The sequence below is a fragment of the Lissotriton vulgaris genome, chromosome 2_1 (assembly GCF_964263255.1).
Source record: "Lissotriton vulgaris chromosome 2_1, aLisVul1.2, whole genome shotgun sequence".
NCBI lineage: Eukaryota > Metazoa > Chordata > Amphibia > Caudata > Salamandridae > Lissotriton > Lissotriton vulgaris.
Window position 1 is genome coordinate 604,741,400 of NC_141687.1, and position 288,358 is coordinate 605,029,757.

Consider the following 288,358-nt stretch of genomic DNA (forward strand, 5'->3'; position numbering starts at 1 on the left):
AACTGCTGGGGCTCAAGATTAGATCAATATCTTATCACCCTTGATCTAACCCCGATTCTGGTCGACTGAATCTTTGTTGCCTGTCTTTGAGGAAAGAAGGTGCATCTAATACCAGGTCTGTACAACCAGTAACAGCTTGACTCGGAAGAACCACAGACTACTTCTAGCTTTCAAAGGTTTATTATAAAATCAATATAAGTTGCAAGTACAGGCATCTCAAGATGAGATTCACGAGATATACAGGCCCAACTACATACATGTGCTCTCTGAAAGCCCTCAGACGAGCAATGAAAACTACAAGCACCAGTTCTAAAAATAATAAGGCTACTAGCATGGATACGTATTGAGATCTCCCGGACATTTACAGCAGGAGGGAAAATACAGGTTAGGCTGTCCCTACCCTGATCTGGATGGTATCCCTACTTAACAAGTTCTCATCCTACCAAAAGGTGTCAGTCGTGAATGACTTCCTAAGAAGATCACCCACTCTTAATCTCTAAGTGGAAACCTATATTCGCCAGTCATAACCCCTCTCTGCCTACCCATCCGCTCTCTGAAGGGTCCTCAGGCATCTGCTCTACCTCCGCCCAGGGGTGCTGTCCCTAATACAAAACAATGACATTCTGAGACGCCCCTTGGGAGACGCCCCTTCACGTGATGTCTTCTTCTGGCTTTTTCCATCATCTTCCCCGTCGTGCCTCATGCGTTAAAGTTGACCTTGCTTCTCAGACTCGTCTCCGGCCCGCTGATACACCCCAACATTCTCAAACCCTCCTACATGTCTGCGTCTAACTCCTAAACAGTTCTCTATTCATTTCTTTTATTAGTTTTAGACCCCCTCACATTTGCAGACAGACATCCGTAGCTGGATCCCCATTCTCATAAACTTCTAACAGAAGTTTGCAACAATTTCTAGACACAAGTCGGCCTGTGCCTTTGCGTGCAGATTAGAACTTTCAGGCCTATAACTCTTCTCGCAGTAGTTAACTAAAATAATCATGTTAGCATCATTTCTGAATTAATAAAAGGAACTCACATCTATAGAATATAAGTCTAACGAATAAACAACATTAATTATAACATTTGTGCTGTCCATGTAAATGAAAAATATCCCATTCTATCTCTTTCAGACATGGCCATGTGGCCTGTTCCCTTCTGTGCCCTGCAGCACGCCCTTCTGCCATTAGCAGCTACATTTAGCATGGACTCCGATTAATCACATCTAATAAGGTTATACATTTCGTACTCGTTCTACATTAATTCCACTTCATTGTATATATTCTCTACATTGGCTACACGGTTCAGATATAGGTGAATATAATATTCGCACTCATGGCATTTCTCTTCATGACTTGTGCGTACTACATGTAAATCGGATATATTCATACATTTTATTCAGCTTACGCTCTCTCAGTAACTATTTCATCTTGCTAGATTCAATTAAGTTACCTTCAAGGACTTTACTACACTCAGAAGAAGTATTGGCAGATTCAGAGGCTCTCTCCATCAGCTTGCATTCAGTGCCGCTCACCGCAGGGAGATTTACGCGACCTGGAGTTGTCAACCATTAGGTTGTTTTGGGAAGGTGTGAGTGGTTGGCTTTGACTGTGAATCTTTCCCTTAAGGCGGCTAACCTTCATATTTTTGGAGTCATGGATGCTAATGGGTACACAAAATGTATACCCAAGTTTAGTCCTCACCTAACAAAATAGTGCTCAACACTAGAGGGCGGCTGAAAGTGGTTGGTTCAAAGGTATGAATTAGTGTGTGGTTTAAGGTAATCTATGAAGCTCTGTGTTGCTCACACAAACACGAGAAGATGTGTGGTGCCTGGCAATCAAGATTGGTTCCATGTAGTAATTCAATGTAATAGTAATTGCTGTTTGGGATAACTGGAATTAATTTGTGTGACTGAGGGGAAAAAAGGAACGGCATTGTACCTTCTGTTATTATAGCCAAAGTTTTTCTTTTTGCAATATTATATTCTGGGTACGATTCGCTTGCTGTACATCACTGGCCTTGCTTTCTGTTCTGTGCTGATTTATGCTGTCCATTGTTTGCCTGCTGATGTGCAATGCACGAAATCGTCAGTAAAGACATATTAAGGAAAGCCTCCAATAGATTTCTGATCATGCTAACCAAACCTCTCCGGCACCTGTGTCTGTTCTGAAAGATCTCAACAATCACGGACACAAGACACTTTTTTGCACCTGATATCTATGACATACCCTTTACATATCGAGGACACAGCTGTGTATGAACTAGAGTGCAGCACAGCCAAGCTATGTAAAAACCCTGAGCTGGCAAAATCGGATGCCATCGGAAGGGTGGACTCAAAATGGTACTGAGCTTAGAGCCAGCCCCACAGCTGAGCAACAGCTTCCCTCTCAGCAGCCTCAGTACATTTGAAAGGCAGGCCGTGCACTCTTTTACAAAATGTCGTGCCTATTTTTTTATAGTTTTTTTTTTTCAGCAGTTTGTGGCGTGATAAATGTCAGTTGAGTTTTGTTCCAAATAAATTTGGAAGAAGACGAGGTCCTCTATGAGTTGGTGAGCAGAAACGCAGGCCCACCTGTCAGGCCAGGCGAAAGCGCGTGGCAATCACAGTGGACAAGGGTCTTACACTCGACGCTCACACTAATGTGGTTGTCAAGGCCAAATTTCACCAATTACGCTTGATGAAGATGATTCCATCAGTCCCTGGCCACTGACGACCGCTGCTGTAGAGGCGCTGATTGCTTCTGGCCGGACTACGCGCTCCTCCGGTCTGACCAATCACGAACTCCTCCGGCTCCAGGGAAACCAGAAGATGCCTGCAGGCCTGATTGCCATTCCCCAAATAGACCGCAGCACTCCCACTTCTCTAAAGTATAGGGCATCATATAGATTACTGTCATTAGTACAGAGCGCTTTTTTAATTGTCTGGGGCTTGCAGCTGGTAGAAGCAGCTTCCATTTGCTCTCAGCTGCTTTGGTGCTTTCTCCAAGAGTTCAGGTGAAACGAGAGCAGTCTCTAATCTCACCATGATATTTTGGGATATTCTAGCTCTTGGTTCACACCGGTAGTAGGCAATTACAAGTGTCTCGGTAATTACGAGTTTCCCTATATTTTGGTGCTCAGTGCACCAGATTGTGCACGTCCCAGTCTTCACTGAGGTTTTTCATCTGGTACACAGCCAGAAATTCACTGCAGTAAAAAAGGACGGGGGAATTGTGAAAAACCCTTCTTTCCCAGGGGGTCCTCTGTTACCACTAGATTCGGTGGGAGTCAGATTAAAATGGGAAGGCCATCCTTAACCCTTTCGATGCTGATGACGAGCTCAGCTCGTCATCACCCAAAGGTGTTGTGTGCTGATGACGAGCTGAGCTCGTCATGGTGCCACTAAAATGGCATTTTCCAGCACAGGGGGGGAAAACGCCCAGCAGCCATGTGGTTAATGGAAGAGGACTTCTCACACACATAGTAGTGGCATGCTTCATCTTCCACATCCTCTTCCCACCCGGATAAAAACCGTACTGCCAGGGTGGACTCAACCTCTGGAAAGACTTGGTGGTAAGAGGGAGCTCTTACATAAAGCTTACTGGACAGGGCAGGATCCAGAAAATCTAAAAATACCTCAAAGTTCCTCGGTTGTCACCTTTATTCTTGAGGACTTTGGGTATGGCTAAAAACGCTTACCTCGGTGGGAAGGAAGAACACAATGGTTCAAACCCATCTGCCAATTGCCAACATGTTTCTGCCCTCTATGATTAGCTTATATGTTCTTGGACATTCGTCACGGTTAAAGGATCCCTACAACAGCCACTATGTTTAGTCTGATTTTCTTGGTAATGCGAGTACATCACCAACAACATAATCACCCAGGTGAGTCCTACAATCAATAGGGTTTTTCTGTTTCCATGTGTGCTGCACAAGACAGCAAAAATGAGGAGAAATTAAACATTTCTTTCCTGTTTTGCCAGGATAAGTTTTCCCTGGTCTTAATTTTGGCGCTGCCCCATTTTAACGCCACCCTTGTAAATATGGGGCAGCGTCAAATCAATGGGTGTTTCAGTGGAATGCCCACCACAATACCCATTGCCCTCCCCTTTCACTCCAAGTGTAGTGTGAAAGGGGGCCTTATTCACAATACTGCGTAAGTGGCTTAATGCTGCCTTGTAAAAGAGGTGAAGCCACTATTGCCACAGGAACGTCCAAAAAAGTGAAGTTGTGGTGGCGATAGGGGCTTGTAAATATGCCCCACAGTGTGTTGTGTGATAAAGAAAGAAGTAAAGACAGATGTGAGCAGTAGAAATATACAAAGAGGGAGGTAGAGAGAATGAGGGGAGGTAGGGAGGGTAAAATGAAAAAGAGAGGAGGTGCAGAGAGAGATGAAGCAGAGGTACTGATAGATCAAAAAAGATAGAAAAGGGAAGGTAGCAAGAAAGAGTAAAGAACTGAGGGAACAGGGCTAGGAAGAGAGAGAGGAAGGAGAGGTGGGGAAGTGGGGTAGCAAACAAATGGTCAGAGGTTTGGTAGTGAAAGACCATGGACATTTATATATAGATGAGATAGTGAGAGAGATGTGAGTCGGAGAGAAATGAGGTAGAGTCAGAGGGGTGAGAAAGTAAGAGGGTTGAGTGAGGTCAAAATATATTTCATACCTAGAGACTGAGAGAGTGACAGAGGTGAGGTAAAGAATAATACGGTTGAGAGAGACTTCAAATAGAGGGAAGAGAGACACAAGATGTGAGATGGAAACAGAACAGTTCGTGCATACAGCTAGTTGACCTAGACAGTTGAGTAAGATAGAGAGGAAAGGGGGTAGAGATAGAGATTGGCGGAGTGAGGTCATGAGAGAGAGGTACACAGACGTGGGGTGTGAGAGAGGTGTATTTATAGTGAGTTTGGGTAAATTTAGTTGATGAGTAGAGTTTAAATAGAGTGAAAACTGTGGTAGGTACATACATTTGTAGAGATTGGGAGAGTGGTAAAGAGAGAGTGACAAGACAGAAGAAAAAGGGTGATGACCAAAAGAGACAGAAGATTTACTCTTTTAATTTAATTGTCACAAAATACCTCAGAGCATGAGGGTTAAGGTTGGAGAGGACTGTGTGTCTGTTTGCCTGTGTGCAGGAGTGTTTGTATGTTTCTTGATCAACTACAAGCATAATAAACCCTTTTCATTGACAGCAAAGCCCGCACCCCCCATCCATAACATTTGTTAGATTTTAACAGAGAAGAGAATTTATCTCTAGGTGTTTGGAAGATCTAAATCCATAGATAGGCAGAGTGACTTCGAACTGTAAACCAACACTTCCCTTCACCAATAGGTCATTCTTTCAAAATAATGATTAGTCAAGCTTTGAAAATACCACTTCCAGCTCCAGAAAGAATTATTTTTTTGTCCTCATATATGCCACCAGATATTATATGCTCTAGATGGGTCTCTCTGTTGCCTTCTATACTGACATTCCTGAAGCCGCCCCGGGGTCAATATATAGCTAACAGAGATCTCCCAGAGGTGGGTTGTTTCCTTATCCAACTCCCCTGCCTTTTGATGGAGTACCTCAGACTAGGGGAGGACAGGACCGACACAAACCTCTGGCATAATCATCGGACCCTTTACTTATTTGACCAGGCCTCTAGTTTCGACCATACATTCTCTGAGCTTTCAGCTCGACCAGCCATGTCCATCTTACAAACTTCCATAATACTTTTTAAACAGTCTGCAAATCTAGGAGGAGCCACTGACTTCCACTCTTTACATATCTCCCTCCTGGCTATACCTACCACGTAGAAAATAAACTGTGAGGAAAAGTTATTAATATTATACTCACATGGGAGACCAAAGAATACTAGCCTAGGAGAACAGGGAATAGTTGTTGATAAGACCTCACCCAGAAAGCCAACTATCGCCCTCCAATACTCCTGAATCTCAGGGCACTCTAGGAATATATGCATGTCATTTGCTGCTAAGAGTTTACAACTGGGGCAATAATAGTTCTCCTGTGTTATCTTATACAATTTAGCCGGGGTCCAATACACCTGATTAGCCGTAAACAGATGGTTCCTCCTTAAATTTGCCAGTTTTATTAATCTCTGGGACAAGGAGAAAGAATCTGTCCATATCTTACTAATCTCTTCGGGATATTCAGCAATGGTATTACCCCAGAGGCTTATCAACTCGAGATGTAGATTTCCTTTTGCCTCTGTGAGCAATTTATACCAAAAGGATACTTCTCGATTCCAGCCCCCCTCCCTGAAAATTGAGTCAAGAATTCCAGTATCTTTTTCCCGCTGTAATGCCTGGCTTGACCACCATGCGGATAGTTGATAAAATTTAAATCTTGTCAGTGACCCGTTTGTAAGTGACATCAGGGAGTTCCAATCCATAAGACCTGAGTCCACCCATAAATCCCCCCATTTCTGGACTCCAGCTGTTCTCAGAGGCAGAGATAGCTGGTCCTGAAGACACACTGGTGTGCCCGGGGAATCCCAGACTGGAGTATATGTGTGGTAGTATGGAATTCCCAATCTTAAGACAGACTTTCTTAAAGAATTTCTGGTCGCCAAACTTAAATAAAAAAAACTCTTGGCCTTTTGGTAAATCATGTAATAAAGCCTGAAATAAACGGCCCTGTGAAGATGAATCTAATACGTTAGCGAGTAGCCTGAAGTATTTAAAATGGAAGGCATGGCAGTACAATAATAGGTCTGGTAAGGCCAGACCCCCAATCTTTAGACCCTCCTTAATTTTTTCCAGGCTATCCTGGGAGAGCCAATCTTGCCCTGAAGGTTCGGAATTTCTTTCAACGGAAAAGATAAAGGGATGGAATTATATAGAAAGGTTAACTTAGGAAGTATGGACATTTTAATGAGATTAACTCGTCCATATATATTTAATGGTAGACTGCCCCATCTTGTTAATGTTTTAATAAAGTCTTTCACTACAGTCTGCCAACTGATTTTCGGGATATTCTTTAGTTCTTGAGTTAAATAAATTCCTAAAAATCGCATTTTTTGTTTTACCCCTGAATAGGAATATTGTTGTTCCACCCCATTATCTCTGTACTCTCCCTATTACTCTGGTAGCCGTACAACCTTCCAAATTCCTCAGCTAAGGCAAATAGCCTAGGTATGGCTTCTATGTGATTAGAGGTGTATAAGAGAAGGTCATCTGCGTATAAGGCAGTTTTTAGCTCCATGTTTGCCATTCTAAAGGGTTGAATTACATTATCTTCTCTAATACCACAAACAAAAGGCTCCATATAAATGTCAAGCAAAAGGGGGGACAGGGGGCAACCCTGCCGGGTTCGTCGGGATATATTAAACCAATCAGATAGAGCCCCGTTGACCAAGACTTTTGCTAGTGGGTTTTGATACAATGATTTCATACCCTCTATAAAAGCTGGAGGGAACTCAAACGCAACCATAGTGGCCCATAGATATTTCCAATTAACCTGATCGAAAGCCTTGGCCGCGTCTATCGCGACCAAGGCTAACGGAAGGCCTTTATCTTCAGCGTAATCTATGGCTCCTATCACCTGAAAAGTTAATTCGTTCAATTGTCTTCCCGGGATAAAACCCCTTTGATCAGAGTGAATTATGTATTTTATTATTTTAGCAAGTCTAGTAGCTAAAATCCCGGAATATAACTTCAGAAGGGAAATTGGCCTATAAGATTCTATTTTCTTACGGTCTTTATTGGGTTTTGCAATAAGCGTTATTGTAGCTTCAGCCCATGTAGGGGGGGATACTGTGACCCTGGGTCAATAAACAGTTAAAAAGTGTAGTGAGCACCGGCAGCAGTTGTTCTGTATAGTCTAAGTAAACCTCGACCGGTAGCCCATCTGAACCTGTGGCTTTGCCCCGCTTCATTTTCTTTAATTGATTTATTACTTCTCCCTCCATAATCTCACTTTCTAAATACCTCCTATCTGGATCAGAAATTTGGGGTACATTTCTCTGGGTCAGCCAGGTTTCGATCTCTTCTAGCTCTGGCTTCTTATCCTCGGTGTAGAGACTTTGCATAAACCTCCTGGCTTCCTCTCTGATACCTCCATCTTCCACAATTAAGACCCCTGTCTCTCTCTGAATTAGAACTTTAATGTTGTTCCTGTTTCTTTCCTCTCTAGATTTTCACGCTAGGAGGGCCCCACATTTTTCTCCATATTCAAAGTTCTTTAATTTGCTGGTCTCCCATTTTTCTTTTATGATTTTCTCGTCACTGATTTTAAGTTGAAGTTGTAGATCTGAAAGCTCCTTCTCTAATGCCGAGATCCTCTCTGTGTTTGAAGAGATGGCTCTTTGTAACTCAGAGTCTTTTCTAATTATAGCCTCTAGTTCTTCCCGCCTTTTGTTTTTTATAGACTTTTATACGCCATTAGAGAACTCAGGACCCCTCTCAAAAAGGCCTTGTAAGTTTCCCAGACACCCTGAGGGGTAGTGGAGCCGATATTAATTGCAGAGAATTCATTGGTCTTTTCTCTCACTTCTCTTTTGACCTGATCACCAAGTAACAATGTCCTCTCCAATGTCCATCTGGTGTTTAAGGGACTCAAACTTAATTGGAGGACCAATTCCAGAACTGCGTGGTCTGATATCCCAACGGGTGTAAATGAGATGGAGCTGATATCTGAGAGAAGGTGTTGATCGACTAAAAAGTGGTCTATCCTTGAATAGTGTTTGTACTTTTTACTGTAAAATGTAACCCCCCTGGTAGAACCGTATTTAGTCCTCCATACAAGTTGAAGTCTTTCATCATACAGCCTAAGGCAGAGAGTGATTTAGTGGGAGCGTGATACTTGGCTTTGGAGGTTCTATCTAGAATCTGATAAAAAACCAGGTTAAAATCCCCCCCTAGGATCACTGGGCCCGTGGTCCCAAGTAAAGCTGCCGCTAACTTAAGTAACGGACCAGGGTTATCATCGTTGGGGCCATAGTACGCTGCATACGTATAAGGGATATCATAAATGGATATAACTGCCACCAACCATCTTCCTGTCTGATCAGTTTCATATTTTTTCAGACTTATCCCTCTATTCGCCCGAATAATTATTGTGACCCCCCTAGTTGTTCCCAACTGCCTGGAGCATACAATTTCCTGCACCCACCTCAATTTCCCAAAAATTGCACTACAAGCATTTGCCTCAAGATGGGTTTCCTGAAGCATCATAAGGTGCGCTTCTGAATTTCTTAAAAACTCACAGACCCGGGATTGCTTCCTTCTTTTCCCCAACCCATTCACATTCCATGAGAGGGTTTTAAAATTGTGTAACCTACTCATGACCCGGCTCTTATTTCCCGCCCATCTAGAACCTTGTATAAAAGAACTTCTTCCATATATGAGGATTTTTTATCTTTTTCCCCCCCTACGCCCTCCACCCAGAGCCCCAACCCCCCTCCCCCAGATGAACCCCCCCCAACATACCAGACGATAACAGCGCCTTTGGAACCCCAGGAGAAATACCTCTGGCTGAATTCAAACTTAACAGCGAGTAATTTACCATAGCTCGCTTTCCCTTTTTTTTTTTTGCACTCTTTGTTTCTATAAGCAATACAGTATGTCGCTCAATGCTTTGAATCAACTTCTGTGTTATGTGCTCTCCTTGTTTCCCTTTTTTTATTTTTTTTTATTTTGGCTGAATTCAAACTTAACAGCGAGTAATTTACCATAGCTCGCATTCTGGTACCTAGCTCCCATTGCTGCTGTGCTGTTCTAGCTCCTAAGTCTGATCTAATACGATAAGGGTTTGCCCGGTAGTGGAGGTCTGACTTTGATAGACACCTTCCCAAAATCAGCTCCTTGACACTGAAAGTCTGAAAGTTTCCCAATATCTTCCTTGGTGCTTTCCTGTCTGCATGCAACTTAAAAGGGTCTCTGTGTACTCTTTGTATTTCCGCCTCCAGGTCTAGGTCAGGGCGGTCTTTTAAGACCCCCTCCCTTAGAAGCCTGCAGACAAATCCCTTGATGTCCTCCAGTTCCTCACCCTCTGGTATCTTTAAAATTCTCAGGTTGTTTCTTCGGGCCTGGGTTTCCAGTCTCTCCACATCAGTAGCCAAGAATCTATTTTGTGCTCTCAAAATATCAATATCTTTTGAGTTTCCTCATATGGATTTATTTAAGGCTACAACTTCCATTTCCAGCTTCCCAGTACGGCAGATGACATCGTCTAGCTTAGACTCCAGTAGGTCAAACCTATCGTGTATCGCCTTTTGATTGCTTTCTGAGATCTCAAATTTAGTCATCAGGTCCCCCCTTAAAGACTGAAAAAGATATCCCAGCCTGTCTCCATCCAGCTCACCCAATTCTTCCGATCTCAGTCTTGATCTTGGAACCACAGTCTCTAGGTCCTTGTCTTTGTGGTTGCCCTGAATTACGTTTCCTTCTTGAGTGGCTGTCAGACTATTTGAGGGAGGCTCAGCTGTTACTAAGGGTATCTTAGGTCTAGTATCTTGTGGACCCGATGCTCTATCATCGGCCTGAATACTATGAGGAGGAAGGGAAGGAAGAGGAGGAAGGGAAGTGGAGGAAGGGGAGGAAGGTATATTGGAGCTTGTTTGCTGTGTGTGCTTTGACTACACCTGAACCTGCTGTGGCTCCGAATCCTGTCTATGATTCAGGGCCCCTGTTACCCCATCCTCTTCGCCTCCTACCAATACATCTGGCTGATCTGACTGTCCAACAACCTCAGTATCAGACAGACTCTCGAGGGGGCCAAAGCGATTTTTTAAAGGGAACACAGTATCACTATTCTCTAGCTGTGTAGCTGGACTTGTTGACTGCTCCATGATTTTAAAGAAAGTTTTAAGGGAGGGAGTATTCTTCACTGACTGCTGGACAGTATTGGGCCCCTTAAGCTTTTTTACAGAAGTCGCCTTTTTTTTTTCCCTTACAGGGGGTTAATGGCATGGGCCGCTCCCTCTCTTCAAAGTCTAGAGCTCCTCCTGCCTTCAATTCCTGCCGAGATCTCAACTGATATCTATTGTTCCGTAGTGGGGGAGTGATTCTGGCTTTAAGAGATTCTGTTTTCAGGCTTGAACCACCTGAAGCAATTTCCACCGCTGGCTTAAAGAGCTCGGTTTGCCTTTGTATTGTAATACACTTTATGGGATTCTCCGCAGTTTTTGAAATCCCCCCTCGCTGACGATTTTAACCGGGGCCTCTGCCAATACTGGCTCCATAAAAACCTGCTTTAATGTGAACTCCAAAGTCGGCTTTGATGTTAACACCCCTCTACGCCACACCTTACCGCGAGGGTTGGCTCATCCTGCTCTTCAGGTGGGGTGCGAGAGGCTCCCTCACAGACTGGCCCTCTAAACCGCAGCTGTGCAAGCACGAAACAGGACTTAATCCAGAGGCTCCGCCGGCGCGCTCCCGGGTTCCCCTGTGCATACACCTCCTCACGCGTCATGCGGGTCACTCAATGCGCAGGTCTTAGCGCCGCTGCCGCTACGCCAGCAGTCTCAAAAAAAAGAAAAGGGGAGCATTTTTAGTCTTCATGAAAGCGCTGCCACTACGCCGTGCACATCAATATCCTACCTCACTATATGGGGACGTTCATCCTCTCGCTGAAACGTTCGGTAATATCAGCCATCGGGAGACTCCTGGAGCTGCCGCGACCGGCTCTCAGCCCGCCGCCATGTTCCTCTTTGTGGGCATGGCCGACCCTTCCCAGCTCCAGAAAGAATTTACTTTGTTTGGGGATTACTAACAAGGTACACAACATGCAGCCACACAGGCACACATTGATCACAATCTAAGCAGGTGTGCATGGATGCCTGTATATGTTGGTCTGTCTGCATGGGTGGTAATGGTGACTATGTATACTCCTTGCCGGGCTAAGTGCATGGATGTCTTTATGTTAGCCGTTCTGTCTGGATGGGTGTCTGTATGTCTGTGTTCATGATTGCCCATATGTCTGCTTTTCTGTGTGCGTGAGTGCTGTATTAACTCGTGTCTCTAGAGATGTAATTGTCTGTATGCAGTTTTGTGGGCTCTAAATGTGTATGGGTTCCCATATGCTGTGTTTTACTATGTACATTTTTTATACAAGCCACGTTTTTTACGTTATGGGAAGAGAATAGGTGCAATTGGTGTAGTCAAGTGTTTTGGAAAAAGGGGACCCCTATGTGTAACTATTACACTTGCTATACATAGGGAAGAAATGAGTTTAGGAAAGGTCTATAGCCAAGTGACGGAGCAAACAGGTGATTTTCTGATTATATAAAGTTCATAATTGAAGTAACCCAGATGTAAAGTCCAACTGTATGCAAAACCATCAAGCATTGGATCTTTAAGATTTTATTTTATTAGTATATGATATATATATTCATTATTTCTTTAAAGGTACAAATATTTATATATTTTTCTTTTTTCTTTTATCTTCTATTTTGTTTTCTTATCTTTTGATTATTCTTTGATATCACAACATACAATTAAAATCACATTAGAAAAAGTACATCATCAATAGACATGAAACTATACAAATTGTTGAAGGCAAAGCGGTAGACTGCAAAAAACTGCTGTCAAGGAAGCTTCAGGAAAGGCAACATGGAAAGACAATCAGGATATGTTGGGAACGCAGAGAGATTAAGAAAGAGGGCCGCCTCACAGGCTGATATCTTCTTCCTCATATCATTGTTTTAATGATCACCTATCAGCAGACTCCATGTCAAATGTTTAGGGAGGCTCCATGCGAGATAAGGAGGTAGAATTAAGAGATGTCAGGCGTGGCTGTTGGTCAAGCTGGTATAGCATGTTGAGCTGAGGCCTGCCCTACCCACCAGTCTGACTGGGACCCTACTGTTGCCCCACGATGCCCTGCTTCACTATTTTATGGTAGGGCAGTCAGAATTATACTAATAGAAGCATAGTGCACATGCCTACCCCAACCTGCTAACCCTTACAATTTTCTTGCAACAAAGCAAGGCTCAGACTGCATAAGTGACAGTATTTTGTTTAATTTATTTTGTTTAATTTGACTATAAGTGACAGTATTTTGTATAATTTATTTTGTTTTAAAAGCACATTTTATTTTTATTTTTGTAATCACAGCTGGTAAATAGAAAACTGGTGCTGTGAGACTCAGGTGGCCTGGGAAGGTGTGGGCTCTGGGCAAGCACCCATTTTGCCCATGCCTTAAAATGTCTCTGACTCACCTCAAGCTAATCAGCACTTCTACACTGATTAGCTCGAGGAGAGGCCCAGAGCTGTGTGTTCATGCTTCATGTCATTTTCCATTAGTGCCCTCATTGATGGTAGAGAGGATCCAGCATGCAGCTTTCAATTCCAACCCTAGGTACTTGTGAGTCATATTAGTATCATACAGAGTGCTCGCATGTGCACGGCAACCTCAGCTCAGCCCCCTTCCTCGGGCACTCTCCCCGCCTCGTTCTTTTCTCTTATTCTGGAAATGATCGAAGGTTGTTTCGATTTTACAATTGGTAATGCAGGCAGGACTCAGGCAGCAGATCACATGCACTGTTTCAGAAGTCAAACTTAATGAGACTTTTAAATAACAGAAACTCAAAGACCCTGGCCTTTCAGTTGGAGGGGCCAGAACACATTCCTTAGTCAGGCCCCACTCACCCGTTCATGGCTACAGCCCTGGCTAGATTGTTAGCTGAACAATGTACACTGTGCAGAACAGAGGAGAACCAGCACAGTATGTTGTAGTGCTTGAAACTTCCAGCTGAAGACAAAACTCCAATGTTCTAGCTTGCCTGTGGCAGCCGAGGTGTCAAAGTATTTATTCACGCTTTATTGAAAAATGCAATTGAATAACAATAGTAGTACATTGTAAAATACATATTTCAAGGGCTTTAAATACATGAGGTAAACAAGAAAAGAATATAATCATATTAAAAGTGCGGTGTATATCAAATATATAAATGCAAAATACAATGTATATTATATGAAACTGAGACAATTTACTATAACATTGATAGCATTTTAATAGATGTTGATAGTACAGAAAAGGAAGAAAGGAAAAAGAGGAGGAAAAGAGAAAAAAGAAAAATTGAATAATTACAACAACAAAAACTGCAGAACTATTCAATCAGAAAGTAGTACTTATGGAAACTAAATAATTATAATAAGGATCATGGGGGTTCGAAAGTGGTGTTGGTAATTAATGGGGTAGCATTTTGTCTAGATAAAAGGGACAGCCAGAAATGATCTATTTGGATCTTCAATAATAATAATAATGAGATTTATAAAGCAAATAGCTATATCAACTGACATATCCCAGCGATAGGGTTTCAGCCCTACAACGCAGAGCAGAACCCTAATCTAAGTTGATCAGAAAAACCATGTTTTTAGATTCGTGCAAAAAACTGTTTCAGATTTGCCTTGCCAATGCCAAAGGGGAAGGTATTTCACATCTTGGCTGCCAAGTAGCTGAAGGAGCTGCCTCCAAAACGAACTTCAGGAAATTAAGGTGTAATCAGTGGGTGAAGATATTTAGGGCCTTTATAGTTGAAAATATTGTGGCAATAGCACATGGCTTTAAAGGACACCCAATGCCTTAACGGAAGACAGTGCAACGTTGCTAGTGCTGGGGCCAAAGTTGAACATCTAGGCAGATTTAATAGCAGCCGAGCTGCCATGTTCTGCACCTGCTGCATTCTTCCTAATGGCGCCTCGACACCCTGAGATACAGGACATTGCAGTAATCCAGTCTTGACATAATTAAGGACTGGACCACTGTCTTCCTGTCTTCGTTAGAGTAGTGGTGGCATTTGCTCCATCCAATCTATGACTATGACAAAGTACATTCCACCAAGTCCATAACTGAAATTTTAGTGGTATCTTTCCAATTTGAGGTGATAATTTGTAGTGCAGACTGCCATAGAGAGGAGGAGCCCCCTAGAAAAATATTTGTGTTGTGAAAAGTTATATCTGTGGACAAAATGTTGTTTATTTCATTCGAGAATTGTAGCCAAAAAGTTATAATGCAAGAACATTAAAACACAGGTGTATGAAATCACTAGCTTCTTGAACGCAAGACCAACATTTAGTATCCTTGGACTATTTAAACTGATGGAAAGTCTTAGGGGTAAAATAGCTCCTGTTGTAAATTAAAATAATGTTTGAGTTGTACTAGTTTAACAAGATGTAATATGTTCCTTAGACCGAATTTTCCTTGTTTCTAGAGAGAAACTTGATGTAGGTCTGTTTCCCATTTTAATTCCACCTGTAACTTAAGCCTATCAGTGGGAGAATTAATGAGAATTTGTAGATGAAAGAAGATTTTACCTGTGAGGAAAAGTCATATGGGAAAGAAGAGAATTGTGCATTGGAGTGTAAGAGTAAGGATTAGGGGAAAAGTTAAAGAAGTATGAGTTTGAGGTATTGATATTGTGCAGCATATTTAAGCGAAATGACAAATATTAGCACGAAAAAATCACTACAGGCATTTTCTTTTTTCAATGCATGCTGTAGAATGCAGCACACAATGAAAGAGGAAAAAACCGAGTAGAAATGAAAACATTTCTCTTCGTTGTGTCTCGCTACGCCACCTATAGGGTGGCATAGCATACTGTCGCATTTCCAGGTTTACAATTGCTCGTAAATCTGGAAATGTGTGGGGAACACCCACAGGAACACACATGGAACACCCCTTTAATGAAAAGTGCTGCTTGTAAAGGATCCATATTTACAAGGACAGGAAAAGCCACGAGGGTGGCTTTTCCTGTACTTGTAAATATGGGGAAGAGAAATGCACTGACAGTGCCTCACAAAAAGTGATGTACTGTCAGCGCAAAGGACTTGTAAATCTGCTCCATAGAGATTTGGGTGCATGATGTTTCCATGAAGAGGGAAGGGACGGTCACTCTTGTACAGCAGGCCTGCAGAGTGGTTCTCCTGTTTGTGGTCCATGGTGAAAGTTACAGGATTCTCCCCCACAAAAACATAGAAAAAAACTAAAGAAGTAAGCTTTTGGAAATTTGACCGATGGGCAAGTACTACCTGACACGTTGAGATCAAGAAACTCGAGGTAAGCACATTGATTGTGTTTTCATGCAATTATGGCCTCTTAGGGGTACCAGCGTGTCACCTCCAGCACAACAGCTAGAAAAAAAAGAATTGTGGGATGAAAAAAGGCATTGATCAGCAAAAGTTTTTATAAGCAAGAGAACGGACCTATAACTCATGTCAGTGGTTGTTAAGGTAATTTACTCTTTTTTTCACGAATGGCCTTATATGTGTACACTTTGGCTATCACCCATAAATGAGACAGTTGTCATACATTAATGGTTCGAATATTGTTTAGAGCCCCATAAAAGTATATTACAGGTTACAACGTTTCGATTGTAGAGCAAAGTACTTTAAACATGTTTACCTTCCAGCAATAGTATTCTAACCAGTGCCGGCTTTAGGGTGGTGCTACCAGTGCCGCGGCACCGGGTGTTGAGTTCCGGGGGGGGCACTATTCACATGGAACTGAGTGCCGTTACTAATTTTCATTTTCAAAGGGTCTTGGAAACAAAAGAAGACACGCTGCTTACGCCCTAGCGGTGCACATTGACAGGGTATGCTCTGCTTTTATTCTTCATATCTCAACAAAAAAGTGCACTTTTATTGCTAGACAATGACTGCTAAAGTTCCAAAATATAATGTCATCATTAGTTGGAAGCTGCTGTTTAATCCTGTTGCTGCAGAAAGACAGGGCCCACAGAGAAGGGCGAATAGTTTGCATTCAATCTTGAAATTGTACCTGTTGTTCTTTCACTTTACATGCGATTTCTCGATATATTCAAAAAGATCCCATGATGCAAATGTATTACTTTTAGATCCCTTTTTAGTGTTCAAACCTGAGCTTCTATCATGTTCCAAAGTGAGCCACCCTATTTCCCGTTTTTTTGGCCCCCTCCCTGATCTATAACCTACTTCTCTGGATTTGATAACAGACGAAGGAGTGATGTAGCGCTGTTACATCATGCATCACAAACAACTTGCATCGTGTTAGAAATGGGGGTCTCCAGGTGGCAAGGGTTTGCTCCTTTGTCCAAATAGGGACCCTTCTTCCTATTCAGGATAAGGGAGTTTCACTCTTAAAATAACCCCTGCTCACCCCCTTGGTAGCTTGGCACGAGCAGTCAGGCTTATCTTAGAGGCAGTGTGTAAAGCATTTGCACATAACCAACAGTAATACAGCGTAAGCACTACAAATGACACTACACCAGTTTAGAAAAATCTTCAATATTTTTATATACTTAAGACAAGACCAAAAATGTTAAAAATCCACAATACAGTACTTCAAAATCTTCACTTATCCAAATATGCTTTAAAAATAGTTCCTTGATGTCGAAAGCTCTGTCCGGGGCTATCACTGCGTTGTGAGCAAACAAATCCAAACAGTTCTGGCTGACCACGGCGTTGCGGGTCAGCTACTGTTTCGGGAAGACCCGCAAACAGTAGCGTTGAAGGCCTCTCATTGAGCTTCCGAAAACACGGCGCCGGCAACGAACTGAAGTCGATGGCGCCGAGGTCTGTTCAGGAAGTGGGTGCAGGTGTTGCCTGGGTCCTTGAAGTCACTTGCGTTGCAGGTCGATCTCATCTCTGATGGAGTCAGGAGTGCTGGCTTCAGCAGGGATTGTGTGCTGTGGTGCGAAGTGCAGCGTGCGGTGCCCTCAGGGCATGGTGCGAGCAGCGCCTAAGTGGCGGCATCAGTTGGCATTGTCGGTGAGACCAGGATCTCTGTGCAGGATGAAGGCGGTGCTCGTCACGGTGTTGGCAGGTCACGGTGCGGCATCGTCATTGCTGTAGCGTTGACAGCGGCTGACGAACTGGAGTCGATGGCGCCGAGTTCGGTTGGCCAAGGCTGCGGTGCAGGATGAGGGCGATGCATCGTGTAACTGTATGAGCAGTGCCCTCGAACCATGGTGCAAGCAGCGGCGTCGATTTTGGTGTGGAGCGGCGTCATCGGGGGTAGCAGGGCGTCACCGTGAAGCGAGGCAGTGCGGATTGCAGTGCCCACAGGTCGCGTTGTGAGCAATGGATTTGTGGCGGCGTCAACAGGTGTTGATGGCTAGACTAGGTTCGCGGTGCGGCATTACAGCAGTGCCCTCTGCGGTGCCAAGGCGTTGTCGTGCAGCAAAGCGGTGTGGAGTGCGGCACCCACAGGTCGCAGTGCGAGCAGCCGCTCACTGGCGGCATCAGCATTGAGACCAGGGTCGCGATGCGGTGGTGCCCTCTGCGGTCCCTTCAGGACACACAGTCGGCAGCGGTGTCTTAGACGTTATCAAGTTGCTTTTCTTCTGTTTCAGCACAAAACACACAGTCCCCAGCGGTGGTGGCAGAAGAGCTTGAAGTCTTTGCAGTTCCTGAGACGTCTTGAACAGGGGGCAAGCTCTACCTCAAGCCTGATTGGAGAACCTCCCAAAAGTAGATTGCTGAAAGTGCAGTCCAGTCTTTTCACTGCCCAAGACAGAAGTAGCCATTACAGGCCAACACAGCAAAGTGCACAGCAAAGTGGTAGTCCCTCCTCACAGCTTCCGCAGCTCTTCTTCTTGGCAGTTTTCTTGATCCAAAAAAGTTCTAAAGTACAGGGGTCTGGGCCCCATTATTTATATCCCCAAATTCTTTGATCTCTTAGGCAGAGAGTGACTGTGCCCAGCCAGAACCAGTTCTGCCTTCTCTGGTGTGATTCCCTGGCAGGAGGTGGAGACGGCATTGTCAGAGGCAGACCAGGCCCTTTGAGGTGCAAGGAAATCTCCTCCCCCTTCCCCCATTGCAGCCGACGTCTATTCAGCCATTTCCTGACTCTACCTAGACTATCTGGAGCCACTCCTGCTCCACAGCCTTCTGTCAGGTCTGTTCAGGAAGTGGGTGCAGGAGTTGTCTGGGTCCTTGAAGTCACATGTGTTGCAGGTCGATCTCATCTCTGATGGAGTCAGGAGTGCTGGCTTCGGCAGGCATTGTGTGCTGCGTTGCGAAGTGCAGCGTGCGGTGCCCTCAGGGCACGGTGCGAGCAGCGACTAAGAGGTGGCATCAGTTGGCATCGTCGGTGAGACCAGGATCTCGGTGTAGGATGAAGGCGGTGCTCGTCACTGTGTTGTCAGGTCACGGTGCGACATCGTCATTGCTGAAGCGTTGACAGCGACTGGCGAACTGGAGTCGATGGCGCCGAGGTCGGTTGGCCAAGGCTGCGGTGAGGAATGAGGGTGATGCATCGTGTAACTTTATGAGCAGTGCCCTCGAACCATGGTGCAAGCAGCGGCGTCAATTTTGGTGTGGAGCGGCGTCATCGGGGATAGCAGGGCGTCACTGTGAAGCGAGGCAGTGTGGATTGCAGTGCCCACAGGTCGCGTTGTGAGCAATGGGTTTGTGGCAGCGTCAACAGGTGTTGTTGGCTAGACCAGGTTCGCGGTGCGGCATTACAGCAGTGCCCTCTGCGGTGCCAAGGCGTTGTCGTGAAGCAAAGCGGTGCGGAGTGCGGCCCCACAGGTCGCAGTGCGAACAGCGGCTCACTGGCAGCATCAGCATTGAGGCCAGGGTCGCGGTGCGGTGGTGCCCTCTGCGGTCCCTTCAGGACACACAGTCGGCAGCGGTGTCCTAGACGTCATCAAGTTGCTTTTCGCCTGTTTCAGCACAAAACACACAGTCCCCAGTGGTGGTGGCAGAAGAGCTTGAAGTCTTTGCAGTTCCTGAGACTTCTTGAACAGGGGGCAAACTCTACCTCAAGCCTGATTGGAGAACCTCCCAAAAGTAGATTACTGAAAGTGCAGTCCAGTCTTTTCACTGCCCAAACCAGAAGCAGCCACTGCAGGCCAACACAGCAAAGTGCACAGCAAAGTGGTAGTCCCTCCTCACAGCTTCCCCAGCTCTTCTTCTTGGCAGTCTTCTTGATCCAAAAAAGTTCTAAAGTACAGGGGTCTGGGCCCCAATATTTATATCCCAAAGTCCTTTGATCTCTTAGGCACAGAGTGACTGTGCCCAGCCAGAACCAGTTCTATCTTCTCTGGTGTGATTCCCTGGCAGGAGGTGGAGACGGCATTGTCAGAGGCAGACCAGGCCCTTTGAAGTGCAAGGAAATATCCTCCCCCTTCCCCCATTGCAGCTGACGTCTATTCAGCCATTTCCTGACTCTACCTAGACTATCTGGAGCCACTCCTGCTCCACAGCCTTCTGTCAGGTCTGTTCAGGAAGTGGGTGCAGGAGTTGTCTGGGTCCTTGAAGTCACATGCGTTGCAGGTCGATCTCATCTCTGATGGAGTCAGGAGTGCTGGCTTCGGCAGGCATTGTGTGCTGGGTGCGAAGTGCAGCATGCGGTGCCCTCAGGGCACGGTGCAAGGAGCGACTAAGTGGCGGCATCAGTTGGCATTGTCGGTGAGACCAGGATCTTGGTGCAGGATGAAGGCGGTGCTCGTCACGGTGTTGCCAGGTCACGGTGCGGCATCGTCATTGCTGAAGCGTTGACAGCGGCTGACGAACTGGAGTCGATGGCGCCGAGTTCGGTTGGCCAAGGCTGCGGTGCAGGATGAGGGCGATGCATCGTGTAACTGTATGAGCAGTGCCCTCGAACCACGGTGCAAGCATCGACGTAAATTTTGGTGTGCAGCGGCATCATCGGGGATAGCAGGGCGTCACCGTGAAGCGAGGCAGTGCGGATTGCAGTGCCCACAGGTCGCGTTGTGAGCAATGGGTTTGTGGCAGCGTCAACAGGTGTTGTTGGCTAGACCAGGTTCGCGGTGCGGCATTACAGCAGTGCCCTCTGCGGTGCCAAGGCATTGTCGTGAAGCATCGCGGTGCGGAGTGCGGCACCCACAGGTCGCAGTGCGAGCAGCGGCTCACTGGCGGCATCAGCATTGAGACCAGGGTCGCGATGCCCTCTGCGGTCCCTTCAGGACACACAGTCGGCAGCGGTGTCCTAGACGTCATCAAGTTGCTTTTCGCCTGTTTCAGCACAAAACACACAGTCCCCAGTGGTGGTCGCAGAAGAGCTTGAAGTCTTTGCAGTTCCTGAGACTTCTTGAACAGGGGGCAAACTCTACCTCAAGCCTGATTGGAGAACCTCCCAAAAGTAGATTGCTGAAAGTGCAGTCCAGTCTTTTCACTGCCCAAGACAGAAGCAGCCACTGCAGGCCAACACAGCAAAGTGCACAGCAAAGTGGGAGTCCCTCCTCACAGCTTCCCCAGCTCTTCTTCTGGGCAGTCTTCTTGATCCAAAAAAGTTCTAAAGTACAGGGGTCTGGGCCCCAATATTTATATCCCAATCCTTTGATCTCTTAGGCAGAGAGTGACTGTGCCCAGCCAGAACCAGTTCTGCCTTCTCTGGTGTGATTCCCTGGCAGGAGGTGGAGACTGCATTGTCAGAGGCAGACCAGGCCCTTTGAGGTGGAAGGAAATCTCCTCCCCCTTCCCCATTGCAGCCAACGTCTATTCAGCCATGTCCTGACTCTACCTAGACTATCTGGAACCACTCCTGCTCCACAGCCTTCTGTCATCCAAAACCCAGACAGGCAATTCACATTCCAGCAGAGGCACACGGGATGACTGAGCAAGAAAATACCTACTTTCTAAAAGTGGTATTTTCAAACACAGAATGTAAAAATCACCTTCACTAAAAGATGCATCTTTAGATTCTGAGTTAATCTGTACTTTCCCACTTAGTTCCCAGGGCCAGTTATGTTTACAACATATAATAAACAAACTCCCCATTCTGTCCTCTGGGGACCATCCAGCCCTGCACTAGAGAAAAACAAAATGGGCTGTAATTCACTATCGGGACATGCCACACACACCAGGGCATGTCCTACCGTTCACATACACTACACCCTGCCCACAGAGGTGGTACCTTAGGGGTGCCTGACATGTATAAAAGGTCTGGCAAGTGGGTGAACTCACCAAGTCGACATGGCAGTTACAAACCGCGTTCAGACTCTGCAATGTATTTGGTCGGATCACCATTTAATACTGTACGACGTTCCGCTAAATAATATCCAGGCTAAACTCCCTTTAAAAACCAAAAAAGTACGCCAATGGAAAAAAGTAAACTCTGACACCTTGGCCAAAACTCTGCCCAAATACAAACAGACTTCCATAGTCTTTCAAGGTGGTTCTGACCTTGACTCAATGTATGATGCAATTACGACTACTCTTAAGAAATCAATCGATGAGTTAGCCCCCGAAAAGGTACAAAGAGTAAAAGGAGCCCCTTGGTTCACCCCAAACCTACGTGAACACAAAAGAAAACTCCGTTGCCTCGAAAGATGCTGGAGGAAATCCAAAAAGGACACTGATAGGGAACTATATAGAATGTCGCTTCAAACATACAAAAAGCTTATCGTCTTATCGTCTTAGCTAAAAAGGGCTATTATGAGACACGTATAAACAATGCCACAAACATTCAGAGAGAAACCTTTCAAATCTTGAAAGAGTTAAGTGTGAAGGAGGAAAAGAATGACATCTCAATCAACTGTGATACCTTTCAGGGATATTTCCTCGAAAAAGTTGCGATTATCTTGTCTGATATTAAGAAGGATAATCCAGTTCCACACATCGAACAATTGCCCCCTCTAAATCATCCAAATCTTATCTTTACAAGTTTCCCTGAAATTGACCCTACCACCTTGACACAACTGGTGGCATCCATTAAGTCAGGCTCACCTGCTGACCCGTGTCCACCCGACATCCTCCGATTAGCAATCCCCATCCTAGAAGACCAGATCTTACACCTTCTAAACACCTCACTCGCTACTGGCGCATTACCTACCTCCTTTAAAGAGGCACGCGTCAGACCCCTGTTAAAAAAGCCCGGGGCAGATCCATCCAGCCTGAAGAACTACAGACCTATTTCTCAGCTGCCATTTCTGTCAAAAGTGTTGGAACAGCACGTGCTAAAATCCCTGTCATCCCTCCTGGAATCTCACCATCTTCTCCAGGAGCGGCAGGCTGGCTTTCGGGCCCACCATAGTACAGAATTGGTAATGCTGTCTGTACTGGATGAGCTCAGATGCATGGCTGACAGCAAAAATCCAAGCGCCCTGATATTATTAGACCTTTCAGCGGCGTTTGATACTGTCAGCCATGCATTGCTCCTGGGCAGACTGACTCGGCTCGGGATAGGAGAGCGAGCCCTCGAATGGCTAACAGCCTTCCTATCTGGGAGGACGCAGAGAATTCAGGTTGCAGATCAGGTCTCCGGTGAGGGTGTTTTATCTTGCGGAGTCCCGCAGGGCTCCGCGCTCTCTCCACTCCTATTCAATCTGTACCTGCAGCCATTGATAGAGTCCCTGGCAAATATGAACTGTAAAGTTTTTAATTATGCCGACGATACTCAGCTGTTGCTGAGTATCGACAATACATCATCAGCTCAGTCCACGGCCCAAGACATACTGCGATTTACAGTGAATTGGATGTCGTCCAATTTACTGAAAATCAACCCAGACAAAACAGAGGTTCTTGTAGTTTCAACCTTGACCTCTCCCTGGAACGATCTGTTTTGGCCACAAGAACTCGGACCCACTCCAAGACCGTGTCCTAGTGTTAAGAGCCTCGGCATGAAGATTGATCAGGAACTCTCGATGGCTAACCAAGTGTCTGCCGTAGTTGGTTCCTGTACCAACTTAATCAGGAAATTGCGGAAGCTCGTTCCCTTACTCTCATGGAATATGCTACGAACTATTGTCTCGGCTACAATAGTGTCGAGAATTGATTATGGCAATGCGCTATATCTTGGCCTCCCAAAAAACCTATCCAATCGTCTTCAGGTTACTCTGAATGACGCAGCACGCCTGATATTTGGTGTGCCAAGGCGGACTCATGGTTCCCCCTTGCTCTACATGCTTCATTGGCTGCCTGTCGTGCAAAGAGTTGAGTTTAAGAGCTTGTGCATCTGTCACAAAGCAATCCATGGACAGGCGCCAGCCTATATAAAAGAGAGACTTGAATTATACAAACCCAAGCGCGCCCTACGATCCTCCGGTTCCTTTCTGCTGTCCTGCCCACGCTTTAAGCTGGCAACTAAAGGAGGCAGAGCTTTTTCAGTTCATTCTCCGATAATCTGGAACAAGCTACCGGAGGTGCTTCGTAGAGAGCCCAACCTCCTCCACTTCAGGAAGTCTTTGAAGACTCTACTCTTCAAAGATGCATTTACTTCCTAGTTTCTGGCATTCCAAAATCTCTCTATAGTCATCGTGCTTCTTGTTGCTGCACTTGGTTAGTAGCGCTTTGAGACCTGTCGGTGAGCTGGCGCGATATAAAACCCAGTACAAATACAAATACAAATACAAATACAATGGCAGGTCTGAGTTACCTTTTTAGGGCTACTCACGTGGATGGCACAATCAGTGCTGCAGGCGCACTAGTAGCATTTGATTTACAGGTCCTGGCATATTCAGTGCACTAGGGACTAAGTAAATCAAATACCCAATCCTAGAAACACCAATCCATAACACAATTTACCACAGGAGCACTAGCAATTTACCACTGAAAAGCAGTGAGAAAAGTGTGCAGAAACACTATGACAGCAAAATAGAATCAAAACCGGGCGGGCAGAAAGCAAAAACTCAGGGGAAACACGCCAAAAGATGCATGTCCCCTCCAGCTGAAAGTAGGGAGAACTACCCAACCTCCTGGGAGTTCTCATCACTAAGGCCGAAGAACCTGGACAGACAATCTGCATTTGCGTGTTCTGTGCCAGGACGGTGTTCCACCGTAAAGTCCATTCCCTGTAGAGAGATGAACCAGCTCAGCAGTTTTGGATTCTCACCCCTCATTTGCATTTAACCACCTGAGGGGCCTGTGGTCTGTCTGAACCTGGAAATGAGTCCCAAACAGGTAGGGCCTCAGCTTCTTCAGTACACAGATCACAGTGAAAGCTTCCCTTTCAATGGCACTCCACCTCTGTTCCCTGGGGAGTAGTCTCCTGCCAAGGAAGACTACAGGCAGGTCTAGACCCTCTTCATTCAGCTGTGAGAGCACCACTCCATGCTCTGAAGCATCAGTCTGCACTATGAATTCCTTGGAGAAGTCGGGTGCCTTGAGCACAGTGCATGCACATGGCGGCCTTCAGGGCTTCAAAAGCCTTCTGGCAGGACTCAGACCAGATCACCTTCTTGGGCTGCTTCCTGGAAGTCAGCTCTGTTAAGGGGGCAACAATGGTGCCATAAACCTTAACAAATCTCTGGTAGCACCCGGTGAGTCCTAAGAAGGCCCTCACCACTGTATGGGTCTTGGAGGGCTCCCAAGACAGAATGGTGTCAATCTTGGGTTGTATGGGCACCACCTGGCCACTTCTTACCTGGTGTCCCAAGTACACCAACAAACCCTGCCCGATCTGGCACTTACTGGCATTGATCGTGAAGCCTGCCTTCTGCAGCGCCTTCAACACTTCACCGAGGTGCTGCAAGTGTTCTTTCCAGCAGGAACTGAACACTGCGATGTCATCCAGGTAGACGGCCCTGAAATCCTCCAGCCCAGCCAACACCTAGTTGGCCAACCTTTAAAAGATGGCAGGGGCATTCCTCAACCCAAAGGGCATCACCCAGAACTGGTAATGTCCTTCGGGGGTTGAAAATGCTGACCTTTCCTTGGCCCCATCGGTTAAGGCAATCTGCCTGTACCCAGATGTTAAATCAAACATGCTGAGGAACTTGGCAGCTCCCAACCAATCAATGAGCTCCTCAGCTCTGGGGATGGGGTGTGTGTCAGTCCTGGTGACAGCATTGAGCCTGCGGTAGTCCACAGAAAACCGAAATTCTGGAGGGTAAACAACCTTCACCCTGCATCCATCACCTTGCATGTTGTTACAATGCGGTCGTTCTAATGACTGCATTGTAACAACGCATACCATTACCCCGCAAGTCACAACAATGACTTGCTGAGGGGGGTGAAGGTGTTGGATTTAAAATCCAACACCTTCCCTACTGTCCGCAAAGGCTGGAGTTGGAATACTAAATTATACTATCCCAACATCCAGCGCCCCCCTCAACAAGTCGTAACAACTCTGCAAATCATTGTTATGACTTGCGGGGTTATGGTCTTTGTAACAACCGCATTGTAACAACATGCAGTGTAACGGGATGAGGGGTCAAGAGGCATATTCGTTCTGGAATGGCACCGGGTGCAGCAGCCTTCAAGAACAAGACCACATGGCTGGCCCAAAGACTGTTGGAATGCTCGACCACCCCTAATGCCTACATCTTAGAGACCTCCTCCTTGATGCTGGCCCTGACCCGTTCAGTCAACCTGTAACTCTTGTGCTTCACAGGCGGGCTGTCACCGGTGTCCACGTCATGGGTACACCAGTGAGTAACACTGGGGGTCAGGGAGATTAGTGGGGCAAACTGTCCCAACAACTGGTAACAGTCGCTCTGCTGCTCTACGGTCAGTTTAGGGGAGAGGATTACACCTTCCACTGACCCATCACCTTCCTTGGCATACAGGAGGTCAGGGAGAGGCTCACTCTCCTCTTCCACCCAGTCATCTGTCGCCAAGAGCATGCTCACTTTGGACCTCTCGAAGTAGAGCTTGAGGCGGTTCATGTGAAGGACCCTCAAAGGGTTCCTAGGAACCTGCAAATCCACGATGGTAGGTGACCTCACTTTTGTACTCCACTACCTCAAACAGCCCAGTCTACTTGTCCTGCAAGCCACAAGCCACTGGGGCCATAACCCATACTTTTTGTCCAGGTTGAAATTCGACCAGAGTAGCATTCTGGTCATACCACTTCTTCATTTCTTCCTGGCTTGCTTCCAGGTTCACCTGAGCAAGTTTCCTGAAGCGGGCAGTTTGATTTCGAAAGGCCAGCATGTAACTAAACACAACCTGGGTGTTTTTCTGTGAGCTGCCTCCCAGCCTTCCTTCACCAAACTCACAGGTCCTCTCACAGGGTGACCATACAAAAGCTCAAAGGGACTGAACCTAGGAGACTTATGTGACACCTCCCTGTATCCAAAGAGAAGGCACTGCAAGAGGACGTCCCACTTACGCCTCATGAGTTCTGTTAGACCCTTAATCATGCAATTCAAGGTCTAGTTGAATCTCTCTACCAGACCGTTACCTTGTGGATGGTAAGGAGTGGTGAACTTGTATGATACACCACACTCCTTCCACAGGGATGTCATATACTTAGATATGAAGTTGGTACCCCTGTCAGAAACCATCTCTCTGGGGAACCCCACTCAGGAAAAGATCCCCATTATCGCCCGGCCCACCACTCGTGCCATCATTATTCTGAGAGGGATTGCCTTCGGATACCCGGAGTCATGGTCCACCAAGACCAGGATGTACCTGTTGCCCATGGCAGTCTTGGGATCCAGTGGCGCCACAATGTCCATCCCTACCCTTTCAAAGGGTGTTCCAACAACTGGAAACAGTTGGAGAGGAGTTTTGACCTTCCTTCCACTCTTACTACTTGCCGGGCAAGTTTGCCAAGACCGGCAATGTCCACCTGACTGCCTTCGCATTTGGGGCCAGAAGAAGTGGGTGACCAGTCTGTCAACGGTCTTGTCCTGCCCCATATGTCCTCCCAAGGGCACATCATGAGCCAGGCCCATTAGGAAGGTCCTGAAACGCTGGGGTACCACCAGCACACGGCTGACCCAGGCTCAGCGACCTTAGGCTCACTATACAGGAGATCATTCTCACTGTAGATCCAATGTGATCCTGACTGATCACCAGCTGCCTGGTTTGCAGCCTGCCGCCGCAGACCCGCTAGAAAAGGGCAGTCTTTCTTCTCCTTGCAGAATTCCTCCCCGGTGGGACCTCCTTCTTGCTGGCAATGGGTTAGCACAGAGATGTCCCCCAGTTCAGCTACCTGCTCCCTTTAGGTAACGGGGTATCCCCGTTAGGTCCGCCTCCTCCTGGTCCGTGGGAACTTCACGGGCCGGTTTCCCACGCCCCTTGCCCTTTCTCTTGGCAGGGACTTGGGCCACTATTTCAGGCTCCAAGTCCTCTTGACCACCCTCTCTTGCCGCCATTGACCGAGTGGACACGCATACCCACTCTGGCAACCCAAGCATCTCCAAGTGAGACCTGAGCTCAACATCCTTCCACAAGGATTGCTGCAGGTCGTTACCTAGCAGACAGTCTACAGGCATGGAAGGGATCACTACCACCCTCAAGGGACCTGAGACCCCCCCCCCACTTGAAGGGAACCTGCGCCACCTGACACTGGCGCTTTGAATTGTCTACCGCAATTACTTGGTGGAATGCCCCTGGGAGTACCTGCTTCTCAGAGACCAGGTGACACCAGACTGAGGTCACACTGGCTCCATTATCTCCAAGAGCCTCTACCCTTTTCCCCTTGATGGTCACCCAGGTGCTGTATTTCTTTGTGTTAGGGGGCACCTGATTTCCTGGGACCATCTCACTGTCCTCTAGTGAGACGTGGGTCATTTCTGCGGGGTCCCCGCCCTCCTGTGGGTACTCCCCCTCCTACCCAAGCGCTACACTAGCCAACACTTTGGATTGTCCACCAGTGGGTGGCTGAGCCTGCTTTGAGCACCTTGGGTCCCCCTTCATGTGCCCCATCAGGTCACATGCAAAACACTTGCGAGGGCCAGTCTCGGCAGACTTTCCTGACGAGACCCCTTGTTTCTTATCTCCGGGTGGATGGGAACCTTTACCCTGGGTGTTAGTTTGGGGCCCTTTAGAGAACTCCTGTGCTTTACCCTTGTCCCCTCACTTTTCTGCTGGGGACCCTGCCCACCTTTGGCTGAGTCTCCACCAAATGCTTTCTTGTGGACCCTGGTACTCTCCCAGTGGTCCGCCTCCACAGCAATCTTCATGGGGTCAGTCAGCTTACTATCAACTAGGTGCTGGCACAGATCTGCAAAACATAGACTAGACAAGTGCTCCCATGCAATCAAATTGCAGCGCCCCTGAAAATCTGTCACATTACTGACCGTCACCCAGCCATCCAGTGAACAGCAAAACATATCAACGCATTCCAACCAAGTGTTAGCATCAGACGTCTCACTGGACCTGAACTGATCCCTGTACTTTTCAGGAGTACTACCATACTTAGTGAGAAGGGCATCCTTCATGTCTGGATAGGTGAGGTGATACCCCTTACCCAAAGCTATTAAAGTATCCCTTGCTTCTTCTGGGAAAAGGGGCCAAAATCCAGCTCCCCAATTTTCCTCAGGGACCCCATTCAAGTGGATTGCTGCCTCGTACCCGAGAAACCACCTTTGCATGTCACCCCCTTCTTGAATTCCTTGCCTACATTCTTAGGGATGTGCACAATTCTGTCTGCCTGTCTTGATGGGTTGCTGCCACCATCTGAGCTGGCTCTACTCCTCGGATCCAGACCCTTTATCCTGATCTCATGATCTAACATCATCCTTTTCTCTTTTATGGCTAACTTAAATTTCTCCAGTTCCACTGCCACTCTCCTTGCTTCCTGCCTGTCCTCTAGCTCTTCTGGGGACAGGCCATTGCTGCCTCGCGTGGAGTGTTCCCCCCTCCCAAAAGCACATCCACCCTAGAAAAAGGCTCCTCCGCCTCTCCACTGAGATCACCAGACTGCTCGCTGGCATGTCTGGCTGCTACCCAGGCCTCAGCGCCTTTTGTAGCTCTTCCTTCCTAGTGAGGCCTCTGACGTTTTTGCAAATTAATTTAAATTCCCTAACATTGTAGGTTTCCAACCTATCCTCCTCAAAGGCAATTTCCAGGGATACAACAGATAATGCTCTTGATTCCGGCATGATGCAGTAGCCATTTGAAACTGGCAAAAATAGGCCAAAAAGAAAAAGAACCGGTATTTGGAACGTATTGGTCTGCGAAATGGTAATAGTGCATGCCAATCACTGTAAGTCAAGTGCAGATGCAAGTCCAATCCTCACCGCTGACAACCAATATTAGAAATGGGGGTCTCCAGTTGGCAAGGGTTTGCACCTTTGTCCAAATAGGGACCCTTATTCCTAGTCAGGATAAGGGAGTTACACTCCTAAAATAACCCCTGCTCACCCCCTTGGTAGCTTGGCATGAGCAGTCAGGCTTATCTTAGAGGCAGTGTATAAAGCATTTGCACATAACCAACAGTAATACAGCGTAAGCACTACAGAGGACACCACACAAGTTTAGAAAAATATCAATATTTTTATATACTTAAGACAAGACCAAAAACATAAAAAATCTACAATACAGTACTTCAAAATCTTCACTTATCCAAATATGCTTTAAAAATAGTTCCATGATTTCGATAGCTCCGTCCGGGAATAACCCTGCGTCGTGAGCAAACAAATCCAGACAGTTCTGCCTGACCGCGGAGTCGCGGGCCAGCTAAGGTGTCAGGAAGTTCCGCAAACAGTACCTTTTAGAAATGCAGGGCGTCGATGACCTCTCGTTGAGCTTCTGAAAACACGGCATCCGCAGGCGTCGGATCCGGAGGTTGGTGAATGAGCCATCGGGGCCCTCGAAGTCATACGCGTTGCAGGTTAATTTCCTCTCTGCTGGTGTCAGCAGGTTTTGTGTACTGCGGTGCTAAGTGTAGCAGTGCGGCATGCGGTGCCCTCAGTTCGAGGTGCGATCAGCAGCTCAGTGGCGGCATCAGGTGGTGGCGTCGGTGAGACCAGCGTCATGGTGCTGGCAGGTCACGGTGCAAGCAGCGGCGCTGTCATTGCTGAAGCGTTGTCGTCAGCTGATGAACAGGAGTCGATTGCACCGGCGTCCGTAGGCCAAGGCTGTGGTGCGGGATGAGGGCGATGCGTTGTGTAACTTTATGAGCAGTGCTTTCGACCACGGTGCAAGCAGCAGCATCGATTTCGGGGTGGAGTGGCGGTGTCTGGGTTACCAGGGCTTTGTCGTGAACCGAGGCAGTGCGGAGTGTGGCGCCCACAGGTCGCGGTGCAAGCAATGGCTCAGTGGTGGCATCAACAGGCATCATCTGTGAGACCAGGGTCATGGTGTAGTGAAACGACGGTGCCGTCGGCGGTGCCTTCAGGACACAGAGTGAGCAGCGGAATCGTTGAAGTCGTTGTGTTGCTTTTCTTCTGTTGCAGCAGAAAACACACAGTCCCAAGTGCTGAGGGTAGATGAGCTTCATGTCTTTGCGGTTCCTGAGACTTCTTGAATAAGGGGCAAGCTCTACCTCAAGCCCTTGGAGAAACTCACAAAAGTAGATTGCAGAACGTTCAGTCCAGTCCTTTCACTGCCCAAGACAGAAGCAGCCAATGCAGGCCAACACAGCAAAGCGCACAGCAATGTGGTAGTCCCTCCTCACAGCTACTCCAGCTGTACGTCTTGGCAGCCTTCTTGATCCAAAAGAGTTCTAAAGTTCAGGGGTCTGGGCCCCAATATTTATTTCCCAAAATCCTTTGATCTCTTAGGCAGAGTGTCTGTGCCCAGCCAGACCAGTCTCTTGTGTGATTTCCCGGCAGGAGGTGGAGACGCCAGGGACCGCCCTCAAATGGCTGAAAAACTTCCTAAGCCATAGAAGGCAAGTCACCGTGCTAGGAAATTATTGCTCGGATGAAAAAACCTTAAAAACCGGGGTACCCCAGGGCTCCAGCCTGAGCCCGGTTTTGTTCAACCTCTATATGACCCCCCTGATTGAACTCATCACATCCTTTAACATCAGTACGATATCTTACGCTGACGACACCCAGCTCATCCTAGTACTGGATAACGACTCCTCTAGAGCGGAGGAAAATCTAAGAAACTGCTTGACGGCAACCTTTGAATGGATGCGAAGGCACCATTTAAAATGTAATTCAGGTAAAACTGAAATCCTCCCTTTTGGCCAAAACAACCTTTTTTCCCCCTCCAACTGGTGGCCCCAAGACGCCGAGATCCCACCAAACACCATCACATCGGCCCGCAACCTTGGGATAAGGTTTGATGAAGCCTTATCCTTTAAGCAACAAGCAGGTACAGTGGCAGGGTCCTGCTTCAATATCATCAAAGGTCTTGGAAGGTTCTTCGACTTCCTTCCCCTAACAGCCAGAAAGACTGTGGCAGTAGCCCTCATCACATCCCGCTTAGACTACTGCAACAGCATCTATGCAGGCTCAAACAGAGCGGTTCTGCACAAGTTGCAGATGGTTCAAAACGCCGCCGCCCGTCTGGTGCTAAGACTACCCCGGAAATCATCGGCCTCAAAGGCACTCAAAGCCCTGCACTGGCTACCTATCCACAAAAGAGTACTATTTAAAATCCTACTCATCACGTTTAGAGCCTACCACCAGTCAGGACCGACCTACCTGTCCCAAAGGTTTGGAAGATACACTCCCTCAAGGTCACTCAGATCATCCAACCTAAACTTACTCGCAGTTCCCAAGTTTAGACTAACCACGAAAGGTGGAAAATCCATTGGAGTACTTGGAGCCAAAGCCTGGAACAAACTCCCACATCAAATGCGCTTAATCCACTGCGAAAAACTGTTTCGCAAAACGCTTAAAACATGGATCTTCAAAGCCGAAGACTCACTCTGCCTAGCGCTAATCTAACCCTCACCGTATTCATCGACCAGGATCTATGAATATGACCAACCCTGAGCAGCAACCCCCCTTCTTTTCAGGACAGTGATGTCTAGCGCCAAGATGCTCCTTGGAGTGTAAGTGCGCTCTATAAAAGCCTATTCAAATTCAAATTCAAATTCATTGTCAGAGGTAGACCAGGCCCTTTGAGGTACAAGGAAATCTCTTCCCTCTTCCCCCATTGCAGCCCAGGTCTATTTAGCCCTTTCCGGACCTTACCTAGACTATCTGGAGCCACTCCTACTCCCCAGCCTTCTGTCATCCAAAACCCAGACAATCAATCTACATTCCAGCAGAGGCACACGAGATGACTGAGCAAGAAAATACCTACTTTGTAAAAGTGGCATTTTCAAACACAGAATGTAAACATCACCTTCACTAAAAGATGCATCTTTAGATTCTGAGTTCAGGCATACCAAACTTTATTTTCCCTCCTAGTTCCTAGGGCCTGTAAAGAACGAGTGGTCCAGATGAAAGTGTATATGAAGGAGTTTATTGGAGAGCAAGCAGGACAGTCCTTTCCAGTCAAGTAACAAGTTCCAACAGTAGTTTCCCTGACATTCTGGAGTGTGGGGATGTGGTGCATCATCTGGAAACATAGTAACAGAGGATGCACCACGAGCACAACGCCACATCTTCCTTCTTTATATCAACAGAACAAATGAACATTGGACGATATAATAATAAAAGTGTGAGATAACTTTGCAAAGAGTAAACAGAATATTACACAACATACCAATAAATAAGTGGAATAACATTGCAAAGAAGTAAAACTAATAAGTAAACCGACATGACCCACACCCCCTCTTCCCAACCAACGTGACCCTGATCACGTGATGGCGTTGAGGTCGTGTGAGCTTACGGCGTCAAGGTTCTGAAGGAGGCGTCACGACACTCGTAGGAGAAGAACTCCGAAGTAGTCTCGCACAGAAAATGCCTCTCGCCACGAACGTTCCACTATTTCAAAAGATGCACAGGTACCGTTACTCCCAATAAGTTGAAAGGAAATGTTGTTCAAGATGACGATGTACTCTCGTAAAATTGAATAGAGTATAACAACAATTCCGAATAAAATGGTAACGTGCACTATTGGTCAGTGCTCGTGTAACGGGAGAGTTTAAATTAGTTTCAGTTCAGCTAAGCTCTCAGCGGATATTAACAAAGTCAAATTGAAATGTTATATGGGTACTCACGATGCACGATTGTTCAATAGGTATCCTGGACTCCAAATTCTGAAATTATCCAGTGTTTCAAATCAGGAAAGGAATAAGAGACAATGTTTTTAAAAAAAAAAAAATCTTGCGTGAGTTCTCAATCTCCCTGCTTGCAGGTTAAATAATCCCGTCTTCTGTCGCCATATTATAAAGAACGAGTGGTCCAGATGAAAGTGTATATGAAGGAGTTTATTGGAGAGCAAGCAGGACAGTCCTTTCCAGTCAAGTAACAAGCTCCAACAGTAGTTTCCCTGACATTCTGGAGTGTGGGGATGTGGTGCATCATCTGGAATCATAGTAACAGAGGATGCACCACGAGCACAACGCCACAGGGCCAGTTATGTTTATAAGATGTTATAAACAAACTTCTCATTCTGTCCTATGGGGAACAGGTAGCCTTGTAATAGTGAAAAACGAAATGGGCTGTAATTCACTATCAGGACATGCCACACACACCAGGGCATGTTTTACCTTTCACATATACTGCACCCTGCCCACAGGGGTACCTTAGGGGTGACTGACATGTAGAAAAGGGAAGGTTTAGGGCCTGGCAAGTGGGTGCAATCACCAAGTCGACATGGCAGTTACAAACTGCCTGCAGACTCAGCAATGGCAGGTCTGAGTTACCTTTTTAGGGCTACTCACGTGTGTGGCACAATCAGTGCTGCAGGCCCACTAGTAGCATTTAATTTACAGGCCCTGGCATACTCAGTGCAGATTACTATGGACTAACAAGTAAATCAAATACCCAATCCTGGAAACACCAATCCATAACACAATTTACCACAGTAGCATTTGCACTTTACCACTGATCAACAGTGAGAAAAGTGCGCAGAAACACTACACTAGCAAAAACAGAGTAAAAACCGGGAGGTCATTAGGCAAAAACTCAGAGGAAACACGCCAAAAGATGCAAAGTCTAACATATCGTGACCACCCGTGCTCTGATACCAAGTAAATCACACCACCCTCTGCTTGCACCTGAAGCATCCACCATCCCACCCTGGCATTGTAACAGACCTCCCACCCACATCACTTGCATCCTTGCGGAACTCCGGTTTGAAGAAGAGTTCCCTTCCTCCTACAGTATACAATGCTAATGGTATAATTTCTTGGCGCTTTTCATCATAGCAGTAGTGATTGCCCAACCTATTGCTAAATTAAATCTTCCTGGATTGAGGCCTTTTACTGGATCTTTTTGTGAGTTGTGTTTTACCATGTCTAATACACTAAGTGGACCTGCACTCTTTCACGAAAGAGCAATAACCCTGTGAGATATTTTGAGGGAATTTGACCAATGCCCTATTACACATGTAGCAAACATTTAGCTAAAAGCAGTTCAGTTTTTAGCACATGTGAAAAGTATTCATAAACTTGCACTTTGAGCACTTCACTTGAATAAAAAAAGAGCTATTTCGTTATTTTTACTAGGCTATGGCAACCACATGAGACCCTCTAATATACTCTGTTGGTTTTGCTGTATCATTTTGTCTGGCTTTCTCAATTTTCTGCTTTATGGGTTTTAAAATTCTAGCCCTTGAGTGTGGAATGAGATATTTTACACCATGATGGTCTGAGAACTTGGAGAGCATTGTGAGATAGCTAAGCTGCCTGCTGCTAATATTATTACCATTATTTATATAATAATAAATGGGTTTATAGCTGACACTGTAAAACTGAAACTCATAGATATAAAAATAGGGCCACTTATTAACCAGCAGTCTTTGTTTTACTAACATTAGAAGGATGAAAGTTTGAGCTACTAGATAATATTATGGATCTCACCCACACTACAGTCTGTCGTTCAAGGCCATTAGGGGCTGCAATGGCCACCACCTGTGACCCAACCCAATCCATCATGGAATTAACCGCACAAACATTTTGTGGTGCATTCTATAAGTTGAAGAAGAATCCTTTTGTATGCAATGTGTCTGCTGGCTTTACTTAATTGGATCACAAAGATGGTGCATTTTAAAATATCTTGCAGTGTTAAATCATCTGCTAAAGAGATCTTTGTGTGCCCAGTGATTTTTAGAGCATTATAAAACTGGCATGATAGGTTTAGTGGTTAATGTACTTAGTGAAGAGGTCTGTGTTTTGTCTAGTGACAGTTTTCACTCATCATAAAGTAGCATAGTGAAGACTTATCAAACGAGTAGCTCATGAGCTACTGGTAGCTTTTCAGCTTCCTGTAAGTTTCTCTGTTGTGTGCAGCCAAGCCTACTACATTAGAAGCTGTTGCTTGGTTGAATTAATATATGTATACAAAAATTTAAAAGGATGCATTCCTGAAAAATTGTGAATTTTCAGAACTCATCAGCTGATGTTTGGAGAAAAATAATTGAATATCCAATTCAAACATTTCAACCCTTGAGTTGGGTAACAATACACATATGTTATGTCAGCACCAAGATACCCCTCCTGGTTAACATGTAGTTTACCAATTCATATGTTATGTTATATTGAAAGCCAATATTTGAGAGACAATAATGTGGCGTTGGCAGACATATTACTACCCTGGTGCATTGCAGCTATAGCTGTTATGTATTACTCAGAAAGTAGTGTTTAAAATTAAAAATTCCTGTTTTACTTTACTGCTGGGATCCTTACCTGATGCACTGAGGTTATCCCTGCTGGTAATCTTGCATGAGGTGGCCACTAATGTAATCTTTTCTGATGTGGTTACTATGACAACACTAGTAATATTAGTAGGTCGGGCTGATTTTCATTGAACATAAGTAGCTCTTATTAGAAAAAAGATTGGAGACCCCTGGCATAGAAGGTTAAGGTGCTTCCTGCAAATCACAACTTGTTTCATGCCTGTCACAGATTTGTATTTATTTGTAAATTGGTCAGTGAGTTTTGTCATATAGAAACTTTTGGCTGGTAGCAGTTCATAAGTTACAGTCCTTGGAATATAAGACAGTGAGTTATGAACCACTGCATGCAAACCGCAAGGCCTGAGTGTAGAAAGTTATTTTTTTCCTCAATCTGTCCTCATTCTAAGGTACTAAATACCGTTCCTTTGGGTAGTGATACATAGGACACACAACCCTAACCACTTTGTTACTTTCTGAAACCTGAGTTTGTCTTTTTCCACACTCAGAATTCATACATACAAAGTCTACCAGTACAGACTACATGTGACTACAACACCCTGTATCTATTATTGTCTTATGCAACATTTCCTATACATTGATTTACACACGTATAAATCATTGTCTGAGCCCAATACACGTGTGTGTCACGGAATGTGCTCTGACACCCACTAGGGACAAGTAGCACCATAAAAGAAATTAAAGAATAAATGTAAGAAGGGGCTATGAAGATATGATGGCACACTTGGAGCATGTTGATGTGGGAATCTGTGCAGAAGTAGGTCATGGAGGGGTCACAAAGGGGGGCACCAACGAAATTCTTTGCACCAGGTGCCACTAATACTAAAGTGGGCCCTGATTTTAATGATGTGTTTGTGGCACATGTAAAACTAAGAGTTATAGCAGGAATGCATATCCATATCAAAAAGCAGATCCATGAGATTTTTATGCTAAAAAATATCATGTGTTTCTTTGAAGGTGCGCTCGCTCAGTGACTGGTTCTTTATTTTATTGAGTGCGCCGACTTTTGATGACTTATTTTTCAATGAGAGCATGACTTTTCTCAATGGATGATTTCCAGATCTGATATTTCTCTTCCTCGCCTTTTTAATATGCCAACACATTTCAACCCGTTACAGGATATTTTAAATGGGGCCTTGGGGCTCTGAGGCGGGAAATATAGGGCCAGATATATTAGCATTATTTATAGCGATTACAAAATAGCATTTGTTTGTGAATCGTTATTTGGTAATCGCTATTCCTAAAGACTAAAGTTACATTCTGGACCTTATTTCCTAATTAGGGATTCATAGAGAGTCACAAATAGACCTACCTAGAGAATATTAATGAAGTATGTCGCAATTTGTACCCTTCCAGGATTCCCTGCCATCACAGCAGAAGTCTCAGTAAAATTATGCAACGGTGCCCCAGAAAAAGGGAAGGGCGGGATTGGTGCAGCAATGTGCAAAAGTGAGGGTAAGTGAGAAAAGGAGGTCAATGACAGTATATACATCGAAAAAATATGAACGGCCTATCCAGCCTTAACCATGGCTACAAAAATATTTACAAAACCATAATATTAAGTTTGGCTCAGTGAAGCTATCACTGTTATCCGTATTTGGCACACAAAGTGGAGCTGTCGACGTCTCGACCAAATGGTAGTGTAGGGAAACCTAAATCCTTACAGGAGGGTCTTCATCAGGACTGTGTGTGGCACCCTGTGTCCACCAGTGTCTGCGAGTGAAAAAAAAGGGCACGCAGGGTCAGTGGGCTCCAAGGACAGAGAGGGATTCTTAATGGCAGTTCCGCTTGTAGGCTTAATTCTAATTCTTTTGTAGTTAGGGCAAAACTATTTCAAGGTGCTCCTTTTATCTCCACATAGAAAGGAACGTCCGTTTTCAGACTTTTTTTTTGCATTTGCTTTCCTCCATGCACCTACAATTTAGGAATGTTTGCTCAGAAAATTTGTACAACAGAAACAAAACAATTGAATAAATCAACACAATAATTAGCAGGGTTCAGATAATTCTAAAGATACCCCTTCCCAAGTTATCAATTCAGTCACCAAATTCACTAAAACCCTTTCCTATCTCACTAACCCAAGAACCTACCACTTCCCATAAGCCATGCTCTTCTAAAGAATGGACAACACAAGAAATATTATTTATATTTGGAACATTGGCATTAATAATCCTTCTGTGACCCGGGATAAAGGTTCAGCACTTTCTCACCTTCAAAACCCTGCAAGCATTCCCTTCATTTGTGAGAAGAATATCTATTGTGAGGCAATTTTTGCATAATCAATGTACGCATAGCAATTAGTTCCATATTAAATTGCATTTTCGCACTGTTACTACTAGAAGCAAGTCGATCAACAAGCGTAGTTCATTTTCTAATTTTCACATGATTCATAACCACTCCAGTACATCTAATACTATCTGCCCAAAACCACTATTCACACTCTTCAGACCAACATTATTAAACATCTTACTCACATGATAGGCTGTAGAAAACATTAAAGCCAAACAGCACAAACCCACCCAATTACAAGGAAGATTAAAATAAATAGTCTGACTGAACACAAAATAAATTCCTCTAAAAATTAGATCTTCGCCAATCAGAAAATCACCCCTAACAACATAACTCCTTTCACACTCACTCTTACACACAAATGGTATTGACGTAACTCCTGTAGGTTTATTTCACACCATACACAGTTCTCCCTTTCTATCATGTTCCATTCTGAATCTTGAATGCAAAACTGAAAGGCAAAATCCCTAATTTTCTTTTTATCTTTCCAGTCTCTCAAAATTCTCACTCTCCTCTCATTATGCTCCTTTACAAATTTTTGCTCATCTTTTTCAAACTGCACACATATTCCCTTTAAGTCTGTTTAGTCTCATGATAAGCCTAAACAACTGTTTTCAAATATTTACCATTGTTTTACCCTGTTCACAACATCTTCAGAAATAGAAAGGTTCTTCAGCAAAACATTGAAATCCAAAGGGTTTGGTAATTGGTACTCATGCTTATTTATTAAATATGGTAACAAAAACAAAGCATTACATTATGGGTATGAGCCATCAGTAGCTGTAAGTATGTGGCTCATTCACCTGCAGAAGAAGGAAGGAAAGTATGCACCATATAATTATTAGGCCTCATCATTTGAATAAATGCACCCAGCATTTTTATATAAATATTTCCATTAAACCCACTAACTAATCTTGCCTATGTGTCTGTGTATTAGAGTCAGTCTTAATATGTATCATAGTTAGTTCAAGCTCTGTAGAGACATATCCTACCAGATAAATAAGAAACAATAGTGGACCAACTAAAGCTATTAATATCATAATTAATTCAACCATTTTAACAATTTTACAGAATTTACTCTAAGCCATTTCTTTTCAGATAAAAAAATTAAAAGAATGCGGAACTCCAAAAATTATTCTTTAAGATGAGTTTCAAAATAATAATCAAAATCTAAATTCAACTTGAAAGTCTTAATTTTCTTTCAGTTCATGTTCTCAGTTTGCCTTCATTTGAATGGTTTAGTTCAAAATTCAAAAGTTTGAATTCAAAATTTCAGGAACATTAAAATTTGCAAAAGTTGAAGGTGGCTCTTCTTCTAGATAATTTTTAAAGATGAATTGCCAATTGTTTTTTGGATTGGTCTCTGTGTGTGGATCTTCTTCTACAGAAACGGATGCCAGATATGACCATTCTGTTTTGAATTCTTATTCCTGCTGGTCTTTTAGAAGCAGGCAAATCACTCGCACTATTTTTGACTTGATTTCAACTACTTCTGGTTCTTCTTTTGTCAATTCTATCCTTTCTTTCTCCCTGTGTTTTCTCTTGCAAGTTCTTGTTTCTGCCTTATGTAAAACTAACTACTCTTGCATCTTCACTTGTGACTGCTACAGAGTCGTCTTCTCTCACTGATGCACTTCTGCTTTGATCATAAATTTTTAGCTGGAACTTCTCACAAGTCAGATCAGAGACTATCTCTTCTTGCTACTGCAGTTTTTCACTTTGATCTTCAATTTGAAACTGGCCACTGATGCCTTCACAAGAGTCTTCACCTTCATCAGCAGCAACTTCACCAGTTAACTTTTTTTCTTCATGTCCTCGCCCTAGGATCCATGCTGCTAATGTGAGGTTAACTCTGTGAATTAGTGGTTGTTGTTACCACTTCTTCATCTGCTGTTTTCACTCTCCTCGTGTTAACAGCATGGACCCACATCTGTGTAAGTTACAAGGATGACTTAATAAGAACCTTTCTAACACTCCTCAAGTCACCTCTTGCAGAAAGGCTTTCCCACCAGGCGTTATTCACCTATTTGTAGGGGATGAAATTGAATTTCGTTTGTGCTGTTGCCAAGTTCAGATGTTGAGAGACCGATTTCACCACATCAGCCAGACCTTTACAATGGTCCAGGACAATGTCATCAAAAATTGGCACAAGTGTTGCTGAAGGTTTATAGGCCATTCTCATGGCTCTGCCCATTAGCACTTCATGTTTCAAGAGTCCGTTTTTTATCTGAGACACTTCTAATTATAGTTCCATGTCCGATGATTGAGGATGATAACTACAATAAAAATTCTGAGCAAATTGGAGAGCTGTGCAAATCAATTTAAGAATCTCATTTTTAAAAGGAGTTCCACAGTCTATCTCAGTAGAAGTTGGCAGGCCTAACTGCAGAATCAATTACCTTAACAAAAGTTTGGCAACTGTCATGCTGTCACATCTCCAGGTGGGTAGGCATTGACCTATTAGGAGAACAAGTAGACAACAGTGAGAACATATTTAAGGCCATTGTAAACTGACATCTTAATGAGGTCTGCTTAAAAAAGTCTTGTAAATACGCCTTCTGATTTGCCAATATGACTCAAAGTCACAATAGTTCTCTTTCCCTGATTATTTCTTTGACAAATAATCCACCTTTGACATATATCTGCTGCAAAATTTCTGAATCTAGTATTAAACCAGTACTTATTAAAAGTCCCAGTAAGAGCATCCCTTCCTAGGTGAGTTTGGCCATGTACATGACGGGCCATGGAATGTAGCACTGAGTTGGGAAGAATGTATTTGTGTAGTAAAGTGCCCCTTTTTGCATGGTTACTCCCCACCTTCTGCCTGATATCAGCTGCAACCTGACTTGATGTGCCCTGGGTCCCTGCCAACCAGGTTCCCAAGGCCTGTATTCCTCCTCAAAGCTGTACCTTTATAACCCCACCTGGCACATCCCTGGTCACAGATAAGCCCATTGTAAAGGGTACCATGGGTACCAAGAGCACTGTGACCAATGAAGGCCTCTAATGGCTGCATCACTTATTGTGTCACACTTAGGGACCCAGGACCTTAACACCCACACATTGCAAGTGCAAGCTGTCTGTTTTGGTGCAGAGAAAAGTGAAGCTGACATGGCACACATCCCTCTGTGCCATGCCTGCAACCCACTGCCTGAGGCCTAGGTAAGTCACCCCTCTAGCATGGTGCACTAGCCCTCAATTGAGGGCACACACGCATGAGCCCAGTGCCCCTACAGTGTCTAAGTTCATTCTTAGTGTCATCCTTCCACATCTGACATGTAATATGGCCTCACAACTACAGACTTAAAGTCTGCATAATTCCCGGAAAGAAACCCACCCCTATCCCGTGCATCCAGCACTCCAAGTAAATGTAAGCCTAGGTTTTGTGCATGCATATATACTAACCTGATTGTGTCTCTTCTAGTTAATTTCAATATGTACGTATAATAATGATTTTACCAATGCTTATTTTCTCATATGTCACTAGATTGCCAATACTTATTTGTAATTGTGATCTTAGCGATTTTATTGGCAAGTTTTTGCTTCCATTGTAAAAGGCTAATGTGAAAAAAGTTTTTAAAACGGACAAAAGACTGAGAAAAGCGCTTTGTGCTACACGTGCATACGGACTGCAGCAATTAAGACTTCATTTGGCTGTACGTTGCCTCGCGTCTAAACGGGTACAACGTAGCAGCCATCTTGGGTGCAGATAGGGTGTGGCATGACTATAAAATACCACACCCAAGTTCCAGAAGGCGCTTAGCCTTTAGACTGCGGTAGCGGTGACATCTCATCTTCTTACCTGAGCGTTTCTGGTGTCTTTGGATATCAGCATTTGCAAGCTTCCATGATTCCTGGGAAGACAAAGAGAGAAAGAAAGAAAGCTGAGTAACTTTTAATTCTTGTGTACAAAAGGCGTCCATCGCAAGACAGCAGAAACTAACAGCGAGCATAAGAAAAGACAATTTTTGGGACCTCTTTTTTGACTCACAGAAAAGAAATCTCATGACGCAAAATTTGTGTAAAGACTTTTAAAGGAAACATTCTGTGAATAGTAATAATGTTATAGTAGTATATTTCTATGTTTGGTGCATATACTTTATTTTTCCCAATACAGAATTGAGTGATGGAACAAAGAAAAAACAGATTAATAATAAGTAAGTAATTAGGAATAAGAACTAAATGAGAAAACTACAAATAACTTGTGAAGTGCTTCATTTGTGTAAAAGAATTGAAGAGCTCATATCTTGTTTTTATCACTAAACAGAGAAGAACAACATCTTCATCCATATGGACCCATCCATAGTGACTTCATCTTCAATGACAACATCCATCACATGAAGAGAAACAGGAAGCGAAGTTCATTTCTGTAGATTCACAGGTAGGACATTTACACTATTCATTTTAAGACCTGCAAGGAAAAAAACCCGTTCTTATACAGATAAATAACACAGAAAATCCTTGGGTCTATAATAATGGTGTGTGCTAGAAGTAATAGACCATGTTGAAGTATCAATTCTCCATGGGGGAGAAATCCCTTCAGGATCATTACCCTTACTCACCATACGTGACATGCTTCACCATGTGGGTATCCCCTCCCAGTGGAAAAACCTAGTCCCACTGAGGGCTACAACTCCCTCACTGTGAGGGAGGAGCTCAGGGATGTTTTTATATAGAAGCTGCTACACTCCCTGGGATCCCAAAGTCCCGTGGTGAATGAGGTTAGGTGCAAAAACTGCAGTACAAAAAATGAGTACATGTGATTTAAAACTACCTAGTGACTGCAAAAATGATCTAACTTTATTGGCTTGCTCTCGTGGTAGGGATAAAAAGCAGTGCAAACAGCAGTATGGAAATTAGACTGCTGTTTCTCAACACAGGGTCAACATGTTTCAGCCCCTGTGATCTACATGAGTATCCGGGCTTTCGTCAAGACCACAAAATAAAATACAAAGCTGCTGCTAAATTGAAAAACGCAAAAAATGCGTAGACACTATTGTGTACTTAAGATACTAGACCAATGTTCCAGTGTATCCTTTCCGTAATACTGGTAATACCTAGAAAAGAAAAAAGAATAGGCAACTATCAGGTCAAAAAACATAACTCTGTGCATTACAACACACCCTATTAAATACTGTGAGGATCCTTAATGTATGCTTCACATTACAAATTAGTGAGAAAGGCAGAAAATAACTCACCCAACTTGATGGATATGCAAAGCCTCACCTCAACCTGGCGGCCGCTCAGGGAAGAGGGCCCCGCTCTATATGGAAAAAGAGTATATATCTCTGTGTCAAATCTATTTATCATATGCACATAGAGTTATACATTAAAAGACATATGAATGCCTGTACTGCTCAAGTAATTAAATAAACACTGCATCCAATTTTGAGAACTCTCCAAAGTCACAATTTGTGAAGAGTTCTCATTTGTTATATCCTCTATCCATTATGCCTCTGCCAGCATATACTACTAACTACATGATAGAGAAACAGCATGGACAAAAAGTCTGGAGTGGCTATTAAAAGCAGGTAAATGTGGTTGCATTTTACCACAAAGAAACAAGTAATGAGGTTTATGTATGTTGAGAAAGATTAGTAGTAAGAATATAGTAGTCAGCCCAGTTGTAAGTCCTTGAAAAAACTGACTCCCCAAGGCAGGGACCCATTGGTCCTGACCTGCCCACCCCTTTAAATGCCCCTAAATCTAGCATTTTTGGGCAACCCTGAACCTTGCCTCTTCAGATTTGAGGAAGAAAGAACGACCGAAGAGCTATGCTGACCCAATAGGAAGGAGGACAACAACAGCTTTGGCCCCGGCTCTACCAGCCTGTCCCGTCTAAGACCGGCCTACAGCAAGAACCCCAGTGAGTCCAGCAGCCAGAAACCCACAGGCCCCACAGGACCTGCCCTGCAACCATCTTACAAACTCTGTCTCTTGTGAGCACTAGATTTGCTCAAGCCAAGACTCACCCACCGAATCCAGATTTGGCGACTCCGTGATTCAGCACCACAATGCACTCGACGTCCACGGCCTGAGTTTGAGACCCCCAACACTTCGATGAGGTCTCCTCAGCAATCCTTACCTAGGATCTGGTGATCCCCAGTCCCCCTCAAGCTTTGAGACAATGCCTGCCACCTCAAACTGAAGGGTCCACCTAACCGCGACTGGAGGTGGTAAGAAAACCAGACGCGAGACAACACCCCTGAACCTAATGCCCCACAGTCTTGGGTGGCCGAACTGATGGAGTCTAGGCATCCCACAGGAACACAACGTACCTCAGTAGCAGATGGTCATCTTCAGGTAGCCTCCCTGCCCAAGCCAGCAGCAACTTCACAAAATGGAAGGTCTCCATTGAAAAGCACAAGGTCCTCAACGTCCTTTTTGAACCCTGCACCCGACTGCCCCAGTGCCGCTGGTGGTGCAGCTCCTGCGCTAGCCATCTGCCCAAGCAGTGCTGACCCTAACCCAAGGAGATTTACTCCCACACCCGAGTGGCCTGCTCATCAGCAGCTCATAACGTAAGGTCCCCTTAGCCCCATTGGCTAACTTTGGACCCCTGTACTCTGCACCCGCCAGCCCCAGTTCCGCTAGTGGCGCAGCTCAAGTTCCATCTAGACCTTGGGGTACCTTGGTCCTAACCCCCAAAACTCCCACTCATAAGTTCTGTAATAACCTGAGTAAGCGCTAACACTTTTTCTCCCAAAGGAACCCATGTTAAGAGATTTTGGCCCTAAAATGTTCTAAGTGTTGAACTGATGTGTGTATAGAGAAAAAAGACCTAAACTGCAAAGTATAAAAAGTATTACTTACATTGTATTGTGAGATCCTAAGGTGTGGTATCTAGGAATTCCAACCCCAGTACTCCAAGTAATCCAAAAGTAACTAAAAGTATTCTTAAAGTAATTACTGTGTAATTCAAAGTGCATTTTAAAGTGATACAAACTTGTACTGTAATGTACTGTACATCAATGCAATTATACATTCTTAAAAGCTTTCTTTACGATATGTCTAACAAGCATTTACAATGCAATGGTTTTGCCTTTGTTAAAGTTAGAGCTATTGGCATTGCTCTTGACATTGTTTTTATTTATGTTTTTTTTAACATAAATGGCATTGTCATTTACAATAGCAAATTCAACCACTCATCTAACCCATCTGAACACCCAGACACTGATCCACCCGCTCATCTATCTACGCATGCGCTTGCCAATCTCTTCATTCACCCACCCAGCTGCCCACTTGTCCATTCCGGTACCCACTCATCTATCAAAGCAGGCGCCCGCCGACCTCATCATACATCCGCTCCCTCGTCCCTCCCTCCAGCTGCCCACCTACTCATCCATCCACTCATCCTTCCACCTATTCATTCATCCGCTCACACATCCATCCGCCCACTCATCAATCTGCTCATCCTTCCACCCACCCATCCGCCCGCTCATCCTCCCACCTACTCATCCATCCACTCATCCTTCCACCTACTCATCCATCCATCCACCCACTCATCCATCCGCTCATCCTTCCACCTACTCATCCATCCGCCCACTCATCCATCCGCCCACTCATCCATCCGCCCACTCATCCATCCGCCCACTCATCCATCCGCTCATCCTTCCACCTACTCATCCATCCGCTCATCCTTCCACCACCTCATCCATCCCCTCATCCTTCCACCTACTCATCCATCCACTCATCCTTCCACCTACTCATCCATCCGCTCACACATCCATCCGCCCACTCATCAATCTGCTCATCCTTCCACCCGCTCATCCATCCTCTCACTCATCCATCCGCTCATCCATCCACCCACTCATCCTTCCACCTACTCATCCATCCACCTACTCATCCATCCACCTACTCATCCTTCCACCCACTCATCCTTCCACCCACATAGCTGCCAAGGTTTCAGGTATTGTCCGTGGAACACAATACCTTTGTTTTCCTGGAGAGGGAACCTCCTGTAGGGCGGGTTCTTTCTATGCACTGGAGCCGAGGGGGGTGTGTTTGTTGGTGTGGGGTAGGGGGGTCGTTGGAGGGGGTCTGAGGCAACGGTAACCACTGTCATGTCACCCAGGGAGGGGCTGACCCTCATCCTCGCCTCCTTTCTGATTTTTTTATCGATCGCTTTTCACTTTCTTTATTGTGTCTCTATCTCTCTGGCGTCCTTCTCTCGGCCCCCACTTTTCGTTTTCCTCAATCTCTCCTTAGGCTAGCTACCTCCTTGCTTCATTCCACTCATGTTTCATCTTCTGCCCGCTTCTCATTCTTCCTCCCCCACCTCCAGTCCCTCTTTCCTCCCTCATTCCCTCTTCCGCCATCCCTTCCCGCCGCCCCTCGTTCCTGTCTTCTGCCCCTCACAAATCCCCCCAGTCCTTGTTTATGCGTGAGGTGAGGACCCCTTTAGAGGTGGTGAGCACGGCCGGACTGACTCACTGAGGGAAGGGGGGAGGGGGCAGTGCCACAAGATGACTTTTTCATACACCCCTCCAGGGGCGCGGCCTATGCAGAGTTGCCAGGGTGAGGCTGGTCAGGTACTACCTGATTGGGCATGTGATGGTTGCAGGTGTACCCTGGCACGCCCCGAGGATCCAGGGAGGGCCCCCTCTCTTATAACGCCCCCCTCTCTTATAACGCCAGGCCAGCATCAGGAAACAAGCGGGAGGGGGCGGGAAAGGGGGAGGAGAGACGCAGAGCAGTAAAATATGCCACCAGCACGTCACAAAAAGTGATGTACGTGTGGCGCAGGGAGCTAGTACATCCGCCCCTGTTGTGTCTAAATATACCTACATTACCCCACGATGGGAAATCGCCGTGTTCACTGTTAAAGCTTTCTAAACCTTTAAAACAAGGAGACAGCTTTACTCTGTAGTACCGTGTTGTCCAGTATGGTCTGCACTAGGACGCTGCCTGCTCTGTCCTTGGTGCTGAATTTTATTTAATGAATATTTTGCTTGGGTTAGTCTTCGTTTCCCATACCAGTACCGACGTGGAGCTTTTCCTACCCAGTTCCTCTCTGCCCTCTTGTCTGGCCGAGGACAGAAGTCTGGCTGTAGGCCCGGCATGCAGCTTGCCTACACACCCAAGGAGGAAACACCAGGGCTGTAGGGTCTGGTCAGTGAGACCCAAGGTCCTGGCAGCTCCTCTGCCATCTGTTCGTTATGTTGGGTCTCATTGGCCAGATCAGACTATCCATTATTTTACTATTTTGGCATTTTCCCGGCGGGCTGTAAGTCTACCGGCAGATAGAAATGCATGTGGGCACGGAGGATCATGCTGCTGTTACTGACTCATCCCCCGCCCACTGCGCTCCGCCACAGTACAGACACCGCACTAGAAGTCGAAGACGGACTGAATGGCGGCTCTTCCACGAACGAACCGGGACAGAGCTCAGCGGAGGCGTCCAGACCCTCGTGGGCATCTGTGCGGAGGCAGGCGGGCGGCGGGCCGTGCGGTCCAGAGAGGAGGGCCAGCTGGGTCCTCTGGCATGGAAGCGGGCATGGCGCACTTGGCCCCGCGCTGGAATGTGCACTGTAGCGTTCCCTGCTCCTCGGTGAAATTCAAGTTCCCAGCGCAAAATCTTCAGCTTTTATCGCCAGCTGCGGCTTTAACTCGAGGCAAACATACAATGAAATTGTGCGCATTCTCAAAGTACGCACTGCCATTCAGACTTTTTGGCGAGCCACGCATACTTGCGAGCCTTTTGTGGCCATTGATTCCTAGCATTAAAATCGAAAACAAGTCCCTGGCTTTCAAAGAAGAATCTTAAAATACCGCAGCTGGCATTGAACAGTCCCATCTCATCAACACAGCGGTCTAATGCAACATGATGACTTCGAGTATCCCTACCGCCCCCTCCTGCCTCCTCCCACCCGAGCACACAAAAGCCCCTAATCAAGCTACTGGATCGGAGAACAGTTTAGAAGAACACTCCACAAAGACTCTATTAATGAGCGGGAGGGCGGGAGGGGGCGGGAAAGGGGGAGGAGAGACGCAGAAGACGGCCGGAGCAGGAAGGCGGGTGCCGGCAATGCCGGACCAGAATCGGGGGCGTTCCCGGCTTTCGGCTGACGTCGCGTGACGTCGGCAAAAGCCAAAGAATCTCGGGAACGCCCCCGTGTCTGGTCCGGCATTGACGGACAGGCCCGTCTTCCAATGGCTAGTCTCCATTTATGGAGCTAGCCAATGAAAGACGGAGGCCGTTCCTGTCTCCCATATAGATCTCAAGAGGTTTTTGCCTGCGCAAAAAAGATGCGCAGAGCGCATCTTTTTCGCGAGGCAAAACCTAAAAATGGAGAGGCTTTCAGTGTAGCCCTGAGTGATCCATCACAAAAAGTGAACTTTATTTTGGAAATAAAATGTGAAAAGGTATTATTTATCCTCATGGAGAGTAATGGAGAAGAACGCGTGGCTAAAGTCAATGGCAGTATACCAGCCTGCATCTGCAGGAATCTGAAATATTTTACAGGAGGGTTTGGTACCACCGGAGAACATGGGATCACAATTAGGTTTCTTTATCTAAGGACCTCCACTATTCTTCATTTACCACTCAATTTATACCCATCACCGTAGAGGTGCAAAGACTACCAAGCAATTCTTGAAGAAATCCTTGTTCTATCATTTTTTATATGATGGGCTTCATTTCTTGCTTTATGTGAATTCTGACAGGTCTCACACTTTTCATCAGACCTATATCTTTGCATGTGAAATCCCATATCTTTTCTTTGACTGTGTGTCTTAAATCTAGAGGTAGATCATCTTTGGTAAGAACTGGTGTTGCATATATGTTCTGCATATTCGGTATGGCCAGATTTTTGGGGTTTTTTGATCGTCCAGTTTTGCACTTTTTACTGTGGGTGAGGATATCACCTGGAAAACGGACAGCGCGTGTTTACCACCAGTGTCCGTGTTTTAAGATAAGGCATCTGCGATGCTGCGAGGGTGAGGGGCACGTGGCTATTTAAACATGAACATATGTGCACATGTGTGTGCACATATGCGTGGCTGCTCGTGTGAGACTAACGTATTGTGTGTGGCCCAGTAACTGAACACAGGTAGCCTGGCACAGAGGGGACTCTGAAAAGTTAGATGTTGACCTGCGATTGGACCTATAATTTTATTGGGCACTCATAGTTGAACTGAGAATGATTTACTGTTTTGTCTGCAGTGGCACAGTATTATACACATAGGGGCTTAGAGTGCAGGTTCACTTCCCTTAGGCCTACTAAGTCCAATAGGGTATGAAACGAGGTGAAACATGAGCACCTAGTTTCAATACGCATCTCTCAAGATTATACATGTACACCACTTGGGCGCCCAGAATTTTCATATTTCTCTGGCTCAGCTCATGATCAGAGTGCAGGCCTTTTGTCACCCAGCTGGGCCAAGTTGATAACAGTGCTTCACTCAGCTCTAGATGCGGAAGAAATGGGAAAGAAAATCTGCATCTGTTAATTTGTCGTCCCACTGCTCCAGATCTGGGACAATACCTAGGCACTGAACAAAGGAGGAGGCCCAAACCACAGGAGCCAACACAGGAGGTTGCCTCCTTTGATGGTTTGGTGGTAAAGTCCCTGACTGATACAAGCTAGGAGCTGAGCTAAGGCCCCCAGAGGAGCTTTGAACAATTACTTCTTGGTTTTGACATCTTGAATTGTCCAAGCATGCTGTGCAGGACAGCTGGGACAGGGGTGGAGGGGTTATGTGGCACCCTAGAATTAGCCTGTGGTGCCCGGCTTCAAGAACTTTCTACTCCCATTTAAGTACTCTTGCACAAGGGAGAGAAAGAGTTGTTCTTATTGGAGATGGGAACGGGAATTGGATGGTGGCAACATGATGGACAACTAGAAGGATAAGCATGCTGATGCCATAATTAAGGACTCTGCATACAGCTGACCCCAGAACTAGTGGGTCTCGTCAGTGCCAGGGAAGCTTGTTCCCCTACAACCCCTAAGAACCAGCTGGGGGAAGATTTGCGCTTCTGCACCAAAGCAAGTGGAAAGGAGCACCATAGACCAAGAAAAGAAGGTGGCTGACAGAGGTACCCAGTGGAACCAGTTCACTGAAAAGTGTGTCATCTTAGAGGCTGGAAGGCCTGTGGAAAATACTCTATGTATATAGGGCTCACCACCAGAAGCAATATGAGTCCAAGATGGTGCAAATCGACCCAACGGGGCCTGAGATATGGACGGGAAAAGGATGTGACCTTTCACACCCCCAACTGAGAAAACAGAGCACTCTGATGCAACTCCAGAAGAAACCCCTGCATGGGCCAGGGCCCCTGAGGCTGATGTGAGATTGGTTAAATAATAATGAGCCTAGAAGGGGGGCATGTGTGGAGCTACTCCCCAGAGCTCTTGGAGGTCTGAAGACCCCATCCCCCGGGCCGGTTTATTCTAAAGAGAGGCCCAGAACCCCATCTCTAAACAGAAGCAAGATAGGGGAACACCAATGAACCCCACAGAAAAAGAAAGGGGCCGGGACCCCATCTCCAGGCCCTCGATATGTGCGTGACAAAGTGGGTGTACCACTTCTCCCCACAATCTTGGTGGCCTTGTCCCCATTCTCGTGCCTGGGTCCGAGGGAAGTGGGGCAGCCACTGCAGCCATAACACCATGCCTGCATGGAGTGAGCAGGGAGAAGAAGACTGCAGGTTCCCATGCCAGAAAGGACAGTGCCAGTCACGCAGGAAACTGGTGGACCACACACGAATGGTATACCTACATTGCCCCAATAAATTAGAGGATGAGGTGTCTGGGTGGGACCGGGCACCACTACTTAAAAACAAAAATAAAAGGAGTCCTGCGGTGCAAAGCGGAGTACTAAAACAGAAAGCAGCTCTCCCCAGCGCAGTGGGAGAGCCACTCATTTTTTTAAACAGATTTTATTATTTTTCCTCAAGTCTCATCATCTTTACAAATATTTGTAGTACTCACTTACATACAGTGATCTGTGACTTCAATACAATTTACACTTTTCATCAATCAATCAAACATTTGTAGAGCGCACTAATCACCTGTGAGGGTCTCAAAGCGCTGGGCGGGAGAGGGGTGTTGCAGCTACTGCTCGAACAACCAGGTCTTCAGACATCCTGCCTGAAGGTCAGCAGGTCCTGGGTCTGTTGCAGATGGGTGAGGAGGGTGTTCCATATCTTGGCGGCGAGGTAGGAAAAAGATCTGCCTGCCTCCTGTGGATGCGTGGATGTCCATCAAGTCTTACTTGTTACTATACATTTGATAAAACAATCCCCAACTCCCCCTCCCATCCCCTTACTGCAGGTCCATTATTGTTATGCTATCTTCTTGTGAACATGTTAGAATAACATAAGGATAATATTGCTCACCCCCTGGTTCTGTCCATGTTTTGATGCTCAATCAGCTATATTGGAGCTCTCTCCTGTTCATGGCAAAATGTGTCATTGAGTCCCTTCCCTATTCCCCTCTTGTTCTTGGCGTGGCGGTGTCCCCTGCTGTGACTGTGTTGAGGGTGAGGATCAGCCCGACTCTGGTTCTGGGTTTCTCATTCTCTCTACCAGTGCCTCCACGCCCTAGCCTCCCATCCCTCTTTGTGCATTTCTGAGTAGCACCCTGCTCTCGCACCCTATCCTTGTTTCTAGTTACAGTTTCCACCCTGGCGTCTGTCCAATGTTTTGTGATTTCTTGCTTAGCCAATATGAGTGCAAGGTCCAGAAACCTATCGGCAACCCTGGTTTTAACTGTGTGGGGGAATGAGCTGATAAGGCATTAGGCTGGCCACATGGAACTATTCGCTCTATTTTTGTGGATACTGCAGCTGTGACCTCTTGCCAGTACCTGTGCACCACTGGGCAATTCCAAAACATTTTCTCTGCACCTTGGGCAGCACGCATCTTCCCTGTGGAAGTATCTATTAATGCATTCTGAGGTGAGATAGGCCCTATGGAGTATATAAAAATGAATAGGTTTGAATCTGGTGATTCTCGAAACCTTATAGGTTCTATCTCACGTAAATATCCAGTCAGCGTCCTCCATCGGATTGCCCAGGTCCGCCTTCCATCTGTTCCTTAATGCCTTCAGGGGTTGGGTTGAATCCCTGCCAATCGCTCTATGTAGGCACGTTATCGATTTGACCTCTCGCACTGCTGTTCCTATATATCCACTTGTACCATGGCTTTTGGGTTCTACAGTGTCCATTCCACAGTGTCTCCTAATCGCTTTTGTTACTTCTCCACATAGCAGCAATTGTCCCTGAGGGATGTCCCAGTCTGTTCTAAAATCCTCAAAACGACCCAAGCTCCCCTTCCTCGTAAAGATCTCCCACTTTAGTGGCCCCTTCCTGTGTCCAGTCCTCTCGTCCTCCTGACTGTCCCCATGTGACAGTGCCTGCAGCATCGTCAATGGAAGGTCTGGTGAGTAGGCTACTCAGGTTTGCATTTTTTTGTAGGCATCTCCCCCAGCAGGACTGGACCACGTGCTGTTCATTGGTGCTCGCCCGTGGTGCTCCCCCATCCCTCAAGCGTGTCAGCAGGAGCACCGCTTGTTCCGGTAGGAAGGGTCCGGTCTCAGTCTCCACGTGCACATTGGTGCCTGCCCATGGTGCTCCACGAACCCTCAAAAGTGTCGGCAAGACCACCGCTTATTCCAGTAGGAAGAGTCGAGTCTCTCTCCGGTGCCAGTCTCACCGCTATCTACTGGGCAAACCATTGCAGTTGTCCTGCTAAATGGTATGATTCAAAGTCGGGGATCACCAGTCCCCCTTCCTCCATTGGTCGTTTTATGGTTGCCAGTGCCTCTATGCGTCCACTCATAAGATATTCACTGCTCCTCTGCTGGAGATTCCCATCATGCCCCAGGATAGGCCATTGCACCAGTTCTCTCCCCCTTGTTGTGGCCCCAGGAGGACAGGGGCACCAGCAACACTATTAAGAATGTGTTTGGGGGCAGCAACTCCAACTTTCCCCTTACTTGAAAAAAATGACCCTAAATTCTGGGAAATGTTTTTCACCATTGTTTTCAAGCACTTCCTAATGCTGGGGCGTTCTTCAGGGTTTGGCTAGATGGCTGCATTTGATATGATCTAAACTTATATAAACATGATACAGACCCATGATTACGTTATGTTCACTGTAAATGCTTTCTTATCAATACATGGATGACTGGATTTTGATGAACATTGACATGCTTTATTGGCACTATTGATTGTATTCATACATGGTTATTGATTATGGAGTCATAATGGTGGTTTTTAACATGTGTATTATCTGCCTTATATTTTGCTGTAATGATCCCATGACAAATCCAGTAGGCTCATCTTATATTATTGTTGTAATGACACCCTGACCAGCTAATAGGCCAGTGCTAAATGATAATTCCCTATATTGTGATGTTCGATCTGGTATAAGTGTAAGGTGGGGGTTCTGTGATTTTGGGGATCACGACCCATCGGGGTTAAATGTGAATGCAGGACGTCATCTAAGGTATTTTCAATCTGCCTGATGTACATATTTGTAAATTAATGCATAGTATTAAGTGGTATGTGTGTAATAAATGCACTTTTCCGTTTTCTGCACAATCATTTATTGAGTGTTGGTGCCAGCAAATGGTGATTACCAGCCCACACCACCTCCCTTGAGTACACCACCTCCCTTGAGTAGGCCTTGGACTGCTCTGCTTCACTACCCTGACAGAGATAGGTGCTATAATGGGGTGCTTGGTTCCTAGATTCAGTCTGGATTGTGCTTCTATTTGATGTTCCAGTGCCCGAGTCCCACAGAAATGACAAGTAGTGCTCTTCTTCTGCAAATTAATATTTGCAATTATTCCAAAATGATTTACAAACCCTTTACCATGACCCAGCAGCTACAGTACTTCATTTCTCCTTCTCACACCTTGCATCAGATGCACTGAATTTATTCCAGAATTGTCAGGTGGGGATCCAAATCAGAATTTGTTGTCTGATTTCTGCTACTTCTCCAGATCTGTTTTGCCTGGGCAATCATTAACTAATGCATCAAAACAGTCACTGGAATACTGTGCATATTGCAAGATCTCATAGATTATCTTAGTCTGCCAACACATCACACTCTGCTGAATATGCAAGCTAACCTCAGGACACAAACCCAAAACAAAAGCTTTTACACCTATACAAATCCGCTAACACCTACGTGCTCTAGTGCTTTAACTCCACAGTATTTACTATTGATCTGCATATGTCTCTCATAGTGAGCATGCACCAACTCATTTTGCTCTTGTGTATCTCTTATGATTTCACCCAATATACTTCCTTCTATGGTACCTTGTTTTCAAATGGCCTATCACTGCTCTTTATTTGTCAGCAACTACCTCAGCTGTAGAATTATCAGATGATTCTCTAGTCGGCCAAGCCACCGCAGCCTTACACTCAGTCCATGAATCATTAGGATCGACGTTCTCAAATAATGTATCCAAATCATTCAAGAGCATTTTCAACATCATCATCAATCTAGGAACCTCCTTGTACCAATTGTCAGGTTTCTCCTTCAGTTTTGGAAAATGTTTAGTAAAGGCATAAAGATCACCTCTAGTCCAAGATACATGCATGTAATTCACTACAAGCACTTCTCTCAGTGGAAATTCTGACACTGTCTTTGGTTCTAAATTGCTAACAATCACTTTTCCTTTCTGCTATGCTTCTGTACCTTTCTTTTTAGTAGAAATGTTCTTTTTCCGCTTTTCAATGCACTGATTCAAGTCTCTCTAATCTGTTGTTTTCTCTACTAGATCTTTAATGTATACTCCTAAAGTCACTAAACCCAATTCTTGTATTTCCTCTTTAATCAAATCCATTTTTATAATTCCTCTGTGCAGTCCTCACTCTGCTAATATCAACCTCACATTCTTAATCCCATTCCTGAAGTTTATCATGTACTTCATTCACACACACTGCTGCTCCTATAATCGTGTATCTCATTTCATTCACATATATCAGTCTCTTTAAACCAACTGTTCACTGTATAATTTTTCCAAACGTAAGACTTAAAAGCCCAATAATAATTTCACTCTCTTCAGAAAGCTCAGTATTAACATTAGCAGACGTATCACTAGAAACTCTGCAAAGTTAACAATGTATGGTCAGGTTGGTCAACTTGCTGGTGCCCCCACTTCTGCAAGTGCTGTGAATCTCTGCCTGTAAACTCATCCATTCTCCTGCTGCGCCCATATCAGGTACCATGGGGACACGCATCTGTCTCTGTATACCATCGAGTGGAGGAAGTCATTAGTAGAAAAAACAATGCTCCACCTTTTCAATGAATGCACACAAATAAACAAAATAGATTCCGTCTGGTGAACCTAAACAGGAGAAAATCAGCAAGTTAAACAAAAGGATGAATAAGAGACAGTGTGCAACCTCAATTTCATGAGTTACTATGTCCTGAGGTAAGGCATCATATAATAATACAAAAATACAGTTAATTAGGTAAAGATAGACTCAATTAGTGAGATTTGGGGCAGAGTTAGAAAAAGGAAGATTTATTATAAGAATGCAAAAGGGCACAATACATAAATTGTAAACAGCAGATACATAAGCCATTGCCTTTAAGGTTCTCAGTGATAATACATAACAGAAAATAAGCAAAGTCAACTTATAAGTCTCAATGTGCTGCAAAATCAAAACGAAATTGGTGGACAGCAGCACTAGTAGCATTGGAAAAGTATCAGGAAAGTTCTGGCTCACCCCCAAATTTGAGGGATTATATTGGAACACAATGAAAACTGAAGCTGCATCACAAGGTGAGCAAAGCATTAACATTTTAGCAAATCAGATCTTAGTTCTATTAAACGTAATTTTGCCTTACATCTAACCACTATCCTCCACTTGAATATTGATTCTGCCTAGGGTAACCTCCTGACATGGAGACAAATTCTGGACAGGACAGGAAAAAATTCAGGACAAAGGGTCAAACTTCAGGACAAAAAGTCGTTTTTATGGACGTATCCTTAGAGAGGCCATATCCCACTACTTTATCAGTGGATTTATTTACAATTTTCTATATAGTGCTATGTATTCGCTGTCGTCTTTATGTCTCAATCCATCACATGCTGCAGGCTTCTCAAAATTGGGGCATTAGTTTGTTGAAGGGCAAGCTACTTGATTCCCAAACCCTTACGGGATATTACAGTCTTCACCCAAATCAATTCTGTTCTTATGTACACCTTAAACAATCAATAAATGCCCTATTTAATGTCCACCACTAAGTATGAACCCCATATGGGGTGTACCAGATGCTCCACACAATACGGACTGACAGCAAACTGATGAGATGGGTGTACAGAGTAAGTATGGGCGGAAAATCCGTTCCGCTCGCGGATTTTGCGAATTTTCGGTAAATTCGCGATCCGCGAACTCCCGCGAATTTACCGAGAATTCGCAAATCCGCGAGCGGCGGATTATTCCGGGGGCAAAAGTTGAAGCCTGGCCTGTTGTAACTATTTTACGATGGCGCCGGAAAGCTGCCAGCGCCATACTAAAATAGTTACTAAGTTAGCTTCAACAGGAAGCTCTAATAGATAAAATAAAGCAGGTGCTCGATTTTATCTATTAAAGCTTCCTGTTGAAGCTAATTTAGTAAGTATTTTAGGATGGCGCTGGCAGCTAGCCGGCGCCATCCTAAAATATTTACATGCCCTTCCTGTGACTCATTCATCAGCCCAAAAACAATCGTGAGCGTCGTCGAGGCAGGTGTGCCTTCTTCACAAATCTACCGTGGAAAATCAGCTGTGATGCTGGATAGAGGCTTTTGCATCCGTGACTTTCACGAGCGCAATACCCGTGCTGTTTCTGTGACCAGGAGCTTATTTCTCTTCATCTGCTGAACTGATCTTTCTCTGACCTTTTATACACACAAGAAGCATGTGTGAACTCGCATGGTAGCCCTGCCCGTTTGGCCCCGCCCACACACTCGCGGTTTGCACCGTCTTCCCGCCATTCACCCACTATGATGGACAGCTCACTCAAGGGACCCCTGCGCCCTTCGGGGCGATTGCATAGTAACACACACATGGTCGCTCGAACTAGTTGATGCTCAAATTCAGTGACTCATTCATTAGCCCAAAAACAATCGTGAGCGTCGTCGAGGCTGGACAGGTGTGCCTTCTTCCCAACTCTACCGTGGAAAATCAGCTGTGATGCTGGATAGAGGCTTTTGCATCCGTGACTTTCACGAGCGCAATACCCGTGCTGTTTCTGTGACCAGGAGCTTATTTCTCTTCATCTGCTGAACTGATCTTTCTCTGACCTTTTATACACACAAGAAGCATGTGCACTCGCATGGAAGCCCCGCCCCAAATCCGCGGATCCGCAAATCCGCAAAATCCGCGGATTTTGCGGATCCACGATCCGCAAATCCGCAAAATCCGCGGATCCGCAAAATCCGCTCATGCCTAGTACAGAGCTTTCCTGTGATGTAGCGGAAAGGGGTTTTGCCAAATTTTACCACCAGGACCCAATTTTAACAACCTACAATCCCTTTCATGCTCCGTGAGTTTGAACAAAGTTACCAATTTTCTTTTTAATGATGTGATCCTCTCATGTTTCCGAAGGAACTTTGATAGATGTTAGGGATTGGCAAAAGATTGACAGAATCCTAACTTATGAGGATGTAAACCAAGAAATAATTAATTTAATATAAACAAAATTATGTTAATAATGACAGACTCTGATATCTCCCTCAGTACCAATTTAGCAACAGTTAGACTATCATTCCGTCTTGTTGGGTAACCTTCCACCCAATGAGAGAACAGACAAACCACTACCAACACTACCACGCATTGCCGTCACGGAAAGGCATGTGGAGTCTGCTTGAGGGGCCCGTTGTGGGCCCGCAGGGACTCCGGGGGTTGGGTACCCCCCTGCAGTTCCATGCACAACATGCCTCCCTGGCATTGTGGCGAGTGGTGCTGAGTGCAACGCCCGCCACAATGTTAGGGATGCAGGATGCGCCCACCACTGTGAAGGGCGCATACTAATGGCACATACGGGACCCCCACACTTATGGCGGGCGGTCCCTTGTTACGACAGGATGGCGGTCGGACTTTGTCCGCCCGCCATCCTAATGTGCCCCTTATCGAAGTTTTAATATCGAAAGGACAAAATATTGAGAGGACAGAAAATAGAAAAGACATAATTTAGTTGTAAAAAATATCGACATATAGGTACGTACTATCGAATTTCATTATATCAAATTTATTATATTGATTTTTTTATTGTTTTATATGTTAGTATATGAGTTAAAAATATATCTTTTTTTATGTTTGTTACAAATTTTTCAAGGTAATGGATTTTATGTGAATCAATTTTTACGTATATTAGTTCTGCAGCGGGTTGTGGGTGTGTAGGGGAATATGGTGTGAAGTAATTTCATTTACATTATAAAAATGTATAATTTATAAATTCATAATTTGGTGCTTTATAATAACTATTGTTTAATAATGTTTCTGTATATTAGTTCCATAGAGGGTTGTGGGTTTATAGAGGAATAGGGTGGGAAGTAATTTAATTTAAATTATAAAAATGTATAATTGATTAATTAATACGTTATTGTTTAATAATTACTATTGCTAATTAATTTAATTATTGTATTATTAAATATATAAAAAGTGAATAATAATCTTTTTAATTATTTGATAATTATGTAAATGTGTACTATATTAATTAGTAATTAATTATTAAAAATAAATGTATTAATATGTTAATTATGTAAAAAAAATGTAGTGTGTTGAGTGTTGATAGGGGAATAGGGTGGGAATTAAGTTACATGTAATTCAAATTTTAATATTTTTTAAATATTATTTATTCAACGTTATTTTTATAGTGTTAATTGTGTTAATTAATTTAGATATGATGGTTATTAATTTGATTGTTAATTGTAATTAGCTAATTAATTACATGTTAATTAATTATGTTGATTCATTAATATTTTACACTATTGGAGGTGACGTTTATAGGGGAAAATTCTGGAAGGTAAATATATTTTAATTAATTATTTGTTCATTCATGTTAATTATATTGTAGGAGTGGGTCTACTACTCAATTATTCCCCTACGCTACCCAAAACTTTCCCTACTGTTGCACTCACTGGAGTGGCAATAGTTATTTTTACACTCCTGCAATCCAACACTTTCCCTACTGTTCCACTTACTGTAGTGGGAATAGTAATTTTTACCATCCCACTATCCAACACATTTCCTACTGTTCCACTCGCTGGAGTCAGAATAGTAATTTTTACCCACCGCAATCCAACATTTTCCCTACTGTTCCACTGACTGGAGTGGGAATAGCAATTTTTACACTCCTGTTATCCAACACTTTCCCTACTGTTCCACTCGCTGGAGTAGGAATAGAGATATTTACCTACCCGCTATGCAACAATTTCCCTACTGTTCCTCTTGCTGGAGTCGGAATAGTAATTTTTACCCACCCGCTATCCAACACTTTCCCTACTGTTCCACTCACTTGAGTGGGAATTGTAATTTGTACCCACCCGCTATCCAACAAATTCCCTACTTTTGCAGTTGTTGGACAGTGAATACTAATTTCATTCCATTAGCTATGCAACGTTTTTAATGTATTGTAAATTATTAATTAACATAAAAAATATTTTAATTATTTAAATGATTATATATTATTTATTGTTGTAGTTATAAAATAGGTTTATTTATATATATATATATATATTCAAGAACGCCAAGTTCCGGTTGATAATCAGTCTCGCTTTCGGATATATATATATATGTAAATATATTGTTAATAATGTTTTAAATATTTTATAATTAAGATTAATAATTATTTTATAACATTAGGTAAATATAAATGTTAAAAAATAATTAATGTTTTTATTTTTACATTACAATTATTATTTTTACATTTTAAGCTTGTTTACATTATTTTAACTATGTTTTATTTAATTTTGTTTATTATTTAATTACTTTTATATTATTTTTAATACATTTAAAAAATTCGATATTTTAGTTAACTATATTTTAAATATTGCTATTTTGTACTCGATATTTTAGTACTTACCTGTTTGTAGATAGAGACTCGATATTCTGCCCCTCGATATATTGGCATTGATATTCTGGACAGTCGATATTCTGTCCCTTGATATTTAGTCACTGATCCTATCTTATTAATCTTCCTCAAATCTTGAACTATTATGTACTTACTGCTTAGTTTTCTAATGTCCATGATAGGTGAATTACAAGGAATCCCTAGTATCTCTCTCAAAATACCCTGTTCAATCATCAATTCAATTACAGACATTACTCCTGCAATGGTATAAGGACTCATTTTGTGTTGTGGCGTTTTTAGAAATTCTGCACCTTGTTTAACTGAAATCTAAATAGGATCAACTCCTTTCATTATCCAATGTTTTGCCCTGAAAAATCTCACACATCAGTCAACACTGTGTCTCTCAATTCAATAGGCAAATCATTTGCCATAAATAAAGGATACAAATCATTCACTTCTGTACCTTGCCTCACCATCATCATTTTGAACACCACATCCTCATCCTGCGTATGAATTGCTATACCATAATGTGTACAATAGATGGTGCAATTCATCTTGCAGAGCAAATCTCTACCTTGCAGGTTAAATGGACTTGTATCACACACCACAAAACGATGCAACCCCTTGATTTGCAACCATGTATTCTTTCTTTTTTAGCCCATCTACCTTTCCAATGTTCTAATTCACCCCATCGCCTCAATGTATTAATTAGCTCTTTGATTGCAAACGTTTCCTGAAGCATTTAAACTCTCCAAATTCATATCAATAAAATCCAATGTATATGTCATCTGTAAAGCCTTGGCTTTTTCTATATCAACACCATAGGTCTGTGCACTTCAGCAAATCTCTCATGTAGACTCTTTGCTCTCATTTTAATATTCTTATACAAAAACAATAACTCTTTTTCCTAATATTAACTCAATCTTTCAGGACTAATCGTACCTGTAATAATTTCTTCTAAAATCTGCTTTTAGTCTACTCATATCCATACTCATATTGACTTTATTAGAAACCATCCCTCTAATCCATTCATCCAATTCTTCTGAAGATGGCCCTATTTAGCCTCCTTATGTAGGTGCCATTCCTCTCTCATTCTGCACTAGTCTCTTTTGTTCTACTTTCACATTATGCTTTGTGATTCTACTGTCCTTTCTGAAATATCAATCAATGATCCTGTCTCACCTGCACCAGCACAACCACTAACCCTATTGTTAACAGGCACTGTTAATGGATGCACTTGTGAAATATTCCGGCCCTCACTATACAATGGAACTATAGGACCAAGAGTCACTGGAACTTACAAAGCCTCTGCATTCAAATTCAATTGAGTAATCTTTTTTGTCAACTCATCTTTCACCTGGCTCATTATATTTGCATTTTTCATTTGAGAATACTGAGGAACCTGAATCAACAGAGCACATGGTGTCATTCTTTCTTGTTCTTTTTGATATGGTGGAGGTCTATTTAGCAATAATTCATCCAAAAACTCATCATCTAATTCATTTGGATCTGGACCTTTTTCCACAACATTTTTCTTTTTCTCTTTACAAATTCCTAATTTTACCATCAGGACCAAATTTTAATACCTTGCATTCCCTTTCACGCTGGGTGAGTTTGAAACAAGTTACCAATTTTCATTTTAATCATCTGGTCCTCTCTTTCCAAAGGACCGTTGATAGATGTCAGGGATTAGCAAAAGATGTACAGAATCCTAGTTTATGAGGTCCTAAATAAAGAAATAATAAATTTAATATAACCAATATGACATTAATAATAACAGACTCTGATTACGTATCTATATGCTTTTATCTAAATTAATATGAATGCTCATCAGGTACAATACAGCTTGAATCATAGATCACCACACATTAGAAACAACAATACAGTAAATCATAACAACATGCCAAAACCATGTCAACAGGGAGTAGCTAGGAGAAGAGACAAAAAAGTAAAGAACATTTGCAAAATATAATTAATGCAAATTCAGAATATAATACGAACCTATAGCACAAAATGTGAAAAGCTACCCTCTGGCCGGAAGAGTAAGCTGGGGTACCCTCAAGAACATATGAGGAGCATAGTCAAAGAATCAGGATCAGCAGAACAACGGCCAGCCAATTAAGTTAGGCCTCTCGCAAAGTCAAAATCTTTCTCTCAATCCTGCCAAACTATAAATTCTAACACTAGTAGTTATACCCTAATTCACTAAAGATCCAACCCCCCAAATATCAAAACCCAAACAATCCTCAAATCCCATTGGACTAGGCCAGGGGTGTTTGATCACTCCACTTCCAGTGAACATGATTTTCAACAGTTCCTTAGTCTCTAGAGAGCTTTCGTCATCGTCCTTCAGCAGAGGAAACTCCAATAATCTCCTCCATAGCTTGCACATTTCCATCTCGCTAATGAATCAAATTCTCAGCACAACTCCGGTTGTCAAGGAAATTACACTATTTCCTGCACACAGCCATGGCAATCATCAGGAACTCACGTAGGACAAAATACATTTCTTTGCAACCTACATTTTAGAAAGCAGATAAAACCTAAAAAACACTCTTGAGGCCTTCTCTGCAGAACAGTAAAATGTGTGTTTTTCTCTAGGAAAAACAAATACACATGTGATTATCGTTGTCACTACAAAACTTCATTACTATTACTCTATAAATGCTTTGAATTTCTCTTCACATTATGTACATTATTTTCAAACAGTTAGTGAAAAGGAAAATGTCATGTCTCTTATAAACCTATGGCTTCTATCATTATTTTCTTTGACGGTTATTTCTGCATTTGTCATTCACATTTGCAACCTGCTAGAAATACACTGAAAATACTGATTTCTTTTCAGCACGCATTTGTGCAATTTAATCTCCCCGTTTTTAGTTTTACACTGTTAATTTCACAAGACTTTTGTTAATAATCCACACAATGAGAAGTTTGATCTGAGCAGATTTTATTCCGCAAAACCCTGATCCATCACCTGCAATATAGGGATCAGTCCAGGTCTTCTTTTCATAGTAACTGGGAGACCTACATGGCCAAACCTGTGACTATGCAGAATGAGCTAAAATATTGGAATGCCCGCACAAAGTATTCCACGACTCCCATTTTAAGTATATTCAATTTAATTTTCTGAACTGAGCCTACCTGTCAATAGTAACAAATTATACCTGAGAGCTGCAAATGCATCTCTTTGCTTCATATGATTTGTCTTGCCCCACACTTCTTTCATACGGGCAGAGAGTTCTCTCTGTGCTGTTGACCACAATAGGCCATGTACTAACAAGCTCACCAGAAGTGTTCCTATTGGCCTTAGTACACCACCCTAAGGTGCACATTAGGATGGCGGGCGGACTTTGTCTGCCTGACATTCCCGTAGAAAACGGGACCGCCCACGACCTGAGCGGCAGTCCTGCCATTCAAATTATGATGCGCCTGCCAGACTGGCGGGCGCATCATGCATTTGTAACATTGCAGGGGGTGGTGTTTACACCAGCACCCACCGCAATGTGACAAATGCATGTTGTGCATTTGCATACACAAAGCGGCAGGCACCGCGCGGTGCCTGCTGCATTGTGTATGCAAATGCAGGGGGGTACCACAGGTACCACCCATGTACACCCCCACCTCGCCTTCACCATGGTGGCCTGCAACGGGCCCCCAAAGTAAAGACTGCATGCTCCGCCGTGGAGAAGCATCTGACCGTACACATCCTACTATGGTTGGCGCTGTCTTGCAGACACCGCCACCATAGACAAGCACTTTTTCCGCCGGTCGACTCTCCGACCGGCAGAAATGCGGCGGACAGACTTTCTGTCCGCTGCAGACCCCCAGCCATCCTAATATGGCGGGGGGTCATTCTGTTGAGGATGGTGGGTGGATTGCCCCCGCTGGGTCGGCAGTAGCTACCGCTGGCCCGTGGGGGCAATCCGCCCGCCATCCTAGTGGGCCCCTAAGTTCGAGAAATAGTCCACTGAGTTCCTCAAACTGTCTCTTTTAGAAAAACGCAATATGACACCGCCCCGGAAGTATTCACTTCCTCCGACTATCGTAAATTGGAACAAAGTCTCTCTCTCTTGGTTTCAATCTGAGAGTATCCTGTCACACAGGGTGAAATGGGCTGATCTGACAAACTATTTTATTGCAGAGGCATTGATTATTTTGGTGGAGTATTTTAAAGATCACACCAAGGATAATACTCTTGCACGCAATCCACCCCCAACACATACGAGTTGTTCTTGCCACATCTAGAAAACTACACAAGGCAGAGATCAAAGGCCGCCTATTTATGAGACACTGTCAAGGTTTCCCCACTAGAATACTTTCTTCTAAGCACCACAGGGTTTATTGCTCTGCTTCCCTACACTGACAGTTAAAGCAGCAGCGACTGGACAGTTTACTATGGGTTAGTTTAATCACAGGATTTTTTTTTAATTGTATGCTAACTCATTATGAATAGACTTAGCCCAGTACTGTTCTTCTGTAATTATATGATGGAATATATTGCTACATACTATCATGCTCCGTAACCTTCTTTGGCATACAACATCTTTAAAAAAAGGAACATATGAGAGCTTTTCAATCTAGTACATTAGATCACAATATTGTATTGAAATTAATGAAAGTTTCTAAAGATGAACTTTAAAATATTCATTTACCCTCCCTCTTAACAACACCAGGAATGAACAGGGAGAACCAGATATCTGGTGTCTCTTACGTCATAGTCAATGTTATGGTTATAGATGGTGGAACATTACAAGGTAATAAACCATACACATGAGTTAAACTTAATTACTTGAAAGTGCTCTCAAATGTCACTAACAAGTAAATTAGATACATGGAGTACATGAATTCGACTTAGATCACACAATTCATTCATGCTGGGAATCTGGGATTTGAACCCAGGCTTCCTGTCACACATAGTGTATTTAAGACACTGACTAAATTAACTTCTTTTCTCCATCCCTTTAAAACCAGAAGCCAGTGTTCTTGTACAATTCTCTAAGATAAGTAGGACACTGTGTTAAACAAATACAGATCACAGGTTAGTCTGACACAATACCTAAAACTAAAAATGTTCATAGTGAATATAAAGGAAGGCAAGACACCATATGCTAATCTAACAGTTTTTTAAAGACATTATATAGCTATTCTTGAGGTGGGGGGGGGGGTCACGGAAAGCTTGAGCCAGCCTCAAGCGTGAAGTCTCGCTCTGGCACACCTCAAGGCACTGTTGGAACCTCAAGCTCTTAACAGGCAAAGCTTTTATGAGGCTTCTGCTTGCCTCCCTCCCGCTCTCTCTCTAACTAGGATGTTAGGGCCATGGCTACCGACTTTGGAACTGGGGAAATAGGCTAGAGTCTCAGCATCAGCTCAACAGCTATGATTCTGGGCAAACCGCGTAATCTCCCCATGCCTTAAAACCATGAATATGACCTTGTGTGATGTTAGTGATGCTCATGTAAAGTGCTCTAATATCTTTAGGTTGAGTTTACACAATAGAAAAACTGCAGACAAAATGCACAAAGAAGTTTAAACAAAGTCTTAACATAAGAAAAGGCAAAATTTCCTGGTTGATCTGTAAAAAGTTAAAGTAGAAAACCTGGATAAATTGCGGCTTCTCCACTTAAATTATGTGAACTAAGGAAAATATTTGACTTCAACAAAACTCACTTATTCTCCATTAATGGGTATGAAAGCATTTTCATATATGTGAGTTCAGAATACCTGTTGTACAAAGATCTATTGTATTTGATTTAATAATCTATAATGTGATGTAATAACAACAATGCATCACATGTTAAAGAAATACACTACTTTTGAATTTTTGGCGACTTTATCATATCATAGCAAACATATGAGGACTCGGCTCGTGCACGGGCTGTAAGATCCGAGCGAGACCCTTGGTTCAGCTCTGGCTCAGCTCTCCTTGCTAATCTGTTGGCTCACCCACTCCAAGCTATTCAATGCAGCGGTTGAAGTGCATTAAAAAAAAAAGGATGGATACTGCAATGGGGACAGGATCAGCAAGCAGAGACGTGCAATCAAAGACGTGGCTAAATAAAAAAAAAATATTCTGTAACTATTTTGTTGATCTTTCACCATCAAATAACTTCATATCAAATAATTCCCGTATTAACTGAAAAATAAATAAAAGTTAAACTAATCAGTGGGACATGCACTATTTTATGTTATCAAACCTCTATTGGTTAATGTGATCACTACAGATGTATATGTGTGTAACCTGAGTCCCATTCACTTGAATCCTGTTTGGTGCAGCAGTGAAAAGCGACTTGTGTATTTTTTGTGCTAGGAGGTCCCTGAAAACACTATGTATATTTAAGTCATTGTTGCAAACGTGCATTACACACAGTATAATATAGGCTGCCACGAAATGTGCAAATAAATGTAAGCTACAGATAAAAAGTATTTCTAAAGTCTAGATTTCAGTACAATAGAAATTATATCTAGTGCAAGCATTTTTTATAACTGTCCATTAAAGCACTCCACAGGTCCGCTTACAGTACACTCTTAAAAAGAAAATATCTTTGTCATCAGGGTGCCTCAAGTGACTCCACCAATTAACGCCTTTACAGGCTCCCAAGCAACCTTTATATTTACACACTAACCAGCTTAATACATTTGTAATTATTTCAGGAAGCAAACATCCTACCAAGAAGACTGGCTTCTTTTCAGCTCTCTGCCCCTCACTCAGAAATCCAGCACAGGAGACTCCCTCCCACATCAGTCTGGAATCTCAGTTGTGCAAATTAACTTTTGTCCTTTAACTGAAAGTCTAAAATTACAGGCAAATGCTGTCCATCACAGACAAAGAACAGTCCGTGTTGAAAAGTTTTTCATCGTGAACAGTAAGAATAATGGAAATACACAAACATTATTCTGCTTGAATATGTGCTGCAGTAATAATAAACAGTCGACATAGCAGGAGGAGTCATCCATTTTGAACAAGATGGCGTCTAGGCCTAGTTAGAATAAGCATAATTTTCCTGGTTTAAGACATATCAAAATTGATTTAAAAACCAATAAGATCCAATAAGTATAGACATATACATTGTAGAATAAATGCATGTTTTAGACAATATTAATAATGCACAATTTTATAAGGGCACAACACTTTGTACATTCCTTAAACACACTAATGATAGTCAAGTCAATAATGCAAATGTAGGCCCTAGTTAGACCCTCAGAGAATTTAGGTAGTAGGCAACAGGGGATCAGAATCACCTTAATCTGGGGATTGCAACTTATTTCCCTGGAAATGGGAAATTAGACCTATGAGTACAGGGCCCAAATCTGTGTATTTTTCCCAATTTCAGAGAAAATAATGGGCCCATATCCGCCTTTTTGGAGCAGGTGCCAAATGGATGCCTGGTCTTTCTTTGGTGGCCGTGATGCAGGTGGCAGGAGGGCAGAGGGCTGAAAACACAGCAGGTGAGGGTAGAGCTGGGGGAGGATTTGCAGCTCTCCCAGTTGTGCAGCTGCGGATGGGTGGCGGTGGGCAGGCAGCCCTCCGGAGTCGCAACTAGAGCCAAATTTGTGGGGGGGAGGGAAGGAGGGGGGAGGGATTAAGGCTAATAAATATTTCAGGGAGGGGTAATTCTTCCACCAATAGGCAGAGTGGAGATGCAGGGGCTCTAAGAAGAGGTGAAAAACAACAAAGCCTCGTTAACAAGTAAATGGTCTTTTAAAGACCTTAGAAGTACTTGGGTGCTGCAGTAAGACGGACGTCTGACCAGCCAGCCCACAGCAACTAAAAAACTGTCTGTCTGTGTGCCCAGGAAGTAGGGTGACCAGCTGTCCCGGATTTACCTGGACAGTCCTGTTTTTTTGCCAGCTTACCGGCAGATTTCAAGAAATTAAGCTCATGTTCCGGTTTTTAGAAAGGGATGGATGAAAACAGTAGTAGGTATCTTTTTATGTTTTGCAAAGCAGGTATAGTAACAGCTGTTATAAGAAAGTAATTTAATTAACAGGCATGCTACTGGCTCTAAAATGCCATTTTATGTATGTTCTTACTGCCTCTTCTGAAAATCTCTGCTAAGAAGCACTGTCATTTGGTGCGATGTGTTGAAGTAAAATTGTAGTCCTATTTTTGGGAAATGCCCCGGTTTTGGCTTTAAAATTCTGGTCAACTTACCGGGAAGCTCTCTCAGCCCGGGCTGACACACACGACGGGGGCGGGGAGGGGGGCTGAAGCCCTTTGAGCCCTAAGGGCGTTGTGTCTGCAGCCCTCGCATTTCCGGGTCCTGGTTCTCACCTGACCGGGCTTTACTTAATCCAAGGCCCGGTAACAGCAGGCTTTTCAGAATGACCCAGACCGAGTCCTCCAAGGGATACCGATCAGCGCCACTCCTAATGAGATCCTCAGAGACATGTTGGTTGTTAATTTTATGTATGCTTGCACGTTTGTGAATAGCGTGGGCGGCTGTGAGTGCCATTGCATGCAAGGCGCAGATTACTGCAATAGAAATAAAAGAAACGGAGAATCCTTCTAAAAATCCCTTGGGGGTTGAAGAAGTCAAGAGATGCGCTCATCCACGGCTATAAACTGCTCAAAAATTGTGTGAGATTACTTCAGTGTAAATATGTAATGAGGCACAGAGACCTCCATGAGTCTACATACAGAAAAATAAAAAATAAAACGATCTTCTACAAGGAGAAAATCGAAATAGACAATGAAAATCCTGTCGACTTGATGCCACAGAAATAGCCTGCCCTATGAGATAGTTGCTAATTTGTAGCTTTAATTTTTAATAGAATAACTTAAAAAATAAAGATTGCTACAAGGCAGAGATTGAATCTCAGTACAACTCTCGGGAGGACGAGGTTTAGAGGCAACCATAAACCTACAGACTGCAAATACTAGCAGTTACCCGTGGCACACAAAGAGCTGTCATGGCTAAACGATGATGCCACGAGTACAAGGGATGTGCTCTCATGTGCTTCTGTCATTATGACCTAGGGGGTGTTCTCGGTGCTGTCAGCAGGGGCGTAGCTAGAGCTTGTGGCGCCCGGGGCTATCCCTCAGATTGCAGCCCCTGGCTTGGGGGGGGGGGTGGCTGACAAAATGGACGGCGAGCACTTGAAAGAGGTCCGAGAGACACGTAGTATTGCCGCTAATAGTTACCTCGATCATGCAAGTTACATGCACATACATGACACGGTCCAAGGCTACACAGTTGAATACACCGGTGACCGGCAGTCCAAAAGAGAAAACACAGTCTGCATGATCTATCTGGGGACTCAGAAAAACCAAGAAAAACAACGAGTAAACGCAATATATCTATCTAACTATCGATCTATCTATGGGCAAAGGGTAATCTATTATTTGTCAGCAATGTTCTGGATAGGAGGGGAAGTGATTTATAAGAAGCAAAGCCTCAAGTGTGTCTTGAGGACTATTCCCTAACTCAAAATTGGTAGTACATAACACGCTACCTTTTGCATACTTTATTTATGGCTTGTGTAGTAGTTATAAACAAATACATTTATATATAATAAAAATTTAAGAGGAGATAGTGGAGTACATCAGTACAGTGAGAGGCAGGCACACTGAATAGGCCTTGTGAGCATCAGCAGAGATAGTATACTCTAAAGACATAGTAGCAATTAATCTCAGAGGAAGAAGAGTGTTTATTCCACATTAGATGGGTTGGTCTATGGCAATAACATAACATCTGACATTTATTCTGTGGTATAAAATGGGAGTGGGGGAGGACATACATGTATTAGTATACATTCTCCCCAGTAGCATATTTAATTTAGCCACATAAACTTTCACTGTCATAGCATAGATCTATATATTGTTCCATTAATGTAGATGCCCATAGATATACACCTAAATACCCTTTCTCTTTACTTATACACATACATATGTACACATCACAAGCGCAAATGCACATCAATATACTGCTATTGATTGGTATTTATATGAAATCTGTTGCCTATTGTGAATACGCACTTAGGCAACCGTTCTCTTCAGCTCCAGAGCCCAAACTAGTTCTGCTTCAGACTCAAGACAAAATGGCTTCAGTTTCTGCTAAATTATATAAACATGCATTTGCAATGCAATAGGTCTTGCATTTACACAGGTTTAAGCTCTAGATAATGCCAATGCCTTTTATTTCTGTTTTAAGAACTAAAACACAAATAAAAGGCTTTGTTATTTGCAATGTCGCTAGCTAAAACTCGGGTAAATGCGAGACCTATTGCATTGCAAATGCTTGTTTTATAGGAATTGTCTGTGAACTCTCTGCCACTCTGCCACTAAAGATCCTTTCCTCCCCTCTGAAAACCACTTAGCTCTTACCTCACTCAGCCTTCTGTACCCCAGCAGCCAGGTTATCTATGGTAGAGGTTGGCCAGCACTGACAAAGTCAAAAGCTGGTAGCCAGCTACTGACCTAATGATTTTGCCAGTGCTTGTTTTTAATAAAGCATTTTACATCTGGGTTTTGGGAACTTCATCAACCTTTGTTCAAATATGTAAGAACAACATTGAAGGGATTCTGCACACTTGGAAATATTTTGATAGCTCTGCTCATTAAAGGGCTCGCAGAGCCAAGCCAGAGCATCGGCTGGGATTTCCCAGTTTATTTGTTGAGTGGGTTGGGCCGGAAAGAAGGAAAGAAAGGGAGAAGGAAGGATGGAAGGAAAGGAATGAGGCAAGAAGGAAGGAAAGAAACAAGAAAAGACCAAAGGAAGGAGATAGGAAAGAAAGGAAGATGGAAACAAAGAAATAACAAAGGCAAGAAAAAGGAAGGAAAAAAGAAAACAAAAAGGAAAGAAAGAATGAAGGCTCAAAGAAGGAATCAAAAAGGAGAAAGGAATAAGAAAGGAAAGAAGACACGAAAGAAAAAGGAAGATAGCAAGACAGAAAGTAAGAAAGAAAGAAAGCAAGCAAGAACAAAAGCAAGAAAGAATGAAAGCCAGAAAGAAGGGAAAGGAAAGAAAGGAAAGACTGCAAGAAAGAAAGAAGGCATAACTTAATACAGAAATCTACACAACCTATTTTGCTGTGAAGTAGCTGAAGTCAGATAAACAAAACGCACTCCAACAGCTATTTTCAACACCATTGGCAGGATAACGGAACTGATGAGACCAGACTGTGCCTTTCTTACATTAAAAGCGTCCTGCTATCACTGGAGGCACTCGACTGTCCTGAAAGGCCAGGCAGCCAGTGCAGTCTTTCGGGGTGTGAGCAGCTTACAGGTTTACATCCCTGGCTTGAAAGGCAATATCAGACAGCTTGCACAGTCGTTCACGTTCTAAGCACTCAACTGGAAGCTCTCCTCCTGCTTGCTTCCCTGTCCTGCTTTTGGGGCATGAGTAGTCATCAAAATGAAAATCACTTATGGCCAACCAGAAGTACCTGGCTCTTTAGACTATCAGGGCTTCTATAGCTTGAGGACCACGATTCTCTCACAAGAAACAATTTATTTTCAGTAAAATATCCCACAGCGGTGGCACAATCTCTCGGGGCTTGACCCTTTGGTAAACTGCACTTGCCTAACTTGAAGACCCTAATAGGTAGTGCTATCTGACCGAGCTCAAAGAGCTAACCAGATGTGCTTTCCTGTTGACTAATCCACGGCAACTGTGCAATCTGTCATGGTTTAACACCCCATACCCCTCTTGTGCTTCTGTCACTCAAACCGCTAAACATGTAATTCATTGGTGCTATACTTTGAAAAAATATTTGTATATACAGAAACATTTGTTGGGTACTTTTCAGTCTGACAACCTAGAACAGAATGCCGTTGAGTCAAAGGCTCGAGGCTAAGAAGTAATGGATGGCTTACCCAAGCTCACACTCAAACAGTTTCTTAACAGTATGTGCCAACTTCATGCAATAGTATGACTGGCTATCTATCTCTACCGTAAGTTTAGGGTTCAAAAGTAAAGATGAAAAAAGAAGCAAGAGAATTATAAGAAAATATTTTCAGATTGTTTTGATTTGGCAATACTTTTTACCGTTTGAAAAGCATACATAGTTAATAATTGGGCACAACTAGGCTGCACAAGGTGTATGAGTAACAAGAGGTGACAATTAAGGTAATTAAAGAAGTGAATCCACCCATAGCCCTAGAATACTAAAACGATTGGCGAACCCTGTATGTTCTTGGTGAGCCACAAAATGGTTTAGAGCAGACAGCAAAGTCTAGTATGCTTGGCCTGAAAATCATGCTACATGAATATTATGGAATGCAATGTTATATCATGGGTTTTTCATCTCGCCCTGTGTTTGCGAATTCCTTGTCCACCTGCCATTGTTGAGTGTATTGTTATGCAACGCTGTAGTCTACTGGAAGTAGATTTCTTTGCTGAGGATGTGTCTTGCCATTTTCCACCTACCTTATCAGACCTGCTTGTATTTCTGTTACAGTGTGTGTGTGGGTCTCTGCATCCTATTATGTCATTGCCCCTCTTTCCAATCCACAGGCCAAGTTTCCAAGTTTATTAAAATAGTTTTGCTATCAGCCTTCCTGTTCATAAGCAATGGATTTTGTCAGAAATGGTGAAAGGCAATTCAGATTTATTATACCTTTGTGTTCTTTGTGCTTGGTTGTATCTAAGTTTGAATTGTAGGATGTTAAGATTTGAGATATGTGTAGAAACATAAATACTAAATTATATTTCCCTTTACTTTTCCACCTAGTTGGTGTGCGCTCAGTCAGTGGGTCTCATGTTTCTGTTAAACCTTCAGTACTGCTTGTGTATGTTTATGTGCTTTGATTTGGTGTGTTTGGTAATGTCTGAAACACTATACCAAGCCTTCCAAAACTTCATCTTGTGAAATGTGGGCTAAATATATTATAATCAGTTTAAAAACCACAAAAACGCTACCAAGATGCCAATTCCACTAATGCAAGATGGTCTGCCATTTGATGTTTTTTAAATGTACCGATTTTACTTAAAGGTATTTAGGAACAATGTCGAGGCAGTGGCTGACGAGGTATTTATTTTTCTACGATCTAATAACATTTTTCAACACCTTGACAGAGATAGTAAGCGCTATATTTATAAAATACTCACGGTCCGGTCGGGGGTCTCGAAGCGGTGGTGGTCTGAGCTGTAAATGCCATATCAGACAGCTTAAATACCTTATCAGACGTAGCGCCCAGAAGACCACAAAGTGCATGTGCAACAGAAGACGACAATGGAAACGTCGCTTGACTGTGCTGTTGTTTCTCGTTGTGCAAAGCGAGGATTAGGGTTAAATGGAGGGAAGTTCAGCCTCGGCCCCTTTCATGTTGTTTTAAAGAGGAAGTGTGTGGGCACGAAGTGCAGCTCTCCAACTAAGTGAGACTGCTGCTGGGCTGGTCTTAATCAGTTAGACTGTCTGCTGCAAATTGCCCTTCACTGCAGAGACTTAACTAATTTAGTGGAGCGTGGTGGTGGCGCTCGCTCGTTACTAGTATATTTTAACCGATGGCCCAGGCACTACAGCGCAGGGGCTGGCCGAAAAAGATTCCCAGGGCCGTCATTGGTAGCGCTTTCTCGCGCTACAAGATTGACGGCCCTGGGATCCACATATGCTGTACGCCGAGCGCTGCACCACCACTAAGCTAGGTGGTGCAGCAATTGCAAGCATGTGCGCTTGCACTTACCTACACGTTCGCAGTGCTGCTTTGTTACAGCTGCACGTGTGGGTGACGCTTTTGCCCCTTAACAAAATCCTTGACTGTACACGGGCCACCAGTGCTGTGTCGCACAGCGCCGCCCGCAAATAAGTGCCGCCTGGGGCGGACCGCCCCGCCCCCCCCCCCTAGATACGCGGCTGGCTGTCAGATCTTTTTACTGCCTTTGACCGAGGCCATAACATCCAGGAAGTAGTTGAAGTTATGATTTCCTTGCATCTCTGGTTGGCCTGCTTCTTATCTCAACGAAACCAGCAGCTCGAGCAAGGCACTTTCACGCCATGCTACTTGGGGTCTCCTGTGTTATGCTATGTTTTGTTTAGTTTGGTTTTGTATAAAGCACTATGGTATCGTGGTGCTGTGAAAGAAAAATCAACCGCTACAGTAGCCAGGAGTCAGAACATCTCAGGTCGCCAACACGTCTCAAAGGAATGCAAAAACAGGTTTTCAAAACCTTAGCTGGTTGTCCTACCGATGCAGCAAGAGGGAAAGAACATTTAATTTTACACCTGCTCCCGGAGGAAAGGCGCAACCAACCGCCTTGGATTTCCATTAAATTCAGCTGTTTGACTTGACAATGGCGTCCCTCAAGATCATCTCTGGATCATCTTACCTTACCTTCTAAATATCTACCTGCAGCTGGTCCTGAAGATGACCTCATAGATTGCCTTCTATAGACCCCTAGAGCAACAACACACAAGCAAAGCCAATACCAGGCACTCGACATCTACCTGTCAGCCATAAATTAGAGAATGGCTTTGAGGGGCTTAAAGCTCATTGGAGCCAAAAAAAACTATTATTCTTCAGAGATTATTGAAGTACCAACCTTTCTTCTAAATTAACAAATCCCTCTATCCATTTTAGGACAGCTGGTGATCTCCAGCACAGGATTAAAAGCCTAAGGGCCTCATTTATGAAAAGTGACGCGTGGCTGCGTGAAAACAGCGATGCGTCACTTTTCATTGCGCCCTCCTTGCGACACCAATGATGCGTCATATTTACAGTATGACGCATCATTGCGCAAGGAGTTACAGATACTTCTGACGGATCTTTATGGCACAAAAGTGCTGCATTGCTGGAGTGTGTTCCAAAGGTGACGCCACTCCAGCAATGTGTCTTTTCACATGGGGCAAGCCCCATGTGAAAGGGCCTGCGTCAGTCTTACGCCTGCTGTGAGGCAGGCGTAAGAAATTGACGCATTTGCATCCTAGAAGTGGCGCAGGGAAATCTTATAGATTTCACTGCGTCACTTCTATGACCTTTTGTTGCGTCAGAACGCCCCCCTGCATACATTATACCTGGCGCAGGTATAATTTAGCGCAGGGGTTTACAAAGTGACGCATCTACCTAGATGCGTCACTTTGTAAATATGGTGCAACAAGGCACATTTTTTATGCTGCTGGTGCGTCACAAAAAGTGACGCCCCGGCGGCGTAAAAGTGGCGCACGGCCTCATAAAAGAGGCCCTAAGAGTCTCAGGAAAGCTAAATTTCATGCATGATTCACAAACTTGACAAGTGAGGTACCACTGGCTAGGAATCGCCAATCATGAGCTCATTGAACAGAGATGTAGTTAGATAAGTGTCTAAAAGAAAGCCATGACACTGAACGTTTACCCAGTCTATAGCAATTGCAATTGTAATTGCCTTTACAGAGCTTTGCTTTTACAGAGCTTCATACCAATAAGAAAGTGTCAGCATGAATCAGTGATAGGGCATCACACCACACTGCGGTGGGGGGGGGTTTGCTGGCAGTGTTGAATTGCAGGATGGCCCATATGGGAAGTGATGGGGAATGTAATTGAGTTACCAATGTGATACTATGATCTTGTCTTAGGTCACTGCACTTATGTGTTCAAAGGCGATCCGTAGATGGAGTGAGAGAACGTAAGCTGTTTATATCAATTTTTTGTGAATACCTGAGCAGGTTGCCATAAAATTCATACAAGAATGATAGACTAAAGCATGCACTGACTACAGGCAGTCAGGGCAGATGCTCTGTGCAATCCCCTGGGAGAGACAGGAGAGTGAAACAGCCGGCACGAACTGCACACAGCCTGCCATACTAAAAGCTGTCTGAGTCCATGTAGGCGTGACAAGAAGTAACCTATATGAATGCACAGGAGAAATGCAGCTGTTGCAAATGTTCTTTAGGGACTACTCAGAAGAGAGAAAGGAGGAGGAACATGGAGGATAGCAGTTGTTGCAGGCAAACAGAATAAAGGTTGTATAAGGCCTGTCCAGAAGGGAGAGAAACCCATGGGTTGTTTTTTGCGTTTTACTAGTGCCCAGTCTCACCCTTGAATGTATCCTGGCACTGATCAGGAGTGTGTGCCTAGTCTTGCCTAAGGCGGGGCTGCTTATTCAAAGGGACAGGTCTTTTCTGAGTTCACTGTCTACAGGAAGCCAGGATGGAGGGGGTTTCTGTTGGAAGTCATAGGGGCATATCAGGAACAACCGGGGATAATTATCGCTAAGCGCACTTAGCACTAGGATAATTATCGCCGGCCATCGCTGGTTTCTATTGTGGAGGTAGCGTGCTAACAGCAACGCATATCTCCAAAGCGATAGAAATTCAAAGGGTTAGCTTTAAAACAGTGGGATTATAGCTTGGAAACCGGCGGTAATCGCACTGTGACAGGCGTACTGTGCTGATAGGGCAGGGTGGACTTAGCCATGTAAACCACCTCCCATTGGATTACATGGCTACGTCAGATGAAAAGCAGGCGTACAGAAACCTGTGTTAAGAGCGGTTAGCACTTCTTTTAATATCGCTAAGCAGGTTAGCGATTTGCTTGTTAATTGGAGTAATGTCATTTAGCGAAATTCTCCACTGAAGTTTGGGAAGGTACGCCCACTTTGCATCTCATTAGAGATGCAAAGCTGGGTGTTATGATTAAGGGCGCTAAGGCAAGAATACACGCGATAAGGCAATAAAATTATCGCGGCTTTTCGGCCAAAAACGGAGGCAAAAGTGGCGATAATTTTATAACACCGCCTTGCTGATATGCCCCTTAGAGTGGTAGTTAGGTTATACTTTGGAACCAATGTCCCTTGAGATGGCCATGTGGGGTGGAAACTCTTAAACTCCTACTTCGAATCTGCCAACTCAGAATTTGATTTATTAGCACTATTTAAAAGAAACATGCACCTGAATAAATAAGCATCAACGTCTTTGGACGTCCTCATCATCAATTCTCCCACCTTCAGTTAGGGAATTGCTGCAGTAATTCTGGAAACTGGAATTTGAGTAATTTGGGTAATTAAACACCACTTTTCTGATGGGAAATTACCAAAAGTAGGCAATTATGTCAGCTTGAGTAATTAAGCGTAATTTGGGGCAAAAAAATCCTACTTCAGGAACACATTAGCAACTAACTAAGAGACAACGAGGGGCTGCTGGTTACTGCGGTTCATGTCCAGGAGCATTTATTGCTATTTTCGTAGTGCACAATGCAACCTCTGGCCCATTTGGAGGGGAGTGTACCTTTTCACTAAGAACATAGCATTAAATGCTGGTTTTGGCCTCTTTCAAAATTACACATAATAGCGAGTATTTCTCCGGTTCTCCCATGTGGGCGTTTGGGTGCCGCCACCCCTGCTTTCTCGCCGTGCGAGAAGGCAGAACAATGGTAGTTATCATATTATATAACTACCATTGTTTCTGCCTTCTCGCACGAAGAGAAAGCAGAACTTCCTGGTTAGAGTTACTCGAGGGCAGGGGGGAGTGGCTTGGGGGAGTGGCTTGGCCATTGTTGTTAATACTGACTGTTTGGGCAGCCTGGGGCCGCCCAAACAGACAGTATTACCAACAGTGGGAAAGCCACTCCCCCAAGCCACTCCCCCCTGCCCTCGAGCAACTCTCCCTGTTCTCTCTGTATGCTGCAGCAGCAGCATACAGAGAGAAAATGACGTACCTGGGGCAGCCGGCCGCACCAATAAAAACGCGGCAGTGGAGAGGGAGGCTGCCTGCTGCGCCGCCTTCCTGATGACGTGCTGGTGCTGCCTGCAGGATTTGAAAGCGAGGATGGCGGCAATCGGGACGAAGTCTCTGGAGTCTGCTGGACGGTAAGTTAAGTTTACTTAACTTATTTATATTTGTATTAATGTATTTGTGTAAATGTGTTTCCAAACCCCTCCCGCCTCCCCCCTCCCCCCTCATCCCCTCAGGTCGTCGCGACCAAAGCTGGTGCCGCCATTGGTGGGAAATTTGCACCCAGGGCCCCCGCAGTGCTGCTGTCACTCCTTGCGGGATAGTAAGGCACCTCCAGGGCCGGTTGAATTAGGCTGGGCCGAATCATTCCTGCTGGCTTTTGAAGGTGAGCGAGGCTCATTGTAGCGGGAGCAATAGTCCCCCACCGCCATCACCCAAACTGGTGTCTTTATGCTGTCACTACACGCAACACAGTGAGGCACCTCCATGGCCATTCGAGGTAGGCCAGGCCACGCTCTTCAGTGCTGACAAGACTCTATCACAATGCAGAACTCCCTCCCAGTGGTGTGAAATCATGAGTTATTTAATTTATTGTGCATTCTTAACTCAATGTAAACCCACACTTTAAAAATATGACACATGAGTATCCTTGTGAATATTTATTCCTGTGAGCAGTGCCGCCGGTAGTAATGGGAATTTCGGTGAAGGTCAGTGTGAGGACAGCTCCATCTTAGTAAGTGCTGTGGCTGTGGGAACACGACTTTATGAACTTTTTGGGACGTTTTAAGCCAGAATGTTTGAAAGCATATATTTATTTCCTGAATATAGCCTTGATGATTTTCTTTTCTATTGCGCAGTGAACCGCAGCTTCTTTTGAGAAGCCCAACTCATAATTTACAGTTCAGGTTGTTTCAAAGTAGGACATTTTGAGAGACAATTGTAACGTGATATTGTATTGCACAATGTTTTATATGTGGTTGTCCAAAGGACCATGTTGATTCTTTAGTGTTATTTTGAACTGTTTAGTGCTGGGATCATGCATTCCTGAAGGGGTGTTGTGTTTGACTTGTGTTTTTAACAGTGCTTGGCAGTTGGATGGACTGTATTGCACCAGTGTTTGTTAATTCTTAATTCTTATTCTCTTGTGCTCTTAGTTGTAAAGTGTTATTTCACTTTTGTAAAAGTATAGTTTGTGGAAATGTAGCAGATAGCAGCAAACCTGCAGCCGTATTACAAATAGGGTGCGCTATCCATGTTTGCGGTGAGGCATACCTTCAAATTTGTATGCTGGGTCTAAATGACAGGTGTACCTGATTTTTTACGCCCCGCTACTTTCAAATGTCACCAGCCGCCACTGCTTACGAGTAAATTTGCTAGAGAGAACTACGCTAATTACTCCTACTCCTACATAAAAGCTCCACAGTACCTCAACAACACAATACACAAATCAGACGTCACCATGTAGGTCTAAAGAGGGCTGTAGTTTACAACAGAGCACGTTCTAGTTGACATTCGCACCCTGACAACCTCCCATTCACCACTTAACCCATGCTTGAACTTCCTAAGCGTCCACTCTCTCTGTACAGAAATGCCTTAAGATGATCACAGTTCACTGACGCTCTGCTGTACTACTTTTGTCAATCACTCATTCATATATTCATCCATATTAATATTGATTAACTTGAGTCCTAATTGGTCACAGACATGCTTAATACTTTGTATACCTACAACATTAAGGACGGTTTTCATTCCTTAGACAGTTACAGCTCAGTATTCAGTAGTCTTCTGGTGTGAGGCTGGAGTTTCTTTGGCTGCTGTCCATAGACTTCATAGAGTGCGACGGTGCTCTTTCATTTGTAAGGGTGCATCATTATCATGAGTAGTTCGCACTTGCATTTATTCTTTTGGCGATTTAACATGAGACTGTAACAATGTGAAAAGTGACGTGCTAGAGGTATTTTCCATGTAACGTGGAGAAATTAATGTCGCAGTACATTCACGTTTAGCTGAAAACATTAACGTGTATAATTTGTGTACGAGGCTTACAATTATTCATGTATTTGATGTTCTTATGTAGCGTGTTGATTTGGAAATGGTTATTGAAATGTTAATTTATGTGGGATTTCCATAAGGCCTATGAGCCTCATTCTTATGTTGCCTGATTTCTGTAGGCCTGAAATGTCATGCTCTCGTAGTGGATAAAGCCAAATTGCATTTGCCTGTTCGATTTATTCTTTTCTCACGTTTCTGTTGCAGGTGAAGAAATTCATCTTTGTTAGTTAGAATAATGCTTTTGTTTTAGGAGTTAGGCTCGGGCGTAGAGGATTCTTTCATACAAGGAATGCTGATAACATGAGATGGTGTTCTTTCTCACTGGAGAAGGCCTGAGAATTAAGGTCATTGAGCTGGGCGTATCGAAACTAAATGGAAAACTACCTATGAGGAGGCGCCCTGCAGGATGAGGCGATCGGATGTTGCCCAATGGGCGTGTTTATGATTTGATGTTTTTGAATTAGGGACAGTGCTCTGAGGGTCGAGTTAGGAGAAGCGAGAAGATCAATGGAGAAGGAAGGAACATCTTAGAATGAGCTCTGTAGCTTGATGCTACATTATCCTTACAACGTGAGTGCAATTCTTAGGAAGTCTTCAAGTGCCTGACATCTTTTCCTAACTTGCATGGGGAATGCTAAGTAGGGATGTCAAGTTAGTGGTAGAGTAGGTACAGGCTAATGCATTTACTTATGAATCTCCAATGAAGACTGACCTAGACATGGGGGCACGTATTGCCTGCATCCTAGTTTTGGAATTCGTCATTCTTTTCATGCTCCAGAAGTTCAACTTACCCTGCAGGTTTGGCTTCGTATTGGTTCCAATGTACTTTTACAACCTCGGCTTGAGGTGCCTGTACGTTCAGTTATTTTTGGCTTTGTAATAAACCTACTAAGTTGGAAATCTGGAGTCTGTGATTCTTTGGAGTCCTGATTCTTTGAGCCTGTGTGTCTGACATAATAAGGTATTTCTCCCTCTACAATTCTAAAGCAGGTACAAAAGGTCCATCGGCTGAGGGTTCCGGAGTACCTTTGGGAGAGGGACCCCGTCCCGTCTAATACCATTCAGCGCCTTCTAGGTACATGAAAGAATTTAATTACAAAGGGGTGCTCAGAAGAGAGGAAGCGTTTCTACTCAAAAAGATTCTGAAGTGCCTGGAAAAACTTCACATAAAACAAATAATGAAAACAAAAGGGATGGATGGATTTCAACAGGCCCTGTTTAAAAAAATACATATATTTGCAATAATTTTTCATGACATCAAAACCAACAGTTGCATCACTTCCAAATAAGCATTTCCACCATCTATTCACATAATTCGGCTAACCACGGTGCCTAGCTTAGGTTGTGCATCTCAATCCACCCCTCTCATGTTCACAATTCAGGTGGGCTGGTCAGACCCAGGGCACCCCACGCTTAAGCGAGTCTGTGCCTCCAGGTCAGAGTCATCCCCAAACAACATATCTAACATTATGCACCAACTCTGAATGTCTACTTGGGCCTTGCTGTCCATCTGGACAATAATAAGTCTTATCTCCATCCATTCTCTAGCATCCCCAAACCACCTCGTTATACGAGGACCCCCCTGGGTGCATCCCATGAATCATAATTCTGCACTTTGCCAACAACAACATGAGCGGCACAAATTGGTACAATATTTTCCCATATTTATATGTAGGGTGCAAACCGAGCACACAATGTTTCAAGGAGCAGTCTTACTTCAACTGTGATATTGTCGCTACGCACTCCGTCAGCTTAGTCCAGTATTGTGTGATCACAGGGTAAGATTATAGATATGTAGGAGATATGCTGCTGTTCATCTACATCAGGGGCATTCCCCTTTGTGTGGCGGGTAGATTTTACTGAGAATAAGGGAGTAAAGTCTGTTCTGCCAAGTAACTTGACATGTATCAGCCAAAACCAAGCATTACTAGTCCTGGTCTTGTGATATTCCAGAATTTTATCTCATTCAGGGTCGTCAACAGGAGCTCAAATATCTTGCTCCCATTTAACCCACACAGCCAGGTTTTACTTTGCCTTAGAGCAGTGCCCTATAAATCGGAGATATATATTTACCACCCGCCTGCAAGATCACCACAGTGTTGAGTGTATACGATTCCGGTCGATGTCCCGCGAAGCCAGTCCAGCATGTGCGGACCACCGCAGTCAGCCCGACAAACATCCCGGAAATTGTCCTGGTCTTACTGCAAATTTTTTGTTGTGCCTCTTCAAATGTGAGATAGATTTCCCCGTCATAAAGATCAACCATTTCCCAGAAGCCCCAGTCTATCAAGTCAATTCCCAAGGCAAATGGTTTGATGTCTCAAAATACAGGGTGGGTAAACAGTTCCATATCTGAACTGAATGGGAGTCCTTTTAGCACGTATCTACTAAACCTGAAACATTAAGGATATTAAATGTGGAACACACCCCATCCCAAAGAAAAGCCTTAATCAATTTATCTATTTGTCAGAACACCGACCATGGAAGCAAACTCATAGTCCCTTGCAATGCACAGAGACAAGTAGGGAGAACAATCATTTTACAGTCTGCCTCACTACAGGACAGCAGACCATGTTTACAAATGTTAAGAGATTTCAGCCCTGTTACTGTTCACAGAACATCCATGGTAAGAAGTATAAATCCTAACAAACAAGACAGACCACTATAAGATAGAGGTAGACGAACCAACAAATTAGCAGGTCGACTTGAGCCAGAGCCAAAGCCAAGCCAAGGGTCTGGCTTGATTCTTAGAGCCCGTACATAAGCCGAGCCGTGAAAATGCTTGCCATGTAAATCATACAATAAACAACACTTAAAATACAAAGTCCATTCAAAATTCCAAAAAGTGTATTGCATTAAAATGGGAAGCTTTGATATTAATATGTCAAATTATAGAACTGCACTGAGAAGTACTTACTAAAAGTGATAGTTTTTAAACCTGAACTTAGAAGCATTTCTACCCCCTTCCCCACTCAGGTGACAGTGCAATTAGTGAACTAAGAGGCAAGACAGTTGTCATGTGAACCCTGTATGGGGTCCTGTTTCTAATGGATGGAGCAACATTACAGTCTATTAAATGAAACACAATAGATTTTTGTACTGTTGGTATGCTGAACTCACGTATTCGAAGGTGCTTTCATTTGTGATACTGAAGAAAAAGTACGAACGGTAAAATAAAATATTTGCCTCAAATCACACAATTTGGTTAATGGGAAGCAACGATTAATACAGGTTTTCTAGTTTGACTTTGTACAAATCATACACTAAAAGCATATCTATATGTATCTCCTTTTCATTTCAAATGTTAATGCTTTGCTTTTATCTGTATGTGCATGAGGCAGGATGGCAGGCAGAAGCTATATGAAAGCTTGGCTTGTTATGGACTCACAGTTCCAACAGGAGCATGAGCTGAGCCAGGCTTCAGGCTCCAGCCTGGTTTGCACTTTAAATAGCTTGCCCACCTCTACAAAAAGAGAGGACATATGCGCACACCTGCTCCATGTGTAAACTAAAGGACCACTACAAACTATACCAACTTGAATTCAGCCTGATGTGATTTTGGGAGAAAGAAGACAAGTTAATGAAATTTTAAGTAACATGTGGTATGAACTTCACGTGGACTAGTGTGTGCTAGGTAAACATATGATGACTGATGGTAAGCTTCTCCAGGTCTGCATATCCACAGGGAAGAAGCTATGACCTGAGAAGCTCAGACCACCAACCATAGCTATTGGGAACAGCTGTCAGACAGGAACCTCCTTGTCACAGTTATGCAGGTGAACCAAATAGTGTGACTTTGATTTTAAACGATGCACTGGGTTCTGCTTAAGTCAGAAATCAAATTTGGAGCCTATAAATAGCTATCTGATGAAGACAGTTACCAAATGAGTCTGGTCAATACATTAATATAGTTAAATAAGGTGAAGCAAATTAGGCTCCACAAAGAAGAAAGAGCGAGGTTACATCCGTAAGAGTTTCTTACAGGTTAAAAGTTTATAGAAAGTTAAATCATCAAATGAATGTCAATTAATTATCTTATATAAATGTATTAGTTAATATGAAGCTCAAATCAATCAAAGTCATATAACTGAGAAGAGGAGTCATTATAAAGTCGCCTCAAAGGAAAAGTTTAAATAAATCAGTTTTCCCCGATAAAGAGAGTACCCTTATCTGCTCTAAGCTGTCTCAAAACGTTCTTAATTTAATTACAAGACTAGAGGCTACCATTATGCAATATCCCTTATTGCTACTTCAATCAGCAGCACCTCTAAAGAACTTCACCAAACAAGAACAATCCAGAATTTGAACTCCACACTACATATAAGTCACTGTAACAGAAGACTCTTCCTCTTTTAAATGCTGCTTCTGATCAGATAAGTACTTTTGTTTTAACTATACAGTCTTTTATGAGAGGGCTGTGATGTTTTATTGAGAGTATAAGTGAGAAGTTTATGTTAGAAGGGCTTCTAATTTATGAAGGCTGGTGATTGAAAGCATGAATGAAATGCTATAAGTTGTGAAAGTTCGTGTTTTGTATAAGATATTTTTTGTCAGTTAGACATTTTATTTGCCTATAATAGAGTGTATATTTGTTTTGACTACAATAATTGTAGAGTTGGCATTCTAGTGTTCACGCTACATCACCACGTAGCGTGAACGGTGGCCATTTTAGGTCACGAGCGAGGAGCGCGAGATTCGGGTGCCGGAGCTGAGGAGACAAGCAGCAAGATTGGCGCTCTCTCCAATAGTGCAATTTACTAAATAAATAGAGTATAAGAAGAGATAAGTGTCCTGTCATCATTTGGGGACAACACCACCTCCACAGTGGCGACGAGGCTGGGACCTGGAAAACAGCACAAGAAAAAAACCCGGAAATTTATGGGAAAGGTATCTACAGCAGCAACAGGATAGGACACCCACACAGCACTACAAGTTTGGCCTTCAGAAGGTTGCCACATGACCACAGAGAGCGCGGCAGAAGCGGAGGTGCACCAACTGCGGCAATAAGGCTTGAAGAGTCCAGGTACAAGGGCACCACATACACAGGGCTGAGCAGGAGACATACGTGCACCCAGGAAGGGGGAGGCAGAAGGAAGACAGCCAACCTAGGCCCAACAGGCGCCAGGAAGCGCGAAGGGAGGCAACACTGCGTGGAAAGACCTCCAACAGAGCAGGAGCACTGGCGGAATCAAGGGGCAGTGACAGAGGAGATGCAGGGAATCCCCAACTCCACTCTGAACAGGGAGAGGAGAGCAGTGCACCAGGTAGCCCCAGGAGCCCGAATACAGCGCCGGAGAAGCGCAAAGCATTGTGCGCGCAGACATCCTCAACAACAGCTCTGATACCATTCCTGCCCAAACCAGGAGAGCCCCTGATGAAGTGGGATGATTGGAGAGAGTACATCCTAAATTATATTGAGGTCCTGGAAGACGAAAATGAAGAGGCGTTCACGAGTGTAAGGAAAAGAAGGATTTTACTGCACAACCTAGGCCCGGAAGGGATCAGGGTATTTAAGAACCTAGTACCCAAGCCCGGCAAGATGCAGATGACGACGTTTTCGCCCATGCGATTGAAGAACTCAATGAGCACTACCGGCCGGCGGTGTGCGTGTCGATATACCGCTACAACTTTCAGCAGCTGAAACAAGAAAATGGAGAATCTATCGACGAGTATGTGGCGGCGTTAAAAAAGTTAGCGACGACATGCAAATATGGCACACTCCATGATGAGTTCATCAAGGACCAGATTGTGATGCACACAACAAATAAATCGGTGCAAGACAAACTATGGGCGAGCGGAGATGCATCGTTGAAAGAAGTGATTGCGATAGTGAAGAAGGCGGAATTGGCGCAAAGATACGCAGACGCAGCTAAAAGAGAACCAGCAACCAGGCCAATGGTAAATAAGATAGACGAAGAAGAACCCAAAGGAGGGAATAAGAACATGGGTGCGGCTTACAGAGGACCCAACAAGTGGCCGGGGAAGCCGGGACCACAAGGAAAGCAGACGAAAGGAGTTAAGAATCCTTGCTACCGTTGTGGCAGCTCGGCTCATGAAGCACATGACAAGAGATGCCCAGCGTTCCGCGCCAAGTGCATGTTTTGCGCCATAATGGGGCATTACGAAAAGGTGTGCCAGAGGAAAGCAGGCCGCAACACGGTGAAGTATGTAGACCAAGACCAAGAAGGCATGGAAGGACCAGGTGCTATGTATAGAGGATCAAATAGAGGAAAAAAGACTAAAGACAATTTGGCATGGAAGGAAAAGACGGTTACCAGCAAATGGTCTCCTGCTGTTGTACAGAAAAATTTGGAGAAAACTCAAATCATATATACTGAACATTATAACAAGAGGAAAAATGTAAAGGACACGTCATTGGGAGAAGGAGAATGGGTGAACGTCAAGCTGGCAGTGTTACAGAAAAAGGGGGACAGTAAATTCAGCCGACCCCTTCATGTCAAAGAAGTTTACGATCAAGCAGCACTGTTGAGCGATGGTAATGTGTGGTCCCAGGATCGCATGGCTCGATGCAACAAAATCTTACAATGGGGTCCGGAAGAGCGGGAACAAGGAGTGACAGATCAGATTACAGCAGAGAACGAGCACATCACCCAGGAAGGAGACATGGAAGGTGCGGACCCAGGGTTGGAGCAAGGAGGCAATGAAACTCCCAGAGCAGAGACACAGAGTCGAGAGAGGAGAGAGCCGACTTGCAGAGAGAGTCCGGGTACCCAAGAAGGTAGAGAAAGGGGGTCCGTGATGGCCAGCGGAAGAGAAGCGATGTCTACACCGGTAAGATGAACAAGGGGGGGCGAGTGATTGTGAGACAGTCCAGGTTCCGGGACTATGAGATGGGTGATGGACAATAACACCCCCAAGACTATGTTTATTCAGGTGATATAAAAAGGGGTAGATATGTAGAGTTGGCATTCTAGTGTTCACGCTACGTCACCACGTAGATTGAATGGCAGCCATTTTAGGTCGCGAGCGAGGAGCGCGAGATTCGGGTGCCGGAGCTGAGAAGACAAGGAGCAAGCTCGGTGCTCTCTGCAATAGTGCAATTTACTAAATAAATAGAGTATAAGAAGAGATAAGTGTCCTGTCATCATTGGGAGACAACACCACCTCCACAATAATCAGCTAATAAGTTCTTTTAATAAAGAAGGGATATTTTTTAAATCTTACTGGCTGAAGTCAGTCGCATGCAGCAGTGCTCCTGCGTGTGGAAGGGCCTTTAATTTAGAAAAGGCTAACTGCACCAGATAGTTTGGAGCTCTGGCGTGTGCAGCTTAGCTCATGTGGCTCTATGGGGCTTCAGTAAGTGAGGTGGTGTGGGTGAGGAAGGCATGCAGAACTCATTTATAAGAAAATGAAGCAGAGAGACGGTTTAAGGCATTACGTACCGCTCACGCATGAGAAATAGATGAATGCCCAATGATTAGTTCCTGCAATGTCACGAGATCACAGGCGCCATCTTGGATGGGGCTATTCTCTTTAGAGAAAAGTAAATTTATGCTGACACGTCAGGAGAGCTCTGTGTTTTCTTACACGAGTCGGTAGAGGCAACAGCTGTTCGGAGGGTCGGAGATTAGGAGATAGGACTAGAACGAATTTAAAAATGGGAAACTAGATTAGTCTATAAGGATAAAATAAGAAAGTAATTGGAATGAGAAGATTGTTGGAAAAGGAGATTTTATGGAGTAAAAAAAAAGAGAAATGTCAACAGAAGGATGTAAAGTAAGTCGAATCTGGGGGAAGGTAAGGTGAGTGAAGAGAGCTTAAGGAAGCTTATACAAAGTACGTTTAAGGCCTCTATGAGAGGGGTTGCGCAACAGGTTACAAACAAGAAAAGGAAAGATTGTGCCTCAGGTGCGGAATTTTAGTCTTTATAGGGGGATGAGGAGAGCATGACAAATATTAAGCAGGGCAAGAATCTTAGGAAAACTAAGCATATGGATAAGAGGAATAAAGATGGGTTAAAATCCATGAGAAACGTGGTTACCCAAAGCGGTACATAGAGCAAAGGTGTGCTTAGCGACACACAAGATGTCAGAGGAAGAAATTACAAAAAATTCAGATGACAATGTCATGCAAGGAGTGGGTCAAATGTATGATGAATACATTTTGGATGTAAATCAAGATGATGGTTGATGCATCTACTTCAGCAAATGCTGTAATAAAAGACTCATTGGGAAAAGAAATGCTTAGCCCTTACAACATACGCCATTCAAGAAGCACAGATTGGTGGCCTTAAGGTCACGTGAGTAAATTTATAAAACAGTGGATTAGTAAGCCTAAAGGCGGGTGGTGAACTCCGCTTTGCCAGAGAAATTAGCAGAGGTTTAGTGACTCAGCACTCGGCTTGGAGTGCAAAGTTTTCCAAAACTCAGCCTACGCAGCAGTGCGGAGTTCACCGGTGCAGAGGACACTTTCCTTCATAGCAAATTAGTGTCTTCTGTCCTGCTCTGCTGCTGGGCCGCACTGGCTCCACCTCCGAAGCTCTGTGAGAATTTCAGGGAGAACTGCAGTGCACATGGCGTACTGCGTGAAGGCATGTCTGACCTGTTTTAAAGGCAGAATGTTCAAGGCCCCAGATTGAGGATAAGGTTTGCTATACTCCCAATTTGGATCCAGATAACATTTCAACTTTGTTTAAGATGGGTAGAGACCCACTTAAGGGCCTGGAAAGATCTCTGAAACAATGTCAGGATCATTTATTAGATGTTTTGGGGCCACTGACAAAGATTATGGATACAACAAAAGACACATATATAAATGGTGAGCAGGTGGATGTAGAATTGTTGCGGGTTTGGAGCCAAAGGGCTATGGTATTTGTAGGTAATGCAAATTCTGGACTTTTGCCAGAGCGAAGAAAATCAGTGTTAATGACGATTGACCCGAAATTAGAAGATATGGCTACTAAGGAGGCCAGTTTAAATACAAATGTGTTACTCTGGTGATGGCACAGTTAAAACTTTAGGGGAACATGTTGTCACCTTCACAGTGCTAGACAAGGCGCAGAATAATATCAGGAAAGTATTTGGAGGTGTTTTTGGAAGGGCCAGAACATGAGAACCTTATGCTGGCAGGGGATATCAAAAGTCCCAATATAATAATATCAGCAGAGGGTCTGGAAGAGGCTACCAGAGTTTGACAGGAAAAATCACCAGGGTCAGTTGCGAGATCAAGAAGTGTCGGGGTAAGAGAGCAGGCGTCATCCGGTTCCCACAGTGAGTACTGAGATTTGGTTTGATTTTTCCCAAAAAAGAGTCGGAGGACGATTGAGAGATAATGTAAAATAATGGGAAAGTATAACAAACGATCCTTGGATCTTGAGTACGATTCGGGATTTCAAAATAGATTTTGTGAAATTACCAATTCAGGTAAAGGAACCAAATGAAATAAGTCTGAATCAGGAACAAATGAATATAGCAGATTTAGAGATAAGCGCTATGTTAGAAAAATGAGCAATTTTGATAGGAAAGAAAGACAAAGGATGGAACCTGTTATAAATTTGAGGATTATAAACAGATCTGTGGTTTACAGGCATTTCAAGATGGAGGGAATCCATCAACCAAGTGATATGCTTCAGGGTCAAGATTGGTTGGTGAAATTAGACCTAAAGGATGTACATTTCATTGTCCCAATGAAGTAAACTGTCAGAGATTCCATCAGTTCAGATGGAGGAAGCAGTTATATCAGTTTCATTTGTCTTCTTTTTGGGCTTTCTTCTGCACCTTGGTGCTTTACAAAGGTGATGCGCGCGGTGGTGCCATTTTTTAGAGAAAGAGGCCACAGATGGATTGTTGACATTCTTTTGGTGTCTCAGAATATGTAAGTGTTTGTATCTCAAATGAAGATTACGATTCAGCTTTTGGAAAGCGGGGATTTATCATAAATGAAGAGAAATACATTTTGATTCCTTCTAAGTTTATGGAATTATTAGGTTTCAGGATAGACACAATTGGGGAGTTGTTGCCAGAGAGGAAAATAAAGATGATAAAGAAGAAGGATTTATGTGTTGTAAAAAATGACAAGTTGACCTTGAGGGATTTGGCAAGGTTATTAGGACTGTTTTCATCATCAGTCCAAGTTATATTCCAAGGTCATTTGCATAACTTGAGTAGGATCTGCTTCTTATAGTTATCCCTACTTTTTGCTGATGTATCACTGTTTTCGATTTAGACTGACTGAGATCCTGCTATCCTGGACCCCAGTCAAGCTGCTTTCGCCTCTAAATTGTTTGCATGTTCTTTAGGTACGCTCCAGATTGGATACTGGGGTACCCTTATCAGTCCCTAGTATATGGTACACCATGAACCCAGGGCATAGGTACCCCAGGGGCTTCCCAGGGGCTGCAGCATGTATTATGCCAACCCTGAGAGATCATTCAAACTGACACCACAGGTCTGCTACAGCAGCCTGTGTAATGTGTAAGGTAGTGCATGCACCCCTTACTTAGATATAGGTTACCTATATCTATTTTAAATCATTGCACATGTATACCTATCAGTCACCCCTATGGCAGGTCTTATCAATCCTAAAGGCAGGGTGCTGGGCTTTGTGTGAGAGGGTGCCCCTGCATGAGCAGAGCCCCTCTGCAGCCTTCGGAATCTATTCCCCGGGGTTGTCTGTGATGCAACCAAACCATATATACTTAAATGCATTATAACCTTGTGGTACATGCTAACTTTAAAATGGCTGCTTATAAACATTTTGTGTTTGGTGTCAAACACCTTGGAATCATACCTCCACACCAGTAACTGGTGTGGGAGGTATGATTCCTCCCTTGTAGAACCACTACTAGGGTCACCGGTCTACCCGGTACCAGCTTTCTCAACCTGGGCATCACAAAATGGATGCTGCTAGCCACAGACATGCATCGGCCTTCCTGCTGCTGAGCTGAGCTCAAGCAGGGGAAGGCTTGACAATAGGTTTCCAACACACTAAATCCCAGACAGGATTTAGTGTGTTGGGACTGGGTGGGTGCCCACTGAGAGTGTCTGGAAGTCTGCACTGGGGGCACATTTGGTGTCCCTGTGCATAGTCCAGCCATTTGCTCCTGCTCTGGTGTGAAACTGGACAAATGAATGAATGAATGAATGAGAATTTGTACTGCGCAACTTAGCCCAAGGGCATCAAGGCGCCCAAACTGAAAAGGCCGTCTCAACTTCACTGAGTACACATCTAAGAATACGCCTGACAGAAAAACCAAGTTTTCAGTTCTTTAAGAAAACGCGCCAGAGAGGGTAATCCCACCAACTCAGGTGGAAGAGAGTTCCAAAGCTTAGGAACTATGGTGACAAAGGCAAAAACATGTGGGAACCACCCCTCTGTCCTAACCCTCCCATAGATGGGTCCCCAGAGTTAGTCCAACCCCTTCCTTGGGTATAAAGTAGGAACCTTGACTACAGGACTTTAAATTTTACCTGGACTAAACTCTGCAAGCAGAAATCAAATACTTCAACAATCTACACTACGCTGGATGGCAGAAGAATCTCCCTTGGAGTAAAGGAGTTACTCCCCTGCTGAAGCAGGCACCTTAACGCATCTGACCGGTTTGCATCTCCTGAGATCCTGAATACTCAGAAAATTTCTGCAACACAGGAGGTGGGTTCCTGAGCGCCTCTGAGGTCAATCTGCTCTCTCAGCAATTCTGAGACCAGTATCCCTCGTGTGGACTGGGCAACCTGAAACCCTGTGCACCGTGTACTTTTGGGGCTGCATATGCTTTTTGGCAATCCTTGAGGCTGTGCTTTGGGCTACGTGTATTCCTGATCCCGTGCAGTATTTTCACTGAAGATTTCCGGCCTCCACTCCAAGAGTGCTCCGTGGGCCTGTACTTTGTGATTTAGCTTGAGGTCCCTTTGCGATCTCTAGTCCATTGGCCTGTGGGTCCCTTTGAATGTAGTTTTGATTTCTCTTGGGTTTTCCTGGTTGCTCCAGTTGTGCCCTGACTCCCCATCGCTTGGAGAGTCTCCAGGACCTTGCTGGCTCTCACCGTGACTTGTTTCCTCTGCCATCATGGGTTGCATTTGCCAAAGCTTGTTGGTGTTCAATATGGACACTGACCCCTCTGCATTCGACATCCTTTGTGGGGCAAATCACCTTCGGACTTTGCTCATCGTCAACATCTCCTGGTCCACGTGGCTGCAGAGTCAAGCAGCCAGTCTTTTCACCTGAAGCACCCGACACTGGTGAGCAATCGTCTACCGAGCCCCTGGTCACCTTGAAGTAACCCAGACACTGTCCCCTCTGCTTTCAGATTCTTCTCACCTCAGATCCAGGCTTGTATTCCACCGGACACTTTACATTTTCCCGGCAGCAGCACTTCTTTGAGTCACGCCATTGAAAACGATGAAGGTTTCCGACATCACTTGACCCCTATGCACCCGGCTCCCCTGGGATAGGTAACATGGGTACTTCGGTACTCAAAAGGGTGCTTGCCTTGGAACATTCTATGTTACAAAGGGTTTGCTTGAAGTCCTCTCCAAAGTGTCCTAAACTGTAATTTTTGAAACCGTGACTTTCCTATAGAGTTGTACCGAACTCGCTTCTGTGTTCACGCACTGCACCCATCCTCCGTGGGCTCCTTTAGGTGGTTCTTTGTGGTCCCAGCGATCCTACGTGCTTTAGGCCCTGTGTCTAGTGAAATCATTGTTGTTATACCATTTGTTTTGTATATGGTTCGGTCTCCCCCTGGAGCCTGCTATGTATTGTGCTATTTACTGTCATTCCGGCTCCCCTGGGTTAGGTTACACGGGTACTGCGGTAGTCACAAGGGTGCTGGCCTTAGAACCTTCTTTGTTACAAAGGGTTTGCTTGAAGTCCTCTCCGAAGTGTCTTTAAACTGTAATTTTCCAACCGCGATTTTCCTATATAGTTGTGCCGAACTCACGTCTGTGTTCACGCACTGCACCCGTCCTCCGTGGGCTCCTTTAGGTGATTCTTTGGGGTCCCAGTGATTCACGTGCTTTAGGCACTGTGTCTAGTGAAGTCATTGTTGTTATACCATCTTTTTTTGGTATATGGTTCGGTCTCCCCCTGGAGCCCGCTATGTATTGTGCTATTTACTGTAATTCTATTTATTAAGTATTGTTTACCTTGTGCTCTAATCTCATATACAGGTTAGTAGAGAGTGTTTAGTAATAAATACATATATTTTATATATCTCTTTGTGTGGTTCTCCTTTCATTTGGTTATTCAGGAGGTTCAGATCTGGTAAAACATGCTGCTTTACATTCCTTCGAGACTTAGCCTGAAGGCTGCTCTCCACAGCTATCATTAGCCTAGCTTTCTATAAATATTGTCTTTAACCTAATCATCAGTAAGGGTTGTTTGGACTGATACAAGGTGCCCACTTTTATTAGTCGCCAGCATATACCAGGCCTACATCTCACAATCGGGTTTTGCAAAGAGTAAAGTTAGGGGCTTTGAGACAAGTATTATATGGAGACAAAGTTGTTTTAAAGCAGGAAGCAAAAACAAATTGGTGGGTGCACAATATGGAGGCTTGGAATGTAAGATACATTTTAGGTTGTATACTAGACTTTGTTCTGGGGACCTAGTCCAGTTTGATTGGCCAATGTTTCAGCTGTGTGTTACATAAACCACTTAGGAGGTAGCAGGTCCAAAAAAATCTTTTGGGGATAGCAAAGGAGCTTTGGTTTTTCTGTCTGGAGCACAAGATAAGCTTAAGGGTGGAATATCTACCATGGGTAAGCAATATGGTGGCATATTGGAATTCAAGACATGTGAATGATTTCAGCAATTGGACACTAGGTCAGATGTTTTTCAGGAAGATAGATTGGGTTTTGGGTCCTTTGGATGTGGATCTGTTTGCAGAAAGAGTGATAAGCAAAAATTACAGTTGGTTACCAGATCGAGATGCATCACTCGTAGATGCATTTTAACAGAAATGGATAGATGTAAAGGGGTTTGTATTCCCTCCATTTTCAATGATTCAGAGTGTTTTTCTGAAGGTGAGGAAGGAGAGATGTCAGTTAGTACCGGTAACTCCTTTTTTGGGTGTCTCAGGCCTGGTCTCCATCTAAGCGGAGCATCTTTTAGTGTTGTGCAGGGAGATGAGCCTTCTCGTTTGGAAGGTGTCATGAGATCTGGAGCATTTGAAGGCTGCTGAATTGCTCGAGGACTCGTGGGCACCAGGGACAAGATGTAGATACAAAGACATCTGTATGGTCTGGGTTAGTTGGTGCGTGGTAAGGAATTTGGATCCCGTGGAGGCTTCCATTGATCCAGTGGAGGCTTCTATGGTATTAGCGGTAAATTTTTTGGTAGAACACTTTGAAAAGGCATAGAGTTACAGAACGCTAAAATGTTATCGATCAGTGGTTTCTCCAGACCATATTTTGGTTGGGGTAAATCTCTTGATAGTAACATTTTGGTTTGTAGGATTATGAAAAGCATGCAAGAGGCCTCCAAAGTCAAGATATGATTTATCGAGGGATGTGAATGTGATTTTGAAATTATTTCTCATATGGCCATTGAACTAGTATTTGAGCTCTAAAAACTTTTCCATTAAAATGGCAAGACTTTTGTGTTTGGTGTCTTACAGAAGAGTGTCGGGTGTTAAATGTCTAGAAGTTAAACACAGGATGTTTAACCCAGTATTGTTTGAAATTTGGAAAAGGACTAAGACTATGTGTACGTATATTTTTTACCTGAGGTTTGATGAAAGTCTGAAATGATGTGTGATTAACTGTTTGAGAGAATATGAGTCTAAAGTGTTGGACAATAGAAGGGAGGTGAGCATCCATTATTAATATCTTATGCAAAGCAATTTAAGGTGGTAAGTAGTGCAAACTTTTCTAGATGGGTTAAGATAGCAATGGAACAAGCGGGGTGAATATGGAACGGTATAAAGCCCATTCAGAAAGAGGTGCTATGACCAGAAAACAACGAAACACAAAGGAGTCTCCCTAATTCAAAGAAAAGGTACAGGTTGTCTGTAAACAAACACCAAGAAAAGATTCCCTTTTCACCTGAAGTATTAATTCTTTTTTTTTGTTTAAAAGATTTTTATTGGAGTTTTACAAGGAAAAAAATTCAAACAAATTCAAAAAACAAAATGCAAGCGTAAAGTACAGCAATATACAGAGAATAATATATGAAACACAATTAAATAAAATAGCATAGCGATAAGACAGAGAGATAAAAGAAGGAAAAGAGAGAAAGAAAGAGAAAAAGAGACAGACAAGAGGGAAAAGGAAAAAGCAAAGAAAAAAGAAGGAGAGGGGGAAGGGAAGGGAAACTATAAAGCAGCAGAAGTAGAAAGATACGTAGTGAAAGGCAACCATAGAAGGCCTGATTTAATTTTTTGAGAAAGGGAGATAGAAGAAACAGTAGAAATCCTATGTTTATCGCAAACAAAATTCCACCAAGTGAGTAAAGCTATTTTAGAATGATCTTTCCATGCTTTAAATGCAAGTGCAATAAAAAGGTCAAATAACAGGGAAATAGGAGATGTAACAACAATATCAGGAGATAAAGATCCTAAAAAAACATTTTGCAAAGATAATGGAAGATCACATTGAAAAACTTTCATGCAAATATTCCAAACCAATTGCCAGAACAAGTGAACTTTAGAACATTCATATAATTGATGAATTAGTGTACATATAGCAGTAGAACATGACCAACACATTGAAGATGAGGATGGAGAAAATCTAGAAATACTAACAGGAGTAATAACGGCTCTGTTATAAATAAAATACAAGGATTGTGTGATACGTGCAGCAGGAGAAACTTTGAACAGTTTAGATCACAAATTATCCCAAGTCACAATAGAGAAAGAAACTGATAAGTCAGTTTCCCATGCTGATTCAATAAGGGACTTGGGCCTTTCATCCACAGAAGACATCAGTAATTATATACAAGGGCAGCCTTAGGTTTGTGAGAAGGGAAGAGCGAAAATAGAGGAGAGGAAGGGGTAAGAGTAGGTGTAACATCAGGTATAACAAGAGTGGATAAGTGAGATTGCAGAGCAGAGGAAATAATAGTGTATTGAGCAAGGCTGGAGTTTGGTAGTTGATATTGAGCTTGTAAGGCTAGAAAAGGGCGAACACAACCATGATGTACCAGATGATGGACGTAGAGGATACCCTTTTCTTTCCAGTATTTGAAATAGAAAGATTTACCCTTATACTTGAGAAATTTATTAAACAATAGGGAGGAATATAGGAAACATTGGAGCGGTGTAAAACCAGTAGAAAAGGTAGTGAATAACAGGTTACGGGAGTACTTTAAGATAGGGTTAGCAGATAAAAAAAGTACTATTGGACATGAAAATGACATCTTGAAAGGAGAAATTCCTTAAGGAGGGAGCGTTCAAAAATAATCCAAGTGGGAGGAGGAGTAGTACCAAATTCATAGGCTAATGCAAAGGATTGTTTGAGTAAGAAAGCAGAGTGATACAATTTGAAGTTAGGAAAGCGAACCCCGCCTTCACCCTTAGGACATATAAGCTTAGAAAGGGTAATACGAGGGTGTTTGTTATTCCACAAGAATTTTATACATGAAGAGTTAATTTGAGAAAAATATGAAAGGGGAATTTTAACAGGAAGCAAAGAAAGAGTGTAAAGAACATGGGGAGTAATCATCATTTTTATTGTATCCAACCTGCCCCACCAGGATAGAAATAATGGTGACCAATTAAGTAGGAGTGATTGCATTTTGGAAAGTAAAGCAATAAGCGTGAGCTTAATTGTGGTATGTAGGGAGGAGGAAAACCAGATTCCCAAATATTTAATTTTAGAAGGACACCAAGCAAATTCAGTGTTGTCAAACATGAATTGGTAACAGATGGGATTTAGTGGCAGGACGTCCGTTTTAGAAAGATTTAATTTATAACCAGAAATACTGGAATATAATCGAACTTCGTTTAAAAAAGGAGGAAGGGAGTCAATGGGGTTTGACATATAAATTAAGATATCATCAGCATAGGCAGAAATCTTTGTTTCAATAGAATTATGCATAAAACCCTTAATTTGTGAGTTGACCCGAATACATTCTAAGAAAGGTTCAAGGCAGAGGATAAAAAGTAAGGGGTATAGAGGGCATCCCTGACGGGTGCCTCTGGACAATGGGAAATATTTAGAAAAGTGATTGTTAACAAAAATACTAGCTCGGGGACCTGAGTATAAAAATTTAACAAAAGAAATAAAGGAGGGCCCAAAACCAAACCATTGGAGAGTTGCAAACATAAATTGCCAATTGATACGGTCAAAGGCTTTCTCAGCCTCTAAAGAAAGAGCGGCGAGTGGAGATTTGTATTTTTTGGCATAGGAGATAATATTAGCAAACATTCTTGCATTATCCGATGCCAACCTGCCTTTGACAAAACCCACTTGGTTAGTTTTAATTAATAGGGGGATAATATTTTCAAGACGAGTGGCAAGAATGTTTGTGAAAATTTTGCAATCATAATTGATTAAAGAAATTGGACGAAATTTTTTACAATAAGAGTGATCTTTATCAGGTTTAGGAATTATAATGATCAAAGCGTCCATAAAGGATCCAGAAGACTTTGCATCTGAAATGAAGGAATTAAAGAGCGCCAAAAGCTTAGGGACAAAAATAGAAGTGAAAGTGGTATAAAACTCAGCGGTAAGGCCATCAGGTCCTGGGGCTTTGGACTTCTTTAGGGATTTTATAGCATTAATTATCTCTTGAGAAGAGATATCATCTTCTAATGCAAGAAATTCGTCTGATAGGGAAGGTGAAGGTGGGAGACCAGAAAAAAATGTGTCTACATTTTGAGTGGAAGGGAAGGTGTCATCAGTATAGAGAGATTGGTGATATTTATGAAAAACATCAGCAATATCTTCATCTGATGAAACCAAATTATTAGAGGATTCATCCATGATAGGTCCAATTGTTTTTGTTCTGATTTGATCTTTATATAATTAGCTAACATTCGACCAGCTTTGTTTTGACCGCCATGGTATTTAGATTTAAGTTTGAGTAAAATGTTACAGGCCTCAATTGTTGCCAATTGGTTGAGTTCCGACTCAGTTTTAATCAACTGGTGAAGGGCAGAGGACGATTTAGAGGTGAAATAAGTGTGTTCTAAATCTTCAAGGTGACATAGCTCAACCGCATTTTTTTTCTGTGTCTCTTTCTTCTTGCTAGAAATATAAGAAATGGTAAATGCACGAAAAGATGCCTTGAAGGCATCCCAAGTATTAGGAATAGAGGTATCAACAGGATTATTAAAAGTAAAAAATTCATTAATATAAATAGTAGCTTTTTTAACAAAAACAGGGTCAGATAATAGAACATTTTTCAATTTCCATCGACTATATTGAGATCATGTAAGGGAAAGATGTAACGTAGCATGTACTGGGGCATGGTCAGAAATGAAAATGGACCCAAAGGCAGAGGCTTGTATAGACGGCAACAAAGATTTACTAACCAGAATATAATCAATTCTAGACCTCGTGCGATGCACATTGGAGTAAAAGGTGTATTCAAGCAAATCAGGATTGCACGTCTTCCAGGCGTCATACATAGGACGAGAGGTGATGGCAGATTGAAAAGCTTTGTGCGTTTTGTCAGGATTACATTTACATTTCGATAATCTATCAGAGAAGGTGTCTAACCATTGATTAAAATCACCAGCAACAATAACATTGGGACAATCAAATGAGGAAAGTAAAACTTTAATTTCAGTCCAGAATTGAGGGTCAGGTTTAACCGGGCCATAAATATTTAATAAGGTTAAACTTTTATTGTGTACCACAATCTTTGCCATCACCCAACGACCATCCTTATCTTTTGAGTAGATAAAATATTTACAGATAATGATTTATGAAACAGTATAGCTACACCACCTTTTTTGTTGGACATAAAAGAGTGAACAATCTGACCAACCCATTGTTTTTTTAACTTAAGAGATTCAACTTCAGTACAATGCATTTCTTGAAGAAAAACAATATGAGATTTAAGTTTAGAGAGATGAGACAATACCTTTTGACGTTTAATCGGGTTCCTGATACCACGAGCATTCCACGTAACATATTTACACATAGTGGAGGGTAAGGAAGGTAATACACGAGGGAATGGGAAGCACTTCAGGAGAACTTCTAAAAAAGAAAGCAAAGCACGTAAATAGAAATGATACAAAAAGTGATACAAAGAATACCAAAACATGCAAAAAATCCAGACAAGAGCCAAACATCATTACAAAACAAGGAGTAATACATTGGGAAAAAGACCAATTAATAAAAAGACATTTCATTTTAGAGGAAGAATAAAGAATGAAAAAAGGAAGCGCAGGAAAGGAATAGAAGACAGGAAGGGGGAAAAGATGAAAGGAGAAAGAAAAGATAAAAAGGAAGAAAAAGTAAAAGCATAGATCAAGGCCAAATAGCCAGTACTGTGAGAATAAGGTACAACTGAGCGATGGGAACATGGAGACGCCACAGGGACAAGGACCTCAGCGAGTAATAGAAAGGAAGAAAGAACCTCATAATATGAAAAGGAGATAGCAAGGAAAGAAGATCATGGGACAAAGGGACAATTGATGAGAATAAAAAATGAGCCGAAAGAAGTAAAAGGAAGACCAAGAGTAAATACAATGATCAATTATTAGTGTCCATTCCAGAAGGTGAGAATGTGCTGAGATATGAAGCAAGCTTCTTCGGGTCATCAAAGGAGCGAGTGCGACCATTGTGGGTAAACTTGCACAGACAGGGATGGAGGATTCCATATTGGATTTGCAGCTGCCTCATTTGAGGACGAAGAGCTAGAAAGTCATTACAACGAGCATTAGTGGCATTAGAGACATCCTGGGAGATGTAGAGATTATGTCCAGACCAAATAAGCTGACGTATAAGTTTGCCGGCCTTCAGCACATGCATCAATTCTGGAAATTAAAGAAATAGCATAATAATGCCACGTGGTTTAGTGGCATTAGGATGAAGTCGAGTCGAAGGAAGTTATAGCTAGAACAGGTACTAAACGATAATTCACAGAGAAAATACCTTTTTATGTCTTAGATATAGACATATGTGAGACAGACACTCTATAACATCTCAATGTACAAAAAATATATATTACATGCTTATTTTGATCAGTTTATTTAGATTATTTTTACTTTCTTTTTGATTCATACAGAATTCATATATAAAAAAATAGAACAATAACATAATAGTGCATTTGAAGAACAAATAATATATAACATGTGAATAAATTCATACACCATCAAAAGATATGTGTAATTCATGAGATAGACGAAGACGTTGACTTAGGCAGTGCGGCAGATGTCGCACTGCCTAAGTCAACGTCTTCGTCTATCGCATGAAGTACACATATCTTTTGATGGTGTATGTATTTATTCACATGTTATATATTCTTTGTTCTTCAAATGCACTATTATGTTATTGTTCTATTTTTTTATATATGAATTCTGTATGAATCAAAAACAAAGTAAAAATAATCTAAATAAACTAATCAAAATAAGCATGTAATATATATTTTTTGCACATTGCCATGTCCGAACGGCGTGCAAGCCACGCCCGTGAAGTATTAATTATTAATAAAAAATATTATTACAAACCTGTAGTATTCAGGACCCATCTGTTAACCAAGGGCCACTAATATAAAAGACCTTGAAATTAAAGAACCCAATTATTCTCAGTAAACATAAAACAATAACAAACATGAATAAAATTAAAAAACAAGTGAACATAAATTAAAAATCTTAATCATTCAGATCCCTGAAAAGCCATTAATCACAATAGAACAGTTATGCATATTAATATATATATGTGAATCTTTTATTTTTTTACCACAGTTAAAAATAGGTAGCAAAAACAAATAAATATACATCACAATATAATTCAGTACAAATAACAGATTGAATAAAGTGCTTGTGCAAGTGATTTGGATTTTATACACAGAATAAATATTCAAATTCACCTAATACATCGATTATCCTACCATTCAGATCGAAGTTAAAACAAGTAACAGTCAGTATTGCTAAATAATTCACATATTAAACAATGGACAAAAAAAAGAACTATTTATGGTTAAGCAGATTACTTCGAGCTATCTATGCCAAAAAATTGTTGCCATGCGTTTCGGTAAAAAATCTAATTTTTGTCCCCTTCTTCAGGACAATTATTAATCATTCAAACATAATCACTTTTGAGCAAAACAAAGGAAATATCAGTATTTTTACAATGGCTTTTCAAACTAAAACATCACTTATAAAACTAACTATATGCTCACGTGTTTATATATAAAACAACCAAGATTTAAAGAAAAAAAATATGAGAATTAAAATTACCCATGGAGCAAATACAAACGATAAATGTATGGTATTAATGCCCAGACTAACTCCGGGGAAATACTTAGACTTTCTATAATGCCACACCAAGAATGGAGGTTCTAACAATATTAATATTATTTGTCAGATTAACATGCATAGAGAATCAGGATTTCATTAAAGACACAGAGGCTATCATTATCCATCCTGCCCTGCCCATAAGGAATATAAGGAATATAATATAATAAGGGTTATAAAAAACAAATAGTATTTAATGAATTAAGAAGTCTACATTTGTGGGTAATTTTAATGATATTTTGCTTTTGAGGACAAGTTGTTAGTATATATATATATATATGTTGGTGCGATTAAAAGCCAGGGGTTACTCTGATAAAATTCTGAGGGAAGCGGTTGAAAAATCCAAATCGAGATCTAGAGAAAGTCTGTTCCCTTCCCGACAAGCTGAGTCAGAAACTAACATTGTTGATGATACTCACCAAGATGGCCCTAGAATGATTACAGCCTTCAGCAGTGAAGACAGGAAATTGAAAGCAATTTTCAAAAAGAATTGGCCAATAGTGTTGAGTGACCACATATTAAATACTAGGTTACCAGCTAATCCCACTATCACCTTTAGAAGGGCGAAAAGCATGGGATCCGCATTGGATAAGCCAGCCCCGGAATTGAAAGCAAAAACCCCTTGGTTAAAACCCTCGAGGGGTTTTTTCAAATGCACCAGCTGTCGCGCATGTAGATTTGGTGAGAATACAGCACAATATTTGACTCCATTTTCTACTGAACCCAGAAAGATCTTGGGCAATTACAATTGCAAAACAGATTTTGCTGTGTACGTCCTGACATGCACCTGCGGCTTAAAATATGTTGGTAGTACCAAGCTGCAGGTGCATGTCAGGATTTTGCAGCATCTGCGCGCAATCCTACACAGTGACCCTGCCTACCCAGTGGCACGCCACTTCAAAAGAGTGCACAATAAAGATCTCTCGTGCTTGAAGTACTTTGTGATAGGGTCTGTGCCACCACTGAAAAGAGGAGGGGATAGGGAGTCACTGTTAAGACAGCTGGAAACAAGGATGATATTGGAGCTTGATCCCCGTTGGCCCAATGGATTGAATAACATAGATGAGTTGCACCATTTTTTATAATCAGAATGATCTTCTTTCCATGTACACTTCCTGTTGGCAATCACAGACCCATGTCTAACTACTATCTCCCTCTTAGTTAGGTTCCCTATTTTGAGGTTGAGAGTGGGTTTGTACATATTGTTCGCCAAAACTTGTAAATTATGCTGCATATTATTATCTGCTGGTCTGTAATTTGAATGTATAGAATCCTTTGATGTGTGTATGTATGTATATATGTGTATATATGGGTTTATTGTATATACATTTATGCATATGTATATAGATGAAGTGTTTTGTACTTTTGTAATTTTCTACTCTTCCAGTTCTACAGATTTTTGATACTGTTTCTCTACTGTTTTTCTACTGTTTTTCTATTTTTCTACTCTTTTTGACTAGTTGATATGATAATGGATATGAACATTAGAAATAGGTAAGGGTTGTAAATATGTAATATAGAATTGTATATATATGCCTATAAAACTGAAATGTGGCTATATCTATACTATCAATTGATTATCACAAATCCGGGTGTATTCCATTGTCCTAGGATCCTTTTAAAACTATTTATACTATTTATTATTATTAAAGTACGTGATATATACACATGAAATGTTAGGGCAATCAGAACCCACTAATAATTCATATGTGAGTAGATATATTCTTATCGTACTAGATATAATGACTGGTATTGCACTTTAGCTGGTTTAGCTTTCTCTTCTCATGCACTTTTGACAATTCTGCACTTTACCTTATTCACTTAGCACTTTATCATACGACCGCTGGTATATAGACGGAAACACTCTTAGGCCTGAATTGTTAATATGAGAACTTTCCTGTCATTCACTATTTTAAAGTAGATGCATAATTGCACTTTGTATATGTGATATGATCACTAATAATTATTGGACTGTTCAGGTATGGTACATTTGTATCAATAGTGGATTTAACCGGTGAGATCTTATGGTCTATATATACTAATATCTGGATTTAACCAGTCATGTTTTTCCGTCCTTTTGGTAATTGCCATTGGATATACAGACATTCAACTGTGGAAGTATGTTGTTTATTTTTATTAAGTCACATGACTCCCCATGTCACTGTGAGGGGGTGGTCACAATGTGTAATTTGCATTTATAAAAGCATTGAGTCCGATGTACGTGTTGCAGCGTGAACAAGGGCATATCTTGCCAGAAACGCGTAGCTGCTTTCTGTTGTTCAAATATAAACAACTCTGCTGATGTGATGTGGTCCGTCTCCTTCCTGTTTGCTGGCGTGCTGCGTGGTTGCTGAAACGCCGAGAGATCCAGAGGAGTCACGTGTTGAATATATATATATATATATATATATATATAAATATATATATGTATATATATATATATATATTCACTCAGTGATGTCATCAGTGATGTCATCAGTGATGTCACTGACCATGTCATGAATGATGTAATATGTGACATCATCAGCAGTGGATTGCGGGTGCGCGAAATATAGTTAGTACAACTAACTATATAGGAGAAATTTCAATGGTTTTTTAAATGCTAATTTATAACTATATATGACCTGAAACCTATGGTTTTGGTTTTTTCAGTGAATTTGCACGGTTTTTTAAATGCTAATACCTAACTATATATGACCTGAAACCTATGGTTTTTTCAGTGAATTTGCAAGGTTTTATAAATGCTAATTCCTAACTATATATGACCTGAAACCTATGGTTTTTTAATGCTAATTCAATTAGCGGATAACGTTTAAATATGTTAATATCCTTGTGGGACCACCTGAGGAGCCCTAGGGGGTTAGGGTGTTTCTACCCTGCCCCCTTTTTGCATTCTACACGTTTGTTTTTCTGCTTCTTTTGTGCCTCGGTCTACCTAGCACAAGATGAATGCCAACACTTCCTGGTTAGAAGTGTTGACAGCCAATGAGCATGCTGCTTTCCTGTGAAAGGCATGCTGATTGGCTTCCACTGTCTGTCAACACTCCAAACCAGGAAGTGTTGGCAGCCATCTTGTGCCTCGGTAGAACCAAGGCACAATAAAGCAGTGAAACAAAGGTGCAAAACACACAAAGGGGGCAGGGTAGAAGCACCCTGACCTCCTAGGCCTGCTATGGGGTTTTTTCGGAAAATCGCGGGGGTACGAGCACCGTAGGCGCACCGTAGGCGCACCGTATTACAGTCTTAAGAAGTTGGTGAAATGGGAACTTCAGAACTTCGTTTTCTTCACAGTTTTGCATTTAAAAGAGGAAGAATGTTCTATTACAGATACTTATGTGTAGTTCTAATTCCGGATTGTTCTTTGTTTGGTGAAGTTCTTTAAATGTTCTGCTGATAAAAGTGTTAAATTAAAGAGTATTGCTTAATGTTAGCCTTTGTGTCTTTAATCAAATCTTGATTCTCTATGAATTTTAATCTGAGAATCGCCATTCTCATCTAGATTTCACTAGCTTAAACCACACAATTCTAACATTTGCTACAGCTACACATACTTACCATGAAACAATCTAATCAGGTAAAAGTAAAAAGATACAATCTTGAGCTCATTAGTTTCTCAGGATGTTCCACAATATAGCTTCTCTAAACGTTCTTCAAACTTACATTATCTGCAACAAAACGAGTTACCTTGGATGAGCCTCTACTATGCAGGTGCACTATTGTAATCAATTAAGACATTCTATGGTTATTAAGTAACAGAACTTTTTTTACATAGGAAAGAAAACCAAGGCACATGGGGCCTTATTTATGAAGGTCTTGCGCCGCCGGTGCGTCACTTTTAACATGGGAAAAAGTGACGCACCGGTGGCGCAAGGCTTTCATAAATGAGGCCCATGGTGTTTGTTAAATTCGACCTCAGCTTCACTTAGAAATAACATGAACATATGTCATGAAACAGGATGGCAACCAAACATTATCCATTTTAACCACAGTACTACATTGGCTATGGTCAATCTAAACATGAAAAATATACCATTAATACTTTTGCGTGTTTACTTGTTAATGTCAATAAAATGCAAAATATTTAATATGAGAAAAAACATTTCACTACCTTACATTTATTAATTTTTCGGACTCAGAAAGGCCTCCCTAAAAAGAAGACATTTAATAATGAGCCTTCAGAATTTGCTTCTTTCAACTACAATCTATTATATTTTCTTTAGTCTTTATACATAACAAGGCAAATTCCAGATTCATACAACCCAGACTAGATATCATAAATTCAACGGACAACATGAAAAATTATGTTTGTGACTTATTACAAAACAATGCCTCATGTGTGCAATATATCTGTATAATTTTAAACCTTGCTGCTGCAACCAAAACTGTTCAAGATTCCATTAGTATATCTAATCCCATAAACATTCCCTTACTCATATGATGAGGAGAGGTTTTTGCAGATGTACATTTGATGCAAGTTGCTTTGAAAAAATGCGTTAGGCCGAAGAGTAGTGTCCGTGTTGCGATAAACACAGTAGACTGACTATGAGCCTGCAATGTAACGCAACCAGCATTCTGGCAGGACCTTAATCAGGCAACATGCACACATAGGTACCGGAAGTAAGGACGGGGGGTTGCTGCGGCACCCCCAAAGTAGCCATGCTGGTGTTCAGAAAGTGACTAAGTAATAAAGATGCCTTTAAATTTTCTTTTCATCTTGTGGCAATTTCAAAAACAGGGGTCAAATGTCAGGTTATGTCTTCTGACAAGTTGATGCTAATTCTTTAAAAAGAGATATTGGTGTTTACTTTTTTTCTCCAATGGCAAAGTGAATGGATTTTGTAAAGTACACATTGTGACAATATTGGTGGGTTACAGAGAGTTTGAAAGGGAAGGCAGTAGAATATAATTTATTTCTAACACACAGCAAAACTTCAATACCTGTAAATGTCCTGGGCAAATATTTCAAAAATATATCAGCAGCAATGCAACCATAAACGAGGCATATTTTTAATTGTGAATTGTGATGGAAACATAGATTTTAATAGATCAAAATGAGTCAAGTTCCTTTTTTGTTGTACGCAAAAGATACATATTAGTTGAAACCTGTTTTCCACACATTATCACACCTTATCATGTGTGCGCTACATAGTTTTATCAGTACAACTATATATCTCTGCAGATTTAGAAGGTATTTCAATGGAAAATGTGCTGTCTGTAAAAAAACAATATGCAACCGCAGCATGCTTTAGCAATATGTTAATGATATCCTGCTCAAAAATGCACCCCCGATCATATACTACACCTGTACCTCTCTCCTGCTGAATAGGCATGGTTCATTTGCTACACTTGTTTTTTGTGTGAGGCTTGTATGTTTTGCAATCCCCAAGACTGTAATGTAATATTCATGGCGGCACCCCACTCTGAAAATGGATCATTGACACATAACAACTCAAAACCAAAGATACTCCACCAGTTCTCTCAAGAATTTAAGGCATCTCTCTGAGGGTATAGAGAAGCCCAGTGACATTAAATAAATAAGAAAATATAAAAGAAAAATTCCTGGAGATAAAGAATTTACAACAGAGAGCAATGAGGAAATTTGATGCAAGGGCTCCCATTTTACACCAGATCACTCAATTAAACAAGCATTGACAATGCTAATAGGTCTGGCTTTAAAAGAATGTTGTTTGGTAATGTGAAACATTGCAAGTAAATACCATGGGAATGAATATGTATTAGAGGTGGAAGACCGTACCAATACCTATTCCCAACCATCCATGAGGCCTCACTCCACCTCACCCCTCCAGGTGAGGTGAGAACCTTCATACGAAATGACAGAGACAAGCTAACAACGTTCTTGCATTAGAGAGCATAACAATTCTCTGCCTGTATTTATTCCAATCCATAAACACAACATTAAACATTTGCATTCTTGCATATTATTTACAATACGTAGAGCATTTAATTGGAATAACTAATATATAAAATCTCCTAACAATAGCTCTTGAAGAGTCATGATTGTCCATCCACCAGAAATCTATGGCATCAACTAGTCTTGTGGTCTTGGGGCTGTGATTCCCGCAATAAGTTGCACGTCACAAGGCAAAGTCACCTGCTCCTTCAAGATAGAGGGAACGTGGTCCAGCATGAAATCTGGACCCCAAAAACAACCATGGCAAAGCTAACCTAAAGAAGGGATCCCCCTTGGCACCCAATAGGAGATGGGCCTGGGCAACCGGGCATAACTTGGTCCCCTGGCGCAGTCCCCATCCCCCAACACCTGCAGGAGTTGGGGGATGGAATACTATGGGATGCTTTGGACAATCGATGTAGCGGGCGTCCTGAGCCCTTCTCTATTTATGACAGTACCTCAGCCATGGTTTGAGCCAAAGGCTTCCAATTCCATTCTGATTCGCCTGCACTTCTATACCTGATGCAAAGGTTGTCCACCTGCTTTGTGTCCAGACTTGACTCCTTCCCTGCCTTACCTAACAACAGAGAGCAATGAGGAAATTCGATACAAGGGATCCCATTTTACATAAGACCACTCAAATAAACAAACATTGACAATGCTAATAGGTCTGGCTTTTAAATATTGTAAGGTAATGTGAATGAATATGTATTAGTGTGGAATCAAAGAACTGTAGAATAATATTGGTGCAGGTTAAAAGTTCACATGACAGTTACACTGTACCACCAACCTAAAATTCCATGTACTTTAATGACTGCCTCCTCCCATCCGTGCTGCTGCCAGAGAAAAACAACATACATTATCTAGTTATCTAACACACTTTAATGTAATGTGTTAACCCCTGAAAATTGAAGCTCAGGCCACTTCTGCCCAATCAAAACATGTACTCCTGACTCCCAACATGTGGGCAGAACCAAAACCCCTCTCTAGTAATGTCACAGCTTGGTAATGCTGCTATGTCAAGCCAGACCATACAAAATCACCCTGGGTCAGTTCTGTCATGTTAATGCAGTCCATTGCTGAGCATGGTTTGTAGGTTTGCTCAGGCCAGATGTTAGCAGTTTTCACAATGCCGATTTTCTGTGTTTTTTTACTTGTCATCCTGTGACTATACAATATTGCAGTACTACACCTCATGTAATGCAGAGAAATAAGGCAAAGTCACCTGCTCCTTCAAGATAGAGGGAACGTGGTCCAGCATGAAATCTGGACCCCAAAAACAACCATGGCAAAGCTAACCTAAAGAAGGGATCCCCCTTGGCACCCAATAGGAGATGGGCCTGGGCAACCGGGCATAACTTGGTCCCCTGGCGCAGTCCCCATCCCCCAACACCTGCAGGAGTTGGGGGATGGAATACTATGGGATGCTTTGGACAATCGATGTAGCGGGCGTCCTGAGCCCTTCTCTATTTATGACAGTACCTCAGCCATGGTTTGAGCCAAAGGCTTCCAATTCCATTCTGATTCGCCTGCACTTCTATACCTGATGCAAAGGTTGTCCACCTGCTTTGTGTCCAGACTTGACTCCTTCCCTGCCTTACCTAACAACAGAGAGCAATGAGGAAATTCGATACAAGGGATCCCATTTTACATAAGACCACTCAAATAAACAAACATTGACAATGCTAATAGGTCTGGCTTTTAAATATTGTAAGGTAATGTGAATGAATATGTATTAGTGTGGAATCAAAGAACTGTAGAATAATATTGGTGCAGGTTAAAAGTTCACATGACAGTTACACTGTACCACCAACCTAAAATTCCATGTACTTTAATGACTGCCTCCTCCCATCCGTGCTGCTGCCAGAGAAAAACAACATACATTATCTAGTTATCTAACACACTTTAATGTAATGTGTTAACCCCTGAAAATTGAAGCTCAGGCCACTTCTGCCCAATCAAAACATGTACTCCTGACTCCCAACATGTGGGCAGAACCAAAACCCCTCTCTAGTAATGTCACAGCTTGGTAATGCTGCTATGTCAAGCCAGACCATACAAAATCACCCTGGGTCAGTTCTGTCATGTTAATGCAGTCCATTGCTGAGCATGGTTTGTAGGTTTGCTCAGGCCAGATGTTAGCAGTTTTCACGATGCCGATTTTCTGTGTTTTTTTACTTGTCATCCTGTGACTATACAATATTGCAGTACTACACCTCATGTAATGCAGAGAAATATCCAGGCCACATAAAATACGCTCGCATTGTAAAAGCTGCTGAATATTATGATTAAATTCAAAGACCTCTTGGACCTTCACTCTCCATTTCTCTCGCTCATCGGTAGGCCACCTTCTTGTGATAGTTGTACTGCAGGTCTCGGTGTCAGAATGGCAGGTGATCCGCACACACCGGCTGATACATTTTCACAGCTAACACCTTGACAGTGTGAGAATTACTTGCTTTGAGTCACACCTGCATCATGTGAATTGTCTTAATATAGAACGCCCCTCCATTTTGTTCTTCGAATTGCTGCATGTTTAGGAAAACAACAGCTTCCAATGCATTTAACCTTCAAGGCTGGGGCCAAGTTTCTTCTCGCTGTTTTCTTGTATACGCTCCTGGTTCCGTAGAGATTCCAAGACAAGGCACAGAGACCACATATAAACAAGCATTTTCAATGCAATAGGTCTCGCATTTGCGAGAGTTAAAGCTATTGGCATTGTACATGACAATGCCTTTTATATATGTGTTAATTTTCAGATTAATAGATAAATAAAAGGCATTGTCAATTCTAATGCTGATATGCCAAACTCCCGCAAATGCAAGAACACTTTCATAGTGCCGTGCCCCATTCTTTAGATGCTGCTTACCATATTCAGGTTAAAAGGGAACAGGGTGTGGCCAACATTAAATTGAAAGCGCGGTATGAGGTGCTTTCACTTCCCAAAAAATAAATTAAGAAAGAACATTTTTATAGCGCGGCTGCTAAAGTGAAAGCAGATCGCATTGTAAATTCAATAAATGAAGAAGCATATTTGTTTCTGACATTCCCATGGCGATGCCCTGAAAATGAGCACCACATTGAGAACGCTGAAAAGTCCAAGCTATGCAGGAACTGGAGTACGTGCACACAGGGGGGCACATCTTGTGCCCCACTGTCTGAATCCAGAGGTCGTGAGGCACCAGGGGGACCTCTAGGGCACCCTTTGTTTCCTCCCTGCCATGGTTTTAATGGCGGTGGAACTGCCATGAATACTGTGGTGTAGAGGAAACTTGTAATATGCTTGACAGGACTATCACGTTCCCGCCACGCATATTACTGCCTCCTGACCACCAAGTAATGGAGGCTCCCCTGCGGCTGCGGTGGGGATATGGTGGTCTCACCGCCCATAACGTAATTGGGTGGCCAGGAGACCGCCAGCGCTGCGTCCCCGTGAATATGACAGTCCAAGGACCAACAGACTCATAATCATGGCCTTAGAGGTAAGTGTTGTTTAGTTTACGTTAAGAATATTATGTGATCCCATTTGTACTAGGCAGGTGCTCGGCGCTAGCTAAATTGTACTCGTTTGTGCTTGTTTTGGCTGATATTTTTTAACAAGCTACTGCAGACTCCTCTGTCCTCCTGCTACCATAGTGGATTTGTAAGTTAGCGTTCTCTGTGACTTTTCTTTATATAACTCGTACAGTCCAAAGCAATCTTACAGTTATGTGTAGTATGCATGTATGCATTGCAAAAAAGGGAGACTGGGTTGGTCCATCGAGGGGGGTGGGAAATGAGACTAGAATCAAAGATCATTCATTGCAATGCATTTGTTCCAAATGTAGCTTTTTTAAAGGAAATTTGAAATAGGGATTTTAGGATTAGAATGGCCAACTCGACAATAGTCGATAGTATCAATACTAGTACTTTAGGCGATCTGATTCAGAACACTACAATGTTACTGCGTTTGCCTGTCATAAATGTTTTGAGGAGGTTAACTGTACCACTAATCTATTTGTTTCAATCTTCTTTATTTCTTACATCAGCACCCAATGGCAAAAAGCTTTGGCCCAGACTTGACAATGTCTTCTTCTGAGCCTTTTTACACACTTTTTGTTTTGGTGGGATGCACTGTTGTTGTGGGTGGAGAAGGTGGGAAGAGAGTTGGGACCGGGTGTTTTGGACTTTTTCTTCCTTGAGCATTGGTTGAGGATGCGTTGATTTGTTTTGGAGAGAGGGGTGAACCTGCTGTGGGTGGAAAGGGTGGGTTTTTTCTTGATTGTTAAAATAAAGGGAAAACATATTTTTGACATCATAGTATATGCCTGAAGCTTTTTTGTGTTTTATTTTTACTTTGCACTCCTGCCTTTTTTCGCAGTCTGTTTCCCAAGGTTTCCCAAGGTACCATCTTCATGGTAGTGGTAGTGCACTAACAGAGAAGGCCACCCAGCGATGTCTCACTCCTACCTAGGTGATCTCCAACTGTAAGATTAATCAAAAAGATCACAGGCAATTAGATTGAAAGAAAAACCAAGAGTTATTAGGTTATACATTTACATTTATATCATAACTTTAGACAGACTGAGGACAGGCTACTACCACCATGACACATCAAAAAATACTACATATTATAAAAGTAAATTATTCTTCTCAATGGTGAGCATGGAATTTGAAAACCAAAGGTATAAAATTCTCAATTCAGGAAAATTGTACTAAAAACATAGTTAGGTGTTTTATTTATGCAAAACAAAGGCCTGAATGATGATGTTGAAGTTGGGGAATGGCATTCCTATTTATGAGTGGTTAGATAAGTGGGGCTGATTTGGCTATTGCTCAGGTAATAGAAGATCCTGCAGTGACCTGGTGTCGCATTTAACTACATCCTCCCCACCAAATGAGAGATCTATTTTGTGTACATTAGAACGCACCTCCCAAAAAATCACACAGCCTGGAGAAGAGGGTTAGGGGTTTGATGGATGGGAAAGGGGATTTGAGAAATGGTGTGACGAAGACAAACACAACATAAGAACAATATTCATCAGGGCGATGAGCAGCACATCATCATCATCAATTTGTGGTGGAAGGAAACGAAGGAATGAGTAAAGCACAGTTAAGTTAAATGCACTGCATAAGTATCATCTGCCCCAGAGACCCAAGTTATTAGATATCTAGTTCTGTCTTCTAGCTTTGAAAAAAATCAAATTATGGAGGAGTGAATTGAACCCACCCACTTCTACAAATATGATTGTTAAAAGAATAATTATACTGTATTACCAAATGAGGCGCTGCATCTGCAATCTCCTCGGGAATGTCCATCACTCTTGGGTGCCTGTCTGAACCTGTCCATTAGGGAAGCAGGGGTGTTGAGTCAGCTTTCGCCTTTTGTTTGTGCAGGAGAGGAAAAGACCTGTGGATTGTAATGCAAAAATTGTATTAAGAGTCAAGGATTGAACAGAAGGAAGGTAAACTTTATGAGTGTATCAAGAAGACTCAGAGGCTGAGCGCAAAACAAGAGGACGCAGAGTTTCAGTTTTGCCACCAGTGCAACACACACTCAGCAGCTTTTCCCAAGTCAACACACTTCTCTCCATTCCACATAACTGATTACTAGGCCTCAAGGTCATGGTTTCCCTTTGAAGTCAATAACTTACTTCTTCTAGCTGATGATGAGGTAGTCCCACCCTAGAGTACTTCCATCCTTCTCCTGACTCTAAGTAACTCCGTCCCAGAACCCGACCCATGCAAGATAGATATGTAGTACACTGCATTTGAAGAACATGTAGTGAAACAGAATTGCAGTATTTTGTATAGAATTGTGTTTGTTAGCTAGAGTGACTGGTCTGGTCTATGAAGAACCCCAAAAAAGGAGTGGACTGTACGGATAGATTTTCACTAAGTGTGCCTGTGAAGGCCAATCCACATTAGGTAGAATTTAATCACCCATCAGGCACCAAACATTGCAATTCATCAAAATCAAGTTTACTATTTACTGAACACCCTCCCTCACTGTGTGTCACCACATAAATAACCAATCATCACTTACAATCACTCACTCATCGTTGCAATAGTTGTAGTTACCTCTTCCAATCCAAGCATGTGTTGGTTAGGTAGTAGGTACACAGCTGTATCTTTGACGTGGCGAATACATTAGAATTTAAAATGTCACTCTTGCAAATCAATGATCTTCTAGGGTAGATCTGCTAAGTGATGCAAAGAGAGGATAGGCATGCAAGGTAGGCAGGCATTTTCTCTAGTGTCATGAAGGAATTGTGGAGGATTCACTGCACACTGGGCTAAGTCTAGTCCGGCCATATATATATATTTTTTTCCAATGAAAGAAGTTCTACGAGAAACAATTAAAAAGTTCTATGGTGGCACTGACATACTCCGTCCAGGAAGTAGAGTTTGTCCTCAAACTCAGGTGGCTCACCCAGAAGTTGGTCAGCTAACACACTAAGGGGCATATTATCAAGAATAATGTTAAAACTATTGCCGCTTTAGCGTCAGGAAACTGCAGCTAAAGCAGCAATAATGGGCTTGATAATATGCCCTTGTGAATTCCCATAGAAGCCCATGTTCATACCAGAACATGGGCTTCTATTTGAATTCAAAATGGGCATATTATCAAGCCCATTATCGCTGCTTTAGCGAACATGTGCTTCTATGGGAATTCACAAAAGCATATTATCAAGCCCATGATCGCCGCTTTAGCGGCAGTTTCCTGCAGCTAAAGCGGCGATAATTTTTAAGCCGTTCTTGATAATATGCCCCTAAATTCTGACTTATCCTCCTCCTCCTGTGGTGTTTCAGGAACAGTGGATGATTCTTGTGTTGTTGTTGTTGGTGCCACTGGTGTTCTTGTTGCTGCTGTTGGCTGTTGTGAGACAACAGGACTTCACTCTCTGTAAGTTGAAAGCGGCACTCCAGATATGCGTGACACTAAGATCCAGCGGTACTTCTTCCAGGTCTCCAGCTTGCTCAACAATCCACCCCTTATATTTTGAAACATCCCCTTCAGAAAAAGGAATAAAAGTGGGCAGAATTGTACCGTGGATCAAGTAGCATGGCACAGATGTACTGTTTGGACAATATGATGTCATTTTGCAGCCTTTCATTAAAATTAAGCGAAAGAGTAAGCTCTCAACCAAGGCAAGCTCTTCTGGGTTTTCATTTACACCTGCAAGTGTGAGCATTTCAGACACCTTCTTTAGCTGGTCCTGAAGCACAATAGATTGGCCCATCGTACTGTCCTCCTTTCTAACTTTCTGTATGAAAATCTCAAAGGTGAGTAGCATCTTTGTCTGGCATTTGACTAGGCCCCATTTGTCCACATCCATGGTCATAGCTTTCTTAATTGCAGCCCCTCCACTTTGCATGACATAGTCATTTATCGTTCTGTACCACTTAAACAGATGTTGCAACATGTAATAGGTTGGGTTCTAACGTGTTGGAACCTCCTGTATCAGGGCTTTAACTGGTACTCTCTTGACATGCTGAATAATATGCAACTGCTTCCAAGCTTTAAAAGAATGGCTGAAATGAGTATAAATTCTTCTGCAGGTGGTCAGTATGTTGCACATTATGTCTTCTTTTTAGAGAAAGTCTTTCACAGGGATTAGTTTCTTACCTGTAACTCCAATTCTGTAGTAGGGGTATCTATGTAATAGTCATACTCTAGTGAATAGTCCCGCCCATATGTGTGGACCCCGGAGCAATCAAAAATAATTCTCTTAAGCTGTCTTCTGTGCAGTCCTGCATAGACACTTAAGATAAAATTAAAGACAAATAATGCAGCCTTTACCTACAAGGCTACACTGTCTAGTACATCAACTAGAAATGAAAAGGATATTCCACCAATATCACATTAAACCCAAACTGCCAAGTTTCACCCAAAGAGAAACTTCCCCTTCACAAACTCCTTGGAATGATATAGATGAAGGGATGGACAGACAAGCCCCCATAGGCTGCCATTATGTGTCTGGAAAAGGGATACCGTGCCTTTAAGGAACTCTCCAGAGACCCTCAGTATCCCAGAATGCACTGCCAAAGTCCTTTTACTTTCAGTTCTTTTTGAAGGTGTATAAAGCAAGGCTTGTAGCATACAGTACAGTATCATTTTCTCCACTGTGTAGGAGGGTGGGCGCTTATGACTATAACAGAGATACCCCCTACTACAAAACTGGAGTTACAGGTAAGAAACTACTCCTTCTGTAGTAGGGGATCTCTGTGTATAGTCATAATCTAGTGAATAGAATGGCAAGCCCATCCCAACAACTAATCCGGTGGTGGAGAAAAAAGACCACACCACTACTGTGCAAACAGATTTCTTAACGAAGCCTGCCCCACCTGAGCGTCTGCTCTGGCATCAGAGTCCAGACAGTAGTGCTTAGCAAAGGTATGGACCGACTTCCACGTGGCAGCCCTGCAGATCTCTGCAATGGGAACATCACGTAGATTCAGGTGTCCATAGTGCACTCTCAGGAGCCATGCCGCCAAACTCAACGATGAGAGGTTGGAGTACACCATCTGCCCCCCGAACTTCGTGAGAAGGTCCGGCCGACACCGCAATCGCATGTGAGACAGGAGAGACCGGTGATGCAGATCCATGAACCACCACTGTCTGGGCCATTCCGGAGCGATAAGGATCATCTGGGCCCTGGACTGAGACAGCTTGATGAGCACCGCCGGAATCAGGGGAATGGGTGGAAAAGGGTACAGAAAGCTGTTTGACCAGCTGATCCATAGCGCGTTCCCCAGAGTCCCCGGTAGGTAATACCTTGAGGCGAAATATTGGCATTTTCTGTTTTCGGCGGTGGCAAACAGATCCACGTCTGGAGTGCCCCACCTGGCGAAGATGTCTTCGAGCACCTCATAGTTTATGACCCACTCATGGTTTCCTTGGAACATCTTGCTGAGTGCGTCCGCCTGAGCATTCTGCGCACCTGGCAGATGGGTAGCCGTTATCGTCAGTCCTCTGGCTAGCAGCCAGTGCCAGATCGTCTGCGTTCTTGTGACAGTGTGTGCAATCTCGAGCCCCCCTGCTTGTTGAGGTAATACATCGTGGTTGTATTGTCCGTCTGCACAAGCAAGAAGTTGGTCTGGAAGGACGAATGAAAGGCCTTCAGTGCCAAGTGAACAGCTCTGAGTTCCAGGAAATTGATGTGATACGTGGATTCCGCTGGGGACCATGTTCCCTGGATCTGTAGATGGTCGGAATGCGCTCCCAAGCCGTGGAGAGAAGCATCCGTGACAATAGTCTGGATCGGAATGTCCTTGTGGAATAGAACCCCTTTGAGGAGATTCTCTGCTGAGCACCACCATCTCAGGGACTGTTGAGCGTGAAGGGATAACCGGATCCTGTCATCCCAGCTCCTCCGCTTCTGGTCCCACTGATCCTCCAGACATTCCTGCAGCAGCCTCATGTGGAGGCGACGCGTGCATGTGACGTGAGGAAGATGCAAGAATCCATCGACCCCAGTAGTGAAGACACCGTCCTCACTATCGTGGATGGAACCGCCATGAGAACCTGAGCCTCCCGAAGGATCGATAAGTGTCGCTCCTTCGAAGGAGACACGCTTGCTGAAAGAGTATCGATGGAGACTCCCAAGTACTGTAGGCACTGGACAGGAGTCGGAACAGACTTGGACATGTTTATGTGCAACCCCAGCTGGCTCAACAGAACGGCCGTCCTGTTGAAGTGCAATTCCGCTTCCTGGAAGGTGGAGGCTTTGATCAACCAGTCGTCCAGGTACGGGTAGGCAAACACCTTGTTCTTTCTCAGGTGAGCCGCTACCACCGCCATGCACTTTGAAAAGGTCCTGGGAGCAGACTTCAGTCCAAACGGAAGTATGGTGTACTGATAGTGATTGGTGCCGACCAAGAATCGCAGGAACTTCCGATGTTTCCGTGCAATCGGCACATGGAAGTATGCATCTTGCAGATCTATTGCGCAAAGCCAGTCTCCTCTTTGCAGCTGAGGATAAATCTGGTGCAGAGACAGCATGCAAAACTTCTCCCTGCGAATCCATTTGTGTGCTTGTCGCAAATCCAGAATGGGCCTGAACTCGTTCTTGTCTTTCTTGCGCACCAGAAAGAACCGGGAGTAAAGACCCTTTCCCCTTTGAGACAAAGGGGTGTCTTCTATCGCCCTTTTTCTTAACAGGGTATCGGCCTCCGCTTGAAGCTCGAGCAGCTGGAACTGCGAGCAAACCAGTGGAATCGATGGAGGCGGGCTGACGAAATGAAGACTGTATCCATTGCAAACAATGTCCAGCACCCACTTGTCCTGAGTAATTTTTCTCCACTCTGCCAAGTAATGTTGTATGCTTCCCCCCACCAGAGCGGGTAATGGACGAGGAGGAAGTAGCACCTCAGGGCCTAGACCCGACAGGGCCCTTGGGCGTCGAGGAGGACTGCTGGCTGCCTCTGCCCCCCTGGCGCTTCTGGAATGGCCGCCACTGGTACTGCTGCTGCTGTTGTTGCTGCTGGCCAGCCTGGGACCGAAACGTCTCTGGAAGGGACGGAAGGTCTTCCTCTGCTCTTTTGGCTTTTCTAACCCGACATCCGTCAGGGTTTCTGCCTCCGCCTTCATGCGGGCCATCTCCTCATCCGCATGCTTTCCAAAGAGTGTCACCCCAGAGAACGGCAAGTTGGCGACTCTCTGCTGCGCCTCTGGTTTCAGCGATGTCAGGCGCAACCAGGCATGGCGCCTCAGGTTAATCCCGTGGCAGTAGCCATGAGCCGCCAAGAGAGAGGAGTCCGCAGCCGAGCTGATCACCGGATTGGATACCATCATACCCTCATTGATGATTTCCTGGAAGTCCTCCCTATTGTCCCTAGGAAGGTGCTTCAGAAACTGCTGCAGGGACTCCCACAAAAGACAGGTCGTAGCGTCCCAAGAGAGCCATGGCGCTAGCAGCCTTCATGGATGTAGCAGCCGCCCCGCAGACTCTTCTTTCCGCTGAATCCATCTGACGGCTCTCCTTATCTGGAGGCATCGTAGAAGACTGGGCGGTGGCGTGCTGCTTCATGGCCGCCATGACGATTACTGAATCCGGCACCGGGTCTGATCTAAGGAACGCCGGTTCGGAGTCTGGGGGCCTGTACTTTTTCTGCAGCCGGGAAGGAGCGGATTTTGTTGACGCTGGAGCCAGGAAGAGCTCCATAGCCGGTTCTTCCAGCCCTGGCACCAAGGACAACAAAGGTCAAGACAACTGCTGCTTGTGCAAGGTCTCGAAGATCACCGATGTAGAAGGTGTGGGTACCGTTAGAGTAATCCCCAGCTTCACTGCCCCTCTCAACAACACCTCCTGAAACGATATGATGTCATCCACCGGTGACACTCTCGAATGGAGGAAATCCTATAAAGTGGGCGAATATTCCCGGGCACTGGAGGAGTCCGTACGATGGGACCTCAATCTGTCCCTTCGGTGATGATGGCAGGACCGTGTCGAAGATCGACGGTCACTCCTTGACCAGTGTCTCCACCTGGACCGTGACCTAGACCTCCTAGGCCTCGGGCGATCCACTGGCCGTACAGGAGGCTGAATCCGCGGAGGCAGAACCGGAATCCTAGGCTCTGGCGTCCCCTTAGGAGGCGACGGAAAGCGCAGCAGAGATAGAGACCGTGGAGGAGGCCGCAGTGGAAGAAGAGGAGGACGATGAGGAGGAGGAGGAGTAGGAGAACGAGGAGGCGTCTCCTTAGGCAATGGAGGAGGTGTAGGCGTCCTAGGCCTAGAAGGCGAATAGGTCTGAGAATAGACAGAGTCCGGAGACCTAACCACTCTCCTCTTCTTCTTCTTCTGCGCAGGCCTTGACAAGGAAGTTCTCGAGGCTGACCTCTTCTCAGACGAGCTCCGGCGCCATCTCGACCGTCGGCTCGTGGATGCAAAAGAAAGGCTGACCACTGAGGCATGGAACACAGTCCTGGCCCTTGATCGCCTCCTCAACGTAGATTTCTCCTTTCTCGACGTTGACCTCTTTTTCGACGTCGAATGTCTCAACGTCGACCCTCTTCTTATCGATGTCGACCTTCTTCTTCTCTACGTCGAACGTCGAGTCGACCTCGACGGCGGTGTCACCTTGACGGCGAGCGCCGTTGCCTCCTGGACCCATCTCGACGTCAAGGGCGTCTCGACGACGATGAAGTCCTCGACTTCGACCTTGTCCGAGGTCTCAACGTCAGTCCCCTCGACGTCGAGCGACGACGTCATTTTGAAAAAAAAAAGGGGTGGGGTCGCACACTACTCACACACCGGCGGAAGTTGCCCCTAAGGACTCTGGTCATTGTAGTAGAGTGTTCGCGATGCATCATCTTTCGATCTTGCTATCTTCGCTGTCTTCGCCATCCCTGGACACGTGTTTCGGGTTTTCAACCCTCGTCAGCAGGGATAGGCAGTGTTCTGGGGTCGCCGATGGCTGCCAATATCTGCCAGGTATAGTACCACTCCGGCGCGTAGGTGCGGGATCCCAGGCTCGTCAGCCTGCTGCTCAAGGGAGCTTTAAGTTACAAAAAAGGGGTGGGGTCGCACACTACTCACACACCGGCGGAAGTTGCCCCTAAGGACTCTGGTCATTGTAGTAGAGTGTTCGCGATGCATCATCTTTCGATCTTGCTATCTTCGCTGTCTTCGCCATCCCTGGACACGTGTTTCGGGTTTTCAACCCTCGTCAGCAGGGATAGGCAGTGTTCTGGGGTCGCCGATGGCTGCCAATATCTGCCAGGTATAGTACCACTCCGGCGCGTAGGTGCGGGATCCCAGGCTCGTCAGCCTGCTGCTCAAGGGAGCTTTAAGTTACAAAAAAGGGGTGGGGTCGCACACTACTCACACACCGGCGGAAGTTGCCCCTAAGGACTCTGGTCATTGTAGTAGAGTGTTCGCGATGCATCATCTTTCGATCTTGCTATCTTCGCTGTCTTCGCCATCCCTGGACACGTGTTTCGGGTTTTCAACCCTCGTCAGCAGGGATAGGCAGTGTTCTGGGGTCGCCGATGGCTGCCAATATCTGCCAGGTATAGTACCACTCCGGCGCGTAGGTGCAGGATCCCAGGCTCGTCAGCCTGCTGCTCAAGGGAGCTTTAAGTTACAAAAAAGGGGTGGGGTCGCACACTACTCACACACCGGCGGAAGTTGCCCCTAAGGACTCTGGTCATTGTAGTAGAGTGTTCGCGATGCATCATCTTTCGATCTTGCTATCTTCGCTGTCTTCGCCATCCCTGGACACGTGTTTCGGGTTTTCAACCCTCGTCAGCAGGGATAGGCAGTGTTCTGGGGTCGCCGATGGCTGCCAATATCTGCCAGGTATAGTACCACTCCGGCGCGTAGGTGCGGGATCCCAGGCTCGTCAGCCTGCTGCTCAAGGGAGCTTTAAGTTACAAAAAAGGGGTGGGGTCGCACACTACTCACACACCGGCGGAAGTTGCCCCTAAGGACTCTGGTCATTGTAGTAGAGTGTTCGCGATGCATCATCTTTCGATCTTGCTATCTTCGCTGTCTTCGCCATCCCTGGACACGTGTTTCGGGTTTTCAACCCTCGTCAGCAGGGATAGGCAGTGTTCGGGGGTCGCCGATGGCTGCCAATATCTGCCAGGTATAGTACCACTCCGGCGCGTAGGTGCGGGATCCCAGGCTCGTCAGCCTGCTGCTCAAGGGAGCTTTAAGTTACAAAAAAGGGGTGGGGTCGCACACTACTCACACACCGGCGGAAGTTGCCCCTAAGGACTCTGGTCATTGTAGTAGAGTGTTCGCGATGCATCATCTTTCGATCTTGCTATCTTCGCTGTCTTCGCCATCCCTGGACACGTGTTTCGGGTTTTCAACCCTCGTCAGCAGGGATAGGCAGTGTTCTGGGGTCGCCGATGGCTGCCAATATCTGCCAGGTATAGTACCACTCCGGCGCGTAGGTGCGGGATCCCAGGCTCGTCAGCCGTCATTTTGACCCAGAGCCCTGGGACGATGGGAAGCAGATGGTGGTCATCCCTCTCGATGCCGACGTCATGGCCATTGACGTCGAGGGAGATCTGTGCCTCTTCCTGGCCTTTTCTTGACTGGGGAGCCCCCCAGAGGCCGAAGCATGGGCAGAGGAGGAAGAGTGAGTCCCTCCATGCCCAGATCCACCTGGTTCTTGATGTCTCCTCAGTTCTTCCATGCCTTGGAGATGAATTTTCTCCCTGTCCCTCAGGGTCCTCTTGGAGAAGGATTGGCAAATCTCACATTCTACATGGATATGGGAGGAAGGGAGACAGAGGATACACACTCTGTGTGGCTCTGATTTAGCCTTCTTCCTGGCACACTCAGGGCACTTATCGAATAAGGCTGGCATATTCGATAAAAGAGTGGGCAAAACTGGCCAAAAAACCCAGCAAAAGGAAGAAGAAGCAGTCAGACGTCAAGTGAAACACTCAAAACACTTGAAACGTGCCAAAAATTGAAAAACACCCAAAAAGGGAGAGCTCAATGCTCCAGGGTCCTGCTAGCAGGAGCCGGAAAAAAGATCTGAAAGTAAAAGGACTTTGGCTGTGCATTCTGGGATACCGAGGGTCTCTGGAGAGTATTTTAAAGGCACGGTATCCCTTTTCCAGACACATAATGGCAGCCTATGGGGGCTTGTCTGTCCATTCCTTCATCTCTATCATTCCAAGGAGTTTGTGAAGGGGAAGTTTCTCTTTGGGTGAAACTTGGCAGTTTGGGTTTAATGTGATATTGGTGGAATATCATTTTCATTTCTAGTTGAAGTACTGGACAGTGTAGCCTTGTAGGTAAAGGCTGCATTATTTGTCTTTAATTTTCTCCTAAGTGTCTATGCAGGACTGCACAGAAGACAACTTAAGAGAATTATTTTTGATTTCTCCGGGGTCCAGCACATGGGCGGTACTATTCACTAGATTATGACTATACACAGAGATCCTCTACTACAGAACCAGGTTTATGCAATCCGCCAAACGCAAGACTCTGAAATATCCACTGTCTGCCATGGACTATTTTACTGCCGTTGCAGCAAATCCAATCCTTAGACCTCTGGGTCGCAGCCATTCAGAAACCGTGCTGTTGAATTTGTCTAATTTGTTTGCAGCCAAGAGTACATAGCTTTCGCTTTACCACTGCAAAAGAGATCCAGTGTGCAGTGTTGCACATGTAATCAGTCACCTAACAACTGGTCCACATGTTTGTTGTCAGGTGGATAGGGTGAACAACACTTTGATGCAAAGCTTGTCCAACCAATTGTAGCACATCGTAATGCCACATTGGAACACCAACACTGACAAAAAAGGTCTGACTTGGAACCTTCCATTTCAGGCAGATGGCTGCCGTAAACTCTAAAAATCCCACTCCTTCCACAAAAGAAAAAGGGAGAAGTTCCAGCACTAATATTTTTGCCTGCTTCGCATTGTACAAAGGTGGTGTTGGATGGTTGCATTCGTAGGGCCCTTCCTGCCTAAGCATGTCCATAATAGTAGCCAGGATTTTCTGCTTTTCTGGGGCTACTGACGCAGGAGACTTTTGAGAAGTAGATGGTGGTATACTTAGTGTTCGTCATGGTGGGGCAGTCACCATATGCTCTAATGCCTCAATCTGACTTTGAGACTTCTTGTGCCATTGTGAAGTCGCTGAGAAGAGTAGTTCTGCTGGCACAATGCTGGGGTCAGGGCTGCTTTGAGTGAGGATGTTACCCTCTTCTTCCTTCTCACCTCTCACCATGATTGGACTTGTAGTTGATTTTTCCCAGCACTCTTCACTTTCACCACCACATTCAGCAATGTTTTTAAGGTGCTCCTCCCACCAGATTACGTGATGTTTTTTCATATGGGTCGTTCGGGCTCCATTACCATAATGTGAACCAGGCTTACCTCGATGAAAACTCATGTTGCAAATGGTGCATATTGCAATGCTCTACATTATCATTTCAGCATAATTGTGCTCCTCCTCCATCCAGCCCGTTACAATTCTTTGAAGTAACAGGTCCTGAAGAAGAGGGCAAGAAAAGCAAAATAGGCCATTGAAACGTGCGTTGACCAGTCTGCTTGAATCACTCCAGCTCACAGCACAGCATTAGAGGGTTGAGTTGCTCACCCCTAGGGTTTCATCTGTGTATGTAGTCTGGTTTTGGGGTGCATAGTGTGTATGTATGGAGTGTAAATGATGTGGATGTAGAGTGAGAAGAGGTATGAATGAGTGTTGGGGACTGTGAATCTGGACTTTCCAATTAGTTTAGAATTCTAAAGATATTATATATTATTTTTTAATAGACCGAGTCTCTGAAAAAGATTTGCATGTGTATATATTATTTTGTAAGAACTGATCAATTTTCATACTTTTTCCAGTTCTGCATATGACGAAATTGTAGATTGATGTACAAATGATAATAATGTAATATATTGTGCAAAAAAGAAATATAACAGTTGAATGATTCAACAAAGTAAAAAATGAAATAAAATGTGAAAAATAATAACATGATTTTTCTGTGTAGCTGAGTAATTCTTTGTGCCCCAGGTATGAGCTTATTGTAAGCCTTTTGTAAAGTAATAGAGGTCAAGAGGGATACTACTCACTTGTAGTCTTTGTTGTTTCTCCTTTTCCACTTTCCCTGACCTCCAAACGATTAGCTTTTTAGGGGGGTGCCTTAATTTATCTAGCATATTGCAATGTTCTCCTCTTGTTTTCTAATGTTAAAAAAGGGCCAAACTGAGGAGAAGTACTTTCTTACTGTGCCAATGCCTGAAGAACTAGAGGTAGGTCGGTGTGTCATCGATTGCCTCTCTGCAATGAATATCTCTACTGAGGTAGGGGGTTGGTGCAGGTCTCAGCTAGGGCTTTGTGAATATGGGAGCTGTGGTGCTACCTATGCCACATCTCTCGGAGCAGTGATGTCAGACTTCTCTGTGCCAGCTTCCACAATAACTAGCTTGTTATCGTCATCGTCCTCATCATCCCCTTCCATGATTCTAAGACTTTCTGGATATTTTCTTTTCCCTTGCCTCTCCTGGCGTCTCCCGGACTCTGCCGGCATCCACTCCATGTCCCTTTACTCCTCATCATAAGTAGTGCTTGGAGAAGATAGTGGAGTAGTAACCATCCTTTTCCTTGCAGGAGATCTGTGAGCCAATGATTCTTGAAGGTTTTTGCTTGACAGGAAGCTCAAACTCCTTTTCTGCTCCAATGTCAGAAAGGCCTACTACTGCTGGCTACAGCTGCTATCTACTTTGCTCTGTTTTCTGAAACGATTGGGTACTACTTGCCCAAAGGGACAAAAAAAATTCAGCGTCACTGCTTACCACAATCATATTCTTAATATACATATTCTACAATGATTCTCAAGCATATTATTAAACTGATATCAAATCCATCCATGCAAGCTTATGGCAAATGCACACTGGCTGGAGGCATAAAATGGCCGCCAGCCACATGGTTAAAAAAACAACAGCGAGAAAGGAGGCATGGGGAACAAAGTACACGTGCAAGCCTGTGGCAAAAAAACACTGGGTGGATGCACAAAATGGCTGCCAGACACTTGGTCAAACTACAACAGAGAGCAAGGAGGTATGAGGAACAAATAACAAGCTTATGCAAGCTTACGGCAAAAACGCAATGTCTGGATTCAAAAAAGGGCTGCCAGCGACATGGTCAAACAACAACAGCAAGCAAGAAGGCATGGGGAACAAAGATAACACATTTAGGCCTATGGACACAGACTCCACAAACTGGCCCCATACCGCTTGGCATGTAGAACATAGACAAATAGTGGCCTGTGGCAAGCACACTCACTGGTCAGACAAAGGAGGCATGGTAACAGTGAAGAAAACACTACCAATAATTCAGCAATGCCAAAGACGAAAATGAACTATGTAATAACATTTTTGCTGCAACACACATCCTCACAAGGCATCAAATATTACCCATATATATAATTTGTGTACACAAGAAAACATGAAATACAAAGAAAATAAAAAAATGTAATTCAATCAAATGCCATCCCAGCCCAAAATGATGTTTTAAACAACATATACCACCATGACTAGTACTGGCCTGGGCCTACTTATTGGATGGCCAGTTGGAGGACTAGGCAACATAGTAAAATAAATAAATATTGCAAATTTAACAAACATGGAGAAAACGTACTGAACTGTACAAAATTGTTCCTTTACAAAAGAAGAAAAATGAAATGCAAAAATATATCTAGGCCCACAGTGAAACTACCGGCCACCCAGTGTAATAAATTTGAGAAAAATGAATAAAGGTACAAATAAATACTGGCGCATGCTCTCTGTCAAGCAAAGAACATCACTATACAAGAGTTTTCCAACTTACTTGTGAAATCTCAAATACAAAGCCCTTGTATGTGCAGCAGACAAGGAGAGTGATCCTTCCAGCTCCAAATCCAAATGAAAACTGACCATGAGATGCACAAAGCATTGGGAGATGCCTGCTGGGCAAAAACAGGAATTTTAGGAAGGTAGAGCCTCTGAGGCACTTCCTTCCTGTTGGAAAAAAAGTAAAAAGGAAAAAAAAGGCTTCTTAGACAAAAAAAACAACTTGAATGAACCATTGGAGAAATAAAATCCACTTGAAACCCTCTTTTTGAGTAGAATTAGCTGTTTCTCAAGCACAAAAGCTACTCCAGGTGCATTCACGATCACGAGCGGCACCATATGGGCACCGTCACGCTGGAAGCCATGTGAATTGGTGTGAAATCTCGTGCATGCTTGCTAGCGCCCCGAGAATATTGTAGCGCGAGCAAGCGCCAAAACCAAACCTTGAGCACTCAAACAGAAACAGAAGGTCTGCGTCTCACTAGAAGGCAGATTCCAGGAACTCCACATTACTCTGTGTAGCACGGAGTTCCCGAATTAAGAAAACTCTGCAAGCTGAGGGGAGTTTTCCACCGGGCCGAATCAAGAGCGACATTACTGAAGGACAACTCTTTTCATTCTTAATGAGAAATTGGTTTGGGGACAGTAGGAACTGAATGGCCACAAGATGAGAATTACCCAAATTTGTATCCAAAAGCTGCTTAAAAATCATCTTTTTGCTAATCTAACTTTCTGGACCATAGTTTATTTTATTTTTTGTGGTTAATCACAGTGGTTGTCTTCTTTATGTAAGTGGGCAGCCAATCAACTTTGATGGGAAACTTTGATCTTTCTTCACCGAACAGAGAACAATGGTGACATCAAGGAGACAGTACCCTCTCTTTCTGTCCAATTGTTTGGGCGATTTAAGGCAGTGCTCCTTGTTGCCTGCCTCAATGCTTCCACTGTACTGAGAGGAAACAGACTCATGACACTGCCTTTGTAATAATAGATGCATGACATTCATCATGTTTCGTGAACAAATGCTTTGGAGACACTGCCATGAGACAGAAACAATGGTGTGTGGAATGTCCCTCCTTTAGCTTGTTTTGGATCAGATTCATTTTCTTTGTCCTCACTCAAGGGAAGACAATTTAAAAATCCATATTTAGATTGCAGGTGATCTCAAGACAATTGCAGTCAATATATATTGCCTTACTGTTGATAAAAGGATGTAAGAATAGGAAACCATTTGTACCCTAGCTTCCCTTGAAAAGGAACTTTATGTACAAAATTAATGCAGCACCTAATAAAAAAGAGTGCACATTTATTGATTGAGTGGTATGCTAGGCTCTGGGTTTCACGTCTAGAAATGTATTCAAATTCAGAGTAAAAACATTCTCTGCAGAAATGCCTACATGCACTGATTACTTATCTTATGGCCTTTTAGATGAACAGGGTCCTACCAGCCCCATGGAGTCTGGTGGCTCAGAATACAAATGCATCCACTCCATTGGTCTGTGTTTTACCTTATGGTCACAGGTTTAAATCCCGATAAGTCTATCCTTCTGAGGTCTATAGAATGAGTACTATATAGTTGGTTAGCCATACACATCTGTTGATGATGCCAATAAACATTCCAGGGGTGAACTAGCACTCCAGAAATATTACTGTTATGTTGTGGTATGACTCTATTCCTAAGAGAATAGTGAAATACCCCTACACCACTCACTTACAAGGGTCTGTGTTGCAGAAAAGTCTCAGAGGAGTAGGGACAGGGTTGAGAATACTCTGAAATTAAACTAAGCTCTATAGGTCCAAATGTAACACTCTGATCCACGCAATGTCGGGCTTCCTCATTGTCCTACCAAAATAACTTCCTGAATTGAATCAGGGAATTATAAAAAGAGTTGTTAGCTTCTTGTTATCCCCAGGGAATCTTCCTCATTTTGTAGACTTTGATATTCAGATTATTGTTAATTGAATCACTTAACGTTTGCTATTATTTTTATAAATTATAATTTGCTGACAATTCTAATTGGGAAATAGCTTTCATACAGTTTAAATATGAAGTTAGTATCTTGGCTAAATGCACTCCCTTTTAAATAATCTCTTTCTCACCTCCATGACCTACAGAGACCAACCAGGTACCATCTGCATTTTGGAGGCAATGAATGGCCACACAGCGTTTCCATTGATGTTTATAGTGGGCATCCCATTAAATGTTTAAACATCTGCCTCCTGCATGCAATGCAGACCAGTGCTCTGGATCCCTGTACACCCCTTTGCATTTACCAGGGACATCTATAAAAATGTATTGTTATGGCCAAAGCCAGACTATGGGGCTCATTACGAAGGAGGCTAGATGAGTGTATGACCGCCATCGTTTCGGGCTCGAGATCGTCCAGCAAGGAGTCAGTGGTCCCACAGCCTAATTATGATAAGACCACTGTTAAGGCAGTAGTAAACATGTCCTTTTCTAGTGTGGCTTGTGCTGCAGCCCAGAAAAGGGCAGCAACACAAGCCGCAGTAGAAGATGGCACGTTTTAAACAGCAATGCACCACATGGTGCCATGTGGCAGGCACCATGTGGTGCCTGGCACATGGTGCATGGCTATTTGGGGGGCACCACCTGTGCCATCTGGGCCACTTAGAGGAGGCCCATGGGTGACAGGGGCCCCCAAAGTCACTTTCCGACAGCCTTTTCACAGCGGTTTGACCACCATTAAAAGGCTGTCGGAACCTGACATCCTAATCCATACGGCGGTGCCTCCAAAGGCACAACCTCCAATGTAGAGATTAGGCTTTGAGCGTGGCCCTGTTGAGCTCTTTGAGCCTGTCGGAAGTGGTGGTCTGTCCCCTCGCCCAATGCGCTCCAACCGTCAGTATCCTAATCAGGCTGTCGACCACTACCTCAGATGTCGAATGGATCACGAACCAACTGCCTGTCGGTGTGCGATCCACAAACATCATAATTACCCCCAAAGTATTGTCCATCGAACGATCAAGAAGTTTGGGTAACAAGCAACTTCAGTCGAACATGTCCTGGACACCTTCACCAGGAAACACCAAACTCACACAGATCCCATGTGCAATATGAAGAGCTGCCCCTCTTCCATGCACCCTACAGAGGAGAAGGCTGTGCTGGAAGTGAACGGTAACATATGTGTGCACCTCCCAGATGTATAGATCATACAACACCAGCTAGAACATATCAGCAAATTCTGCCTACCAAACACACTCTTACATGGACATCTGAAATGCAGCCCTCTCCTTGATGCATTCTGATAAGTGAGTGTTTGATTTCTTTGTAAAATGAATCTGTAGTTTAATTTGTGCTCTTGCCCTGAAATAAATACTGAGATCCGTCACCAGTGCAAGCCGCCATCCCTACCACTGACGTCGCCTGTCCATATAGGCATTGCGGCCTGTCAAAATAGACATAATTAATTGGACGACAAATTTGATTAAGAAAATAACATTTTAAAAAATGGAAGTGAAAAAAGAAAGGTGCAACGCAGCTTGCATGCTTTGCCAAGGGTGCCTTTTTCCAACAGCGATGGATGTCTAGCTGTTCTGCCCATCTCCCAAGTCCCTTCATTATAGAATGTGATTGTAATAACATCCAACACTCATTCCCCTGGGGCCAGTACCTCTAATATTGCCATAATACAATTATCTGCAGCATCCTGTGCCAGGGGTGACATCTCCCTAGATCTGAAGGGCAGCGACACACAAGCTAATCCTAAAGAGGCCCAGGATCAAATGATCAGGTCTGGCCCCTTGAGGGGTTTGTTCCAGGGTCAGTGTTCGCTCTGTGATGTACTTGGCTGCGCTCTAAACGCCCAGATGGTGAGGAGATGCGAGTCATTAGTGTATTTACTGCAGGCCTTTGATATTTACATCAATGGGGACTAAAGCTCTCAGTTCATTGTCAAATCTGGTACAGCAGAGGCTGCAGTAGTTCAATATTATTCACTTAGAAAACACGTGCGTCGCAGTCACTGTCAGCGCAAACTTTCTTTTCAAACAAATGGGGGAATACTGACTGCTGTTGCAAACTTCCTTCTCACACATAGGAGGCAGCACACACAAACGTACAACTGATCGAAACTTAGGTGCGTGTCAGAGCATGGACTTCAATTCGCCAAGATGCCGGAGGTAGCGGACGTGACATCACACAACATTTGACCCCCGTGCCATCACAAGAAGGGACATCATGTGACCTTTTACCTGATGTCATCCTAGGAAGTGATGTCACTAAAACTAAAAACCACAAAATAAGTTCAGTGGCTAATTTAGATAGCACATATATTTTAAGTAGGATGATATCAAGATATGACAGAGGCATAGATGTGACCTGTCCAGTTACACTCATCATACTCCAAATATTGTTATAGGCAATTACAGATTCAAAAGCCCAGACACAACTGTTGAATGCTAAGGCATTCATCACCAATCCTCTCCTGTCCATCATCATGCTACAATGGCGTACAACCCTCATACTGTGCTATATAATTAATATTTATTTGCTAGACAACTGGCGACTTGTCTTATCCATGTCTCTCTTTTTCTTTCTCCCTTTCTCTCATTTCAGTTCTCTCTCTCCCTTGTCAAATTTATGTGTTTCATATTTCTCTGCACTGCTCTGACTTCACATCTCTCATGTCCTGTTCTGTTACTGTGTTATTGTGTTTTCCCTATGCTTCATCTCTAATATCAACTCTCTCCCAGGCCCTCTCTTTCTCTTTACTGCCATTTTCTATCTTCTCCTGTTTTTACATGTTGTCATCTTTCTTCACTCCCTTTTCTTTGTCATTTGACTCTATTCTGCCTGTCTTCCCTCTCTTTCTCAACTGCCCCTTTCCCACCAGCTGCATACTCTTTGTCATCTACCTCTTTTTTTCACATGTCCGTCCCTATTAGCCAACTGTTTCTCACCTGAGTGTTTCTTTATCAACTCTGATATATCTCTCGTGCTCTCCCAGCTGATGTTCTCACCTATCGCTTACTTCTTACCCTTGCCTGCTTTCCAGCTCTCTCTCTGTCTAACCTTTTGCCTTCTCATAACTCTCTTTATCTCCTCTTAATCTCGCATCTATCCTTCCTCCCCACCTCCCTTTCTCAGCCAGCTCGTTATAACCTGCCTGCTTCTCTTTATACAATCTGTAGCCTACCTGTCTATCCCTCTGTCTCTTACCTGCCTGTCTCGCATAACCTCTTTCTCAACTCTATTTAGCTCGCTCTGATCGGCATACAATCTATTTTCCACTTGCCTACTCTCTCTAACTCTCTTAGTTGTATCTTTCGAGTCTGTCTCTTTTTCATTAATCTTTTTCTCTCTTTTGGCTCCCTCTCTCACTCTGAGCTGTCTTTCATCATCTTGCATTTGTGTCACCCCTTTCTCACTGGCCTCCATCACCTCTAACCTGTCTTACTCTCCGTTTTTCCCCTTTCTGGCTTTTGCTGTCTTATTCCCGTATGTCTCTATTACCGCTCTCACCTATCTCCCTTCTGTCATAATGTCTCTGGCTCTCTCTGGCATGTTCTGTATTTCATTTTTCCTTTTCCTTTAGGTAACCAGGGACGGAAGGAGACATGGAGATGCCTTTGAGCAAGTTTCTTACGTTTTATTTTTATGTTTTTATGTTTAATTCCAAGCGACGGCGCCTCCATGCGAAGGATTGATCGGCGGAGGCAGCGACGATCACGAAATTTATTTAGTTGTATTCTTATTTTGCCCACCGACCCCTTGCTCCCCAATACCTGCATATGCTACGTTTTAAAGAGCTAATTTATCCACATCGCTTTCGTATTTTAAGAGCTCCGCCGATAACATTTTAAATGGTAACGCAGATATCAGTAGAGTCCAGCGAATACAAATATCGTAAACTTTCTCTATAAGAACAGGGACGGTGAGGCCTCAATATCAGGAGTAAAAATTTGGACCTCAAAGTTTTTTAAAGTGAGACAAAACAGAACAAACTGCAGAGTAGATTTTGTTGCCACATTATCACAAGGACAAGGCAGGAGATTATCAGATCATCCACCTAAGTTAGGAAAAGCTACAAAGGAAATGCACCGTACCCAAGTGGAACCTCGTTAAATAAAATCTCTATAGCAACTCCAAAAAGAAACCATAGATAAGGTTGCAGTTGATTTGTGAAGGTACTAGCTAGGCCCATACTCAGAGTACTTTGCTGACTCAGTAGCTGCTGATGGTATGCGGTAGCCCTTGAAAAATATGTGGATCTGATTAGAGGTTTTACTTGCGAAGGCATTTTAAGAGGATCATCCAAAAACTCTGTTAAACCCAGTTCACATAAAACAAGTTTCAGGTAGCCAAACCATCGGATCCTCTTAGCATTACAAGTGGAAAGACAGTCAATAATAATAGATCGTGAAAAGTCCAACTGGGGTGAAAGCCAGATTTTGGTCCATAGCAACAAGGGGCAAGACCAAGGCAATCCTCAATGTACCCCAAGCCCAGTTCAGTGTGGCAAAAAGGTATTTATGCAATCTCGAGAAACATCAAGGGCTTTTTAATTGATTTGCTCTCCACTGTTTGAAGATTTCCACAGTTGCTATAGCCCCAAACTCCAGCCCCATAGGTAGTGACTGAGAGGCATTTTGCTTTGTAAAGAGTTGTCATTTCTTAATAGGCATCTGGCCCAATTTGGTTGCAAAACGGAAGAGTGTCAGATCGTCTGTTGTGCTCTTAGAGTCAACAGAGCATCCCACGATAGCTGTGTGCTAAAAAAGGCTCCCTAAATAAGAGAAATGTTGGACTTTATCAATTCGAATGCCCTGATTTTGCCTTGTTAACTTGGGGCCACACACCATGATATAAAACATCTTGTAATTCACTTTTAAATCAAGGGATGCCATGTAAATTGTAAATTGATACCTGTATAGCGCACTACTCACCCGCAAGGGTCTCAAGGCGCTTGTACGAATACCGCTGTGGAACCCGTCCTGGCTTTCCCTGTGAGGCGTCCACTCCTGGGCAACCCCAGGGTGAAGGCCAGGCATCCTTAGCGTTGTGGGGGCCGTTGTGGAGATTAAGCAAGCTATTGCCCAGAGTTGCAGACTGGGACCCCATGATTGGAATAGGCACCGAGGCGAGAATTATCAGGTCCGTGGAATTTTGAGCCCAAGACCCGCCGAGGCGGGGAATTGAACCCTGGTCCCGGGCTAGACCTCTGCATCAGGGTCTGCCATAAAATCTACGACGGTATCTAAAGATCTCTGGAGGCTCATAACTGTCCTTGCAAAAAGGACAAAATTGCCTGAGTAAAGTTGTCACAAACTTTTTACCGATCTTCAGGCAATCCAGTTCCTTTTTCAGTAAATATGCCACTAAGCCGTTGGTGTAAACAAGAAATAAAAAAGTGGCAAACATACAGCCCTGGCGGACCCCCTCTGTGCAATTTTTTTTATTTGTTCTCTCGCTATCAGTACCATCGTATATTTTCACTGTGGTGTTTGGAGCAGGACAACTAGATGGTCTTCCACCCCTATATTTCCTATCATACTCCATAATCTTTCATCATTGACAGTATCAAACATGCTGGATAGGTCTATGAAGGCCCGATATAAAAAGCTTTTCACGGACATAGTTTAATTACTGACAATCAGTGACATGTTTATGCATTGTTCAATTGTTCCCATTCCCCGCCCGAAACCATATTGTTTTGTTGAGAGCACATTCTTTGCAGAGGCCCACTCTTCTAACCGAGACAAGAGGACTCTACCCAGTGCTTTTACTGTGGCATCAATTAGAGATATTGACCTATAACAGGCTGGATCATTCCTGTCCTTTTCTTAAAAACGGGAACCACAGTACATCTTTCCGCAATGCCGGTAAATTACCTATAATAGAGGCCCTGAAAATATTTGTAAGCAAAGGCGCCCAAAAAACTGGGTTTATCTTTAAAAAGGTTGAGGGAACCCCATCAGTTCCGGGTGCTTTGAGGTGGATACTCTGAATTAACGCTGCCTCCACAAACTTTACAGAGATTGAAAGTCTAAGCTGCAAAACTTGGTCCATATCTTCGATCATATCATATCCCTATCCTTAGGGTTTAAAACTATATTTCAGGGGGGTGTGGCTGAGCTGCCAATGAAGTAGGACGCACCTTGCGGTGCCTCCGTCCACCCACGGTTGGCCCTCCTGAATCCGGTTGAATCAGGACCTTGGGATTAAGGGCAGACACAACACCCTACTGCAGCTTGCATCAGCCCTATCTCTCGGGAGATTTGAGCCTCTAGAGCAGATTGACAGATGGAGAGCCCGGCAACGAGTAATGACCGCCATTATGGGGTCAGACCCGGTGAAGAGAGTGCTCCTCTATGACGCCTAGATTTAGCCTGCTGCCTAAAGGACGCCATTCCGGGGGGGCTGTTTCGCGGGTCTTGGGCGGGAGAAACCCAAGAACGGCCCGACATGTGACTGTCTGGCTTGGCTGCTGGGCCTTAGAGGCGCCATTTTGAGGACATGGGGCCTGGGCAGACTCCGCCTACTTCCTCCCTACTGGCCCACAGTGGACTGCCCCTGAACTGTGGCAGGATTGGGGGGGGGACCCACATGCCTGGAAGGGGGTACCCAGAGGCTTCATTCTGCCACCCGAGGGCCACTGCCTGCACCCATCTGCCTGCCTCCCTCCTCTGAGGTCTGCACGCATTGGCTGCAGCCCACAAGGCGTGGGGATCGGAGGGCCCATCGCAGCACCCTGCTCTCATCGACCGGGCCAGGTGAGAGAGGTGTGTTGCTGGGGGGGGGGGGGGGGGGGGGATGGGGGAAGCGATCCGCCGTATTGCTGCATGGTGGGTGGATACTCCGTTCCCTCTTCCCTTGGCGCCCCCTTATCTGGCTGTGATCTGTGGAATGAGACCTGTGGAGGATTATCTTGATAAAGACAAAGAGGAACCCATTTAAGCCAAAGGAGTAGGGCACTGTACAGTAAAGAAAATAACAAAATCCTTTGGACTCAATGCAAAAAAGTTCTGATGTTCAATCAATCAGCACTTTCCAAGTCGCCTAATACCTATTCATTCATCCATCATATACACATTAAATATGATTATACCATGTAATTCCCACAAAGAATCATAAACCATGGAAATACCAAAAATATAAATCGATTTATTGAAAAAGATTTTTTCTATTTAAGAAAAAAATATATTTAGAAAGAGGGGGGGTTAAGGCAAACCCTGTGTTGTATGGGCACACTACATACTATTATAGAATTTACAACAATCATAGAGATTCAATAAACAATCACATATTAAAATACAATTCATTAAAAAACCTAATAAAACAGACTTAAAGAGAGTACATATCACAGACAAACTCAATTTGTCATTAGTGCGCTACACATCTGTTTCCACCAATATTTTAAGCATGGATCCTGGTATCAATTACTCTTTCACCACCGCCTTTTAAACAGACTGCGTATTGATGAGTGTCGACGCGTTTCGATGGTAGTATTGTTAGACCATCTTTCTCAAGACCAGACAATATTTACTCTCTTTGTGCAATATGTTTATTCTTTTTGAAAACATCCTCTTTTACCACTACCTTCAATGAGCGGTGATAGCTGTCTCAGTGGTATTAAATAAGTATAGTATGTTTTAATGTCTCTCTTATAGGGTGTATTCTTAGATAATACAAATAGATCTGAGTAGAAAAGAGTTTTTTACAAAGTACTATATTCCTGCCGTGTAGTTTGGTTAAAAAATGGTTTAAAATGTTCTCATAGAATCTCGGATAAACCTCATGTGTGACCTCTGCCTCAAACCCTTTCTTAATATATCAGTCTGTCCAGAGGACTCTTTTCAATGCAGGATGAATTGCTGCTATTAACGGGTGACTTGTTCAAATTACGTCGTCCTCAACAAGTCCCTTTTAAACATTGGGATTTATAAGTCGCGTCCAGTGTCCCGTGCAATCTACGTCCTTGAACAGGTAATTGGAGAGATCAAAGGGGGCCTTGGGGAGTTGGGGCAGTGGGAGCCAAGAGGAGCATGCCTTGTGCGAAGGCGGGAAGGGAGACCTCCTCGGACCTCGCCAGGGATGTAACAGTACCATCTCTGTGGCTGAAAACAAATCCTACTGCTGCAGCGGCCCGAATCCCCAGATGGCGGTTGCCCCCGGGAAGTCAGAGACAAGCCTTCTCACGCAGGCCTTCATGACCAATTTCCTGCAAGAAATAAAGGCCGAAATTGGATCCTCTAAATCTGACTTTAATTCATGCCCCCAAGACCAGAAGTGCGATGTAGCCGAAATTGGGGGGAGGGTGGACGACTTGGAGCTGACCCTCGATTCCCGAACTAAGGAGCAAGAGGACGTCTGGCACAGGATGTCAACACTAGAAGAACAACATATAGAGCTCCAAATCAAACAAGAAGACTTGGAAAATAGGAGCAGGAGAAACAACCTCTGTATCCGTGGGATCTCTAGAGGTGTGGAAGGACAAAACATAATGACCTTCACTGAGGACCTGCTCCAGGCAGTATAAGGTTACGACGATTCTTCACCGTCCACCCTGGACAGGGCCCACCAGACGGCAACTCCATGCAGTGGCCCTGGCCTGGTGCCAGACATCATCACCCAAGTGCACTATTTCACAGAGAAGGAAGCAATCTTTCGAGCCACCAGGGAGAACCCGGAACTGACCTATGAAGGCCATCTCATATAAATATTCCATGATCTCTCCCCTGCCACATTGCATCATCGTAAGGATTTCAAACAGGTCACAGACATCTCTGAGAGAACTGAATTTCAAATACCAATGGGGCCATCCCTAAGCGAAGCTCAAAAATTACTCAAGCTGTCGGTGGACTCTTGCCCCCCCAACCCAACCTCACTAAATGCCCAGTCTAGAAGCCCACGGCGTCCAGACTAGACAACTGTACTGTGATCCAGGAGCATCAGCCCGTGGGGGAGCGGCTCCACTCAACAAGCCAAGCAGGATATCATCCAATATCATCTCTAGAGGACGAACACTCATTGACCCACTCTCCGCCTACTACATCTACATCTTCACCCGGAGCATCGTAGACATTAACCTTTCCTGTGCTCTGCCCATACCCGGTGGTCTCCCAGCCTGCAGCCTAAATTGGCAAGATGTACACTTCATTCAGCGAATGGGGTTGTGAATCTGTGGCGAGAAATCAGTTGGGCTCTAACACTCCTTTCTGCGATTCTTACCCCCCCCCTCAAGACCCTCCCCATTACAGCCTTGCCTAGCAAGACCCTGGGTACCAGAGGAGGGTCTCTCCCTCCCCCCATTAAGCACTATAGGTCAGCCGCTGGATGCAGAGACCACACCCTGCAACGCGATCTTCTTGACCCACCCCTCCCAGAGTGACGCTGGTCGTTACCATAGGGTCACTCCAGGACTTGAATGGTCTCATATAGACCAGTTGGTCATTTTGTTTTACCTGCTGTTGGAATGCTCCTTCCTCTCTTTTCCTCTCCACCCCTGAAACACCAAGGAGCTGGCAATACCATACCCCGCGCTACTGTATCACCCAGCTGTCACAGTCACATCCCCTGCGATGGGGCAAGGTAGACAACAGACCATATTTCCCTTTCCATTCCTCATATGTAAGAGAGTGGCAAGATGTCAGATAATATGCATGCTCTCTCCTTCGAGGATAGGGGAGGGTCCACATACACTTATACAGTCCTCACGTAGGTATCCATGGTGCAGTTTAAGTTTCTTCCACTCAATGTAAAAGGCCTAAATGCCCTCAATAAACGGCGACAGATTTGGCGCTACCTTTTGTTGCAGGACCCAGATATTATCCTCCTACAGGAAACTCAACTACTGAGATCAGACACCAAGCACATGGCCCATCCCAAGTATCCCATTCAATACTGGGCTTCACCTCCTAATAAAACAGCTGGGGTGCCGATCCTTATTAAAGCGGGCCTCAACCTGCAAGAAACCCACTTGACAAGGGATGGGGAATGCCGTTACCTACAACTCAAATCTCTACTTAATGGCAAATTCTTCACATTGATCAAAGTGTATGCCCCTAATCAATCCCAGGACACATATTTAAGAACTCTTCTCTAGAACTTTGCCACACAGGAGGATGGCCATATGGTACCTCGGGAAGACTTTAACTTGGCATGGGATCCCCTACTTGACTGCAGTGCGGCATCTTACCTGGGAACGGGAGCCATGCCCGCTGCGTTAAAAGGGGACATCACAGCCCTGGGCCCTGGGCCTGATAGACGCTTGGCATCAGGGTCTGCCATAAAATCTATGACGGTATCTAAAGATCTCTGGAGGCTCATAACTGTCCTTGCAAAAAGGACAAAATTGCCTGAGTAAAGTTGTCACAAACTTTTTACCGATCTTCAGGCAATCCAGTTCCTTTTTCAGTAAATATGCCACTAAGCCATTGGTGTAAACAAGAAATAAAAAAGTGGCAAACATACAGCCCTGGCGGACCCCCTCTGTGCAATTTTTTTTATTTGTTCTCTCGCCATCAGTACCATCGTATATTTTCACTGTGGTGTTTGGAGCAGGACAACTAGATGGTCTTCCACCCCTATATTTCCTATCATACTCCATAATCTTTCATCATTGACAGTATCAAACATGCTGGATAGGTCTATGAAGGCCCGATATAAAAAGCTTTTCACGGACATAGTGTAATTACTGACAATCAGTGAAATGTTTATGCATTGTTCAATTGTTCCCATTCCCCGCCCGAAACCATATTGTTTTGTTGAGAGCACATTCTTTGCAGAGGCCCACTCTTCTAACGAGACAAGAGGACTCTACCCAGTGCTTTTACTGTGGCATCAATTAGAGATATTGACATATAACAGGCTGGATCATTCCTGTCCTTTTCTTAAAAATGGGAACCACAGTACATCTTTCCGCAATGCCGGTAAAATACCTATAATAGAGGCCCTGAAAATATTTGTAAGCAAAGGCGCCCAAAAAACTGGGTTTATCTTTAAAAAGGTTGAGGGAACCCCATCAGTTCCGGGTGCTTTGAGGTGGATACTCTGAATTAACGCTGCCTCCACAAACTTTACAGAGATTGAAAGTCTAAGCTGCAAAACTTGGTCCATATCTTCGATCATATCAACATCCCTATCCTCAGGGTTTAAAACTATATTTCAGGGGGGTGTGGCTGAGCTGCTAATGAAGTAGGACGCACCTTGCGGTGCCTCCGTTCACCCACGGTTGGCCCTCCTCAATCCGGTTGAATCAGGACCTTGGGATTAAGGGCAGACACAACACCCTACTGCAGCTTGCATCAGCCCTATCTCTCGGGAGATTTGAGCCTCTAGAGCAGATTGAAAGATGGAGAGCCCGGCAACGAGTAATGACCCCCATCATGGGGTCAGACCCGGTGAAGAGAGTGCTCCTCTATGATGCCTAGAGTTAGCCTGCTGCCTAAAGGACGCCATTCCGGGGGGCTGTTTCGCGTGTCTTGGGCGGGAGAAACCCAAGAACGGCCCGACATGTGACTGTCTGGCCTGGCTCAGGGGGCAGCCAGCTTGGCTGCTGGGCCTTAGAGGCGCCATTTTGAGGACATGGGGCCTGGACAGACTCCGCCTACTGCCTCCCTACTGGCCCACAGTGGACTGCCCCTGAACAGTAGCAGGATTGGGGGGGGGACCCACATGCCTGGACGGGGGTACCCAGAGGCTTCATTCTGCCCCCCGAGGGCCACTGCCTGCACCCATCTGCCTGCCTCCCACCTCTGAGGTCTGCACGCATTGGCTGCAGCCCACAAGGCATGGGGATCGGAGGGCCCATTGCAGCACCCAGCTCTCATCGACTGGGCCAGGTGAGAGAGGTGTGTTGCTGGGGGGGGGGGACTAGGGAAGCGATCCGCCGTATTGCTGCATGGCGGGTGGATACTCCGTTCCCTCTTCCCTTGGTGCCCCCTTATCTGGCTGTGATCTGTGGGATGAGACCTGTGGAGGATTATCTTGATAAAGACAAAGAGGAACCCATTTAAGCCAAAGGAGTAGGGCACTGTACAGTAAAGAAATAACAAAATCCTTTGGACTCAATGCAAAAAAGTTCTGATGTTCAATCAATCAGCACTTTCCAAGTCGCATAATACCTATTCATTCATCCATCATATACACATTAAATATGATTATACCATGTAATTCCCACAAAGAATCATAAACCATGGAAATACCAAAAATATAAATCGATTTATTGAAAAAGATTTTTTCTATTTAAGAAAAAATTATATTTAGAAAGAGGGGGGGTTAAGGCAAACCCTGTGTTGTATGGGCACACTACATACTATTATAGAATTTTCAACAATCATAGAGATTCAATAAACAATCACATATTAAAATACAATTCATTAAAAAACCTAATAAAACAGACTTAAAGAGAGTACATATCACAGACAAACTCAATTTGTCATTAGTGCGCTACACATCTGTTCCCACCAATATTTTAAGCATGGATCCTGGTATCAATTACTCTTTCACCACCGCCTTTTAAACAGACTGCGTATTGTGATGAGTGTCGACGCGTTTCGATGGTAGTATTGTTAGACCATCTTTCTCAAGACCAGACAATATTTACTCTCTTTGTGCAATATGTTTATTCTTTTTGAAAACATCCTCTTTTACCACTACCTACAATGAGCGGTGATAGCTGTCTCAGTGGTATTAAATAAGTATAGTATGTTTTAATGTCTTTCCTATAGGGTGTATTCTTAGATAATACAAATAGATCTGAGTAGAAAAGAGTTTTTTACAAAGTACTATATTCCTGCCGTGTAGTTTGGTTAAAAAATGGTTTAAAATTTTCTCATAGAATCTCGGATACACCTTATGTGTGACCTCCGCCTCAAACCCTTTCTTAATATATCAGTCGGGTCCAGAGGACTCTTTTCAATGCAGGATGAATTGCTGCTATTAACGGGTGACTTGTTCAAATTACGTCGTCCTCAACAAGTCCCTTTTAAACATTGGGATTTGTAAGTCGCGTCCAGTGTCCCGTGCAATCTATGTCCTTGAACAGGTAATTGGACAGATCAAAGGGGGCCTTGGAGAGTTGGGGCAGTGGGAGCCAAGAGGAGCATGCCTTGTGCGAAGGTGGGAAGGGAGACCTCCTCGGACCCCGCCAGGCATGTAACAGGACCATCTCTGTGGCTGAAAACAAATCCTACTGCTGCAGCGGCCCCGAATCCCCAGATGGCGGTTGCCCCCGGGAAGTCAGAGACAAGCCTTCTCACGCAGGCCTTCATGACCAATTTCCTGCAAGAAATAAAGGCCGAAATTGGATCCTCTAAATCTGACTTTAATTCATGCCCCCAAGACCAGGAGTGCGATGTAGCCGAAATTGGGGGGAGGGTGGACGACTTGGAGCTGACCCTCGATTCCCGAACTAAGGAGCAAGAGGACGTCTGGCACAGGATGTCAACACTAGAAGAACAACATATAGAGCTCCAAATCAAACAAGAAGACTTGGAAAATAGGAGCAGGAGAAACAACCTCTGTATCCGTGGGGTCTATAGAGGTGTGGAAGGACAAAACATAATGACCTTCACTGAGGACCTGCTCCAGGCAGTATAAGGCTACGACGATTCTTCACCGCCCACCCTGGACAGGGCCCACCAGACGGCAACTCCATGCAGTGGCCCTGGCCTGGTGCCAGACATCATACACCAAGTGCACTATTTCACAGAGAAGGAAGCAATCTTTCGAGCCACCAGGGAGAACCCGGAACTGACCTATGAAGGCCATCTCATATAAATATTCCATGATCTCTCCCCTGCCACATTGCATCATCGTAAGGATTTCAAACAGGTCACAGACATCTCTGAGAGAACTGAATTTCAAATACCAATGGGGCCATCCCTAAGCGAAGCTCAAAAATTACTCAAGCTGTCGGTGGACTCTTGCCCCCCCAACCCAACCTCACTAAATGCCCAGTCTAGAAGCCCATGGCGTCCAGACTAAACAACTGTACTGTGATCCAGGAGCATCAGCCCGTGGGGGAGCGGCTCCACTCAACAAGCCAAGCAGGATATCATCCAATATCATCTCTAGAGGACGAACACTCACTGACCCACTCTCCGCCTTCTACATCTACATCTTCACCCCGAGCATCGTAGACATTAACCTTTCCTGTGCTCTGCCCATACCCGGTGGTCTCCCAGCCTGCAGCCTAAATTGGCAAGATGTACACTTCATTCAGCGAATGGGGTTGTGAATCTGTGGCGAGAAATCAGTTGGGCTCTAACACTCCTTTCTGCGATTCTTACCCCCCCCTCAAGACCCTCCCCATTACAGCCTTGTCTAGCAAGACCCTGGTTACCAGAGGAGGGTCTCTCCCTCCCCCCATTAAGCACTATAGGTCAGCCGCCGGATGCAGAGACCACACCCTGCAACGCGATCTTCTTGACCCACCCCTCCCAGAGTGACGCTGGTCGTTACCATAGGGTCACTCCAGGACTTGAATGGTCTCATATAGACCAGTTGGTCATTTTGTTTTACCTACTGTTGGAATGCTCCTTCCTCTCTTTTCCTCTCCACCCCTGAAACACCAAGGAGCTGGCAATACCATTCCCCGCGCTACTGTATCACCCAGCTTTCACAGTCACATCCCCTGCGATGGGGCAAGGTAGACAACAGACCGTATTTACCTTTCCATTCCTCATATGTAAGAGAGTGGCAAGATGTCAGATAATATGCATGCTCTCTCCTTCGAGGATAGGGGAGGGTCCACATACACTTATACAGTCCTCACGTAGGTATCCATGGCGTAGTTTAAGTTTCTTCCACTCAATGTAAAAGGCCTAAATGCCCTCAATAATCGGCGACAGATTTGGCGCTACCTTTTGTTGCAGGACCCAGATATTATCCTCCTACAGGAAACTCAACTACTGCGATCAGACACCAAGCACATGGCCCATCCCAAGTATCCCATTCAATACTGGGCTTCACCTCCTAATAAAACAGCTGGGGTGCCGATCCTTATTAAAGCGGGCCTCAACCTGCAAGAAACCCACTTGACAAGGGATGGGGAATGCCGTTACCTACAACTCAAATCTCTCCTTAATGGCAAATTCTTCACATTGATCAAAGTGTATGCCCCCAATCAATCCCAGGACACATATTTAAGAACTCTTCTCTAGAACTTTGCCACACAGGAGGATGGCCATATGGTACCTCGGGAAGACTTTAACTTGGCATGGGATCCCCTACTTGACTGCAGTGTGGCATCTTACCTGGGAACGGGAGCCATGCCCGCTGCGTTAAAAGGGGACATCACAGCCCTGGGCCTGATAGACGCTTGGCGCTATAAGGCCCCAGGGGAGCAGGACTTTACCTTTTATTCCCATGTCCACTATTCGTATTCGTGCATAGACTTTTTTAATTTCGCAATCCCTCATCCAGGTGCTGGACTTGGAGACCATATAGGACATATCTATCTCCGACCATGCACATGTCAAGATCTCCCTGGGAGGCAATGGGATGTCCGCTTACTCTTCACCTCACTGGCGGCTCCCCTCATACAAACTGCATGACCTGGTGCTCTATCTCTTCCAAACACTCCCCACGCCAATTCCCCAAGCAGATATTATTAACCTTCAGAGAGAGGGAGGCTTGCCTGTCCTACTTTTCTGGTCAACTATTGGGAAGCACGCTTGTGCTATATTTCAGAGTGGGTGGTTCGCAAGAGCAAGAAACACTGGTTCCACATTGATAGAGCGGTAGCATGCAGACCCCTGTGGGACCTGGCCTGGTTGCCGCAGCGCTAACGGCCACGTAATGCCTACAACTCTACTCCCACGAGAACTGTTTTAGATATACAGGACAGATTGACTGAAAGTCGGGCCTCACCTCCTTCCCCTCTCCTAACACTCTACAGCCTGGGTGGCAGGGGAATGCCGCACGATTAGCAGCCTATTTAAGGAGGACACTTTTAAATCTTTTGACCAATGAAGACAGGACTTTCACCTCCCCGCAATGGCGTGTATGCAGTACTACCAGCTTCGGCATTGATTACATACCCCCAATGGTATACAGGGGGCCACACGCAAGCTTACCTCCTTTGAGATATTGGTACGAGCCTTTGACGGCTTACTGGGGCTAATTTAACATACATGTTTTTAACACTAACTCGCTACCCCTACATCCGTATCAGTGGCAATGGGTCTCTGATACCTCTGAAGATATTCCCTTAGTGCCCTGGGAGCAGCTGTGGATGGATATATCGAGAACCTACAGAAGCATTTCCCAGCAGGATGCGGCTTACAAGGTGATGACCTGCTGGTACTACGCACCAGCACAAATCCACAGAATGTTCCCTACCTCCTTACCCATGTGCTGGCGCTGTTGCACAGGCACCAGCTCCTACATTCATATCTGGTGGTCTTGCCCCACGTTGACGCTTTCCTGGAAAAGTGTTGAGCTACATCAAAGACGCGGTTGGGTACCCAATCCTGAACACACCGCAATATTACACATGCTAGGGGCAGCCAAACAGGTACTCGCTCTGTACTGGAAAAAGCCTTCAACCGTGCAGATGTGGCTCATTCGCCTGTAGCACACTATGGCAATCGAACTCTTAACTAATCGTATCACACATACTGATGCACAACTATGGCAACCTCTAGCCCTTTATTTATCTAAATTAGAGCATTTCGTCTCTCTCCCCCCGCACTTTCGAGCCCTGCAATCATAGTCCTGTGGGTTTATCCGACTCCATTTCAGCCTAAGACCTTTTTTCTGGTTATACTGAATGAGGGGATCAGTTTGCTTCATGGTCCCTATCAGGAAGTTTAGGTTTAGGTTGAGATGTGCTACTAAGGAATTGTGGTCACTGGCACAGTTTGGCAAAATTGCATTTTCCCGAACAAAGCTACTTTATTTACTGGATAGAAGCATTAAAAAATGTTGCTTTTATTTCCTCTACCCACAAAGGACGGGCAGTGTGTGTTGCAATCATTGTCCCAATCAAGTAAAGGAATCAAATAATTAGAAATCAGAATTGCCATTCAACGCATCTCCATATGCTGATTGAGGAAAATGGAATGCTCCTCGTTGTTTTCAACACCACAGACACGTGAACAACTAAGATCACAAATTCAACAGTTAAAATCTCTAGCCCACAGGAAACATAGTGGCTCTCTAGAAAGAATTACCTTGCTAATTTCCTTATTTAACTTGTCAGCAACTTGCGAGTTGCCTTGATCAAAGATATTGTGATAAAATGTAACAACTAAGAAATCCACAGTTGCAAGACCCAAAAGTAAAAACAATTAGTACCAGGGGAGCAACATGGAGATTTGACCTTCATCGTACATATTTAATTGAGATGTGGGCTGACTGACACGTCCCCGCAGGGGACCCACATAAGAGGGCGGCCCCTTTAGTGCCACAGGATTGTACACTGGGCAGCATAGTGTGCCACCCCTTTGGGGCCCCGCTCGTCATTTCCGGCCGAGGTGGGGGGAGGGGAGAGGTATAAATTCCTCCCCCGCCTACCTGGCGGCCTCTTTGTCTTTCACCCTGATGACATTTCCCTCCCTACCGCTTACCCGGCGCAATCAGGGTGGGGGGGAAAGGATATTCTAATCTTTTTTTTTGTGTTGCTAGCGGAGTTACAGGGCGATCCAGAGGTGGATAGGTACTCAGGGGTACCCTCTTCAAGAGTACAAAGGGTGCTTAGGCTTGATATTCCCAGGAAGTCTTTGGGGTGGACCCTGAGGTGCGACGGCGCCCTGTATGTCCTACATGCGGTTGGAAACCTGTACAACCAGGGGTCTAACTCACGCCCCCCTCGTAGGGGGGCGTGAGTAAGGGGGTGGACCAACGGTTCAACAGAAGTGGGAGGGACTATCCCCTCACTACAACCGCTAAGCACCGATTGGCTGAGGCCACGATGCAAGTTGACACATCAGGTGGTAGGCCGCGAGGGGCGGCTTGCCTTTGGATCGCCTGTATGATAACCCATCACATTAGCATATTTGGTATGCTAATAAACCTGCAGCACTTTTCTCCCCCCAAAAAGTTGTCTTGTCTGCTTATTTATGCTACCTGTATGTTGCGGGAGAGATGGTGAGTGTGGCCGAAATTGGCACTATGAGCACTGCCAGGCCACCCTTTGACCTCAGTGAAATAGCAGAAACTGCAAGTGAACTAAAGGAACAAAAGCCATTTAGGTGAAAGTAATTCACAGCCCAGGTCTCTTGTAAGAAAATTATATCATAGCTGGAAGCAAATCTCCTCCAGTCTTTTTCCAACTTCGTACGAATTCCTGCAATGTTCCAGGACAAAATTGCAAAAGGGGAATCAAGGTTCTTTGAACATCAAGGCACCTTCCGCATCCAATTCAATTGTAGTTGGATTCACTATGGAAGCAAGAATAACGTTTCCTCAGGACCAGCATTGGTATTCAATGCTGGATCGCATGTTTGGGGAGAAGTGTGACTAGGAATTACTGAAAGTCAATAATTTTCTTCCAAATGGGTCAAGACATTGAAACTATTACTCACTGGGAGCCCTGGGGGAAATGGGTATGCCAATGCTGCCACCAGATTCCTTACAGGTGCAGGCATTGCACCCTCCCTCGTTAGAGATGGGGGTAAAAAAAACTGAGGTAATGCTCTGATTTGATGAAGTAGGTTGTCTAGATGTTGAAGAGCCATCAAAGGTTGTCTTACCCTACCTGGAGATCTGAAATTGACCACCACTTTGTGGCTAATGGGAGAGCTTTTGCAGAAACCCACTGAAGAAACTCTTCTAGCTGTTATGATAATATGAGGGAGGTCTGCAGCATACCCCGCGTTCCCTCCAAACAGTGTAAAGCCTTAGGCCTCAAATCGATCTCTATTTCTTTTGCGTCCTTCTAGAAAGCTGGGATGTGATCCAAGATATTGAAATAGGATGTGACTTGGGGAGGAAAATGTAGGTGCGATTGTTGGATCTAATGCCCTGAATTTACGCCCCTAGATCCAGGGCCCTGACTGTGGATTTCTCATGCTAACGGGAGCAGGGCGCTTTTTGTCCACCTCCCTCCACTGTGGTACAGAAAGGTTAGAATGAGTAGATGAGGGCCCCGGTGCTTTCGTTGATGGGGGGATTTGAAGTGAGGGAACAATTCCTGGCCGTGTGTCCCTTACAGGATTGATGGGGAGTTCTTATATAAAGACCCAAGCTTTTCCAACCCCTCTTCCAATTTGGCCAGCAGTTCTTTTTTTAGGCCACTTACTAGGGTCTCTACTCCATAAAGCAGTTCCTGGTTAAAAAAGATTTAATTGGATGCCTACATTTTTACCTAGATCACCCTAAAACCACTTAAAGGTCGTGAGTCACTGGCCCCAGTGTGGCTCACCTCTGTTGCTTCCTCTTCACTTGCGGTTTACTCGATGACTATTGGTTTTGTTGCTCCTTTTTAAGGGGGGGTGAGCCAATGTGTATAACAAGATAAACAGAATCAATGGAGTGGGGTAACCACCAAGACGGCCAGAATAATCGGTGCCCATGTCTGAAACATGATTACGGTCCAGGAAAGACATGGCTTGGCAGTTCGGGCTGGACTGTTCCCATGAGGCACAGGATCAAGGCTGATTTGCATATGGTCATGTCTGAACTGGGGTGGTGTGGAGTGCAAAAAAACGATGGATTTAGGCCCAGATCTCTGTACTGGGGTGAATGTATGACATTGTTCTGCATTCTGTCCATCAACTGTTGTTTTGCATTTTGTCACCCCGAGTGGGATGGGTATGCTCAGACGTGAGTCTCATGCTCTCCACACCACTGGAGTCAAGCTATCCTGGCTGAAGATGGCTGATAGCCAGAAACCGGTCCTAGGATGCTTGATTCCGGTCCAGGAAAGACATGGCTTGGCAGTTCGGGCTGGACTGTTCCCATGAGGCACAGGGTCAAGGCTTATTTGCATATGGTCATTTCTGAACTTGGATGGTGTGGAGTGCAAAACAACGATGGATTTAGGCCCAGATCTCAGTACTGGGGTGAATGTATGACATTGTTCTGCATTCTGTCCATCAACTGTTGTTTTGCATTTTGTCACCCCGAGTGGGATGGGTATGTTCAGACGTGAGTCCCATGCTCTCCACACCACTGGAGTCAAGCTATCCTGGCTGAAGACGGCTGATAGCCAGAAACCGGTCCTAGGATGCTTGATTCCAGTCCAGGAAAGACATGGCTTGGCAGTTCGGGCTGGACTGTTCCCATGAGGCACAGGGTCAAGGCTGATTCGCATATGGTCACGTCTGAACTGCGGTGGTGTGGAGTGCAAAAAAACGATGGATTTAGGCCCAGATCTCTGTACTGGAGTGAATGTATGACATTGTTCTGCATTCTGTCCATCAACTGTTATTTTGTCACCCCGAGTGGGATGGGTATGCTCAGACGTGAGTCCCATGCTCTCCACACCACTGGAGTCAAGCTATCCTGGCTGAAGACGGCTGATAGCCAGAAACCGGTCCTAGGATGCTTGATTCCAGACCAGGAAAGACATGGCTTGGCAGTTCGGGCTGGACTGTTCCCAGGAGGCACAGGGTCAAGGCTGATTTGCATATGGTCATGTCTGAACTGGGGTGGTGTGGAGTGCAAAAAAACGATGGATTTAGGCCCAGATCTATGTACTGGGGTGAATGTATGACATTGTTCTGCATTCTGTCCACCAACTGTTGTTTTGCATTTTGTCACTCCGAGTGGCATGGGTATGCTCAGACGTGAGTCCCATGCTCTCCACACCACTGGAGTCAAGCTATCATGGCTGAAGACGGCTGATAGCCAGAAACCGGTCCTAGGATGATTGATTCCGGTCCAGGAAAGACATGGCTTGGCAGTTCGGGCTGGACTGTTCCCATGAGGCACAGGGTGAAGGCTGATTTGCATATGGTCATGTCTGAACTGGGGTAGTGTGGAGTGCAAAAAAACGATGGATTTAGGCCCTGTACAGGGGTGAATGTATGACATTGTTCTGCATTCTGTCCATCAACTGTTGTTTTGCATCATGTCTGAAACAACATCATTTCTTACCTCAAAGACGCTGTTACTATCCTCCACATTCTGGGCTGCAAAATCACGCAATGCTGCCAATGCAGCTTCTGCGGCCTCATCCCCTGTTAAAGATGTGTCATTACGTAAGATCAAGTTTCCCCGAGGAGCTGTCTGGGCCGTTGGGGCTTGTATTTTTGAAAAAGACAATAAACTACATCTTACGGCATTTATTTTTTCCTCTACCCGCCCGATCTTGCTGGTAAGAGCATCTATCACTGTTATCAGATAATTTATAATTGGGGGAGTGTTAGGGGAGCCCCTTGATAAGAGCTTAGCAGGCACAGAGCATTGGCGGTTGCGTTATCCCATATTCGCAACCAACCAGAGTAGATGGAAGGCTAAAGGGTAAAGTGAGAGAAACAGAAAGGAAGAATATCTTCTTGCCGGTCTACATGAGGTGAATGAAAACTGCTTACTCTGCTACCCCCCAGAGTCCTCTGCAGAGCGAACGCAGCCCAGCCTCATTGGGACACGGAAGAGAGCAGACAAGCCTGCCCTTGGCCCAGGATAGCCCGTGCACGTCTCGACCTGCGGGAGTCCCACACCGGCTTTGTGGTATTTTGGCCCCTCCTCCTTGCTGGAGCACGCTGGGGGACCGAGTCCCACCCAGGCAGAAACAGCGGTGCAGGCCGCGGACGGCCCGGACAGAGAATGAGGCCTGTTGTGAGAAGGAAGTAGGCTCTATGACCATGGAGAACAGGTCTGGGTCTACCCACCCTCATAGTGCCAGTATCAGCAACACTTCCCATCCCCCCCACAGTAAACTCCTGGAGAAATAAACCATTTTTTGTGGAGAAAATTGCACACAGTGTAATTTAGCTCATCAGGTGGCAGGCAGCCCTTTGCCGCCTGCCACCTGATGAGTCAAATTACACTGTGGCCAATCCAATCGGTGTTTGTCAGATTTGGAGGAGGGGCGACCCCTCCCACCGGTGGACCGCCAGTCCACTCGCTTGCTCACGCCCCAGGGGGGGGCGGAACCTTCCAGGCAACCCCTGATGGCTCAGGTCCACAACTGCCCATAGGACTAGCGATGCGCCTTCGCTCCTCCAGGGTCCAACGCAAGGACCTCCCTGGGGATATTTGGCTTTAGCACCCTTACTGTGCTCGTGCAGAGGATACCCTTCTATACCTTACAGCCTCTGGATCGCCCTGTAACTCGGCCTGCAACACAAAATAATAAGTTAGACAAAGTCTCAGCACTCCAATTAGATTGCTACTCTCCTCTTCCACCTGTCACTGGCGTTGGGCGCAGAGATACTCCTTTAGTAGTCGATTCAAGCGCGGTATAAACCCACAAATAAATAAATAAAAAACACCCCCTGCCTGAATGCCAGGTAAGTGGTAGGGAGGGAAATGGCATCAGGGCAATGGGCAAAAGAGGACGTCCAGTGGGTGGGAGAGGTATTTGGACCTCGCCCCCCGCCCACTCATGCCCGGAAGTGACACAGGCATGCGGACCCTTAGGGGGTCGCAAACACTAGGCGGTTGCCTTGTGTGCCCTCTTGTGGCACTAAGGGGGGCCGCCCTCTTAGGAGGGTCCCCTGCGTGGACCCGAGGCAGCCTGCATAGTGCCAATATCGGCAACACTTCCCATCTCCCCACAGCAAAATCGTGGAGAAATAAACAGACAATACACCTTTTTTGTGAAGAAAATTGCTGCAGGTTTATTTGCATAACAAATATGCCAACATGGTGGGTTATCTTACGGGCGTTCCCACGGCAGGCAGCCCCTCGCCGCCTGCCACCTGATGAGCCAAATTGCACCATGGCCAATCCAATCGGTGTTTGTCAGATTTGGGGGAGGGGCGACCCCTCCCACCGGTGGACCACCAGTCCACTCCCTTGCTCATGCCCCAGAAGGGGGCGGAGCCTCCCAGGCAACCCCCGGTTGCTCAGGTACACAACCGCCCATCGGAATAACGGGACGCCGTTGCTCCTCCAAGGTCCAATGCAAGGACCTCCCTGGGGATATTTGGCTTTAGCACCCTTACTGTTCTCGTGCCGAGGGTACCCTTCTGTACCTTACAGCCTCTGGATCGCCCTGTAACTCTGCCACAGCTCTGGGTGTTAATTTTCAGAGACAACGGTCCTTAGACAGTCAAAGAATATTTGGACACAATAAATATAGGCCAAATGGAGCTATATTGTTATAAGAAATGCCCAGCCGGGCACTTTAATTGAATTGATAGAAAAAATGTCATAGAGCAATCTTACACAGAGTGCGGTAGAAGCAGAACACCCGCCGATGTCTGGCTAACACACTTAGAGAACAACAAACAAAGGAACAAAATTTCTTTGCAGGCAAATTGCACGTGGTCTGATTATTGTGAATCATATAACAGACAATCAAAAGCAATACACATATGCATGTATATATTGTATCAGCTATGCATTTAGTGCATTTCTAGTCGACGACGTTTCGAACCACAGTTAATGACGGTTCATCCTCAGGACAGAAATTATTTGCCTAAAGAGTTCATATTCAAAGAATTATTTGCTGCATGGGAAACAATGTACCATACAGATCGATAGTTCCAGTTCTCATGCAAAATGAGTCAGTGAAACGAACGCGATCATTCGGATATCTTGTAATCAGTAAAGCAGGTCCGCAATGGGGTTCCTTGCTTGTGTACGTCACCGTCACAGCCAGGACCCCCACCAAGGTAGGCATCTTTACCTCTATCCTGATGCTTCAAAGGGAGGGAGGGCAGGGGCGACTATTCTTCTAGGAGCGTGCATGATAAAATATGGCGAGGCAAAGACGTGCAAGCTAATTGCACACGTTTGTCCCAGCAGGAAGACATGAACGCCTGTGAGGTCGTATCAAAACCGCATTATTCAAAGGCCTACTGAACGATTGAATACCTGATGGATGGGTACCTGGCTACATGTGTAGGAACCTGCTGCACCTCTTGCCAGTGCTGCCCACACAATCGCTCGCTTTTTCTCTCAAAAGTACTCCAGGTGCCTTGTTGAATAATCAGCTGGAAAGGGCGTTGTCCTGCCCGGAGGATGTGAAATGTATATAGCATGAGCCAGCCCAAAGGAGCTCAGGGTGCCTTGATGAGCATCACCACTGCCCGCACAGATCTGTGCCCAGGGGTCTGTGGCTGCAGGCTCGTATCGCCTGTGTAGGATTGCCCCTGATCAAATTATGCACGGGGCCTATTAGACTTCGGCTTGCCCCGCAGTTTCCCGGGCCAGGATCATGTGCCGTGCCTACAGCCATCACGGGGGGGTGGGGGTAGCCCCTTTTCTCTACTAAAGCACAGGGCCTAGCTGCCGCGGGTCTGCTCTGCAGTACCACTGTCCAGGATCATGAGCTATGCCTATGGCCTAACGGGAGGGGAACTTGCTTCGCAGCCCCCACCCCTCTTCCTAATGCCAGCAGGCCACCATAGTGCTGGGATCCCCGGTCCTGTAGCTACAACCTCTCCTCCAATGCAGGATGCCTGGCCCAACCTGTAGAAAAGCCTATCACCCTCATCTCCGGTCTCCCCTCCCTGAATCCCACCGCACAACGTAATGGGACGCTGCCCAGATAATTAACTGCGGTGCCCCCCATATGGCCCGCAAACCCTCTAAATGAGCCTGCCTCCCCGCTCTGCCCGTAGCCCAAGGGGTGCGATCGTGAAAAGGAGGACCAGGCCGTGCCGGTGAAGGCAGACCCTGGTGACAAGGCCGCGACCTTGTCTGGCCAACCGCCAGATCCCCTCTCCCGCTCAAGCAGTCCAGGCTAATAGCTGTGGTGCCCCCTTGCGGCGACAAACACCGCTACCCGAGCCAGCCTCCTCGCTTCGATGGCACAGGGTCTCACTTGGCACATGGGCATGGTCCACATGGTGGAACCCAGATGGTGTGCAGGACAGCGAGTAAGAGACTGACCTTGAGGTCGGGGTAGCACAGAGCACGATTGGCTCTCCCCGTCAGCAGCCCCAGCTCCCACAGACCCCACACGGGGCTGGGAACAGCCCAGCGGAGACGCACGTGACACCCGGGAGCTGACCATACCCCCCCAGGGTAGCCCGCAACCATGGCCGGGCCAACCTGCCCTCACACAACCCCGAATGGGGAGATCGGGATACAGGAGGTCAATGGTTGTCCAGTGGGTGGGAGAGGTATTTGTACCTCGCCCCCCACCCACTCATGCTCCGAAATAACACAGGCATGCGGACCCTTAGGGGGTCGCAAACACTGGGCGGCAGCCTCGTGTGCCTTCTTGTGGCACCAAGGGGGGCCACCCTCTTAGGAGGGTCCCCTGTGTGGACCCGGGACAGCCCGCAAATTCACCATCACGTTTTGACTGCACTTGCTGGTGAACAAGAGGAGCGCAGTGAGGACGGTGGGCAAGGCCAAGGAGCCAGCGGAGCTGAGGGCAGTTATAAACTGAAGTGATGTGCCCTACTACTGTATGCTCCCAAACCTACGGGCGATACTATAGAGAGAGGGGCAGATTTATGTTAACTGGCGCATCCCCAGGGATACACCAGTTAACATGCGCCACAGTGCGCCACAGCTCCGCCAGCCATGGTGCGCCGCATTTATAATGCGGCGCACCATGGTGCAAAAACGGCACAGATGCGTGACGTATCTGTGCCGGAAATGTGGCGCATTGCTGGAGTTGCGTCGCAAGCACGAGGCAGCTCCAGCAAGGCTCGGGGGTGCCCCATTTTAACAATGCTGCGTCAAGACCTACGCCTGCTTCAAGCAGGCGCAGGCTTTTGACGCAGCATTGGCTTAAAAGTGACTGAGTGAAATCTCATAGATTTCACTCAGCCACTTTTGCGAGGCGCACCTGCCCCGGAACGCCCACCCTGCGCCGGAACGCCCACAAGCGGCGCAGGGCTTTACAACGTGACGCATCTCCCTAGATGCGTCACGTTGTAAATCGTTCGTAGGGATGCGCCACGTTTACGCTGCCTTGCGTGACGCAACAGCGGCGTAAACGTGGCGCAAGGGCCTCATAAATCTGCCCCATAGTGTTTAAAGGACAGTGCAGTGGAGACAAGCACGGAAATCTCTTTAACAAGAAACATGACTCGAGTCTGAAATGGCCCATGGAGCTTCAGGCTCTGCTAGAAGTGATCAGTAACACATGCATGCACTACCCAGATGTGTAGATTATACATCATCATCTAAAATTTAATATTAGCAAATTGAGTTTACCAAAAGGCCTCCAATATCTGTATTTGAAATGCAGTCCTTTACCTGGTGCGTTTTGATGAGTGAGTGATTTCTTTGTAAAAAATGGATGTGTGTATAGTATAATTTGTGCCCTTGTCTACCACTGATGTGGCCTGTCCCTATTGGCGTTGCAGCCTTCAATATAGGCAACATTACTTGGGTGACAAATTCGATTAATAAAATCAAATATAAAGAAATGATAATGAAGAATGAAAAGAGGAAAGTAGCTAGCATCGGTTGCCTAGAGTGTCTTTTTCTAACAGCTGTGATAGTCCAGGGATGTGCCAGGCCTACCCACCTCCCAAGTGCCTTCATTACAGAATGTGATTGTAATAACATCCAACGTTCATGACCTAGCGGCCAGTACCTCTAATATTGTCATAATACAATTATCTGAAACGCCTTTGCCAGGGGTGACACATCCAAAGATCTGAAGGGCAGTGACACACAAGCTGATCCTACAGATGCCCAGGATCAAATGATTAGGTCTGGCCCCATTGAGGGGTCTGTTCCGGGGTCATTGTTCTCTTTGTGATATACTTCTCGGCTCTCTAAATCCCCAGGTGGAGAGGAGAAACGAGTCATTAGTGTATTTACTGCAAGGCTTTGAACATTACATCAATGGGGACTAAAGCTCTCAGTTCATTCTCAAATAGGGAACAGCACAGGCTGCAAGTTGTTTCGCTCAGAAAACAAGTGCGTCGCAGTCACTGTCGATGCAAACTTTGTTTTCAAACAGAACTAGGGCAACACTGACTGCAGTCGCAAGCTTCCTTCTCACACACAGCAGGCAGCACAACAGCAAAACGCCCCACTGATTGATACACGGGTAGCACAGGCAGTGTCACAGCAAGCTTCATTGGCACACTGAAGTGGCACAACAGAGTCAGCATCAGAGTAAGCTTCATTCATCCAGAGAACAGGTGAAGCACAGCCTGTGTAAGCACTGTCTTGAAAGCATGGGGTCACATGGTAAGAGAATAATACATATTTATTAATTACAAAATTCCTCGTAAGATGCGGCATCAGCTTGTGGCGTAAACATTCGCCACCATCAACTGCTTCCTCCTAACCACCAACCTTAGAACCATACTGCAATACTCCAAATTCCATGCCCTGCCTGTTTCTGCATTATATCACCATACTACACATCTTCCCCCTCAAAACAACAGCAAAACAACTTTATGCATAACTAAAAATTAACAATTACAAATATATTGGAATCACAACACTATTGAATACATCCTGATAAGGAAACTTGTACAGATAATTATTCTAATTATAAATATATTAGAATGCCAACACAATTATATGAAAACCTAATGAGGCATCTTGCGCGAATAAATATCCTAACTGGTATCATCAAAACGAACAAGGGTTTTCCTCACTCTTACTCCTAGTCGTACTTCAGTGTTACCTACAGGCTCATTTACACTTCCATGCACACCATGGCCACTTCCTTCAAACTCACCGCCCGTTCTCTATGCATCCGTAACTATTTCCTTTCCCAAAATGTAACCCGTACCCTCACTTAATTTACTTTCTCAACCATCGCACCACGTGACACTGCTCCTCTTTGCATTGCATAAACTTGGACAACGTAGATTCCATTGTCTACTATCATCCAACTCCACAGCAGTACTCAACACTTTCCTCGCCTCCAATGGTTCTGACCAATAGTATCACCCTCCACAACGAATATGGGGTTCTTCACACGTATAAATGGACCAACCTTAAACACAGGCCATCGGGTTGTATGATTCTGTTACCATTCAGTATGTTCTTGCAACTTTTCTACCCTCATCCTTATATTTTGATCACGTTCCCCAATTCTTATCTGTTCATTCCCCCTCTTTAACCACCAGGGTACCAACCTAGTGGATGGCAACAATTCGATTGGTGTGTCACCTGTTACCGAATGCGGAGTAACTCTCTAAGTTAACAATCCTTTGCAATGCCTTTTTATGTGGTAGCCAAGCAGCAAGAGCTAACTGGATGGCCTCCTTTATCACCTTATTAAAACGACCAACCTGAACATTTTCTTCTGGGTGTAAAGAACGTTTATAACGAAACTTTTAGTACGCAGGGAATCACAACGCGGTCGTTACAACGACAGCGTTGTGATTCCGCATACCATTACTCCTCAAGTCTGAACAACGACTTGCAGAGGGGGGAGAAAGGTGTTGGAATTAAAATCCAACACTTTCCCTAGTGTCCACACAGACTGGAGTTGAAATAGTAAATTATACTATTCCAACATCCAGCGCCCCCCCTCCGCAAGTCGTTGTTCCGACTTGCAGAGTAATGGTATGCAGAATCACAACGCGGTCGTTGTAACGTCCGCGTTGTGATTCCCTGCGTACTAAAAGACTGCGGAAGGAGGCATATTCTCTTCTGGGTGTAAATCATTTTTTCACATGCCTAATACCAGAATCCCCTAAAAATCTTTGCATTTTATTGTAGGTCATTTGCACCTCATTGCCCAAAACTAGCACTTCCCGAACACTTCCCCGTGAAAATACATCTTCCAGGAGCTCAATCACAACGTCAATTGCCACACTATTCACCATCCTTACCTTTAGTCATTTGGAGTAATAGTAGATTAATATTATAGCATAACTTTCTTTAGACGACAATGTGGAAAATGGACCCATAAAATCAATAGTTAGTTTCTGCCAAGGTCCTTCTGGTAATTCTACCACAGTAAGCGGTATGTTCAGGGGTTTGACCACCTTATCGCTTGAACTGCAAGCCTTACAATTCCCGACCCAATGGTTCACCATAGTATCCAATCCTGGCTACCAAAAATGGTGCTAGATGTAGGTAATTTGGATTTACCGATTCATAAATACCGAATTTTACACATTCAGTATTTATGACTCGGTAAATCCAATGTTGGTAATTATTCGGTAAAAAATACAGAATCGGTAGGATTTTGTATTTACCGAATCGGTATTTACCGATTCGGTATTTGCCATTGATTCCTATGGGCCTGTATAGGAATGAATGTCAATTACCCAATCGGTAATTACCGATTTTGTAAATACCGAAAAATTCAAGGGTGTCAGGGTGTCACATAGATGTAGTGCATCTCAAAATACTGATTCGGTAATTTTACAGAATCGGTAAAATTACAGATTCTGTAAAATTACCGAATCTGTAAAAATACTGAATCTGTATTTTGAGATGTAGGTGGCACTGTAAACTGTGCCACAGGGCTTTAAGGATTCGTAATTTACCACCAACTATAAGTTGGTGGTAAATAACGAATACCTGTGTATATGCAAATCTGTGCATGTACACCTGTGCCATGTGGCACACATACATGCCCCTTAGGGCACATATATATGCGCTATCCTTAAAGCCCTGTGCCACTGTTTACAGTGCCACCTACATCTCAAAATACAGATTCAGTATTTTTACCGATTCAGTAATTTTACCGAATCGGTAATTTTACCGATTCGGTAAAATTACCGAATCAGTATTTTGAGATGCACTACATCTCAGTATCCAAATACCGGTCGGTAACGCCCAAAAATCGGTATTTTCGGCAGTTACCGTCCGGTATTTGGATACCTAAATCTGGCCAATGGTTCTCAATTCTTCCTTTAGTACTTGACATGCCGCCATGCCCTTCATAACCAATTTTTACAATACATTCTCGTACTTCAACCGGAGATACAATTCTGTCCCCTCTCAAAACTATCCCTTTGGACACAGACAGTTTATCCTTTACCTTCGAAAATGCACTACACTCTCCTCGCAGTTGCCCTTCTCTTGGATATCCACCCATGACATACTTTCCTACAGCCTCCAGAACATCTTTATTCATTTCCTATAACCGCAAACTTTGTGTCAATTCCTCCCCCTCACTAATATCACCTCCACCACATATAACATCCTTATATATAAATCCACCACACACTTATCATCTTTCGTTCCTGATCCAACCATCTGATCACTAGGTAACGTTGAGAAACCATCAGTAATGGTATTACTTTTCCCTGAAACACACACTATCTCGTAATGTAATTTTGACACCAGTTTCACTAATTTGAGTCCAATTCCTCCGACCTTCTGGTTTCAGAATATTAACCAACGGTTTGTGGTCAGTACATATTTTAAATTTGCTTCCTCACATATACATACAGAACCGTTCTGCTGCCCACGCTGCTACAAGTAACTCTTTCTCTATGACTGAGTGATTTAATTCAGTTTGTTTTAGAGTGCAAGAGGCATATGCAACAATCCATGTGCCATTTTTCTTCTTCTGTGAAAAAACGGTCCCAATACCATACCTACTCGCATGCACTGGCAATATACAATCAGCCTCCCTTACAAACGACTTCAAACAGGGCGCTACAGATATCTCTTATCTGACTGCTTAAAAAACTTAATCTGCTCATCAGACCATACAAATTAAGCATTCTTTTTCAATAAGATCTGTAAGGGTTCCACCGTAGATGTATAGTTTTTCACGAATCGCAAATAAAATTCTGTGAGACCCAAAAATGACATTAACTGTTCCTTATTCTTGGGCCTCAGGTCATCCACAATAGCTTCCACATGATTGATTTTAAACGAATTCCATCTATAGAGATTACATGCCCAAGATATTCTATCTGTTGCTTCCAAAACACATACTTCTCATGTTTTACAGTCAACCCATTCTCTCTGAGTGCCAACACGACCGCATGTAATGCTTTATCATGGGAAATCTTATCTTAACCAAAAATTAAAATATCATCCTGAAATACCTTGGCTTTTTGTATTCCATTACGAATTCTTGTCATTTCTCTTTGAAAAACTGCTGTTGCACTTGCTAGTCCAAATGGCATTCTGCACCCTTCAGGAGTTATGAAGGCTGTACAATGCCTCGAGTCTTCTAATTCAATTTGAAGGTATGCAGTGCACTCGTAAGGTCAATTTTTTAAAACAAAGTTTAATTCCCTATTGACGAAGTCAATTCTTGCAGGTTTGGCAGAGGAAAAGTGTCTACCCATATTGCATCATTTAAACATCTGAAGTCCACACATAACCATAACTTCTCATTGGCCTTAAGGGAAATAACAACCGGAGAAACCCAATCAGAGTGTTCCATCGGCTCGATTATTCCTTTCTCACAAATATCCGGCAATATACCTTATAACATCTTCCGGTATTTCACTGGCACATTCCTTACTTTCTACCTAATAGGAATACCATCACTGTGAAGAATGATTTTGTGCTTCAATCTATACATCCTTCCCAATTGAACACAAAAAACATCAGGGTAACTATCCTCCAGGTTCCCATATTCTCTCTCAGTGTCACATTTTTTTTCATTTCCCTTATCCTCCATTTGCACAACATGTACTTGAGGTTGAAACTCGGTTCAATCTTCACCCCAAGTTCCATAATGTGTGGACAACCAAGAATCATAGCTCCCTTATTCGCAACATAAACCTTCCTACGACACTTCCTAGTGCCAAATTCAATTTCAGCCCACATAAATCATTGCACTGGAATCCTATGCCCTGAATAACTACCCGGATTAGCGTCTGGATCACATAATATCCTTCCTGGCAGGCCATAATCTTTCAAATAGATTTTTCCCCATGATGTTATACCAGGTGCACAAGTTAACTATTCTTTTAACTTGTACGCCATCAATGCATGACAGACAAGTAGATAAACTGGTAGTACTACTCCTCCTGCACACTCAGTACCACACCATGTTATCTCCCTTCCTCATCTGAAGCATCTCCAACAATTTGATTTACAATAAATTCCCATGTGCTTACATACCCTTCTGAAATGACCCTTCTTCTTGCATGTGCTAAATACATTGTTTAATGATGGACACATTTTAAAGTTAGCTAAATGGCTATTTGAACCCTATCTGAAACATATCAGCCCTTTACCAGTTGTACACCCCCTTCATTAGTCTTAGCATAACCAGTTTTGTTTTTTAACCCCTCATCATTTACCTTCACCTCTCCAAATTTACTTTTGTGTTTTGCATCCATCCCTACATTGATATCACTACCTTGTCTACTTCCGCTATTCTTCATGTCTTCCTGTTTGAATGCCTTTTTCTGATACTTCAATACTCCTGGCAGCTTTAACAATTGCCTTCAAAGTTATCTTTCCAAAAGACCATACCTTATCTTGTACATTTTCGGATTTGCTCTTCATGAGAATCTGGTTCATTAATTCCTTGATCATGTGACGTGCTGAAAATTGAATGTCACTGCTAACCCTCTGGGTGCCAGCACAAGCTGCTCAAGGGTCTCATCTTCTTCCTGTGCCCTAGAATTCCTATGGTATAGGAGGCTCTTGTGGTTCCGCTAGAATAACAGAGGGGACTGAATATCAATATCTAGTATTAACAAATATGTAAAGTACTGATGCAAAAGTTCTCACAATAAGGAAAGGCAATTTACTTACAGACACTTACAGCAATTCTATATGCCACAAGTGCAAATGGTATTAAAAATTTAACTGGCATATGCCCGATGGTATTAACGATTTAACTGGCATATGCCCTTGAATGTACTCTAACCCCCAATCTGACAAAACCAAATGCCTGAATGTAATATCATTCCATTTACCACAGTAAGTACAGTACAATTCTCATTGGCCCAGGTAACTTAAAAACAGGGTGTGCCAATCACCAAGTAGTCATTGACCTTACATGTCTCCCCAATCATGCCACAGACATGTAATCCAAATTGGTACTTTAAAATAAATGCTGCACCAATCACTGAGTAGTAATTGGCCTTAAATTTCTCCCCGATCACGTCGCCAACCTGTAATCAAAATTGGTACCTGAATGTGTCATTCACCACGAGATGCCACCCTGTGGGAAGCTCAAAGGAAATACGCACCACCTCGTAGCAATGGTATGACACAAACATGTCAATCACCACAAGAACAATGGTGCACGACAGAAAGTGCTAGAAGCTAAACCAAGAACAGGGTGTGCCTGTCACCAGCGACCAACATCCACATTGAGCGTTGCAACAACCGCTGACAGAAGTACCTCTGCCATTGAAAACCTCATATACCCACAGAGGTTCCTTGTCCCACGACTGTAAAGATTCCTAAGCTTCACAGCAACAACTAGACTGACTTCATCAGGAAAAATGGCCACCAAAGTTAACGCACAACGTGTGACTTCACCCGCTACAGCTGCCACAAGACTGGAGACTTCTCCAGTAAGGATGACCATCAGTGTGGAATCCTCTACACTGTGACGACAATCTTTGCCCACATGCTCAGGATGGCTGACAGCTCCCAATAATTAGATGTGACACACCACACACTGCTTTGAGGAAATCCAAAATCTCCATTCTCAGGGGTCTTCCTAATATCAATAAAGAACTTGGCACAGAAGCTGAAATATGAAAAAACATCTTTATTAAGTTTAATAAATGAGGCCACGTCACACAGAAACCGTAGTAACTGAATGAGGTAGTCTGAGGAATACAGAGAACAGAGGCCTTTTATATGTTTAGGGTTACATGACTCAGCACAAAAGTAAGGGGCAGTCCTAGCTTTTGCAAGCATGCAAAAAACCCAACATTCCTTCTTACACAAGCTGGACAAACCCATAATAGAACACCACAACCCATATCGTAAACAGGTCATAAAAAGAAGGAACAGAAACAGATGAGAGGACAAACTTTACAATCTCCTGTGCTCTGATCCTTAATCTTGATCAGCTACTGGGCAAGAAACTGGTCTTACAAGGTCAGCTTCAGGCAACAGGATCAGTTCACTCATGTCATCCAGCAGTCAGCTAAAGTCATCAGCCTATGTGAGGGCAACTACAAAATGGCTGCCATGCACAAAATGGAACCCATGGTTCAGAACGAAATCTTCAAATACACAGTGAATCCATCGGTGTAACATGATGAAAACACTCATACTTGCTGAACTCACTGTTTACGGTTCGCTGTTACCAAAATCGTAACAGAACCACGACCTTTATGACCCAGGTTCAGAATTCACGGAACCTCAGCTTCATCATTCCCAAAAACCTTCCAGGGGACAACCAGGTCCTCAGCAGGCTCACAATCCTTCTTGGATAGCGGCAGCTGACACGAAATGCACTCTTGCTGGATGCCGCAAGATAGTCAGAGCACCACAGTAGACAGCGCTCTTCACTCAAGCTCTTTACCAATTACTCTGATGATTCTTCAGATGCTGGGCTGCTCCATCCCATCCTCGTCACCATTATTGAAGGCACGGAGTCACACAGTAAGAGGATAGTATGTATATATTGATTACCAAGTTCCTTGTTTGGCATAAACATTCACCACCATCAACTGCTTCCTCCCAATCACCAACATTAGAACCATCCCCATGTTCTCCAAATTCCATGCCCTGTCTTTTCCAGCGTTGTATCACCATACCACACACAGGCGTACTTCATATACAAGAGAGGCACAGCACACCCAGTGCCAGTGCAAGTTTTCCTCACATACAAACGGGAAGCAGCATCAGTAACAAACTTTATTTACACACAGAAAAGATGCAGCAAGGGCAGCCACAACATGAGCTTCCTCCCTTACGAGACAGACTGTAGTATCCTACATGTTTTCATTCCCTGTATGTCTGAGCTGGTGCCTACAATGCAGAAAGTAGAATACTCAGAGTGAATGATGCAACAGAATGTTGGTGGCTGGTCTGCAGTGGAAGCTATGGGACAGGGAAAGTTGGAGGCAGGATGGAGCCCTGACAGGACCTATCTGCTGTTGCTGTAACCTAAGCACCTAACATGAAATAAAGAACTAACCTTTAACCATATGGCTCCAGACTTTTGTATTAAGGCCCCGCCCCTAACTGCTACGGGGGTCATTAGGATGGCGGGCGGACTTTGGGAAATGAGACCGCGCGCCATAAGGGCGGGGGTTTTGTGGGGGCAATTAGGATGCGCCCACCACAATGGCGGGTGCATCCTGCATTTCTGTTATTGTGGTGGGGGGTGCACTCAGTACCACCCTCCACAATGCCAGGAAGGCATGTTGTGCACCCCCAAACCCCCATAGTACCTGGAGGCCCACAACGGCCCCCACAGTCTATTCCCGCATGCATTTCCGTGGCAGCAATGCCGCCACAGAAAGGCATCTTTCCCCAACCATGTTAATATGGCTAGCGGCGTCTAACAGACACCGCCTCCATATCAAACCCTTTTCCGCCCGGTCAACTCGTTGACCGGGCGGAAAAGCGGCGGACGGTTTTTCCGTCCGCTGCGGTCCCCCCCGCCATAGTAATATGGCGGGGGGAAATGGGTGGCGGGCGGGGTCGGATGACGGGCGGATCGCCACCGCCATGCGGGCGGTGGCGATCCACCCGTGATCCTAATGTTTTGTGATAAGCTGTTATGGGCCAGCAAAAAAACGAGGCAAGACTCTGGTGGTAGCTGGGAGCCATGTGACCATGGAGAACTGGTCTGGGCTGCCCACCCTCAAATTCACTGTTAATTGCTGACTGCACTTCCTGCTGAGCACAAGGAGCCCAGTGGGTAGGGTGGGCACGGTCTGGAAAGGACAAGGAGCCCACTGTGGGAAATTATAGACTAAGGTGATGTGTCCTATTGTATAGTCCTAAACTTATGGATGATGCTATGGAGACAGTGCCGTGGAGACAGTGCATTTTGGATAGTGGGAGAGCAACGAAAGCTCCTCCAAAGTAAACATAACTCTGAAACTGGAGGGAGATTCAGACAGTAATACAGTCAATGGTGCCATAAGGAGACATGTTGGTGTTGTGCGCAATATAATTTCTCAATTAAGTTGACTTTTGCACAGACTAGCCCATGCCTTTTGAAAATCTTGTGTGCCCAATTGGTATTGGTATATTGTGTTGTCTGCGTACCACTCCATTTGAATTCAAGCATCATATGTGCGAACTCATAAGTCACACATAAGTCTAATCACTGTTCTTTAGAGAGGTGCAAGCTCTACCTGTACGTGCGCTGAGTGAGGAGTGAGAATCCTGATGAGTGCATAATCTCTGACCGAGTTTGAGGAGGACAGCACTCGGTTTGCAGGAACACCGGTCAAAGGCATTCTGCATATTTTATGTGGACGATGTGGTCAAGACAATGGACAGTGGTCTTGTGACAATGTGCAGCACCAGGTAAATGAAGACTCTGTTCTCTCACGTGAGTCAGTCGGCAATGAAAAAAGGGTCTGTGTTGTTTGGAGGCATAGTAGGGCAACTTAATTGAGAGAGCGCCTCACCAATGTCTTGGATGTGAGTCCGAGGTGCTGAATGGAGGTACTAGTTATATAGACGTTTTTCAAACAGGTCTTCAGACGCTAAAGAACGACTACCCAAGGCTTGTTGGTTAATTCAGTAAGAGAAGTAGGAGTGTGTCTAAGGACATTGGATATAGTATTGAGACTCTGTTGTTCGAGAATGTACTGTCTCTGTGTCCTGAAATTACAGAAAGTCAAAACTTCACTTGTCTGGCATTTGTCCAACTGCAATATCATAGTATGACATCCAGTTAATTAATCAACTGGAGTATTTGAAATTCATGGAGTTGGTATGAATCTATGTGCCTATCTTAAGAAATGTGTCTTGCTTCCCTCTTACTGTGGGAGTTTATAGGTTTGGGGATATTTTTGGCTGGTGACTTTTGTGTATTGACATGTGGCAGATTCCCCTTATTAGTAATGCATGCGTCAGGTTAGTAATAGTAAATCTTCATGTAAGTTGCCATCTGTTATTTGGGAACAGCAGTTTAAGGTTTATTTTTGTGGTCTACTGAATGCCTAGTGCTGCAAAATAGATTGGCAAGTATAAAAGAATTCACCTGTGTTTGGAAGTACTGTGTGAGCATTCACTTTTGACCCCATATAGAGTCTACATAGCAGTTTGTGAAAACAAATGTAGTAGCCATCTGCATGTTGTTTTGTAAATATGTGCTGGTTGTTTGTGATCAGCTTCAAGCTTTTCAGATGGTAGGAGGAGTAGTACCAAGTCTTAAGAGATGCAAGTGTAGTATATATGTTGGTGCAAAATGGAGAAAGAGCAGTATCCTGTCACAAGTGTTTGCATGGAGTAGTATCCCATGGTACGCAAAGTTGAAGAAATTGAGTGCTTGTTATGAGAACTTCTATGGGGAAGTATCCTATGGTGAGCAAAGTTGGGGAAGAGTAGTACCCAATCATGAGAAGTTGCATAGGTGAGATATGGTTGAAGTACATATCATTTCAAATGGGGTCACCAGTGGAAATGCTGCGTGGAGTGAAAATGTGGGGAAGTCTATTACCTCATGGTGTTATAGGCAATAGCCACACGTCTCTACTGAGAGTAGTGAGTGATTGACTCAGGTTACACTTGAGTCGTCTTTCTGTGTTGATGGGAAGATTTGAAAGGTGTGTGGAACAGTAGGCAGAGTATGTTTATTCATGTTTTGTGATGGGTTTTCTTAAGTTTGCCTGTAATGAAGTCAGTCAATGTTGTGTTTGAATGATAGTGTTTTATATTGCTCTTGTGTGTTGTAGGTGAGAATTTCTTTACCTGCTGATGTGGTCTGGTGTCAATGGCTGATTTTGCTGCACTGCTCTTGTGGTTGACTGCTATGTTGTGTTAATAATGTTATTATGTTTGGAAGAACTTACAACTTTTTCTGGTGCAAGCTCAAGAGGGCGTGGTACTGGGTGCAGATGACATGTTTTCTTCATCCTTGCACTTAGTCATGTTGGTTTTGGCAGCTAGTCTGACTGAGTGTAGGCATGTTTAAGTGCTGAGCTGCACTTCTGTGTGTGTGGTGTGTTGTCCATTTGGGGATGTGTGTGTTGCTTGTGGAAGATTGAGAAGATGTGAGAGTTTATTGTGCTGTTTAATTTAGTAAATTGAGGTTGATGTCTGGGGACATTGTATGTAAGTGTAGTTGTGATCACAGGTTTTGTGTTGGAGTCTAGTCAAGGGACTTTTGGATTGAGGTGATGTAGGGTTGAACTGTTCGTTTTTTTTTTTGCTTTGGGTCTTGATCGTGTAGAGGTAGGAATGACAGGAGAACACCCGCTAAAACTACAGCCACCATAGATGCTCACATAGGTGCACACAAAAACAGGGATAACAAAGAAGTAGCACTAGGATAAGTTTCCCTTGCACAAATCGCATATCCATGAAATAGGGTGCATTCCTGTTCTTCTCCCCTGCACTAGTGCACAATGGGCTGTCATGCACCAACGTAGGCACCCTTGCACCCGGGTGCAAGGGTGGCTGTGCTGCGTGGCTGATTGATTTTATGCAGGAAGGGACACCTTCCTGCACAAAATCAATCAATGCAGACGATTTCCTCTATGTGTGCTGCAAAATGCTGCAAACAAGGAAAAAGGAAAACATGAGGAGAAAGGAAAACATTTTTCCTCATTGCATCTTCCTAACGCCACCCATTGGGTGGCATTAGACTCTGATACATTTCCAGGCGTACGATTTCTTGTAAATCTGGGAATGCTTCAGATTCCATGGGTGTTGCATGGGAACAACCAAGGCAACATCCATATAACACCCCTTTCACACTGTGTTTTGCATGAAAGGGGCACATATTTGCAAGACCATTAAAAGCCACCTAAAGTGGCTTTACATGGCCTTGTAGATATGCCAGGGCACATTGCACCACTGGAACGTCAAAAAAGTACATTTCGGCGACACAAAATTGCTCATAAATGAGGACCATGAGGTGCAAGATGGTTAACAGCTGCACAGGACATGCCCAACATCCCACAGGCTCTGATTAACTATGATTTGGTTATGTAACTTTTGTGGTTAGCTTTGTTGCAAAATATTTTTAGTGTTTACTAAGCCACGCAAATCCACTTTGCGTGGCTCTGCATGGTTTATTAAATACAAAGTAACGCAAGGTAGTGTATAGCGCTGCCTTGTGTTACTGTGCATCAGGTAGGTGGTACATAGGATGTCGCGGGCGGCATGAATCGCGTGTGGGAGGTCGTGCGGGGAGGGGGGGTTTAATTTAATAATAAAAAAAACATTTAATTTACCTTCCCGCTGGCCAGGTCCTGCGTCGTCTCTGCTCCTGCTCTCCTGCCTCCGGCAGGAACAGGAAGCAGGCAGCCAGGCTCCCACCCCTAAGCCAATCACAATGCTGCAAGCAGCATTGTGAATGGTTGTTGGGACGCACCCCAGCCAGGGGCTAATGGCCCAGCCATGTTCTCCTTGTAGGCTGCATTGCAGTCTACATGGAGAAGGGCAGAGTGCGCATGACTGGTTTGTCCGGCCCAGAGGGCCGACCAAACCAGTCATGGGCATTCAGGAGTGGGCACACCAGTCCTCCCCTGCCCAGCCCTCCCTGCCCGTAACCAAACCCTTCTGCTTTCTTGCAGTGCGAGAAGCAGGAACATTAATGGTATTTTTTTATTTTACAGAGTTTTATATAGCGCAAACTTGACCCGAATCGGGTATCAGAGCGCTTTACATAGCAGCAGTTGCATTACATGAGAACACATTCATTTTGTTGTTCGGCACGGGGAGATTACGTGATTTGCTCAGAATCACAGGATGTTCAGTGGCATTGCCGAGACTCGAACCTGGTTCCCCGGGTCCGAGGTCGACCGCCCTAGCCATCAGGCCAACTCCTCCTGTTATTACCATTTTATGTTTCTGCTTCTCGCACTGCGAGAAAGCAGTGGGTTGACGCTCCTCCACCCTAGTGGAGGAGCATCCCCTGTACATGGATGGAGCATGGCCGGACAGAGGCGCCAAGAGAAGAAATATATACATTTCTGCTTGTTACTTCCTCTTTCCATGTGCACTCTCCAGAACATATCGAAAGAGGAATATGCCTCTAAGCATTGTTTTTGTGCCAGAAGATAACACTTCTTGCTTGAAAACAACCCTGCCCATAACGCAGGCACCCTTGCACTATGGTGCATAGGTGCCTGATATGGCATGATGCAGCACACAGTGCACCAGTGGAAAGAGAGAGGAGAAATGCTCCATATCTTCATCAATATGGAGTATTTCTGCTCTGTCACTTTCATGCAACTCAGCGCATTAAGGGGCATATTACCAAGCAATAGCTATAATTATCGCTATTGCTTGGTTAGCGGGAAAAAAATATCGCCGAGGATTTTTACCGCTGACATACCTTGATATTATCAAGGTTTATCTCAAAAGCGGTAAAAATCCTGCGAAATGCATGAATATCGCTGAAAAATCAGCGATATTCACGCATTATCGTGACAATGCTCTTAGCCATGTTATCCACCTTCCATTGGATAGCATGGCTAAGAACTGCTTTTAGCAGGCGTTAGCTTTTGGAGGTATTCGCGCTTAGCGCGAATATTTCCAAAAGTTGTTAATAGGAGTTAGAGATGTTAGCGACTGTTTTCAGTCGCTAACATCTTGGCACGCCCACTTTGCATGTCATTAGCGATAATTATCGCTGACATGCAAAGTGGGCCCCTAAAATGCCCGCTATCGCCTACAAGCTGTCGCTAACTGGTGTTAGCAAGAGCTTGGTAATAGGGTGATAAAATTATTGCCGCATTAGCGGGAAATAGTCCCCCTAATGCGGCGATAATGCCCTTGGTAATATGCCCCTAAGTTCCCTTAATGCGGCGTGTTGGGTGAAATAATACTAAATAGCCCCACATGGTCCAGCAGTCGAGCTAGCATTATACTCACCACTGCACACCTCAAAGACTTGGAAAGTTGTTTTAAGACGGCACAAGCAATTAGAGCTGGGTTAACACGGTATGCAATTGATTTCAGAGTAAAGTAAACTATAAAAAAAACACTAACTCATTACTACCTTTCTTCCCAGAATTGCCCTTAAATCAAAGAAGAACATATTCTATTTTACTTTTGTCGCCATTAGTGAAAAACTTAGCACACAAACAAGCAGCAAATTAATTTCACTTCTCTTGCTGACACCACATTAATCTTAAGAAAGCCATGTTTGCTTTTTGTTCTATCCAGGAAAATCCATATATTTCTGTATATTTGCTTCTGCTTTATGCAGTACTCTACTAATCTTACAATATTTTTGTCAGACAAAAGCTTTGAAAAGTCCACACCACAGTTTCACCTTATTTTGTTTTCTGAACACAATAAAAAAATATTTTGAGGCACAAAAAGCACAGACGAGACGTGGTAATGGAACGGCATTCATTGAGAATAACGAGGTATGAAGCGCAGTCTCCACCAGCTGCTGCAGTCTCTTCAACCGTCTCTCTCTTGCTGGTTCTCTTAGGACTACCGCCCCCCCCCCCCCCCCCCAGCTCCAGAATGCAGACCTCGTGTAAACAGAACAACTTTCCAAAGCAACCAAGGCTGAGGATAAGGTGAACTAATGTGGATATAACTCGCCACGTCTCTTTTCCACAGCAACAATCAAAACACAACAAATTGAAAGAAAAACAAACCCCCAAATTATCAAAACAATGATGGTAAAAATCAGCAAATATCAGACCAATGTGGTCAGGGCTTTAAGTGGGATGAAAAAACTGGGGGGTCCCTCAAAGGGGCGTGGCCAGTGTAATTAGGAGCGTGGCTTTAAATCACTTACGCTAAAAATGTGTGCTTAGCATAGTGTGCTGCCCGAATGGTATTTTCCTTTTTCTCTCATTGCATCTAGATATTTGATACAACAAGTAACATACCTACAATAAGTAAGGAATGTTGGCTTTGTCAATGGTTATTAGTTGCAGAAGATAAATAAGCTGCAACTATGACTTGTATATAATATTGACAAAGCTTCCAATTAAATCCCTGGTGACCCTACCACAATGTTGCTGCTCCTGAGTTTCAGAAAGAGAAGGGAAATCCAGAAAGAAAATGACTCTTAAAGGATTTCCCTTCCCCCACAACGCTCCCCTGGCATGACGTCATGCCGTAACTTCTCTACTACTGAGAAGTGAGCAGTGTGAGCAGCACACATCCATGTGCCTGGGGCTGTCTCGAAACGGGTCTCTATCGGGCTTGTTTTGCACCTTGGCACTTTTTTCCGGACTGCAGTGACAACTGTGGTCACTGCAATCTGGAAAAAAACGGACCGCCTGTGTCAGGGCTCAAAACAGAGCCCGACAGAGACCCGTTTCGAGGCCCCCTTTAAAAAACTGCCGGTGCTCAGACCCCTTGAGACCCGGCCCACTTAAAGCCCTGAATGTGGTGCGGACCTAGCGGAGCGGGTAGGCTGTGCAGCGTGAGCAAAGAAGGGGCACACACACTCCTCTAGTTACGGGCTGAGGAACCAGAGTGGTCTCATGCCCCTTTATTTATAACCTCGGACTTCGCCAGGCTCCAAGGGTTGCCTGAGTGATCTTGTTGGGGAAAGGGACAGGGCTGGACTGGGAACCCAAAGCAGTCCTGGCAGTTTTGACAGACTGCCCCCCACCCTGGTGCTTCAAGCCTGCAGTGCTTAACAAAATGGCCCCTAGCACTGCTGCTTCTATAATAGGGGCCAATATTGCAGCATCAATGCTGTTATGTCCTGGAACTGCATGTCCTTGAGGGTTTGACGGGATGTTTCACAAGGAAAGGGGGGGCCCCCTCGCACATATGGCGGGGCACCGGCTCCACCCCTCCCCCGTATCCTCGATGGTGGGGAGTGCCCCCCTTTTTGCCACATCTTGATGACGCGGCGGGGGCGCCCCACCACCGATTGGTGCAGGCTCACTGCTGACCCGGAAGCAATAGTAGTGCTTCCGGGTCAAGGGAAGGGGCCCGGAGTAGGCGGGGCAGCTAGAACTGGTCAGCCTCCCCATTTTTCAAGAGGATAAAAGGCCTGGAGAGCGCAGGAGGCGCCTCTTGCCCCCACGTCCTCCATGCCCACTCTGTGCCCCTCAGCTAGGGGCTGAATAATCTTTTCATTTTTGTTTTAGGCTTTGTTGCATTGCGGCCGAGTTGGACTTTTATGCATCGCCGACGTTGCCGCATCGCCAGGGAGCGTAGGAGCATTCCTCGTCCGGCGAAGCAAAGCGGAGGGCACCGAGATTGTTCACGTGTCTGAGTTGGGCCATCGGTAAGCATCTGCAGGCACGCGGGGGCCCAGGCCCGCTCCGTGCCCCCCACCCCCAGCTAGGAGCCGAGTAATATTTAAATTTTTGTTTCAGCATTGCGGCCGACGTCGCTGCATCGCTAGGAGCATTCCTCGTACGGGGGAAGCAAAGCGGAGGGCACCGAGTTGGTTCGCGTGTCAGAGTAGGGCCATCGGCAAGCGTCTGCAGGTGCGTGGAGGAGAGCTCATTTCACCGTGAGCTCTGGGCACAGCCCCTGACGTTTTCAGGTGGCATAATAAGTAAGGTGGCGAAGCAGGGTCTGCCCTGGTTAGTAGGTGGATGGGAGACCACATAGCCATTTGAATACCTACGCAGCTACGCAGGCCGGGGTCTAGGGCATATTAGGTGTAGTACGCCTTGTAATTTTGTCTGAGCTCCACGTTGGCTTTGGAAAATCTTTTAAAATAAGGGGCTTTGTGGGTTACCATTGTGGTTTTAATATACAGGGCTGTGTTGGTTTCCATTGTACTGTGTTGGTTACCATTGTGGGTGCATGCCAATACGGCCCAGACAGGAATTTTGCGCTGAGTAAACTTTAAAGGCTTAGGTTCAACCTCAGGATTACATGTGCAATCAACCAGGGGATCCAGTAAGTTGGCGATATTCTAAGTTTACGCTGCCCCTGTTGCATCGTGTTGCAAGTGAAAGGGGCGGGGGAGTCAGCTGTGTGGTTGCAATTTTCTTTCAGGAGTAGAGTACGGTGTGCTAACTTTCCTTTCACCATAGGCCATCTTACGGGGCACTGCGGACGGAGCTGACGGGGAGTGGCACGGTGGACGACGCTATCCAAGGACACGGGCAGGCCTGCATTTCACTGCTTCTGTCGGGCCGCCGGACTAGAGTGCGCTCGCCCAAGCACCCAGGCTAGCTGGTGTGTTGCGGTCACAGTTGTGTGGTGCTTACGGACAGCCTGCGAGCCTCCAGCTTTGATACAGGTGCAAGGCACATTGTGCCCATAGGTGTGTCATTGAGTTTCAGTGTAGGTTGTTTACCAATCGCAAAGGAAGGGGAATGTCTAGTAGGTGCGGCTCTAGGCACCCGCATGGAGCTCATGTTGCAGGGCATGATGCGCAGAATGTCAGCATGGACAGGAAATTGGGGAAAGTGGATCAGTTGGGAAGGAACGGCGGAGATGAGTCAGAGGTTAGATGGTCAAGCAGGGCCATCGGGGAGACCCAAGCGGGTGATAGTGCCCCCTCAACCCAGGGGGGAACTAGATGCTTTGTCTAAGCGGGGAAGAGCTAAGAGGAGTTATGGTCGGGTCCCCAAGTCACGAGTAGTAGGGGGGTCACCTGGGATGGTCCCCGACGGAGTGCCCGCACCACCGGAAGCGTCCATACCTACTCCGCCAACCCCGATAAGTGTACCAGTGGCAACGGCTCCAGCCACACCGCCGATACCCCCAAACTTAGCGCCACCGGTGGTCCCAGCAGTAATTACAGGGGTACCAGTGGTGAACCCGGCACCTACCCCAGTGCACGACAGAGCATCGCCCTCCCCAGTGAGTGCACCCCGGGGTTGGTCAGGTGCCCCCTGAGCTGGCGGCACAGATAGCGGCAGAACTCCCCTGGCTGGGGATTGGGGGGATGGTACCCTCCTCGGAGGATCCCTCCGCAGAAGCGCTAAAAATGGTAGAAAAAATCATGGTGCCAAGGGTGGCGGTGGGGTGCAAGCGCACCGGTTTCTCCTCAAACAACAGGTTCGGGCAGCGATGCGGGGATAGACAAGAGTGTTGCACCAACGCGAGTCACTGAAAGTGGTAAGGAGGTTGCTTTGCCGGTACTAGGGGCAGGTACAATACCCTCCAGGAGGGAAAGCCTGGCCCAGTATGTTTCACAAAGGGTGAAGGAGTTGATTTGGGCGGGCAAATATTTAAATATATTTTCATTGCTAATTAATAACAGGGAAATGGAGTATGCCAAGTCACAGAAGGACTGGATGTTTCCTAGCGCATGGCGGACTCAATTGGCAAAATTCAGGGTGGAGGAGACACTAATTAATTGGATTAGAGCCTTTTCTGTATTTATCGCAATCACGGCCGAACGTTCCCCCAACTTGCAGGCAGAAATGGCTTGTTACCAGAGTAGAATTACAATGTTCAGTGACAAGCATGGAGGAGACGGGTGGAAGGAGTATGACATAGCCTTCAGGAAAGCTAAAGAGTTTGACCACTCATTATCCATCCTGGGATAGGGTTGATTCTATTTCATGGTATGGCCAGTTTACAGGCAGGCAGACAGCGGGTGTGGGCAGAAGCTGGAACAAAGGCTATCCCTCCAAACCCCAGCAGCCCTTTCAGCCAGCTCAAGAGGGTGACGCGGCCGGTATGGCCAGAGGCAGTGGGGATCGAAAGGGCGTTTGTTGGGATTTTAACAGACGTACATGCACCAGGGCAGTGGGCACTTGTAAGTTCAAGCACGCATCTTACATATGCGGCCACTCTTCCCACCCAGAAACAGTTTGCTGCTCAAAAGGTAACACCTCAGGAAACAGAGGAAGAAGTAAACAGGAATAGGGGGAGGCTTGCGGGTCGCTCACTCACCCATTGACGTGCTGGCTATGATTCCTTGGCTGAACAGTTACCCAGACCATGCCTCTGCAAGGATGCTGCAGGAAGGTTTCTCACATGGCTTCCGGATCCCAGCGGTGGGATATACCGGGACACCAGCATATAGGAATCAACTGTCAGTTAGGCACAAACCAGTTGTGGTGGCTACAAAAATTGAGAAGGAGCTGCGCCTGGGTAGGATAGCGGGTCCCTTTAATGACATCCCTGTACCTAATTGTGTTTGCTTACCCCTCGGAGTGGTCCCAAAGAAAGAAAAGGGCGAGTACCGACTCATCCACAACCTCTCAGCACCTAAAGGCGCATCATTGAATGGCGCTATCAACGAAGGCATTTGTAGCGTGAAGTATGCGTCTTTTGACCAGGCAGTGGATATGTTGAGGTTTCTTGGGCCTGGGGCATTGATGGCTAAATCAGACATTGAATCTGCTTTTCGGCTGCAGCCATTACACCCCCTAGATCAACACCTGCTAGGTTTTTCATTTCAAGGCAAATTCTATATGGATATGTGTATGCCCATGGGTTGCTCTGTTTCAGGTGCCTACTTTGAGACATTCAGTTCCTTCCTGGAATGGGTTTTGAGGCAGACAATGGATCACCATCATGTCATGAACTACCTGGATGACTTTCTTTTGCTGGGCGCAGTGGGCTCACAGGAGTGTGCGTGGGCATTGTAGGAATTTTGCGTGCTCATGCGAGCTTTTGGGGTCCCGCTGGCACCAGGAAAAACGGTGGGGCAGCAACATGCTTGGAATTTTTAGGCATTGAATTGGACTCAGTTGAGGGTTGTTTCAGGTTACCAAAGGAAAAGATCACGAAATTCAGAGCAGCCCTACAGCAATGTTTGGTTAAAGAGAAAGTGATGCTACAGCACCTGCAGCAGACCATGGGTCAGCTGAATTTCGCACTGAGAGTTATAGCTATGGCACCCCCCTTCTCCCGCTTAATCGCGCAGGCCATGAAGGGCCTGCGGGAAAAACACCATTGCATTAGACTGTCAGTCGAGGTTCACCAGGACATGCGGATATGGATGGCATTCCTGGAGGATTTCAACGGCAGAGTAGTGTGGTGCGGCCCCCCCACTACGTTGGCGGAGTTAGGTCTAGGAACCGACGCTGCAGGCAGTGTGGGGTATGATGCCATACTTGGAAACAAGTGGGTGGCGCAACGGTGGCCGGCTTGGTGGGTAGAAGACGGCTTGACAGCGAACATCGTTTTTTTGGAGCTGTTTCCAATATGGGTTGCATTAACGGTCTGTCCTGAAATTTGCGTAATCAATCTGTGATCTTCTGGTCAGACAACATGACCGTAGTTGAATGTATCAATCAACAGGCAGCGCTGTGTAAGTTTATACTCCGCCTCATGAAGAAGATTGTGCTGAGATGCTTGAAATTGAATGTACAGTTTAGGGCCAAACATGTCCAAGGTGTCTTGAATAACGCAGCTTATATACTCTCTCGCTTTAAGATGCAGGTATTCAGGGAACATCTACCATCTGCAGAAGCTACACCGGCACACTTCCCAACAACACTTTGGCAAATTGGTGCCCCCAACTACAGAATCTCGTGGCAGGCAGCCTAGCCCCCAAGACCAGGACGGCTTACGAAGGGGCGTTTATGTCTTACTGCTGTTTTTTGGGGCTGGACTGGGAGTTTGAGTGGTATCAAGAGGGGAATTTTACCTCGTTCATGGACACGTTGCACAGAGAGGGGCGCTCAGCGGCGACAGCTAGCAGACACAAGGCGGGTGTCTCTTTCTTTGTGCAACTAAAAGGGGCCAGAGATACCACAAACAGTTTTACAGTACTGAAAGCATTGAGGGGGTGGCAGCGCCTACAAGCGAATACCGCTGACTCAAGACAACCAATAGGTTTGGAGCGGCTGGCAGCACTATTGGAGGCCTTGTCTGACACTTGTAGCTCCGCAGGGTAGGTGCTCCTATTTAAAACCGCGTTTTCATTAGCCTTTTACAGGGCATTACGAGGATCACTGAAATAATATCGAGGGACAAAATATCGACTTGCAAAAATATCGTGGACAAAATATCGACAGTCAAAATATCGAGTTTGTATCTACAAACAGGTAAGTACAAAAATATCGAGTACAAAATATTGTTTACAATAATATAGTTATAAAAAATATCGACTTTGTTAAAAACAGTGTTTCATTAAATTAATATTAAAATTTAATTACTAAAATATACTTAAAAATACTTAAATTAAATTATAATAATTAAATAATAAATGAAATTAATAAAAATAATTTTTTACAATCATATTTGTAAAAACATATATATATAATAACATACTATAATTAAATAAGATACTAGTATATTACCGTACAATACCAGAAGTGTAAAAAATACTATTCCCACTCCAAAGAGTATCGACGGTCACATTACCGACTTGCAAAAATATCGTTTGAAAACTGAAAACTGACCCTGTACCCTAAAAATACCCCTTTACCCAAAAAACCAAAACTGACCCTGAACCCTAAAAATACCCCTTTACCCAAAAACTGAAAACTGACCGTGAACCCTAAAAATACCCCTTTACCCAAAAACCCAAAACTGACCCTGAACCCTAAAAATACCCCTTTACCCTAAAACTGAAAACTGACCCTGAACCCTAAAAATGCCCCTTTACCCAAAAACTGAAAACTGACCCTGAACCCTAAAAATGCCCCTTTACCCAAAAACTGAAAACTGACCCTGAACCCTAAAAATACCCCTTTACCCTAAAACTGAAAACTGACCCTGAACCCTAAATATGCCCCTTTACCCAAAAACTGAAAACTGACCCTGAACCCTAAAAATACCCCTTTACCCAAAAACTGAAAACTGACCCTGAACCCTAAATATGCCCCTTTACCCAAAAACTGAAAACTGACCCTGTACCCTAAAAATACCCCTTTACCCAAAAAACCAAAACTGACCCTGAACCCTAAAAATACCCCTTTACCCAAAAACTGAAAACTGACCGTGAACCCTAAAAATACCCCTTTACCCAAAAACCCAAAACTGACCCTGAACCCTAAAAATACCCCTTTACCCTAAAACTGAAAACTGACCCTGAACCCTAAAAATGCCCCTTTACCCAAAAACTGAAAACTGACCCTGAACCCTAAAAATGCCCCTTTACCCAAAAACTGAAAACTGACCCTGAACCCTAAAAATACCCCTTTACCCAAAAACTGAAAACTGACCATGAACCCTAAATATGCCCCTTTACCCAAAAACTGAAAACTGACCCTGAACCCTAAAAATACCCCTTTACCCTAAAACTGAAAACTGACCCAAAACCCTAAAAATGCCCCTTTACCCAAAAACTGAAAACTGACCCTGAACCCTAAAAATACTCCTTTACCCAAAATTAATAAATATTATTTAATTACCAATTAATTATTAATTAACAATAACAATAAAGTAAATATATTAGCACATTAGCTGTAATTATTTTAATAATTAATATTATTTTTTCCCAATTAATTACTTAACAATAACACAAAATTATATATATTACAAATTTACTCTAATTAATGTAATTAACTAATTACAATTAATTAATTACCAATTAATTACTAATACAAAATATGTACAAAATTATATTAATTAATTAACTAATTAATATTAATTAATTATCAATTAATTATTAATTAAAAATATTTACAAACATATATTAATTAATTAATTATTATTAAATTACTTCCCACCCTATTCCCCTATAAACCCACAACCCGCTACAGAATTACATTACGCAATTATTATAAAAACTAAATTCATTTAATAAAATATTTTATAACATTAATACACACTTTTCACACATATTATTACATACAAATACACTATAAAATATTATATATTATTAAAAATTCGATATTTTTGCTATCTATATTTTATACAGTCGATATTACTTCACTTACCTGAAAAACGATATTTTTGTAGTCGATTTTATGTCCAGTCGATATTTTGTCCAGTCTATATTTAAAACTCGATATTATGTCCAGTCGATATTTTGGAGTCGATATTTTGTCTGTGCACCGCATTACGAGTAAGCGAACTGGTGGCTAACAACAAATTGGACACAATAGGTCGTCTCCGGCTCGACAACACAAAAATAATGGGTGATATAATGTTGTTAACCATACTTAAATCAAAAACAGATCAGGAGGCCCGGGGGGATAGCTTGTTACTCCACCGGGCACGGACTAATCCTTGCTGCCCTGTGTCCCATGTAAAGGCATTCATTAGGCAACGGGTAGGCGCGGCAGTGGGAGCATTGTTAATATATGCAGACGGTATCCCATTGACCAGGTTTCAGTTCAAAAGAGTTTTGTCAATGGCAATCAGCAAGGCGGGTTTAAATCCTAAGGATTTTGGGACACATTCTTTTTGAATTGGAGCGGCCACTGAACCAACAGCGAGAGGGTTGCATTCCAACAGTGTAAAGAGGATTGGGAGATGGTCTTCCAACAGTTATAAACGTTATGTGCGGCTGCACATGTTGTAAGGTACAACTAAATCAACTGACACCTGCCTTGCTGTTTTGTTTATGTTTCAGTTTCTCGAGCCTGTGGCGCAGGGCGGAAACTGGTACCGGGTCATCAACAGCATCCATCATCATCACGGCGAACGCAAGAAGACAGAAGGCGGACACATGTAGTATGGGTTGTTGGTCACTTCTATGTTAAACGTGCTGAACCCGTTTTCCTTGCCGGCGAATGTAGACAGAGGGCGGAGCAGGGGGTTTTCAAGGTTTCATGGTAGGGGGGGCTCTGCCTCAGCCAGCTTAGGGGGTTCTTTTCAGAATTACTCGACAAAACACACCCCGCCGCCCTCAGTGGTTATCCTACACCTGGGGTAAACAATTTGGTAAAACTGGGCAGGAGGGTCCTTTTGGAAGAGATTATCTCGGTAGCGGGTGGGCTTGCAAAGACATACCCAGGCTGCACCATAGTGTGGTCTCAGTTGATACCTAGGCTGCTGTGGAGAGGATGACTCTATCAGGGTGATGAATCACTTGGTAAAGAGGATCAACAACAAGAAGGAGAAATTATTTCGAACACCTCAATTGCAGAGTATTCCACATGGGTGTATCTGGGGGGACCATTTTTACTTCCAGGATGGGGTCCACCTGACTGAGACAGGCAATGAGTTACTGACAAAGAATATTTTGGCATGGTTGGAGGGTTTTGCTAGGTAGGTATGACCTTTCAGAGTAGGAGTTTTGGGGGGGGCCAGATTGTTGGTCAACTATGCTGGCGCCTGGCGGTAAGGTCATGATCGGTGGGCACCAATTTAAGGTCCTTAGGAGGCGTCACCATTCACGAATGGGGTCGCCCAGGGAGAGGGGCCAATGGTGTCTCCTAGAACTTCAGGGGCAGGAAATCCGCTTGGTTGGAAGGGTGCGGGTGAGGGAGTCACGCTTTCCTTGAGCTGTTAGCCACTATGACGTCATCAAATGGTGCAGAGTGAAAGGGCCCTCCTTTTAGTTTAATGGAGTTCACAGAGCGTACGGGGTAACCAGGAGAGGGACGCACTCTCCCGGTAACCTGGCCCTGTCACGCATGCGCACACATACGTGAGGGCGTAGCTGGATAGTAAGGATTAGCGACCTTGCCGTAGGCCCAAAAATGCTAGGATGCAAAATTCATACGTAGGATGTTGGATTCGGTTAGGAAACACTCTGTATTAGACATTTGTTAAGGTTAGCCCTTTCATACCTGTCTGCATTGCTGTAAATCTAATGTCAGAATTTTGCATATTAATGATTGTGTAATAATGTTTTATTTGAACAATTTTTATTTGTTTTCATATTTTAATAAATACGGCCGGGGGGTCGTGAGACCCCCTGCCTTCCAAAGAAAACTCCTCGCATGGCTAATTACTTTAAGGGTTAATGTGGTGGTGCACAGGACAGGGAGGGGGTGGTCGATAGTCCCAGACCATATGGAATGTGGAACATCGGGTCAGGCAGAGTGATGGAGCAGTGAAAGGAGTTAGACATGTTCGCCTGTCAGTTTTGAGCTAATAAAGAAGGTGCTACCAATGTCAATGTAGTGAGAATCTCCTTTTATTTTGGAGACGAGTGCTCAACACCTGTACCCACGCGTGAGCCTGCAGCAAAAAATACGTAAAGTACAGGCGGCACTCATTCAAGAAAAAGAAGAAGAAAATAGAGGCAGACGTAACTCGCGAAAACGTCAGAAACTCAGGAAACTCTCGGGAGGGTGAGTCTTAGGTGCCTTTTCGATGAAAGTGCAAGATAACTATGCATGTGGCAAGCACAACATTTAAAAACAGTTAAACCTCACAAAGTCCGTTAGCCCTTGCGTGCACAGCACAGTCATCTGCTGGTTACCAGAGACGACAAGCCTGTTTGTTGATGCGTGAGCCTGCATGTCTAGAGAACGTCACATACGGCAAATCAGCATGAACTGCAGTTTCGTCATAGACGTGGTGTTAGGTCACGTTACGTGACCCCACAGCGCCACCATCTTCTAAATGAATGGCAAAGCAAAGCCAACTAGGCCTTTCTAGGAATATAAGGAAAACAATAAAGTTCATTAAAAAAAACTGATTGGAAGTCACCTTTTGAACAATTATAAAATATCTCATTCTGGGACACCCAATACGGTAAATGTTACAACTTTTTTTTCCTCTAAATTATGTGAGAATACTATTCTGCTGTGTAGCAACACAAAACTACAGCATTTCCACACCACAGGTGGACCGGAAGGCACACTTAAGTGGAATCAATGGAAAGAATATTTCTTGAACTATGCGGCTCCAATAGATGACACTGGAAAAATGGCAGCAGTACAGAAATAAATAATTCTGCTACATTCCTTTGGACCCTATGGATTTAAAGTATATAATCAAATGCCAGAAGTTCCTGTTGTAGGTGATGTAAATGGTTTTGAAGCAGCATTGAAGGATCTTGCTCCCATAGTATGCATTGGGGTTACAAGATACCATATTTTTCAGCGCAAACAAGAAAGATTTGAGTCAGTTGACAATTATGTTGCTGAGTGTTGCAGAGGGTTGGCTACAGATTGCAAACCTGGGGTGCTACAAGAGGATCTAATTAGAGATCAGTTAGTTATGCACATTAATAATAATGACATTAAAGAAAGATTATGGATAAATAGCGACACACCATTAGAAGATGTCATAAACATTCAGCTAGATTCATCAAAGTCCCGATTTGCGAGTCCTTAATAGGGATTATTAAGGAATCACTATTAAGGACTTGAAAATCGGGATTCATGTAGGAATCGCTAAATAAATTGCGATTCCAACACATTCCTTATTTGCGATTAGCAAATTGATAATCGCAAATAAGGATGCGATTTCAAGGGTGCCAGGGGTGTCCAAAGGACACCCTGCAGCACCCCTGAAATGTGAATTTACACTGATGTTGTGCACACACATGTCCAAAGGACATGTGTGTGTGTAACATGCAACTTAGAAAAATGCATTTAAATGCATTTTTCTAAGTTTTCGCTATTTACCACGAGGTTTGACTTCGTGGTAAATAGCGCTCCTAAATTGCGAATTCGCAATTTTCAAATGTTTCATGAATAGCATTTAAGGAATCTCTAATAGAGATTCCTTAAATGCTAATCCTCACAAATTTGCGAATTCTTTATTAGCGATTTTTGCATTTGGGATGATTAATCCCAAATGCAAAAATTGCACTCGCAAAGGGTCAGATTCTCAGAATCTGGCCCTTTTGCGAGCGCATTTCGCTTGATGAATCTGTCTGTTAGTGCGCAAAGCAGAGATGTTAGGTAGATGCGCTAAAGAATTGCTTGTGAAGGAAAATGGGACAGAGGCAATAGGCAAAGTAATGAACAAGGACATTGGTAAACCCGATTGTATAACCTTCAATGCTCAGTCAAAAACATCAAACAAAATAGGTGATAATAGATGTTATAGATATGACAGTAGATAACATTTAGCATATAAGAAAAACTGCCCGGCCTTAAAACAAAAATGCAAGAACTGCTGAATGTGGGGATATTTTGCAAAAGTGTGTTGCATTAAAGGGAGAAGTGTGAAATGTATTTCAGAACAAGACGAGGGTGATAACGGAGAAGATGATGACCAACGTGATGAGGAATATAACTATGTTTTAAATCTGACAAGTAAACTAATCCTAAACATCGAAGATGAATGTGCAAAAAATAAGCGTGTGTGTCGAATGAGTATTGGGAGTGTGCAAGTAAAAATATTTGCAGCTCTGGATCACCGTACACTATCATAAATGAGGCACTATCGAGAGAGACATTTATTGGAAAAATTGGCAACAGTTTATGTGAATCAGATATTCACCCCCAAGGATATAGTGGGTAAAATATAGACATTTTAGATTACAGATGGTTAATATACAGATTCAAGGACAGACAAACACAAGTACGGTTGTATGTGGCTAAGAAGGGCGCTCCAGTCCTTGGATGGTTAGACAAATGAAAGCTGCAATTTATCCTTGACCCAAGCAGTTCATAACAAGTAAGAAGTATTGATCAAGGAGTGTCTGTAGCAAAAACATGCTAAATGAGTTTCTAACAGTTTTTATTACAACCTTGGGTAACCTCAAAGGATTATTCTCAAGGCCAATGCCACTCCTAAAGTACACAAAGTCAGGAACATTCCTATCACGATAAGAGAGGAAGTCTCAAAAGAACTGGAAAGATTGGTGAAAACAGGTATTATAGAAGCCATAGAGTCAGCAGAATGGATTTCTCCATTAGTTGTAGCAAGACCGAGTAACAGAAAGATTCTTATATGTGTGGATTTGCGCCAATTGAATGACAATATTGTTATCGATCGTTTTCCTCTACCTAAGATCAACGAAATGGTAAGCTGCCTTAAAGGAGCTGAAGTATTCTCAACAATCGACTCATCTTCTGCATACCATCAAATTTCCCTTACTCCTGATTCAAAGAAGTTCACGGCATTCATCACACCTTTTGGATGTTACCAGTTCATAAGGATGCCTTTTGGAGTAGCATGTGCTACAGCGGTTTTCCAATGGTTGATGTACAATTTGTTTGAAAAGGAAACTGGCGTCAAATTCTTCTAAGATGACATTTTAATTTTTGGAGAGAATAAAGGTACTCATGATGCCAAATTATGGAAGGTTCTAGGAATTTTGGCCAACAATGGTTTAACAGTGGAAATTTCAAAATGTAAATTTGCAGAGGAAACAGTAACGTGCTTAGGGCATGAGATTGGAAATAGAGGGATCAAACCCAAGCACTCGCTTATTAAAGCCATAAAGGATGCTCCAGTTTCAAGCAACTAGGATGATATAAAATCATTTCTGGGACTGGTAGAATATTGTTCAAAATTCATCCCCAGATTTGCTGCGAAAAGTTTTGATTTACGCCAACTTTTAACTTGCCAAAATGAATCCGACCAAATTACCTCCATCATTGACAAAATCCCTGCCCTAGTGGGATCAATCTGAACCTGAATTGTTACATAAACTACAGATGACAGTAGCAAAGGTTTGGGAGCTGTTTTGTCACAAAAAGATAAGGATGGCAAGAAATATTTAATATCTTTTGCATTGAGAGCTTTATCCCCCACAGAAGAGAAATATCCTGTCATAGGAAGGGACGCTTTAGCATGTGCGTGGGTTTGGACCATTTCAGGGCATTTGTTTGAGGGAACCTGTTACAATCTTATGTGACCATAAGCCTCCTGTGAAGTTACTTACAACTGAGGGGACAGTCAATGCCTCAGCAAGGATGGCAATATTATGAATGGGAATGCAGGAATATATCCATAAATGTGTGTATTTGCCAGGAAAAGACAATGTGGTTGCTGATTGTCTATCTAGATTGCCCACTAAAGTGGAGGAGTGTGAGGATGAAATTTGGAATGGATTCCAAACTGCATTCATACATGGTGATGGCAGTGATGCAATATGTATAGAAGAGTGGGTGAATGAGTATGTGAACGACCACATTTTGACACAAGTTAAAGAATATGTCGAAGGAATATGGTCCAATAAAGGTGAATTTAGTAGGGAACTTAAACCATTTTGGGAGGTTAGGTTTGAACTTACCGTTGATCATGGTACCATACTGAGAGGGGAAACGATTTTTCACCCGGCAAAATTGAGGGATTCAGGTATTAAGTTGTGCCGTGAAGGCCACTCTGGCATTGTACTAACCAAATCCTGGAGTAGGAACTTGTTTTGATGGCCTAAAATTGACATGGAAGTGGAGAAAGTTGTGAGAAACTGTTTTGTGTGTGCTAGCTCTGAACTGGTGGCTAACAACAAATTCTTTGAAGCCTTGTAGACCTCCTATGAATGATTTCTTTGTTACCAAACAGTCTTGGGAAACAATTGCAATTGATTGCTTAGGCCCAGTAGTTGAGGAACAAAGACACATCTACTAATTGATTTGTTTTCTAGATGGCTGATAATTGAAGTTGTGGGCTGGGACGATACTTAATCGGTTTTGGAGTTTCTAGATAAAGTTTATTTATCAGAAGGACTGCCGAAGGTAATTTTGAGTGACAATGGAGTGTAATTCCATTCAAATGCAGTTCAGGAATATTTTAGGAAGGTGGGTGTGCAACATAAAACCACTTCCCTTTACAATCCGAGTGGAAACGGTGTGGTTGAGAGATTCAACTGGGTGGTAAAGGGAATTATACAATTGGCCATCAATAACAATGATGATTGGGTTTTACAGTTTCGGAAAACAGTTTGGGCTAACAGAGTCACAAAGAATGAAGTTACAGGGTTGTCTCCTTTTGTGATTATGAGAGGCTGCAACCCTCGATCTAAGTTTAACCCAAATTGGTTACATCGAGGTGGAATTATACAGTGGTCCCTTGGAAAAGTACAAAACAGGATGGCAGCACATCATGCTAAGATGAAGGTTTACTATGACAAGAAACATGGGACCAAACCGTTAGAAATTGCTGTAGGTGATTGGGTTTGCAGAATGAAACTAGAAAATATTTAGAAAGGAATTTGTTTTATGAACCTGAAGAAGTGACTGAGATTCTTAACAGTGCAGTTAGAGTAAGTAGTGGTAATGTTTGGAACATGAAAATAGTAGCTCTCAACTCTGGAATTGCTTCTGGAAGGAAAATGAACTCTAACCGTGTATAGGAGTATAACTGGTTAGATTTAGAAGATATGAGGAATGAGAGTCATAGCTCTGAGTTAGTTTCTGACATATTGAGGGAGAAAGAGGACACTGTTGTTATTGGAGTTGATGGAACTGGAAATTCTGACAGCAACATTGTTGTTGTGGGTGGAAAGAATGTTCAGGAGGAGATGAGTTCTGAAGGGATGGATGGTGAAGGAGAGATGAGTTCTAAAGGGATGGATGGTGAAGGAAGTGTAGGAGAAGAGAGTGTGGTTGAGCAGAGGGTAAGGATCCCTCCTTCTTGGTTAAAGGATTTTGTGTGTGGAGAGATGGTCTTCTTGGAAAGTTTGGTTTAATAGCAGTGGTTTATATTTTCAGGTGTTGTTAAACAGTAGTCACTATTACAACACAAAGGATACCTCTGACACCATAAATTACACTTGTTATTTTTAACACATAAGTCCCTTTTATTGACTATGTGCTGTCTTGCGTTTTGACTTTTTCTTTATATCTCTTATTATATATTGGTATCTACATTCATTTCATAGCTCTCCTTTATACATATCATATATTGCTATTAAAAGACAAAATACATTTAAATTCACAGTACATTCTGAATGTATAAAAATAACAAGTGTAATTTATGGTGTCAGAGGTATCCTTTGTGTTGTAATAGTGTTACCGATTCCAGCCTCTGAAGTCCTTAATTGAATCAACCCCCCACATAGTTAAACAGTAGTCAGGCAGGCAGAGACGTCACACAGCTCATCGCATTCCAAATGCTTAGCTCGAGCAGGCTCACAAGCAGTTAGCGGTTCCGCGTAGCATCAAAATAATAGTTAAATAACAGTACCTTGAATAGTGACCTTAAATAAATGTAGCTGTAGAAGAAGCAACAGAAGCAAAAAATCACAATGATGGCCCTGAAGAGTTCATCCAGAAGCGGGCTCGAAAATGCAGGTCTATTCAAATTGTCTCCATTGGTGAAAATAAAGTAGGAGTAACAGCACAGTGGGTTGGCACAAGAACTAAAAACAACTCGTTACCATTGTAAAGAAGCGATCGAGTCAAGTTAAGTAAATAAAGTAAAGTAAATAAATATTATTTATTCAAGTGCCATATAACAACCCACTGGTACAAAAGCCAAAGCGTCAAATCCAGGTAACTCCAACCCCTTCTCTGGCATTCAAACCTAGGCTTCTGCATCAGTGAGTTCCACATTACATATTAAAGTTCTGTATGACAAGACAATACTACAATCCCATAACAAGCTTTAAATTCTCTAATTAAAATGAAAGAAAGACACCATTACCACACCGCATTACCAATCCGACGTGGGTGCTGACCCCAGAGGGATGCTACGTTTATCGAAAAATTATAATTTCAAAACACCTGCTGCCAAGTTTTTTGTGCATGAAGCATTCAACCAGCCAATCAAATGTCAAGATAAGATAACTCTTGTGATTAACAATATTCATCAAAATAGGGAGGAGGAATTTTTGTCCATTCAGTTCCCCAGTTCAATATTCCACATAATCAAAAGAGAATGGACACTTGTAACTACGTTACAGTAGATTGATTGGATCACCCTCATAAACGCTATGTTTACTTTGTGGTTTATATCGTTTTTCCGCCCCACATATGCGTCATGGCATTGTCATTGGGTGTTCCAAATTCGTGCTATATGCCAGCCTCAAGCCTGAGGCAACCTCTGGTGTCACGTAGTAGTGTCCAGAGATATATAAACACCCCCAAGAGGAAAAGATTACATTTATAAAAACAAGCTTTCACCTGGTTTAAATTTTAATTGCCAAGGATGAAATTTTGTTATTTAAAAACAAAGGGTATAATCACAGATCGTGTTACTGGATCTTCTTATATCACTTTAGACAAAGTCAACATGTTTCTGCCCCATCTCGCCCAGCCGGGTCTAAGGGGCATTCGTCAGGACAAACAAAACAGAATTAAAAATAGTTTTACTCACACAATTTGTGCAGTATATAGTGTTTTTTTATTGCCACTCTGTTTCTAAATAGGTATGATGTACCTGTAATCAAAAGAAACACAGAAAAAGTATGGGGGTACAAATTCAGCACTCATCGGCAACTCTCCATTTGAGGTATACAGAAACAAAGATGCATAATTCTTGCATAAGGTAAGGATTCATAAGAACAGTCCATATGAAGACAGTCATGTTTTGCTAAAACGGAGGTAACATTAAAAATAACTTGGTGAAATTGTTGGTCAATACTTATCATCTATGGAAGTAAGGATTGTAATATTTCTCCATGCCCTGTTTCGTTATTAATCACGGTAATTTGGTTATAAATTGTGATTAAGTCTTATCACTTCAAATTCGGAAGCACTGCTAAGATCTCAGTGATAACTCTTAGTCTTTGCCTAGGTTATTCATACTGTTAAGGTTCGACAATATTAGATATGAGTATAAGTACCTTTGACAGATTATTACCACGTCTCAACAGGAGCACAAGGACTCGCTGGTCCTAAGCTAAAAGGAGAAAGTGTATAAAGCGGGCTTTACTTTACCGTACTCCTCACAAAAGTCCGCTTTCAGATGTTTGTTGCCGATAATCTCACCCGCACTTGGAAACTGCTCCGCGTCTGATGCTGGCTCTGCCCTTGGACGCGGAGGTGCATTTCCATCTTTCTTTTATTTTGATCGTGTTGCAATGATGTGAGCTAGAAAGGGGACTGCATGTGTTTTTTAGCGCGTTCCCAGCTTTTACCAAGATTCTGCTTTATTCTCAAGTGAAGTGGCAAGCAACTATTTCTTTTGCTTTTGATGTTTTATTTACATCATAATCTGTTCAAATCGCAGTTTTGTCGAGTGAGTCGCCAATCAGGATATTTCTCGCTTTTGGTGTTTATTATCATCCATTGCTGTGGTGTATTTTTCTCACCTTATGATAACAGGAAAAAGAGTATTCTTATGTCTCTCAATTTCACTTATGTTCATAATTCCACATTGCCACAGTTTCCGTGTCATAGACACTGAAGACAGACTCAGTTAGTTCCCTCTGCTTTGTGTTTTCCAGCATCACTGTGTCCATGACATGGGCTATGAAGGCAGACTGTGTGGGATCCTTATGATACATTTTAGCAAATAAAGGTGATGTTCACACAATATGGTCTTTTTCAAACATAGTGATGAGTTCAAATTCTGATGTTTATGATATCTTTGGTGGATAAATGAGAACATTCTGTGTAATATTTTTTCTCTCATTATGCAAATTGATGCCATGGTATGTTTTCATTGAGTCCATCTTGGTGTGACTTCAGCCGATTTACCCACCTTTGCTCCTTTTCGAACAGTATCTTTTCCGCGTTTGATGTTTTATCATGGAGCATTTCTAAAACTGTCCATCTCAACTCTTCAGGTTTATGGCCAAATTCAGTGAAATGGGAACATAGTTTTGTTGTGTTTTTCTTTAGCTTGATGTTACTCTTACGTTCCCCTATCCTTGTTTTTATTTTCCTGCATGTCATGCCAATATACTTTTTTCTGCAGGGGCACCATATCATGTAAATTACATGTGTGGAGTTGCAGTTAGTGTGCTGTTTCTGTATCCAATGCAGTGTGTCTGTCAGTTGTCATGATTTTGTCATTGTTGTTAATTTACACACCAGACAGGTCCCAAATGAATAATGGCCAGTAACTGGTGCCATCTCTATGTTTCTTATTGGTGTTGTTCTTTTATATTTTGCAGGTCACTGTGCACTAGGATGTCTTTTAGGTTTTGTGTTCTTTTATTTGCGAATCTTGGCTGTGGCCAATTAAATTTGCCTGTTGTTAATATTCGCCAGTTTTTTTTTACCATCTTCTGTACCGCATAAGTTGCTGGACAATAAGTTGTGACACATGTCATGAGGTCAGGGGTGGGTTGCTTCACATTAGTTTGTAAAAGGCATTCTCATGGCTGGTATTTTGCTCTTTTGGGGCATTTCACTATTGTAGTAGGTGTATAGTCCCTGTTTTTCAATTTTTCACTCAATTCTTGTGCTTGTATCTTGTAGTCACTAGACTTGCTGCAATTTCTTTTCAGCCTAAGGAACTGGCTGTACGATAGGTTATCCCGCAATGGTTTGGGATGAAAACTCTTGTATGACAGGAGACTGTTCTCCGCTGTCGGCCTATGATATGTTTTTGTTTCAATCCGTCCATGAAGATTGGTAGGTCCAGGAAGTCTATACTCGTATTGTTATAGGTAAAAGTAAATTTCAACCATTTATCTCTGTCATTCAGCCATTCAATAAATAGATTCAGGTCTTTTTCAATTTTCCAAATCATAAGAATGTCGTCTATATATAATTTCCAATAAAGTATATTGGATACGAATGGATACGGATGGATTGGTGTCAGTCAGTACAAACCGGGTTTTGAAATTACTGACATATAAACCCGCTACTGATGGAGCAAACGCACTCCCCATGGAAGTTCCGTGATTTTGCAAAAACAAGGTTCCGTTGTACTCAAAAAAATTCTCGGTTAGGGGTAGTCGGCAACATTCTAAAACAAAGTGCCGAGGGGTACGGTGACTCCAATCCTCCATAAACAATGTATCTTCTAGCATTTGTAGAGTTTCCTTTTGGGGGAGTCTGGTATAAAGCGACTCCACATCTAGCCCCACGAGTAGCATGGTTTTTGAATCAAAGCACATTCCAGACAGTTGGTTCATAAGGTCCAGAGTATTCTTTAAGTACGTGGGTGTTTGTTGTACCAGTGGTTTCAAGAATTGGTCCGCGAATTTTGACAAAGATTCTAGAACTGAACCAATCCCCGAGACTATTGGATATCCCGGAGGTGGAGATCTATTTTTATGTATTTTCGGAAGAGAATAAAAGAAAGGTGTTTTTGGATCCCTTGTTATTAGATAGTTAGATTGATAGTCTGCTTCCTTTTTAGAAATCCAGGCATTGGTTTCAGCTCCATATACCATCATGGCAATCATATTCTGTAGTCTTGGAGTTGGGTCAGTCATAATCCTATTGTAGAATTTTGTATCAGACAGGAGGGTGAGACATTGTTGGTTGTATCCTTCTTTCTCTAGGACCACTATCCCCCAACCCTTATCTGCTGGTTTTATGATTATTTTGCCATTTTTTTTGTAATTCTTTCAAAGCCTGATGTTCCTTCTTGTTCAGATTCTGAAAGGGTTGTTTCCTATTGTCGCTTAAACTGTCTACTCCTTTTAGGAGTGCTTGTTCAAAGGTTTGTATTTCTATTGGAGTTAAACCACTTGGGGGGCTAAAGGTGCTAGAGAGATAGTTTTAACTCACCATAAAGTAGCACAGAGGGTTACTATGCCTGCTGCGAAGAACGCATACCATGTAGATCACAGATGTGTAGTTTATGTGAATTACTCAGTGGATTCCTGCTTTTGTTAGAGATCCTTTTGTTATGACAGATCATGAGATACAACCCTAATATAGAACAGTTACTTTTATGAACAGTCATCAAAGAGCTGCATGAAAACTGCATAAAAAAGGTTAGGAAGTTACTTTTTTTCCCCAGTCTTATCTATTCTTAATGTTGCTACAAAGGGATTGATTGTTTGCATTATTAGTAAAGCCAGCCTTTGGCTGTCCTTAAGTGAGAGCAGGTCTATGAGGATATATCCAGGGGAACTTTGTCCCTTTATTGACTTATTTTTTTGAGTCTACGAATCCTGGTGTACGACGAATGTCACTTGGTTGAACCTGGATCAAGCCCTGTGGGGCCTGTAATTGCCTGATGTAGGTGACAGACCCCCACCTCGTTTGCCTCTGGTGTCTGGAGTACGAACCAAAGTCGTGTTCCGACTGCCGAGCCATGAATCCTAAGTCTTTGCGGTAGTGGTATCGAAAGCTGTTCGGGGCCCAGCAGTCGGCTCTGCGTCGCTCAAGGTCCAAGTCGAGAGAAAGATCTTGAAACCGCTGCCTGACCCACCACACCTCGTTCAAGCCTCAAGTAATTCGGGCAAGTCAAAGCACAAAAAGAAGGCTAAGAAGCATTGTGGCTCTTCGCCTTCTCCCTGTCTGTCGGCCGACCCGGGACCTAGAGCGCCATCACTCGGAGCCTGCTTCAGGGACAACTCTGCGCCTCACCCCATTTCTGGGAACACAGCGTGTCCCCTGCCCAGCTTCGTGCTTTATACAAAACGCTTCATGGAATCTTTGGGCAGCCCGGCTCCACCTGTGGAGTCGGTCGGGGGGCCTAGGACTTCGATGCCGGCAGCTCCAGCACGTGCACCAGAAGTCACCTCTGCGAAAGCAATGAAAATTAACCTGACTTTTGAGAGAAAAGGACAAAGGATTCCACAGATTACAGGTGGAATGAACAAAACTGCTACAGCCTCATGCCATTTTCTTTATTCTGGAAGTGATCACAGATCTAGAGGTGGCTGATCTCAGCGTTCTTTTTAGAAAGTACCATCAAAATATACGTTTAAGATACTGTAGTCCAGATCCACATAGCGCTTTGTGTGCCAGGCATAATGTCTTAAAGGCAATCCTTTTCCTGACAGGAAGGCAGTGAAGTTCCGCCAATGCAGCAGTTACAGACTTAAACGTAGGGATTTTCTTAAGCAAATGACAATCTGTGTTCTGTAGCATTTGAAGCTAGTTTAGTGGTCTCTGTTTAATGCCTAAATAGAGAGCATTACAACACAGATGGAATTCAAGGTTTCAGGCCCTTACTGTTCGACTGAGCAATGAATGTTCCAACCCATATTTCAAATGATCAACAAAAGTGATGTGGGCAACCATATCAAATGCTGCAGACGATCTGAGAAGCACTAGTCCAGCAGAAAGATTAAGGTCTCTCATACTGCAGTGAATGTCAGGTATTAACACACTTCTGAACTGGGCTACTGGTGGAAGCCTGCATATTTCAGTCCACCAGCCCCATGATTGCAAGATTGGTATTTAACTAAATGTTTTTTCTTCATGTTGGAAAGTGTGGCAACAGAGTAGTGATTCTGTATTTCTTAAGGTCACATGGGACCAGGTCTAACATCAGAGGAGGGGTAATGGCACCTTTCCAACAGAAGTCTGGAATGATCCGAAACCGGGCAGGAATATTGATGTCATTTACAATTGCATGTGTAATGCGTAATTCTAGGAGCAAGCAATTTCAAAATGGCCATTGGGCAGGAGTTAAGAGGAGATCCTGATTTAAAGAAGCTAAGAGCCTTACTGACGTTGGCAGTGACATGGCAACATTTCTTAAGACTTTGCTCACTGCACAGCAACTGGCAGACTGACCACATGACACCAAGGGCCCGATGTAGGTAGCCAAATACCAGTCGATAACGGCCGAAATTCGGTAATTTTGGCCCTTAACGACTGGAATAAGAGTTTCAAGATGTATGTGGAAAAAAAGTGTTCGAATCGGTAAAAACCAGTCGGTAAAATAACGATTCGGTATTGCACTAATCGGAACATACCGAATTCATATTTACTGAGTCGGTAAATAAGAAATGGGTATTTTCCAAATCGGAATGTACCGAATTCTTATTTACCGAATCGGTAAATCAGAAATGGTAAAAATGGCATATCGAGATGTAGGAAACCCAAAAAATACCGAATACCATGAAAATAGGTATTTAAGAGTGGGTAATTACCACAGAATGAAAGCAGGTGGAAACCAGGTGCAGGATATAAAAGAAGGCCCCAAAATGCAACAGTGCAACCACAATGGGGGCTTTCTACATAATGACAAGGCGGCTGCGGATACAGGCAGCAGGAGAGAGGGTCTGGCTAAGGGAGGAGCAGGTGTATAGACAGAGGATCACCATATTCCAACTGACTGAACCAGAGATCCTGCAAAAGTAAAGGCTACACCCCAGAACCATCCTGGACTTGATCAGGGACCTCCACCCATATCTGGAACACCCAACCCCAAGAGCACACACCATCCCACCCCATGTGCAGGTGCTGTGCTGCTTACACCTTCTTGATTATGGGAGCTACCAGAATGTGATTGCTGTGGTAGGTGGGGTGTCCCAGAGCTACCCTGTCATGTTTCTTTAGGAAGTTCCTTGACGCCATGATGCAGAGGATGGGACACTACATTGAGTTCCCTGACACACCTGCTGAACTAGCAAAGACCAAAACGGATTTCTACCAACTTGCAAACTTCCCGCACATCATAGGCTGTATCGATGGCACGCACATCCCACTATCCCCACCTGCAGCAACAGAGCACATTTATAGAAACCGTAAGTCTACGCATTCAATCAATGTGCAGGTGATCTGCAACGCTGCCAATATCATTACCGACATTGTTGCCAAATTTCCAGGGAGTACCCACGACTCCCACATCTTCCAGAATAGTGGGATATACACACGTCTTGTTGCTGGTGATTTCGGGGATGGATACCTGCTAGGTAAATAACTGTGAGACACCTTGATAGTCAATGCAGAAGGATCAATCATGAGTATGTGACTAATCATTATTTCTTTTTCCACCCAGGTGACAGTGCATATGCCCAGCGTTCATTTGTCCTCACCCCCTACCTGAATCCATCCACCAGGAGTGAAAGGCGTTACTACGTGGCACACAGAACAATCCGCTGGGTGGTGGAACGCACTTTTGGACTGCCTAAAAGCAGATTTTGCTGCCTCCATAAGAGTGGAGGTGCACGGCAGTACATGCCAATGATCTGTTGCAAAATTATTGTGACCTGCGCCATGCTGCACAATCTTGCCACCAAGTAGGGCAAAGAGGTAGAAATCACATATCATGAGGACATAGATGATGGGAAAGAACAAGCCGATCACAATGCAGCAGGAGCAGAGCCAGCAACAGATGGCAGACAGAGACGCGCAGAAATCACAACCAGATATTTCTAATAGAGTGAGGAGACACAGGCATGTTTAGTTCCTGAAGCACTCAGTTTAATATGCATTACTGCACTTCACATATACCAGACCACATGAATCAAACAACATCCGCATTTCACACTGAGTGGCCAAAGTTCACATCACTGTGACCTGTCCTGTGTTCAGGATTATTTGTTAATGCCTGTGCTTACGTAATATGGTGTGGGGGCTACGGGGCCAACTTGCGCAGCAGTGCCAGGGTCTTCTGCATGGAGCCTGCTGCTCCGACGAACGTCCTGTACAGCCGTGCTGGATCCACTCCTGCTTGTGGACTCCTCTGTGCCCCCCACACATGTGTTACCAGCAGTGGCTGTCTGCTGTGTCAGCAGTACCTCCATAGCAGAGGTCACTCTCCCCATCCCCCTGGACAAGTCACTGCAGCAGTGCACAATGTCAGTCTGCATGTTCACTGACCGGCGGCATAGCAGGGTGGTTGCAGTTGCCAGCCGGTTGATGGCGTTATTCTGCTGCTTAAGTACGTGCCTATTCCTGTGCCTTTCTGTCTGGTCACTCTCCAGCATGTCACAGAGGGAACCCATGCGCACACCCCTTTCCCTCACCCCCTCTGCCATGGACTCCATTCCTTTTGCCATGGACTCCATTCCTAGGGCCATGGAGCATATCCCCCGATCAATGTTTGACATCCTGCTGTTCAGGATGCGCACCTGTCTGTGCAATGCCATGATCCCTTTGGCCTGCATGCGCTGGATCTTCACCATAGTGGTTTCTAAACCAGCAAAGACCGCCTGCATTTCCTGCCCCTCGTCTCTCTCACGTGCCCTATGACCACGGACAATTGCACGCACAGATCCTGATGACCCCTGTTGCCCTGCGTTGGCAGCCAGTGGTGGAGTGGTATGTGTGGAAATCTCCACCTTTTCTTCATCAGCGCTTTCTAGGATACTGAGTGGTGGAACATCCTGCCTCCTTGGCCTCACATGCACAGAGGACCCTGAGCTTGGTGTTGTGGCACCTGCAGGTGCTGCCGGGGTCTGTGTCCCAAACAGCAGGGGTGACAGTGGCTGTGCTCTGGTATCTTCCTCCAATGCTGTGGGTGCCTGCGCTGTGGAAGTGTCCTCAGGGACAGTGCTGGGTCCTGATGTGTCTGAAGCTTTCTCCCTCGCAGCCGTTGCTGGTGCACTCGCCTCCCCTCCCTGCGCTGCACTGCGCGATGACTCTCCTGTGGGCAGACATGGACAATGATCACCTGTGTCTTTATTAAACACATTCCTATCACACAATTTCCTACGCCTCAACTGCTTGTGTATGGGGAGTGTGGCATGGCATGCTGAATTCTGTGTTGGCTGCTTTGATGTATGTTCCTATGACTACAACTACCATGATGCATTGGTTGTGAGTACTGACATGTGTTCTGGATTGTGATTCAGTCAACCACATTGGGGAAGGGGCCAGGGAATGGGTGGGGATTCATGTCCATGCATCTTAACTTTCTTTCTTGCAGCTCTGGCTGAGCTGTCAGCATCCCCAATCCCGTGTATGCATTCCGGCTCCATGGTGGATTCCACCAGCTGCTCCAGTTCAGTGAGGCTTGGTGCACGGCTCTTCCCTCCACCTGTGGCTGATGATTCTTTCCTCTGGGTTGCAATCTTCTTTTTGGTGGTGATCCTCAGATCATACCACCTTTTTTTGATATCTTCAATTTCCCGATGTGTGACCCCTAGGGCATTTACTTTGCTATGGATCGCCAGCCAGGTGTTTCTTTTGACAGACTCTGCTACTTGCAGGGACTGTCTCCCAAAAAGCTGGCTGTAATGCTGCACTACCTCCTCCACCAGCACCTGGAGCTCAGTTGTGCTGAATTTTAGCTTCCTTTTTCTATCACCTCCATCCTTCTGGCCTTCCTGGGACTCCATGGTGATGCTCTGCTGGGCTCAGTGCAACCTCCTCCTCTGTCTTCCCTCCAGCTCTCCAAACAGTTCTGTAGCTCTGCACCTCCAGGTACTGGGGTGTGGTACTTGCATCTGATTGGTTAATTTCTCAGTTGCTTTGTTGTGGGGTGTGGTGGGTGTCCCTGATTGGGTAACTGGCTCACATGTCTTCTATTCGAATGTTCGAGATCGGATTTTACCGATTCCGTAAATACCGATTCAGTAATCTCTGAATCGTTAATTTCCGATTCGGTATCTCCCATTCATTCCTATGGGCCCGGATTTATTACCGATTCTGAGATTACCGAATTGGTATTTACCGAGTGTGGATTCCGATTGTTAGCGATTCGGTATTTTATACCGATTTTTTTGCTATATTCAGTTTTCCGATTCATAAATACCGATTCGGTATGAATCGGTATTTAAGAACCGTAAAAATGAAATTACATACATCGGCCCCCAAGTGAGACCAGGAGCACCCCCTCTCAAAGTCTCGGTACAGAACAGCAGAATAAACAAAATCACATTGTGTGCCAAGCAACAAATTCAGTGCTTGAACTATACTCAAGCTTGCACACTCAGTAGCCCTATCTCTAAACTTCTCTACATCTGTAGCAACAGATAAAACATTTAGGGGAAGATTTACAAACCCCATGCGCCACCTGTACATTAATTTTCGTGACGTACTGGAGGCGCATTTCACTTCTCAATGTTTACAAGGAGAGGAAACGCCACCTGCGTGACTTTTCCTCTCCTTGTAAATATGGCCCCTTCACATGCAGCACTTTGCATGGAAGGGGCATTCCATGGGTGTGGCTGTGCATGTTCCCCCGCAACACCCACGGAACAAGACACATCTCCTGATTTACGAGGAATTGTAAATCTGGAAATGCGTGTCAATACTACGCCTCCCCAGGGGAGGCGTAGCGAGGCTCAACGAGAAGAAATTTTTCATTCCTCCTCGTTTATTCCTCTTTCAAAGCTTGCTGCATTCTACAGCACGCATTGAAAGAAGAAAATGCATGTAGTGATTGTTTTTGTGCAGGGAGGTGCCCCTTCCTGCCCAAAAACAATCTCCCCATGACGCAGGCATCCTTGCACCCTGGTGCAAGGTTGTCGGCGCATAGCTGCAGTTTGTGCACCAGCGCAGGGGAGAGCACAGGAATGCAACATATTATTGTAAATATGTCACATTATTCTGCTTCGGAAGTGCCGTAGCCTGGAGCAGCCAAAGGGCTTGCAGTTGCCGCGCTGGGGCACTCCCTTGTAGATCTGACCCTCAGTTTGGGGAAATTATTTAAAAGTTTTTGATGCTTCTGTCGATGTGGGAATTTATGGAAAAGTGTAAAAGAGCACAGTCGGTCTCGGAGTACTAATCATTTGTTTTATCCTTGGATCCCACAATTTGCGCATTTATACTTCGGGGCACATTGTTCTCCGTAAGAATGATGCCTTCAGTGTCTTCTGCCATACATTTTTTCGAGGAATCCAAGGGTTACTTCCAAGAAGTGGGCCATTCATTGCCATAACTATCCCTCCAACTAGAGTCTGACTCAGCTAACACCGTGTGTGAGTTTCTCTGCTAGAGATGATTGGTCTTTGTTCATTGCTGTCAGAGCACACTGTTGCATTTTTCACAAGATCTCCCCCTTTGTACTTCACATGAGAGGGAAATGCCGGCATATTCAGCGGTGTGACTCGAGGGCGTCTGCCCTGGCAGCAGGGCACTGCTTGAGACCCGGTCCCACAGAGCCCTTCCACACTCTTGGTTAAGAACCACGATTGCCTGTTTATAAGCCCACACAGGGGTTTTCAACCCACTCACTCCCATCTGTGTACTATAAAGACGTGAAGGAGTGCATTCTCTTTGGTTCATTTCTTTTTTAGAATCAAACGTGACGTCTTTTTACAAAGCGTTAGGAAAAGGATAATTCCCCCTGAAAGCTGACGTGCAAACAGCAGAACAGACAGGATTATAACAAACACTTCTGCTTCCAGCACACACAATTATACCTTGGATACAAAAGGTGATAAGGAAATATCTAGAAATGACTGGCATAGAATGTATAAAATAAATTGATGCCAGCCAGTGAGCACAATTATTCATATTTTATCGTGCAACACTTGTCGATGCATTTTGACCCAATACAAGGAAAATAAAAACGGAAGTTCAATGTATCATTGAATTTATCAAAAACAAAAATGCATGCTTGCTCGGCTTCCTTTAATACAATTAACCCAACAGCTTTACTAAACATATGTACAGTCATCAAGGTGGATTAAGAATTTAACTTGTTTTCATCACTTTAATTATTGAATTTAATTTCCAAAATACACTCGTGACGATATCTATGTTTGCGGTACTTTACAGTTATAGTACTTTAAAAAAGAATCTGAAGTTGTCTTATTGAGTGCAAAATGTATTTAGTACATACTTTTATGATCCAAAATTATTTCATTTAACGCGCGATCAGCAGAGATTCAGTCTTTACGAGATTCAGTCTTTACAAAAACGTTCAATTAATTCTCAGTAGCTGCTTCAGTGTTCTGATCTGGATAATATTTCATGGAGAAATTAGATAAATAGTAAATTGGAATAGGGAGCGCTCCATTAAAGACCCTGAAATATCTCAGCATCATTAAGGGCTGGCACAGACCTTCTGCCTCAACACTCCAGTGTTTATCTTTCTGTTTATCCCTTTTACATTTAGGACATTTTACCTTCAGTATGTGGAACGTTCTAATACCCCAGTAGCCTGTAGCTCAGGCCTATTATGCCGGTTTGAGGCCTTGGTTGTCGCCATCAGCAGCAGGCTGTAATGCTTAGTTAGAACATTTTATCAGACTTCACAACTAACATTTTTACTGGTTTTAAAAGTCTGAGTAAATAATGCCACTGTTCAAAGGGCACCATATAGCATACGGTATATCCCACAACAATAATATTATACCTATTACAATACTCCACCACTATTTCGCAAGGTAAGTTCATAATTATTAGTCTTAATTTTTTTTATTATAATTAGAAATCAATGACCTTTTGTGTGGTAACCTTTTTTAATTCTCATACTTCAGGGTGATAGATTGCCTTTATAGCTCTGTATTGGGAAGCAGATTTATAAGCTAAGAAAGTAGCAAGGGTGCCATGGCCCCAAGTGCAAGCCAGGAACATGGGCACCCTCCTCCCAGGGGATAGTACAAAAAAAGTCAAAGTATGGGGGCAGTGGGTCCCTCGGACTCCTGGGCTCCAATGCAACTGCACCTGCCCCACTAATGATAGCTATGCCCTTGTTTGGAGCAATGGCCTTGACGCTTCTTACTTCCTATCTCTATGCAACAAAACTACTTGTCTAGGTCCAGCAGCACGCACATCCCACCCAGCTGTGGGAAGCTGAGAGCTCAGGTCCTCATACTATGGTGTACAACTGTTACCACGCATTTTTTTCCACGCACTACACTTACAACGCAGGCATTACAACGCATACCATTACAACGCATTGCGCTGGGGGGCGCTCTAGGATAGGGAATAAGTTTAATTTTATATCCAACACCTTCCCTAGTATCCACGGGGACTGGAGTTGGAATATAAAATTATACTTACCACTATCCAGCACCTCAAAGCGCTATGCGTTGTACTGGTATGCGTTGTAAATACCGCGTTGTAACGGTATGCGTGGTAATGGTATGCGTGGTAACGTCATACATCCCATACTATGCTTTCCCTTATCTCAAGCTTCTGCCTGTTTCAAGCAGTTCTCAGTCAACCATCTGCTCCTTACCTCAGGCTTATGCAACTCTTGTGTGCTTAATGCTCTTCATGTCATCAATGCAGAGAGAGCGCTTACAAGCTGAGGAGTGAGTATAAAAGCAAACACGCTCAAAGGAGGTTTGACATTGGGAAACCGGATACCAAGGACTAGTCCTCTAGCTAACACCGCAGAAACAAAACAAATGCCAGTTGCCCACTCATCCTGCCTCTCCAGCAAGCCTTTTAACGATTAGTTGGCAGAGCGAAACAAAAGTGTCAGATCTGCAGGGAATGGATGTGTCCTCACCGCCGTCAGTTGTTTGGAGCTGAACTTCTGCATTTCTAAAGGTGCAGACGAAGCTGGTTAACTCATTCACTTGTTCCATTGTGTGTTCCTCCAGCTGTGTCTGTCTTGGTGATCATTCTTCTCATTACTTTCTATACTTAGACTGGCTTTATTCCAACTTGATGTGTTTTCCTTTTTCAGAAGTGTGTACTGCACACTCCCTTTCAGGATCTCAGAGGATCTAGAGGCAGGCTCGATGTTTCTGGTGATGCACCTGGTACTGATGACGATTATCATCTTACACTTGGGCTACAGGTGGCAATGCGTTGCTTGGAGTGAGGAGGACTGGAGGGACTTCGTAGTCACTTGTAGTTTTTCTTTGCCATGTACAGTTGCTAGCCTGGATGCCATCTATATTAAGCAGCCGGTGTCAGGTGACTGGACAGTCACACAGTGAAGCACGGGGCATGGACGCAGATCTCGCTTGCTGGTGGCTTACAGTCTGTCTTGCTGAAAAGCTGTCTCCAGTGACATCCCCGCACCCAGTGGCTGGCTTGTGTTGATGGATACCCGCTCCAGTGCTTGCACAAGTCTTCAGTCCTAGCACTCTTCTCCCTTGTATCGTACGCACCTATGGTGGTTGTTTATCCTCTGGCATTGTGCCACTCTCTTCTCTTCAACTTCTTCGCGATGAGGCATCAGGCCACTCTCTCCTTCTTGGCGCGGACCTCTCACAGGTCTGATCCTTTTGTCAGGGATTTTCTCAGTGCTCCACTGCCTGGATGGAGGGTCACCTTCTTTCCATCTTCTTCACTTTCAAGGCGTAGTGCTTGGGCCTCGAGTCTGCGCTGTCGCGTTGCTTGCTCCTGCCTCCGTTCAGGCATGATTGGCAGGGTCAGTCACTTTGTGTGACATACTGCAAATGCTGGGCCACCGGTAGCCATTTGGTGCTGATGCATCTTCTTCTTTTCAGTGAGGTCTCTGTCTCCAGGGCTCCTGCCCGTGCTGCCAAGTTTCAGGGTGCAGACTTCGGCGCTTCTCTGGCTTTGCACTCTTGGTCCTTCAAGGTCGCCCTCTTCTGGTGCTTGGGTGCCCATTTTTCTAGCTTGCTGTGGTGGTGTCCTTTCACAACTGGGGGCATTTGGTTCAAATTTCTCGCTTGCAGTGGTGTCAGACAGCCACTGGGGCTTGCGCGCTCTGTGCACTTTTTTCTTGTGGGGCCTGCTCGGGGCTTAGCTGCCTCTAGTTCTCTTTCGTTTGCTAGACTTCTCTTGACTATTTGATGTTTCTCTGGGCTGGGGCAGCTTGGGCTTCTTGGCTCTCTGGGGCGGGGTACCATTCATTCCCGTCCTCGCTGCAGTGCAGGGCAGCCATCGGTGGGGCGTGTGGCTTGGATAGTCTCTGCTATGGCGTGGGTGACAAATTGTTCAGGGGGAATGAGGCTCCAAAAAAAGATTGTGTCTTTGCACTAGACCATCTTTACAATGCAGGCTTGCCCCTTTCTTTTGATGCATGCCACTCATGCACATGGCGGCCTCGTTTGCAGACTGGTCTGCCATGTTTGTTTTGCTCCTCACTCATTGGTGGGAGAGAGGCTGGCTGGTGTGCCCTGAAGCACAGACCTTCTTCACTACTGCAGTGACAGCAAGTGCCCACTAGAGGGCCGTACAGTCCTCTCCCAGCCAGTCTATGCGTTTCGATACAGTTTCTTATTCATTCCTCAGGCCGGGGTGCAGTGCAAAAGGGCTGCCCCTAAGTGGTGTTAGCTCCACCGCTCTTCTCTGGCCCTCACAGGCTGTTCCAGTGCCTCGTGGAGTAGCCGCTGCAGTGCTCACCGGATGGGCAGACTGGTGGATTCGCTCCATGCCTCTTGGTCCCAGATATGGCCCACTGGGACCTGATGCAGCGGTTTGCACTGGCGAGCAGTTGCAGATACATTAGCTGTCTCCATGCAGCAATCAGCAGGTGGGTGAGAAGGAGTCATGGGCATTGTGGGCTTTATTCTGTAGGGAGGCAAGGCCAGCTTATACTGTCCTATGTGTCAGTTCAGGCCGCTGCAGCTTGCTTGATGCTGAGAGCCTAATGGGGCACTGTAGACACAGGTGGGGGAAAACACCCAGTGATGGTGTGGTTCATTGGGCTGCAGCTAAGTGACGCTGCAGCTGCTTCTCATTCTGCAGGTGGGCCACTGCTCTTGACCAGCCCGACTGCTGTGGAAGTTTTCTTCTCTTTCTCCTGCAGTCTCCCTGCAGTCTTGGGCCATGTTGGGGTTGGAACTGCAGGTGGGGCAGGCAAGTGTGGGTGCATTAGTGCAGCTTATGCTTTCTGTAGGGGGTGAACTTTAGAGGGGGCCACTTTTCTTGCACTCCTTACACAAGGCAGCCTTTCTCTGGGTGTGTCTTGCTTTCTGGCTCTGCTTAACCCGTTGCGTGCTTCAGACGGCCCTCGGCCGTAAGACGTCATGGTGGGAGTGTGCTGAGGAATGCCCCTGGCCGTCCGAACCGCGCCCACTCATTAAAACACCCGCACAGTGTTAAAATTCGCACAGCGCGGAAGGGGTTAACTTGCTGCAGCGGGCTACCCCTCACTCTGGATGCAGCCACTGGCCGATCCACACTTCCCTTAACTGGGGCATCACATCTTCAGCACTGCTGCCAGCCCTGCTCTCCCATTTTTACCCTTACACGTGCGACAGTAGGATGCATTTACTCCACTTGTCTGAATTTTAAAATGATTTCTGCTTAATTCTTTTTATTTTAACCTTTTACACACTACCCTTACCTGCTTAATCTTTGCCGCTCTCTCCCCGATCCACCACAGGTTCTCTTGCTTGTTGTGAAGGGAGCAGCGGTCTCTCGACTTCCGGGAGGAGGCGGTGTGCTGACATCAGCAGCCAGCTGACTGAGAGGGTTTAAAATCTATGCCTTGCAATCCACGCAGCGGATGCGTGGCAGTAAGACGCATTTGCGCTAGCTGCCTGTTTTTAAAAATTATTTCTGCTTTGTTCTTTGTATTTTAACCTTTTACACACTACCCTTACCTGTTTATTCTTTGCCGCTCGCTCCCCAGTCCACAACAGGTTCGCCCGCTTGTTGTGGAGGGAGCAGCGGTCTCTCGACTTCCGGGAGGCGGCGGGTGGAGGCGGTGTGCTGACGTCAGCAGCCAGCTGACTCAGAGGATTTAAAATCTACGCCTCGCACTCCACGCTGCAGACGTGCGATGGGGGCGTGCCGAAGGCGCACTAAAGGCAAGCCCGTCTGCACCCGTCCATGACCGACCGGGGCCAGGGGCCACAACTCCTGCCCCTTTTTCTAATGAAATAAGGAAATATTCTCCCAGTTTTAAAAACGGACTACGGAGGAGATCGCAGAATGATTGCATCTCCTTCAAACCCAGCAGCCCCATCATACCATGCCCCTGCTGTAGCTTCACCTGCATCTCTTTACTCAATAGGCTACAGTTGCCCAATATTCCTATCTCGTTGAACTCTACCAAACAACCACCCATTGGGGGAAAGGCTATAGAGGCTCATACAAAAGAGTTTATGTTTTTTAATCTAAACTGTAGATCCCTCTCTAAGCATAAGGAGGATATTTTTGACCTTTTACAGAACTCACAACCAGTCGCAATTTTCCTTACGGAAACTTTGTTACACTAAAGCTCTGGACCTGATAATGCAGGGGCCTTACCTCCAACTTACACAATTGTCAGAAAGGACCGTGAAAATAAAACCGGTGATGACGTTGCAATAATTTGAAAAAAATATTTCTCGTTTAAATGGGAGACGTTACCCTGTGAAGGTTGTGAAGCCGTTTTTTTTGGGCTCCTCCTTACACCTCAGTTCACGCTTTCAGGCTTTCTGGTGTACTGCCCACCCGGTCCAGAGGGGTTGTGGGCGTCAAGCTTTCCAGAAATTTTCTGGAAAGCTTGCTCCTTTTCTGCTTGACGCAGCCAATTTCCCCATCGTGGATGACCTTAATATTCACTTTAACGATCCTATATGTAAGATTGGCTCTGTCTTGATCGCCGATCTAGAAGCCATGAATATGTCACTCTGCAATTCGGGTCCCACCCACAGGGCTGGTCACCAGCTGGACCCCATCCTTTCAAACTTACCTAATATGTCATGCCAAACGGCCCTTCCCTTACTTTGGTCTGACCATGTTTTGGTAAGTTTTAAGGTGGTGATCGACCTATGGCCAAATTAACCCGCTCATCTCCTTACCCAAATCTAAGTGCAGAAATTGGAAGAAATTGGATATTGATTCTCTAAATCAACACTTAGCAACCAATATTCCGGCTACTCCTTCCATTAAGATTTCGTATGCAGATACCATCCATACTTGGATCACGGCATCTGTGTATAGCTGCCTCCCTACATACCTCAAGAAATTAAATAATCATTGCCCCCCCTGCTCTGAGGTTCACTGAAAAGTTAAAAGCCGATAAAACAAAATGCAAAGCCTTGGAAAGATGCTGGAAGAAGCACCACACATCTGAATCCAAAACATAGCTATAAACTTGCTAAAAGAGAATATAATTCCCTGTGCAAAGCGGCTTGTGCCGAATATGTGAACAAAACTATTGTATATGCACATAATAACTCCAAAGTGCTGTTTAAAATAGTTGGGGAGCTCTCTGGAGCAACCTTTCAACCAACGCCCCAGGTACTTGATGAAGCACACTGTGAAGAATTGGTTAAGTTCTTCATTGAGAAAGTAGAGAAGATCTATGCAGAATTAAATACAGTAACTACTTATGCTGAACAGCAAATAAAGAATTCACCCCCCACTTTAGGCTGTAACACGCCACACGGGACCCTTGATTCTGTGTCTATTTACAGAATCACAAATTGGCAACCATTAGACCCTTTGTCTTTTAATGGCATTTTAAGTAGCCTTAAATCAGGCTCACCTAACGACCCACACCCAGTTCATATTCTCCAAAAATTAAAACCCACCTCACTTGATCTTATTATGGAGCTACTTAATGCTTCATTGTGGGAAGCTATTTTACCAGCTGAGTGGAAACACGCAATGGTTTTTCCCCTTCTGAAGAAACCAAATGCTGACTCGGCCGAACCTTCAAACTTCCGCCTTCAAACTTTGCTCCTTGTTTTTTCAAAAACCTTGGAAAAACATGTGAACCAACAACTAACAAAGTTTGTGGAATCCCATAAATGTTTGCATGTGTCTCAATCAGGCTTTAGAGTTGGGTACTCCACAGAGACCACACTCTTGGGAGTCACAGAAACACTTTGTCACCATCTGGATAAAGGGGAAACAGTGGAACTAATTTTATTAGACCTGAGTGCCGTCTTTGACACAGTGTCCCATTTAACTCTTTTAAAGGTAGTCCAGCCCCTGGGGATAGTTGGCTCAGCTCTGGATTGGATTAAAAACGTTCTCACTGGAAGGACTTTTCAGGTTTTCTCCCCATCTGCTAGCTCTAAGACCTATGCATCTACGAATGGAGTACCACAGGGCTCAATTCTTAGCCCTGTGTTATTCAGTCTTTATGTCAGCCCTGTAGCTACCATTGCGGAAGAAGCTGGGTTGTCTATCTTTTCTTATACTGATGACTCCCAGCTTCTCTTCTCCTTATCTTCCAATGAAACCTCCACAGTGTCATAATTACAGGTAGGGTTGCATAAAATAGCCAGCTGGATGCACACTAACTGGCTAAAGTTAAATGGTGGAAAGACTGAGGTTCTGATACTGGGGAAAGATAAAGATCTCTGGGGCCCTCATCATTGGCCACCAGAAATGGGGTGAACTACCCCAACCGGTACAAACCGCACGCAACTTGGGTATAGTGATTGATGATCAGCTGTCCATGAGACAGCAAGTAGTTAAGATTGCATCAATTTGCTTTACCATTCTTAAATGGCTCCATAAGATACTTTGGATGTTGCCTGGTCCCACTCAAAAAACTGTGATCCTAGCCTTAATCATGTCTAGGCTGGACTATGGCAACGTCCTATATCTAGGAGTCAATAAGGAGGTAGTACGCAAATTGCAAGTGGTTCAGAATTCAATAAAAATCTTCCATCTCAGGTGCCCTCCACGACCTCCACTGGCTCAGGATTGAGAACCGGACCAAATTTAAGGCCCTATGCTATTTGCATAAGATTAACCTGGGCATAGCACCTCGTTATCTATGCTCTTTAGCCCAGACATATCTCCCGACACGTCTTCTTTCGATCCACATCTCAAGCCAAATTTTTTGTCCCTAGATTGAAACTGTCACGCATGGGTGGACGGTCTTTTTCCTATCTGGCCCCTGTGCTGTGGAATTCAGTACCCTCACCACTCCATCATGAAGTCAGCCATAAGATCTTCCGCAAAGGCCTCAAAACCTAGCTATTTAATCAGTAGATGTTGTCCTCTCCGTTGCGATTTGTCCATTGGCGCCGAGAAACCTCCGGGTAGCTGTACGCCTTACAAATGTAATTTATTAATAATAATAATAATAATACTACAGGGCTGGGGGCACTGAAGGCATTCTGGAAATTGCGGTGAATGCTGCCTTGTCTTCTCATTGCCCACGCGGGTGCTGCAGATGTGGGGGTCTACTGCTCGCAGTGCAAATTGTCTGCTTCACTGACGGTAGTCTCTCAACCCTCAGCCCTCTCACACGGGCGATACTGCTTGGGCATCTTTCCTAACCCCCTGACATTGTGCCTTAATGCATGGCTACTGTCATGACACATCATGTGGGCATAAGGAGGACTCTTCCACTCCTTAGCGGCTGACAGAGTTCAGGCACCTCATGCATGGGCGGTGCACTGTATTCACTGTCCGCAGACTTGCTGGTGGCCCGCCCCCGCTTTGAGGTGCCAGTCTGTAGTGCGGCATACTCTTTAGGCGTATGGTGGCTGCAAGGCCATTACCGGTGGATACCATTAGGCTCCCTCACAGGGATGTCTTTCCTCTGCTTTGTCTTGGCATGCTGATTTCTCTGTCATTGTCACACAAGCAGCAGGTGTAGGGGTGCCATATGCACAAGCTACAATTCTCCCACAACCAACTGGAAGGCTGATGCCCTTGTACATGCAGGGAAAGACCCCCTCATCATCATTTTAAAGTGGTGGGCTTATGGCACACATATTTGTGAATTATCGTGCAGACACAGTGACTATGGTACTGGTAACTGGCCCAGGGCACGTGCGCCCGGTCCCTTTTATTAGCAGAGTCACCTGACCGGTGACACCTGTGATGGGTGGGTGTATAGTATAGGTACAGCACAATGCTGAACACTAGAACATGTCCAGCAGGACACTACACATACCAGTTCCAACACAACTAACAATGACACTCCTACACTTGTGAACATTTATACTTTTCCATGCTACGCAATGGTGTAAGAATGCCCTGCATGGCAGGTATCTTTATGTATATTGGGTTATTAAACAGCACCACTAAGTGGCAGACTGTCATGAGTGTCGAGTTAAGAATTAAGTGCAGGTCCCGAGCACCTGAAAACACTGGCTCAAATTAAGTACTGCTTCAGGCCTACCTTTGAAAAGCATTCTGTATTCCTCGCCCTCAATCTCACAACAAGGCTTATCTACTTCCAGAACACCAGCATAGCCGTCGAGTGGATCGTACTCAGAATACATCAAAAATGGAGGGTCGACAGGATTGAAGAGGGGCCATTGACCTTTGGTTGATGGTGATAAAGGACACTGCAGTGTCCTCTAGAGGTGAATCAAGAAGCGATGCCATCTGCTGCCCCACCACCTTAGCTGTTTGCCTGTGTGTAGTCAATTCATGGCATCACAGAGAATTAATTGTGACCTCTCTGGGTGCTTTTTAGTCCCTTTCACATCCACTTTACCTCTGAAGAGGGCTCTGGAGGTGGTGGGTACCTTTGGAGCTGTTAATTATCTGCAGCCTGAAGTGCTCCTCATTTTGTCATTGATTACTCACTTCTGCTTCATGCCATTTGAAGCCTGCCCACTGCTACTCTCACTCGTTGAGCTGCCATACACTGATGGGGCTGTCAAGAAACTAACCACACAAGCCCATGCCCGTTGCGAGATGGATGACACAACGTGATAGGAGACCCCAAGCACTGTGGCTGCTCTGCTGTATTAACTGGTTTGGGGGTACAGGCCAATCAGGGGTTGCAGGGCTCAAATTGTGTCAATGTGAGCCTTTTTCCTCCCAAGAGCACCTTACTATTGGACCCAAAACTGAGCACCAATCACACCCCATTAGCACTTGACCGTAAAAGGTATCTAGACAGAGCAGTCCAAGCCTTACTCCGGGAGGGGGTGTATGCCACAGATTTAGAACTCAGGGCAGTACAACTCAATAACAATACAAAAATGTAAATGTAAATGTATTTGAGCTTGTATAGCGCACAGCTACCCGCAGTGGGTTTCCCGGCGCTTGCTTAGGGAACCCGTCCTGGTATTTCCCTGTGAGATAACCCCCGCAGGGTATCCACAAGGTGAAAGCCAGGCATCCCGCCGCGAGGGGCCATTGTGGAGATTAGGCAAGCTATTGCCCAGTGTGTGAACCCATGAGTTGAGAAGGCACCAGAGCAAGAATTATCGAGTCCATGGAATTTTTGAGCCCAAGACCCGCCGAGGCGGGGAATTGAACCCTGGTCCAGGGCCAATCTCAGCTTCCAGGTCTGCCGCTTCTAACCCCTGAGCCACAGTTCTCCACGAAAATGCTCAGCTAGTAGAAAAACATACAGCTACAGACTATGCATTGAAAACATCACAGTGTAGGGAAAATAGTAAGAAATGAAAGAATATAAAGAGGCATATGATTGATTTGAATCTACTAGCTTAAACAGATATCTCATTGCTAATTGTTTGTAAATTCATTCTTTATAGCGCTAACTACCTCTGAAGAGGTGTTAAAGTGCTTTATAGGAGGTGTCAGCATACTCTGGTCCCCAAGGTTAGTGGTTGTTCCACTGGCTATTGCTTTTTATGGGTTGCCTGTTAGTAAATATTGGTTATTGGAATTAGTCGTGTGCTCTCAATGAAAATCATTCCATGAAGAAGCTTCAGTTTCTTTATGGTAGATTAAGTCAATTGTAGTTAGATGTGATTGTTAGTGGAGTTGTGTGAGTTCATGCAAATCATTAGTGGCATGAATAGATCAACAAGAAGAGATACATCTGTGTTAGGTTGCAGGGATATTTCTTTAAAGAAAGATGTTGTGATTATTGATGTGTAAACTGGAATTATTAGGTGCAATGCCAGCCTTGAACTTATGGCTGTTACACTTTTGTCAAAATTATGCCCTGCCCAATGTTTCTTTGGTTTTGTGTCCTCCAAGAGTCAAACGTCCTCGAGCTTCTTCTCTGCATGTCTTCATTCTACCACCAAATGATCTGGACCACCAAATGTGCTACTCTGGCGATCCAAATCGATGCCAGCACCCGCAGAAGCAAGAAATCTTCACCATTTCACCTCACCATTGGTCGTCTCCAACTCGATTACCCCCTCGCAGGACCTCTGCAATAATTTCTCTCAATTCGTTGAGGACCGCTGGCAGTGATAGCTGCATTTAATTATAGTGGAAAGGATAAGCCCTTTTTGGCTGTCCCTTCAAAGGGTGCAATGCCTACTGGCCTCGAATATGGAAAGGCCTCCCTAGTCCCTCTCAACCAAGTCCTTTGCTGCAACCATGTGGGACATGAACGGTGAGGGCATGTTTAATCTGCATGAACATAGAAGGGTGAACGTGCAGGAAGCCATCTAAGAACTCCTGTGTGTGGGTAGCTGAATGGAAGCCTGCTCGTGTTCTGGACTGATTGAGGGAAGGCTCTGTAGCTGGAGGGCAGGGGTTGCCCTTCCTTTGTAGGCATCCCCTGGCACATTCTTGCTTTCTGTTCCACAGAAGTGTACTTCAGACGTATGCACACCCAACTCCATCTCCTCTTCCTGCTGATTCTTGTGATCAAATAGCATGTCCCGGCAAACCTGTGGGAGACTCACCAATAACTAGCAAAACAGACTTAACCAAAACAGGCAGAGCAGACTGACTGATAATTAAAGGGAACATAGACAGAAAAACCCAATTTAGTGTCAAGACATGGTCTTTGCTGGCTCTTTAAACAACACATGGCTGGCATTATTCTTTTGGCAACCCTGCTATATATTCCTTTTCATGAAATGTATTCTCATACTACAGCAGTAAATGTAAAGTACAAATGTAAGGAATAGGCAGAGCGGGGTCCCAGGGGGTACTGGAACCAGAAAAATATGAAGCCTCGGTAACCAGTTGACAAAGGTATGTAAATATGTAAATGGTCTTTAAAGACCTGTGAAAAACTCGAGTGTGCCGAAGATAAGACTCCAGACACTGCCCAGCCGAGCCCACGGCAGCTTGAGCTTGAGCTGCAGCAGCTCGGGCCGAGACACACACTGGGGGGCTGGGGAAGGGAGGGGGGTTTAAGCCCTTTTAGCAATGGGCGTTGTGCGCCTGATCTCATCTGACTGTTGCTTATCTTAAAGAATAAAAAACCCACTTAGACAGACCATGATTTTCCTAGCAGTCTAACATGGAGCAAGAGTGAACACTCTCCAGACTTAGGTAGGGGCAGTGCATAATTTGTAAACAAATAAGTGCCAGGGCTATCGCCAGGAGACCACTGCAGCCTGCATCACACAATGCCCCTGCCATGCTGCCAGTGATAGCAACAGCAAAACTACTAACCATCGCTCATATCAGTATGACAATCTGCACCACTATTGCAGGCCCCTAAAGCTATAGAAATGGCTTGCACAGCAGTAAAAGTCCTTTTTAATGTATATTAAATTAATAACTGACTGTTGTTGTGGTCATCTCTAAATTAGCCAGGCAGCGCTACCTTGTCGCAGACTGTTACAAGCGCCAGTGTTGACAATTAAGTGACGGTGCCCAGCACCGGAAACCACCGGCTCAAATTAAGCACTGGGGGGGGGGGGGGTTATTTCTGACCTTATAGTCATGCAACACATTGTAAAATTGTGGAGAAGTGTAGCTCAATGGTTAGAGAGGCAGACCCTGATCCAGAGGTCTGGCCTGGGACCAGGGTTCAATTCCCGCCTCGGCGGGTCTTGGGCTCATTGTCTGTGGACTCGATAATTCTTGCCTCGGTGCCTACTCTAATCATGGGGTCCCACGCTGCAACTCTGGGAAATAGCTTGCTTAATCTCCACAATGGCCCCTACAACACTGGGATGCTTGGCTTCACCTTGGGGATGCCCAGGAGGGGCATCTCACAGGGACAGCCAGGAAGGGTTCCACAGCGTTATACAGCGCCGGAATGCCCCGGTGATGGGCAGCTGTGCGCTTTACAAGTGTACTACATTTACATTTACAAGAGCTGTGTGACTCCCCAAACATTACTTGGCTTATATGTATGGTGGTGAGAAGGGAGAGGGCACATGAGGGGAAGAGAAAAGAGCCTTGCAATGACATCAAGACATGCGTGTCCAGTGTCCAGTCTGGTGAGGCTTGGGGGGGAGGGGTGCACAGATCTGTCATATGGTTACTACGTTTCTATATATTGTGTTAAGTTAGCATGTGCTTATTAAATGTTTAAACGCCATATTTTCTTTCTACTTCGGTTTGCACACGACACCTAATTGTTATTGCAGCTTTTAACCTAGACGAAAGATGGGATTTATTTGAGAATAATATGTTATTGCACTGGTATCAGTCGTGCTTGGTACACTTGGTACAACTGTCTGCACACTGAGAACTGCACACTCTCAGAATAACCTAACACAAGGTTGCTGCAGGCCTGATCCTCGCACCACGTTAGTCATAACACAAATAATGTTTGTGCCAACATTTGGCTCTACGTGGGTTTAAGATACAGTTACAGGGAATGAGAAAACACACTTGATGCTGAGCATGCTGAGAGCTGGTAGCTGTTGATGTGATCTCCTCCTACTGAGAATTAGAGGTATGGGTCCGCCCTGCTAAGAACCCAGATGAGACCTTCTTAGATATAATATAATATGCTAATTAGGGTGCGCGAAATATAGGTGATACAGAATTCTATAGATTTTTGCGTCATAACATGTTATCACCTTTTGCTTACTATGGATTAGTGACTATGCTGCTGACTCTGATTTTTATAATATGTATGTTGATATTATACAAGATACTGCGTTTGAGAATGCTGCATTGAAAAATAAACATTTCAAACTTGCACGTGTTTTCTTTGCCTCCCAGTTTCGGTTTGGAATGATAATATAACGAAAGAGTGTTCATGTGTTCCACGATACCTGAGGTACTCTAAGTTCATGTTCTGGATTGTCTAAGTCATTGGGAAGTATTTACTACCGATGCGACACTGTAGCTAGCTTGGTAAGGGGATTTCTGATACAAAGGTGAGTTGTGGGTCACCCTAACTCACCCAGGTTCTAGATCTCTGTGCACAGTTCTGTGAGAGAACGGAAACCCTGCGACATGGCGCCCATACGTTGATTGGCCTTATATCATGACACTCGAGTAGTATATCATTCAAACCTTAACGCCTACATTCCCGTTTCCGGAAAACGGCAGTGTCGGAAGAACCTACCTATTTTTGAAATAGGTCTTTTTCAAGCTTGAATCTATCTAAAACGGTTTCTTTGAATTGCTACCCAGTTGTGCTACAAAGTATTATTTGTTTTTTCTAGTTCCTGTGCTGACATGGCACAAGCCGTGGACATCCCGCAGCATAGTCGCATTGCGGTGCGTGACCATTTGCGGATGTATGATGTTCCTCTAGAAGGCTTGGCTGTGGTTCTGGTGGTGAGTGCGGAACATGCTTACCCGTACGAACTGTTTTATTCGTGGGTGACATTTCCGCCGGTGGACGCTAATTCTGGTGTGTTCCACTCATACACTGCTTCAGATGTACCGGCTGCGTACGCTCCGTACAGAGCACTGGAAGTTCCTATTGACGCTTGGCAGCATGGAGTTTGGTTTGGTGGCGCCCTACCGCACGCTTTAACCGCTCCGAGGTTGGGTCCATTGTCCATTCCGGGCACTCCTTGGCCCGCTTTGGCTGGATTTACTCCTCACCCCCGACGTGCCACTTGTAACGTGGGAGATCTGCGGCGGCTTCATGAAGTCGCGGTGGAAGTGATTAGAGCGCTTGTTCATTACACTAGCCGTAATGTTCAGGACGCGGCCCCTAGGGGTGCACAGCTTCGTGCAGAACATGCTGGTCTGAAAATCAATCCAGTCATGGTTAATTCCGTGATGGGTAAAAAGCCCCAGGACAAGGATGATTTTCCGTTCTGGCTTGCTGAGAAATTCGGTCAGCTGGAAGCTGTGTTTCCCAACAGGAGTCCGGGTGATAAGCACCGGATTCTTACACTAAGTTTGCCGAAAGATTTGGCTCCTGAACTTGTTGACTGTGAGACCTGGGGCAAAACTTTTGCAGCGGTCTATGCGAGGTGCTATGGCTTCCCGTCTGTGACCAATCTAGGTGGGGTCCTTAAACGTGTTCAAGACGAACACGGACCAGAGTCGGCTGTTGAGTTGGGTATGCGCCTGTGTGGCTCCTTTGATGTAGTTTGCGATCTGATCCTGGCGAATGTCAAGGGGGATGCAGTGAACTTTCAAGTTGCTAACGCATTGGCGTTGGTTCCCGAGGCCGAACGACCCCGACGGTTAGCAAGGATAATTGTAGCTGCGTACAAAATGGTTGGACGCAATGCAATGGGGTTTAAAGCTTTTCCTGATAAGGAGAAGAAACAGCCCCAGGGTCAGACATCGGACACTAGTGGTCAACAAAAGTCCAAGAAACAAAATTGGCCTAAAAAGCAGAATCAGGGTAAGCAACAACAACAACAAACACAGGTTTCTGCTCCTGCGTCTCCGTTGCCTGCGCAGTCGGACCGAGTTTATGATTTGCGCGACCGCGCGATGATTAAATCGCCTGAGAGGTTTCAGGCTTCTGACCAACGCTCTCCTCGTTCCTTTCAGGACTCATCGGCTCCGTCAACCGGTGGTGGAGGGAGCGGTAAGGGCCGGGGTGGCCAGCAAGGACGTGGTCAGCCCCGCCCGCGTGCCAGTGGTGATCAGCAGGAAGGCTCTACGCCCAAGAGACCACAGTTTGCCATGAAGAAAGTCGCTGCCCTGACCGCGCATCGTTATGCCCCAGATAGTGAGAACGCGGCTTCGGAATCTGACGTGGGCTCTGACCTTGCTGGACAGCGCAGCAGAGATTACCATAGTGAGAGAGGCCTTCTGTCCACTGTTGAAGGTGACAGCGACTGATTCTTATGTTGTGATTGAAACTGCTGATACGCATGTTGCTCCCCCTGAACGTCTTTTTGAAATTGTCCTGTTAATTGAAGGTGACATGCAGCGAACTGTAAAAGGGGTATTTTGGGAAAATCTCTCGTCTACGTATGATATTTTGCTTTCGGAGGCTGACTGGCCCCCACCTTTTGTTCTCGCAGCTCCGCGAGGGGAGGAGGTAATCCTACCCAGCTTCGCGCACACTGTGCCGAGGGTGGAGGCGCTGCATTTTGCAGAAGAGTGGGCTCTGGCGCTTGCGCCGGCTGTGTACCGCAATAAGTGTGGCTGGGATAAATTGTCACCAAGCCACGAGATTCCTTTACGGTCGCAGCCACAGCCTCAACCTCAATATCCCATACGGCGTGAAGCGAAAGCTTCAGTCGCAGCTATCCTTGAACAATTGGAATATCAAAGTGTAATTGAAATGTGTGTGTCACCGATGAATAACCCACTTTTTACTGTGAACAAGCCGGACAGCTCATATCGTTTGGTTTTGGATTATAGGCATTTGAACTCGCATTGCCGTAACTGTGCAGTACAGAATACGCATGGCTCTGCGTTAGTGAATAGTCTTGAGCGTAAACGGTTCAAAACCACGCTTGACATTTCCAATGGTTTTTATGCCCATAGATTAGACGGTCTAAGTTCCCAATGGACCAGTTTTACATGCGCCGGTGTGCAAAAAATGTTTAAACGACTCCCAATGGGCTACAAGAACAGTCCTGGAGTTTTTTCCGCACGCATTGTCTCTCTTTTGGAGAGCTTCGACCCAGTTGCTTGTTCGTATGTGGATGACATTTATCTCACAGACGACGATCTTTGGGAGCATCTGTGTCGAGTAAATAGCATAATTTGTAACTTTGCTGACATGGGTTACAAGTTTAACTTTGCAAAGTCGCACATTGCAGAGTACACAGTGTTGTTTCTAGGTTACGAGCTTAACAACGAAGGGAAGGGTTTAGCACCCCATTTCCTGGAGAAATGCGCACAATTACGCTCTCCGACAACACTGAAAAAATTACAATCTCTTCTGGGCTTTCTGAATTTCAGGAGGACATACATTCCGGAATATGCCCAGTGTATCAAGCCTTTGTATGCTTTGATACAACCATCTTTTTCCAAATCATGCTGGCTGCCAGAGCATTCGGCCATTCTGCAGTCTTTGCAGGCTGATTTGCTCGCTTCTGAATACTTACAGACTCGTGATAACCAAACCAACCTGGTGATAAGAATTATCCCTGGGGAGGTGGGTTTCACGTACCTGACTTTTAATGAAGGAGACACAGTACCTATTGCTTACAAGTCACACTTGTACACTTCGGCTGAACTGCGTTTTTCCACGGTGGAGAAAGTTTTAACGGCTGTGCAGATGGCAATTCTTAAGGAACGTGCCCTGTCACAAGGAAAGCGCATGTTGGTTGTTACCCCGTGTCCAGCCTTAGAGGCGGTTACGAAAGCCAGTGTACCTAATTCCAAAGCTTTGCAGCCTCAGTGGATTCAATGGGCTGCTTCCTTGACGTCCCAGGATGTCACATTTATTTTTGAGGCCACTTTACGGTCACAGGAGTATTTACAGTATGAATTTGTTCATCCTGCTCCATTAGCAATGCGGCCGTTGGAGGATTTCCATTGCATCATTTACACTGATGGTTCGGCGCAGGTTGCGCATGGTTCTAAACATGCCTACGTTTCCGCTTGCGCCATTGTGGTCGGTGCCATGGTGAACGATGAGTTCGAGTCCAGTGTCGTGCACACGCAGACGCTTGGGGACTGCACCGCAAAATTAGCAGAGCTTCGTGCTCTGATGCTTGCATTAGAGTACGCAGATCCGAGTGTGACGACTTTGATCGTAAGTGACTCTTACTACTGTGTCCAGTCTTACAATGAAAACTTGTTCTTTTGGATTCAGAATGAATTTCGTGACTCCAAAGGTAGCACAATAAAACACAAGACGATCTGGGTACGAGTGGCGGAACTTAAAGAGAAACTGCCACTTGTCTATGTGATTCATACTCTCGGTCATCAGCGCGTGGGGGTCCATGCTGTTGGCAACTCGCTTGCTGATGAAGCAGCGAAGTCAGCGGTATCGAAATACCTAGTTGCAGCAGTCACGAGGTCCAAAAGCAAAATAGATGATGACATCTTGGCAGCTATTGCTGCAACGGAGAAGGGAAGTAAATATCCTGCGGGGTTCCCTTCTAAATACACATACCACTTAAGTCCCGATAAGGTTCCTTATGTGAAAATCCCTGAAGTTGGAGAACGTCTAGTTCCCAACTCGGATCGCAGGGCTGCTTTGATTACAGCGGCTCATGAAGGTGTGGCGTCTGCGCATGCGGGCGTCTCGGCCACTGTAACTCAGCTACAACAGAGGTTCTGGTGGCGGGGACTGTACAAACAGACGCGTGAATATGTTCTTCAATGTGACATTTGCCAGCAGATTAAGCCTTCAACTGCTGCGCGTCCGCCTCAGACACAGTTGTACATCTCGAATAAACCGCTTGGATGTGTTTATTTGGATCACTGCGGTCCATTTTCTTCTGATACTGCGTATAAGTACATCTTAGTAGCAGTTGATTCATGCACACGCTTTGTGTGGGTATGGCCGCATCGGAGCGCTGATTCACGTACTGTCATTAAGGATTTGCGAGTCTTTGTGGGAATTTTTGCCTGTGGTGCCTTCCATTCGGATCAGGGTCCAGCATTTGCCTCTAAGGCGTATAAGGATGCTATGGTTTCGATGGGGGTCCAAGTCAAATTTTCGAGTCCCTACAGACCCGAGGGTAATAGTGTAGTTGAACGAATGAACCGCGACTTAAAGCAATCTTTGACAGCTCGAGTTATAGGCACTGGCAGAAACTGGTTAGCCCACCTCATAGGCGTGCAGCGTGCGCTTAATAATCTCCCTAGAAGGTCTCTGGGTGGGCGGACCCCGTACGAAATGCTCTTTGGTATCAAGATGTATGTACCTGACCTCGATGGGCTAGACAGCAAGGCCCAGGCCACGGCCTTTGACGTAGATGAACATTGCAATGTTTTACAGAGTCTACAAAAGACCAGAGACAGTCTTGCAAAGGAACATTTGCCCTCCACATCAGATGATGCGCTGCAGATCCCGGTAGTTGGCTGGCTACCACAAGTTGGAGAACTGGTTCGAAAGAAGATCGATAACAAGAAAGAGTTTGGTCCCTCATATCGAGCACCGGTTCGAGTTCTTGGAGTGAAGGGCACAAGAACAGTCATTTTACCACCACTTCCAGGTCGTAAGGAAAACAGATTTATTTCTATTGACAATGTCAAGACACACAGGGTGGCCGATTCTTCATAGCATGACACCGGCTGTATCCTGTCCTTCCATGGTGAGGCACTCTGTGCTGGCTATTACATCTGGTGCAGAACAGGAGGTGTCCCTCGAGATGCCTGCCATATCCAGTCCTTTATTAAATATTATTCCTGATACTAACATTGATGAGCTAAACTACACTTATCCTGCTGATTTATCGATGCCTGCTTTACAGACCCGTTTGGCAGGCCAGTCCAGATTCTCTTTTGACTCTGTTTCGGAACCTTCAAAGAAACCCACAAACATTGCAAGATATGCCACGTTGTTTAAAAAACATTTTTTAATTCCGCCTTGGACATACATTTGGTTGATCCTATTTTCTTTCTATCTTTTTATGTCAATTGGTTTTGTGTTTTATTTTTTCCGCCTGATTGATGGTCACTACGTTAAAGAAAGAACAGGAATTCGGTACCTTAATGGAACATTGGCCCCTCTTTCCTCTTCACATTCTGCGCACAGACTGAAACGAAACTTAAATACAGTTAACATTACTGCTTGGCCTGTCCTTGATGGGATTGTGTGGGATGCGGTTAGGTTTCAGATACATGGGCCTACTGAAGTGATTAATGTTCCAAATGTGCTTAGAGTAAACATGGGAGATGTAATTAAACAAAATATACGTTCTGATGATTGGGATATTCAGGCCGTAGAAGCATTATTCTCTGATTTAAAGTATTATGCTGCCTTCGATGCTGAGGATCTGTACACAGATTCTATTAATTATGGTGATTTGTTTTGTTTTCAACACTATGGTAATCATTTTTTACATAAGACAAATTCCAGGAGGGTTGCTGTAAATTATACCCAATGGGAACATTGCCCTACTCCATTTGGGGGCAGTTCCAAGACGTTTCTGAAAAAATACACCTATTTTACAGACTTTAATCAATCTAATCCCGAGTCATTTTATTTTAAAATGACACAAAAGTCCATGTCCAAAGTTAGACTTACCAATACAAAATTGCTGTATTCGAAGTCTCATCCCGAATCACATGTTGTTTTTAAATTCATCCATTTTCCAAACAACATGCTTTGGATTGGCTACTTCTAAAAAATTGAATACACCGACCATCCCAGATTTAGAGGAATATACAGGTTGGGGTAATTTTACTGATTTGTCCATTCATGAGTTGCAAACTCTTATACTCAATTCGTCCTTTAACATATCCAGTTTGGATTCGAAGGGTTGGCTAATGTGGCATAGGAGTGCTGATTCTTGCCAACGCCGTTTTCTGGGTTTGGCTAAGGGGTTCACAAAAGTCAGACTCGATCCCCGTTTTGAAGAAGACTATACTGTCACGACTTCTTCTGTGGGGAAGCTGTGTCAGAATTGGTTACAACATTCCACTTTAGCTGCAGTTAAACTACATCTGTCTCTATTAAATGATAATGTGGATTTGAACGATTTTATAAAAGGCCCAGCTAAAGGTAGATCTAAACGATGGCTGTATGCGATTTACAATGAAATTTGGAAAGTTACCCAGGTTGAGGCTGCTAAACGCCTGAGAGCTATTGATCAAGCAAATTTAGAGAAGGTGCTTGCAGTTGTTGATAACAGCATTAACACGCTTTCTTCCCGAATTTACACGTTAAACAATATTGTGTCTTCTGTTGTTGACATTGTCCATGATGAAGTGTCCGTGTTATATCATGGTCAAAATCAATTGCGTTCTGTGATGCAATTTGCGTGGACACTACAGACTCTTAAGTCTGGTCGAGTGCCATGGACTTTTATGAACGTCTCATCATTATTTGCCCCATTTAATCTAACTGAGAAACAGCGCATGCTGTCAATGAGAGATGCAACGTTTTCTATGTTACATATTGAAAAATTAGAATCCCTACCGTTTTCGGTGGCTGAAGTGACTGCTGCTACCTGGCTTATTCATGGTGTTATAACATTACCTTTTGCTTTGTATAAATTTACAACTTGTATGAAATATATAGCCATTGGGCGATATGAACCATTAGGCAGCGCTTTCCTCCATGAGACATGGTCTTTACCATACACTTACAGATGCCTTAAGGAGGGAAATGAAGTGAATCTGAATGGTGAAGAATGTACACAGTCGCCTGACCGCTCACTAATATGCAGACACATCCAGTTGCATGGTTCTTGTAATCAGGACAAACCTTATTTGGCCTGTGTTTTGAAAGGGACACCAGTTCCTGCAATAGTTCCCACGTTCACGTTGTTGTCCAACGGTAGTTATTTACTTTTGAATAACGAGTTTTGTTGTGGGTTAGAGGCTGGTATCGCTTATGTGGTTACCGTGTCAGAAAGGGTGGTTTGCTGCAAGAATGTGTTGTATCCACCCACGCATGGGAATTCAGAAGTTTTAATTTGGCCGAGAATTCCAACCTTGAGAGCTGAGTTCAATGGTTTAGGCCGTATGAGAGCCCTTTTGTCTCAAAAGCAGGTGGCCCTGAGCTCTGTCCGCGAAACTTATGTCCTTCACATAGCAAGCACACGCACAGAAGTACAAGCACTTTTAAGTACTGATTTGCCGTTTCATTTTTGCGAGCTGGTTCATCAAATCTTCAATGCCTCCTCCACAACGAGCCTGGCTCATTTTTTTAAAATGGTTAGCAGTGGTCTCGTGACTACATTTGAAAAAGTATTTGGTATTATCCCTGCGTTCTTTCATTCTATATTTGCTAGCCTGTTTGGCGGATTTCCTGTTTTGCTGGCTTTGGCTGCAGGCGTTCTGGTGATATTTTATTTTATAAAACATGGATACCCATCCTGCGCAAGGAAACGCACAGCCCCTACTGATGCAGTTTCGCAACCGGATGCTTGATTACTATGGATCCTTGCCGCTTGCGACATTAAGCACGGCTTTTGGATTATCCTTCAGATTTTCCTATTTCACCTGTGTCCAGCCTGTGTTTCATTGCCTGAGCTGTGATTTCGACTGGGCCATTGATTTGTGTCTCTGTTTACCGACTTCTCCTGACGTCAACTTTGATCAGCTGATGTACCCCGTAGTGGCTCACGAGTTGGTCTGTTCTGGCGAAAGGGTTATCGCTGTGGCAGCGATGCATGGACTAATGGGTCAGTGGGACATATTCGCAGCGGCGCATGACTTTCTGGCACAGAGCGTTCTCGAGAACCCACTGAGTTGTCCTCTGATGTTGCTAGAGGAATCAGTGTTGGAGGAGCACGTATGTTCTTTCCCATTGCTTAATTGGATGGCTGAACTGTTTTCGGATGATGGCAGTGATTTCATGTTAGAAGCTGTAGCTACCTATTTTGCATATTCATTCAACGAGGAATGACTCTGAATACTTCCATCATTATGGCACGTGACTTTTTAGTAATTCTGAATGGTGCCTTTTTCAATACGAACATTCGATTTTTTCATATGTTCTAGGCCTATTAATTGAAATTAGGCCTCAAGTTCGACTTTTTATATTTTGTGTGGCCACTATAGGCATTCATACATACATTTTTGTGTTTTTAAATTTTACATACATTTACATACATTTAGCTTGGCTCAATATCATTGAACTCTGCTTTCATGTCTTGCCTCTCATAGAGTATTGGCTTATATTTTTCTCTTTTAACCGTCCTCGGATCATTGGGGGGGTGTCATATGGTTACTACGTTTCTATATATTGTGTTAAGTTAGCATGTGCTTATTAAATGTTTAAACGCCATATTTTCTTTCTACTTCGGTTTGCACACGACACCTAATTGTTATTGCAGCTTTTAACCTAGACGAAAGATGGGATTTATTTGAGAATAATATGTTATTGCACTGGTATCAGTCGTGCTTGGTACACTTGGTACAACTGTCTGCACACTGAGAACTGCACACTCTCAGAATACCCTAACACAAGGTTGCTGCAGGCCTGATCCTCGCACCACGTTAGTCATAACACAAATAATGTTTGTGCCAACATTTGGCTCTACGTGGGTTTAAGATACAGTTACAGGGAATGAGAAAACACACTTGATGCTGAGCATGCTGAGAGCTGGTAGCTGTTGATGTGATCTCCTCCTACTGAGAATTAGAGGTATGGGTCCGCCCTGCTAAGAACCCAGATGAGACCTTCTTAGATATAATATAATATGCTAATTAGGGTGCGCGAAATATAGGTGATACAGAATTCTATAGATTTTTGCGTCATAACATGTTATCACCTTTTGCTTACTATGGATTAGTGACTATGCTGCTGACTCTGATTTTTATAATATGTATGTTGATATTTTACAAGATACTGCGTTTGAGAATGCTGCATTGAAAAATAAACATTTCAAACTTGCACGTGTTTTCTTTGCCTCCCAGTTTCGGTTTGGAATGATAATATAACGAAAGAGTGTTCATGTGTTCCACGATACCTGAGGTACTCTAAGTTCATGTTCTGGATTGTCTAAGTCATTGGGAAGTATTTACTACCGATGCGACACTGTAGCTAGCTTGGTAAGGGGATTTCTGATACAAAGGTGAGTTGTGGGTCACCCTAACTCACCCAGGTTCTAGATCTCTGTGCACAGTTCTGTGAGAGAACGGAAACCCTGCGACAGATCTTTATCCAATGTCAATAGATTCTCTTATCTGATAGAGAAGTCTGATTTGTCCTTTTTACAGGTCCATGCACAGCTTTTAAAGATCTCAGATAGTTGTAATCTCAACACTTATTGATGCCTCACCCGAACTTTATGATACACTTATTGGGGTTCGTTTGGCTTGTCTCTAAGAACCACTGAAAATACATCACTCCTCAGGGGCCATTGACAAAGGCACAAAACAGATCCCCTAAATGCTTTTTCAGCACAGTTACAGGGCAGCAGGAGCAAAACTGCATCTACTGCAGTATAAGTGAAGGACGCTACTTCTCCCACATCGCAGCCTCCTCACGCAACTCCGAATCATCACCTCACTTCCGGAATTCCAAATAGCCTTCAAGACCTAGCTGTTCAAATAAGCTTCTCAGGCCTGCAAGTTCCTGGATATCCTATCGGGTGATTAGTGGTGCTTTGTAAAGACTGATTGATTGATAAGCGGAGAGCTTCTGGGAACCTGAGGCTAATGTCAGTGCTCTTTAAACTCCTGCAGAAGAGCACAAAACATTGGAGGAATGGGCCTGAGATGCCAGTGCACGAGGATTCACCCAGAACCATGACTTACAAACATTAATGGAGTAAAATAAACATACATAACAACACATACACCTTCCGCAAGATGATTTCAGGCAATCTTGGCAAGGAGTAAGCGGGTATGAGAAAACCTTTTGAATAGATCACAAGGAACCTTCCAGTATGGGCATATAAAAGTGAGGTCAGTACTTATTTTTAGGTGGAGGCTTCCAATACTTTACACTTGTTGTAGATGTAGTAGTGTATTAGTTCTAGTAGGGTTTCAAGCTCACCTATAACCATCCTCGTGCAGAGGGGGGTACCAAAGTGCATCACATTGATATCCGAGTTGTTTCGGGCTAAAAGCACTAACATCATGAGGAGTGATACAAGAAAAGAGAAAATGAACTTGGGGACAGCATTTTGAGAATTACACATACAATTAAAGCAAAATAAGGTCACAATTTCAACGTGATTCAATAGCAGCAGTTCTAGCAAGAGACAGTGAGCAAGAGGGGAAGTAACATACACAAGCTCATCACAGACCATCCAAAAGGCCTGCAAAAGAAGCTTACTTGATGGCTCTAAGGACCTGGGGCCAACTGCACAGATTTATGTGGAGAAGACATAATCATGGAGGCCTACAGAGTGTGAATCACATGAATGACTTAAAATATTGTGATAACCTGGACTTCTTGCTATAGTGGCTAAAGAGGGATGGCTTGTTCGGAAAACATGTAAATTCTAAGTTACACTGATACTGATTTAATTTTTAAAGAGGAGTCAACCCAGCTTTCTTACCACACGCACAATGACAGACAAGGCTGAAGGCCAAACCTTGCAATGGTAACCCTATCCCATATACCACAGGCACGGGCCTCTGCACCCAATCGCACTCTCAAAGAATCAGCCACACACTGGATTGAAGATAAGAGAAATACAGTGATCATAAATGTGGATCAAACCTCGCCAAAAAGTTGCAAGAGTTAGACCTAAATAGTAAGTTACAGGCCTCTTTCGGGAAATAAAGCAGGTCCAGGGAAGAAGAAAACACTATTGTCATGAACAGTAAGCAGACTGCAAATCAGAGAATGGAGGGGGAGCAAGAGTTGCCTTTGGGTGGGTTTTTGCAAGGAAATGAAATCTTCCCTCTTAATCTTTCCCTTGACAATGAGATTAGCGCTGAGACAAGTTCTTCACTAGTTTGCTTTACTGTGGATTGTTTCTGTTGAGTTTTCTATTGCACGGGTGTGACACGTGAGCTCTGGGACTTGGACCCGAAGAAGAAGTAGAAGGACAATCAGCAATTACTTGGACATGAGAAGTGCTATGAAGACCTACAGGCCTGGCTGTTTGCAGAAACACACCACCACTGCTTATACCGCCGAGTTACTAAAGTTCCCCGCCATCGCGCCTTTGCCTCAACGCCGGCCCCTCCTTCCCTTCCATCCCATTTTCTGCCTCATTAGCTCGGTTTGATTCTGCCCTCCTCGGTGGCCGCTTCACGCCACTTGATTTGTCCATTCTTTGCATCTTCTCCTTCTGTTGCACAAACCGTACACAAATAACTCATTATTACATGCAGGGAGGGGGGCTCCTAACCCAGCACCCGCTCTAATGTCACTTCCGTCCACTTCCGAGTGTCTCACTTCAGCATCTGAAACCTGATGCCCACGAGGGAGTGCTGCCTCTCGGGCAGAGAGGCATATTCATCATGTAAAGACAGACGCACGTATTACATTCAATTAGATTGGAATACCAGAGAGGCGTAACGAGCAAGAGGGTGAAATAAAAGCAAAACCAACCAGATCCCTGAAATCAAGTAATACTAGTTTTATTAATCTCCCTCTGCTGAAGCTCATACGAACACGTCCACCCCAGGAAACGCTCTCAGCCTTACAAGAGAATAGAAATGCCAATGCAATATGAAGCAATAATTTCATAAAAACTTGAAATCATTTTGAGCACTTCATTAAGGTCTTAAAAGGATGAGAATGTTTCCCTAATTGGCCGAGGGAGCCGAATTGAGCTCATAATAAGGAGTTAAAAAATAACCGAAAGAACCAGTCATTAGACTTTTAAATGGAAGAGAACAACCCAAACGTGTCTATTAAAATGTGTTGTTTGTGAAGTACTTTCTTCCATAGCGGTTTAATAAGTGCACAATTTTTATGAAATTGCCAATACCTTCTATAGCCTGGTACTCATTTAATCGGGTTGGGAGGTCAATGGGATACTTGATGGTAGCACCCGAGCCTGCAATATTCAGGTCACACACTCACATCTTTGCAGGCCACACACTCACATCTTTGCAGGTCACACACTCACATCTTTGCAGTGTGCTTACCCACCTCCAACGTTTATACATACCTGCATGCAGATTTTCAGTGTAAATATACAGCACATAAGGGGCATAGGGAAACAAGTCAGATGTACAAACCTATTCGTATCTACGTGCCTAGTTGAAGACAAAGATTATGAGATTGTCCTTTTGTGCAAGTTAGAGGCATGGGAAGTGGTTATGCCACTTCCTATTATGTAATTTCCTGAAACGTCTTTACATACGTTGTTTAAAGCCTCGCCTATTTTATGGCTCGTACCCTGCTCATACTGTTTGTTGGCCAAGTTCCTAACGTGCTATACGGTCGCGCTGTTGCCCTAAAGCTTGTCTCTGGTTTGAGTTTCCTCTATTCCTCCCCATCTCATTTATTGCCTCATTGTCTGTTTTGATTATGCCCTCCTTAGTGGTCCCTTTATTTAATTTGTTTTGTTAATTTTTTTGCATTCTCTCCTTCTGTTCAACAAACAACACATAAGCAAATCATTATTGCCTTTATAGATTGAGACCTTGGTATGGGCGGTTGATACAGCTATTACTCCCACCCCTTCAATTTCAACCACTTTTAAATTCCTTCTTTTCGTCTCTATCAATTTGCTGGCCACAGACAATTGCATTCTCTAAGGACTAAGGGGGATATTTTCAAGAATGTGTGATAAATACCGCAAATCTGGCTTAACGCAACTCTTCACTTCGCAGTCTATCGTGGGAAAATAACGCCATGTTAACGTTGTATTCTCAACACGGCGGTACCATGCGATAGGCCTACGATAATGTATCAAATGTCCCCGATAAAGTCATGGCGACGCCGCAAAAAAGGGAAACACGAAAACAAAAAAGTTGTGATGAGGCCAATCGCGATACAAAAATCAGCGACAGGCCTGCAATTCACACACGTCAGGTGGGAAAAATCATCATAAAAGTAGAAAAAAACATACAAACAAAAGCCAAACAACAGCGAAGCACAATAGGTGTTGCCGGAGCAAGTACAGAGGACAACCAAAACCTCACAAGCCCCCCGGAGGACCAGCCTGGGACCTCGGGGTCAGGAAAGGGCAAGGACAAGTAGAGTAGGTAGAAGCAGTTCAGTCCGCAGGAAAAAAGATCCTGATAACGGGGGTGGTAGAACACTATCAACTACTGTTCGTCACCTCCACTGTGTCATTGGCAACAAAAAATGGAATATGGCAGTCTATTGTGGACAAGGTGAATGTAATCGGAGGGCTGAAGAGGAGAATAGAAGAGGTCAAGAGGCGCTGAAATGATGTGAAGCACAAAACTAATCAGAAACTCGCAAACAACCGGAAAGCAGCAATGCAGACTGGAGGTGGGAGTTCTGCGCCACAGTCAGAGCTGGATGATATGGAGGAAATGGCGTCCACAGTCATCAGTGGGGAGACGGTGGCAGGAGTTGGGGGACTGGACACTGCTCAACATGACCGGACACAACAGCACCAGGGTGAGTAACAACCAGAAACTGGGGGACTGGGGGAAATGGACACAATCGCACACACATGCATAATTAAGTAGAGCATATCTGCTGACAAACCATGCCCCAGACCCTCAACTCCCACCAAGAGATCAATGTACCCAAGTAAGTAACATCTCAGCACTGTATAAGCACAGAAGTCAAAAGCACACCACATGTAAGGGAGAAGGGGCAGCAAAATCAGAGCTGCAGGGGGGACTCCCCCAAAATGCAGCACACACACATAACATGTAGAGCACATCAGCATTGACAATGATGTGGTACAAACCGCAACACGTCTACAACAGAACACAGGACACAAATGGTGCTGCATGTGTGTAGAAACTAGCCAATCACATTGGCACTGCAGGGAAATTTGAGTTGATAATGTACAAGTACTACACACATCCGTGATGTTGTCGAAATGTCCACTGTCCCGCATCAAATAGGCAGCTCATCCAAAACAGCCACAATATACACAGTCATGCAGTCTGTATGTAAACATGTACAATGCGACAACATACCTGTGAACACAATGTTAAACTGCATCTCCCCTTCACATTGCCGAGGGAAATTCAACACCTCCTGCAGAGAAGCCCGAACCTCTCTTCTCTGATGACGAAGAGACCACCATACCTTTGACTCCGACACACTCCAACAGCTCGTGGAGAGCCTCCACAGCCCAGCTCCTACGAGGAGACCCCACCCCCTGCACAGAACACACAACAGGCCGTAACCACCACCAGGGTTGCCTCCCAGGACACCCATGAAGAACACATGGCTTTCCAACGCCTTGTGTTAGGGTGCCAGGAGATTCTGGCTGAACAGGTGCAGGTGGGCTTCGACCGCATGGCAGCCAAACTAGATGCCAAACAGGGGTGTCTAAGTCTCATCAGGGACCACTCATAGTCCCTAACGGACACCCACAGTCCGCTCCATGCTCTCCAATAGACCATGGCTGACATCGCTGGACTCCTGACTCAGAGACAAGGACGACTGTCCAGTAAGAGTGGCTCTAGCGATGTCACACAGGAGTTGGGACACATGCAGAGGTTAATGGAGACCATGAAGCGGACACAGGCGGAAAGAGTGTCTGCCGCAGCTGCAAACCAGCAAGAGTTAGCTAGGTCACTCAATGACCTCAAGACCATCCTCATGGCATTGCTGCCACAAGGCCTGGTGTGGATGAATGCTGCTGCTACCACTCCATTCACATCTCCACCCCCTGAAGTGTCAGTGTCACAGAGTGCAGCAGACATTCCACCTCCGGCACCTGAGGTATCACTGCCACACAGTGTTAGAGACAGAACACCACCACCCACACATGAGGCACATGAAACAGCAGTGGACGAAGATGTGGAGGAACGTGCCTTCATGGTACGAAGGGTGCAGTAGCATTGATCCCCGCCATATGGTAGTATCTGCTTGGTTCTGCCCCCTGCATCATCACCTTCCGCTGTCCCTCGATACACTCTGCGACACTCACCTTGGACCTCGAAATGGACTGCCATATTCTGTTTGATCGGCAATGACACAGCAATCAGACTGCGGACTGAACTCTTCCTCTTCCTTTGGACTTGTCATTCCCTGAAGGACTCTGGCTGGCCCTCTACGGGCCAACATTGTAAAGTGGGGTTTGCACAGCCCTGTATTGCTCCAGCTGCAATACTCAACTGAATGTGCATTAAACATTCATAATTCCACAGATGTGTCATGTCTATGATCTTTCAAGTGTGGAAGTATGGATGAATGTAGGCTCTGTGATTCCCCCTTACGTCGATGTTGCTCATGGCGTTGGACTTAGATCACAGGGTGACACATTGCCGCATGCGTTCCGGGTGGCCCAGATACAATAACAGGGACACACGCATTAGTTACTTCCTTGTCCAGCCCAGTACGGAACCACGCCCAGAGCCCCGGGGTAATTGTTTACATGCTTACACTGGACTGGCACACTCCAGGCCAGCCCACTCCACTTACGCTTACAAAGGGGACGACAACTAAACATATGCCAGGTCTTCCCTGTAGTGATCTGCTGATCACAGGTCTAGTTGTCAGCATGCCACAGCCACTCCCTCACAGCTGGTTCACACCCACACCACACCCATCCAGCACACGTGTCAAAGGACATGTGACCCTGCCAATAAAAAGGGCCTGGCGCACATGCTCGATGCCATTTCCACTGTCTCTCTGGGTGTATCCGTGTGGTTATTATTCATGCATGAGGGCCCTGGGCCCTGCAACATTACATTCTCCAGGGCCGGAGGTGACATGATGGCGTCCACATCACGATACTCAATCATAGAGGGTCTATGACTTGCGGGGCACAGACTTGGTGGCACCGGATACACTGCGTCCGGCACAGGCTCACCGCCACAGGATGGTGACTTTCGGTGCACTGAGGAAGTAGCACCTTAAGTGCTGAGCGGGTGTGCAGCCTGCGATGACGGCCTGTCCTGGCGGTCCGGACTGGTGAGGATCATTGTGAGCCCTGCTGGACCGCAGTGTAGGCCTGAGCCAGCGGGCAGTGCTGTCGTACTGCCACGTGGCGTTGCCTCGCGAGTCACAGAGGTAGAAGCACCTAAAATGCTGAGCGGGTGTGCAGCCTGCGATGATGCCATGTGCACTGATGTGTCCTCTGCCATATCGAAATCAAGACCCAGAGTCAAGTGTGAAACCTGGTGGCCCGCGGAGGGGGCTGCAAGATGTGGAGGTGCCATGTTCGCAGGCCCCAGGCTTGGGGCTTGTACCCTCTTGGAGGCATGCCGGTGGCGGAAGGTGAGCAGTGAGGCCTGGGTGCGCAGGTGCGTGCATGCACCACTGGGCAGCAGGAGAGGCTAGGGTGCAGCTGCCTGGGTGCCCAGGGGCGGACAAGCGATGATGGTATGTGCAATTGTATGTACTTTGCCATTCATGTATCTGTACTCTGTTTCAGATGAGGGACCTGCTGAACTGCAGTGCATACCGGCACGTGGTTGGAGACACAGCAGTGCTAGCAGGTGAGCAGTGAGGCCTGGGTGCGCAGTGTTGGCACTCTCTCTAACTATCCCTCTCTATTCACTATGTCTCTCTCCCCCTCTTTCCATCTTTCTCCCTCTCTCTCTCTCTCTCTCTCTCCCTCTCTTTCCGTTTTTTTCTCTCTCTCCCTCTCTTTCATTAATCTCTCTCTCTCTCCCTCTCTTTCCGTCTTTCCCTCTTTCTCCCTCTCTTTCCGTCTTTCTCTCTCCCTCTCTTTCACTCTCTCTGTATCTCTTTCTCACTTTCGCTCTCTCTCTGTCCTTTGAAGAGCGCATGTCCCACCTTCTTATCTGGATTTTTGTCTTACAGGCTGTGACCTACATATTGCCCGAAGAAACCCGCCATGAGTCTCCAAAATTGTTGTTTTGAGTTTTTTTTAATAACATGCTTTGTTTGGTGATTCAAAGGTTAATGTGTGATGCTACTTTTTGTGACAACACATTCATGTTACTTGTGATTGTGCGACATCAGGGGAATTGTTTTGTTCATGATTCTGTGAAGTTCATGTGACATGTCTTTGCCTAGTGGGGGGTGCCCAGGTGGGGGGGTGGGTCCTGGGGGTGGTGGCGGTGAGTTTTGTGGCCCTTTTGGGGCTCCGAGCTGCATGATCAGTTGCTCCATGGTATCTGTCGCCCTTCAGGTGTGACTCTGGCCTGGGCTCCCTTTTCTGGTGCAGGCTGTTGTCTGACTTTACATCAGGTCAGAGCAGGTGTTAATTTCCTGCTGCTAACGCGCCCTATCGCCTGTTTTGGGTTCTTATTGCTGATCTGGCTGGTCGTTGTGAATGTTTCGGAGAGTTGTTTTCGCAGTTTTTTGCACGGGAACGCCTTCTCTGCATCGCATTAGGGATAGTTGTCGGGGTCATCTGTGGCGATGTTTTTTGCAGCTGCTATCGCAGGTAAACTGGTGATATGGCTGTTGGCACCAGCTTCTAAATGGGGTGATAAATTTATCGCCACTTTGGCTGCGATAAAGTGCTGGCGATAAGTCCTTGGGAATATGCCTCTAAGAGTTTTTTCCTTAGGCAAATACATACATTATGTTACTTTACAAGAAAACATACGAAATAGAGAGCATGAGGGCAAAAAATAAAGGAGCATATTACCAACAACTACCGATAATTATCGCTATGTTGGCTTAGCGGCAATATTATTACCGCGGAGCTCCGCCGATTTTTATCGCAGATAAACCTTGCTATTATCAAGGTTTATCTCAAAAGCAATAAAAATCTGCCAAAATGCATGAATATCGCTGAAAAGTCAGCGATATTCATGCATTACCGAGCTAATGCTCTTAGCCATGTTATCCACCTACCATTGGATAACATGGCTAAGAACTGCTCTGGGCAGGCGTTAGCTTTTCGAGATATTCGCGCTTAGCGCAAATATTTCCAAAAGTTGGTAATAGGAGATAGCGATGTTAGCGACTGTTTCCAGTCGCTAACATCTTGACACGCCCACTTTGCATGTCATTAGCGATAAATATCGCTGACATGCAAAGCGGGCCCCAAGATGATCGCTATCTCCTACTAGCTGTCGCTAACTGGTGTTGGCGACAGCTAGGTAATAGGGCGATAAAATTATCGCCGCTTTAGCGGGAAAAAAACCCGCTAAAGCGGCGATAAGGCCCTTGGTAATATGCCCCAAAGTCCCGCCACATTAGGAAACATCACGCCATATATTCAATCTGTGTTGGAATTTACGAACTCAATTTAAACATAATTTGTCCCCAAAACATTTCATTAGGACACTTCTGCGCCACAAAGTCCATTCTTCATTGTGATTTTTTTTTCTCCTTTAAGTGGATTTCACACCATCCTCGGTCTGCCTGGGAATTTAATCAGCAGCATTTCTTCCTAGGAGGCTGAGCTGCCCATCAGGCATGAAACTATATAGCGTTTTTATTATCCTGAGAGTTGACTGCTTACGCCCACATATGATGCCAGGGAACAGGCCATGTTTTCTCTTAGGGTACATCTACTAGTGTTGTGCAAAATTCATGTAATGTGCGTTTGCGTAAATATAAATGACATTTCAGAAAAGAGAAATAATTACGTATGATGCAAAACCGACACTCACGACATTTTAGAGCAAAATGCATGATGGCATAACAGAGTAAGTTCGGGAATTTCGAAGTCAAGCGTAATGAAAAAAACAGTATAATGAAAAATATAAGTATGCAAAATTACACCAGTGTAACAGACATTTTGAACAGGCTTATAAACAACCACAGGTTCTACCACCCTCAGCTGCTTCTAATACCTGGTAGTAAGCATTGTGTGATCTCAGTGTGAGCTTGTAAGTAAGCAAAACATTCACCACAATGAATAATAAGGGCTTGAACCCCTATGATAAAGTCTGAGAATAGGTTGAATGTTATCATAGGGTCAGTCTGTAAATAGTCAAAGCATGTATCACCCTGAGGGGGGAGTGCATTTACTCTTTTAATGCCAAAAAGACCATGTGTGAACTCAAGGTGCATGCGTAAGTAATCATAGTGTTCATCACCCTGAGAGATAAGTACATATGATCCCGCAGGACCCCGCGTGTTTCTGCTGTTTAGTATGTGATTGGGAGGATCAAGGCATTCCATGGCAATACATCTAAGCACACATAATGGGCATGTATAGAAATGTACAATCTCCATGGGTAGTAATTCTGAAAACATGGCATGGCTCAGCCCTGAATGAACAAGTGATGACCAACAGTGCTTGATGTCCGGGTCTTTCATTTGCCCTACCACAACCTTCCTTCAACATGAGGACCAGTTGCTCTAAAACAGGGGTCTCCGACCTTTTCTGTAATAAGAACTACTTCTTTAATGAAAATCCTCCAGAACTACTAATATTATTAGAGATATAGTAGTAACCACATCAGACAAGATTACACTAGTGGTCGCCATATGTAACATTATTAGCTGTTATCCCCACTGTGCATCTGACATGGTTTTCAGCAGTAAAGTGAAAAAATGCTTTTTCAATGTGTATGCCTCTACATGGGTAATATATACCAGCCATAAACGCAGTTCCCCTAACAGCAAGCTACAATTGGTGATATTAGTCTCCGAACACTGTTTGAGTTGAATTACTCAAATGTTAGCTTTAATTATATTTTGGAAATTTAACAGTTTTCCTCCAACCATCAGCTTATGAATTCTGAAATTACAACTATTTTAGTTTAAAATTCCTACTTTTCTATTTTGGTATACATATATTAATTCAGCCAAGCAAAAAAATCTAATTTATTTCACTGGGTTCCACACAGGAGAGCTACTTACAGGTAGCTGTAGAGCTACCAGTAGCTCAAGAGCTATTCGTCGGAGAAGCCTACTCTAAAATCTAATGTTAATCAGTGGTACAGTGACCCACTTTGTACAGTGTTTAATTTATATATACAAATGTTAATATACAAATGTTGGGACTCCTGCTTGCTGCCAAATGCCGGGTTTGCTGAACATCATTACTGCATTGTTTTAATGCTATCTCATGCCTTTTTCTTCCACCACCTACACCTACACTGCCTGTCTCCTTAGTTCACTAGTGTGCTCTTTTTCATTCCTGCTTTCCCACATTGCCACTGTTTTCCTACTTTTCTCTTCATTCGTTTTCCTGTTTTTGTTTTAGTCTTTCTTGCTCTGGATCAAAGTCGGATGATAACATCAAAGTTCTGACGCCCACCGCCTGGATACGACACCCCAAATTAAGTACTGCTTGAATTTCTCAGTTTCTGTACAGTTCCTTACCTGAAAAACAGACGCAGGACTGTTGATTGGGCCAAGTCTTGCTGGTTGCCCTGCTTCCTGCTGACTTTGTCGCTCCTCTGCATCTGGGGCTGAGTCGAGACAGTTGTCCCAGTTGGGCCTTCCTTACAGTTGCATCTGTGGCTGTTTGTTTTTGTTGAAGGCTTCTCAGGAAAATGCTGAAGTTCCCTCCAGTAATAATCAAACAACACAATTGCCAGTGCTGAGAACCTAAATTGAAAGCTCCAAAACTGAAAGAAATGGTTAGTATGAAAATAACATAAAAACCTGCTTTGTGAATTGCAACAACTAAATTTTTAATACTTCTTTATCAATTCTTCAATTTTTTACACAAGATTATTGCGTGCATGGAAATACAAAAATGTTATGTACATACTATATACAAAACATTTTTTACACAACGAATACACACATTGACAATTCAGACACTCTTGGCCGCTCAATCATCCAACACAATTCAAACACACTCACACAGAAATATACAAAAATATGTACTGGTCTCGGTGTCAATAACACTTTGAACACATGACATGGAAATAAATCATCCTTGTTAAAATCCAGTGCAAAGTTCTTTTCAAAGTTCAAATATTGAGAAGAGAATCCTCTTGTTATTTACAAACACCTCTGTGGTGACAAATGTTTTAAATGACCCGAGACCGGGTTGGTCGACGCGTTTCAAACCCCGCCAAATGCCGGGGTTCTCCTCAGGACCATTATTGTCACTAAAAAACAAACAAACAAACAAAAACACATGACTGTAAGGTTCCAATCCAAACTAAGAGACTCATACCGTCCCCTGTACTGCATAATAGCAGTCTCGTCCTACCTTAATTCTTGGGACAAAGCTCCAATCTCAAAAAAGTTGTATTTCCAATCCAAAGAGCGCAAAGGGGCTAGGGAAAGACAAAGCACACACAAACGCTGCATTTAGACGCTGCATTCATCAGTTCAATGGTTTAGCAACTACGTCCAACAACATGCACTGCGCTGAGGCTTACCCGCCGTGTATGCGTGTGGTAATTATTCTGCTTCAATCTCCAATTATATCGTGTCCTGCCGGCTTTGTGGTCACTGCCGGTGATCAACACCACATCCGAATCTGTTTTCCGGCTGCGTGAGAAGAACGGAGCGCGTAACAAACTGACACAGATAAAAAGCTCAGGCAACAACTATAGATTAAAAAACACAGAATGCTACTGCGGAAGCACTTTTAAAGAAAACCGGATGTCTAGCACTGGGCCCATAGGAGTGCTGTCTTTCAAATCTTACTTGCTATACATCACCACCCCCTTTTCTGAATCGTTTTTGGCCACTATAGGTGTGGCAGGGTATACTCAGACATGAGTCCCTTGCTCACTGCACCATCAGGATTCAAGCAAGCCGGGCCGACGACGGCTGAAATGCCAGAAACCGGTCCCCGGAAGCTTGTCTCCTTTCTGGTGAAGAATTGGCTTGGTAGTTTGGTCTGCCCTGTTCCCATGATGCACTGGGCCAGGGACAGACTAATTTGCATATAGCCAGGTTCTGAGCTGGGATGGTGCAGTGAGCTAAATAACGGTGATGGATCAAGCCCTGATCTTTGGACTGGGTTAGAGTGGTCTGCTTAATTCAGACACTCTGTTCATCACCACCCCCTTTTCTGAATCGTTTTTGGCCACTATAGGTGTGGCAAGGTATACTCAGACATGAGTCCCTTGCTCACTGCACCATCAGGATTCAAGCAAGCCGGGCCGACGACGGCTGAAATGCCAGAAACCGGTCCCCGGAAGCTTGTCTCCTTTCTGGTGAAGAATTGGCTTGGTAGTTTGGTCTGCCCTGTTCCCATGATGCACTGGGCCAGGGACAGACTCATTTGCATATAGCCAGGTTCTGAGCTGGGATGGTGCAGTGAGCTAAATAACGGTGATGAATCAAGCCCTGATCTTTGGACTGGGTTAGAGTGGTCTGCTTAATTCAGACACTCTGTTCATCACCACCCCCTTTTCTGAATACTTTACCACAGAGGCATTGGTCCTCTGATGAACTTTTCTTCAGCATCGTAAGGGGTGAATCTAGGATAACCCACTGCTGGTCTACCCAATGGTGACCATTAATTGGTAACCAACTCCCAATGCACAGTTTCAAAGAAGGTACATTAAATCTCAATTAAATGACCCACAACATATCTTTAAATTAATGTATTACTGTATTAGAGATGCTAAATTAATACAAGTAAATAACATCTTTAGCAATTCTGTCAAGCATTCTAATGCATGCAGCAAAAATCGAAACATTTAACCAATCAAATCAAAGAATGCAAATCATGGTTTCCAAACTAAAGGATGGTTCAATTACAACTCTCTCTAAGTGGACACAGGATTCAAGTTACAATTCGCTAGAGGAAAATCCATAAGTATAGGCAAAAGGGGAATGGAGCATTTAATCATTAAGTTCAAGTCTGGATTTTCACCAGACTGCTCCAAATCGTCCGGCAGTTAAATTAATTAGCTTAAGGCAATAGTAAAAACGTGATTGTTCAGTAAGCAGGATAGAGTTAAGGAAGTTATGCAACGATGGCCAAAACAACAGTTCTCAAGAGCAACGCAAAAGAGGCCTCAGACAACCAAAACAGATAATGTAGAGACAACAGGCAAAAGCAGGGGAGCCCTCTCCTCCTAGAACCAATTGTCTTTATAGTGCATATTTGTCATCATGACTTTGTTGTCAGTCCACTGTGGAGTGATGCCAGGTGATCACTCTTCCGTTTAGTAAGTACAAATTGACACTCCTGAATATTTTCCCACACAAATCATCTTCACAAAAAGCTTCCACGTTGTTGCTTGTCCATGGACATGGTCAAAAGGTTAGGTTCTCATGAAATCAACACAAATGAGAAATAAGGAAAAGTGTCCGGTTTGTCTTTTAAGGAAGGTGGCATGATCAGAACAAATTAGGTGCATTTGAAAACGTGTCAAAGTTTATTGCATCAGGCCATGGAAAAGACACATCCTAAAGAGAAAGTTAATTCAAACATCTTTTAAACTTGTACTTCATTTAGGGTAAAACCCCTAGTTTGTGTGAAAAAGCATTATATAATTGCTCAAATATATCATATAAAAGCATTCTGTAGTGTTTGTCAGTTAAGCATGGGCGGAAAATCCGTTACGCTCGCGGATTTTGCGGATTTTCGGTAAATTCGCAATCCGCGAGATCCGCGAATTTCCCGCAAAATCCGCAAATTCGCACGCAGCGGATTTTTTGCTGCATGCGGTGTAAGTTCGCAATTGCAAACTGGTACAAAACCCTCGCGAACTGGCAGAAATCCTAGCGAACTGGCAGAAATGCTTGCGAACACAAAAAAAGCATTCAGCAGGTTCAAAAGTTCAAACTCATCATTAGTAACCATTCCCTGTAGTGCTTCCTGACAAGGGCCCCTCCAGAGTTCAGCTGCTAGTTGCAACAATTATATGACCCTGCTCTGACCCTCACAGCAGGCTCATAGAATAGCTACAAGTAGGCCACAAAGGTCCTGGAAAAAAAAATTGCACTGCATCGGAAAGCAAATTACAGATAAGGAAGCAGGTGCCAGACTGGAATTTTAAAACAGTGACACATTAATAAATCAACCCCAAATTAATTCATGTCAGTTGAAGCAGGCAGGTGTGCTTGCTTTTCCCCCCCATAATCTACAGTGATGATGAACCAGAGGGTGGCATTGATGCACCAGAGGATGGCATGGGTAAAACAGAGGGTGGCAGGGGTGAAACAGAGGGTCTGGGAACCTGTGATAATGAACCAGACGTAGAAACAACATAATCGTGACCGTTGCGAGCTGACATGTAAGTTCGCAATTGCGAACTGGTACAAAACCCTCGCGAACTGGCAGAAATCCTTGCGAACTGGCAGAAATCCTTGCGAACACAAAAAAAGCATTCAGCAGGTTCAAAAGTTCAAACTCATCATTAGTAACCATTCCCTGTAGTGCTTCCTGACAAGGGCCCCTCCAGAGTTCAGTTGCTAGTTGCAACAATTATATGACCCTGTTTTGACCCTCACAGCAGGCTCATAGAATAGCTACAAGTAGGCCACAAAGGTCCTGGAAAAAAAATTGCACTGCAACAGAAAGCAAATTACAGATAAGGAAGCAGGTGCCAGACTGGAATTTTAAAACAGTGACACATTAATAAATCAACCCCAAATTAATTCATGTCAGTTGAAGCAGGCAGGTGTGCTTGCTTTTCCCCCCCATAATCTACAGTGATGATGAACCAGAGGGTGGCATTGATGCACCAGAGGATGGCATGGGTAAAACAGAGGGTGGCAGGGGTGAAACAGAGGGTTCTGGGAACCTGTGATGATGAACCAGACGTAGAAACAACATAATCGTGACCGTTGCGAGCCGACATGTAAGTTCGCAATTGCAAACTGGTACAAAACCCTCGCGAACTGGCAGAAATCCTTGCGAACTGGCAGAAATCCTTGCGAACACAAAAAAATCATTCAGCAGGTTTAAAAGTTCAAACTCATCATTAGTAACCATTCCCTATAGTGCTTTCTGACAAGGGCCCCTCCAGAGTTCAGTTGCTAGTTGCAACAATTATATGACCCTGCTCTGACCCTCACAGCAGGCTCATAGAATAGCTACAAGTAGGCCACAAAGGTCCTGGAAAAAAAAATTGCACTGCAACAGAAAGCAAATTACAGATAAGGAAGCAGGTGCCAGACTGGAATTTTAAAACAGTGACACATTAATAAATCAACCCCAAATTAATTTATGTCAGTTGAAGCAGGCAGGTGTGCTTGCTTTTCCCCCCCATAATCTACAGTGATGATGAACCAGAGGGTGGTATTGATGCACCTGAGGATGGCATGGGTAAAACAGAGGGTGGCAGGGGTGAAACAGAGGGTTCTGGGAACCTGTGTTGATGAACCAGACGTAGAAACAACATAATTGTGACCGTTGCGAGCCGACATGTAAGTTCGCAATTGCGAACTGGTACAAAACCCTCGCGAACTGGCAGAAATCCTTGCGAACTGGCAGAAATCCTTGCGAACACAAAAAAAGCATTCAGCAGGTTCAAAAGTTCAAACTCATCATTTGTAACCATTCCCTGTAGTGCTTCCTGACAAGGGCCCCTCCAGAGTTCAGTTGCTAGTTGCAACAATTACATGACCCTGTTTTGACCCTCACAGCAGGCTCATAGAATAGCTACAAGAAGGCCACAAAGGTCCTGGAAAAAAAAATTGCACTGCAACAGAAAGCAAATTACAGATAAGGAAGCAGGTGCCAGTCTGGAATTTTAAAACAGTGACACATTAATAAATCAACCCCAAATTAATTCATGTCAGTTGAAGCAGGCAGGTGTGCTTGCTTTTCCCCCCATAATCTATAGTGATGATGAACCAAAGGGTGGCATTGATGCACCAGAGGATGGCATGGGTAAAACAGAGGGTGGCAGGGGTGAAACAGAGGGTTCTGGGAACCTGTGTTGATGAACCAGACGTAGAAACAACATAATTGTGACCGTTGCGAGCCGACATGTAAGTTCGCAATTGCGAACTGGTACTAAACCCTCGCGAACTGGCAGAAATCCTTGCGAACTGGCAGAAATCCTTGCGAACACAAAAAAAGCATTCAGCAGGTTCAAAAGTTCAAACTCATCATTAGTAACCATTCCCTGTAGTGCTTCCTGACAAGGGCCCCTCCAGAGTTCAGTTGCTTGTTGCAACAATTATATGACCCTGTTTTGACCCTCACAGCAGGCTCATAGAATAGTTACAAGTAGGCCACAAAGGTCCTGGAAAAAAAATTGCACTGCAACAGAAAGCAAATTACAGATAAGGAAGCAGGTGCCAGACTGGAATTTTAAAACAGTGACACATTAATAAATCAACCCCAAATTAATTCATGTCAGTTGAAGCAGGCAGGTGTGCTTGCTTTTCCCCCCCATAATCTACAGTGATGATGAACCAGAGGGTGGCATTGATGCACCAGAGGATGGCATGGGTAAAACAGAGGGTGGCAGGGGTGAAACAGAGGGTTCTGGGAACCTGTGATGATGAACCAGACGTAGAAACAACATAATCGTGACCGTTGCGAGCCGACATGTAAGTTCGCAATTGCAAACTGGTACAAAACCCTCGCGAACTGGCAGAAATCCTTGCGAACTGGCAGAAATCCTTGCGAACACAAAAAAATCATTCAGCAGGTTTAAAAGTTCAAACTCATCATTAGTAACCATTCCCTATAGTGCTTTCTGACAAGGGCCCCTCCAGAGTTCAGTTGCTAGTTGCAACAATTATATGACCCTGCTCTGACCCTCACAGCAGGCTCATAGAATAGCTACAAGTAGGCCACAAAGGTCCTGGAAAAAAAAATTGCACTGCAACAGAAAGCAAATTACAGATAAGGAAGCAGGTGCCAGACTGGAATTTTAAAACAGTGACACATTAATAAATCAACCCCAAATTAATTTATGTCAGTTGAAGCAGGCAGGTGTGCTTGCTTTTCCCCCCCATAATCTACAGTGATGATGAACCAGAGGGTGGTATTGATGCACCTGAGGATGGCATGGGTAAAGCAGAGGGTGGCAGGGGTGAAACAGAGGGTTCTGGGAACCTGTGTTGATGAACCAGACGTAGAAACAACATAATTGTGACCGTTGCGAGCCGACATGTAAGTTCGCAATTGCGAACTGGTACAAAACCCTCGCGAACTGGCAGAAATCCTTGCGAACTGGCAGAAATCCTTGCGAACACAAAAAAAGCATTCAGCAGGTTCAAAAGTTCAAACTCATCATTTGTAACCATTCCCTGTAGTGCTTCCTGACAAGGGCCCCTCCAGAGTTCAGTTGCTAGTTGCAACAATTACATGACCCTGTTTTGACCCTCACAGCAGGCTCATAGAATAGCTACAAGAAGGCCACAAAGGTCCTGGAAAAAAAAATTGCACTGCAACAGAAAGCAAATTACAGATAAGGAAGCAGGTGCCAGTCTGGAATTTTAAAACAGTGACACATTAATAAATCAACCCCAAATTAATTCATGTCAGTTGAAGCAGGCAGGTGTGCTTGCTTTTCCCCCCATAATCTATAGTGATGATGAACCAAAGGGTGGCATTGATGCACCAGAGGATGGCATGGGTAAAACAGAGGGTGGCAGGGGTGAAACAGAGGGTTCTGGGAACCTGTGTTGATGAACCAGACGTAGAAACAACATAATTGTGACCGTTGCGAGCCGACATGTAAGTTCGCAATTGCGAACTGGTACTAAACCCTCGCGAACTGGCAGAAATCCTTGCGAACTGGCAGAAATCCTTGCGAACACAAAAAAATAAAAAATTTGCGAGAATTCGCGGATTTTGCGGATTGCGAGTTCGCAAATTAGCAAAATTCGCGAACGCCAGATTCGCAAAATTCGCCCATGCCTGTTGTCAGTGTTTAATACACATAAATATGCACATGTGATTATGGCCTACTAGTGCATTCCAATTTTTTTTTCAATAATTTGAATAAAATTGTTTTTAAAAATTAGAATCTATAAAATATTAGGCATCTATACTGAAAATGTCAAAGTTCTAACATGTAACATAAGAGTTTTGCACTGGTATGTAATCAAGTCACTCTGCAAGAAATGCTAAGTTTTCATGTTTCATTTTCCCGACATCTCGTTAGAAATAGAAGTAATTAGTTATAAAATTAATCTCAAAATCACTGTTTATTAATGCTACAATTCTCTAACTAGCCAAGCACACTTTTACAGTGCTGGATGGTACAACTTAACTCGTTCTCGGTATTGTTTTTATACACACATGCAAGGTGCACATTTCAATTTCGTTGTCATTTTTGGTGGTTTCGTTTTAATCAGAAAATCAGTATTTTTGCGCTAACTCTGCCTTCACAGATCTATGTACTAAACCCACGGTAGATACAGTAGTCTACTGTTTGTATAATGGGGGCATTTGACATTTGGTCCATTTATGTCAAGGGAGAGGCATAGACCTCTGTGGACACACTAGATTAGTCGCAGGCTAGGGCCAACCGGGATACCAGATGCATGCAATCGGGCTCTCAGAACATAGTAAGATGGCTGTACACTATTAAGTGGACATTCCCACCCCATCAGCAATACATTTTACTCTTCTACCATTCTACTAGTTTATGGAGGATAATTCCATAGGTCCTTAATGTGTATCTCTGGATGATTAGATATCTCCTTCAAATTCCAGGGAAAAGCCCAGTCTTTAGCATGGCAGTGTTCATTTGTACGACCACCTCCTAAATAAGCTTTTAATTTGATATTTGATGGACCAAGCTTTCCTTAGGTGTAAGAAGCTTCTAGGCTCAATCACATTCAATTTATCCATTTCGCTCATATAATTAAACATCACAATGATAGGCCCTTTACCTACTGGGCAGAATGCCTGCATGGTAAGTACATAAAGGAATCCCTTTTTAGCAAAGCGGCAGGAAAAAGAGCAGCCATTTTACGATCTCCCTGGCAAATTTTGCACAGATATCTCTGCTCTTCTAGCAAAGGTGGAATGCAGAGGAGGTAGTGAGATAGATACCTCTTTCCTATCTCCTATACCTGATCTTGCCCCCCTGGTCATTGCAACATAGGAACCATCGCTGATGGACCCAGGTCTCTTTTGCCTAATCATGATTCTTGCCCTTGCCCCTTTGCCCACTTATCCGATCGGCGCATGCCCTTAGCCCATAGGAGGCCAAGTAATGACACCCCCTCCCTGAGACTGGTCAAGAGTCCTAATCCAGAGATAATACGTAATGTGACCACATTGACCACCACAATCTCTGACTCACTGAAAGCAACATACTGCAGTAGCCACCATCGCACTTAGGCCTCCTTCTGATCCCTAGCATCACATCATGCAGTCTTTCCCCTAGCCCTCCACAGTCAGCCTTTTCTCCACACTCTTCTGGGCTGGGGACCTCCCCTTACTCCCTAGAGTGCTGACACACCTCCACCATCCCTAGGCCACACCACATTCCCATCCATATTGAAGACCCCTCTACCCTTGAGGACAAACTTTTTGTCATTAGTCAAGGTCTCCAGTTGGTCAAAGCCAATCTCCAGAACCTTTTATGCATCACCTTGAAGCCCGAGAAGCGCTGTAGTCTCAACCTCACCTCCTGCGCTAATAGAACCCCTCACACTAATCAATATGCGTCATGCCCTTAGGTCGGTCTAACCTCTCCCAATATGTTTCATTAAATAATGAGAACTCACCGAAATTGCGCATAAGATCTCAACTGCACTCCTATCCTACCTACAGACCCTAGAGGAGTACAGACCACCTTTCTGATGCTCACATACACTCCTTGCTGGTATCATATACCAATACACATAAGGGCACAATTCCCTCGACGAGCATCATGCAGGCTATTACCTTCAACCCCCACAGAGAACCCAGTCACAACTATAGATATATGAACAAGTATAATTTGTTACAAGTCCCCTCTACACACTTTGAAACAGTTACCAAATCTCATCTAAGATCTCTGCTCCTTAATTGCAGGTCTGCAGTAAAACACACAGCTGACATCTCTGATCTCATTCTTGCCCAAGACCTTGATATCCTTATCCTTAGTGAAACATGGCTTATTGAATAATCACTCCTATTCTGGACATTCTAGCACCACCTAACAATGATATCACCAGACAGGATATACCTGGAAGAGCTGGAGGTGACATTGCTTACATTTACTGATCCATGTTCACCCTAAATCAATTACAAACTGTACCAATGTCTTTGTGTGAATACCTAGGTATCAGAATATGGGGCAATAACAAACTGGTGTGTAAACTTCACACAATTTACTAACCTCTGGGTAATAAGCTACCTTTTATTGAACAAATGACGGAGACCATCTCCTCTAACTCAGACCAACACACCAACCAGATCTTCCTTCGGGGATTTCAACATCCAGTGGAATGATTCAAATGACCCTATTCTTAACACCTTCAAGGCCTTCCTTAAGGACCTCAACCTCACTCAGTCTTGCAATAACCCAACACACAACATAGGCTCCTCCCTTGATCAAATCATCGCCATGTATATTGTGATACAACTTGAATCCATAACCCCATGTGACTGTTCTGATCAATACTTAGTCTCCTTCCTTATCCTTGAAAACGTGCTGTCCAGAAAGGGTCAACATCTTAAACCCAGAAAATGGTCCAGAGATCTAAGAAATATTAATCCTACTGACCTAACTGCCATTAGCAATAACATCCTACTGCTTCCCACTAACATAAACAATGTGAATTAGCCAACTGATAATTACATCCAATCCATGTCAGACATTCTGGACTCAATTGCTTCGTAGCAGCTTTGAAGAATACCTTGTAGGCATTCCTAAGCCTGGTTCAATGGCAACTTAAATGCAGAAAGGTGCACTCTAAGGTTTTCTGAAAGATCATTTTAAATCTCTCCATCTGGCTCCCACCTCAAGCATTTGAAGTCGTTAAGAAGCTTCTACAACAAACACATCCATTGGTCAAAAGCAGAATACTTTAGGTCGCAACTAGATAATGCCAAAAACAGGCCCCAAAAACATTTCGAAATCATCAAACAACAAGCAACCTGTCATTCTAAATGATATGCAGTAAACAATGAGACACTACCATATGGCAATGAGTTCTCTGCCCATTTCTTTGATAGGACAAGGAAGATTGGATTAAAACTGCAACTCGGCTCTCAGCATCTGCCCAGCCTTGAACAGTGCAGTCTCCTTCTGGTGCAGCTCCCGGACAGTTCTCCTCATACTGGATATACTACAAAAATAAGGCTACCTTGTCCTCCTTCAAAATCTGACGAAATTGGCATACTCACATGATTGACATCAATAAAACCTTCTAACCACTTTAATGATCCTCTGCCCGCTAAGCTCATCAAAGTGCTTAGACCTTCCATACTCCCCATATGGATAACGATTGTCAAAGCACCTCTCTCTCATGGCATAGCTCCTGACAGCCTAAAGATAGGTCAGGTCACCCCAATATTAAAATACCTAATGCAGACCAGTCAGACCCCAACAACAACGTTTGCCCAATTTCCAACATCCCGACTCTAGCAAAGCTTCTGGAGAAATGTATACACCTACAACACTGCAACCACATTGACCAATTCCAACTTCTGGACCATTACCAATCTGGCTTCAGAACTGGTCATAGCTCTGAAATGGCTCTGACACATATTGTTGATGATGCCCTGAGATTGATTGATCAGAATGAACCCTGTCTACTTATACTTCTTGATCTCTTCTCTGCGTATGATTTTGTCAAACACGACAGCATGATTGACCTCCCTGAAAATAGGACGGGGTTATTTGGTCCCATTTTAAACTGGTTTGCTTTGTTCCTTTATAATATGACTTAGACAGTCAAAGTCAATCAATCCCTATCTGACATTACCCCGGTAACAAATGGAGTACCTCAAGGCTCCACGCTCTCACCTATACTATTCAATTTGTTTATGGAAAATCTTACACACATTTTGAAGCTCTCAAACATCCATTACCATGTGTACGCTCATGATACACAATTGTATTTTTGAAGAGCTCCTCACCTGAAAATATGAAAACGCTCAGCTGAAAACCCAACAATGGCTGACCTGTAATCACCTCATACTCAACATCCTCAAAACAGAATTCCTCTTAATTGACCCTCACAAACTCTCTGCCCCCATCGAAGAGTGGCTCAAACAACTCACAGCTCCCAACTGACCCCTCACATTATTAACTCTACTCTATTTCTAGACATAACACTGGACAAACATTTGAATATGCAAGATATAGTAGTGCAACCATCAGGGTAGCCAATTACCTAAGTAACGTTCTAAGGAAAATCAAACCCTTCCTGCCTCCGGTGGATTTTCAGTTAGCAGGACAATCTCTATTTATCCCCCGATTAGATTACGGGAGTACTACTCTGGCGGATGTATGGCGTTACAACGCATAATTTTACATCGCATATCCATTACAATGCATGCCTTTACAATGCATGTCATTACATAGCAGATGCTATTACAACGCATGCCATTACAACGTAAGTATAGGTAAGTATATCTTTTAAAAAAAAATGTAAATAAGTTAATTTAATTAGTTTAATTTAATTAATTTAATTTAAATAATTTTAAAATTGTAATTCATTTATTTTAATTAATTTAATTTAATTAATTTAATTTAATTAAATTAAAAATTGTAATTAATATAATTAAATTAATTTAATTTAATTTAATTAATTTAATTTAATTAATTTTAAAATTGTAAATAATTTATTTTAATTGATTTAATTTAATTAATATATTTTAATTAATTTAAAAATTGTAAATAATATAATGTAATTAATTTAATTTAATTTAAAGTCGTTTTTTAGAAAAAACTGAACCCTAAAAATACCCCTGTACCCCAAAACCCAAACCCAGCCCTGAAACCTAAAAATACCCCTGTACCCCAAAACCCAAACCCAACCCTGAAACCTAAAAATACCCCTGTACCCCAAAACCCAAACCCAGCCCTAAAACCTAAAAATACCCCTGTACCCCAAAACCCAAACCCAGCCCTGAAACCTAAAAATACCCCTGTACCCCAAAACCCAAACCCAGCCCTGAAACCTAAAAATACCCCTGTACCCCAAAACCCAAACCCAGCCCTAAAACCAAAAAAACACTGTACCCCAAAACCCAAACCCAGCCCTAAAACCTAAAAATACCCCTGTACCCCAAAACCCAAACCCAGCCCTGAAACCTAAAAATACCCCTGTACCCCAAAACCTAAACCCAACCCTGAAACCTAAAAATACCCCTGTACCCCAAAACCCAAACCCAGCCCTAAAACCTAAAAATACCCCTGTACCCCAAAACCCAAACCCAGCCCTAAATCATAAAAATACCCCTGTACCCCAAAACCCAAACCCAACCCTGAAACCTAAAAATACCCCTGTACCCCAAAACCCAAACCCAGCCCTAAAACCTAAAAGTACCCCAAAACATATACTCCTATACTCATACTTATTTTTAAAATGACTTAAATTAATATATTTAATTTATAATATAAAAAACAAAAATTAATATATTCATTTATAATTAATATTAATTAAATTAATTAAATAATATTAAATAAAAAAACAATTATATACTTACCTATACTTACGTTGTAATGTCATGCGTTGTAAAGGCATGCGATGTAATGGATCCAGCGTTGTAAAAGTTGCGTTGTAATAGAAGTGCGTTGTAAAAGTTGCGATGTAACGGTTGTTTCCCACTCTGGCTGGCCTACCAAAGGTAAAAATTGCCCCACTAAAAGCAACTTTGAACTCAGCTTAGACTCATAACATGCTCCAGGAGAATTGACCTTATTACTCCAGACCTAAAACATCTAAAATGACTCCCATTTGAAGCTAGAATTCAATTGAAGATTGCATGCATGATGCACAAGGCCCCCACCAGAACACTCCTATCTACCTCGCCAGAAAACTTGAGCTATTGAGTAGTAATTCCTTAGGAAGCTCTAATTCCTTTTTGCTGAAACTACAGAAGTTCAACAAAATAAACCGCTCCTTCTTGGGCCCTCCCCCACGAATTTGGAATTGTTTACCAGCTGAAACCAGGACAAACCCATCGGCTGCTTCCTTCAAAAAACAAGTAAAATAACTTCGGATGCATAGATTTCTTCTCTAGGAATCTCTAATCTTCTCAGTGTATCCAGCATTGTGTGGACCCCAGTAGTTCTTGGAACTGCTATGCTAAACGAAATACTGTTTACATATCGCACCATGCTTATTCCTCTCTGATTGTCACTTGTTAGGTCTCGTGTTGCCTACTGCGCACATGCGCAGTCGAGTTCGCGAGATTTTTTTATCTTCTTTATGGGTCCAGAAGGCCCCATATAGAAGATAAGGAACCTTTTACCCCAGCAGGAAGTTGGGGCACCCAGTATGAAAGGGACGGAGCTTGGAAGAGTAATTTCTTTTTTTTCCTACGTGTCTTCCCCGCCCTCGGCCCCAGCCTCGGACAGTCATTAGTCTGTACCCCCATCTGTCCCGGGGCCTGGCTGAATGGAGGCGCAGTTGGAGAGTAGGCTCCTCGTTTGAGCTGCTGCCGGCGGACACGGGACCGAGCCTTCTCCAGCGGCTGAGCCTGGACTCACTCTGACCCGAGGGACGCTGGTCTTGGATGCTGGCTGCCACGGCGCGCCGTCGATGGACCGGAACAGAAGAGGTAAGGACCCCGTGCCTGTAGTTCACTGCTGCCTCCTCGGAGTCCCCGCCCGTAGCCTCCTAACGGACCCGGAGCATAGGGCTTGAGTCCTCCCATCAACAGGCGCTGCCATTCATCTTACTTCTAAGTTTAAAACTAAGAATAGTTTTGGCACACAAGTCAGGTGTAAATAGCACAGCAGCTTTCATGCCGTACACGGGCCAACAATACTGTTACTCTGGCAACCGTGAGCGGCTGCGATGTCATTTCCTCTGTAGAAGCTCTGCCAGGGCTTGCGTGCTGTCTCTTCTGCTCCGCACGGGGCGGCCGTGTATGATCCCGACTGAAGAGAAGGCTGCGACGCAGGAGGGCTCGTGAGAGCGAGCACGAAGGAAGGCCGCTGCTACGGAGTGCCATAGCGGTGCTTCCAGCCATCACGAGAAGAGCCAGGGTTTTCTCACTACCAAGTTTGTCACCCTGTTGCAGGAAGCTAAGGACAGAGTGCTGGAACTTAAAGTGGTCAGTGTGACTTCTGTACTCACTGGAGATGCATCCTGCATTGTCAGGGTTCTAAGAGCACTGCATTCCCCATTCGTATTTGTTTGGTGGTGGGGTGCAGTCTTAAAGAGCCGAACTTTTTTTCTACATGTGGCAAAGTCAGGAGAGAGTAGCAGAGAATGAGACACCTGGAAATTGAGGGTCCTCGTCCCGAGTCTGATTCAACATGTCCGTCTTTCGTTGATCTGAACCTTTTCTCTCTTTGCGAGGTGCCCTTACTTCTCAAGTAGGGGGAATGTTTTTAGGTCTCGCATTTGCGAGAGGTAAAGCTAGTGGAATTGTAAATGACAATGCTATTTATTTATCTGTTTTGAAAACCAACACATAAATAAAAATGTTGTCATTTACACTGCCATTAGCTCTAACTTTTTCAAAGGCGAGACCATTGCATTGTAAATGCTTGTTTTTCTCTTTTCCCGTTATGTTTGACCCGATTTTGTACAGTTCTCTAATGCTCGTTCGGGTCATGTTCATGCTATAGAAAACTCAGGGAATAAATCAATTGATACAAAGAAACAATTGAAAACAAAGTGTTATAAAGTTGCAGGGAGCCCACGACAAGCGCACCCGTGCAATCTAATGTCCAGGAGCAACTGGCAAAAGGAGACAGTTCAGCCTAACAGCAGATGGAGCGAGGAATTGGAACCTTGGAACCAAGGACAAGCATAAATAAGTAGATAAGTATGTTGATACAGTTTCTTGTGTAGTGTCTCCTGCACACCAGAGGCACGAGTGGCTGCAAACACAAAAGTAAACATCATTGTTACAATTGGGCCTTGCAGATGAGCCTTCCACTTGAGACACCTACGGTCTTCCTTTTAAAGACACAGTGAGTTCTGTAGTTGTGCTTCTAACAGGGATGATAAAACAAAGGCTCTCAAACAACATTGTATTGTTTGAATGATCGAGATTGTGATGCAGGGTTTCTGCTGCCTACGGGTCCCATAGAGCATTTATCGGCTTTCAGTTATGTTTTGGATCTATATGAGATCGAATAAGCTGATATATTGAAACTCACTGGTCATAATTCAATTTCCCTAGTCCTAACAGGGATGCCTTTGTTCTTCTGTTACCTGAAGGTCATGGTGAGGGACACTCTTAAGAGGTCTGAGAATCCCATAGTCTCAATGTGGATTTTCTCAGTGCCATGGGCACCTATCACCTTTTGGTTAGGGCCGGAAGAATTTTTAAACTTTGCTAGCATAACAACTGCGAAGATGTTAACATTTTAAAAATGGGTGCTAAAAGGGGGCCTTGCAGCAGGGACTTTGTCATTGCCATAGAAGGACAAGAATCTGCAGCACATTTTTTTACGTGGTGCTGCACGCCAATTACTTTGCCTGTTGCCATTAGCCACAAAGAGGATCTTGTTGGGACAGAGACAGGAACTAATATAGCAGCGGCCATTTTGTTTCCCACTTTTGTTTCCCACAAGATAGCAGAGAAACACATTTCCTTGTTGTCCAATGTTCCATTCTTTTAGGGTTAGACAAGCAGCTGAAAGGAATACTGGGCATAAGCAAAATCAGAGTACTTCAGTGGTTGAAATGTAATTGAAGATGCGTGGGTACTCATTGCTCCAGAGTACCTGCATGCTACTGACAAGTGATGGTACTCTCCCAATAAAAGCATTGAACCCATGCTATCTCTCGCTGCCTTCATTTGCTCCACTCTTTCTCTGTCTACCTTCACCTCTCACTGAATCTACCTCTCTCAACCACATCTCTTTCTACCTTATCTCAATCGTTATCTCATCCCTCGGTGCATCCACTCCTCTGCCTCTACATTTCCTTCTATTTAGCCACCTTTGCCTCATTCTGAAACCTTACCACTCTAATTACCTATTTTTTGCTCCCCACTATTTCATCTTTCTATCTCTTGGTATCTTTCTTTCTTGCTACTTCACATTTCTTTATTTACCTAACAGGTCTCCACACCGCACCAATCTCTCTCTACCTCATGTCTATCTAGATATCCCTTCTCCCTCTACTTCACCTCACTTGTTGTACTGTTCTATCTACCTCTCTGTACTTTTACTCCCGCGCCACCCTGCTGCTCTAACTCAGAAGAATCATAGGTCGATTTCTAGTCAGAGAAGTGTTTAGAAAGTGGAGAGGAGGACAAGTAGGGAAGGGAATCAAGGAGCAAACTATTGAGTGTCTTCCTATGGAATAGTGAAAAGTCTCAGAGCAGTGTGTTGCGGCCTGCATATACACAGCATTGCTTCTAGCAACAATCCTTTGATGCCATAGATTATGGGTACTTGCAAACATTTTCCTAGGGGCCACAAAGTTTGGGCTCTTATGTGACAGACGGCCGCATTGATACCAGCAGGCTGGCAATCTGGGAGTGGGGTGGGGGGCAAATGAGATATGGGGGGGGTTTCGGCAAGGTAGGAGTAGGCAAAGCATATACATCTAGGGACCCATTAGAATGTAGGGCGGATTGCCACGGCTCGCATGGAGGTGGCAATCTGCCCTACATCCTAGCCCGCCCGCCACCCATTTCCCCCCGCCACATTAGTATGGCAGGGGGACCGCAGCAGACGGGAAGACCGTCCGCCGGTTTTCCGCCTGGTCAACGAGTTGACCGGGTGGAAAAGGGTTTCATATGGTGGCGATGTCCGCTAGACACCGCAATCCATATCAAGATGCAGGCAAGAGGGTGCCTTTCCAGGAAGACATGTTGTGTTTGTGTTTGGGGGCCCGTTGTGGGCCCCCAAGATGTTGGGGGGTGGCACATGGGGGGGTACCTTTGGTACCCCCCATCAGGCCCATGCACAACATGGCAGGCACGTCACAGTGCCTGCCATGTTGTGCATGGAAGGGTCAACATGCCTTCCTGGCATTGTGGCGGGCGGTGCTGAGTGCACCGCCCACCACAATGTCAGGAATGCAGGATGCGCCTTCCACTGTGGCGGGCACATCCTAATTGCCCAAAAGGGACGCCCGCCCTTATGGCTGGCGGTCCCAATCCCCGACAGGATGGCGGGCAGATAGAGTCCGCCCTCCATCCTAATGACCCCCCTAGTGTCTGAAGTGTACAATGTTGAAGCAAAAGCTTGGGATTAATCCTGGCTTCTCCACTTAAACAGATTGTGTGATCCTAGGCAATTGTTTTATTTCACTTTACTTCCTTTTTCTTTACTATCACATACATGACTTTGGGATGTTACAAAATCTTCTGTGTTTGATTTAAAAAACTATAATGTTCATGTATAATATAAACCCAGGTTACCCAAATAGTTCACATAACAAGTGACATGCCTGTTAGCTCACTATTGGCATGGTTGTCAGGGTGGGGGAGAATGAATGTGTGTACATTTATGTTGGAAAATTATCACTTTTCAAAAATACTTCTCATCGTACAGATATAATACGATGCACTAAGGTGTACCGGTTCTGCTTGATAATGAAATGCACTTTTTGAATTTTTAAAGTAATTTATAGTACTTTTACTGCAAGACGTCATTAAAATGAAGAAGGTATTTCTGAAGTTTAGTGGTGCAGGACACTCTAGTTAGTTCTTTTCTTTTTTTGATTAAATTTCTTTTTTATTAGTTTCAGCTGCAAAGTACAATAGAACAATTGGACAAGCACAGTAAAGTAGCTTAGCAATTATCTCCCTCCCCGCCCGTGCTGTGAATGCCTTTTCTCTGGGAGAGTGCACTGTGTCCATGAACAATGCAATCATTATCTCCCGTACCCGAACTTCCCGGCCTACCCACCTCAACCCCAACATCCTCCCTCTCCAACTACCCCGCCCCTTACACCCCCTTTCCGGTGTGCTCCGCTGCCTTGCTGCGTATCTCTCTGTATGTTCGGCATCAGGTGTCTCTGTTGCAGCACTCTGGTTGCTTGTGAAATTCATCCACCAGTCGGAGGACCCGAAGATATTTTGGGCAGGTTAGCTCATTGAATTCCTGTGTGAGCAGTGTGACTAGCGGCTGCCACGTTTCCCTATGGGAGTCAGTAGTTTGCGTAAGGGATGCTTGTATCCTTTCCATGCCCATCACGTACCACAATCGGTATAGCCACCACGTGTGCGTAGGTTTCATCAGAGTACCCATAGGGAAAGGATGTGCTGGGTCGCTGCCCCCATTGCCAAACCCATTTGTTTCCCCCTTACTGATTTGAGTGGGAACGTGATTTTGTTCGGGAGGCCCAGTACTGTGTAAGCTGGGAAGCGAGGGATTTCTGTGTCAAAGTGTTGGTCTATATCCCGAGCACTGCCTCCCAGAATTCTTGCACTTCCGCGCATTCCTATAGTAGATGAAGCATGGTCCCAATTTGCCCACAGCCCCTCCAGCAGTTAGGATCATGTCTCGGGTTGCTCTGGTGGAGCCGTGCTGGTGTCAGGTGCCAGTAGTAAGCCACCTTAACCGCCGCCTCCCGACTGGCCACGTTTCTGGCCGTATGGTGGGCTCTGTGGTAAATTTCTTGCCATTCCCTATCCGAGAGTGTACGACATAGCTCCCGCTCAAACCGTCATTGGCCCGCCGATCTTGTCGCGAGAGGAGGGGGGCCAGTAGTTTGTACAGTTCCGTAATGGCCTGTGTGTCAGCAGTTTTAGTGACAAGCCATTTCTCATACGCCATGAGATGTTGGCTAACTTGCGCTAAGACGTTGGTGCTTGTAAGCCAATGTCGGAGCTGAAAGTACTGGAATCTTTGTGGTTTGTCCATCCCGTACAAGTCCCGTATGTCGTTCAGTGGCATGAACCCTTCTGTGTCAAACAGGTGCCCGGCTGACCGACAATCCGTCAGCCGCCACTGGGGGAAAGAGCCGAGGGCCGTCCCTGGCGGAAACGCCGGATTATCCAGCAGGGGCATCATTGGCGATGGGAAAGATGTTAAGCCCTTGGCTACTGCCACCTTGTCCCAGACCTGAAGAAGCGTACGGGTGATGGGGACTTCTTGATGTACGCTGGTCTGTCCGGCTGTGCCAGGAAAGGGACTCTCCATAGCGGCATGCCTGCCATCGCTCTATCCTGGAATAGCCAGCATTTCTCAGACATCAGGCAGGACCATTCTAAGAGGTAGCGTAGCTGTGCTGCCTGAAAATATCTTTGTAGATCCGGGACGCCCAGTCCGCCCTCCGCAGTCTTCCGCATTACAAAATCACGTTGAAGCTGAGAACGCTTGCCAGCCCATATAAACTGTTGTATTATGTCCTAAAATTTCTTAATCATGCCCAAAGGTGGAGTGAACGGGATAGTTTGAAAGAGGTATAAGACCTTAGGCAGCAGGGACATCTTGACAGCCGCCGTTCGCCCAAGCCAGGAGAGTGGCTGTTGGCGCCAACGCTGGATATCCCCTTGGATGGTTGTGAGGAGCTTGGGGTAGTTCTGTTCGACCGTTTGAGCCGTGGCGGGTGTCAGGACGATCTCCAGACATGGCAACGACAATTGTGTGGTCAGCCTTCCTATTTGCAACAGTCCTCTGTTAGCTAGGCGTGTATTGCGCCCCAATGGGAGATTCACTGACTTACCGACGTTCATTTTAAAGCCCATGACCCTCCCGAACAGCGTCATCTCGCTGAGGAATGCAGGTATCGACGTTGTGGGATTGTCCACGGCAACCAAGAGGTTGTCTGCATATAGGCTGATCGTTTGTCTTTCGCCCCCGAATCTGATGCCCGTGATAGACTGGTTGTCCTGGATGCGCTGAGCGAACGGTTCTATATATAGGGCGAACCGGAGCGGCGAAAGTGGACATCCCTGCCTAGTGCTGCGCCTGATGTCAAATGGCTGGGAGCCCGTCCCGTTAACCCTGATGGTTGCCCGCGGTGCCACGTAGCAGTTGGCTATCCATGAGCGGAACCGCTCACCTATTCCGAATCTCGCCAGTGTGCCATGCAGATGGGCCCAGTCCACTCTGTCGAACGCTTTTTCGGCGTCGATCGATAGGAGGGCCGCGTCCGATTCATTGAAGTGTGCCTTATCAATGACGTGCATCAGGCGTTTGGTGTTATCCTCACATTGCCGATTAGGTATAAAACCCGCTTGGTCAGGCTCTATTATCCCTGGGAGGCAGGGACCAAGTCTGGCTGCTAGGATCCCGGTAAAGAGTTTTAAGTCTAGGTTGAGCAGCGAAATCGGGCGGTAGGCCGCGCATTGGGTCATGTCCTTGCCCGGTTTCAGCAGGACAATGATGTCTGCTTCCAACATGTCCTGTGGGATGGAGCCAGGGCCCTGAAAAGAGTTGAATAGTCTAGTTAAAATTGGGGCTATGAGTGGGCAAAACGTTTTGTAGTACCCCGCGGAGAAACAGTCTGGGCCCGGGGCTTTCAGCGGTTTAAGCCGTGCTATCACCAAATTCACTTCCTCCAAACGTATAGGGGCCTCCAGAGATTGGGCGTTCGACTCATTGAGAGCTGTGACCCTCGCCTCATCTAAATACGCTTGCCTTGCCTCGGTGTCTAAGGACGCGTCTGCTGTGTAGAACGCCCTGAATGCTTCCGCTATTTGATCGTCCTCTCTGACCTCCCTACCTCCCTCCACCTGGACAACAGGGATCGTGGAGCGGACGATTTTAGCTTTGAGCTTACTGGCCAGCAGACGTCCGGTCCTGTCCCCCCCACATAGTATGTGTGACGGAGACGCAGCGCCCCGTATTCCGCGCCCTCGAGGTCCAGACTCGCGAGTTGTGCCCTCGCTGCCTTCAGTTTGCGCCAGATCCTGGGAGCCCCCGTTCGGCAGTGAGCCCTTTCAAGTTCCAGCACTTGCTCTGGTAGTGCCTGGTGTCTTTCTTTTCGCTCCTTATTGTCCGCTGCCGCGAGCGCAATTAGTTCCCCCTGAACTACCGCCTTGAGTGCACCCCAGACCACTGGCATGGCCACCTCGCCCGTGTCATTTATGCTCAGGTAATCTGCAATGCTTTTGGAAAGTTGCTGTGCAACCCGTTTGCGGTGGAGCAGGCTTTCCCTCGGACACCATTTGTCCTAGCACGACAGCCCGCGTGAGACTGACAGGCGGATTGCCACCGCGTCATGATCGGATAGCACCGCTGGGGTGACCTCGATGTCCTGGACAAAAGGGCCTAATTCAGTTGAGCCGAAGAAATAATCTATCCTAGAATATGTGTGGTGTACCGGAGAATAAAAGGTGTACCCTGGGGAAGTGGGATGGGCCTCTCTCCAAAAATCTAGGAACCCTCTGCTAGCCAGCCACTGTCCCCCTTCGGTGGATAATGCCCCCATGTTGCCAATCCGCAGACCCGACCTATCTTTTTTGTTGTCCATAACTATGTTGATGTCACCGCCCACCAGCGTCTATCTCGTGTTGGTCCCTACCACATCAGCTAGAGGAGCCCCTTTAAGAAAGGCTTCTTGTTTGGTATTGGGCGCGTAGATGGACCCCAATGTGATCGACAAGTCCCCTATATGTACCTTGTAGGCCAGGAGTCTGCCCTATATTTCTGCTACCTTTTACCCCACTTTGCCCCTGAAGTGTCGTGCAAATAACAGAGCTACCCCTGCCTTTTTCTCCGTGAGGGATGAGTAGAACTGTAACGGAAAGGCCCTGGACCTCATACGATGCCAGTCCTTGGCGAGTAAATGCGTCTCCTGCAACAAGCATATGGCTGCACCTGAGTGCTCTAAGTAGGATAGCACCGCCCTTCTCTTGATAGGGTTGTTGAGCCCCTTGACATTCAAGGTGAGGACTTGGATGGACTCTTCAGCCATGGGCGTGTGTACGTCCCCCCCTCTGTGTTGTAGTCTAAAGCCTCCCAGTGACCCTCTGCCTGTGGCTTCTCTAAACGGAACGCACCGGTACCCCCCCCACCAACACCTGTCCCCCCTCAACACCCATGGCCTCCCCCGCCCACCCACCGCCCCAATCCCAGCACCCCCGACCCCCCCAAACTTCCAAACTGTCCTACCCCCTTCTACCCTCCCCCCAACCCCCTCCCCGGCCCCAACCACGAACTCCCAACTTGCGATCATTGTCCCAGGCCTATACGATTCCAGTCCGGCCTGTGGTAATGGAACAGAATGAAGGAACGTGTGACAGTGGCGACCTCGTTGGCCCCCGCCCCTACCCACCAGCCCTATGCTGAGATGGTGCATATGAAACCCCCCCCACATGTTGCATCAAGTCCCATTTTTCACGTCTTTGGAAACTTCTTGTATCGCCGCCGCTTGTTCATGAGCTATGGTTTTGGGGTCTGGCCGAGGTTGCCTCTGGGCGATGGTTGGCGGCCCACACGTTGCCAGCCCTCCCCGGACAGCCGTGGAGATCTCGATTGGGAAGGTTGCGAGGAGGGCCCCTCTTCCTTAGCGTCGTCTATGCTTGCAATACTCAGTAGCTCGCACGTTTCTCGCAGGGACCGGAGTTGGTGGAGCACTCCTTTCCATTTGAAAATGAGCCTGAAGGGGTGGCCCTAAGAGTATGGGGTGCCATTGTCTCGCAATAACGTTGTGGCCACCTTGAACGCCTTCCGCTTTTGTAGTGTGATTGCCGACAAATCCTGGAATATCCCCACTGAATGTCCCTGGAAGTGGAGGGGTTGCTTTTGATGTGCCACCTTCAGGATGCGTTCTTTTAGGGGGTAATCGGGTAGGAAAGCCAGAATATTGGGTGGTGGGGCCGGTGCCCGGCGCGGCAGGCCCACCCTGTGTGTCCTGTCTATCCGGATCTCGAAGTCCTCAGGTACTCCCAGTATTTCCCGAAACAGCCGTTGTAGATATGCTGTGACACTGTCCCCTTCAGATTTGGATGGCACGCCCCGCACCCGTATGTTGTCACGTCAGGAGCGGTTCTCAAGGTCCTCCGTGTGTGCCTGCAGATCCATCTGTTGTTCTTGGAGTTTGATGATTTCTTGTTGTAAGAATTCAACTTCCTCGCTCCTAGCGTGCTCGGTATCCTCCATCGCCGCCACGCGGTCCCCTAGGCCGTCGACGTCGCGTCGCAGTTCCTTGTATTCTCCCGCCATGTCTTGCTTGAGAGTTTGGAAATCTTCTCTAAGGGAGTTAAATAGGCATTCCAGAAAAGCTTTCGTGATGGGGGCTTCTCCCTCCCCGTGCTCCTTGGGGCGATCCGGTGGCTTCGACGTTTCAGGGCTCTTATCATTCTTCGGGGTGCCTCTAGCCAGCATGTCTGGGATGGTGCGGCCTGCTCTGCGGTTCGATGACGATATGATGTGCCACGCGTGTGGCCTTCTCTGTGAGCGGGCCCCCGCTCAGGGCAAGACCGTGCAAGAGTGACCTGGTGGGGGTCTCTCTGTCGGCCCCTTGGCTCCACCACACTACACACACTCTACAAATGACCCACCTGGGCCGGGTCTACCTGTCCTCGTGGCGTTTTGTTGGCTCCCCTGCGTGGGCCTCTCCGCGCTCAGGCCCTCTATCGGGTGAAGTTGCGCGCTGGCGTGTAAGCTTGAAATTCCGCCCCTGCTCTGGAGCTTCTCTTTTGGTGAGTCTCGCTAGGCCCCTCGCTGGGGGCTCGATCAGTGCCCCCCGAACTTGCAGCCCCCACTGGCCTGGTTCTGCCCTCGTCGCTACGGTGGTGGCCCAGTGTGCTGTGGCCTGACAGGCACCGTCGTGTCGTCCCCAGGGCCCACTGGCTGCCCCACACCCTCCCGGGCACCGCTGTCGTGTGGAGCGCTAAGTGGTTGCTTCAGGTAGGCCCCGTTAGGCCCCACGCCGGGGGCTCGAGTAGGCGCCCCCCGAGCTCCAGTCCCTTAACGGCCAGGCACCGCGCCTCTCACCTTTGCACCAACGGGGGTCTGTCTGCTTCGGCTTAGCTGTCTTCTCTCTCAATTCTCCGCAGCGTTGGGGTAGTCGCCCGTTGGTCGCCGCGATGGTGGGGGTCTCTCTGTCGGCCCCTTGACTACACCACACTACATGGACTCTACAAGTGACCCACCTTGGCCTGGTCTACCTGTCCTCGTGGCCTTTTGATGGCTCCCCCCACTTGGGCCTCTCCGCGTTCGGGCCCTCTATCGGGTGATGTTGCGCGCTGGCTTGTAAGCTTGAAATTCCGCCCCTGCTCCGGAGCTTCTCTTTTGGTGTGTCTCGCTAGGCCCCTCGCCGGGGGCTCGATCAGTGCCCCCCGAACTTGCAGCCCCCACTGGCCTGGTTCTGCCCTCGTCGCTACGGTGGTGGCCCTGTGTGCTGTGACCTAACCGGCACCGTTGTGTCGTCCCCAGGGCCCACTGGCTGCCCCACACCTTCCCGGGCACCGCTGTCATGTGGAGCGCTGAGTGGTTGCTTCAGGTAGGCCCTGTTAGGCCCCACGCGGGGGGCTCGAGTAGGCACCCCCGAGCTTTGGTCCCTTAATGGCCTGGCGCCGCGCCTCTCACCTTTGGCCTTGCGGGGTCCGCCTGCTTCGGCTTAGCTGGCTGCTCTCTCCGTTCTCCGCAGCGCTTGGGTAGTCGCCCGTTGGTCGCCGCAGAGGCCCAGACCGGGGCCTCAAGTGCAGACACTCCCGGCCGGTTCACTTGAGGCTCGCCACCTGGATCTCGCCGGGGGGTCCGCTGCCCCTTCTCGCCCTCTACTCTGCGGCTGTGGTTCTGAGGACCTGGGCAGCTCTGTCCCGCGGTGTGCACAAGCCAGCATCTGGGGACCAGGCCGGCCTCTGTCGCTCGGCGAGCCCTGCCGCCACGCCACCTCTCGCGGATCCACACCGGGCGCTCTCGGCAGACAGGGGTCTTCTGGCGCATTGCTGGTGTGGGCTCAGGCGCACCGAGACAGTAGCTCTGTGCCCCCCGGGAGGCAGTCGGGGATAAAGATAGTTTTGGGGGAGTTATAGCGATGTACGAAGGGCGTTGAGGCGGCTGGGGACGTGGAGCCTCTCGAACACACGTCTACTCAGGTCGCCATCTTGGCCACGCCCCCAGTTCTTTTCTTTAACTTCAATTTACGTATAAAGAAATTCTTGCCTGTTTATTTTGCTTATTTTTAATGTTATTGTTAAGTCAGCAAACAGCAGCCCACTGCTGTTGTTGACCAGGGGGGAGGGGTGTGGGGGAGGCATGGGGAGGGTTGCTTTGAAAAGACATGAGGGTCCCCCGGGCCTACTTTGAGTATCACTGCCATAAAATCTGGAAAATTGGGCAGCGGCATTACTGAGAAGACAATTGAAGGAGACATACCTGGCCAGTCTAACAGTGATCTTTACATGAAGAGACTCATCTAATACACACTTTGGAAAACTCTTCACCAGGTTTGAATTTAAAGTTATGACAAAGTAGTTTAATTTTCTCAATGAGATTGACATTTGTGAAGGGGATATATTTGTGATTATGAACATCCAGGATTACAATTACAATTTCACCACTATGTGCACATGTTTTACTTTAAAATTATGCACTTTCACACTAAACATTCACCAAGTTATTCAACCCTGGGAGAGGGGGGTATATAGACATGTTAAACACTTGCTCGCATATAAATTATCGTTGATGCAAAAAATTGAAAAAAGGGCTTTATCAGTGCTTTTTGAAGATTTGCTTTAGAACTACATGGCTAGTGGAGGCTGGGCTACTTGAGCTTTCAGATGTTTTTGAGTTCCCACTTTTCTGAAAATGTAAAGTATAATTTAATATAACTTGGTATCTTAAGCGCTTGAATAAACTGAAAATTGGTAAATACCTTTCCCCCACACCCCCATTAATCCTCAAAATGGAGCTACATAAAAGAGTAAAACACACTGGGGAGACGCCAAGTGTTATCTTCACTTACTTATGCTGAAAATGAGAATTGATTTTGGTATAAATTCATTCAGTGAACTGGAAAATTTCCTTCCACTACCAACCATCTGCATATTTGTGTCTGCACCCCAGGGCCTGGTGCAGGCGTGAGATGCAGGAGTGTTTGCCAGAAATGCTTGTATTTACATATGCATGGTTTTCTGTACAGCTGCTAGATTGCAGTTAAGAATGTGTTGGTGGGCTATTTTCTGAATTTATGTAGGCGTATGCACAGTATAATAAGTTGAATGGTGCACTGACTTAAACATGAAATGTATTTTTTCATTTCTGACTTTTCAGTGATGCCGGATCTCATAGAACACAATTGCACACATTGTAAGAAAGAAGAATGTGTTAAAGTCAATGCCCATTTACACAATTTCTTTAGATGGGATGGGTCTTTCTATAAGAGCGAGCGGTGAAAGGGAAAAATCATGAATTCGCATCTCAATACAGTGCGGCTCCACATTAATCCACTCGACTCTTTGATCTGAGTTCAGTAGGTTTTAATTATACATTTAAGAAACAAATCGATGTAGATCTATCTCAGCATAATATTATAAAAGTACAGAAAGATCAGAATAAGTCCAAAACTCCTTAAGAGATGTACCCTATATACTACAAAGCAAATGACTAACTCTAGGATAATGACTCAGACAATCAGGAAGACAAAATGAATGTTAAACTGCATCAGATGATTTTCTTTAGCAAGCATGGGCAAACTATCTTTCCCTACACTACCTAGCAAGGGCAACCCTGCTAAAATATTTAGGTACAGGCATAATCAGGAAAGAAACAAAGGTGTCAGCTGTCAGAGTTGCCAGTAGGAAACACCTGACAATTAGTCAAGTAGCCTAAAGCCACCCATGTATATGTATAGGTCTGCTCTCCTTCGAAAACCTAAGATGTACTCTCTCCCTCATTAAGCATAGCATATAATATCAACTGCAGCTGAAGTGACATTCCCACATGGCTTCTTTGGAAAAATGTCCACAGCTCTTGCACAACTGGATACTTTCAGCTCCTTTCCCACCTAGATAAGCCACAATCACTTTTCTCGTCCTTGGTCATTCCTCTCCCATGAGAACGCCTCTCCTCGCTAATTACTGCAATTTCCTTGGCTGAGTACTTCTTCTAAGGCTCTGCTATCTTTTAGGACAAATATTTCTTTATTCTAACTAATGAGGCTTATCTACACCCTTAGTACAAATAAAATTAGTTAAAATGTTCCACAGCAAAGCCTAAACACAGACAACACATGGGATTACAACATGAGCTTGCACTGAAACAAAGACCGTTAAACTAAGATGAAATAGCACATGACGTTAAGCTGACATACATATTAGGCCACAATTTAACTGTTGACATTGGCTAGAGCACAGGGCAGGACTGGCCATAGCGGGCACTGGGCATTTTTCCATTGGGCTTGAAGGGTGTGGCCAGTTTTGGACCGGTGGAGGCTGTTTTTCATAAGGGGCAGTTTTGTAGCAGCGTGCTGCAATATCGTGCCCCTGTACCAAAAGGAGCAGCAGCAGTATTTCCCACCAGCACCCCCCTCGGGCAGGTCTGACTGAATTTCCAAGATGGTTTGTGTTCCCAGTTCGGCCCTGCTAGAGCACTGGATTACAAGGCCATGCCCACTTCTACAAAATAAATGCAACTTCTTATAACCGTGAATATAAAGCAACAAACTATTAAAATTGGCATTATATTTATACCTACACATGATTAGTTAGAGTTATACATATGAATTTGTTAAATACTAGTTGCACACATCCTAGTTAAGTGTCTCACTTTAAGACATTTAATGTTAACTTCTCCCATCACATTAATGTGTAAATTGTCATGTAACTTTGTTAATTGACGTTCGAAACACATATATTTCGAATGAAGTACTTTCGGTATGCAATACTCCTCTTCTTTTAGTACATTATTTACAACAGAGTATATTTGAGTGCTGGCTCTGTTTGGGTGTGATGCACATCTACATTATCTCTGATGGGACCAATATTACACTTCTCCAATCCCCCCAATAATGGCTAGTCAAGCCATCACAGAATCTCTTATCTTATCTCCTGATTTTATCAGATTAACCAAGTTCAAGCATTGTGGCAATTGCTGTTCTGTTGAACTCCTCCAAACATTTCATTTAATTGTAATAAGCATACTGTTTCCTTTCAAGTTTCAAAGCCTCTCTTTTCCTTGAAATCGCTCTTTGTTTTATGTATTTCTCGTACACCTTCACTCCCACAATTAGAAATACTGCACATAGAGCAATAATCAACAATGGCCTCAAGATAGAACCCACTATACCACTTCCTTAATCAGCAAACCATCTTCCGATCAAACTAAATCTATGTCCGACTTTGTCCCAAAAACCCTCTTTCACCAATCCACTCACTTCATTTTGCAAGTCCGTAATATTCCTTACAAATTTTCGGCAAATCCTTACTTTTGTCTCGGACGTAAGTGCAACACTGTTTGACCTTCAACATCCTACAGGCTCCGCCTTCTTTCACAAGTAATATGTCTAATCAATCCAATTCTCCATAACCATAGCTCTAATAGCAACCATTTCTGTATTTACAAGCAACAAGTATCCAGCTGTATTAGTAGACAACTTATCAACTACCATAGAAAGCTTTCTAATCTTGATGTCATTCTATATCACTGCTGTATTTAAGTATGATTGCTCCAAAGATATCTCCCACAATCTCTCCAGCATTAGCTTCACGTTTCTTCCTAGATTTGGCCTCCCAAGAAGGATGATCAAAATTCTCCACATGATAAATCTTTGGAAAAAAAGCTCTCAAGTGACAGGTACCGTACCATTTATTTTTGCAACTTAAAGCAAGCATGAACTCCAGGAATCACAGGATATGTGCCATCCAAAAATAACTTCCACAATGCTTTAACCTCAAAAGTATGATCACACTCACTTTTTTCCTACAGGGATAGTATCATGCATATTTCTATCATTATGTATGCATAATGTCCCTGTATGTTGCCAATCTAATGTCAATGCTCCTGTGTTAGCTGCTGTCCTGTGCTCCACTTCTTCATGTGACCAACTGAAAATCTTAACTCCAAACTGTGCCTTTGCCTTTACTGCTCTATATCTATCTTCTACTTGTTCCAGGAATTTATTTTCTATATCAGTAAGAACAAAAGTAAAATTATATCTGTGTGCATAAGCGTACCTAGTGTTTTAATCGATGCAAAATATCCGCTAACTGTTACTGCGTTTTGGAGCATAGGAATGTTTGTTCAAATATTAAACACCGGAACTTCTGAAAAGACCAAAACATTATTTGGGTAATAATACTAGAAATGACCCCTGCCATTGAACATACTCAACAGCAGACTACACATAGTGTTATATGTCAACGATATGTGATGCTCAGGCACTGAAGAAGGCAATTGCATGCAAACAAATAATCTCTAGATTACATAGTCTTAATAGACTCATAAAGCAAATTAGTGTATGCATTTGATGTATAATCTCGTCCCGATAAATCAGTATGTACATTTTGCCCTTTTACTGAATACAACTCACCACCTTGTTTATGTTCCTGCTTCTGTACAACGGTGTGTTTCTTTTCTTCAATTATTGTTGAACTCAAACCTAATCCTATAACTAATGCTATAGACCTATCACTAATATTATTACTAGTACAGCTATTATGTACCTACGTCTATGACTTTTATTATTATTATTGTGGGATTCCATATTATCGAAATTTAGACAAGGTAGGCAGAGAAATAGCAGCAACGGAATCCTCTCTGACGGTCTCCACTAGTGGAAATGGCAAAACAGTCTTTAATTAGTGAACCAGTCTCTTTGTTTTAAAAAAATTATATTGTTTTTCTTTCATTCCTCACACTACATACAATCTTTGTGAGGCTTCCCTAACTCGAGCCTGTATTCTTCTAATTGTACTTTTATTCTTCTTCCACTTGGACCGAGGTATTCATCTTTTAAGCAACAACATAAACTCCATTCATCATCTCTGATAATGTGAGGACCAAGTTCATTAATGAGCATCTCCAATAACATTTCTCTTAGTTCAACAACTTGCTCAGGAAACTTCTCCGAATTCAAGTGACGCAATACGGTTTCATTCAATATTAAGTTTCTGAAACCATTCAGTTTTGACGGGTACAGAAGAGCATATGTAAGAAGAATGTTTAAGCTAGTCTCCAGAAGTCTCAGCAGAACTTCTGCTGTTAGTCCACAACTCGCATTCCTTTTCCTTGTTGTCATTAGTAACCAGATAAGTCCACTCAGGAGAAGAGTACCTCTGACAAGGCCACCTCAAACTTTTGGATTTTTGAAGACTTGCCCCATCACCTTTATCTTCACTCCGCTCCGATTCACCAGAGGGTTCTGATATGGGTACAAGAGCTCTTTACAAAGACAACTTCAATTTTCTCCTCTCCTTATCCTTTGGCCAGCTTTCTTCTACCACTCAAGGTCTCACAGCACTAGCTTCTTCATTGAGGTCAGAATCTGTTTAATTCCTTCGCACAGCATCAGCTGTTTCGAACACAGAATCAGCTTCAGACTCGTCAAGACCCCTTCAGATTGTCCACATGCTGTCATCGGCTCTGTCTGTTCTCCTACAGCTTGACTTGCCTCTTCCCGGGGTCTTTCGACCACTGCTGGTTTCACTTCTAGTAGACATGCGGTTTCTTGTTCAAGGGGACACAGAAATCTATGAGTTTGAGACGCACGCACCCAATTTGGAAGCCCACCACACTTCACAGCTGTCGTAGTGACCAAGATCACCTGGTGTTGACCACTCCAACAAGGCTCAAGACAGTTCTTTCTGATGTGTTTCTTCACCATGAACCCAGTCTCCTGGTCTAAGGCCCTAGCACTGCTCCTTATATAGCGGTGCGGTTGCTGCTTTAGCCTGGTGATACAGAGAATGAACCACATCAGCCAACCCTTCACAGTAATTGAGCACTAAATCATCTGTGATATTTTCTAGTCTATTGGCAGGCACAGCAGACAGTCTCATAGCACTCCCCATGATGATCTGGGATACTTCGAAGAGTCATCAGCAGAAGAAGCAAAGCATCAGGCCATTTCAGAGATGTTAAAGCACATACTTTAGCAATTCTAGATTTCAACTTGCTCCACAATACCTGAAGGTTCGGGCCGAAAACTGTAATGGAATCTCTGCTCGAATTGTAACACTGCACATAGCATTCTCCAGATCTCCTTATTAAAATGAGTTCCTTGGTCTGACTCTACAGAGGTTGGATATACGAATCTTGGAATAAGTTACCTCAATAATAGCTTAACTGCAGTGAGGCCATCACATCTCCTAGTCAGATAGGCTTCCACCCAATGAGAAAAGATGCATACCACTGCTAAAATTTACCCCAGCCCATTACATTCTAGCATCTCAGCAAAGTACAATTGCATCCTGTTGAAAGGACCTCCAGATCTCCCTATGTGACTGAGTGTGACAGTAGTTCACTTTCCACATTCATTCATTTGCTGACAAATCACACACTGATAACACAACGCTTCAGTCATCGCTCAAAACTTTGGGTTAAACCAAGTCTGCCTAAACAATTTCACCATTGCATCCCTTCCTAGATGCATCGAACCATGAAAATACCTTTCCATCGAAGACAACATAAAATTAGGCAGCACTGGTCTTCCATCTCCTGAAACCCAAATGTCATCATCTCTTTTCACACATCCCACTCTTATCCAACTTTGTTGTTCTTCCTCAGTAACCTCGTCTTGTAACCTCTTCACTTCCTCCCATGTATCAACAATTGTCATCAAAAGGTTAAAATTGGGTTCATCTGTTCCCTCATTCATGTTTTCACCATTTAAAAGTACAGACATTCAGTGCACAGTAACGTGCAACTTCGACGGAATAACGATTGCCAACTGTCACAAAGTAATTTCCTGTACAACGGGCTGGACACTTAACAACAGCAACTTTTGTGGGCATTTGAACCACACCAAAGTCATACTGGCTATCAGTGAATATTGTCACTTTTAGGTGGTCTTAAATATAGCATGTAGTAAGGGTAATCAATTACACCGCCTGAGCAGAGAATACTCCTTGAAGCTAGTCAGCTACCACCACTCCTATAACAGTACAGACAGCATAGACAGCTCTCGGGTTCCATCATTATCCCTGAGACAAGAGCCAGCCACAAACAGGGTGTAATCAGATTTAGGTAATGGCTCATCAGAAATGTTGAGACGGGGTTTGGTGCACAGTTCAGTGACATAGATACAGTCATGTTCTACTTAAACTTTATACGCCTCACAATCAGGTAAAGAAGCAGCAGGACTTAGAGTGCAACATCTCTTCAGGGTCACGTTCTCTGCTGCCAAGATTAATAGTTCGTACCTAGTGAGCCTGCTATTAGTCAAGTGCTGGGTATGAATTTGATTTTAAAAAATCTCAACTGAGTGGGGAATGTATACAGTCAAAGGATGACCCATCACAATGCTTTCACATCTCTCTATGCTGACACCTGTTGCAGCAACGGATGTGAGACATCCGGGCAACGCTGATGCTACTGGATCCAAAGTAGCAGAATAATAGGCCACTGGTCTATGGGCACTTCCGTGAGTCTGTGTCAATATTGAGAGCGCACAACCTTCTCATTCATTACAAAAGGTTGAAAATGCTTTGTTGTAGTCTGGCATTCCTAGCACAGGAGTGCGACAGAGGCTTTTACTCCAGGAAGGCATTCAAGCAATCATTTTCCCAAGGCACCTGATCAGAAGACACATTCTTGTGTACTAACGTCTGCAAAGGCCTGGCCATTAGGGAAAAGCTGGGTATCCACTGGCGACAGTAGCCCACCATTCCCAGAAACATCCTGACTTCTTTCTATGTGCGAGGCAAATTTATTTTCATGATTGCAGTGATTCTTTCATGTGATACCTTTCTCTCACCCTTCACAATTTGATATCATAAGTAAAGAACTTATTTCACACAGTACTGTACCTTGTTTTGGGACACTTTATGTCCATTCTCAGCCAGATGGTTCAGCAGGGCTATTGCATCAGTTTTGCAAGCCTCGCAAGGATTCAACACAGCCAGTAGGTTGTTGATGTATTGAACCAGGGCAGAATTGCAGGGCATAACCAAGGACTCCAGATTCTTTTTCAAGATGTGGTTGAATATGGAAGGACTCTCCGTATACCCTTGTGAGACATGGCACCATATTGAAACAAAATTCCCCAGCCAGAAAATGAACAAAAATTGTCTCTCCTCATGGAGGGTTATGGAGAAAAAGGCCTGACAAAAGATCAGTGACAGTGAACAATTCAGCCTCACATGGAATCTGAAGCAGTATCACAGACATATAGTGGTAACAGGACAACAAGATACCACTGTGGTATTAACCTTTTGAAGATCCTGCACAGTACGGTACTTGTCGCCCGGCTTCTGTAAGCCCATAATGGATGAGTTACGTGGACTCCCCAGGATCTCCTTCAAAATGCCTTGTTCAATCATTCTTTCAATCCCAAGTGTAATTCCAGCAAATGTCACGGGCATCAGATTATATTGTGGTGTTCATGGATATTCTGGATTTGGCTTAATTTGAATACAGACTGGCTCAACCCCGTGGATAAGTCATCTACTGTCAACATGGGAAACAGTAAGACGCTTAAGTTCTGATTTGCTAGCTTAAAGGCAATACCCTCATCATTTGTTTGGAGTTCTATTCCTTTTGGCGATTATTAGATAGTACAATTTAACGTGTACATTAAATCACATTCCAAAAGACATGCCAGATTAGAGTCACACACCACAAATTGATGACTATCTTCAAATGTCCCTATCTTTACTGGTACTTCTTTAGTAAGGTGATTTGACAACTGTCTATTTGCAATTCCTACAAAATGGATTATTTTTCCCAAGAGGGAAAACTGTTTTTAGCAAGGGTAGCACCAGTGTCAATCAAGAAGGTGATATTGTGACCATCTACATCAGCATCAACATATGGCCCACTTAGGTCTACCTCTAAATCTGCACCACATGTACAATCTTCCTCCCTCCTCAGGCCCCAACATAAGGACTGATCCAAGCTGTCCTCATTTGCTGCTTGAACTATGGGAAATTGTTGGTACGGAACATTCTTTGGGATATGTTATGATTTCCACTCATATCTATATTTTGACTAAATTGGGCACTATTTTCAGTATGCTGGGGCATCGGGGGCTAAGGCATTTGCATCATAGGACCTTGTGGACCAGCTGAATTTCGGAATCTCGACCTGGGCATATTCATAGGTTGCATTACATTACCCCAGGACTAATTCAACTCTCCATTCTGTTCATGATTTGTAGGATTAAAGCAACATTCATGCTTCTAGTGCCCCCATCCTATTGCAATAGAGACATGGGTTTTCTTTCTTTAACGTGGCAAAATCTACTCCTGTCTTGGGCTTTATGGGTACACTGCTTCCCCTTCCTTGCCCTGAAATCCTCCAATTTGCTGCACCGGAGTCCCAGGCTACAGGACTCCCTGCATATGGGTTGCATTCCCTACATAAGACTGTCCCTGACCCCTTTGAGCTGCTTTTATGTGTGCTACTATCAATTTCCCTTTCAGCTTTTTATGCTTTATTTCAATTTTATCACAGGAGAACTTTGCGCATCACAGAATTTCGTCAATAGACTTGTTCTGCCAACAGATCAAATGTTGCTGTATCAGTAATTTCAGGACTCAACCCTGTCACAATTCGTGATACAAACTATCCAAAATCCTTAAGTTCTAGATTGACCATCCCACTATACTGTTTGAAAGGCTGCAACAATCTTTCATAAAAATCATGAAATGTTTCTTTGGCTTCTTGAGTCGTCCTGTCAATCTTTTTCCAATCTATGTCATGCTGTGGCACCATTGCTTTCAGCCACATAATCACCTGCTTGTACATCTTCATCACTACAGGCAATGGGCCATGTGTCACTGGATCTCTTTCAGGCTCATATTCAGGCCAATCTATATCTATTTTACATGATGACCATACATCACTGGGGACCACAATTCCAAACAATGTGTTCGTGTCAATTCATAGTACCTTTGAGATTTTTACAAATCGATCTACCTGCTTGTACCACTTTACTAGTTTCTCTGTCAGTCTCGAGAAATCATTTGTAAAGGTTGCAAGATCTCCGCCACTCAAAGGTACATGCAGATAGCCTCCACTCTGCACTACCCGCAATGGGAAAGCCTTGCCACCCATTCATGTTTCTCCCAACAGAGGAGGTACTCCCATTTTTTTTTAGAATACTTTCTTTTTTCCAATCGTTCTTCCCATTTTTCTAATGTGCTTCAAATTTGAATGTTTAGAAATAGCTCACAAATCTGGGTCTTCAATCCTGGTAATCTCAGATTCTTTATATCCTGATCACTTAATGCAAGTCAATGATTTCCTTGTAAAGCCTTTGTCATTGTAAATCTACGTTATATCTGTGAGCCAATTCAGATAATTTCTCTTGAGGCTGTCTTGCTCTCCTCGTGACATCTTTACTCATGAATAATAATTCATTCTGTTGGCAAGTATTTATTCGATTAAGCTCCAAACTCCCAGTTATCATTTCATCAAATTCAGCTTTCAATTTAACCACCTATATTATATCCATCTTCACAGCTGATTTTATCATTCCATGACTCACTTCTGTACTTTGGCTCTCATTTGAATCATTATTGCTATGCTCTCTCAGCCATTGCTCTAAATTCTGAACATCAAATACATTCTCAGTCTTAGACACTTCCTTGTGTGCAGTATTATCTTGGAGTGTCCTTTTTTGTGCATTTGGAAGAGTTTCTCAAATGGGGGAATCAATATACTTGCTAGTCCAGGAAAGAACAAATGAGTCTAAACCCATTCTGTAGTACAGAAGGATCGACACAGGCTGCACACGGTGAGCTCGCCTTCATCGGATGGGACATACTGTTTCTCTGATTATCTTCTCCTCTTTCCAGTATTTTACCTTCTGTAGGAGCGGCCAACCTTTGACTCTCACTTCCTTCCTAGGGTAGTACAGAGGAACTGTAGGCCCAATGGTAACACGTACAGTAAGAGCATCCAGAAGTGTCAAAGCCAAATTAGTGCTATCATTTCCCGGTTGCAAAGACAGAATATCAAGTCAAAAATATAGATTTCCACAAATATCGAGTCATAACTATTGTGGATCAGGAATATCAACAGACAAATTCTCGTGGTCAAGAATATTGATTTTAGGTAAGTAATATCGATGTTAAAAATATCGAAGTGTTACTATGGGCTAGAGGTAGATGATGGGGACACGGACATTATGCAGTTGATTTCACGGGAGTGTGTGGGTGTAGAGCCCGGAGCCTTAGATCATGAATCTTTTGTGGGAGGGGTGTTGAAGGACTGGGTTATTCTAAGACCCAGCGGTGCCAGGGATAACACCTGAAACCTTCGTGGGTTACCTGTTCCGGCGTACAAATAACAGAGACACGGGACACTTCCTTCGGCGTCAAAGATTGGAGGTTTATTTACTGCAGGGAACACAGAAGTCACGTGAAGTACACAGCATGTAAGTTCGCGGAGTCTGATTCGAATTGTATCTGTGGATCGCTCCTTTTATACAGTTTTTGAGCATAGGATAACATAGAGCACAAAGGATTACAACCTGGTTCCCATCGTAAAGATCGTAAGGGGTCGCTTTCATGTATTCAGAGCCCGGAACATAATTACAGTAGCATTTGGTCGTTCCCAACTGTAAAAGTACATCTTCCCACCATTAGTACATTCGGTTCAACAGTAAACGAATCAAGGAAGAAACAGAAACAGGTGCAGAGGAAGACGAGAACAGTGGACAGATCGAAGAGGGTGTAAAAGGGGTGGTACCAGGAAACACGAGTTGCAGGGATCAAAGGACGTGCCTAATGTAATGCACAACTGAGACAATAGTCCGGCACGGCAAGACGAGCCTCGAGCAGGGCCATCTGCCTTACAGTGTCATCCCCCTCATCATAAAGACATCCTCAAAGGAAGACGTCTCTTCCGCAAGAGTTTGGGAATCCCAGGGTCGCGAAGCGGACAGTGTCCGTTCGCTGGCTACTTGAGGGCAAGAAACAAAATGGATGCCGTATCTAAGATGGAACCCGTGGGTTCGGATGAAGAAACCCACGAAACAAACGAACGGTTCAGGCTAGTACAGCGAAAACGCGTACACCCACTAAACACGTCATTTGCGGTTCATAGATACCAGACTCGACCATATTCGTGCAAGTCAAAAACACCACTTACAATTGTCACGGAACCTCAGACGCTCCTTTTGCCCTCATGTAGGCAAGCACTAGTCGGAATCATAATCGATCTCGATATTCATCAGACCATCCAGATGCTGCTGCAACATAATTCTATCCATCAATGCTTCCTTGGTAACAGGCAGCCGTCTTATACACGTTGTAGCACAGAGGCCACATAAGGCAGGACCACACTGCACACAAAGAAAGCACGTGAACAAAATGCTACAACAACCCCAATGATCATCAGAATCTTCCAACCCCAAGTCGACATTAGGCCCCAAAACCAACCAAGTAGCGTCCAATCCCCTACGTCCACGTGTATGGACTCGGAGATCTTATGCAACTTCGAGATGGCTTGATAGACAGTCGGAGCGTTGTCTGGAATGAAAATACAACAGCTCGAATGGATCACCTTACATACTCCACCTCGATCTGCTAAGACAACGTCTAAAACCATACGATTTTGTAACGTCATAAGCCTGTCCGCCTGAAGCTCTGCTGTGATATTGCCAAGGGCACTGGCAGTGATATTAGCAGTCGATTCCACCACTCGAGTCAACTGTCTCAGGTTCCTACTATTAACCATAGGTCCCCAAAACGGAAAGAAACCCTTGAAAAAGTCTCCTGCCTCTTGACCGGCAGTGTCCTCTTTGCTAATCACGCCCCTCACAACTCTGGTCTTGTGATAATCCGCGGAAACCGTAAAGGTTGGTGGCAACAAGTTTGCAATATAACAGGTGCCCGCGAAGTCAAGGAGCAACCATGTATATGCACGGTCGTAGCAGACAAAGTACGTACCCTTGGCAGTTAGGAGAACAGGGGAAGAGAGCATTGGCAAAACATACGTCTCGGAGCAAGCACTCTCCCCGAGATGAGCTCTCGGGCTTCGACCACGGCCCTTTAAACAGAAATTACCAAGGTGAGGTACGATCCATATTGGAGATGAGCTTTTAAGCTGTCTATCTCCCACAAGCACACTATACTCAGCCTCACTCAGATCCCTGTAGGCTCGCACCTCTTCATCTGGGATAAGCGATGGATCATAGACATCCCTATCTAAATCAGCAATCGCTATTGCCAACGACTTATGGTACGGAATGGGACCAAAGTGAGGAGAACGCGGTGCTCGATTGGGGTAAGAATCTAGTGCGCTTCGAAACATTGTTTGGAATGCTCGAGCTGAACCATGGGAACTGTAAGGAAGGATCAAGTACGGAATTCCCTTATCAGTGGTAAGTGGCATTAACCCACACACCCAACAGTTGGTAGTGTTTACCACCAATTGATGCTGATGAAGGAGCTGAACGAAGGAATTGTTCATGAACTCCGCACGTCTAACCTGCTCGTGTTGAGGTAAGATGTGAAAGGAATGAGGAGAAACAGTGGAGGTAGGTTTAGGTTCTGGAGAAAGGGTAGGTGAGGCAGTAGGCAACAAGGACAGTATCGTGTAATACACCCCACCCACCAATAACAAAGAAACAGTTACAAATAGAAGGAACACCTGAAACATGAAGCATTTTCTTCGTGCAACTTTACGCAATTCAAATCTTTGAGCCTGAGCCTTTTCCAAATCCGACAGCTTCGAGAAAGCCATCCTCTAAAACCGTCCGCAACGTTTTTGACGCACTTCGTTCTGTGTAGCAGTAGTCAATCCCCAGGAGTTCCTAGGAACCGACGGTCTTCGACCTAGTGTCAAGACCTACTAACCAGAAGGAAGTACCCATGCGGCCCTAGGGCCCACCCGGATGTAAGGAATTTTAATCAACAAAATGTACAAAATCTCCTAGCTGTGGAAGCAAAACACATATATGGAAAAAGGCTCAAATTTTACAAAATTACAATTATACGAGTGTGTTCAGACTGAATGGTGGCAATGGGGTAACGTGGATGTCAGGGGAGAGAGCAAAAATATTTATTAGTCTCTGGTATTAGATCGAAGAAAATATCGGCATCTCCCAGGACGTGTCTGTTCGTCAAACAGTTGATCCGATAGTCGGACAGAGTTCTGTTGATCAGTCAATTGTTCAGATCCTGAGTTTTGTGATGAAAAATGTTCAACAATGTCGTTCTGCTGGACTGAGGTTTTTTCCGACAGGCTGAGCGTCGCTAAAAGGAACGAAAGTCGGCACAATTTCCGTTTCAAACGAGGCAATGCCCTTCCTCACCCACGAGTCTGCTGGTAAAGGTATAGGTACCTTTTTGGTAAAGGTGGCATGCACCCAGTTCTTGCGTCCTTCCAAACGAACAGCAGTCCTCGTGGCAAGGAGCACTTGGTGGGTCCGGTAAAACGGGGCTCAAGGTTGCGCTTCCGGGCAAAATTTCTTGTCACCACCCAGTCTCCGGGCTGGAGCTGGTGGCCTGGACCCTCCGTCTGCGTTGGCAGTGCTTCAAAGACCTGTTGGTGAATTAACCTCAGTTTAGCAGTCAGATCATGAAGATAATCGATCAACATAGGGTACTCAAGATCGGAAAACACACTGGGTCTCGGGACCCCCCAAACATTGGCAGGGCGGCCGAACACAATCTCATAGGGACTGAGCCCTACTCGGGAGTGTACAGTCGCCCTGGTTGACAGAAGAGCTAAGGGTAAAGCGTCAGGCCACGAGAGACCAGTCGTAGCCTGAATCTTTGCTAGCTTTAATTTAAGGGTGCCATTATAACCTTCAACCAAACCTGCTGACTGGGGATGATTGGCGCTATGGAATTTTTGAGTAATTCCAAGGCCCTTACACACATTCTTCATCACACTCCCCACAAACTCACTTCCGTTATCAGACCATACAATCCGTGGCATTCCATACTGAGGAAAGTATTCCTTCAGTAGGATCTTTGCAGTGGACAAAGCAGTGTTGTCTTTAAGAGGGTAGGCTTCAATCCATCGGGAGAATGCGCAAACCACAACTAAAACGTATTTTAGATTATTGCATCGCTCCATATGGATGAAGTCTAGTTGAATCACTTCAAAGGGACATGAAGGGGGAGCAAAGTGGCCAGGGGGTGTAGGAGTTCCCTTACCAGGATTGTACATCATACATATCATGCAATTCTTAACCAATCTCTCAGCACACTTAGCGATACCATCATTCTTCCATACAGGGGACAACAACTTACAGATACCTTTCGCGCTAATATGTGCCAAGCCGTGTGCCATCGTTACAACAGCCAGCACATACACATCCGGCAACATCCACCTCTTATTCTCCGACAAATCAATCCAGCAGTCATTCGCATCCAACTTTCCCGTACTCTCTTTCCATTTCGTCTTTTCATTCTCGGTGGCCTCGTTCTGAATCGCTCTCACACTCTCGATAGTGTCCTCACACATACCAGTTTCTGCAGGCCACCTTACCGAACTTGTCACATACATTCTAGTTGTGAGATTTCTTGCGGTCTTCTTAGCAACTTCATCAGCGAAAGCATTACCACGACCAACATCATCCGTCACCTTACGATGCGCACTACATTTAATAATCGCCACCTGCTCGGGCAATGTAAGTGCATCCAAAAGATCATTCACAAGCTGTCCATGCTGAATCTTCGTACCATGGGATGTCATAAAACCTCTCTCTCTCCACAATCGTCCAAAACTGTGCGCAACACCAAAAGCATACTGGCTATCAGTAAACACATTCACCCGCTTCCCTTTCGACAAAACACACGCTCTCGTTAAGGCAATCAGCTCTGCCGCCTGTGCAGAGTTCTGATTCAATCTCGCAGTCTCCACAACCGTACTCAATGTTACCACAGCATACGCAGTCGTCACATCACCATTCGGCAACTTAAAACACGAACCATCCACATACAGGGTCCCATCGGGGTTTTCCAAAGGAGTGTTTTTTTAGGTCAACACGACCTTTTGTTTCCTCCTCAGTCCGTAAGTAGCAGTCATGGGGTGCTACCTCATCTGATTCCATACTGATTGGCAACAAAGTTGCCGGGTTTAAGACGTTGCAGCATTTTATTTGTATGTGACTTGCCAGAAGCGTCAAATCATAACCAGACTACCTTGCGCTCGTCAGATGCTGAGTTTTCGTACGATTCAAGAGAGTGTCCACTGCGTGCGGAACCATCACCGTAAGCATATTATCCATGACCAATCCTGCAGATTGTCGGATGGACACGGCAGCTGCCGCAGTTGCTCTCAAACAACTCGGCAATGCTCTAGCTACTGGGTCCAAGGTCGAGGAAAAATATGCACATGGACGCTGCTTACCACCGAATTGTTGCGTTAAGACACTCAACGCACAACCTTCCCTCTCGTGAACGTATAGTGTAAACGGCTTACTGTAGTCAGGAGTACCTAACACAGGGGACGAACACAACGCATCACGCAGTTCAGAAAAACTTTTCTGACATTCTTCCGTCCATGGTAAAGGAGTTGGAACATCCTTACACGTAAGAGCCACCAATGGTTTCGCTAGCAATGAAAAATTTGGAATCCATTGCCTGCAGTATGACGTGATACCTAAAAAGACACGCACATCTCTCTGAGTTGTTGGCACAGTCATTCGAGCAATCGCTGCAATTCTCTCTGGGGTCAACCTTCTTCCCTCCTTTGACAATAAGTGACCTAGATAGGTTACTTCTTGGCAACAATATTGCAATTTAGAAGGTGACACCTTGTGATGTAAGTCACAGAGATACTGTAACAACGACACCGTAGCAATTTTGCAAAAGTCCTGTGTGTCCGCAGCCACCAATAAGTCGTCGACATATTGGATCAAGGCCGCACCAGCCGGCAACACAAACGCGTCAAGTTGGCCTTTCAAGGCTTGACTGTATATCGATGGACTCTCACAGTAGCCCTGGGGAGCGCGTTTAAACCTAAAGCTGCGGCCACCGAGAGAGAAACCGAAAAAAGGTCCCTGCTTTCCTCAGCAATTGGAATGCTAAAGAAAGCATTCTTCAGGTCGATCACTGAGAACCAAGATGCAGATGCTGGAATCAGAGTCAGTAGAGCCGTGATGTCAGGCACCACAGGGAACTGAGGAATCACAATTTTATTCACCTCCCGTAAATCGATAACAAAACGGTAAACAGGAGGCTGTGATGGATCTGTGCGTTTCAGAATGGGCAGCACAGGGCTATTACACACGTTTCCCCGTGTCTCCTCGATAACATCTTTCTCAATCAAATCGTAGATAATTGCTAACAGCGCTCGCTCACCATCAAGGGAGATACGATACTGGGGAATACGTGGTAAACGCACAATAGATTTCAAGTGAACAACATAAGGAGAGATATCAAGTAGGCACACATCATTGGGACCTGTCGCCCACAAAGATGCAGGAAGAGAACTCAATTCCGGTGGAAGCTTATCGAGAGACAAGTACATAGGAGAGATGACTTTCTCACCCAAAGTAACCTTCACTCCCGCAGGAGAACAATACAAAGTCGCATATAGTCGTTTTAGCAAATCCAAGCCCAAAAGATTTTCACCACAACCAGTAGTCAAAATCAAAGGAGCTTTCAGCTCACGTGGCTAAATTGTAAGGGGCAACGGACGAGAAACCGGATTGCTAACGGGGGCGCCTGAGAATCCAACGGAAACATTTGTTAAGCCAGACAAAGGTGCGCCAGGGAGTTTCGAATGCATGATGGAACTTTTCGCCGCTCCAGTGTCCAACAGAAAAGGCTCAACTACGCCCGAGGTGGCAACTGCGACGTAAGGCCCTCTCTGATCAACCGGAACTGATACTACTCCCTCTCCTTGTCTATGGCTGTCCTAGTAATTACCGTCGTCAGTACCCTGATCGACGTAATAATCATCCACATTATACTGTGCGGATCTGCCTTGCGACGATCCACGCTGATCAAAACAATTATTAGAATCAGAGGAATCATTAGAGCGATCATTTTGGACACCACGACCTCTACCACGGGAGGCCTGCTGAGGACCACTACGACCTCCTCTGAATGAATTTCCACTATTTCGATCACGCAAAACTGGACAATCGAATTTTAAATGACCCTCTCCCCTACAATAGGCACACTGATTGTACCCCAACGTAGATCGTGATTGCGACCTATTTGACTGAGACTGCGATCGATTCCGCTGTTGCGAATCGTTCTGATTCGAACATGGAGGATACGCCTGTTGCAACAACACCTTCGTTTTGAGCTCTTTCGTCTTTTTATCTGCTTGATTATTTTCCTCTTTCTCTCTATTCTCATAATATTGGGCCGTAGCCAATATTTGAGCAGACGTGGAAACAGCCCACGCACTCTCTGAATTCTTTAACTTGTTGCTTAAGTCTGGCAATAAGTTCGACACAAATTTGTCCACAAACAATCTCTGACCTCCCTCAGTGCCCATATCCTGACCACTGTGATCGATAAATGCCTCCTCAAATCTTGTAAAGAAATCGGAGACACTCTCATCCTTCTTTTGCTTGCAAGCGGACAGTTTGTCCCAATTCACCTTCATAGCTGGCATAAGAGTTTTCATAAGAGTTATTATTCTCTGAGGGAGATTAGAAATCAACTGTTCGGGCTTAGCCCCACCGACCTGCAAGCCATCCGCAGCAAGAAGTGCGGCCCAATCACCACCTAATTCATTTGCATGATCTTGCTGACGAATCTTCGCCCATACCGGTTGCGGTACTACGTTACCGAACAACATATCGATATCGGCAAGATTCATTATCGTAGCATCCACTAACTGCGACAATTCCTTATAGTACCCTGCTGGATTTTTGCGAGGATCAGGTAACGATTGTTTTACTTGCAAAACTTCTGACCGTTTCCATGGAAGATGTATCCACACTCTCTGGAAATGTGGCAAGATCGGTGGAACTTGAGCAGCATCACCCGGCATCCACACTGGTGGAACTTTGCGCATGGGATACTGACCAGGCGCTGCTAGTGGTTCCTCAATGTCTTCTAAAAACAATGCCCGAGGCATTATAGAAGGGCGGAAAGATAGCAACTGCTCGACAGCACGTCGAACATTGCTACCCACCAGTATTCCGCTCGCAAACTGAAGCTGAAGATTAGTGAGAGCAGCCAATACATCATCAGTCGCATCGGCTGATATTTGTTCACGTAAAAGTTTGCACATTTCCTCAAACACGAACCTCTGTGTCGGTTCGTTGAATTGAGAAAACGTATCAAGCACCACACGCGGAGGATTCCTAAGAGGATATTTAATCCAACCCATCGCCATATTAGATAGCGAGTCACGTTCCCTACCACCAGGGAGCTGACTTCGTCTTTGGGGACCATCAGAACCAGCGGACTCAAGAATTGGTCCAAGAGAAGTAAAGACGTTAGCAGCAACAGAAGGGGTACGACGTCGAGAAGATGGGGTAGAAGAATAAGACAACGGGGTAACAAGAGCAGTGTCAGAAACGGAAGGAACAGCAGGAGTAACCAGAACAGTAGAAACAGCGGGAGCAGGAGTATGAGGAAGTATAAGCGGAGGAGCAGTAGGGACAGGAACAGGTAAAGGAGCAGGAACAGGTTGAGGAACGGGAACAGGTTGAGGAACGGGAGCAGGTTGAGGAACGGGAGCAGGAGAAACCACAGGAACTGCGGTACCCTGTGCATACGGAGGTTGTGATTTCAAGAGATAGGACAACAAGGGGTCCTCTACTATTTCCTCCTTCTTATCCGTACCTGTCGGTAAAACGGGGTTACACTTATCCACTGACATGCGCTGCAATCTTTCAAAAACTTCCTTTTCCTTTTCCTCCTTATCTCGCTGAACTGCTCTGCGTTTCTAACCGTTGTAACAATCCCTTCTCTCTTATTACGTTTAATCTGTTTGATTTCTCTCTGCTTGGCTTCTTTACGCCACAACCGAAAGGAATCAAACATGGCCGGCCTTGCTTTTCTCTGAAATAATTTCGCTTCAAGATTATCTAAAATCGGGGCCTCAAAACTACCATGAGGTGGCCAACTAAGGACACCATCCTTTTTAGTGTAACGAACCCAACACTCATTAAACGTGATTGGACCCAAACCATGGCGGCTATATAATTCATAAGTTGGAGTTCCAACCGGAGGTATCGGACACGAGTCCTCCAGCTGGGAATCTGTACCACAACCTTTAAAGCAACTGAACAAAGTACTACAGCCAGGCATCGTGCACACTAACCGAGTTTCACAAACGTCAAGGGTTACGGGATTACACTATATCCCAGCAAAAAGAGCAAAAACCCTCGGTTTTTGGCGACTGCAGACGTCAAACAGTACAACTAAGAACGAATTACCAAGAACCACAAATGCAATGGAACCATGCAACAACTAAGCACCCACAACAAAGGACTCTGGGAGCGACCCACAAATACTTAACTCAAAGATCAGTGGCGTCACCAGGAAGGCCCGTCAATCGTCTCGCTGTACCAAGGTCTACGCCAGGCGCCAAAACAGGTCTACAGTCAGGGCAGCAGTCCGTCGCAGCCGTCAGGAGGCGGGAATCTTCACGGGAAAAGTCGTCGGCCCACTTGTTTCGACAACAGGATCGATGAAGCGGGGTGCACCTTCACACGAAGTTCTTCACGATCGTCGGGCTTTGGACCGGTACCGCTGATGCAGCCCCACGTTGGGCGCCAACTGAAGGACTGGGTTATTCTAAGACCCAGCGGTGCCAGGGATAACACCTGAAACCTTTGTGGGTTACCTGTTCCGGCGTACAAATAACAGAGACACGGGACACTTCCTTCGGCGTCAAAGATTCGAGGTTTATTTACTGCAGGGAACACAGAAGTCACGTGAAGTACACAGCATGTAAGTTCGCGGAGTCTGATTGGAATTGTATCTGTGGATCGCTCCTTTTATACAGTTTTTGAGCATAGGATAACATAGAGCACAAAGGATTACAACCTGGTTCCCATCGTAAAGATCGTAAAGGGTCGCTTTCATGTATTCAGAGCCCGGAACATAATTACAGCTGCATTTGGTCGTTCCCAACTGTAAAAGTACATCTTCCCACCATTAGTACATTCCGTTCAACAGTAAACGAATCAAGGAAGAAACAGAAACAGGTGCAGAGGAAGACGAGAACAGTGGACAGATCGAAGAGGGTGTAAAAGGGGTGGTACCAGGAAACACGAGTTGCAGGGATCAAAGGACGTGCCTTATGTAATGCACAACTGAGACAATAGTCCGGCACGGCAAGACGAGCCTCGAGCGAGGCCATCTGCCTTACAGTGTCATCCCCCTCATCATAAAGACATCCTCAAAGGAACACGTCTCTTCCGCAAGAGTTTGGGAATCCCAGGGTCGCGAAGCGGACAGTGTCCGTTCGCTGGCTACTTGAGGGCAAGAAACAAAATGGATGCCGTATCTAAGATGGAACCCGTGGGTTCGGATGAAGAAACCCACGAAACAAACGAACGGTTCAGGCTAGTACAGCGAAAACGCGTACACCCACTAAACACGTCATTTGCGGTTCATAGATACCAGACTCGACCATATTCGTGCAAGTCAAAAACACGACTTACAATTGTCACGGAACCTCAGTGTAAGAGGTACCGTGAGGGTGAGAACCATAGGAGAGACCTAGAAATAGCGAAATGCAATGTTATCTACTCCGTGATCCCACCAATTGTCATTTTTATTGATTTCATATGCAGAGAAGATATGAGAGGTATGTTGGCTGATTATTGTTTTGTTAACTTTTACATTTTACATTTTTGTTGTTTAAATATAAATAAAAACAGTTGAAAAAAATATTGAAGTGTTTAATATCATTTGCTATAATATAGTTGTTAAAAATATCGATTTTCTTATTAATGTTATGTTTTTTAGTATATATTTTATATGTATGTGATGTATGTTTTTTTGTAAAAGAATTGTTTATACTTTTATTATATGTGTTAAAATCTTAGTAGTTATGAATTTCTTTTATTTGAATTTTGCGTTTTTAGTTCCATAGTGGGTTGTGGGTTTATGGGGAAATGGGTGCAAAGTATTTTAATTATATTACATTTATAGATAATTTTTTATTTATTAACCACATGCATGCTCATGACGAGCTCAGCTCGTCATGAGGCACAGTTGCGCTGTGCTCATGATGAGCTGAGCTTCTCATAACGGCAGCGGCGCTCACACGCGGGGATAATTCCCTCGCTGTGCTAAGCGTTCTGAGGAAATGGGTGTGGTTGTGACGAGCTGAGCTCATCATGAGCACAGCGCCACCGTGCTGCGTGACGAGATGAGCTCATCACGAGCACCGGGGCGCTGTGTGTGCCCCCTCTCCCCCCAGCACAGCGGGGGAATTACCCCCACGGCGAAGGGGTTCATATATGTTTAATTGTTTAATTATAATGTTAAATGTGTAAAGTAAATTATTATGAATTTTAATTTCAATTAATTAATTGGCAATTAATTATGGTAATTGAGTAATTAGTTTTAGGTGTGTGTTGTGGTGTTTATGGATGTAAATGGTGGGAAGTAATTTAATTTTAATTGATGAATTAATAATTAGTTATTAATTTAGTTCATTAATTAGTACTTACTTATGGTTATTGTATAATTAATTTTAGGTGTGTGTTGTGTTTATAGGTGTAAATGGTGGGATGGGTGGGAAGTAATTTATTTTTAATTGATGAATTAATAATTAGTCGTTAATTGTGTAATTAATTTTAGGAGTGTTTTGTGGATACTATAGTGTTAAATCATGTGTACTTAATGAATGTTTATTATTTGTTTTATTAATAAAAATTTTTAATTGATTATTATTTATGTTAATTATGGAAATACATTTAAATACAATTTTGAAGTGTTTTTTATTGGTGTGGTGTTATAGGATAGGAAATAAAATAAATGCATCTATGCTTTAAATCATTTTCTTTGTTAACATTTGCTCCTTTCAAATAATTTTTGTTTATAAATGTATGTATTAATTTATTTTATAAATTATTTGTAGCTTTTTGTTATATATAATTAATATTATGATATGTGTTCTTTTTGATGTTTAATATATGTAATCGTATATATATATATATATTTTTTTAAATATTGTTTTTTTAATGATTTTTTGATTTTTTTCAATTATTTAAATGTTATTAGTAATTTTTGTTTCTCTGTTATCCAACACTTTCACTAATGTTGCACTCACTGGTGTGGGAATAGTAATTTTTACTCCTCCTCTAGCCAGCATTTTCCCTAATGTTGCATTTTCTGGAGTAGGAGTAGTAATTTTTGGCCCTCCACTATCCCAAACTGTCCCTACTGTTGCACTCACTGGAGTGGGAATAGAAATTTTTACCCTCTGTTATCCCACACTTTCCCTAATGTTTCACTCACAGGAGTGGGAATAGTAATTTTCGCACCTTTGCTATTCTGCAGTTTCCCTACGGTTGCAGTCACTGGGGTGGGAATAGTCATTTTTACCCCTCCGCTGTCCAACATTTTCCCTACTGTCGCTCTCACAGGAGTTGGAATAGTAAAATGTATTCCTCAGCTACCCAACGCTTACCCTACTTTTGCACTCACTGGAGTGGGAATAGTAATTTTTACCCCTTTGATATCCAACACTTTCCCTACTGTTGCACTCACTGGAGTTGGAATAGTAAATTTAATTATTCCGCTATCCAACATTTTCCATACTATTGCATTTATTGTATAGCGAAATGTAAGTTTACATTTTTTTAAATAATTTAATGTGAATTGGAGCCGCGGTTCTGGGGTTTCTGACTGTGTGGATTGCACACCCGTCGTTGCTTACAGGTGTAGTGGTGTATTTAGGGGTTCGCTACCCCGCCGCTGGCTCACCAGATCAAGAGGCTTGGGCTCAGCGGAGATTAAAAATGAAATATATATATATATTATTTTTTATATATATATTATATATATATATATATATATATACATATATATATGTATATATATAATTTTTATATAATTTTAAAGTTTAAAAATTAATAAAGATAATAGTTAATATATTATTTTAAAGTAAATATATGTATATGTATAAATTGTTATGTTTGTGTGTTCATATTTTTTTAAATTAACTTTATTGTTTATATTTAGTTAAAATGTACATTAAATTGAATTGATTTTGTTAAAAATAATATTAATATTTAATATATATATATATTATTTTATTGTATATATATTTTTTAATCAATACTTTTTTACATCTATTTTTTACTTTGTTTTTTTTTATTCAATATTTTTGTACTTACCTGTTAAGGTATGGGAGTCAATATTTTTGTAGTAGATCTATTTTTTCTATATTTAGAACATCTATGTTTTTAGCATCAATATTCTATCAGTGAACCCATTTCCTGAAGCCACAGTTTGTGTCACACCAGATGAGATGACCCCTACAACACCAGGAGTAGAAGCAACTGGTGCTGAAGCACTTCCAGAACTACCAATAAGACTCATATTTCCCCCAATTATCTTTTGTGTCTTAATATATGGAAGTGGATGTTCAACTAGCAATCCAACCAAAAGAATGTCACTTGTGTCACTGTAATTGTCTGCATCTCCCCCCTTCCTCTTTTTCCTTCTTCTTCTCTCTGCCTCGTTTCCCTTGCTTGTTATGGCGGGGTAAAATATTGCTCCCTCAATCATATTTACTCTCCATCTCTTTTGTTGTTCATCCCATCTCGCTCCTGCAAATTCACTTATAGTATCTCTCTCTTTGCTTTACTTGTGCTGAACGTTCCCATGCATTTAGTGCTTCAAATTGTGTAGGTCTAGGCAATGTTTTCATTGCAAACAATATGGTCAATTATTCTCAAATTGAACTTTCTTTCTCTGTCACTTTGTGCCAAATATTTACCCATATAATATTATGGAGCCCTACTTTCATTGCCATGTAATGAGCTGGTATGCCCTCTGGAGGCTCTTCCTTGCTAATTATAGTAGGCACACCTATACCTCCTCATATCTCTTATTGCTCTAAAACATCTCATTTTTCAATCTTTTTATTTAAAAAATGTCAATTCAATTCAAATTGAACAATTTTTAAGTTCCGCAGGAATACAATTAACAATAACAGCTCAGTATCCAAGAGACAATTTCAACCAATCCCTGCTCGACGGTATACCAACCTAGCCCAGTTCATCCACCTTCACAATATTTCCCACACTCTCTCTATCTTTCAATTCTGTTTATGCTAAAACATTAGCTAACAATTGTCTCCTCCGCTAAAAGAATCAATAGAATCACTCACTTAAAGAACACATTCATAAATGAAGCCTCGACCTGCGGGGAATCATTAAGTAAGTATCATCTCTCTTCTGCGCAAACGTTTAGACCGCACTATTTTACAACTTCTCTTACAAAAGTTCCCTATCTCAATTGAGATCGATGGCGTCTCACTACAAACCCCACCAAACCTTAGCAGACAATTACAACAAGGTGTCCTCTGCACCTTTATAATATATACGCCAGGATCTTAAGCGACGTCAGACCCGATAACAACTTCAACTTCTACAACTTCAATTTAACACCACATTCACATGACTCTCACAACATTCCCACCAATAATTACACAATCAATACTGTACCGCAAGCTAAGCATATATTTTGCACACACATCTCTACTAACACTCCCTCCTCCTTCATTGCCGTTGCAACGCACGCCACTGGAACTCCGTCTGTTATCCACCTCTTGATCCTGGATTCTGAACTAGGGACACTAGGGTTGAGATCCAGATTTTCTAGGTCAAGTTCTAATTCCCTTCACTTCACTAACTAACCATCTGATTGTGCTACCAGCTGTTAAAGTGAAGGCCCATTTACACAATTTCTTCAGATGGAATGGGTTTTTCTAGAAGAGAGAGCGGTGAAATGGAAAATCATGAATGTGCATCTCAATACACTGCAACCAATGTGGCCACACGTTAATCCACCTGACTCTTTGATCTGAGTTTAGTAGGACTTAATTATAAATTCAGAAACAATCGATGCAGATCAATGTTAGCATTATCATACAAAGAACAGAAAGATCAAAATGTGCCCAAATCTCAATAAGAATTGTACTCTATAGTACAAAGCAAATGACTAACTCCAGGATAATGAGGCGGATGACCAGGAAGAAGAAATGAAGGTTAAACTGCGTCAGATGATTTTCTTTAACAAGCATGAGCAAAACTATCTTTCCCTACACTATCTTAGCAAGGGAATCCTAGCTAAAATATTTAAGGACATTACCCGGTAAAAAGAAAGGTGTCAGCTATCAGAGTCTCCAGTAGAAAGCACTCTGACAATCAGTCAAGTAGCATAAAGACACTCAAGCAGAAGAATAGGTCTGCTCTCTGAGTAAACTTAAAATGGACTCTCTCTCACTCAGCACAGCGCATAATATCAACTGCAGTGACGCTCCGACGTGACTTCTTCTTTGGGAACATTTCCACAGCTCTGGTGCAACTGGATACTTTTAACACCTTTCCCACCTAGATAAGCCACAATCACTTTTCTCATCCTTGGTCCTTCCTCTCCTCTCCTCACTTATTACCGTGATTTCCTCAGCTGACTCTTTCTCAGGCTTTGCCATCTATTAGGGCAAAACGCCTTTATTCTAACTAATGAGGCTTATGTAAACCTGCAGTAGAAACAAAATGAGATAAAACATTCTGCATCGAAGGCTAAACAAAAATAAAACATGGGAATATAACGTGAGTTTGCACTAAAACAAAGAACATTAGGATAATATGAAATAACATGAAATAACGTAACATACACAACACGCATCAATTTAACTGTTGACTTTGGCTAGAGCGCTGGATTACAAGCATGTTCCTATTTCTACAGAAATAATGTAACTTCTTCTAACCATGAATATAATTCAACAAACAAGTGACAAAGTGGCATTATATTTATACCTACACATGATTAGTTTGAGTTATAGGTATGAATATGCCAAATACTAATTGCACACATCCTGGTTAAATGTTCCACTCTAAGAGAGTTTATGGCAATTTCTCCCTTCACATTAATGTGTAAATTGTCACATACCTTTATTAATTCACGGTCTAAACACATATTTCGAATGAAGTACTTTTGGTATGCAATACTCCACTCCATTTAGTACATTAATTACAACAAAGTTTATTCAAGTGCTTGGTTTACTTGAGTATGGTGCACTCCTACATTATCTTTGATGGGATCATTCTTCAAATGTTAAGTACATTGAGAATTCGGGAAAGGCATGTTATGGTGAACACTCAAGAGTTGGGGTAGCTGATCATACAAGGTAGGGCAGAAGGGCAAGCAGAGTCAGACTGGGACAGAAAATAAGACTGGTAACCAAAATAAAAGTGCCCCCCATTAGTGAGTTAAATAGCTAAAATAAAAGTGGCCTGTGTTGGCAGATTGGGACAGTTTTGAACTTGTGATGACATTCTATTGTAGTGTAGTTCCTATATTCCCAATAGGCTCTGCGCATTGGAATAATATATACTATAGATTAAACGTAGGACTGAGGTCGACTAGGTCTCTATCGAATATACTAAAGTTAATGGTGAGTGCCAGCTAGCTCGGAGGGTACTAGAAACGTTCTCAAATTCACAAGAAGGGATTAGTTTCTGACAACCGCATAAACATGACAACTTTGTTTCCCAAGAATAAGAAATATATCTCTCAGAGTCGCGGAAACAATAGATATGTATTTCACTCAGTCAATTGTGCATGCTTCGTTTCAACAGAATTGTAGAGAAATAGAGAGACAGGCAATTTCAATAAAAAGGTTTATTGAGCAGTCTTTCTCAAGCAAGAGAAGTGAACTGCTACAATCGTTATGCAGACTACAAAGTATAATGCGTACTGCGAGAATAGTATTATAAAATAATACTGTAAGAGCATAGTATGGTTTCTACGCCATATAAAAATACATATATAAATTACATTGACTAAAAATACTCAACTGGTGCTTCTAAAATACGCCTACCCCAATGTACCTACCCTAAGTCTAGTATGAGGGAAAAAGTAAGTATTGTGTAGCATAGGTTTAGTTGTTTTCGCCAAGAACCTACCAAAGGTTTCTCTAGGTTCTAATGAGCTCCATACCTTAGTTAGAATGAAAGAGGTCTGGTATCTCAGTCTCGGGACTCAATTTTCCAACACCCCTCAAAGGGAGCTTGGAAACACTGGAGCAGGATTCTCGGCAGGAGAAAGGTAGCCTCTCGATCAGTACATCAGCTGGAGGGTTGGCTTCCTTCGGCACTTGCTGTAGCGAGCTTCGTCGGGCAAGTAGATGGTGGAACTGCTCCGAACCAACGTGCCTTGCTAGAGAAAGTGAAGGTATATTTTATACCTTGAAGGTGTTTAGGAATGCCATAGTTTGACGTAAAGTCAGGCATATGAACATCAGGAAAGAACCCCTAGAGAGCAGTTGTTCTTTGCAAAGTACATGAGTTCTTAGGCAAATCAAAGCAAGGGGAAGTTCCCTGACTTTCCAAGAAATTGTTGTGACGTTTGGTACGGGTGGAAGTAGCCATGCCTGTATTTGGGTCGCATGGGCTATGCCTAAATAAGGGATTGTTTTCTATGCCTATATAAGGGCAAAGTGAATTGTACCTATATAAGGGCATTAATCGGGAAAATTCACTCGGAGCTCTAAACGCCACACTACACCCACTACACTTTCTTATGTACAACATTACTAAGTTCTAAACACATTAAAACAAATCTTAACATGATGTGTTAAACCCCACCCAAAATACATATAAATGCATTGGTACTGGTTGTACACGAAAAGCATATGTGCTGTACGAATTTAAAGCAATGTTTCATTCAAAGCATATAGTTTGATAATTTGAAAAATGCTATTCGAATGAATCATGAAAATACATTTATGAAATGGCTCTTAATAACAGAAGAAAAGAGTCGAGACCATTCCATGGCAGATAAAATAAACTGTTTGTTTGTGGACAAGGTCAAATATTGTCTCTTGAAAGTTTTTCAAAGAATTCTAGTTCTCTATGAATAGTTCTACTTTAAGCAGATTACTTTGTGGCAAAAAAATGAAATACTAATTTGGAAAAACAAAAGTTTGATCATAGAAAAAATAGAGTTCCAAAGTTGGAAACTTGTTTTGAAAAAATTAAGGTCGAATTCCGAGTCTTTCAGAACACTACGTGCCAAATCAAAAGTCAGTGTTATTGTTTGGAGAAAACATCAAATCTTCTAAATCCATTTGAGCTAGTTTGCCCGTTTACTCAAACATTTAATAATACCGTGAGCAAAAAGGAAAGCCGCAGAAACTTCAAAAACATCTCTAACAGCTCCTTTACCCCGTGGGCACTCAATTTGTTTTCTCCTCAAGGGGAAAATGTCTCTACATCAGTCCTTCAGTTTGAAAATACAGTGACTGAGGCACTGGATGAATTAGCCCCGAGCTGACTATGACACCATGCCAGGAAAAGGCCCTCAGCCCCTTGGTTTTCGGAACACCTCAGACTCCTCAGACAAGAAGTGAGGAAGCGGGAGCGGTTGTGGCACTCCGGTTGGGACCTAAAGGATAAGGAAGCCCATAAGACTCTGCTGAGGAAATACAAGGCTGAAATCATAAAGACCAAACAAGAGCATTTTACGGCCCTGACTACTTCCCTGATGTCGCCTAAATAGCTCTTTAGGGTAGTGGACTCCCTCATAACCCTCCAAATCCCAGATCCCATTGTAGCCTCCCAAGAGCTGTGCAATAATATTGCTTCTTTTTTCCAGTCAAAAATATTAGACATCTATTCAGCCTTGGAGCTACAAAGATCTCTCATTAGTGGGCCTCCTGCTTTGGGGAATATGGACCATGCCCCTGCAGAAATACTTCCTATGGGAATTCTACACTCTTTTCCCTCTCTCTCTCTAGAGGATCTGGATATCCTGCTCAACAAAACTAAATCTGGCTCACCCCTGGATGTATGCCCCCTCAGGATTCTCAAACAGTGTAGGGATACTCTCCTGC